Source organism: Nesoenas mayeri (assembly GCF_963082525.1).
Source record: "Nesoenas mayeri genome assembly, chromosome: 8".
Classification (NCBI taxonomy): Eukaryota; Metazoa; Chordata; class Aves; order Columbiformes; family Columbidae; genus Nesoenas; species Nesoenas mayeri.
This window is the reverse complement of record NC_137554.1, coordinates 25,710,484-25,960,626: the sequence shown is the minus strand read 5'-3', so window position 1 is coordinate 25,960,626 and position 250,143 is coordinate 25,710,484. Positions and strand designations below refer to the sequence as shown.

The 250,143-nt window shown below is 45.0% G+C and overlaps 2 protein-coding genes across 4 annotated transcripts; both read right to left on the bottom strand.

Annotated features, from left to right (window-relative positions):
• Positions 1-9,353: 9,353 nt before the first annotated feature.
• Positions 9,354-56,331, bottom strand: SGIP1 (SH3GL interacting endocytic adaptor 1; the record flags this gene model as incomplete). Its single annotated transcript, XM_080349090.1, has 24 exons — positions 9,354-9,637; positions 10,209-10,273; positions 10,627-10,829; positions 11,117-11,249; positions 12,214-12,369; positions 12,730-12,841; positions 18,261-18,320; positions 21,711-21,837; positions 22,766-22,887; positions 25,906-26,358; positions 28,204-28,278; positions 29,023-29,115; positions 30,211-30,296; positions 31,056-31,107; positions 31,616-31,640; positions 32,335-32,346; positions 34,450-34,625; positions 35,370-35,424; positions 35,752-35,808; positions 37,017-37,094; positions 38,481-38,505; positions 41,003-41,066; positions 55,670-55,714; positions 56,208-56,331. 24 exons carry the CDS (start codon positions 56,329-56,331, stop codon positions 9,354-9,356), a joined length of 2,682 nt encoding a protein of 893 aa, XP_080205216.1.
• Positions 56,332-67,467: 11,136 nt separating this feature from the next.
• PDE4B (phosphodiesterase 4B) lies at positions 67,468-243,826 on the bottom strand (the record flags this gene model as incomplete). 3 transcript variants are annotated; one of them, XM_080348452.1, is made up of 16 exons in its annotated part: positions 67,468-68,820; positions 71,629-71,811; positions 72,833-72,955; positions 73,052-73,206; positions 73,908-74,007; positions 74,397-74,561; positions 74,700-74,798; positions 75,335-75,513; positions 78,012-78,105; positions 93,075-93,187; positions 118,614-118,663; positions 122,623-122,693; positions 122,800-122,836; positions 124,537-124,731; positions 241,340-241,575; positions 243,785-243,826. In XM_080348452.1, 16 exons carry the CDS (start codon positions 243,824-243,826, stop codon positions 68,455-68,457), a joined length of 2,208 nt encoding a protein of 735 aa, XP_080204578.1. In that variant the 3' UTR covers positions 67,468-68,454. The 3 variants fall into 3 exon arrangements, with proteins under 3 accessions (XP_080204578.1, XP_080204579.1, XP_080204580.1); XM_080348453.1 differs by lacking the exons at positions 241,340-241,575; positions 243,785-243,826 and adding an exon at positions 223,951-224,186; XM_080348454.1 differs by lacking the exons at positions 93,075-93,187; positions 118,614-118,663; positions 122,623-122,693; ... (2 more) ...; positions 241,340-241,575; positions 243,785-243,826 and adding an exon at positions 78,863-78,910.
• Positions 243,827-250,143: the final 6,317 nt, after the last annotated feature.

The following is a 250,143-nucleotide window of genomic DNA, read 5'->3' as shown; positions in this document are numbered from 1 at the left end:
CCAGGCTGAACAAATCCAGCTCTCTCAGCCTTTTCCGATGCTTCAGTCCCCTCAGAATCTCTGTAACCCCACTGGACTGTCTCCAGTAATTCCTTGTCCTTCTTGAACTGGGAAGCCCAGAACTGGACCCAGTACTCTAGATGGAGCCTCACCAGGGCAGAGTAGAGGTGCACGGTCACTCCCCTCGACATGTTGGCTACACTCTTCCTCATGCACCTGAACATGATATAATTTGAAGACGTTTTTCACTTTATTTCAAACACTATGGGACAGAGCCAGCCTTCTCCAAGCAGAACTACTGTCTCTGGGCCAACTTCTCAGCACTCGGGGCTTTTCTTGGGGCTCAGGGCCAGCCAGACCAACCCCCAGCAAGCAAAGTTCCTGAATCCCGCACTCTCTGCTGCCCTCCCGAATCTCCGGGGCTTGCAGGAAGGTTTGGAGGATCCCCCAGCGCCCCCAGGCAGGGCAGGATAACTCACAGCACCCAGCTACCGCAGCTTGACAGGATGCCGGATCTGCAGCACAGCATGTGCACAGTCAGGACCACAGGGCCTGGGACATGCTTGACTGACTGCAAACACCATTTAATGGGGACAGTTTTAAATCTATTTTGGTTTGCTTTCCAAAAATGTGATTTCTACTTGTGGATCACACAGTGAGGGCAAATTCAGGGAGCTGGTTCTGAAAGCAGGTAGAATCAGGTGCAAACCAGCATTTCACAGAGAATCACTCCCCAGAAAAAGCTCTGGGAAATACAGTTATCACATTCACTACCAAAAGGCTTAAGGTAGCCACATTTCAAAACAGGTGAAAGCTGCTTTGGTCCTTCACAACCGTTTTCAACAACAGAAACAGGAAAAGTGAGCCTGAATGTTAATTTCTCCTGCTGTTAAACTCCACTACCTCCTTATTCAAAATAGACAGCATAGACTACTGCAAGAGCAAACAGTGAAGTGTTCTTGAACACACAGGATGCAAACGTATCACTCGCAGGATCCCACAGGCACCTGCTTCCGATTTGCATGCTCTGCTCATTCAGCTGCCCAATATGTGTCACCACAACAATCTTGTACCTCGGTATCATAAGGTCTTTTACCCGAACCTTAATAACCTGCAAAAGAAAAACATGTTTAGACACAAGTGGTGAGATCTCACTTCTGGGATAGACAAGCGCACACATTGCAGTACTGAGCCCTTGCAACAATCCTGATGACAATCTGAACTGCAGTGTTTGAAACATCTGCTGCAAACTCCCCCAGTCCCATGGACAGGGGCCACGTACACTACTGTGGTCGTTTCACAAGAGAACCAACACTTCTGTCTGCTAAAAACAGGCACATCTTCCTGCTGCACGACTGAAACGTAGGCACGGGTGTTAAGTAAGGAGTTACTGTATGTGAATACCTTATTCTCCTCCATATGTGCTCATAATTACCTGCTGATTACAGGGTGGGGAAAGAAAAGTGGACAGTACTGCTTTTGTAATGCTGGTGAGTTCTTCTGAGCCAAATCAGCTGCAAGACTAATGGATCAGGACAGTCTCTTCTCTACAGCAAGACTGGATTTAACCAACAAGAAGCTTGCACACACATCACTGCGCAGAATTCGGCCAGTACCATAACTGGCCTATTTTGGAAAGGTCTGATACATACTTAAAACTTATTAATGGCATTTCTGGACAGGGCAACCACAGCATGGAGTTTTTACTGAACCGTGTTTGGCCACTGCTGCTTGAGCAAACCTCATCATTAACCTGTATAATCCAGCACCCATCTCAGAGCAACCACTGGTGTACTTTCATGGCTTCCTCCAGCCTTTGTTTCACACTTTGTATTTGGGGATCTCCCTGCCATGACAGCCACCTCCCTGACACATTGTTGAGGAGTGAGGATAAAATAATAGAATAGAATCACAGAATCATTTTGGTTGGAAGAGACCCTCAAGAGCATAGATTCCAACCATTACGTCACCCCTGGCACCACCCGATGTCCCTGAGAACCTCATCTCCGCATCTGTTCAACCCGTCCATGGATGGTGAATCCACCACCACCCTGGGCAGCCTGTTCCAGTGCCCCACAGCCCTTTGGGGAAGAAATTGTTCCCAACATCCAACCTCAACCTCCTGTGGCGCAACTTGAGGCCGTTTCCTCTTGTCCTGGCACTTGTTCCTGGGGAGCAGAGCCCGACCCCCCTGGCTCCAACCTCCTCTCAGGCAGTTCAGAGATCAGAAGGTCTCCCCTCAGCTCCTGTTCTCCAGCTGAACCCCCCAGGTCCCTCAGCCGCTCCCATCACACTTGTGCTCCAGCCCCTCACCAGCTCCGTTCCCTTCTCTCAACTCGCTCCATCACCTCAAGGGCTTCCTTGTCCTGAGGGGCCCAAAACTGACCCCAGGATCCGAGGTTTGGCCTCCTCAGTGCCCAGCACAGGGACGGTCACTGCTCTGGTCCTCCTGGCCACACTGTTTCTGACATGGCCGCCCCATCCCCTAGCACAGCGGTACCTCAGCGATGTCCTTCGCCATGTCCCTGCACCGGGCCGGCTCGTACTGCTGCTCCCTCAGGCAGCTGCCCAGCACATCCCTCAGGATCTCATCCACCGCCGCCACTGGGAAGCGCTTGGGGGGACCTGAGGGGCAGGTGGTGACGTTAAACCCGCATTTCTGAGGGGAAAACCCACCGCGCTGAAGGCAGAGAATGGCGCCTCGCAGGTCTCCTCGTCCCGCCCCAAAGTGCCCAGCCCTGGGACCTACCCAAGCGGGGGTCGCCGCCGGCCGTGCTGCCGTGCATCCCCGCAGCGATGCTGATGGGAGGAGGAGGGACGGGACGAGCGGTCCCAGCGGCTGCCACCGCCTTCCGCCCCTGACGGTCCCGCCCAGGCTGAGGCGGGGCCGCCATTTCCTCCCCCTCATCCGTGACCGCGCAGGCTTCCTGGGCCCCCAAGGAACTCTTGTGTCCTGCAGCCCCCCCCCCGTTTCCGTGTGTCCTTGGAACTCCCACAGTATGTGCCCATGGATTCCACATGTGTCTACAGGTCTCCACAGCCTCCATAGGTCCCCATGTGCCCCTACACCCCCCACATGTCCCCGTGGACCCCACAGCTTCCACAGGACCCTGTGTACCCTTACAGCCCCCATGAGCTCTGCAGGTGTCTCCCTACAGCCCCCACATGTCCCCATAAGTCCCTGTGGGCCCCTATGGATGTCGCATGTCCCCACAGCTCCATTATGTCCCCATGGTCTCGGAGGGTCCCTGCAACTTTCACTTGTCCTCCTGGCCCGCTTGAATATGCATAGCCTCTATGTGGCCCCTATGGGTCTCCAGGGCCCTTTTGGGTCCCCACAGCCTCCACAAGTCCCCAACAAGTCCCCATAGCCCTCACGTGTCCCCATGGGCTCCCACATGTGCCTACAGCCCCATGTGCCCCTACAGCCCACACAGATCCTCATGACTTCTGTGGATCCCACAGGTCCTCACATGTACCTGCAGCCCCCATGTGTCCCTACAGCCCTGACATGTCCCCATGGCTTCCACGGGTCCGCTCAACCCCCTCAAGATCCCACAGCCATGGTCCCTTATGTCCCCACAGCCCTCAGGCATCCTCACAGTCCCTATGGAATCCATGTGTCCCCACACGCCCACCCCAATGTTTTGGGCCAGGGACCTGGCAGCCCCGACACCTCTGCCTGGCTCCTCTGGGTGCTCCTGCACACGCAAGCAAAGCTCATTCAGAAAAAGTAGTGGTTTACAGGTTTTGTTTATTTTCAAGGAAAAAAAAAACACATTTAAATCGCAACTGAATTGGGTATTTAATGTGATTCTTATGTATAGGATTAATAAACTTTGTTCTGACGTGGGGATTTATTTGTTGCAACATTATGCGTGGTAAATAATTGCATATTCAAGATTTTGTGAGATGGGTGACGGGGAAAATGGAGGAAAGACATTTATAAAAAACATTATTTACAAAAATGATATCCACATAGTTGTATTCTAACCTATAAGGCAAGTAACATTTAAAATATGTTGTTTCATGATTATCTTCAACAAGTCAATACAACACATTCATATTACCAGTGGTCAAATACAAAGCTTTGCTGCAATAGTCCGTGTGCAACAAACCTGTATGTCTTTTATAGTTTTTTCTCTGAGAACAGTAGGTAAGCAGCAAAGTTTTCATCACAGACTAAGCAGTACCTAGGCCATCGTAGACTAAAGGTATAATATATCTCATTGCACGTTTAGGCAAAAAAGGCCAGCCATTAATTAACTTAAATCTTAAAAATAGACCTGTGTATCTTAATCCACAAATATTTATAAACATTTTATACATGAAGGAGTTCATAAAATGATACAGGGTGATACCCTGGGAAATCCAATCAACTTCTGGGGGTTCCTCTGGGCTCAGAGGTGTCTCAGAGAGGTTCTCCTGCACCTTCCACCCGCCAGCCCGTGGCCGCAGAACCAGAGCACCAAACCTCAGCCTGGCTTGACTCCTCTCTCAGACCACAACTAACATCTCCATACGGTTTATGCCGTCAAAGCAACTGTGTGATTTCACCAATTTTAGAGCGTTTTGGAGGGGAAAACCCCTCCTGCATGGATTTTGAACCCAATAGCAGGACAGCACATCTGCAGTGATTCCCACTGTGTCTTAGAAGAGAGAGAGACTCTGAACGCCTCGCTAACACCTGGTGTGTCTCATCCCGTACTGCTTGGCCTGTAGTGAAGTCCTGCTTGCGTGCAAACCTTTGAAGAGCATCACCACATTAACTTTTCTGACTTTCAGGAAAAATTGTCAGCGGCGTTATCTACAGTCCTTCCTAAAGTGGTAGCGGAGGTCACACAGGGGGCGGACAGGTATTTCTGCAAATCTTTTTCTAGCCTTGCAATGAAACAAAAATTAAAACACTGACCATCATAAAAACTCCCCAGCACTGTGAGAATTACTTTCCTTGGGAAATTATGAGAAAAGGAAGAAGAAAAGAAGAATTCTGGCTATGAATTGAAATATTTGAGACAGTCATTTCTTACCAGGAAAGTACAATGTGATTGTTATATATTTGGGGCTATCATTTTAAAAAATAAAAAAGAAAAAAAGCTGAATGAAGCAGGATTCCTCTGTGAGGCAGAACTGCACCGGTGCCGAAGGAGATGGGGAACCGAGGATGAGGTCTAAACATTTTTAGTAAAAGATGTTTGACTCTCTCTTAGGTCATTTAAAAATATTACACCTTTTCATTGCATCCCAGCCATCTAAAAATGCTTTTGCTGCAAGAAGTGACGTGGTGAATCTTTATGTGATGCTCATGCTGCAGGAGCTGGGTGGGAATAGAGTTTGAACAGTGGCCTTACAGCAAAAATAAGCAGCAGCTGTATAAGAGGGGAGTGATATTTAGGAATAAATGCAAGCACCAAATGAAAAGTTTATTATTTGGTAATATTTCATACTATTGAGCAATTTAATAGATATTAAGAAACATTGTTAAAGTGGAAAATTGGTCTGAAACATCTCCTGTAAGGAGCACTGTAAGCTGTCTGATAATTGTCAATATTTGCAACAAACAGAAGATGAAAGTTGCAAATGAAAAGGCTTCCTGCTGCCCAAATCTAAAGACCCAAATCTGCACATGTTCATGGGGAAAAACACTTCCAGTCCATCAGCAGGCACTGGGCTGCTGGTGGCTACTGGAGGACCCAAGGAAAATCCCTCTGGGGAGATGCGGCTGAGGACATGTCCACCCAAGTCTCCAAGCCCAAGCCTTTCTGTGCATGCATCACACCTATTTAATTTTTTTTATTTAGCCTTTTTTTTTGGCTCAGATAACCAGCTCAGAGTGCTGCTGAGTTAAGGGGTGCGGTGCTGGAGGGCTGAGCCCCCCCTTTTCAACCTCAGCCTGACTTGAGAAAAGACCCTCGGGACCACATGCCCAGCAAGATACGCTTGGCTCTAGGGATGCAGGTGACTCACAGGCAACCAAATCGCTGCTTTTTCAACTCTCCACTGATGTAGCTGCTCTCTGCTAGCAGGCAGGGAGGCCTAAACAGATGCGTTCCCTGAAAATACACATTTTTTTCCTGCCTAAAAGCGGAGATGAAGACTGCAGAGCTCGAGCGCCCTGAATGCAACAGGGCAGTGCATCCCCCCTGCCCTCTCCAGAGGGCTCTCACTGCTACTACGGAAGCTGAAACTGGGGATAAACATCCCTATATATGCCCCTTTTTAAGTCTGCTACATCCCAAGCTGCTGCTCATAATATTTTTTTGGCTGACACCTTCTCAAAGCCAGGTGGAAAGAAGACCAGGTTCCTGCATGTCAGGCTTAGAAAATCACCTGGTCTATTCCCCCTCCGCACATGGGGTAATGCTAGGGTGCCACGCTCGTACCGCACACAGGATGACAAAAATCTGACAAAATAAGCATCCCTGGGGTACTTGGCTGCTCTGCCCTCTGCTCAAACACCGGCAGGGCAGGAAAACTCAAGCATGGACACAGAACAGTGTCTCCTCGCAAGGGCCATGCAGGGAGGAAAATCAGAGACGTGCAGTTTGACACTGCTGAGCAAACACCCCGTGAACTGAAACACTATGCAAAAAAATTGCCAAAAGCAGTATGCAAAACACCTGTGCCAAAACCGCTGGGAAAAACCAAGTGTTTGGGCTGGGAACAGCTGTTTTGTGTCACCTGGTGGTGGCTGGAAGGGGATGGTGTCCCCGTGGGGCTGCCAGCACACCAAACTGGGGTGCAATTCACACCAGAAAAGGTGCAGGACTTATGTCTCTACCCAGGCCACAGGGGCTGCATTACAGCACCCCCACGCACCCAGAAAATGTGACGTGGGTTTTGTGACAGCACAAACAGGACAAGCTTGCGAGCCTTGGGTTATGGAAGCTTTTTGTTTAAAAAGCATTTAAAAAAACAGTGCTAATGTAAACACCTTGTCTTTCAAATTAGATATAAACTAAAATATCTATGTTCTGGTAATATTTACATTATAAAATCCTTAATTTCAGGACTATGGCATAGATCACTTTCCAAAGCATGAGTTTATAACAATTGTATACAGCATGAACCAATTATGCAAAAACTGATTCTTAAATTTTGCTTTATATTCCTATGTCAGAAAGGGGTAAGTTACACAGTTTATACATAATTCCATTTCAGGGGAAAAATTATTAATAGAGTTGAACACTCCCTCCAGGAGTTCTGGCAAGTGTCTTTTCAAAAACTGTGAAGATGTATGAAGTTGCGTAACTTAATTGTGCTTTCACCTCTGTGTTGACACCTCCTATAAGCACACACACAACTCAGGCAGCCTATCACACATACCTCAGTCTGGGAGTCACCTCGGAACTGAAATATCTCCAGATTTCCTTGTTTTCTTTTAAGGTGGGCACAGATTACTGTTTTCTTACGTCACTCCAAACCGCTCTGTGAGCAAGCACATCCCAACACGCACAAAGTTTTCCAGCACAAATGCACAAGCCCTATCCTGGCAGCATTTGTGACTGTAAAATTAGCACTATTTGTCATCCCACACATTTCTAAAGTCGCCAGCACCCCATTTAGTGGATGCTCCTATGCTGCTCTTTGCATCTGAACACTAGCTGCAAATAATTTTGAAAAAATCCCTGGTTTTTTCCCCACGTCACCAAATTGTCCCTTTGAAACCAGCTCTCCACCCTGGCAGCTGCCACACCATCAACACGTAGGGGCTTTCAAAAATAGGAAAAAAAACCTCAAACCAATCAACCAAAGAAAAAAATAACAGAAAAAGCAAGCAAAGGAACATAGAAATACAACCAAAAATCTAGATACTGCTCAGGAAAATGTATCCTTAAAAAGAGCAATAACTTTTCTGGACAGTGTGTAAGGTCAGAGTAACTACCCAACCTCTTTGCCTGCTTATCTCCTTGTCTACATGTCTGCAAAATGTAAAGACATGGGGCAAAGAGAAGCACTCATCACCTACATACACACTGCTGGGACTCCTGACGGGTCATCTGTGGCCCTAAGAGAACACGGGCACGTTCACGGAGGTTTGTGGTAATGGAAATTTGATGTAAATACTCTTTGTAGAAGTGACATTTTTTTCCACATTTTGCTGGGAGACTGTACTAGGAACCTCCACATTTACAGCAATATTTTTCTGGAGTTAAACCAGCTAAACCTGAAGATAGAGATTTTTATTTGTCACTGTGAGACATACTAAGGACTGAAGAAAAAGTAAATCAGCCTGTCATTTTTACTCTCTTTTTATGAGGCACCCCCTTCATAACAGCTATCAGTATTGTATTTAAATCGTATATATTGACAAAATGTAATCTACCTCTGTAAGCATTGTGCCATTCAACAGTACTACTATTAAATTTATATACCACAGTTTAAATTACATCCATTTCATGAATGGTAAAATGCTAAAACTCAAGTGTCTAACGGCCAAAATACAGCCTTACTGGAATGAGTACAATTTACAAATACAATAATTACATTTTAAAACCATTAACAATGTTACATCTAGAAGTAGATACTGTAGGACTGGTCAAGACGGTGTTTTCCAAGGAAAAAAATGCTGAAAGTTGTCATCACTTCCAACAGAAATGTCCCGAGTGCAGGATTTAGTTCATTTTCCTTAAACTGTAATTAAAACCCGTTCCACGCACAGCAGTCCTTGGGTGTTTTCCATATTATTTTCCATAGACTTGCATAAGCTCCCATCAGTTATCGGCCAAATATTTACCTAAAAATGGGATCAGAAATCAGCTGCGGGGAGGGAGCAGCCCCGGTTCCTGGGGATGGGCACCCACCACCACCAGCCCCACACACACGGCCACACTGCTGCCACGGAAAAATCATCATCAAATCGTGAAATCATCGAATCCCAGGTTGGAAGGGACCTCAAGGATCACCTGGTCCAACCTTTCTTGGCACAAGCCCAGTCTAGACAAGCTGGCCCAGCGCCCTGTCCAACTGAATCTGAAAACTGTCCAATGTTGGGGAATCTCCCCTGGGGAGATTGTTCCAGTGGCTGATTGTTCTCATAATAAAAAAATTCGCCTGTGTCCAATTGGAATCTCCCCAGGAGTAACTTGTACCCATTACCCCTCCTCTTTTCTTGGGACTCCTTGCAAAAAAGGAATCTCTACCTTCTTTGTAACCACTCTAAATGCTGAGACATGGTGACAAGATCTCGCCTGAGCTGCCTTTTCTCTACGCTTTGGAGATTCCCAAGCCTTGCCTTTCGCACAGGACCCATCAGCAGAAAAGAGCCCATTAAATTCAAGGCTCTGGTAAGGATTTATTTCATGCAAGGGAGCTTTTGCCCCTCTGCTGCCAGCCAACCCTGTCACACCATGCTATGGTGGCTTGTACAGCCAACAAATACACAGCAAGGGCAGTCCAGATGTGCTGCACAGCTGGAGGGGGCCGCTGAGGACACTGCCATCCCAAGAGCAGCCACCAGCAAGGTACCTACCTGCCGCAAACCTCTTCTTGATGAGGGAGAAGCGGTACCCAGCGCCGACGAGCTCGATGTCGCAGCTGGAAAGTGTGGTCCCCTCGCTGGTGAACTGCACGGCCAGGGGGGCTGGAGTGCTGGGCCCCTCTGACAGCTGGAACCGGGCCAGCAGAGACCCCACACCTGCGATTTAAAAATCCCACATGAGACCCTTTTACAAGCCCAGAGAGGCACATCTCACATCCCAGGACCAGATTTGCCGGCAAAGCCGAGGAGATGCCCAACGTGCTGCAAGTGAAGCCCACAGCCATAGCTGTACCTGAGCCAGCAGCATACCTGGGGGCAACAGAGCCAAACCCCCTCACCCTCCCAGCAGATTTTTACTTTTCAGACACCCCAGCGATACGGGGCAGCCGAGCTGCATGGGTGCCATGTGGGAGGCTGCGGTTCCCCGACAGGGATGTGACATGGAGCCTCAGCCTTCAAAAATGGAGAGGGTCAGTGGAGCAAAGGACTCGGCAAACAACCGTGCCCAAACCCGATGTGTTAATACCCTTCCGTGACACCAAAGCAGTTGGCAAAAGCCTGCCAGTCCCTGCTTTTCAAAGCTCTTTGGTCCCAGCTTTAAATAGCATCTTCCCTTAGCAAGTGCCGGCAGAAACCTGCACGTCTGGACTTGTGTGCAGGCACGATAAATGGGTCAGTGTCAGATTTAAGTATTGAGAGTTAATAGCATGCACATTTACAGGATTACCTCCATTTTCCGACTTCTGAGAGATATCAGGGATCTTCCACAATATCCTTTGCTGTTCAGCATTCCTAAAAACACATGAAGAAGAGCATTTCTGTAGGAAACAAGAAATTACGAAGGAGTGGTTTGAATTTCGCTAAAGGCTGTGTGGGCTGGAGGAGGAGCTCTGGTGCCGCTCTCCAGAACTACAATTCTAAGAGTTTGGCTTTGGGTTTGACCCAGGGCAGGAAAATGCTGCTCTTGCATTGCACCATAACAATTAAGCAATGGGTGACAGGCAGCAGGATAAAAGTAACCAAAACAAGAAATAAAGGTTGTTATTCTGCCTCTTGTGCACATAGGTTCAGCTCTGACCACATGCGTGTGGGAATGGTGATTAAAAAAAAGTAAAATCAGAGTAGGGTTGCAGATTTCTTCCTACCAGACAGCAGGAGGAAGCACAGCTTGAAGTTTGGTTACTCCTCCGTCGACGGGGACAAGGAACTGGACGTTGTTTAGAGCGACCGGTGTGGTCATTGCCTCTGTATTGTATTTGTAGTCGATGCGGAGGTCAGTGCTTGCAGGGTCACACCGCCAGCTCACTGCAAGGTTTAATGGAGTAGACTGAATACCCTGGGCAGATACCTTCCAAAATGACAGAAAAAACATTTAGTTTCCATAGGGGTGAAGGGAGAAATCCCATTTTACAGACGCGGTCATTGCATTTGGTTGCAGAGGAGACAATACCTTGGATTCTCATAGAAAATTTGCCTGATTTTGAGCCCAGTACAATCTAGTGACACAGAGGTGGGACAAGCAGGACAGCATGCCCTCAACTCATGTTATCTCTGCACTAGGGAAATACCAGTTTTTACATCTATAAGCTAAGCACACATTTTTTGGCACAGTTTGTCTTACAGAAAGACCCCTACCTGGTATTTGAGCATATCCACATTGTAATAGGTGGCTTGCGGCTTCTGTTCCGATACCTTCTTTAGGTGAGTCATCAGATTTGGCATGTTGACCCAGAACTCCTTGGTGGTGGCATCACTCTGTGTGTTGTCACTGCACAGAGGAGAATTAACCCTTGGCATAAGCCACCTCATCAGAAAAAAAGCTTTCCCACAAAGCATGTAGGGCAGCAGTGCCAGTCACGGGCTGAGACCACATTTAATCCCACATTTAAAGAAATATCACCTCCCTCCTGCCCATCTCTGTCTTGTCCTCAGCTGCCTCCGCGGAGGCACAGCAGGTGCAACCTGTAGGTCACCTCATTTTGCAAACAGGAGGTATAACGAGCAGAGCGAGGCAGAAAATGAGCAAACCCCATCAAAACGCTTCTCTCTGCAGATGCTCTGTGTTTGGTTTTGAGCCCCCTCAGGACAAGGAAGCCCTTGAGGTGCTGGAACGAGTTGAGAGAAGGGAACGGAGCTGGTGAGGGGCTGGAGCACAAGTGTGATGGGAGCAGCTGAGGGACCTGGGGCGCTCAGCTGGAGAACAGGAGCTGAGGGGAGACCTTCTGATCTCTGAACTGCCTGAAAGGAGGTTGGAGCCAGGGGGGGTCGGGCTCTGCTCCCCAGGAACAAGCACCAGGATGAGAGGAAACGGCCTCAAGTTGCGCCAGGGGAGGTTGAGGTTGGATCTGGGGAACAATTTCTTCCCCAAAGGGCTGCTGGGCATTGGAACAGGCTGCCCAGGGCAGTGGTGGAGTCACCATCCCTGGAGGGGTTGAACAGATGTGGAGATGAGGTTCTCAGTGACATGGGTCAGTGCCAGGGGTGGGTGAACAGTTGGACTCAGTGATCTTGAGAGTCTTTTCCAACCAAAGAGATTCTATGATGCTCTTCTGCCTGGCAAAGAGACTGTTCTCAGAGGGGGTACTCTGGCAAATATTTAAGGGCTTGAGAATTTCCTTCCCAATATCAGGGCAGGCTACCAAGGAAGATATTTTGGGCCATGTGTTTTTACAAAGCACCTTATTTTTCTGGAAACCCACCCTCCTTTGGGGTGCTGCGCGGCAGGGTCTTACCAACAGAGCAGCTGGGGGTTTGGCAGGACGTGCTCCAGCCGGTTGTAGTTCAGCACGCGGAAGGTGAGTACCGCCGGAGCGGGGTTGTTGGCAAAGTGTCGGGTGATGCCGGCTGGAAACGACAGCACCATCTCCCCGGTGATCTTCACGATGCACCTGCAGGACCAAACACAGAGATCAAGGTGGGGAGGAAGAAAATGGGGGGGCTCAAAATGCAGCAGGAGGGGATTGTTCATGCCAGGGATGGTGTGGTGACAGCCCCCGCTCCCCACCCACTACACCGGGGAGTAAACCTGTTGTGATTCTAAACCAGAGCGAGCTGAAACAGCAGCACAGGCTGGCAGCCTGCTAGGGGTGAGGCCGATGCTCCTGGGGATGCCCCAGAAGCATCCTGCGCATGGACAGTACATCCCTGTACCCTCAAGATGCTCACTGAAGCATCAACAGCACCCCAAGCCTGTCCCAACCCCAGGACCTCCCCATATCGACACCCAGACCCTGTCAGATATCACCTACTTGTTCGGGTCGGCCCCTTTGAAATACGCATTGACGGTTTCTGTGAAGGCGGCAGCGACAGGCAGGGTGTCCTGTGCCCCCATGGTGAGGGGGCTGGGTCCCCGCGACGAGCCTGCAACAGACCAAAAACCTCCTGTTCTTACGTGCAGAGAAAAATAGCACCAGTCCCTCCCATAGCCAGGGCAATGGGGTGCTCACCAGGATCCCCAGCCTAGCTCTATGGGCAAATATTAAGAAAAAATTCTCTAGGCTTTGGATGAGGCTTTTAAAACATTTTAAAATTATCTTCCCCCACCCCAAAAAAAAGAAAAGCAAGCAGAGAAAATAATGGAGAAGCCCCAGGCAGGAGCAGCATGCGGGGCCGCAGCAGCCCCAGTGCTTTGCATGACAGTTTTTGCAGCAGGTTTCTGGACCCCGGCAAGATGGGCTGGGGAGGGTCCTTGTCCCTTGGCTGGAGGGCTCAGGTTGCCCATGGAAGAGTGGGGTGTCAGCAGTGTCCCCCCCAATGCTACCTGAACCCCAACCTGCGGGACCCCTGCAATCCCCCCTCTCCTGCCCGGCTCTCGCTCCACAAAGCCCACGACACGCTGCGGCAGATCCGCACATTGTCAGAAACCTGGAGCTACGGAGGAGAACGTGGAACTCCAGGTGCAAGAGCTAAAGCTATTAATCTGTGGTTTATTTAGCTGGTAAAAAAAGAAAAAGGGTGGAAAAGTTTGCTTTGGTCATGTTGTGCATCTGTGGATGCTGGCCAGGCTCTAAAATAGTTTAGCCCTGCATAGTCACACACAGGTTTCCCTTTGCTGGCCAGAAATACCTGTCTCCGAAAAATATTTGAGGATGAAAACATTACTGCAAAGCATATTCCAGAAGCCCTGGGTGTGCTGGAAACCCTGCGTGGGGAACAATGTCCCGTTCCCCGTGCCCGTCACAAAGAAGATGGCAAGTGGTGACTGTCGCCTACTTGACGTACAAGTTGCTGAACCCCCAGGTACCCGAAAAACTCCTCAAGGAGTCAACAGCCCTGCCCTGGTACCGCCAGATCAGCCTGATCTATTTTTCTCCAACACACCACTTTTAAAAAAATATATATATATATCACAGTCATATATATGTATATCATCAGGTTAAACACAAGGATTATTTTGCCCCAAACCAGCTAAAAAGGAATGTAAAAGGTCTCTGGAGGGGCAGTTTCCTGGGGACCCCAACACCCCTTTGCTCTGTTACCTTCATTTACAGGGTCTGAATTAGGCAGGTGAATCAGGCTGTAAATTGAGCCCAGGGTTTTATTTAGAGCACACAAGTGTGTGGCAGTTTCAGCTGAAGCCACATGAGATTAAACACCGGCCTGGGGATGGGCAGCATCTCTGCAGGTGGAGGTGAAGGAAAAGCAAAGTGACCATGCAAAATGCAGTGTGTTTCTGGTGAGCTCCTGCTTCTCTGCTTGGACTATCTTAAAAAATAATCCTCTCCCTTCTTTATCTGCTGCTGCCTGCCTCAGCCCCATTTTCTGCTGCTTTTTCCCTCAGATCTAAGCAATCTGTGGTGGCTTCTTTGTGACATTCAGTAAGGTCCTGGCTTGCTGCTGCAAATTTTCTGCAAGTATTATAAATAATAGAGGCTGCCTCCAGGAAATCAGGCTTTATAATATCTCCTGACAAAAGCACTTCTGTCACTTGCATTACACTTTGAGTTTTGATATATTAATTGTGAAAAAATGCATCATTGGCAGGTGAAGATTACTCACGCCTTACAAATACAACAGCGCAGGCAGCGTGTTAATGTATAAAACCCAAGTTGCTGTCTCCCAGAGGCACAGAGGAGCCTCTCTGGTGCTGGGGTTTCCCCTTCAAATGTATAATGTAACCTAAAAGGGTGTAAAAAATTAATGTAGCCACGGGTCTTCATCTTGGTCATATATCTTAAGAAACTCAGGGGAATAAGTGGTTCCAGCCGCAGCCCGGGATAACGATGCTCAGTAAGTGCAGCAGGTCCGTCTGTCACAGCACACGGATGGACAAACTGAGCACCTCACCCACACGTGACAGCCCCATCACCACGCACACGTTAATTACCCTAATGAGCCCAGGGAGACAGCATGGGCTCCCCAAGCCTTCTGTTCCGGAGGACGCAGCCCTGGGCTGTGCATCGGGGACTGGGCAAACTGGAGCAGACACCTTGTGTCAGTGCCAGCCGCGCACGGAGGCACGGGCAGCCCCCCAAGCCCACCAGCCACCTGATTATTGCAGCTGAAATACCTGCAGACTGGGAGGTAACATGTTTTTTATGAATTCTTTGCATAGGCATCACTGCTGGGTTATCAGAGAGTGCATCCTCGCTCCCTGAGCAACGACCTCCCATCAAATCCAGCCGAACGCAAGCCAGGGGGATGTTCTCATCACATCCACCCAGTAATACAGGTGAGATTCAAAAACATAAATGCAGACCAGCGGTAGAATGGCAACAACTGGAAGTGTCTCCTGGCAGAGGAACATCAGGCTCATCTCAGCAGGAAAGGCAAGAGGAAGGTCTTTAGCCATCCAGCAGCAGCAACACCAGTGATTCTTGGCAATGTTATCATTATTCTTTGGGAGAGAAAAAAAACACCAAAACCCATACCTTCCAGACATATAGACCCTGCCCCAGAGCACGGATCGATAGGGTGGGCATCTCTCACACCAACGCACCTTTTCCCTCATTTTCCATCTCTCATTTCTTACACCATTTCTCTGTACATATACGAGACTCCTTCATTCTCCAGAATGAAAAATCATACATGCAAGAATAAATCAGCTCAAATCATGTATCTGTATTACCAGGCTCAGCTGGCCTTGGGAAGTCTGAGTTCATCTGAGCAGCAACAAAACATCCTCCGTGTTTCTAATCTGACTCTGGACACAGATCACGTGGATGTAACCAGCATTCAGAGTTCTCTGTTCCGTCTACTCTTCCCTGTGAACCTATATATTGTTCTCTTAATAGCTTCAGAGGCTAAACAACTTTTTAAATAAAATTTTTAATGTAAATATAAAAGTATGCTCTCTTTATTTTAAGCCCTAAAATTCTTTTCCAAAAACCTGAGAGACAAGTCTGGTTAAAGCACATACTGTGGCACGCCTCCACCAAAAATATGGCTTTTCAGTGATTGCCTCAGAAGTAATTTTTAGAAACTTTCCATTTTGGCAAAATAATGCAATAATATGGGGGGGGCGGGGGGGGAATAATCCACTTCATGGAGCTTTGGATCCAGCCATAAGGAGCACACTAGGTTCATTTGCCTTCATTTTCCCTACACAAAGGTGGAAAATACAGCTGTGGAGTAAGGATGGCTGAGTACCAGTGATGCTGGTACCCAGCTCTGCCCATGCATCCAGAAGAGCATCACCAAAGCTGCACCGTGTCTTTTTACACACATACTACCCCATGTTCTACCAAAACATGGATTTTAGCACAGAAAAAACTAAGCTCAGAAATAAAAGGTAATCTGGCATTTCATGCCCTGAGTTACAGATACCAAACTCAGCAGATGTCATGAGATGAGCCCAGAGGCAATTCTGCACTTTTGCAGCCCTAGACAAATGTACCAACCACTCCAGACCATTAATGCTGCCAAAACCAAGCACAAGAATTTAAATACACCATTCAAAACCACAAGAAAACCCCCAAGGGTTGGACATGCTCACAGTGCTGATGCTAGATTGAGCAAGGGGGACGAGAAACCACAGAGCAGGGGATCAGCAGGGATGTGCAGTGTTGGGTACATGTACTGAGGGATCACTCTTCGACCTAGTGATCCTTTTTTATTTTTTCTGGAAGCAGCAAAAGTGCCATGAGCATCAGGAGACAGCAGCTCCTCCCTGGCCTCCTCCCAGGTCTAAGCCAGGAGCTGCTGTTGGAGCAGGGACCTTGGGGCCCAGCAGTTGCGGCTGATTGAAAAGCAAAAAGAAAGGAAAGAAGAACCAACTCCCTGGTCACCAGCACCTCCATCCATCCATCCATCCATCCATCCATCCATCCATCCATCCATCCCTGCTTCTGCTACAGCATAGGAGCACAGAATCATTTGGTTGGAAGAGACCCTCAAAATCATCAAGTCCAACCATTACCCCACCCCTGGCACTACTCCATGTCCCTGAGAACCTCATCTCTGCATCTGTTCAACCCGTCCATGGATGGTGACTCCACCACTGCCCTGGGCAGCCTGTTCCAATGCCCCACAGCCCTTTGGGGAAGAAATTGTTCCCCAGATTCAACTTCAACCTCCTCTGGCGCAACTTGAGAACATTTCCTCTTGTCCTGGCGCTTGTTCCTTGGGAGCAGAGCCCGATCACCCTGGCTCCAACCTCCTTTCGGGCAGTTCAGAGATCAGAAGGTCTCCCCTCAGCTCCTGTTCTCCAGCTGAACCCCCCAGGTCCCTCAGCCGCTCCCATCACACTTGTGCTCCAGCCCCTCACCAGCTCCATTCCCTTCTCTCAACTCGCTCCAGCACCTCAAGGGCTTCCTTGTCCTGAGGGGGCCCAAAACAGCTTCACCACCACCACCCAAAATGAGGTTTGCTCCATAAACACCAACACCATGTGCTCAGCCACCAGGGAATACAATCCCAGGCCACTGGGCTGTTTACTGGAGGGGACACTGATGGCACAGTCACAGGAAGTGACACCCATGGGACCCATGCTCTGGCCTGTCCCCTGCTTCATCCTGTCCTGTGCCAGCAGGATCCCCCTGCCAGCCACAGTACAGCTCCTGCAAACACCCCAGCAGCTTCAAAGCTCTTCTTTTGGGTTTTAAAGCACCTGTTCCTGCTGCTAGCACTCCTTTTAAAGAAAAACATGGGCATGATGTCTGTGGGATGAGGCTTCCCCTGAAGCCTTGAGGTTCTCGGCATGTCTCTGCCCTCTCTGTGATGTGATGCTGCTCAGAGAAGCTGCCAGCCACCTCAAAACAAGCCGTGTCCCCCCCACATCCCTCCATAACGTGCCTTTTCATCAACGAGGGACCCCAAACACCTCAACACCTCCAACCAGCTGCCCCAGCAGCACAACCCAGTGACATTTCACTCTCTCCAACCCCTCACCCTGGAAAAATCTGATGGGAGGTGGGGAGGGGTCCCCAGCTTGGTGAAAAACCCGTCACCCTTTGGTTTTTAATTAACCGTGCCACAGCCTGAGCAGCTTGCGAGGGAGAGTAGAGAGAAGCCCTGGTTGACAGAGTCAAGTTCCTCAGCAGTGCAAGAGGTTTCGCTCTCTGGTTTTCACCGCAGTCTTGGTATGAGAATATTCTTTTGAGTTTTGATTTGTTTGGGGTTTGTTTTGGGTTTTGTTTTCATAAATAAAGAGGAAAACAAATCATGGGGATAAATAGCACAAACCAAATCACAGTCGTTCTGGTCGAAGTTGCGATGTCATCTAAGTAGCCATAGCATTTGGCTTGGAAAGCCGGACTGGAGCCTTGGGAGGAAACCCCGGGAGTCAGAGAGCAAGAGCGAGAGGAGCGAGCGGTTACCGGGTATGCTATGCACTACTTACCTTCGAAAGTCAAATAAAACTTTCCTCTGTCAAACCAAACGAGGGAAGGCTGTTCATTCTCTGTATGGCCGGGAGTTGAAGCGGGATGGGAAAGGTTAAGGAGAGGGAGAGAGAAGGACACAGTGTGAGTCACAGAGCAGGTCATCGATCTCACTACGGGGAGGGGTCAAGGCGCTGCAAGCCGCTCACGTGCAAGGAAAGGGGGCTCTTAAACTCTGGTTTTGGTTTAGGAAACAGAAAGCAGAAAGCAAAGCTATGGAAGCCCAGATGGAAGAGTGTTCTTGCCCACTTGGTAAGGATTTCTGGGGGTTCTCTCTCTTTTTTTTTTTTGTCTAGAGCAGAAAGGCTCCTAGGCTCATGCACTCCATCAACATGTTCTAACCGCGCTGATTTTGGCAAACACACCATATCCTCATCACCTCCAGCGATGTCTCTGCCGAGCTACCCCAGCAGCAGCGAGCGTGTCCCCGGCGGGATGCTGCAGCGTATGCCACGCCGGCAAGAAAGCAAGTGACAGTGACACGTAGGTACTTTCATTGTGTTTCAGAACATAAAGCTTGCAGATAAACAGACACACACACACAGAGCAGGAGGTGCCTAACTGGAATTTTCCCTTTCCCATCACAACCACCAGCTCCTTTGCACTCATACCGCCTTGAAAGCCTCATTAGATACCAGGTACTGTTGAAATAAGTAGGGGTATAGGTTGAAAAAATGGCTTTTTGAGCTGCTAAATTAACACTTTAGAATTCAGGAGATTACAGCCTGTCACCTTGCAGTCCTTTTGTTACTAAGAAACTGTCACGCAAGGTGCTGCAAGCAGTGGATGCCGGGGCTTGGGTGCTCGGGACGCCCACAGTTGCCCTCTCTGGAGCCAGATGGCTCAAAAATGCTCTGCTAGAACAGCACCTGCAGGCGTTTCACAGCGCCGTGCAAACACGGGCAGCTTGGCAATAAAAGCATCATCTGATAACATACACAGAAGAAATGCAAAGAAAAAAGAAAGAATAAAACAGTAAATCCCAAATGAAATCAAGCAGCGCGCTGTATCAACAACAACAAAAAAAAAACACAGAGAAAGATTTTAACAAGAAAATAACAGAAGGGTCACTGACACAGAAATAACAGCTTCTTTCTTTGCAATAAAATATTCAGACCGCGAACAACCACAACGAAAGCAAACCAGAACAGCAAGGGGGACAAATAAATGAAATAACTCTTCCACACGCTCTTAGACAAACTCCATCAGACTTTGCCGCAGGAAACAAGAGATGGGGAAGGTGGTGGAGACGGACCTGGCCACAAGCTGAGGGCTTTGGGTGGCCCCAGCCAGCTCAGGGTGTCCCAACCCCATTGCCGGTCCCACAGGACCCCTGGTGGTCCCCAACCCACTCCTGTGCCTGTCCCTGCCCACACCTTTCACCTTGTCTTTTCCTCTTACTGTGTGACAAACCCAGAAATTAGAGGTGCTCCCTGTGCTTTGCAGCCGGTGGATGCTGCAGGGATGCTCGCCCTGCTGTCCACCCTCGCTTCGGCCACCTCAGTGAGGACCACAGGGAGATGCTTGGTTTTTCCTGAAGCTCATGTGTCCCTGCCTGTCCCCTACCTGCTCTGTGCTGCCATGCCTTTTCCCAGGCCAAGTTCTAGAAACGCAGCACCCACCGCTTGGTTTTTACGTGGAGCTGGAAGCGCAAAGCCTGGAATCTGGGGGTGCCACCCCATTCAGTGTCCCCTTGCCACAGGGTCACCCGAGAGCCTCGATTTTGTCTCTCTTCCAAGGAAAGACCCCATGGAGGGGGTGGTGGGTGCAGCTTCCCACCCCTCCTCCCAGCTGCATCATTCCCCAGCATCAGGGCAGGCGGTGCACTAAGTCATTAAAAAGCATCAAATGTCAATTTTTTTCATAAAAATGTACATGTTAATGGGGAAAACAAAACAAAACAAAATAAAACCAGCTGAAACTAAGGAAGTCATCACCTGCTCAGTCTACAGGATATCCTGGAGTCCCCTGGCAGGGCATAGACCATCAGCCCCAACTGCAGCCCCCATTTCACAGCCACTTCTCCCTGAAGCCCCCATGACCATCCCTGTCCTCAGCCTGACTGTTCCTCTCCACCAAAATCATGTTTACCGCCATGGTCACGGGCACCAGCCGAGGCGACTGCCCAGGGCTGGCTGCCGAAGCTGTGGGACAGCGGGCACAGACAGGACCGACACACAGGGGATGCTCGGGGCTTCTTGGCCCCTCGTTCAGGATGTGTTTTGTTTTTTTCCAGCACGTGCTCTGATGGTGACCGACAGCCAGCAAACAGGCACAAGCATCTGTGACACCTCGAGAGTTAAGCAAACAACAGGATGGACACGCAGGTCAGAAACTCCAGCCAACCTATGGGGAGGGCTTGGGTGGGCACGTGCGGCCACCGGCACCTTGGAGATGCCACTTGCCTCGTGGCTCAGGCCACGCCATCGCCTCCAGCCATCAGAGGTGGCCTCATGAGGTGACAGACAGTGGGGACCGCTGCAGCCAGGACCATGGCTGAGCACAACCGATACCCAGGGTTCATTTTTCAGAGGTCTGGGGATCAGCTCCTGCCACAGAACCAGCTGTAACCTGCAAAGCTCCTGCCCCGCTACACACACCAGGTGTGCTTGTCACAAAAAACATGGAAAGAAAGACAAAAGGATGGAGGAAGGATGCTCCTGGTGGAAGATGGAGCTGCGGGAAGCGAGGGGACCAGCAACTGGGAGGATGGCAGGGGTGGCAGGGGAAGGTGCACCGAGGGGACAGAGGAAGGGGACACAGGGGGACCCGGAACATGGAGCCTGGGAGCTGCCAGCCAGACTTTATTTGCATTTCTTGTCTCAGGCCCTGGGGGACACTTGGGGAGCTTTGCAAAACCCATGTTTTTCAGGACATTCCTCCGAAAGAAAACACCAGTATTTTGTTCTGGTCTAGGACATGTCAAGCTAAACAGGTTGGAAGAGCCTTTTTCGAGACCTCATTTCCCACTACCACTTTAAGAGGAAATGTGATTTTAAGACGTTCAAAGAGATTTAATATTAGTTGTCCCCTGGATCCCAAGGTCTGGCTCCCAGCCCCTCTCCCCTCCAGGGTACAAGCATCCCCTGCAAAAAAAAGCTTATTTTAACCCAATTTAGATACCATAAGCACATTTTATATTATAATTCACTTGTTGATAACCTCTGCCTTCATGAAACACTCACTTTTTCACAACGTTTGGAGCTGCCATAAAAAGAAATCCTTCCTAGCAGCATCATGTTCATGACCCATCACACCCCCCTCAAATCACTTTTGGCATTTAAAAACCTGATGAAAATTAATGAACGTGAACCCAAAGAATGGTCTAGCGAATGAAAAGGTCTCAGGAATCTTTGAAGGATGTTCAGAGGCAGGAAAGGTGAAAGAAGAGCAGTGCTGTAGGTTTTTACCGACGGTGGGAGTGGTGGCTGCGCTCAGGGAGTTGGTGGAGGAGATGGAAGAAGTACTTTCAGCCCGGGCTAAAGGTGCTATCGGAGGAGGGCTGGATGAGTGAATAGGTGGGCTAAAAGGCCTGGACTGTAGAAAAACATAAAATAACAAAGGGTTAAAGAAAACATGCACAGAGACATTTACATCAAACAAACAGCAGCTTTTGCCTGAAGCCGTAGCCCTCTGGACCTCCAGGTCCCCAGGCAGCCTCGCTGGGCTAGAGACAAACTGTGACTTAAGTTCTTTTAGCCCAAATAGCATTTTAGTCTGGACCTAGAAAAATAGCAAATAATTCCCACCATCTTGTGGGTCTGGGTGTTTGAAGTCCCCCTCATCATCAAGAACAGGAGCTCCAGGGGCCATGGAATGGATTTAATGCACTCGGTACTGAGAAGGGAGCGGTGCCGCCATGTGCCAGCTCACTCAAGGGCAGCTCACTGGGTCCTTATGGATCCTTTGGGGACAATTTTATACCACAGATTCATAGATTACTAGGTTGGAAAGGACCACAAGGATCACCTGGTCCAGCCTTTCTCTGCAAAAACATCATAAGATCAATCCAAAAATTCTCTATAACCTACCTGAAGCACCCTAGGGTGATGGGGCAGAGTCCAGCAGGTGTTGTACAGTGATGGGGACCCCCACCAAGGATTGTGGGGCACCCCCCACAGCCATATGCCCTTCCTGGGATGGCCAAACCCATGTGCTTCCCCCCTAAGACACAGCTGGAGGTTCCCCATGGGTACGGTCCCTTTTTGCACCCATTTTCTGCCATCACTGTAACTGCAAACCACCATGTGCCTGTGGCTGGCATCTCCAGGCTGCCCCAGCCATTTTCCCACGTGTAATTTGTATCAGAAAAACAAATTATAGAAAATTCTAAATAGCCCAGGCAGCACTTGCCTGTTACTTGCTCTTAATGACTTGGTCTGCTTCATTAACCTGTCTCACCAGATTGCAAATGCAGACCCACCACCCTAGTGCACCCCCAAACACGCTGGCGGGGTGAACATACCACATCGGTGACGCTGGGCTTGCCGGGGGGCAGCTTTGGCCGGGACGGGGGCCGGGGCGGTGGTGGCGGGGGGGTGCCACAGGCGGCCAGCGGCGTGCCGGGACGAGCCGGGGACGAGGAACCTGCAATAAACAGGAGCCGTGAGTGCACTGCAGGGTGGTCCCCATGGCTGCCTTCCCCCCAGACATCCCTGCCCCATCTCAAAGCAAAGGCAGCTCCCCGGGGGTGCCCACACACACCTGGCACAATCTCACCTTAACTATCACTCCACAACAGCAGCTTTGTATGGAAAAAAGAGCTTTTTGGGATTGCTGATGCATTTGTCGCAGGGGAGATGCTGCCTATCCGTGCTGGGTACCCAGCTCCCTTGGCCAGGAACACTGGGCAGAACTGTTATCAGGCCAGGCATGAGAAAGAAATTGTTGCCCCCGAGGGTGGTGAGAGCCTGACCCAGGTTCCCAGAGAGGTGGTGGATGAACCATCCCTGGAGACATCCCAGGCCAGGCTGGACGGGGCTCTGAGCAACCTGAGCTGGTGAAGATGTCCCTGCTCATGGCAGGGGTGGCACTGGGGGAGCTGGGAAGGGCCCTTCAACACAAACCATTCCATGATTCTATGAGTCTCATGGTTTTACCAGAAAACCAACAACATGAACAAGAGAAAAATGATGAGCTGAGGATGGGGCAGCACCGGGGGGAGTGCGGTTGGTCCCCACCCTGGTAATGAGGGATGCTGTTGAGAGGGACAAAGCTTTGTCTGAGTAAAGAAGAGAACAGGTGGAAGAAAAAGTTCAGCAGATCTGCTGGAAGCACAAAGCGTTTCCCAGCCATTTGGAGGAGTTTCAGAGAACAGGAGGGTGCTGTTATCAGGATTCTTGTGGTCCCCAGCAGCTGCTGCCTTGCTGCGAAGAAGGACATTTTGCAATCAAAGAAAAATTGTAACAGAATCTTAGGAGGACACCAGGCAGGCTGTTTTGCTCCGTGTACAGAAATTCCTTTTGGGGTAAGGTTAGAAATAACTGTATATTGAGTAGCTGGGAGATTACACCAAGACAAGATGGGCAACAGGAACACAGCGGGGACACAGACCCTGTTTTGCAGGACAGCTGAGCTGGCATTTGCTACCAACTCCTGTGGAGCACAGGACCATGTTATGATCTGCAGAGCAGCGTGTTTTGCTCAGACTGACAATAAGATTACGGTTTTAGCTTCATTTTTCCCCACTTACAAGAGAATCAGTTCACTAAGTTTTTTTAGGTGATAGCTCAGCCTAAGGAAATATCAAAGCTACATCTACAGAACTGAGACTGAGAGGGAAACCACAAGAGGCTAAGACAAGAGATGGGCTTGTTTAGAGACTAAATCCTGGCTGTTCTCTTGTGCAACTCTGAAACCAAAGCCATTTTTATTTAGGAGCCAAAGTTTGAATTTTTCCTTCCTGATCGTAATAGAAGCCTGACAAAATAGTAACTATTCGGGGAAAGTAACCTAGCAGCACTGAACAAATATCATGAGATGAAGACATGGAGGGTGCATCTTGCCCCAGCTCAGGAGCAACCCTCAGCAAGACAAAGTCCTGCAGACGCCAGGGTGCATCCAGGGAGGTTTATTCCTCACATATTTAAGGTCCCTAGGAGACTGATGTACCTCTAGATGTTTTCTACAAGAAGAAACCATGGCAGCATGTTGTAAATCAGCATGCAATCAGGATCCTGCTGGGACAGCGGTCCTCAGCCCTGCCCTGGGGACACCCACAATGGCTCCCATGGGATGTGATAGCAGGAGGGTGTCCTGGGGTGGCCAAAATCTGGACACCCCTGGGGCTGAATGCAGCCTTGGAAAGGTAGAGATGGCAGGAGTGGGAAGGGTGCTGGATCAGCACTGTGCACCCAGACCCGCTGCCATGGGATGCAGCTTTCTGAAGACATACGTGATTTTTGTGTGTGTATTTTAACATGCTCTGCTTTCACAGCTCACTGTCCCATACTGGGCTGAAGGATGAAGTGATTTCTGGGGAAGTGACATGGATCTTCCCAAAAAGGTGTTGCTGGTGTGCTGAGTGGGGTTTCTCCATCCATCCCCATCCTGCAGGTCCTGCTCAGTTGGCACCAGGGTGAGGATCCACATGGGAAGCAGCTTCCTGGTTTGCCCCTGCACAGACCCCAAGCCCCCCACTGGCACAGAAAAGCCACCACTGTTGAAGCAAAGCCACACTCACAGCAACAGCCACGCTCAGGGGACACCCTCAGCACCCCCCACTGTACCAGATCCCCAGAGCAGATGGCACGTGAGGCTGGAGACAGCGGTCAGGAACAGGGCTGGGGATCCATCATCTCCCACCACCATCTGCACAGCTTTATGGGGGCAATGCTCTGAACAATAATTTATTGTGGATGCAGGACAGCAGCACAGGGGCTGGTGGGGACAAGGACTTACACATGGTGGCTGTGCCGGTGCAGTAAGAGCCCTAGGATCAACCTCAAATAACATGATTAGGTTGCACCTTCTCAAGCTGACAGGCTCGTTTGCCCTTGTGGACATACAGACATTTATAATTAAGCAGGTGAAGCCAGGCAGCCAGCACATGCCAGACACACGGATTGGTTTCTGTCCTTGGGACAGCTTCACCCTGGCAGCCAAATCTCCAGCCCCAGCTGGGGATCCAGCTCTCAGAGCTGAGGGGCAGCAAGCACCGTCCAGGCTTGTGCCGCCTCTGACCTGCAAGTGACTTTGTGACAGTATTCAGGGACCTGCCTGGCTGCAACAGATTTAAACCTCCCTTGGCATGAGGCTCATTTAGATTATTTGCCTGAAAAGTTTCTACCTACATTCACTCTGAAGCCTATTGAGGACAAAACCGCAGCAAAGGCAATCCTATGCCAAATCTTGCAGTGAGGAGATATGTGTGTGGCAGAGGTGGGAAGAATCACTCATGGGAGAGGCTGCCAGACCCATCCGACCACCAGACACGCAGCGGGGAGCAGGGGAGAGGACACAGGAGGCTGAGGGCAGACGCTGGACGTGGAAGCACGAGACAGCGGGCCAGGAGCACGGGTGCCGGGCACAGGCACAACCAGGCGGGAGGGGACGGCGGATGCGGTCATGGCCACACTGAAGCACACCCACCACCGCGGGACGTACCGCTGGTGCTTCCCGTGCCGCTGCTGCCGCCCGGTCCGGGGGACGAGACCACCGTGCGGTAGGTGGGCGGTGGAGGGGGCGGCGGGGTCGCTCTTTGTCCCAGCCCAAAATCTTTGGGGGAGGCGGCTGGCTCCGAGTTATCATCCTTAAGGTAGGGATGCTCAGAAAACTTCTTGTGAACCTCTTCCAGGTGGAGCGGCGAGGGGAGCGGGCGAGAGGGCTCAGCCCGGGGAGCGTCGGCCGGGCTGCCCACTGCCGGGGACCCCGCTTTTTCTCGGGGTGTCAACTCCGGAGTCACGTTTTCCGGGGATTGATCGGAAAAATTGACCCACTTGACTTCTGCGTTAACAGCAGCAGGCTTGGGGGACACCACGGGGCCAAAAATGCTGTCCAAGTCATTGATGGACGGAAGTTTTTTGTCACTTTTGAGCTCTGCTGCTGTCTGGTCCCCTCCTGCAGTCAAAGTAGTTTATTTTACACTTGGCATTAACCGAGAGCACTGCACTCGCACTATTCTCTATGGAGTTCTACGTCAGCTACATACTAGTGGAAATGCTTCAAAAGCAGATTTTTCTTATAAGCTGCCCGGGAATATAATTCATGTGCAAGAAAGGTGCGATATGCGATGTATAATGAACCACGCTGAATTGAAATACAGACACTGTACAGGAGCAAGCATGCACTGCGAGTCAAGCCCTCCTCCTCCATCACTTCATATACAACAGTCCCATATCCTCCCAAAATTTACAGCTGGCTCCCAGCCTTTGTTATCTGTCATCTAAATAACATCATTATGTCATTATCATCACTCTGAATTAGCAGCAGATATTCAACTTATGGACTCAGCTCTCTTGCACACTCCACTAGATATATATTTATAAACGCACACATATAAATATATATATTTAAACATGCTGGCTTGACACTCTCAAGACGTGGTGCTGGGCATGCAGCAGGGGAAAGCAGCCACGGTGGATGTATTTTGGGTGCAAGCAGAGGCACATAAGGGTATTTTAGGGCTTTACTTGCTAACTGAGCTACCACACAGCAACATTCACATCTGACTTCACAGCCACCATGGAGACAGGATTCACCAGCAAAATGTTACAGATCTAGAGGAGGAAGACCCTCCATCCTTCCCTTTCATGCTCAGTTTTCTTGCATTTCTCTTTCCTCTAACACCAACCCGACTGCCCAGGGCTTTAGTTTGCACAGACTTGGAGGGATGCTCTGAGGCCACGTGCACACGGCTAAAAATAACATACCCTCAGCATCCCACCCCTGCTCCTGCATTTGGAGGAGCCACCTGCCCTTCTGCATTTAGGGAATAAAATATAGTCCTGCTAAAACAGAAATAAATAGCCCTCTGCCACTGGCTTTAAGTGATGCAGAGGCTGCAGCGCGCAGCAAGGCAGAGCTCAGCCAAGACACCATCGCGCGTCTGCTCGCGTTGATGGATCGGAGGTGGACACTCTGCCAGTCTGGCTGCTCACGGAAATAGAAAAACCAAGATATGGGAGCATGAATGAAATATTGATGAATAGAGCAGCAAGCTGAGAGCAGGGGATTTCTCCGCAGCAGCGTTGATAACTCCCCGAGGTGCAGCAAGACTGACTGTCCCCACAATGTCCAAGCACCACGGACCGCCCTTCCCCAAAACCGCTCCTCCCACAGACAGCGCCTGCCAGCAACATGAATTATCGCTTATAAGCACTTTACATCCTCTGGCTGCATTCAACAGCATCTTTCAACCCCTCCCTCGGGCTGCCCTTTCCTCCAGGTACCGTTTCATTCTCCCTCCCTTGCCCCTCCACACCTCCAGATGTGGGACCAGGCGGCTTTTCCCACCTTCCCCGACAGCAGGAGGGGCTTGGGGGGACAGGACCATCCCCTCCTGACACAGGCAGGTGCTACATCACCCATTATTTCATCTCATTTTCAGATTTGATTTCAATCTATGATTTCATAAGCACAGGCTATGCACTCCCACCCCAGACAGTAACAGTGCTCTGGTTATTCCCAATTCAGAGCAAGATTTAAATCCAGCATCACGTTTCATTTCTAAAAGTGGCCGATATCAAAGGCAGAGGGAGGACAGAGCATTAATTTCACCAGGAGGGAACATTAATTTCACCAGGGCGACACTGACTCTGGAATCAAAGGCATCTAAAGCATCACCCCGACTGCAGCATCCACTGAAGCACCACAAATGGAAGTGGATGCACGAGGGCTAAACCTGTGTCCAAACTGCAGCCCTGGGGACCTGGCCCTCCAGGACAGGCCCCCCTCCGGATTTACCTGTTCCCACCGTCAGCGGGGAGCCGGTGCGTGGCGGCGTGGCCGGGATGTTCTTGGGTGGGAGCGGTGGAGGAGCTGCAAAACAGAGCAGGGAGGGGGGAAAAAAAAATCAGTGGCGGTGGATTTGGGAACGTGCACATGGATTTGCTGGGAATGGGGGAACCAGCAACAGCACCAGCCCTGGGATGATTGCTGGGTAAGCAGGAGCATCCCTGCAGCCCAGGAAGTTTTTTGGGTTGTGAGGTTTTTTTAGTTTGTTTTTTTTTTTTTTTTAATATCACAATTTTATTTTTATTTTTTATATATTTGTTTGACATATTTGTATTATGTTTTCTTTTTAATTTTTATTATTTATTGTTTTGTTTTTATTAATTTTATATATTTATTTTACAATTTAATTCTTATTGTATTTTGTATTATTTTATTTTTTTATTATTGTATTTTTATTGTTTTATTTTATTATTTTATTTTAAAATCTCAGATTACACCTCTGTTTCAAAAACCTGAATTACCATCGCAATTAAAGCCTGCAGCCTCTGAGACACATATCTGCCTCCCCATTTTTCCCGTGCCCATCCCACACAGATCCGGGATGCTCATTCAGGAGGGGGATCACTGTGGCTAATTAACCCAGGGGCATCATTGCAAAGCTGATGTCAAGAGCATCTGAGTGCAAACCTCCCTGAGGAGCAGCCCAGGAGGCCCCGTGGCTGCTCCGCATTGCAGAATTGCACAGTACCGGAGTCAGGATGAGGAAAAAGTTAAGTATCTGGTTTGATTTCTGCATATATTAATTTATTTACCCACACAATCACTTACTTCCAGTCGGAAAAGGTCTCGGTAGCTTTGGGGACTCTACGCTTGCATTGATGGGCTGGACTGAGCCCCATATCTCAGGCTGATCTAGGGTAGCTGAAAAAAAGTAAAGAATAAATAAATACACATGCAAGGGCATTGATAGAACTGTTTTCTTACAGACACCAAAACACGCAGATGAGATGCATTCATCTGAGAAGAAACTAAGTAGTGGCAGGAACCTCTCATTAATTAAAGACGGGGGCTTCTGTAATGTTAGATAATTACAAGCTTGCCTGATTTTTAAACAGGTCATGTAATTAGTTTGACATTCATGCTGCTTGACAAACAAAACAATGCCATTTATGTATTTGGAGGCTTATTACATTAGTTGAAACACTGAATTAATTGCAAAAATCGTCTGGAATTTTAGGATACTCAGAAAAAATTGGGTATTAAAATGAAAAGATCCTGTTACATTCACGCAGATTGTAGGGGAAAAAAAAATCCTCTTCTATATCTCATTTAAACTTTTTGCATTATTTTTCTTAGCTTAAGTGTTGAGGACTGCATGCAAACATAGTTTTGATTAAAAGAACTAACCAGAGTAATTAATTACAGGGCATAACTAGGCTACAAGTAGCAGTGGCAGTTCTGTGACAGCCAAGCAGCCCCGGGAACAAACCGCTCAGGCGGGTGAAAGGGGTTTTTATCTGGGGAGAACAAGCCTTGCAAGATCCCTGTGCTTCAGGAAAGCTGTTAAAAATATATAGAAAATATATAGAAATGTGCTTGCGGGGGGAGCAAAGTGTCCCTGTATTCCTGCCCAGGGAAACAGTCTTGCTGGGAAAAAAAAGGTATTATTGAGGTGACAACCTCATGGGCACGGGGAGCCGTAAGGAGTTGCCAGACAGCTCCATTCATATCTTCCCTCAATTAAATCCATGTGATACTGAAATGCCGCATAATTAACTAATGGACTTAAACCATTTTCCCATTTCCACATAACCCACATAAACCCCAACCCCACACTACCTGTAATGCAACTTTGCATTCTGCTTTGTGATTTTTCCCCCCTCCTTTAAGAGAAGGGCTGGGGTTTGCTAACCAAGCTCTGCTCGTACCAGAGCCAGGAACCCCCAGTCATCCCCAGGGGACATGGCTCAGCCGGGGGTCACTGCCAGGAGATGCCACCCATGTCCCCAAACCCACCATCCAGCTTCTGCTCCTCGAACGCTGACTCCAGGGGGGGACCAAAGAGAGGTGCCAGCGCTGCTGGGTCCTCCCCGGGTTTCTTGCTGTGGGATGAGACAAGGAACAGCATGAGGTTCAGACTTGTGCTCAAGCCTGGTGTTTGAGCTCAAATATAGAATCATAGAACCATTTTGGTTGGAAGAAGACCTTTAAGATAGAGCCCAAACATTAACCCACCCCTGGCACTGACCCATGTCCCTGAGAACCTCATCTCCATCTGTCCAACCCCTCCAGGGATGGTGACTCCACCACTGCCCTGGGCAGCCTGTTCCAATGCCCGACAGTCCTTTGGGGAAGAAATTGTTCCCAACATCCAACCTCAGCCTCCCCTGGCGCAACTTGAGGCCATTTCCTCTGTCCTGGCGCTTGTTCCTTGGGAGCACAGCCTGACCCCTCCGGCTCCAACCTCCTTTCAAGCAGTTCAGAGAGTCCAACGTTCCCCGTGGCTCTTGCACCCTGTGGCTCGAAGCATTTACTCAGCTTATTTAAACACCAAACACAAACATTTGGCTGTCTCGTGAGCCTAAAAAGTTATAAAACTGATGTTTCTGCAGTGGTGTCTTTGATGAACCCAACTGTGGCAGCTCAGCCAAGGGATGGGGAGGTGATATTTGTGTGGCAGTAAATACCTGGTGCATTTGACCTATCCAGGTATACAGGGTCAAAACCTGGAGGTGAAAATAAAATAGATGCTTCCCCTTGAGCAAATGTGCCACACCCCACTGAAATGTGTAAAACCGCTGTTTATGATGTGCCTGAATGAGGCTGTTTTGGATAATTATACCAGTGGACTGTGTACCTACCTGGTGAGGTCTGGTGTCGGTGTGGAACGCCGGGGCCGTGCGATCTCCTCACCTATGGACAGCGCAGGGTTAGAATCATTTCAGTTGGAAGAGACCCTCAGGATCGAGTCCAACCACAACCTAACCCAACTCTGGCAATACCCATGTCCCCAAGAACCTCATCTAAACACCTTTTAAACACCTCCAGGTTAGAGCTGCTCCCCGTCCCAAGCCCCCCAGCATCACCCCAACCCCATGTTTGCAGGAGGCACTTCCCACCATATCACCCTCAAGGCATGTCCCACATCAGCCATGACCCACCTCATGTCCACTATGGGGATACTGCCTAAGAAGTCTGGTTTATTAATTCAGATTTTATTTCTGTAGAGAGCTAGACCAGGGAGCTGCACTGCTCCTATAGGGTACCCCAAGGAACTTTAAGGGAGACATTTGGGTGCCATCATTTCTGCCAAGGCCACTTTGAAGCAAACCTGACCTCCTCCCTTTCTCTTTTTTCCTCCCCAAAATACCACTGCCCCCTGCCATGAGTACTGTTCTTGAAGGCTGCAGAACATACTTACTGGATAAATTCCTTTTGATCGTCCCCTGGAATTAGAAACAAACAAGGTAAGTGGGATGGGCAGGGACATGGCAGTTGTCACCCAAGGAGGGACACAGCGGGAGTGAAGCAGCCCAGCAGATGTGGCAGGAATTGTGCATTTAAGGTGATATTTAACATACGTGGCTGCAATATGCCCCGCTGCACGTGTGCATTGGGAAATCCCCTTTGCTCCCAGCACACAGGGACATGAACCATTTCTGAACCATGTGAAGCTATCACCTGGCAATGCCTTATCAGAGTCACTGGAACTCTCACCCCTTAACAAGGGACATAAATCCAAATTCCTCATATTTGATAGCTGCAAATCAATCCAAGCCAAATAATGTATTTTTAGCAATTTAAATCCTCGCTCTTGCCACACAATACACATGTCCATGCACAGCAAAAGCCAAGCCTCCCAAGACCACAGCAAAGATGGGGGTGTGATGGGTGTCCCTGGACCCCAAACAGGTTCTCAGGGGGTTGCAGAGATGCAGGTCAAGCCATGGAGGATGCCTCATCATTGAGGACCCCTTTGCATCAAGGTCCCACAACCACTCAGGGTCCCACAGCTGATGGCATTGACACCCCAATCCCCTTCCCCTGTGGTCCCCATATAAACACAGCACCACCTCATATTCCCCCAGCACCCCCATTCCCAGAGCAGCAGGGGCAGTGGCAGCGAGGGGCGGTTCTTACCGGGCTGCGCCGCTGTGGTCAGCGAGAAGGAAGAGAGAAGAGACACCTGGTCAGAGAGCGACAGGTCAGCGCCCCAAGTCTCCCAGCGCACCCCCCATCACGGTGTCACCAGCCACGCTGGAGCAGCACTGGGGGGCTCCCTCCTCCACGACCCCCCAGCACCCATGGGCTAGGGGGTCACCCTGGTCATGGGGACAGCAGCAGCCAGAGAGACCCCCAAGGGAAACCAAACCCCCTGGAATGAGTGTATTTCCCCATTTTGGGGTTCAAAACAGCCATAAGCCCAGTTATCTCAAGGAAGCCATCACCTTTGCATACAGTAGCACCTGAGGTCATCAACCACTGATGCATTTTTCTGCTCTCATATCTTGAAGTGCAATAACATACATAATACGTGCCCAGATAAAACCATGTCCTTATACATCTTGTCCAAAACCACCAGCTCTTTCACCTAAACTACGCCCACAGATCACGTACATTCAAAGCAAAGGCAGCCTATCTCTATTTTTATATGCTTCAAGTTAAATCAAGGGAGAAGGAAAATAAGAAACATCATGCCTTCCAAAATGGTAGGCTTTGTTATTTGCATTTTACATTTCAGCTCCAGAGACATGCGAAACAGAGACCATGCAAACAAAAGAATACAAGACTGTGTTAAAAAAAATCATAAGAAATAAACTGTATTTCTTACCGGACTTTTCCTCTAAAAGAATGCAGAAAAAGAGAGAGAAAAAAAAAAAGTATAAAATAGAATATATTTTCTATAAAGGAATAACAGAGAATTAAGAGATTTGTATTATGACCAGAAGTATCAGGCGTATAACTGTTAAACACGCAAAGCAGAATCGTGCACCTCCGGCCAGGGTTGCTGTTCATTCAGAGAGAAGATTAGAGAGAGAGAGAGAGAGTGTGAATATGGAAATACAAAACCTGCATCTGAGCCACCTTATGAAAAGGATTCACATGCTTCATCACCAGCAAAACAGGCAAAGCCATTTCTCAGCCTCTTGCATTTCTTAGAAGGATCCATATGAGAGGAAAGTCAAAAGCAAGGTTTCTACTCCAAAGTGCTGACACCGATTTACAGCAGCATCTCCAGTTCTCTTCTTGTCTTCAGGTTGAGGCACCATAATTTACATTGCAAAGGTCCCAACTCAATGCCTGGAGGGCAGGATCCATGTGGACACAGTGCTCACCAGGGGCCAATTCCTTCCCAACCAACAGCAAACCCCCCCAATCTCAGCAGGAAAAACACCACGCAAAAGAGGAGACACAGAATCACATCTAGCAAAAAAAAAAAAATGCAAATTCTGTGGGGTTTTGTTTCCCTGGAAAAGGCAGAAGAACTGCTGATCATATCAGCCTAATCCCTCTATGTTGGTGCGAAATTATTCAACTGTTTCATCAGTAAGAACAAAAATAATCAAGAAACCTGGGACTGCTAGGAGCTGAGCGCAACCATTCATTCACACTTCTGATACAGCTGATTATAAAGCATAGAAAGCTTCAGATAAAAAGACACTATAGCCCACGCTAAAGCCCACTGAAAAACAAAAATCAAGTCTTTTCACAGTGGAACAGATTGGGATGAGACAACAGAAATCTTGACAAGCCTTAGGAAAACCAGAGGTTGATGGTATTTGTGCCAGGAGGGACTATGGAGAGACAAACTTTCCTTCCAGGAACATCAGAACCCACCCCAGGGTAAGAAACATCCCTCTGACATCCCATAGCAGCCATGTGGAAAACCCCTCAGATGCTTCCCCTGTCCTGGGCGTCAGGGCAAAACCCATCCCATTTACGTCCTGAATGATGACCACATTGAAAAATAAGGAAAAATGAGACAATAGTATATTCTGATCTCAGTTGCCCTGTTTTACGAGCAGGAAAGGGAATTTTTAAGACATTTTGAGCTGGAAACATCACCACAACACATCTGAGATCTTCCTGCAGTCACATTATTGCCTCTATATAGGTGAGACTCTATAAATAAGGACAGAAATGCAAATTTCACCATTGGCACCCATGGCAGAGCCACTGCTTGCTTGGGTCGAGCCCTGTGGGGCATTGATGCTTTTGCAACCAGAGGAAGAGATGGCAACACCGAGGACTCACCATAGGGGATGGAGAAAGTGCAATGTTGCCTATCGATGCCTTCAGCTCATCCACCGTTGCTGCGCTCTTCAGGATGTCCTTAGCCTGCAAAGGCTTGATCTTGATGTTGAACTTCTTGTGTGCCTCCTCTTCCTCTTCAGATTCGCTCGAGGAGTAGAAGTGTTTTCCTTTGGTAGGTAGCGCACAGTTAAAGAAGGTTTCCTTCTGCTGCAAGGGCAGAGCCTTGCCATCCAAAGGCTCAAACCTTCCTGAAAACTGGGAATTAGGGGTTCCTGAAATGCTCATTCCAAATGCCCACAGACAGGATTCAACAGAATTGCGTCTTGCACCTGGCTCTGGAGGCCCCAACGTGGGAAAGACTGTGGAGCTGTTGGAGAGGAGCCACAGAAACTATCTGAGGCTGGAACAGCTCTTCTATGGGACAGGCTGAGAGAGTTGGGGTGTTCAGCTGGAAGACAGAAGCTCTGAGGAGACCTTATTGTGGCCTTTTTGTCCTTAAAAGGAGCTGATAAGAAAGATTCTCCTGTTGTGACAGGAGAAGGGGTGATGGTTTTAAACTAAAAGGAGGGACATTCAGACTAGATATATGACAGAATTTTGTTTTGTTTTTAAACGGTGTAATGGGACATAGGGGTCTCCATGAGGCACCCCACTGCGGTGCTCCCCATGCTGCTCACACCTCCTCCTTGTTCCATAGTGTTGCACCAAAAGCAATTAAAATCACCTCCTGCTCTACCGCCTCAGGTAATTCCCTCTGCAAGCCAATTTTAACTGTGGAGTGAAAACTCAAAAGGAAAATAAAAGGGAGAAAATAAATAATAATAATAGTAAATTAATAAAAAGAGTCAGTGACTTTCTTGTAAACCCCAGGTCATCTTACGGTTTGTAAGCTGAGAGGCAAAGTCAACAATAAAGGATATAGCCTGGTTCCTCAGGTCGGATGCTGTATCCCTCCTCATCAAGCTCAGGTGAATTCTGAAGAGAGCACAAAAAAAACCCCAAAAGAATTAGGAATGCTAATCCTGTTCCTGGAAAGCTCAATTTTTGCAGGGAAACATTTGCAACACTGGGTTGTAACCCAGTGTCCCCTCGGCCTGGGCAGCAATCTCCAGAGCCACCCTGTTTCTGGGCAGTTTTATACAATCTAGTTGATGTACAGATAAAGTATCTCTCTGGACACAGCTAACACCTGGACATCACCCAAAACAGCCACAGCCACCCAGAAAGCCAAAAGGCATGTGAGCACAGCCCAGGTCCCCTGTCAGGTGAGGGGTAGAGAGGATGCTCCATGGGGACACTTACGTATCTGTCCCAGTCGATCTCCGCATAAAATCCATTGGGGGCACCATTTGTTTTCTTCTGCAACACATTGGAAAATGAAAACTTTTAAATTTAGGCAACAAGAACACAGTATATCTTATACGTGTGCATCGATGGGGCTGGGATGTTGCTGGGTACTGCTGCAGCTGCTCTGCACATTCCCATCAGCCATACACAGCAATATTTCCCATTTCTGAAAGGTCTTCCACACCAGGGAGCTAAAAGGCTTTTTTTGAACATTAATTAGCTGAACATACAACATTTCTTAAAGAAGAGGAATGAAATGGTCATTTCTCCACATGCCAGGAGCCCAGCTGGGGCTCCCAACGCCCATTGAGCACAGGTAACACTGCTAATTATCACAGGATAACACCTTCCCCAGAACACACTGAAAGAAGGATTCTGTTTCTGCTATTCAGCAGTCAAACAAGCCGGTGTCATTGCTTCTTTGCGCGTTGAAGTCAGGTTGCAGCAGCGAGAGGTGTCCGGGATGCAGCGTTAGTGCACGTCATGGCAGACAGACAACACACACACAGGTTATTGCTGCTTCATGTCAAAGGGAGATGGGTTTGGGAGGAGGTTTTGGGCACCCATTGCCTGTGGGACCATTCACTAGTTTGGCTCTGGGCATTGAGAAAATGCCCAAAGCTCCCACTGGCCACTGCAACCAGCGAGCAGCTCTGCAAGGCCAGCTAAGGGACTAAAGTTAGGCTGGGTTCTCAGTTTTGGGCACCTAAATTAGATAATCCAGTTCCCCACCACCCCTGCCAAGGGCCTCATGCAGCATCCATGGGTGGCGGCAGCACCAGGGCTGGGTCAGGCCAGGAGCATCCTCATCCTCCTTGTTTCATACAATGGTCCTCACAGTGCTCAAAACAGAGCAGCAACCCACAATACAAAAAAAAACCACAACCCAAAACCCCACAACACATGCACAAAACCAAACAACCAAATACAAACAAACAAAACCCACAACAACAACAACAAAACCCCCACGACAACAACAAACCAAAAACCCCACAACACACACCACCACAGACCCTGGATGCTGTTATGTAGGATTTCTGCTTGTCTCCCATTTTCCCCCAGTCCATTTGTATTTAACTCCATTTCTATTCGACTCATACACCCTCCACCTGACTGAACCTAGAGCGGTGTTTTCCTATATTCTGGATTCCAAACCAAAAAATTACTCACTGTTTTTAACAACCCTTTTGTAGCTGTAACCCGAGCTCTGTTTTCCTTACCGAATTTTTATTTCCTCCTTCATGCACACTCTCGGGTTTGCTATTGCAAGGTGGCTCATTGGGATGAGGGCTGGGCGGCTGGAATGGATGGGGGTTTGGCAGAAAAAGGGTTAAAGTATCGGGTGGATTTTAATTTTTGTAATTTTTTTTTCTTTTAAACACACAAAAATAAGTTACAAGGAATTAGCAAACACACTGCACAGTTTTGTAAGGTAAGGAGGGCTAAGCTGTGGCTCCACTATGAGCACCCATGGTTTTTACTGGGGGCAGGTTTGGTTCTATTCAGCAGTCAGAGGATTTGCCGTCTCACCTCCTGCTGCAAATGTCACAGTGAGAACGTGTTGCAGGAGGGAGAGTTATTCAAAATATCTCCATCCTCCAATTCCCCTCCAATATATTCAGTGGCTTCATTTTACACCCCAAAAAAATTGTATTTCTGCATCCTTTGGCTTGTTGGAGCACTGGAGACCCTGCCCTTAAACAGCAAGCCACCTGGAAAATCAAGAATAAGAGCCTGGTTGAGAGGGCACGGAGCTCACCCAAGGTCCCTGCACCCATGCCCGGCAACGAAAGGCTGCCCAGAGCATTTTATTTATTTATTACCGCTGAATAGAGCCTTGGCTAAAGCACTACCTGAGCTGCAGACTCTTTTATTTAGTCCTTATTTCTTAACAAGTGGCTTACAAACACAGGGCGAGCCCAAAGCCAAGAATCTTGGGTCAGATGCATAAAAAAATGATAATAATAATTATTATTAATGATAATTATTATTAATAATAATAATAATTATTATTATTATCTCTAAAGGAGCAATTTGGCATTGCAATTTTTTCATGGCTTTGTAAAAGACACCCCAGCACCGCTCTCCCTGCTGAGCCTCCCCGGGGTCTCTCATTTTGATTTTAATAGGGAGCTTCTAACCTCTGAATTTGCTCAAGAAATAACAACCAGCACGGTCCCAGTCTGAGCCCAACATACTTTTGCAAAATTCAAATCAAGTGGTTAAAGGAGACATGGTCTGTCTACTACTCAGATCTAGCAGGGGCTTTTCTACCTAACGCCATAAATAAAAGCAGCAATAATTCAAAAACAAGTATCTCCTTATTTGCAGTTTAATATAGAAAACTAAAAATAGATATCGGAAACAGCTGTTCTGGCAATTTTCCCTTAACTCGTCACACAGCAAATCTGACCCAAAGCCAATTAGCGGGAGTGGAAACGAGGATGTGGAGCTGGGGATTTTAGTGAGACACCTGGTCCCTCTGCCCATCAGGTGCTTCTGTATTGTTATTTTCTTTGTTAATTTTGTAGAAAACCTGGAATATGCTGTTATTTTTGACAGACAGCTTTATTTTCTATATTAAACAGAAAGGAAGAAATGGTCCACAAAAAGCTGATGATGCTGATGGAGGAACTGGCGTTTAAGGGACAGGGGAGCAGAACAGGGGCCCATACAATACTTACGATGCCATCCCTGTCTGGCGACCCTCTGCAAATAAACAGAAAGAAGGGCACCCGTGTTAGCTCCAAACTGATAAACTTGTGGAAATGTTATTTTAAAAAAAATCACAGCAGCAATGGGTTTAATTATGAAATTGTCAGCAAATCTGAATTATCTACCACACGCTCCTCATGAAACCCACACAACGGTCTCAGTATCGTTGTTCTAGTGTTATCAGGTGACAAATTTTGTATTTATTAGTAAATAAAGCGCTCAGGCCAATGATCGCACCTTCACGGCCGAGGAGTTGGGCTGGCTCTTCCTCACACCCATCCCATGGCCACAGCCCTACCTGGGGTGAGCATTCTCTTGCAGAGGCCAATAAAAATTACATATAGAGTAATTTAGAGATTTTCTTTTTTTCTTCTGCCAGAAGCACAGTCACTTCTCTTTTAAATGGATTTGAAAATTGGTGAAACTCCTTAGGGATCCTAATCCCCAACTGCTTATGGGATTTGGACCTTGGTCACAGCACAGGGCCTGGCAAGCTCAGCAGCCGCTTTTAAATGCTGTCTGAGGATGCTGAGTTACTTAGTGAAAAGACAAATGTGCTTATGAAAACCAGATGGGCTTCTCCACCTCCCACACATTCCTGAGTTTTATGTATTGCCAGAGATTTGCCACTGATTAATGTCTGACTTGGGGCATCACCAAAACCCCGTGGTGAGCTGCTGCCCATCGGTTCTGGTTTAACAGAGAATAACACCTTTCATTGAACTTCTCCAATTCATACATGTCCACCCCCTATTTCTCTTATTTAATCTCTTCGCACAAAGATCTTTCTTTCTTTGGAAGCAGCAGAGATCCCCTCTGTTTCTGTATTTCATGGAATCACAGAACAGTTCGTGTTGAAGGGCCCTTCCCAGCTCCCCCAGTGCCACCCCTGCCATGAGCAGGGACATCTTCACCAGCTCAGGTTGCTCAGAGCCCCGTCCAGCCTGGCCTGGGATGTCTCCAGGGATGGGGCATCCACCACCTCTCTGTGCAACCTGGGACAGGCTCTCACCACCCTCAGGGACAACAATTCCTTCCTCATGTCCAGCCCCATTTCCCCCACGCTACATGAGCCGCAACGCAGGAGATGTCACCTCTGAGCCCACCAGCCCCCACCACTCCTCTCAGCCCTCAGGGATCTGGAGAGTGCCCAAAGCCATTCAGGGCCATGACCGCAATGCGACCCCACAACGTGCTAATTACTGGTGCTTGCTAATTGCAGTGTCTCCCCCACAGCAGCCTTTCTGTGAGCTCGTTACCATCTCAAACGCCCCAGGTTCGTTATCTCCGTGTGCCACCAGCTTCTCCAGCCTCTAGGAAGAGCACGCTGGAAATCACAGCACTTGCTAAAGACCGGACACAGACCTGGCCCCATCAGTTTTCCATGAGCAGAAGAGGAAGATGCAAACAGCCTGCGTTCTGCCCATTTTTCTGATAATTTATAAATTATGCTGTACACATCTAGAGATACTGGCTGTCCCACAGCCTGCCTGGTGGATGGACAGCCACCCTTCTCAGTGACAAACTCCCTCTGCCCACGGGACAACAGCCCTCTTTTGGGATGTGCTCCATGTCCCCCCATAACTTTTGCATTCCCTTCAGCAGTGGGCAAAGACCCACAGGTGCCAGTGCAGCCAGACTCGCTGCAGTCCAGGGGCACAACCAGACCTGCAGCAGCTGTCCCTTTGCATGGGAAACCTCCCCAACCTCTGCTGAGATATAAAATAGCTCAGAAAAAAAGAACCCACATTTTAAAAAAGAAAAAGGAAAAATCCAAATGTTTTCTGCTGTTCCTGACATGAAAGGCCTCCTGAAAGACCTGAGTGATGCTGCAGACACAGGAGTAGGGCTCTGTCCCCAACGCACGGGCTCCTTTGCCACCCAGCTGGGTGACATCTCCCCCAAAACCACATCGGGGCAGCCAAGAGCCCTCCCCAGGCTGGGCTCAGCACTGCACCAGCAGTTCTGCATCCATACACCGCATCCCCCATCAAATATGGGGGAAACCCTTGCCAGATGTGGGGGGAAACCCCTGCCAGATGTGGGGAGGAAAGCACTATCCTGACCCTGCCACAGCTACCCAGCCCTTCGCTCCACCAACAGTCTTGCTGCCTGCACGGGCATCCGTTTAAATTGAATTTGCATCTAAAAAGATCTCAGCAGATGGGCAAATCAGTAGTTTGGGCAGAGATTAATCTGCTGAAACTCTCAGAGGAGTAATTTTCTCCTGATCACCGCTAACTGTCACCGTAAATTGCAAGCGCGTGGAGAACTGGCGTTATTATCTCTGCAGCGCCACTGAGAAAATATCTTATTTGTTGGTCACTGGATATACAAGGGGAAATGGCTTGAATGTACTTTTTACTATGGGATTTGATCCAAGGATGACAAATGCCTGTGATGCGTCGACTTCCTTCCTGTCCTGGCACCCTGGCATCACTTCTCCCCAGCAGCATTATATATTAATGTGGTTTATTTCTCATTGACTTACGTGGAATCAGTATCCTTTTCTTTCTTGCGTATACCAAACGCCTTCCTTGTACGTTTTTTCAATCCTGGAAAGAGAAGGAATATAAATAAGAATGCAATATTAATTGTGCTTCAAATAAATCCTCCAAAAGTTCCCTTATTCCCTTGTCAGCTGTAATTCATAGATTACGTTTAAAAAGACCCAGACCCAAGAAACCACCAACAGAACTGTGCAGGTAGTGTGTACATTCACTTATGCCTTTTATTTGTTCACTTAACACTTATTAACTTGATCTCAGCATGTGTGACTACATGTTTCACAGTTAATATTTCTAGGCTTACTGTCTTAATTGTACACCCCTTTGCTGTGCTACGTGGGGTTACTAATGCACGGTGGGGAAATCCCTCTTTGGTGTAAAAAACAACAACAACCACCAAGCAAAATAAACCCCACACGCCAAGAAAACAAACAAAAACAATATTTAAACTGTTATTTTAGTTATATTCTGCACTGATCCTTTATCTACACAGTACTTAAAATGAAGCCTCATACCAACAAGGCTGGAGCTGGCCAGGAAGCCCCAGAGCCCCAGGACAGTGGCTGCAGCTCCACCACTTTTAAAAATAGATGTAACAAAGTGGATTTCTGTAAGCTTCTCCCCCTTTTCCAGCCTAATATCTATCCAGGAGAGGGATTTTTTAATACTTGCTTGCAGCAAGAGCACCAAGGCTGGGATTTGGAGCATTTTAAGCTAGCAGGTTATTTTCTGCTGGTGGTGGCCATCCAGGCAACGCCAAGATCCAGCTATTCAGCTATTCCAGTCTGGAAGCTGCTTGACACGCTTGTCATGCAGTTGTTGCCAGCATCACGATAGCAATTAATTTAGAAATCCTGGTGGACAAAGCAGCCAATATAAACCATGGCCCTTGAGTCTAGAACAACTATTTCTGGTCTCCTCCTTTTGGAGCTCCAGGGTGTGTTGCCTTGGTCTAGAAGTCACCTAAATGTGAAGCACTGCAGGTCGGACATAGCTGCAAGGTTGTAGCATAGAATCATGGAATAGTTTGGGTTGGAAGGGACTATAAAGCTCACCCAGTCCAATCCCTACCATGAGCAGGGACATCTTCACCCAGATGAGGTTGCTCAAATCCCCGTCCAGCCTGGTCGTGGGCTCATCCTGCAACCTTGGGTGGACAGCTTTGGTTTTACTACATTGTGCCTTTCAGCTTTCCTGCAATTTCTTCAAGACTCAAGTGAGTTATTAATAACTGAGGAAGGTTTCCATTGATCTCACAGCCCCTAAAATAACTTCATCCTCCAAACTCAAAGTAGAACAGGGAGGGCTGAAAACCCCAGAAATGACTTGGGTAGTCTTGTCTGAAGAAGCACCCAATTTGGCTAAGTTTTGTAGCAAAGCCTTCTGCTCTCTTATATAATAGGCCCACCATCTGCTTCAAATGGTAATGATTGAGGGGAAAAAGGAATATTTAGGAAAGGCAGAATAAAAATGAAAGCCTCCTTTGAAGATGGTTGTCAAGACGAGTGGAGCAGGTCCCCTACCAAAGGCCACTGGCTGCCTGTCCCCTGATGGTGACACCAGAGAGGTCCATGGTTCGGTGAGGGACAAGGCAGTGCTTTTCCAGGACAGCTCTAGTGGGTGGCTGGAGCTCAGGGGAGCTTATGTGTCTCTCAACATGGTCAACCCCAGCCCCTAGAACTGTTGGAAACACCCCATCTCATGGTGCAGGGACAGATCGAGGGTTGTGCACAGAAGAATGTTGCAGACTCAGGTCCTCAAGCCTCATTTCAGTTGGTTTTAGGAGCTGAAGCACCATAAAAAGTCAGTCCTGGCAAGAGTCATCTTTATAGAAAGTAATAATAATAAGACCTTGTCACAGCATCACAGAATCATTTTGGTCAGATGTGACCCTTAAGATCAGCGAGTCCAACCATGACATAAATCTAGCACTAAACCATGTCCCTAAGAACCTCATCTACACATCTTTTGAATGTCCATAGAAGGAACAGTACATGGGAACACTACAGATTCAGGAGAACCTCACAGGACAAGAAAGAATTACTGCTGAAAGAGAAATCATGGCAAGTGGAAGAGAAAGCAAAGAAGAGGCAGAAAGAAGAGCATGAAAAAAGACAAGAGCACATCTCCATGTGAGGCATCAAGGGATGGTTCAGAGCAGGGTGGAGCTGAAATCACTGCTCATGTGGTGCTCTCTAAGAAATCAAATCCCACTTCTCCCCATCAAGCAGCACTGGGTACCAGATTCAAAATACTCTCCAGCAGGAAGACCCAGAGAGCTGAATCTCCCCATTACAGTCCCATCAGTGGCATCCCAGGACACCCTGAGTACCAGAGTGATACAGACAGGTGTGATGTGGTACCTGGCTTTTGTCAGCACCAGGCAAGAAGGACTTAAAATCCCTGAAGCTGTGGCCTTCTTAGTCCTCTACCCATCCTTTCACCCTGTGGATTTCCTTCCTGATGAGAACCCTAATACTATAATTCTCACAGGAGAAGCATCCATGCACTCAAGTACACAACAATAAGAGTTACAGAAGTCCCTACCTGTATTTCAGAAGCCATTGTGGGGCAGGCAGCACATCTCTGTTTTAATCTCAGCTTAAAACTGTGCCTTGTATTGGGCAAAGGTCAGGATGAAGCTTGAGTTTTAATGCCAATTTTATAGCACCACAGAGGAAGAACAGGCATAGAATCATTTGATTGGAAGAGACCCTCAAGTCCAACCATTAATCTAACACTGGTACTAAACCATGTCCTTAAGAACCTCAGGGATGAACTCTGCCTTCCCACTGGCAACTACTGGACTCCTCGTCACTGTTTTAAGGCTTAACAGCTGGTTTCATTCTGCATAGTTATTTCAAAGCCGAGGCAGAGCTGGGCTGTCCCCGGTCTCCGAGCGGAAAATGTCATATATTACTTTCAGCAGTGGTTTAGTTTATCGTCTTTGAAGGGGCACAGTGACACCAGTAAGAGCCACCACCACACCAAGCCATTACATGCATGAGTTGGAGAAAACACCAGCAAAGGCAACGCCAAACACCACATGCCTTGCTCAAGAACCAGTGTAACATCCTTCTGGAGGGGACATTAGACTAAAATGTTTGCAAATTGACATATTTGACATCTCTGCTGCCACCAGCAAGTTTTCCCCAACAAGCCTCATGCACAACAGCCCAGAGTCATCTGTGTGCTGTTACCTCAGGAACACCAAGAATGCCCAAAAACACCTCAACAGCCACAAAACCAGCCTTGCCACAGAGGACAAACACGGATGAAGCCACCGGCCCCTCTGAGGTACAACAGCTTCAGGTGCTGCAATAAGGCCTCAAGCCAAATGGCTTTAAATGATCTTACTCAAAGAGCAGCCACAAGCCCAGGCTGAAATAACAATCATGTGCCAAGGATCTCATTTCAAACCCTAATGGCTCTCTGAATCAGAGGGGCATTATTCACCTTTTATTTACTATTATCCTTTTTTTTTTTTCCTAGTAGACTTAAGAATTGGTATTTGAGAAACATGAATTAGTATTTAACACTATGGAGCTTTCTGTGCTTTACTCTTAAAAAAAAAAAAAAACCTATCAACATCTTATTTTCTACATTGAAGACTTAACACCTCTAGAAGAAAAATAACCCTGTTCTAACAAACCAGGGGCTTGAGCAGCTGCTGCTTCTGGATCCCCAGATATCAAGGGGTGTCCCTGGAAGAAGAGCTGCTTGCTCATGAGGATGGGTCTCATAAAAACAGCACACCTCTCAAACAGGAGACAGCAGTGAGAACATCTTTGTCTTAAATGCTCTTTTGTGATGGAAAAAAAAAATAATTGCAATTAGTTCTAGTTAGTCTGTGCCTGAAGATAAATGTTATCTATTGCCATGCCAGAGACTCAAGACCAAAGTACCCAGGAAGGAGGGGATGAAAGGAAGAAGCAGCAGAAATAAGGGGGAATACGAATTAATCACCATTAGGTTGGGGTTTTTTCTTTGTTTTAGTTGTGTGTAATATTTTTGCACGTGGCTTGGAACTGGATTTGAGTAACCTGTTTTCCCCACCGCACACAAACCTGTGCGCTCTTACTGAATTACTTGTCTGCATCCAAAGGGGTGGAAGCCTGATGACATGTCATAGCCAAAGGACTCTGCGTTTGCTGTTGGCTTGCTTTACTAAAGAAATAATGATCCTCCCTTCACTCAGGAAAACAAAACTGAAGGCACAACAAAACTACTGAATTCCCCAAGTCATATCCAGAGGAAGAAGTCAAATGATACGTTAAATTTTAAGTAAGGAGGGTGTAACCACATAGAGCCCCAAGTAAATCTGAACAGCAGCACCTCAAACACTCCTTGCAGATCAGCCCAGAAGAAATTGCCCCTGGTTTAACACAGCAATAGCATGCTCTGATGATATATTATACATGAAATGGGACATGTTTAGTACATTACAAAAACCAGGGATTCTCAACTGCCACAGCCTCAGTAGCAGAAAAGTCAGCTCTCCGTATCTGCATTGCTTCAGTCCATGTTATTTTTGGTTTTGCCCATCTTATAATTAATTAAATTAGGATACATCTTCATAACACTTCCAATGCCTTACCTAAACCAATCTTTGCATTAAAGCTCGTTATCAGCCTTTCATCAGGCTTAACATGGTGAGGAACTGAGCCCTTGCATTCTGCCTCAGTACAGTCATTAATATTTTAACCGCCTTCATTTACAAGTCTAATTGCAGACCTGACTCTGGAGAAGAGAGGACAGACCATCAGCAAACAGCAGCTGGGTTACCTGGTGTCTTTCCTAATTCAAAACGGTGCATCCCAGCTATTGCAGTAGACCCAGTTTTAGTAAAGATTCACTTTTTAACCAGCAGTGTTTGTATTTCCCAGTGTCACACCAGTCCCCAGCCCAAGCAAAGGGCTTTGCTGGGCTTCTGGCACAGAAAATAGCTTTGCATTTGCTCTGCTGTGGTCTCCCTCTATCTGCCCCCTTGTCGAGGGTATTTATTTCTGGAATTAACCTCCCATCCTCTGTGCAAAGTGACATAAATGCATGTCAGGTCTTTTAAACAAAAATGTCTGTCTTCTCAGTCAATAACAACCTTCTTATTCCCTTGAGGAAATAATTCTAAACCCCTCTCTTTATTTCAAGTTGACTTGTTGTTCATTTTTTTGCCTTCAAATCTCAAGGTTTCCTTTGTCTAGCGGGAAAAAAAGTTTTTATGCTTTCTGACAACACACTCTCCAGCTCTCTGTCCCCAGCAAGTGCTGTTGGTCACTGCTATGGGTCTGCTCCAGCACTTTGCTCCACTAGCCAAGACGCTCCATCCTTCACAGTACAAGGACATCCTCCAGGACCACAACTCCCAGAATGCACTCAATGAAGACACTCTTACCCATTTAACAAAAAAAAGCATTTATTACAGCTCGTCTCTTCTTATACACCCCTCCCCCCACTCCCCAAAACAAACAAACAAACCAAAACTTCTTTCCAAAGAGACTCATACAATCATTTAGGTTGGAAAACACCTTTAAGATCATGGAGTCCAACCACAAACCTGACACTGTCAAGTGCACCACCAAACCACGTCCCTAAGTGCTGCATTTACACACCCTGAGGCCAGATCAGAGTATTTTGCTTCAAATCAACAACAACCACCACACATTGACACTCAGATGAAGAAGAAAGGTGCCATAGCAGCAGCTCAGGGAGCAAGAGCATCTCCTGTGCTTTAACAGCAGCAGATACAGCGGGTTTTGTCCGAAGTCCCACTGATTGAAACCACCACTCTTGACTCAGGGAAGGGACCACCACTGGCCCCTTGGAGATGGGGCCAAGGGACAGTTGGGCTTCCCAACAGGAACACAAATCCCCAGTGCAATGGACATCTGACCTGTGAACAGACCTCGGTTTCAAATGGGAAGCGTTACCTAGAATTGAAGATTCTTTTGATGATGATAATTTTGATTGATATTTGGCTCGTTGGGGGTTTAGAAACCAGCAGCTCACCAGGACAAGGACCAGACTTAGTGATCTCCCCATACAAGAAAAGTCTGTGTTTTAACCAATCAGGAAATGTACTTTTCTGAAAATTTGCTGGAAAACCCCTTCAAAAAGGCTGGGGGAGTCACCCATGGGAGCTTACTTGGTTTGCTACCTCAAAATACATAAAAAAGTCATTTTTAAAACAAACAATTGTACTCCCTTCAGAAGACATGCACTACTGCCTGCACACCCAGCTCTGCATTATCTCGCTATACTTACATATACTTCTCTCACTATATATATATATATATATATATATATATATATATATATATATATATGTATTTCATCCCAGAAATAGGGGCAGTTTGCACTGGAAACTAAGCCACTATATTTAGCTTTGCCATGGTGGTGGTGGTGGAAACAAAGGCATATTTGATAACAAGCTACCCAGGCATTGAAGGTCTTGACCCTATTGGCCTTCCAAGGTACTGAAACAAAATTATCTAGTTAGCAAAGTCCCACAGACACGTATTACAATATTACAGCACTTTCCCCCTCTTAGAAAAATGAAAAAATTAGGAAAAAGGGATGGTGGCCTCACTGCCATTTCTGTTACTCTCTGCCAGAGCAGAACATTGCTGGTTGCTTGCCTGTGGCTTTCAGGAAAGGAGAGACTTGAGAGCCTAAAAACAAGATCACAAGTAAGTCTGAATAAAACAAAACATTGCAAGTGACTGCTCTGGTATAATTTTCTCCTACAGTAGGAGTGGTTGCTCCTGGCTCAAGGTCCCAGGCTATTGAGCACTGAGAATAATTCAATTTTGGGATGTGGTTCACACCACCTTTCACTGGGGAGGTCCAGTGACAAGGCTCTTGGTCACCACCATCAAGGAGAACAAGAGTTTTCAGAAATACAGTCACGTTTTCAACCATGAGAGTAATTAAATCTCTGAAGAGGTCACACTGAACTCTGGCTAAGGACTTTTTAAATTAATATTCAACACCTTTCCAAAAATACACATCTTATTCCAGCTACTAGGTGTGAAGAAGAAATCAGAGAAAGTCCCACGGCCAAGTGGCCACCTCTGGGTTTGTGGCTGCTGACAGATGTGTCCTGCCTGTCCTGGAGCACCAAGTGCTCATCCCCGTGTACCCAGAGAGGTTTGGGCTCCCAGGACCCTCATGTCTTTCCTCCTCTCTTTGCTCTGCACCTTCTTCCCTTTGCAAACCACCCAAATATTCATCACAGTGGTCCAAGTCAGGACTTCAAAGGGCTGGGAAATGGCACAACCCTCAAGCCAAAATCCCTGCTCAGTACAGCAAAGGAGCACACACCACCTTATTTAAATACACCCAGAGACAAAACCTGTGTCTGGGCATCAGACTGATCCTTCACTTTGCAGGCACAGTTCAGTTCAAATAAGTTATGCATCTACAGCACAAGGACGAGAGCTGAGCCTTTAACTGCAGTCCCAGTGTGCAGCAATACATCCTGAGATGTGAAAATATATTTACGTTCCATATATTTTATATATTCCATATATTTTCTATATTCCATATAAAATATGGAATATGTATTTTAAAGCTTATACTCCATATAAATATAGTTCTGATGTTTCCCTATGGCAAGGCTCCATGCAAAAAAATCAGCATCACTGCAAAGCAAAGCTCGAGGACCAGGCCATCAGCTCCAGGCATCCCAAAAGCAAAGGGCAGTATCAGCAGGATGCATCTCAGCACACAGGACGTCAATTCATTTTTCTTCTGCAATGAAGCTGAGCATTTCAGGACTATTTAGCATCAGAAGGATGCAAATTGTTGCTCATGGGTTATTCACCAACCCCAGTAAAGCAGCTGCAGGAATTGCTCACTGTCTGTTCTCCTCAAAGATTAGATTTTTTAATATCAGTTTTTAGAGACTCCAGGCATGCAGCAACTGAAGGACACAGGACACAAACGTCCCCACCAATATTGTCAGTAAATTAAATCTGGATACAGTTGTGGCTTTCATCCACAGCTGGCACACGCACAAAAACCCCAGATGCATTTCTAAAGGTTGCTGTGCTATTTAAGAAGCTGTCCGGGACAGGCTCTTCCTCCCAAACAACATGAGGATTTCTATTTTTAGGGAATTTTAGGGTTTTGGTGTAACAGGAAAGGCAGACAACGATGCTCCCAGCCCTGTTTGAGAGGGCTCCTTAAAACCCCATTGATTCCACACACACTGCAGACTCCCAGCAATTATTTTGATAATTTTTATGAAAAACACACCAACTTTGCTTTCTGCATAAACAGTAGGACTGCAAAGACTTATTAAAACCCACCAAAATCCTTGCCTAGGCCTGACACTAAGAAACATCCTTCCATGACTGGGCCACCGAGGCCACCTTATAGCAGCCAACACCTCCATGGCCCCAAAGGACCCATTCCCAGTGTCCCAGGTGGAAAAGAGGACACCTAGGCTGGCAGGGTGGGTTTGTTACCTGCATGGCACTGGAGCCACTTCCTTGGGGACAGGGCACAACTCCACCAAAAAGCATCACTTGCTCTCAATTTGGTAATCAAAAAAAAATTTGCAATATTCACATTTGCATATGAAGAAGATTTATGCCCAAAATGAAGCATGACAAGACACTTTTTCCAGTTCCTCTACCCATCCTGTTCCTCCCACAGTCTGCTGTCAAATTAATACCTCAATTTTAAAGACACAGTTAATCATGGCAATAGCACAACTATAATAAAAATAAGAGCTGGAGACACAGCCCATAGAAAGGTTTCATCTCCAGGGATCATTTACCAAAACCAATGGAGCTTCTTCCACCCATCAGTCTCCCTGCAGATAAACCACACAGTGTGATAAAGCTCGAGGTCCCTAGGTGAAAGAACCCAGATAACGTGAACCATAAATGACATTATTAATAATAACTTACACAGACTTCTTTTTGCATCTTCCACACTAACACCAAAACCATGCCAAACCCTTGCAAAAGTCAAAAAAACCCATATCTAAAATTAAGTCCTTTAACATGCCCCAGATGTGCTCACTATCAACGCCACCAGCTCCAAGCAAACCCCACCAGCGACAAGGTCCCTGTAAGACTGTTTCCAGCAACACTGAAGTTTTTAAATTTATTTGTCGACAACAAAATACACAGGGAAAGTTATTTTTCATCATTTATATCCCAGTAATAAGAAATCAATAAAACAGCCCCCCAGAAGCTGGGTCTGCACCCATCCACTGACCACCCCAAGCCTGGGCCCAGTGAGTGGGTGCAGACCTTTAGGAATGATTTTGGTATAGTTTATATACATACATATTTTAAGGGAAGCACAAATCAAATACACACATGCATTTAAAAGCCTGACACCCACTTATTACTAATTGACTCTAAAAACAAGGTCCATCTTTAATTATTTCTATAGATCAAACTTTAGAAAAGCAATTTATTTGTGGGGTTGTGTGAGATCCTCCAGCTGGGTGATGAGGACATCCCCGCTCTTCCCATCCTCCTCAGATCAACCATCCCAAACCTCCCTGCGAGATTATTTCCACACATCCTACACATTATGACATTTATCTCAAGTTGATGTTTTAAATGCCTTGTACTAAGTAGGTGGAGAATTCAAGAGATTCTTTTTTTTCCCCTCGATAATCCTCCTTAAAAAAAAAAAAAATATATATATATATATATAAAATTTAAATGTAAAGAAGGATGCGTCAAAGTCAGGAATGCTTTTCTGAGGCTGGGATGGGTCAGGAATGGCTCCCAGATAATACAGGCTGCAAAGTAGGATTTTCTAGTCCTAGTACCTTACTGCCTTCAAACAATATTATCATAGACAACACTAATCCAGTGTAAATAGGGACATGGTGGGGATTTCCCCTTCCCACTGCTGTGCAGGGGTGGAGGACAGTGTAGGAACTCCATGGTTGATCCCAAAGAAAAGACCCCAAATCACTGGCGGCTGCATGGTGAGCATCTGTAAAATTATAAACCCACCTGAAACTAAAGCGAAAATCAAAATAAATCATTCTGTGAGGCCGTAAGTGGAAAAACTAAACAAAACCAACCAAACTAACAGCAGCTGTAAGCACTGCAAGTCTTACTCCTCTTCCATTCACACAGATAAAGCAAAAAACCTCCAAAGACCCCCAGAAGCATCAGCCTGCAACTGAATTTCTATTAAAAACAAACAGCCGCGGCCGTTCAATAGCTGGTGAGGCAAACAGGGCTGCGCTTTGTCCTGCTGCATCGCACGTGAGCGACCTGCTCGCTGACAAACAAACTGCACACTCAGGTGTTTGCCTTTTCCTACTGAACCTACAGAAACTCAAATATACGGTCCTGAAGTTAAAAAAAATAAAAATAGGTGGCTATGTTGGGCCACCACAGAAACTGTGAATCCTGCCACGTGCAAGCTTTGCTGGCATCGCATCCCCATCGACTTCCCAAAGGCAGAAGGATCTTTAGTGAAAGTCTAATACATCAAATTTGGGGCATGAAAATAGCTTAAGGCGGCTGTTTTGGGGAGCAGCTCTGCCTTTCCCTCCTTCCCAATTTCCCCCCTCAGCAGCGGGTCAGGATCCCCAGCACAAATGATGGATAAATCACATTTTATACCACCTGCAGCTTCACCGCATCAATACTCACATTGAGGGAAGGGTATTTCTACACACAACCATGTTTTCCACTTAAGATACTGTGATGGAGGTTCAAGAGGAACAAACACCTGATTTAACCTGTAATTTTTTTTCCTAAAGTGTCTTTAAATTTGGATAAGACAAATGAATCACGCAGAAAGTTTCTGCTGTGGCAGAGAAACCCAAGCTGTTGAGTTTGGGTACTGGTTTGAGATGTCCAAGGGCACAATTTAAACTGGGGTCCACTCCAAGGAGGCATTTTGTTGCTTTGCAGCACATGCAATTGTTGAATTTTGCCATATTTTGTATCCTTTCTACCAAAAATAAACCACAACCCTGTTTGGATTTTGCTTCAGCTGCTGGAGATGCTCCTGTGAGTCCTGAGCCCCTCCATGGTCACTGCTCAAACAACATAGTAGAAAATAGGGGTCCTAATTTGACATTATAGTCCTCATGTATTTTCTGGGATGGTTTTGCTATCCATGCCTGAATTTATGTTAATTGCCCCAACCCCATTATTGGCTTTCTCAAAGAAAAGAACAAATGTTTCACCAGCTCCTTTCCTTGCCAAGTCACACAGCCAAAAAAGCACATTTAAATACACCATTTACTGAAACAAGACTATCTAAAAAATAATAAAGCAAATTTTCTTGCCTAATCAAGAAAAATGTTTTTTTACTGTGCCATTAGATGCCTCTGGTCCCAGTACTACCTGTTCAGCATGATGAAAACATCGAGCCTGGAGACATCCATTGCTCAAAGATGACGCAAGAAAGTTTTTGCCATTTTGGATGTGACCAATCATCCATGGAAGTTCCCAGAGTGACCAAACTCCCCCAAAACATGTGCAAAAAGAGCCTGGAGAAGAGAGGTTCACAGAAATGTCCACTCCTAGAAAAGCTCTCCCCAGCATCTCTCTGATTTGGGCTCTGGAGAAACACAGGTCGTGTTTCCCGTAGAAGAAGAAGAAATCACCTTCTCCCATCAACCACGTGGTTGTCTAATCTTTCCAAACATCACAGAGCTTGTAGCTTGAGTGACACGTTGCAGGAGCAATTTCAAAACTTAATTAAGCAGCATAAAATACCATCAGTACATTGGAGATGCAACAGATGAATTAAGAAAAAAAAAGGAGATAAACTGGTTCTTGCACACGGATGTTTACTTGAACAACATGCCCAGTGCTCTTCTGAGTTCTGGTAAGTTATTGAACAACCAAAGGGCAGATCTAAATACATCTACACCGACACATGCAGAGACCTTTCCAGCACATGGTGGGACCTTCCCAGCACTGTTTTGAGTCCCAGATCTTGTGCTGACACACAATACAGATTTGCTGCAGGTTATTTTTGTCAATTCAAAGCTGGGGAGAGGGTTAGCAACACCCAACACCTACTTTCCACCTGAGTGAGGCCAAGTACAGCAAAACCACCCCCAACACACTGAGCCAACAGCAATGCTACGCCTCATCATGCTACAGAGTTGGGGGACAGTCTACTTCTGGTGGTCAACCATCTGCTTCTGGTGGTTGAAACACAGAAACATGGAATTGTTTTGGTTGGAAAAGACCTTTAATATTACCAAGTGCAACCATTAACCCAACACTACCAAGTCCACCTCTACCCCATGTCCCTGAGAACCTCATCTACCGCCTGTTCAACGCCTCCAGGGATGGTGACTCCACCACTGCCCTGGGCAGCCTGTTCCAGTGCCCAACAGCCCTTTCCACATGGCACATGCCTAGGCCTCCTCCCAGCAAGTACTGGTTTCTTGAGACAGTGTCCACACTTGGTTTTTTTAGATATCATTGTGATTTTTAAGCATATAGCAAAAATATGTACTTTTTCTCCCCATCTACTAGGACAGTGAGAAAATATTCTCGATATGCAGAACAAATTAGTACAAATTGCACATCCTTCATCATTCCCAAGGACGTAAATTCCCTTCTTTCCGAAGAAGAGGATCCAAAAAACCATCAGATGAGCTGGGTCCATCCCATCAGCTGTGGGTGATGGCTGGTGGCCCTGTGTTCTACACACTGGGAGTGTTGGGTGGACACAGCCCAGATCCTCCCCGGCTTCCAGCAGGGCCAAACACTTTGGTGCGACATACTGCAAGCCATTTAAATAGTCATAATAAAAATCACTTTGATATGTTTACAGCAGGGAACTACAGGTATTTTGTGCAGGTTTAGAAGTTTCAGAGCAAATTAAGCTAAGCATATTTGAAAGCATCCCTAAATTGAAATAAAACATCCTTGCAAGGTGTCAATGTTTTAGCAGGATATTGGTGACAAAAGTTTCACTCTTCCACAAATAGAACCAGTTTCCAACTGTTTAAAAATTCATCAAAAGCAGTAATTATTTCTTCTAATGGTATTTTCTCCCTCCCAGGTTCCTGTATGCATTAGATAGTTGGGGAGCAACATGTTAAGCGGTTTAATAAGTCACAGAAAATGGGGAATATTTTTATGGGTGGTATTTTTTTCTCCCCCCAGTGCAAGACCGGTTCACAAAAGACAATTCCACCTCTGCCAGAGCCCAACAACCAGTCACAAAACTAGTTAAATAACCCAAAGCAAGAATTACAGCAGGCCAACTTCAATTTATCTGCATTAATTCCTCCACAAATGCAGGCACTTTTGAGAGAAACTGTGTTGTTAATGACATCTTGCCGAAAATTACCTGTTCTTGTGTGCCTGGTTCCCCATGTGTCATGTATGTGAACATAGGGGGATGACTTTGATGTCATGGTCTAAAATTAAAATCTCAGTATTAAAGACATTGAAGGCATTTCCTCATATCAAAGGGCAATAATAATAATTCCCTTAACTAGCAGCAATTCCTGCATGTTCACTCATGGCCATTACAGCACTCGAATTGCCAAGGTTAGGTAAATATTCTAAGGCATTACAAGACGTCTTGGTTAAACACAGCCTGACGCCTTTCTGGGTTAATTTGGAGGGGGTAACCAACCGTGATTTCCAGGGACACACCAATTTCTGCCTGTCATCTCGGGGAGGCCGGGCAGCTGCCTGGTTAACGTGCCGGCAGCGCTGGATGCGGCTCCTTCCGCCTCAGCTAATGGGCCATTAAAAAAAAAAAAACATAAAAAAACATAACAAAAAACCCAAACAAACAAAAATCACACCAGAATATTTTGATTTTGTTGGCCCTGAAGCCCCTATTCTGCCTAAAAAAAAAATAAAATAATAATAATAAAAAAAAAATTAAAAGTCTTCCTTTCCCTGCATCTGACTCCAGAAAGCATTATATATATAAAAAAATAAATAGCTTTACATATGGCTGAGACAAATGACAGAGGTTACAATGTCTTTAAGAAATGCCCAGGGGCTTTTCCCACACCCGAGCAGACGCACAGTCGCACAACGCTGCCCCAAGTAGCTTGTGCCTGGAGCCCATATTTCCTTCTCGTTTCCCTTTTTAATTCTGGGAAGTCTCAATTCGACATCCCCCTCCTCATCCTCAGAACCTGCATCTCCCAACCAGCGATACGACATGGCAAAAATTACCTTAAATTCAAATATCCCCGTTTCCCACTGAAAAGATGCTCATCCGTACAGAATCCCATCTGTCATCAGGCTGTGCCTACAGATAACGCTTAAATGCATCCTCTGGGCATCACGTCAGGCTGAGAAAGTGGGTTTCCCAGCAGAGGAGAAAATAATCCTTAAAAGATTTTAATGCTGAGCAGCCCATCCCAGCCTGGGGTCCCTCTCCCTCCCTGTTTCACCACGCGTTTGCACCCCCCAAACTGCCCACACAGGGCTGGAATTGCAAATAATCTGAGGGGTTGGATATTATATCACCATCCGCCAGCTCGCCGGCAGCGGGCAGGGTGCTTCGGTTTGACAGGGATTAGGGGGAAGGGAGGATTTTATTTTTATTATTATTATTTTTTTAAAAGGATTCACACACAGCAGGTTCAGTGCATCCTCCTTCCTCCACCATCACTTCTTAAAAACTCCAGCGATCCTGAAAGACACGCTCAGCCCGTCACTTACCTTCCATCATGGTGGCAGAATTGCATTCCTTAATTTCCAAGGAGCCTGAAAAAATCCAGGAGAATACGATCCCAGTAACCAGCCGCTTCACATAAGCCCTTCAAACACCTCCGATCCCCAGGTTGCTCAGCTGCCAGGATAAAAAGGAGATAAAAAATAAGCACTGTGGCTATGGGCAGGCTATGGATGCTGCTGTGCCTGTATCACCTCCCGATCACCGGAGGATGCTGAGAGAAAGGGAGGACGAGCAGCTCGGCGCAGCCGCTCCCTCCCACCCTGCGCCTCGTCACACGCGTGCTCGCTCCCGACACAACCCCCCCCCGGGGAACACACCAACCTATTTCCCATCTTCTTTTTTTTTATTTATTTTCATCCCCCCGACACTTTCACCACAAGCATAACCCCACTCCGTACCCCGTGACGCACTTCCCCTCCCTCTAATCCTATCGCAGCGGCAGATTAATTACTGGGCGCTGTCAAATTAAGAGCGTGCGGGGAGAACGGCTAGGGAAGGGGTTAAAAAAATAAATAATAATACAAAATCCAGCCTGGAAAAGGCAGCGGAGCTCGCTGTGGTGTGAGCTTCGGCGAGCTGGGGTGCACATCACGGGGTGCAGGGCGCCCCCTCGCCTCTCCCGCAGCCATTCGTGGGTGAAACCCATCGGGCTGACGTCACATCACCAGCAATTAGCCCCAAAAGGATGATGCGGGGAGGAAAATAAATAAATAAATAATCTTTCTCCCTGACTGCCTTTGCAAGAGCGCCGGGGAATTTAATTCCATGTGAAGAGCAGCTGAAGCATCAGCGGAGAGTGGAACAAAAGAGGCTGGGGAGGGAGAGGGGGCTGCAGGAGCTGAGCCCCAGCCCCTGCCTGGAACACCCCCTGCCTGGGGAACACCCCCCACCCAGGGGTACCCCCTGTCATCCCCCCGTCTCCTGTCACCACAGCCAGCAGCAGTGATGGGCACTGGTGTCACCGCTGCCACCCAAGGATGCTGCCAGCCCGTTACAGAAACTGCCACGTCCCCCCAAGGGCGCACAACCCTTGCCAGCTGCAAAACCATTTCTCAGAGCTGCTGTAAGGACAGGGGGAGCTTGGCTGGAGGTGACAAGCCATGTCAGCATAAGAGTGACATAGGACACCACCAGGATCACCCCAGTAAATATACAAGATATTAAACTGGCTCTGGGAAATTGGCTTTAAGCAGCTCCAAATGTTTGGTTATATTATGTTATATATATATATATATATATATATATATATATATACACACCTACCTATATATAAATATATATACACACACGTGTATATATATATATATATATATATATCATTTATTTTATTTTCTGGCCATAAAGATGCTTTAAAACCCCTTACACTTGCACTGAAGTAACCCCTGGTGTGCTCAGCCAAACCAGCCCCCACTGCTGCAAAGGACGTGGGGACAGCCCCATCCTGGGGACACACGTGGGTCTGTCCCCAAGGCCACTGCCGGAGCTCCGCAAAGACAGAGATTACAGCCATCAGCACCAACCTGCATCACAGAGGAGCTGCCTCCCCCAGCTCTGCTCCCCACTGGGCACCACAGCAGCATTTTGAGCAGAAACAGCCCATTTTGGCACTCACAAATCTGGCTTTTCAGCCTGACCTTGTATCTGTGGCAGAAACTCAACTGCTACTGCTCACCCTGTGTCACCGTCTTTAGGACCCATCCCAGGCAGCCACACGCATCTCTGCTGACAAGCAAGGAGAGCAATACCTGCATCATTTATCTCCATTAAAAATAAGTAAATAAATAGATATATATATGTATATATACACACACAAAGTTCCATTTTTCCCATTTTAAAAAAATCCCAATTTTCCCATTAAACAACAATTACCAAAAAATCTCGTTTTTCCCATTTAAAAAAAAAAAAATCCCAAATCCAGGCATCTCCAATAGTTTGGTTACACCAGTGGGGACATGAGCTTTCCCACCACACCATCAGCTGCAGCACCAAGTGTCCCCGAAGCGTCCCCAGCCAGAGCCCTCACCCATCCCAGCCAAGGAGAAACGCCCCAGCACACCCAGGCACAGGAATGGGATTATTTAACAGATGGTTTGTTTAATCCCCTCAAGGATCTCCTGTGACCTGCACTTTCAGCAGCGGGTGGTGGGGAATGTGCCTGGCACCTTCGGGAAATCTGTGAGTAACCCCAGGGTGAGCACAAGGTGCTGAGCATCACTCCACTGCACCCTAAAATGACCCCAGGAACCAGACTGACACCCCTGGCAGGACACCCAGGTGATGGCCGTGCACCTACTGCATCCAAATCCCTCCCGGTCACACCAAAATAACACTTTTATTCTGGAATTCATAGATTCAGTCGCACAGCAGGGCAGGATGCTGGAGCCATCCCACATGCCAGCGGCTCCGCAACCAGACGCACAGTGCTCATCATGCTCCTGGCATGGCTCACGTTCCTTATAAAAAGGAGCGAGAAGAATTGGATCTTCCACTCCAAACCCCCCTTGCAAGCTGGGCAATGGCTAAACAAGGTCTTTTCAACAAATTCCTTCATTTTCGTGCCAAGTTCTGGCAGCCTCCACATTGTACCGGCAAACATGGCATTAGCACAGGTGGGGAACTCATGGGTTGCTGTAACCACAACGCAGCTCCAGCTTCGGTCGGCTCTGCAGGACGTCTTGACCTTATGAAATCATTCCTGCCACGTGGCAAGATCGAAACTCATCTTCCCGAGGGCAAAATTAACCTGGCACTAATGACACCACAAACCGGCTCTTCCCAAAGCCGGGAGGCGCAGGGAGAGCCAGGTCGGGGCTGTAGCACACCTGGGGAGGGCAGCATACCAGCAAAACCCACTCATTTCAAGGGAAAAATCAGTATTCATGGATTTCCAAACAATTTCCAAACACACCACCCGACACATGGACATTTCTCAGCAAAAGCGCTGGAAATCTCAGGCGGCTCCTGAAGGATACGCGTTAAGAGGCTGCAAGTAAACAGGGACAGACGAAGTCAACGGCTTAAAGAAAAAAATAAGGCAGAAAATGAGTCACCGGAGCGCATTACTCATCTCGGAGCAGAGTCATGCTTCAGGTACATGTGACAGGCGCCATGGAGGAGCCCGGCTTGTCCCCCGGCCGGGGACATGGTGGCCCCAGGGCAGGCAAGGAGCGTGGGGCAGACGGACAGACAGACGGATGGGGATTTGCTAAATAAAGCTCCAATCCGCCAGCCTCTTCCCCTCGCAGGATCTGGCCCCGGCAAATCCCCCAGCATTAACGGGCAGACGGTGGATTGTTTACATACCCACGGACGTGGCTTCACAACCCTTTCGCTAAACCATAATTAAACCTCAACTAGAAATAAGCTCATCCCTTTATCTGGTCCTAGTGGAAATGCAGTGGATGGGGCGAGACCCCCCCAGCAGCCTCACAGCACTCGGGATTTCTCCTCCATCACCTGCAAAATAGACTTTCCAACAAAATTCCACCATTTGCCTGGTTGTCTATAAGATTAATTTCTTCTGTGCAGGTTGGTGTGTGTTTGCTGGAAGTTATAAATCCAGGGATGCAGGAGTCTCACTGTGAATGTGGATATTTGTGCTTTTCCACAAAACAGCTAAAACCAAACACAAACCCTTGTACAGCTGCCATTCACACTCCACTGAAGTGACATTTTTACAAGATTCCTTGTTTAAAAGATTTTTTCCATCTCAGGGAAGGAGGCTGAGAGACACAAGAACATCTTGCCCAGGAGGGATGGAGGTGGATCAGCCCATCACTTGGGTCCCCAGCACCAAATGGGCTGCACAACCTTCTCGGAGACGCCTCTGCAGCTGAGCTGAAAAATGCTCAAGATGCCACCGGGCTGGACCACCCTGCATCGCACTTTGCATGGCTGCAGTGTTGCACATGACCCACAGTCCCCAGCGGGAGAGTGGCTGGACAAGCTTGAGGAGCCCCCAGCTCATCCCTTCCCATCCCAGGGAGCCCATTGCCACCACCTGCCCACATCCCTGGGCACAGGACCCCTTCCAGGATGCAGCTGCTCCTTGCTCCACAATAAAGCCTGTTACCTTCTGCTCTCTTAGTATTTTTTGCTCTATCCAGCCCAAGTTTTCCCATCCACAAAGCACTACCAGGCCCTTTCCATCCCAGCAAGCTGCTCCAAGGGGGGACACCAGAGTGAGCCCTCGCTTCGGGGATGTGTCCTCAGACAGGCAGGGGGGCAGATGGGGACCTCCTTTCAGAGAACTATAGAATTGTTTTGCTTGGAAAACACACTCAAGATCATTAAATCCAACCATTAACCTCACACATCACCACCCCATGTCCCTGAGAACCTCATCTCCATCTGTCCAACCCCTCCAGGGATGGTGACTCCACCACTGCCCTGGGCAGCCTGTTCCAATGCCCGACAGCCCTTTGGAGAAGAAATTGTTCCCAACATCCAAACTCAACCTTTCCTGGTGCAACTTGAGGCCGTTTCATCTGGTCCTGGCGCTTGTTCCTGGGGAGCAGAGCCCGACCTCCCCTGGCTCCAAGCTCCTTTCAGGCAGTTCAGAGACCAGAAGGTCTCCCCTCAGCTCCTGTTCTCCAGCTGAACCCCCCAGGTCCCTCAGCCGCTCCCATCACACTTGTGCTCCAGCCCCTCACCAGCTCCGTTCTCTTCTCTCAATTAGAGAGTTTCACAGCAGCACTAGGGAAAACGTGCTTATCGTGCATTTAAAGAAACTTGATGACCTCAGCTCGGCTCTGGACAGGGAGAGCAGCAAACCCCGGCCCGGGGGGTCACTGGAATGCCCTGGGCACAGAGCACGGACACGCTGTGCCCAGGACCCTCCGGCTCTGCCAGTCCCCTCTGCCTACGCTGCTCCACGTGCTGCCGCTTGCCCTCCCCCAGCAACCAAAAAACATCCCCAGGGGACACAAAACCACAGACAGCCCCGAGGAGCACCTTGCAAACTGCTCTGCACCCCTCCAAGCACCTCCACAGCACCCAGCCCAGCAGCACTCACAGAACCCCAAACCACCCTCGGTGTGAGCAAACCCCGCCTTAGTCACAACCACAGCACGAGTCAGCACAGGGTGGGAAACAGGGAGCATCCCCCAAAACCGAACGTGGCGCCTCGTGTCACCCGCCGCCTCCAGCACCAGTGGGACACGGGGGTGCCAGGGACCCACATGCGGGAACCAGAAGCTCCGTGTCCCCAAAAACTCACATTTTTCCTGGCAGCAGCCGGGCGCCTGGAGGTGCTGGCAGGGCCGAGGCACAACATGCACGTTTGGGAGCGATTTGATGCTGCCGGAGCCAACGCTGCCAGATTTAATAGCGATGGTGTAAGCAGAGGGAATTCGGCTACGCCCTGGGGTGTGAGGTCAGGCGGGAGCCCCGCGCACGCCCCGAGAGCTGCTCCTGCTGGGGATCCTGCCCCGAGTCACTGCAAACCAGCGCTGAGCTCAGAAATTCCCATTTCCCAGCATTGCTGGTGGACAGCAACAAAAACCCAACTTCATCTACTCCCTCTTCTTCCTCCCAGCAACCTCCCTAGGACTAGGAGCTCCCCCCTCTGCTAATCAAGGGCTAATCAGGTTAATCACCTGCCAAGCACCCCGGCAGCACACCCTGATGGGGATGAGGCGCAGCTGCTGCTCTAAGCCCCAAATCCAACCCTGGCTCCTCCGCAGCATCACAAGCACACACGGGTTGTCACCAGTTCTGGGCCTGAAAGGGACAAACCGCCCGAGTGTTCAGAAAAGAGACAGCAGAGGGAGTATTGTGGTTTTTTTTCGGGTTTGTGTTGATCTTGGTTTTTTCTTTTCTAGAAAGAAGGCATTCGGGAGCACTGAAAAATTCCCCGTGCGTCCCATGGCAACGGGGTTTTGCAGCCCCAGTTCAAACCACACACCTGGTCCTCAATTTTAAATAAATATTAAGCCCATTTTGGGTTCACTGAGGTCTCAGCCCTGACTACACTCCTGGATGGGGATGGGCCCCCCCATGTGCCCCCAAACCCGGGAAGGGGCTCACCCCATCGCCCTGCATTGTGGCTGGTGTCCCCATTGCAGGGATGGGGTGACCCATGCGTGTCTCCAGGAGCCTCCAAAACACCATTTCATCTAATTCCAACCAAAAAGGCACAAATTTGACTTGAAACACCGTACCCCAAGGCTGCAGAGGGGTGTTCAGCAGCAGGAGCGGGGGGTGAAGTAGGCATCGGCTTTCAAATATAAAATAAACTCTATAGGAACAGTGTCACTGTGGGTGTTTCAAATAAACTTTATGTGTTTGGACACTTCCCTCGTTAGACAGGGGAAAAAATAAAAGCAGGCTCCAAGCTGCTGAGCTGTTCCCCTCTTCCCTGCAGTTTAAGCTCAGCTTAATTAGAGTATCAATTAGCAAGGCGGGGGAGAAAACTCAGAGAACAAGACTGGGGAAGTGGTGGAGTCACCACCCCTGGAGGGGCTGAATGGCGATAGATGAGGTTCTCAGGGACATGGGGTAGCAGTGGACTTGGCAGCGTTGCGTTAATGGGTGGACTCGATGATCTTCAGGGTCTTTTCCGACTAAAGCTATTCTATGATTACTGATAATCCACAGCAAAACAAAATAAAATGAGCCAGAGGCACTGCCTGGGCCCCGGTTTCCACCCTGACTCCAGTTTGGGGGGGCTTGTCACACCCCAGGCATTAAACAGTTTCAAAACCCAAGAACATGGGCCCCGCAGGAGCAAACCCACCTCCTAGGAAGCTCCGTGTATCCTCACAGGAGCTGAACCAACAGAACCCACGCGGGTCCAGCATGACCTGGGGCAGGTGGGAGCCAAAATTGCTGCACAAGCAGGTCAGAGGTAGCTCAGGTAAGAATGAAATTATGGAAATAAAATAATAATTTTAGTGCTGAAAATAGTCTTACCGCCGTTCTGCTGCGAAACCCTCCTCTGCTCCTCCAGCTCTGGGTGTCCAGACTTTCCTGGTGTCTCCTTCACCCTTCCAGGGTGTTTCCAGCGTTGTGGGGAGATGATGAGCAGCCAGTTCAAGGCAAATGGGAGTCAAATTGCTGCTGCGGTGTGTGACCTGCAGCCTCGCGACTCTCCAACTTTGATGTGGTGGCATTGTCATGTTTGGCCATAAATGCCTTTCATGTGATTGCATCCTCCAGCTGCCAGCAAGACGGCCTGGAAGAAACACCAGCAACCTGGAAGAGACACCCCCAAGGTGGGGCTGAGGCCACTGCCACCAGCTGTGCAGGGTTCCAGCTGTGTGGGCATGCTGTTGTGCAATAATCCAGCTGTGTGTGGCTCCAGCTGTGCACAGTCCCAACTGTGTGTGGATCCAGCTGTGCATGGGTCCGGCTCTGCTCAGACACCAGCTGTGCTGAGTCTCCAGCTCTGTGGGGCTCCAGCCTGCTCCAGATGTGCTGGGGGACAGCCATGCACCTCTCCAGAAGTACACCATCCCAGCTGCGCACCACTCCAGCTGTGCACAGCACAGCCTATGTTGGAACACATCTGGGCACGTCTCCAGTTGTTTGGGGCCCCACCATGAACTGCTCCAGCTTCCTGGGGCTTCCAGCTGTGCATAACTCCAGCTGTGCTGGCCCCAAGTGTGCGTCCCTGCTGTGTACGTCCCAGCTGTGCAAATCCCTGGTGCCTGTGCCACCACTGTGTGTGTCTCCGCTGTGTCCCCCACAGTGACATCCCGGCCGTGCAGTGGGCCGGGGCCTCGGCAGGTGGAGCTGTGCAGCTGTGCAGGCAGGACAGAGGCTGTGCAGCTGTGCCTGCAGCTGTGCATGAAGGATGGAAGCTGTGCAGCTGTGCAGGCAGGATAGGGGCTGTGCAGCTGTGCAGCGCTGTGATGACAGAAATGGTGACGACATTTGACCAGTAGGGCAGAAAAACCCTCTGACAGCCCAGAAACCAGGCAGGGAGAACAGGGGCTGTGACAGCCTTGGAGATGGGAGCCCTGGGAGATGGGGAACCCTCAGGGATAGGGAACCCTTGGGCATGGGACAGGGAGCCCTTGGGGACAGGGAGCCCTTGGGGACAGGCTGCTTGTGTCACCCCAAAAGAGATGTTTGGGAGAGCTAAAATGCCTAAATGCATTTCAAATCGCATCAGCTGAGCTGCCTGCCCTGTCCTTCCCAGGGGGGATCCCAGTCCGTGTCCCCGCTGCCAGGCTGGGACACCAACCTCCCCTTCCATGGAGGCCATCGGTGCCGTGAGCCCTTGGGCTCCGTTCCAGCGCCGCAGGTTCAATAAAAGCTGTGTTTTCTGCGTCAACCCACAGCTTCTTCCTGTTTTTGACTGCGAAACTGTCAGCGCTTCGGATTTTCATTTCTCTTTTTTTTTGTCTGTTGGACTTTTAGGTGAACTTTAAGCCAGTGGTGCCTAAATCTCCAGAGACGGCAAAACTTCTCCCGCATTTTGCACATCCTTATGATTGGATTGTAACCTGGGAAATGCTCCGTCCCTCTGGTTGGCACAGAGAGCGACACAGGACCAGGGACCACGGGGTGCTCAGGGACATGAGACATCCCCCGTGTGAACACGACAGACACGAAGTAAACCTTGGTGAGGGGAAAACACGAGCAGAAGCATCAGCTTCCAGGCATTGAGCAGCTGTTGCAATAAAAGCACATTTCTGAAGGTGTTATTATTCAGAGGAGAAACCCGCATTCTTGAAGCACTTCCTTGGAAGAAACCCAAGATTTCTCCAACTCTTTTTGGCTAGTGGAGAACGTCTCAAGGGCCTCGGGCCATGGCAGGGACCAGCACCAGCTTGCAGCCACCAGAATGCATCCAACACCAGGTGGGGACACCCACACTTGTCCCCTAATCCTATGGACCAGGAGGGAAAAAACCATGGAAAACCAGCCCCACAGCCAGGAGAGCAGGCGCAGCGCCTGTGCGGCATGGGAAAAAGCAACAGGGCTGGTTTATTATTTTATTTCTTTGCATCACGGTTTCTATTAACAACGCCGACCTTTGGGTCAGAAGTTTCCTGGCAGCGGCGGGGGCTCCATGGGACCCTTTTCCCCGCGCTGCTGGGAAGCGCCGGCTCTGCTCCCGGCACAGAGCGAGCGGCGGCTTGTCCCTGGGATTGACACCCGTGAGCGGGTTCACAGCTGGTGGAAATCCCCCCACAAACCAGCGCTGCGGCCTCAATGCAAATGATGTCCTGGAGGATGGCTGCGACCGGCCACTGCTGAAGTCGGGGCTGATGGTGACATCCAGCAGTGGCACCGGCAGTAAGGAGAGACATGTTAGAATCTGCACACACATCAGCCCCTCCTGGACCTGGCCCCAGTGAGCCAGCCTAGCAAAGCCCACTGCAACAACTGCATCATAGAATCACAGGATGGTTTGTGTTGAAGGGACCTTCCCAGCTCCCCCAGTGCCACCGCTGCCATGAGCAGGGACATCTTCAGCAGCTCAGGTTGCTCAGAGCCCCGTCCAGCCTGGCCTGGGATGTCTCCAGGGATGGTTCATCCACCACCTCTCTGGGAACCTGGGCCAGGCTCTCACCACCCTCAGGGGCAACAATTTCTTCCTCATGTCCAGCCTGACTCTCAGCTCTTTTACGTGCATGCCCTGGTTTCACACCTGGCTGCACACCACAGTTGCACACTGCAGTTGCACACTGCAGTTGCACACCTGGTTGCACGCCCCAGTTGCAGAGCTGGGAGTCACCCACTCTCCCAAAAGTCACAGTTTCTGCACCCTGTTTTGCTGCAGGTTTCCTCTCTCAACCTGTTTTTCCCCTGGTAGCTGAGCAGTGGTGATTCCCAGCCCCCCTGGGTGTAGCCGGGACCTACTGGGCGGTCGCCGGAGGCAGGACCTGCGGGGGGATCACTGGGGAGGGGGAGCAGCCGGCACCCATCAGCACTGTCCATCCCGGCCGCTAATGAGCAAGGAGGAAGCGCCATGTCGCCGCCTGCACGCGGACGCGCTTCCAATGCCGAAGGAAACCATGCAAACCCCACGGGGTGCTCAGGGCCAGCGGGAGTTTTGGGTGTGAGGACGATAAAGCTGAGCCAAGACGCGTCCTCGTCCCTTGAGGAAAGGAGGAAAACCGAGCCAGCACCTGAGCTGGGATTTCCCACCTCCAAAATGGCAGGAAAACAGAAGGGATTTGGGTTGGTTTTGCAGCGTGGCTGCCATCGGAGCATTTCTCTGCTGCTGCTGAGAAGGGGAAGTGAAAGGAGGTTGTTATTTCGGCACTAGAGCAACACCACCGCGCTTGCATGTACCCGCGATGGAGCTGCCTGGCAGAACTAGGTCATGGGAAGAGAAAGAAACAAAGCAAGCGAGGGCTGGTGGAAGGGTCTGGGCAGAGCCCCCCGTGCCCACATCAGCCCCACACCCGGGCACAACATCCCTGGGGGCTGCTGGTTCACCCGCACCTTCAGCTCTCTGCTCTGTCCCAATCGGCCACTTTCTCCACCCAGAACCACGAATTTTTTTCCCGATAACCCGTTTCCCATCTGGGCACATCCCCGGAGCCCCGGGCACAGCCTGGGCACAGCTGCCACAGCAAAGGCGCGTGGAAACGATGCTCTGGGGTGAATTCACTGGAGAAGAAAAATCCTTACTAGCACCACCAAAGAATTTTCACCAGCCGTTCAAACCCTGGCGAGGTGCTGCGCGACACACCCCGGGAGGCGTTGCGGACGGTGGGCATGGGGCTGTCCCCACACTGCATGGCGGCAGGATGTTTTTTTACTGGAAAACCAGTTGTTTTGGGTCAGGCCGGGACATGAAAGCAGAGGCCGCGGCCATCGCCTTCCTGTCTGCGTCGCCTTCCTGTCGCCGCTGCCACCGGCCCCGGCCCCGCGCAGGAAGGCCAAGGTCTCGCTGGCCGGGCGGCCGTGCCCTCCGCCCACACTCGCCCTTCTCCTCCCCTTCGGAACACGTGCCGGTGGGATCCACGTGCCCGGTGGGTTTCGGCCACAGGATACTCAGCCGAGCGCCGCCACCGTCGCCCCAGATACCGCACACACCGGCCTGTTAAAAGCAGCGTCACGAAGAGCAGCGAGCAGGGTCATGCTTTCGTTTATTCACTTCATATAAAAATCTCTTAAGAATGCATCTGAACACAATATATAATACTATAACATACATTGTGTGAAACTTTTTGGAAACAATAAAATAACCACCTGGAACAATGCAGTGTTCAACAGACATACAAACCCATTGATCATGCACAACTGTGCTATTTTCATTAACTAGTTAGTCACAAGTTGGACCAAAAGCTTGAAACATATTTTACAAACTGAGATTGACACCGCTCACGATGCCGGACAAGCTTTGTCAGAAGAAGTTTCACAGCACAATTATTACATCAGTTCACATTTTGGTTATAGAAATTCACATTGGGTTGTTCAGAAATTGGAACGTGACATTTAAAAGCCGGCCCATTCACGGGGGTTTATATTCTTTTGTTCCCCCCCCTCTATGTTTTCAGCACTTCCAACCGCTCGCCTGCTGCCCTGGGGTCCCGTCCCCCCCAGTTCGCCATGAAGACGAACCCCCCGGGCGGCCGCCACCCCAATGCCCGTCCTGGGTTGCGTCTGTCTCTTCAGCTATGTTCAGGTTCTCGTATTTTATGCAATACAAAAGGTTACAAGAAAAAAAGGCAACTCTTATTCCGAGTTTTCTACACAATTAACATCACCGCCGACAGGTAATGTTAATTCATATAAATTAATAACTTACAAAACATTACAGTATATACATTATGTAATAAATACACTGTTATAAACAGTAATGGAGGTGTTAGAGCTCGAGGCAGTGCAGGAGGAGGACAGTGGACCGAAATGTAGGAAACGTGAACAACAGGCGAGAAAAAAACACAAATACCCGAGCGTGCAACTTCCACTGAGGGGGAACGCGCCTCACGCTGCCTGATCACGCTTACCTATAGATGTACCTACTGCTGACCTATAGATGTACGTCCTGCTGACCCATAGATGTACGTCCTGCGCTGTGCCACGGAAACCAGCCACCCTCCAGCCTGCGCACGACAAAAATCAAACCCCGTGGAGGAAAAAATACTGTTATTCCTATAGCAAGCGAACAGAGATGGTGCATGAAGTGACTTTAAACGGGTCACTCGGGGTGTTAAGGAGATGGTTAAAGGTGCGGTAATACAAAACAGAGGGTTTCCCTTCTGTTTAGTCTGTAAAAGTGATTAACTGCAATAAAGTGACAGGTATTGCCCATGAAAAAAAGGAAGACTGCTTCTTGTAACAGGAAGAATCAAAAAAGTATCTGTCAATTTTGAAATACTTTGTGTCGCTTTTTATACTAAACCCCGTGTATTGAATTAAGAGACTCTGGAAAAGACATGAAAGTGTTTACAAAGAAGGCACACAGGTCTGCAGACAGGTGGTCAGGTGGACAGGTTTTACATGGAGAGTTATTAATCAGTAGTTTCTATCAGAATAACTGGTATAAATTCCAAAACTAACAGTATAAAATCTCTCAGTTGTGTGTCGCTTTCTCTTCAGTCACGACCCATGCCAGCTCCAGGACAACACCATGCGCTTAGCTGACAAGGCTCAATTAAACCGCAATGTAAATCACCTGTTAATTTCCTGAGCAATCAATCATTCAGCACACGATCTCTCACCCCGACTCCACTCTCAAGTAGCTGGGAAGATCTTTCGGCCAATGTTGGGCACAGGCCGCAGCCCCGGCTGCAGGCAGGTCCGTCAGGCTGCTTGCATGCTCGTCAAGCGTCGAAAATCCACTCACACGGGTAGCAGGACATTATGTGTCCACAGGAGATGTATCTTCTGTCACAATTTCGATGCTGGCCTCCCTCTGCGAATCCTCTTCCCCCGGCTCGGCCACACAGAGTGTCTTTGTATTGCTGAAGTAGCCGATGCCCTCGCTGTCCTTCTCCGGCCCGTCTGAATCCTCCTCCTCCAGCGTCAGTTCAAACTGGAACTTCTCCATCAGGCCCTGGCAGTCCCGGCCGCGCTCCTCCAGCGGAGGGGACGGGCTCTGAGGGATCATGCTCTGGTACCAGTTCCTGTTGTCCTCCAGCGTGTCCAGGATGTCCTGGGCGTCAGGCTGCACCAGGTCAGCCCACGTCTCCCAGAGCGGGTGGACGATGTAGTCAATGAATCCCACCTGAGGAACAGAGGAACAGGCATGTTTAGGGAACGGCCAGGAGCAGACAGGTGTCTAAAAAGCTCAAATTTTGTTAATACGTGATTTTTATAAGCAAAATACCCAAAGCAGCACAGTCTAATTGCAGATGTAACCATCAGATATCCAAAGCTGCACCTACAACATTGAACTAGGCTGTCATCTTGTCCAAAATCAAACATTGGATGAAGTTCAACCGAAAGCAGGAGCCACCTGGAAACTCAGTGATGGAGCTGCCAATCCCATCCCTGGCTGCACGGGTGATTTAAATATCCGTGTGGATGTCCCTTCCTGACCAGAGGACCAAGCCCTGCCCTGCAGAAGGCGGGCTAACGCCATCGCTCTTTAGACAGACTGTCCCATTAAGGGGTGGCTCCTACCAGCGCTAGTGCACAGAGATGTTTTAGAGGATCGCAGCCTCTGCCCAAAGCACTGAGAACCTTTGCTGTCTCTCAGACAGGATTCCTGGTGACTGCAAACAGGGCTGCTGCATTTATTACTATTTATTTGTTATTATTTGTTTATAAATTATATACAATTTATTATTATTGATAGTACAAGGGGTGACAGTTCTAAACTAAAGGAAGGGAGATTCAGGCTGGACATGAGGAAGAAACTGTTGCCTCCAAGGGTGGTGAGAGCCTGTCCCAGGTTGGCCAGAGAGGTGGTGGATGAACCATCCCTGGAGACATCCCAGGCCAGGCTGGACGGGGCTCTGAGCAACCTGAGCTGCTGAAGATGTCCCTGCTCATGGCAGGGGTGGCACTGGGGGAGCTGGGAAGGTCCCTTCAACACAAACCATCCTGTGATTCTGTGATTTATGGCAGCTCTGCCGTTATCCCAGAGTATTGATGTGGAAGCACCAGTGCTCCCAGTGCTGCCCGACTCCATCCACGGAGTGACGTGCCAGCGGTGGAAAGAGTGAGGGTTGCGGCCAAGTCCGTCAGTCCTTCCGCCGGCTGGCGTGTAAGCTCTGAGCTAAATCATTTTTCAATTGTCTGACTAAGAGGACGTACGTCCAGGATGGAGAAAACTGAATGGCCATAAAGAGGATTGAAATTCTTCCGTCTTGGCAGAATGTGTCACTGCTCTCCTCACTCCGCTGGACAACATTTCTGTGCAGCAGGAAAATGGCTCTCCAAGGGGCCAGACCCAACGTGCAGATGTTTGCTTTGGAAGTCACACATGCCTCCTTCAGACACAACAGGATGTCAATAGAACCATTAACATTCAATTGTAACGTACTGGTGAGGCAGCCTGAACAAAAAGGTGATGAAAATTTCCTGCAGCACATGTTCCAGAGCACTTTTAAAGTGAAAAAAAGGAATTCTGTATGGTTATGGCTGATGGCTTCACCGCCACTCAAATCGCTCAAGGGCTGTACAGCACCAATAGCCAGAGATCGGTCACTTTGGAACAAAGTCATTTTTTCTTTAAATAGTCACCCCAAATCTCTGGCCAGGTAGCTCAGCACTGATCTTAAAAATATTTTGATGTAAAGAGTTAACACATGGAGCTTTGAGATAACGTGCACACCATTTTCCCATCAGGTCTCTGTGTCACTCCAGACTGGCCATGTCACCTCCCTTTGTCCCCTGCCATTAGGTAGGACTTCGGTGGTGGCCATTTTGTGCCATTCCTGTTCCTTTTGCTTAGCAAAAAAGCCATTTTGAAACCTCTGTGAAGTGTGTATTTGAAACAAAAAATTAATTGGAGCTCACACGCGGAGCATGGGCATTTTCTAGCCAAGCCTGGCCAAAGGATTCATTTCTTGTTAGGTTAACAAATAAGACAGATTTTTCCAACAAAATCACCATGCGGTTGAGTGAATAATTTTGAAACCACTTGGCTTAGCCCAAGAGGACATTTGGAAATAATTATCATCAATTTTGTTACTTATTCAAGCTGAAAAACCTCGATGATGACTTGCTCGAGTCATTTAAAAACAACAACCAAGACACCATTATATAAAGATTGGAATATGTTTAGGCAAACATAAATTACCGGCTTCATTACAGACTAACCCGGTGAAATTTTACAGCCTGTGCTACACAGGTCAGAACAAAATCTGACCTTGAAGCCATTTAATCTATGAATCAGAACTAGGGATGAGCCAGTTAATCTCAAAAAAAAAAAACCACCAAAACCCACATATCCAGCTCCTTTTAAGGTTTGTATTGACATAAATAAACATTTCTTTGACCTCACCCAGCAGCCAGCAGCTCCATCAGACCTCTAATGTAACCGGCCACACCGTGCACTGTAAAACCGTGCTGCATGAGGCTGAAAAATGACCAACATCCTGATTTTTCCAGTGTCCTGAAGCAGATCTCGGCTGGGAGAAGCTCCCAGCCCCACGGCACGATGGGGCTGACGTTGCTCTATGTGCCTAACACAGGGTATGATGTCAGGAGAGGCTGGAGGTGCTAATTGAGGAGGCTGGAGGGTGAGGAGGCAGGAGACCTGGCAGGAGGAAGGGGAGATCAGAACTGCATTTTTCAAGCCCGGCAAATAAAAGGAAAGCAACTCGCTCTGGAAACTGGGACACAAACAGGGCAAGATGAACACGCGTTTGGAAATGAGGAGACGCCGAGGGGCACATAACGGAGTCAGAACGGCCTCGGCAGTGTATGTGAGCTCCAGGCACAGCTGGATGTCAGGGGCAATCAGAACCAACCCTCTGAACAGCTGGCTGCTTGCCTAATTGCGCTAGAGAAAGCAGATGCATTTTGTCTCCGCTTTAAAAACACAAGCTCAGGCAGTACAAAAATGCAGCTTGCGGCCAATTACCTGTGATTTTTCCACTGACGCCGTGTGTTTGTCGCACATCGGGCTGATTTCCATCCCTCTTTCTCGCTCTTTGTCTCCCTGCTGGAAGAACTCCTCCATGATCCTGTCCGTCCACTGCCGGTACAGCTCCAGAGACTTTGTGGGATTACTCAAGTCCGCACAATGTACCATATTTCGGAGAACCTGCAATTACATTAATCAGAAAACTCATAAAATCAAATGGAAAAAGAGGATGGTTTCAAGCTGTATCTGCTTGCTTAATTCAGAACATTTAACCACAAGACTCTTTGATTATGCAACAGCCTATAAAAATATTAACATCAGAACGTCTCCGTATATGAGACGAGCTGCTATGGTCTGCTTCAAAAGTAAAACGTGCTGTATGTTTTTCAGACAACTCATTATTTACACGGGGTGCAGTTGTGGCAATGTTAATTACATCATATAGGTTTGTTTTTGAATGCAGGTGCTTCCCACCATTCATAATTTACTTCCATATGCTCTCAGATGGTTAAATGCTCCTACTTCATTAAATGAGTAATATCCCTTCTACACACACAAAAAATGTGCCTGACTAACTGTGGCCACAAGGATTTCGGCACCAATAGAGAGACCTGTTTTAACATCAGCGATCTTAAATAAAAATGTAAGGAGAGCCTTCCCATGAGACTGTTCCTAAGAAGTTGGCCATCAAAGTAGAGAGAAGATCAGGACGTCTCTTGTCCTACCAACTCCGTATCCCTGTTCCAGGATTGCTCTGTCATTTCTATAAATCAAGGATTAGATTATATAGGGAACAGACTGCACATCACTAATTTCAGCTCAGTGAGAGAGTTGTTTTGGGTGTGGAGTTACAAATTAAATTCTTGCAGTCTCGCAAGACTTTTTTGACATGAGAAACAAATGGGAGAAAGCAGTGAGGAGATTTGTGAGCCCTCCAAAACTCAGCCTTAGATATTAACTTCAGAAGAATGCGTGTGTTTGCAGTTCCATGCTTTAAGTGTTAAAAACACAATCCCCTTCATCTAAAATGTATGGGACCACCTTGTACCTCTTTGTGATGCAGAACAGAAGAAAATGGTTGCTGAAAATTTAGGTCAGTAGCTTCCATATATGGCCCATTTAAAAGCCACAGTAAAAACAAGAGTGTGGTTTCTTCAATCCTGACCAAATACCCCAAATCCAGGGCACACGGCTGACGTACCTGTATTCTGTCTGTGTAGTTGTCCAGAAGGAGGACCCCCGAACTGGTCACCTTCTTGGTTTCTACCATAGTCTTCAGATCCGCTAACAGACTCATGTGCTTCGACATATCTGTCGCCAATACCTTTAGAGAAGTGAAAACAGGATCTCAGTACAGGAAACCACACAAAGAAACCAGTTTTTTGTCTCAGAAGAGGAGCAGTGCGTGCACAGTCCATACCATGTCGATCACCATCTTCCTGAGCGTCTGCCGCTGCTTCTTGGTCAGGTTCTGGAAGATGTCGCAGTGCTCCTCCTGGAGCAGTTTGAAACCCACGGCCAGGTGGTGGTTCTCCAAGACGGATTCATCGTTGTACATCAGGGCTAGTTCGGAATCTAGCAAAACAACACCAAGATGTGACTCCAGCGTGGGAAATGTGGGATTTCAAAAAGCAAACGCTTGTCCTGGGTACTGAAATGTTTATCTGTATGCAATAAATTGGGAAAAAAATGTATTTTTTTGTTTCATGTGTGCCAAGAGCGTGCGGTTTTCTAATCTGAGCACATATGTATGTAATATAAACAGCCCTCTGCTCAGTTCTAACGAACAAAATAGCACTCGGTTGACTTAGGGACGGGCTTCAGAATCACTGACGACAGAAAGCACGAATCCTGCAAACGCACTTTCCAAAAAAGAACAATACTCATATTTTGGAATCAAGATACATACTTTGCCTGTTGCAGAACACAATATGAACCACAATATTTAGCTTTATCGTTGTCAATAACAATAGCATTATTTATCTTACATCAATGAAAAGATTTGCACTCAGGACTGGAAGAATTATTATGCGTTAACAAGTTGTAATATTCACAAGATTCAAGGGCGTTTTGCAAATTGTACAATAGCTTTCTCTGATAGGACTTTCATTTTAATTACTGCTTTATTTCAAAATGCCTAGTTTAATACACAATATTTTGAGAAAGCAATTCAATCTGAAAGTCATAATTTCTGACCTCACTGTAATGGAAAATGTATTTCCATTAGTTTCCAAGTTTGCAGATGGAATTATTATTATATTTGAAACAAAACTCACTTGTATTAATAAGAAATTGATTGGAGACCCCGGGGTGATCCACATCATGAATTGCAGCTGCAAAAATTGCAGCAAGGATTTCCAAATCAGTGAAGACAGCCTAGGAAGGAAAAAAAAGGAATTTGTCAGAAAAGTCCCTATGTTTTATCTCTCAATGGTTCAAAAGGCTGATTCAGAGAAACAAATTGTGCTTTTAAAATTAGTTTTCCGAGGACAAGACATTTACTCAGAAGAAAGGTCTACAAGCAGCATGTGCTCTTTAAGATGAACCAGAGATTCCGGGCAAAGCCGCTGCTGAAATTTCTTCATGGTGATTTCCCTGGCAGAAAACTGAGCCCTTGGAAGAGCAGGCAGCTGCTTTTTGCAAGCCTGAGGGTTACTGAGTCAGCTTAAGGGTTTTTTATCAATGTTCACATAGGCAGTGTGATGTCTTTAAGCCATCACCCCACATTAAAACACAAAGCACTGAGCTCAAACTAGGGAACTCACATCCAGCGCGGGGGTCGAGAGCAGAACATGTGTGGACTGGGCAACGTCAGCGGCGTGGAGGCTGTTGTGGTAGGCGACGTCCGAGTGGTAGTGATCTTCCAGCGTCATCATGTACGTGACAAAAGTGTCCGACGAGATCTTGAATGTTTTCAGCAGATCTCGCTCCTGTATAATAAACGGTACAAGCACACATGCATACATCAAATAAGGATGTCAGATGGTAGAAGGCGACAAAACAGAAAGTAATTAGAAACTAGAACAGTGGTGTAAAAGAAGAGCAAATTTCATCAGCAAATCACTAACCTGAAATATAGCGTACATGATGCAGGTGAGAGGCCTGTTGTGGGAATACCTTGCAACGTTAAATATGTTGAGACCCCACTTGTTCAGATCTTCCAGTTCCTTTTGAAAGGACAAAAAGAATACAGTTACAACACTTTTCAAGACAATTCTGCATTTATCACTCACATCGTGTCTTTTGCATTTTCTAAAAGCTTAAAAAGATGCAAATTCAATCTTCATTATGTAAGTGCACGAACACACAGACTTAATAAAGTACATGAACACAGAGTAACTGTGAAGGGCTGATGCCAAAGCACCTGCACAAGGAGACGACACTTCTCTGTGTGGCAGGGGAATTATTTGTGATGTGTGTTCATTCCCAGGTAGCAAGAAAAAACACCCCTACCAGGGACAAAGGCCCCACAGCCAGTTTGCTGGATGTAGCACTGTTAGACTGTGTTGATAATTAGTCTCCTCAGCCTTCGTTCCAGTTTTGCATCATTTTAGGGATATTGTCAATGAATTTATGGACATGAGAATATTCTGTTAGGGTCTGGTATCGTTAATTGCAGCATTTGTAATTGCCACATCCCACCAGTCCATCCCCCGCTTCCAGATAACACCAATTCTCCCAGAACTGCAAGAATCTGTCGTACCTTGGCCAGATGGTCTTCCTTTTCTGTTTTCACACCAAACCGTGAGATGCTGGTGTTGTTTAAGCTCGAGCTATGCATTAATTTTTTCACTCCACTGATCTGTGTCATGAGCTGCTGTTTTTTCTTCTTCTCTCTGTCCTTCTGGGTGGGAGAAGGAATCTCCACATCATTCTGCTTGTCTGTAACAAATAAGGGTGAAATGAGTCAACATCATTTGCAGTGCGAGCACCCATCACATCCCCCCCCAGATCAACTTGTAGCTTTGCTGATTAAGTGGCTCTGCACACTAGTTCAAACCCAAGTGTTTCTGCCGGGAGCCTTCTCTAATTTTAGGACCGAACTGAACCAAAATCCAAACAAAAAAGGTCACATAACCAAGATGGAACGTTCCCACTGAGCGCTGCTGGGACACGAAGAACCAGGCTGCTCCCATTGCAGCCAGTTCCAAGCTGCATTGCCTGGGGAAGCGGCTCATGCCCAGGAGCTCCAGGTTCTGCTTACGGCCAGATCTCAATTTTTATTACTTATTTTCAGGAAAATAAAATATATATTCAAACAACACATTTTTCCTCAATGAAGTATATAAGCATATATTTTCACATTCACTCTATTGATACTTATTAGGGCAAAACCCACCTCCACACCTCCTGCTCTTAAAACACCAACCCAATAACAAATTGGTGTCACTGATTTAATTTATTAAAGGTTTGCCCTTTACAAAATACAGAATAACATACAACACACGGGCTGTGTTTCTGTTGTCATGCTCAGAGATAGGAACAATATTGGGGCACAACAAGTAGGCACCTAGTGGGGCAAAACTTGGCTGTGGAGATGTGTTTAATAAATAAATCTGTCTACATATGCTACTTACTGCCTCTACAACTGATTTATTTGCTGCAGTAAAATGGAGATACAGTGGCTCATTACTTTCATACTAAGTGTCATGAACTGTTAGAAAAGGCAACTATAATCTCTTTGCACCTTTGTATCTCTGAGGACCTCTGGAGGGACAAGGCATCCAGGCATTAGTTACTTTTGCCTTGACTTAATTAAAAATCTCTGAAATAAGAACGACCAGTGTGGCTGCAGCACGGCAATTAAGAGGGAAGCCATTATTCATAGCAACGGCCACGCTGACATCAGTGGGTGTTTCCCTGGTGGGTTTTTGCTGGAAACCGGTGTCCTTGTGCTCGGCGACCAAACGGTGACTGCAGGACTGGCCCCATTCCTTGGTGTCTTCCTCAGCTCAGTTAAAAAAGTCAAGAGACCGAATGAAGCAACATGATCCGGGTTTAATATCTGTAAGTTACCCCATTCTTGCAATCACTCTTTGGAGATAAATGATCCATTTTGTTCTATCCACACAGTTCTTTTTTTATTTTGTTTCAACTTCAGTGGTAAACTCCTGTTATCTTGCATGTTCTTTTGATTTTTAAACCGAATTTTAGGGGCAAAAAAACTAATTCACAAAAATGCAATAGCATGACTTTCTAAAAAAAGCTTTAAGATCCTTTTAAAAGCTTTACTCATTTCTTTCTAATCTGAGCAATCAAGTTGCAACCTGGCGTGATCTGGAGAGCCTGAACTACTCAGGATTAACATGGCCTGAAGTGGCTGAGTGTCCCTCAAAGTGCCCCAAAACGGCGAGGACGTCACTGTCACAGAACGGGGAGGAGGAACAGAACAGGAATGAACGAGACTGCCTGTATCCAGGCTCCACTAACTCAAGTGTATGTGTGGTTTATTAGCTTTATCTTCGGTCCACATTAATTCATGTCCTGGATGTCACGATGAAGCTGAGCGATAAGACAGGGCGAGCGGATTCCCACAAAGCAACTCCAGACTTCCACGGCTTATTAATGATGTGATGTGTCCTAAATACACGCGGTAGTTCCAGTTGCAACTGGCTATTGAAATCACTTTTAAATCCCTTAATGGAAATAATGGTGTGTCATAACCGTGAGTGCATTCTGGGCCATCTTAACCGCAGGGTGCGAGTTCCCCACGAGCTCTGGCATCCCGGGGACACTCAGCATTTGAAGCTGTTGGACTCAAGAGATACATGTGTGAGGGTCCTCTGCTAAGCTTTGTTTTATATGCAAATGCTCACAAATTCTAAGCTGCTTAAAAACTCAGAAAATTGTATTTTGCATAGCAAATATATTTTGTAAACAGAGGGGATGAATTCATGGCAGTAGTCCTACGAGCTCCAACAAAATTAATGAAATGCAAAATATTCTCTTTACTCTTCATTCTGACTTCCAGTGCAAAATGAACCAAGACACACAAAGTAATATATAAAATCTCTGGGCTGAACCTGAAGGGTGAAGATGCAGCTGGGAGAGGCAGCAGTTGCAAAGATGAGAGTGTGCAGCCAGGCTTGTGTGACTTTGTCCTTTACGTAAGGTCAACACAAAAATCAAAAAATCAAATATTGCATAATGCAGGTCCCAATAACTCAATTCGATGCGAACAGAAAAATCTTTTGATTTGGAGAAGGAATTCTTCTGTGGGTAGACTTATTCAAACACTGCATTATTTCCCTCCTCATATCCATTTTGAAAGTGAAAACCCAAAACATTTAAATAATGCTCTGCCCCGAAGGAGAACTGGGTGCAAGCATTGACCAGTGGGTATTAGGCTGCTATTAATTGTTATTTTTGAGTCACCTTACCTAGGAAAGTGTTGGAGATGTACTCGGACACCTGGTTGCCAGAGCGGCTCATCTCGGAGAGGTGTGTCAGCTCCCGGTTCAGCATCCTCTTGAACTGCGAGGGGAAGAGAACACACACAAAGATGGCATTTTTCTGACTGCTTTTCCCAATTCATCCAGCTCCAACTGTAGCACAAACAAGTCCACAAAGAAGATGCTAAAATGAAAATTAAGGAGGTATTTGGAACAGAGTCAGCGACATATGGTTTCATTCAGACACTGTTCAGTGTCATCATGACTAGATATTTCTTTTCAGTACACTAAACTTCAAAATTAATATCCTTTAAAGATGCATATTAGTTTTTACTGTAACAAATGAGAGATAACATTTCAGGCAATCTCCTTGAAAGATCAAATTCTTGTATTGGTTTTAAATTTCACAGCCTATAACCTTCTCCTGTTCTTGAATTTTCTAAGTTCGCTCCATTTTGAATTATTCAAGTAAAAGACAATAGTATATGTTCAGATCAGAACCGAGGAGAAATATGCCATAAAGCTGAAGATCTGCTTGGATCATTACAGTAAAATGTAGGATTCAAGCACTTCTTCACCCAGATATAAATGCAATGATCCTCCTAATTTTCTAATCACACATTTTCATTGCTGCATCATTTTATCCCGTGACAGTGAATTCTCAAAGGATTAAAAAAATGTACATATATGTTGCATGCATGCTACACAGATATGTTTATCTCTTGCCATACAGTACATGTAAATAACCATTTAAAAAGCACGCTTTCCTTACAGAGGTTTAATCCAAGCAACACAGCACAAAACCCAGTCATTTATAAACCTTAAGGTTTTAAACCCACCTTAATGTAACCCCAAGACACAGATAACAAATAGTTTGCCTCAGGCATTTTGGAAAACTCCACAGCACCGTCCGCAAATCCTCCCGGAGAAATCGCCGGTCAGGCAGGAGAGCAGCTCCTCGGGCACACGGGCACCCCCTTCCCCGCCAACAACAAAAAAAACAGCGTTCAAAGGCAGCGATCCCCCAAAAACCCGGCGTTTGCTAATCCCAGACAAAGCCCAGCTTGGCACAGCATCCTTGCAGAGGGCTGAACGTGGGTGTATTTGCTCGCAGGAGAGAATAATGAAATCAGGGCTTGCACGAAGAAAGGAGAACTAATCCGAGGGGATTCAGCTGGAAGCGCTTATGAATTATGAATCGTCCTGGTTGCCGGGGTGGCTGAGGGGGGTCCCCGCTCCGCATCAGCCTCGCTCAGCTGAGCCGCACGACAGAAAAATGATGCTGCTTTCTGAGGGGTTGCCAGCTTGAGTAACACAGCCATCTTTTTATAAGGGAGATTAAAATGGAGGAAACTCTGGGCATATCTAAATAAGCCAAAAGTAGGCAGTAGTCTTACTCCATTTCTGCTTTTTTGGGTTTTTTTTAAAATCATCTTCATTACAGAGACTGAGGATTTTCAAACCAGGTATTCGTGTATGGATTTTTACAAGCATAATTTTTTCCATTTTCAGTGTGAACATAAATTTCTTCCCCTAAAGGGCAAAATGAGGCAATGTAACAAAATGTACCTTTACAAACTGGTACCTTTTACCTTTCCAGTAAAAGGTATAAACCAGTGATAACCTTAGATCTGTAATGTCAGTCCACAATCTCAGTGTAAGATTTTAATAGATTCTTTCTTACAAGATTATATTGACAATCTCAATTTTGAGATTCAGTCATTATTTTTTACTTTAAACTGAAACGCAATCACTTTGTTAGGAAGCTATAGCTGTCCCTTTAGCACAGAATCAAAAGCAAAGCCCATCGCGCTGTGTGTGCGATATAGATCCCAGGCAGGAGCCACCGCGGCAGTGCCGCTGCCACCGCTCCAGGACGTCCTTGGTGGGCGCCGGCTGCAACACGAAAAGTGCAATCTTGGCTTTAAAATTATTTCCTTTCTCTGACTGCCTTGGTTAAATGCTATTTATTGGCCTCTCCTGGCATGATGTCATGAGGCTGTGATGTCATGTGTGTCCCTGTGGGATACAGGCGAGAGAGGGATGTGAAGGATGTAGTCTTGTGGGATGCAGGCAGAAATGGGATGTGAAGGATGCTGTCTCGGGGGATACAGGCAGAAATGGGATGTGAAGGATGCCATCTTGGGGGATACAGGCAGAAATGGGATGTGAAGGATGCCGCCTCGTGGGATACAGGCAGAAATGGGACGTGAAGGGTGTCATCTCATGGGATACAGGCAGAAATGGGACGTGAAGGGTGTCGTCTCATGGGATACAGGCAGAAATGGGACGTGAAGGGTGTCGTCTCATGGGATACAGGCAGAAATGGGACGTGAAGGGTGTCGTCTCATGGGATACAGGCAGAAATGGGACGTGAAGGGTGTCGTCTTGTGGGATACAGGCAGAAATGGGATGTGAATGGTGTCATGTCATGGGATACAGGCAGAAATGGGATGCGAAGGGTGTCGTCTGGTGGGCTACAGGCAGAAATGGGATGCAAAGGATGCCGTCTCAAGGGATCACCGGCAAGAGAGGGATGTGAAGGATGCTGGATGCCCAGGAGGGCATCCCACAGCGCTGGGTCATGGGCAGGGGCTCACAGGGTCTCCACTAAACTTTGTGCCAACCAAAAGGCTTTTTGAAACTCCTGAGAGAAAACTCAGTGATGGAGAGCAAGCAGCAGTAAGAGTGAAAACCAAGCGAGAGAAAGCCCGTGGGAGGAGAGGAGAGCTCTGCTCCTTATCGTTCCTCACGGTGACGTATTTTCCCCGGTCACAAGCACCAGACACGTGAGCACTCCCACAGACTGCCAGCGAAGCATGTGCTGAAACATTTCCCTGGATCGAGGCCTTTATCTTTCCAAGGAAAAACACCATAATCAGATGATCACAGAAACGGCGACGTTGAATCAGGTGGGTTTCCTATACAATCACCCCTTTCAGACAAATAACCCCAAGTGGTGGACAAACATTTGAAAAAAATGCCTTTACCTCACAACTGGTTTCAGACAGTACACAAAGGGGAGCTGCTGCCTTTTCACAGAGGCATGGAGCAATTAAATGGCCTCCACAAGGTCACCCAAGCCATCTGCAGCAGAGATGCGGATAGATAAAAGACCTTGGGATCCTCATATCTGATCTTTAACCAGAACTCCGTCCCCTTCATCTCCTCCAAAAGCCTTAATCGTGCTCCCTTTTCCAGACTTTTCATCAGTAACCTTTTATAAATGCAGACAGCAGGATTACAGCTCTGCTGAAAGCAGCATCGGCACCCAACCCAGCTGAGACACCCATGGTGCTGTGAGAACACCCACATGCTTTGCAAAAATGTATTGCAATTTACCATCTGAATGATGCTGGCACCTAAGCAGGGTTTATTTAATAACACAATACCCTTTTTAAAAACACCGCAGTTCAGCATGCTGACGGTGCGCTTAGTTATCGCAGTATCTTCACTGCTCCTGGAGGGTATTTGGGATTTTTCCGGAGCTTCCCTTGATGTGAGGATGCTCTGGAGCGACATCCGAGCTGCTTTGCCATTTGCCTGTGGGGAGAAGGCACGTTGCTGCTCCTGTGCACAGATCAATGCCTGATGTCATGTGCAAACCTCTGTAACGATCCCTTCATTAAATCGATCTGACAGCGAAGGGTAAAACAAACAGATTGCACGCTAGCAATGAGAAAATACCAACTGCTCTGCCATTAAGCAAACAGACGCGGTGCAGCTTCAAAGAGCTCGTGCAGGAGCGCAGCGCGGCCCTTGGCTCGGCAATTACGATAATGCCTATCAGCAACAATGGGACGTGTGCTGTTATTTTCACAATTAATAATCATCTTGGTGCCTTGAACGAAGGAAATAAGCACTGATAACCTCACCGTACAAGACGGGAACTGAGGCACATGCAAGAATACGCGTGCGCACACGCGAGGATGCGCAAGAGAGGGAATGCCCACCCCGACTTGAGTGGGTTTTGCCTTAAAAAGAAGCAAAATCGGGAAACGGGCTTGGGGCTCCCTTCTCTCTACCCCAAACTCTGATCACAGGATCACACAATTAACACATTCAACTGATGAAAAGAGTGCAGATAACATAAATAAGATGAAGCCCCAAACTGAAATTATGAATAAGCAGATACACATGGCGGTGCAGCTGACCTTCCCAGCACGGCGCAGAGGTCTAAAACCATCTGGAGGGTTGTGTGAGAAAAAGCCATCACATCGCCTCGAGTCTTCCTGTTTTGCGTGCTCTGAAGTAACTGCAAAAGTCATCTGAACCAAATTAAGTCTCCCAGAAATCGAATCATTCTTTGATTACCAGCAGTGACCCTTTTTTTCTTTTGTGTGTATTCTCTGGTAAAGGGAATCACAGTTTCTTTCCAGGCGTGCGTGCGGTAATTTCCTTGATTACTGTTGGGAAAGTTCACTCGCAGTTCCCCTCTTGGCTGCTCGTGTTCTCTGCACCGGCAGTTGCTTTATTTGCTTGTTTCACTCCTTCAGCTGCAGCATGGGGCTGAGCGCTGGCACCAGCACAGGCCCCTGCAAGGGGACACGACCACGGGGACTTCTGCAGGCACGTGGTGGCATCGGCATCGAAGGCATGGCAGCTCCTTCACCCCAGACTAACCAAATACTGCAGGTGAAGCTTGCTTGTCTTTACTTTTGTGCAAAGGAAGACAACCTGGCCTAATTTATGACAGGATTTGCCAGGTTTAGGAGCCCAAACATGCTGGGAACCCACTGGCTCTGGGGCCACCACATGTGACATGAGGTGGAGTCCAGGGCAGCATTCAGCCACACACAGGACATCTCCCCCATGCTTCAGTGTGGAAAAGCCCACCTTTTTGAGTCTTTATGGCAGAAATGATTCTCCTCCTTTCCTAGGCAGGAGGCACAGACATTTCTTGGTCTTTCCAGCCCCACACCAGCTCCAGCGATAGTCCTGTAGTTATTCCTGTTCCTATTCCCCTTTGGAGTGCAGCATCAGAGGTGATCCTGGTGCTTGAGAAGGAGAATAAAGACAGGAGGATGTATCTGCTGCTGATGTAAATCCTTTGAAGTCAATTTATACCAGCTGAGGTTCCCCGAGGCCAAGAGTCCTTATGCAAAGAGGCTGCTTAGAAAAGTTTTAGTCATTTGCAGGAGCTGAGGGCAATTTGGAGATAAAAGAGCTGCTGAGATGCTGCAGGGCTCAGGCCGGGAGTAACTGGGGAGAGTGGGGTCCCACCCCGCACTTTGATGGAGGAATCTCGGTGCAGATCTCCAATGTGTAAAAATGTTTATAAACTCTGTTCCCAGCGACCCACCCTTCTGACGCAAACGTTACATCCCTGGCTCTTCCACTGCTCCTACAAATCCTCAGAACAAAAGGATTTGTGATCCGAGGGTTCCTTTCGCCTTTGATTTCCACGCAAAGGCAGCTGGGCTTATTCCTTCTCAGCTTAATTGCACTGAGTAAATCACTGCAGATCCAGAAGCGCGATTAAACTTTGGTGTAACTCCACTCGTTTCAACAGCTCGTCTCCCGGGGCCGACACTCACCTGGCCGTGTGACGGAGCGGGGATGAGAGTCCAGCCGGAAATTATTTACACACAGGAGGGAAATTACTCATCCGTGTATACGGCAACCAGGTCAAACAGCAAATGTGTAATGCTTTTGTCTGGAGCTCCGGGCGCTCGAAGGGAATGGATGTGACACTCAGGCGCAACTGCGGGTTTTTAAAAAGATGAGATTGATCCCGTTGCCTGTGAGAAGCTGGAGGAAAGGTTTGTGAATCCCAAGCCCTCTCCATCCAATACAGACACCTCGCTCCTGTACAGCACAGAGACACTGAAACCCTTAAGCAGACAAAACTCATGGATTTGGGGTTTTGCCTGAGCAGAGGTAGATCAGCGTTCACAGGCTGCAACCCCAAGTTCCATTTGCTGTTTTCTTAAAAAGTCTGCAAGTCCAAAGAGTTAAAATACTTTGATTTCTAAGGGCGGTAACCTGATTGTTTATCTGCGCTTTCCTAATGTTACATCACTTACAGAAAGGTCCGTGTCGAACAAATTTGCAGCTGTCCCTGTTACTTCACAATTTCTATTGATTTTCCTTTTGAAGCATTCACATGGAGCATGATGGGAAGGTGCATGTAGATGTTTTACGAAAAATGACCCCATTTCATACTAATCTGTACTGAAGGAGAAAGTTTTCAGACATTTCAGTGCCTGGAGAAAAGTGGAATGGTTGCAGTCAACTATCAGTCATTAAAAAATCAAATGCTTTTGCAACTCTTTCTAGTCCTTGTTTCCTAAAACAATATAGTTTTTAATGCCCTAGAAACTATTTTTAATGAGATACAAAGTACTATTTGGGTTTTTTTTTTCTGTTTTTTTTTTTTTTGTTTTCCCTTCAGCTTATTTTTAAACCAAAAAGTAAACACACGGTTATGAAATCTCCAATTTCACATCAAAGGAGAGTTGATTTATATATATGTTCAAAGGAGGACTTGAAAGGAGTAACATCATGACCAACTTGTTGGCCTTATGTTATTAGAATAATTTAAAAATCCACAATGTAAATGTTGATAAACAAATAGCACGTTGCCGTAAATCAGCATGTGGCTGCTCATGAAAGCAATAATATGTATCTGATGTAGACAGAACAATATTCAGATTTTGCCCATGAAGTTTAGCATTTCTGAAAGCAGCAGAACCTCCCTTGGGTGGGACGGATTTACGCAACACGGAGCTTAAAAAGCGACGAAGGGGAACCTGAAGCAGGAGTGTTATCACAGGTACATTTCCATCTCATTTCCAGATAAATGAGATTCCCAATATGCAAACTGCAGAAAAATACCGGGAAGGAAAAACTCCCTATAGGATCCTGCCCAAGGAAAGCCCTGTGAATTAGCCCTGCCCAGAAACGATACCGAGTTTCCTTATTTAAAAGCAAGCTTGGGGCATGTTACTCACTTGCTGGGAACTGGTGAGGCAGAAGAAAAACCCCCTCCAGCCGGTGCTGGGGAATTGGTAAGATTGTGGAGAAACCAACTCCTTTACTTTCCTGAAAATGAATGTGTCATGTGTTTATCAGGTGTGCCCGCCTGGGTTTTTGTTGGAACACGGAGAAAATGCCCTTGGGGCCAAACCTGCTCACGTCCTCCTCCGTCGGGCGCTCACACAGCATCTCTGGCCCACAGATTCAAGTCCTGGTGTATCCAATATTCTCCTTGGTACCCAACAGCCCTTGGTTTAGATTTACATTTGTTTGGATTGACATAAAATATCAGGACGTAGAGAGTTTAATATTTCAGGCTGCGTGGTGTGACAAAGGACATGTTGTGTGTCTCCTCCTATGGCCCCATCTGCAGCTTGGATTGAAACTTTAGGTTCCTTTGCAAGAGGCTCAGGTCAGTTTCTGCCTCATCCAAAACACTCTTCTTGTATTTAAGAATAAGTCTCTTCTAGACAATTGATACATGCAACTATATCTGGAGCCTACAGGTCAGATTATGATATTTTGGTTTAATTTCCTTACCAGTAAGCAGCAAAAAAGGCCTGACACCAAAACCCTTCCCCTGGTAAAACTGTGCACGGCAGGAGCTCTTCATCAGACAGCAGCTCCCCTTGGACCTGCTCTTTCTCCATCACCGAAAGGTGCATTTTGTAACATAAACCAAACTGCACAGTAAAGAGGGAGGACCACACAAACTGCAATCTACAGGCCAGGGGAAACTCCACGTCTCCCGGAGCAGCTGAGCGCAGCCTGGTGAGCATCCCCACCGCGTTTTCATCCCAGCGCCGCTTTTATCCTTCACTTGAGCGACAGGTGAGTGAGTGAAAGCAGAAATGAGCAAAATCACTTGTTCTGCAAAATCAGTTTTCTAGAGTTTTACCGGGTGAGAAAAGGTTTGTCATGTTAACTGCAAAAGGAAAATCAGGAAGAGGAGCTGATGAGCACCAGCCCGTGCTGCAGGCTAGGAAGCAACGGCAAAATTAAAACCTACAGCAGCTTGTTTGTTGACATAAAAGTTGATTAAAGAAAGACCTGAGCAGCTGACAACATCTGTGGCCTCCGGAGCAGATAGTGCTCCAGGAGCCTGCAGATCTCAGACCAAAATCTTCTGTCAGTCACACCCATGCAAACCACAGTGACGGTGCCAAAGGAAGCCAAACGACGACGTAAAGAGCGAGCCCGCAAACCAGAGCCTCCCCCGCCGCAGGCACCGCCGGGAGATGCTGGACATTCGGATGAAATACACCCGGATTATATTTTCAGTCTTCAGGAACAAACAAACAAACAAACAAAACCCCACAAAATAACAAATAAAAGTAACTGACAGGGAAGAGTGTTTGTCATTTAACAAGAGTGCAATGCAATTAAACATGGGATCTTCTTAAACGTACGAAGCAGCAATTTCAATTTAATTTAAATTCGAGTCGGGCTCTGCAGTCATCATTTAGGCAAATCCAGCTGGGGTTTTACCTGAGTAGGAGAACAGGCTTTGGAAAATTCAAATAACTTTGTGCCCTGAGACGACTTTTCCAAGATGCCCATAATGAGAAAAACTCTGGTGACTTTTTATCAACAGAAGAGAAGTCTGTCTGCTTCAGAAAACACAGGACAAAGTGTGAGTCCTGCTTAAGAAGTCAGTGTAGCTCTACAATATAGCACCCCCACCAAAAAAAACACAGGTCCTGCCAAAATGAATCTGAGCCTAATGCAAGCACCAAAACCAAACAGAAGGCAATAATTAATGTAAATATATTTAAATGAAAAATCCTTCTCACATAGAGATAGGCAAATGATTTGCAGAATAATTTTTATGTAGCATTTGCCCAGCTGCGCTAAACCAGCAGCAAGGTGAGGCACTTCTCATTTGTTTGCTTTAAACACACAGCAAAGGCTTTAATCAAAGGCATCTCTCCCATTAAGAGCTTTCAAACCAATACATCTCCACAACACGTTCTGCCTTTGATAACACGATATCTTTCAATTAAGTTTCACTTAGCGCAAATATTTGGATCACCGGCTGCCCCACCGAAACCTGTTGCTCTGCACCTGGGTAAAAACCGAGGAGTTTGGAGTCAGGCTGTGGAAATCTGCCCGGTCCACAAAATCAGGGTCAGGATTAGGACTGCTCTGAAGATTAAATCCTGCTTTGGAATCCTTCACAGCCCGCTCCCGTTTTAAGTGATGCTTCTCCTCTGAGATCTCCCGTATCCCCAATATCCCCACTTCACTTCCAGAGAGGTCACTACTCCGAACAGTTAGTCACTCACTAGTCCTGCCCTCAAATCATGATTCATTTCGAACCTGCCTTTGAGCTATTATTTATTTAAGCCCCACCCTAATGTGTTATAACGTAGAAGTCTGAGAATGCAGAACTTTAAAACCCATCGCATCCAAGTACAGGCAGAAATCTTTCAAGGCCATGCTAGAAGGTCCTGGGCTCCACTGTGTCCTGGAGGATGGCAGATCCCCAGAAAGGCTCCTGGGAAGATGGATTTGAAGCAAAATTCAAACCTCGAAGTCTTCATCTCTGCTGTGGCTCTCTGTGTGTGGCCATGAGATCCGCTCTTCCCATCCCTTTACCCACCGGTCCCAGGGGATGGGAGAGCATCCACCACTCAAGGTCACTTTGCTCCAGGAGGGTCCCCACCAGTGGCACTGGCTCCTGACAGACAATGGCACAGCTTTCCAGTGCTTCATCTATTAAGTATTTGAACCATCTTAACCAAGATATCCAGAAACTGCCAGCCCAGAGGGCTTGTAAGACCAAACTATTAAGATTGTTAAATAAGCCCACGTGTGGCCCCACTATTCCACCCCACCCTTATGATATATTTGATATAATCAGAATGATTTATTTAAGTTGGCAAAGAGTAAGGGGGGAGGAATAGGAGGGACACAGAGACATGGAATCACAGAATAGTTTGTGTTGAAAGGACCTTCCCAGCTCCCCCAGTGCCACCCCTGCCATGAGCAGGGACATCTTCACCAGCTCAGGTTGCTCAGAGCCCCGTCCAGCCTGGCCTGGGATGTCTCCAGGGATGGGGCATCCACCACCTCTCTGGGTCAGTGTTCTACCACCCTTGTTGTAAAAGATTTCTTCCTCATGCCTAGCCTGGCTAGAGACAGCAACCCTAAAAGTCCATTTATGATAGCGATGAGAAGTCATACACAGGAGATGACTCAGCCCCAAATCCCCATGTCTTGAACATCCATGAGGAGCTTTGAGGGGTTTCCCAGTCTGGGCAGAGCCACCACCCACCACCAGCTCCTCCTCAAGCAGCAACTTCACTAGAACCTCATGTCCACTGCTCCCGAGCGTCCCTGCTAAAAAACCTGGCTCCTGCACCACGCGGAGCTTTGCCTTAAGAAATACAGTGCCCTGTCCTCTAGAACAAGGATCCTCAAAACAAATCAAGCACCATCAGATAAAAGAAAGATCAAGCGAATATTCACAACCTCAGGTATAAACAGCTCCTACCGCAGTTCTCATCGAGCACAAGGATCACCGAGCATCCTGCTCTGCAGACAGCAGCTGTATTGTCTAAGAAACAGTTAATCACCACATGCCGACGTCAAACCCGACACGGGCACCTCTGCAGGGACCAGCTCTGCAGGGACCGACGCTGCGGAGCAATGCCAGGGCTGCTCCGACCGGCCACTGCGCTCCAGAGAGCTCTCCCAGTCACAGATCCCCGTTTCCGTAACGCAAGTCCCCAGGCGAGGGGAATACCGGCGTGCGGAGCTCAGTGATTCATCCCGGCTTGTAAAAACAGGAGACGTGGACGTCTCTTTGTTTCGCTGGCTGCTGCACAGGCGAACAAGACTCTCTTTGTGCGGCACTCGGCTATTTTAAAGCATATTAAACAAAGGAAGTTACAGCAAAGGCAAGCGAAAGACTAAACAGCTCGGCACCACTTAAGCGAAACATCACGTACGAAGAGGATGAGGTTCGGGGCTGATGGACGGGCTGGGGACGGGCGAGCGAGCGCGGAGGTCGTGTAGCCCAGCACATACGCTGCTGGCACTTGGCCCCGCGCTGCACTCGACCTCCACCACGGACCTCGGGAGTTTACATTAGCGTCCAGATGTTTATTTAGCCACTGTCTCCTGAAAGCTAGGTGCGGCCTTGCTCCTCTTTTCTGACCGTAATGCCCTTTGAAACACAAGCAAAATGAAATCAGTTCTGTTTATCTTAGCGGGTTCTGGCTCACAAGCAGCCAAGACAGGGGTGCAGAGCCCCGTCTGCTGCTGCCCTGAGCCACCGGTTGGGAACGGCCTTGGGTGGCAAGAGTTGAGTTGTGTTATTCAGCACTTGGGAGTAATGCAGATGTCTTTAAGAGCTGAAATAAGAGAGTTTAAGGATTTATTCGGCAGTGTTTGTAGCTCCATGGGCAGTGCTGGCAGGGAAGGGTCCCCCAGGGAACAGTCTGGGGAGAGAAGCGGGTTTTAGAAGTTGTGAGAGCACAAAGCAGGCACCCTGATGACAACACCTTTGTCTACTCAAAATAGGAATACCCCCACAGACCACAAATTGCGTTACCTGTCTGTTTATTTACTCAATGGACTGCAAAAAGCTCTAATAAGACTGGTCTAATTTAAGGAGAGGGAAAGGTGCTGCTTAGGTCCATTCAGATACATCCATTTTAGCTGTGATCTGGGCTGTATCCTGCAAGGACAGGCAGGTAGGTCTTGAGAAATAACACATTTTCTCCATCCCTCATTTCTCTGATATCGCAGCCCCATAAAAACTCAGAGCTAGCAAGACCAGCGCTTCAGCTGGGAAAAACACTTGGCCCTTTTAATGATTTGGAAGATGCACTAAGCACGTCCTCCCCCAAATCCCACATGCTGTACTAGGTAACAGAGCTGAGGGGGGCTGTGTTTCTGTCTGCAGGACAAGCGAGGCTGCAGACAGATGCCTAATGCCAAATGCAACGTTACAGGGTGGCCACCAAGAGAGAGAAAATATCCCCTCTTTATCAGCAGGCCCATGACTCACAAATCCTTCTGAGACACAGCAGTTGCCTGAGCTGGAAGCTGGACAGGGTGATAAATGCAGAAAAAATAGATTCTATATGTTACAGGAATATAAATATGTGTGATTTGCTTCTGCAGGCAGCACTGAGTGCCTACAGAACTCTACAGGTAATTTTGTTCCATTGCAAAGCTGCAGTGCCATACTCTGCTCACGCCAAAACATTAGTACAATGTTAGGAAAATAAATTCCAGGTGTTTTTTTCCCACTAATTTAAGGAGTTAAGAGCACTGTGCATGGTCAGTTGTTCTTTAGCAGAAGCTTGCGGCTGGAGCAGCACGGGAACCAGGCTGGTTTGCGGATCGGACGCTGCTCTGGCAACGCATCAGGACTCACGGACGCCGACGACAGCTCACCCGGGGAACGCAGTTCCCTCTTTGCCAGTTCTATGTCCAATCCCCACTCACAGGGCTTAGGGTCCCACTGTGTGAGCGGCACTGCTCACACTGATGTCAGTGCAATCAGGCTCGTTAGCTCACAATAAGATTAGCTGCTCATTTCCTCACTTCTCCTGCAATTAACTCACGTCTTAAAAAAGTATACGCACATGTTTTAACGGCTGTTTTCCGAAAACCATCAGCTTACAGCCAGGATGCCGTCCTGCATTGGCGCTTCCCCCCAGCGATTCCTTTTTGCTTGCAGGACTTCTGAGAATCCCCCTGCGAACACGTATGCTGAGATCCTCCCCTCTCTGCCTGCTGTTGTTGCAACCCTGGGTTTTCTAAACTACGTCTGTCAGGAAGGAGACAGGAAATTCGAGTCACACTTGCAACAGCTGTGCCATGCCTACTATCAGTCTCAAATGACGTAGTTTGGCTTGGGTGGCGCGGGGCCAGGAACTCGGCGAGCGCGGAGGTCAGGAAGATAGGTCACTGTTTATACTGCTCTTGCACTTGGGAGCATGCTGAGTCTATTTGCTTTCTTCCTATCTACACTGCTTCTCTTTCCGTTTTTTCTTTAATAACGTGGAGCCCAAGCATCCTGTTTTCAAAACATCTGACTGTTTCGCTATTTACCGGTGACAGATCTAAATGCCTTTGACCGGGGCGGGCAGCCGAGTGGGATCCTGGGCGAAGGGAAAACCTGACCAAGTAAGGGCCGTTGGTTGCAGCCGCCTCCTGAAGATGCACGTGTCCAGCCCAACAGCTTCTCGCGCTGCAAGATCCCTCTGCAGATCGCAGCCCTGCCACCGAAACCCAAAACCCACAAACCTCTGAACCCATTTGTGTCAGTGTTTGCCGACGACGAGGAAGGGGAAGCAAAGTGTGAGGCCGTTTTCTGCTTTTCTTTCACAGATGAAAACGATACTGGAAGTTGACCAAAAAAACGCAGACATTTCAGAAACTGGTTATGAGAGAACAAAGTTTCGGGAACCTTTTGCTCAACTCAGCTGTAAGCCATTTGCACACAGAGGGACCACAACTTTTAATTACTACAGTAAGCAATTTAGTTAGTCTTTTACCTTCACAAGTCCAGATTTGGCACTCAGCAAAAAAATAATAACCTCAAATGAAGGGCATCAGCATCCATGTTGGAGGTGCAGCCTCCTCCGCAGCTTAAACCTTTTTTAACTCTCACCTTGGCTTTCCCCAACACAAAAAATCATAATATTCCTTTCTTGAAAGCTCGGTCTATAAAACTTTTATTGCTTCCTTTGCCCCTGCATGTCGTGGTAATCACTAACAGAGGAGGAAGCTGAAATAACATGGGATTTCTTTGCTCAACTTTTCCATAAAATAAATTTTGTGATTCAGCGTTTCTAATTTCATTAATTTCCAATTAGGAAAAATAAATATATACACGAGAGCATCAGGTTCTTGCGGTACGACTCAGGACTGGGTTTAACCGTGGCAAGTGGCCAAAGGCACAGCCCAGTGAGCCCAGCCTGGGGCTGCGGGACCTGCTGCATCAGCAAGCGGCACTGCATGGGGCAGAAAGTGCCATTTGAAATAAAAACAAAAGCAAAAACAAAAGCAAAAAGCAGGCTCGGGGATGGGGAGCAGGGAGCCCGTCCCGGAGGTGTGAAGGCTCCGCTGGCAGCCAAGCGCTGCCCCGGGCAGCGGCTGCGATCGCGGCGGGGAGGCGGCTCCGGCCCCGGGGCAGGGAGCGGCTCCACCAGCACCAACCACCCCAGCGAAGGAAGGGCTGACTGGGGGAGATGCTGAACCAAAATTCAGCTGCGATGCTGTGGCTGACCAGGACGGGTCTGGGGAGTCCGGCTGCAGCACCGGGAGGGGCTGGGGGCAAGGAACATCAGCTCCCAAAAGTCACCCAGAGACGGGCGTGCAGCACTCGCGTTTCGCTCGCTCTCCTCTCTACCGCTTCTCAGTATCCTCTCCCTCCTGCTCCTCTGACTTCTAGCACGCTGTGCTTTTCTTACTTTATTTTAGCGCCTAATTCATCGCAGAAAAGCTCAAAACTCTCCTTTCGTTGATGGCGCATTAAAAACTAAAATAAAGGTCCCGGGCAGCCCCTCTCGACGCTCATTCCCTGTGCACAATCTCTGACTTCGCACCCTCAGCATGTGCTGGCAGGCGGTGCCGAGCCAGCCCACCACATTAAAAACAAAATTAAACGCTTACAGAAAGACAAAACAGCAATAAAATAACGTACCACAATGTTTCCATCATTACGGACAGACAACAATGAAGATAATTAACTTTTGAAGTGATAATGTGTTAAACGCGGGCATTTTCAACGTTTCTGCTAACATCGGTTCCGAAGGGACCGGCGCTAATTGAAACCTCTTTAACTTCTCAGAAATGAGCCCAGCGGTACGGATTGCTCTCCCCACGCCGTCCCACCGCCAGGGTTTTCTTTCTGGCCATACCTCTGCGGGGGAAACCCGCAGCTCCTTCCCTGCGAGTAAGTTGGGATTTCTCCCCTGTACAGACGCGCAGACGGACCGGGTATCAGGCTGCCGTGCACCGCTCCGCATCCCCCCCGGCTCCGCATCGCCCCGCTCCGCATCCCACCGCTCCCCATCGCGCCGCTCCGCATCCCCCCTCCGCTCGGCTCACCTTGTTGGATGCCATCTCGCTGACGGAGCGGTAGGTCTGGATGGTCTCCAGCTGATCCAGGCACCAGTCGAGCTCCTCCAGCGTCTCCATGGCCAGCTTTTGGTAGGGCTCCTCTGCGAAGAGGCAGACGGACATGTAGTCGGGCTGGCGCGACGGCCGCCTCTCCATGCCGGGGCCGCCCGAGCCGCCGCCAGCCCCGCCGGAGGTGCCGCACCGCTCCCTCATCATGCGGCCGCTGCTGCGCTCCCCTCGCCGCCGGCGAGCAAATCCCCGCCCGCCGCTGGCACCCGGTCCAGCCCCGTCCCCCGCCGCCCGCCCCGGCCCGCCCCGCCCCTGCGGGACGGGGAACTGGGCGCCCCCCGGGCAGGGCAGGGAAGGATCGGGCTGCGGCTCCGGGAGCGCCGGCCCCCCCGCAGCTCCTGGGGGTATCCGGAGGGGACCCGGGGGAGAACCGAGCCGCCCCCGCCGCTGCCCGCGATGCTGGTTCTGAGCCAGCACCGCTCCCCGACCCGGGGATACCCGGGCCGGTTCCCCAGCCCCACCAGCCCTGCTCGCCAACAGCCCTGCCTGGTCCTGATCCCCAACAGCCCTGCTCCCCAAACTCACCAGCCCTGCTCCTCAACCGTGCCTGGTCCCACTCCCCAACCATGCCTCATCCTGTTCCCAACCACACCAGCCCTCCTTCCCAGTCCCCCCCAGTCCTCCTCCCCAACTTCACCTGGCCCTGTTCCCCAACCCCACCAACTCAGCTCCCCATCAGCCCTGGCTCCCCACCAGCCTTGACCATCAGCTCCACCAGCCCTGCTCCCCAGTGCCACCTGCCTGTGCTCCCCAACAGGCCCAGCACCCCAGCCTTGCCAGCTCTGCCCCCCAACCCCACTGGCCCCTGTTCCCACCGAGCTCTGCTCCTTGACCGTGCCAGCAGGACAACGTGCTCCCGAGCGGCTCTCGGCGTAAAAGTTAAGGTTTACATAAGCGGATACAGTGAATCATAAAATCTCCCCATGAATGTAACTGCTTCTCATAATACCGGTGACATATGCTTACCCCATAAATCCGTCAAAGTTAATGGATTCAGCATTTCTAATGGCACTGGCTGAGCAGGTAACAGTGACATCAGAGGTCAGGATTGCTATGATATACACTCAGCAAAGTATCTGCTGTATAGCACAGAGGCTGTACACACACATGCCCCATATACGTGTGTGCCACTGCCCTCCCTATGGAACGCCCGCTGGAACCGCTCCGGGTGTGCTCCCCCAAGGGCTGTCACCCTCCACTGTCACCCCCCCGTGTGCCCAGGGAGGGGACTGCACTTCATGCCATCCACCATACCCATAAAGCAATGAACTCCATCAATGAGTACTGTATACAGACCATACATTCAATGTTTGAGACTACCTGGCAGAAAATAAACACCGCCAAAGAGTAACTCAGCAATGAACTGGCAGGGAGCTTGGGGCACAGGCACATTTTAAAGATTCAATAAATCTGAATCTCTGTGTCATTGAAAGTTAATGTTTTCTTTTTTTCTGTCCTCACAGAGCTCCAAACATGGCAAGTAGTCTCATTCTTGCATACTTCTGTGATACATCTATCAAAAAGCAGGTGGAAATAGCCAAAACACACAGAACTTGGGCGTATTTTCCTTAATAACATGCATGTTCTCTATCAACTACTTTATCATGTAAATTAGTTGACCTAGAAGGGCTCAAATTCCTATCAACAACAACAAAAAAAATGTTTGCATTGATAAAACTACCACAGGCTAAATCATGATTTTAGGGATAGGAAAAAAATAATCTCAGACAAACTAAAGAGGAGCTGACCATATGTTTAAATAATGAACTGTACTGCGTTATTCTACAATGTTCTCCTGCTTTGCAGGAAACAGGGTTGCGCCTGTAACCACGATGTGCAACCACAACGTGCAACCACGGCAGGAGTTGGAACAGGCTCACTGGGGCACCAGATCCTGATTTCAGCTATTTGGGGCCTTCTAGCCTTGCCCAGCATCAGGGATTGCAGGACCTGCTGCCCCTGTCCCTTCACTTCTTCACCTCCAACAGAACCATCATGGAAACACAAGACCAGGACTAATCTACACTTTATATGGAAGGACTTACTTTCCCCAGATCTTAGGAAGAGTCCGGGCTATTCCCATACTTTGTAATCTGAGTTTTGTGTAATAAAAGGGGGAAAAAAAACCCCAGACCATCAAGGAAAGACATTAGATGTTACAGAGAACAATGTGAATTATGAAAAGAGGAAACTTCAGGGCTTAAGTATAGAGTGAACGGGTTGGTACTAGGCTACTGACAGCTCTGAATTATTTAAATTTTTGTTATTAGAGGATGAGATAAAAATACAATGAATGTTTTATATTAGCATTTTTTGCACGGCAAATCTGGTCAGTTGTGCAAAATGAGCCATCCCACTGGTGTCTTCTGCTTGGTGTCAGTGGGGCTACCTGAAGGAAGCCTGTGAACAGAGGGATCCCTTCCCGCTGGTTTACCCATGTGAAAATGTGAGTGTTATCACTTCCTTAGGCCTTTTCAACAAAAACATTTAGAGGACAATAGATTAGCGATCTAAATGCAGATGTTTTGAAAACTGCCACTTAAAATATCTGTAGTAATTTCAATGGTAAAGATGAAGTGATAGTAAACAGTTATTGCTAAGTGTCATTTTAAGGAAAAAAAAAGGTGAGATCTGCTGCTGTTCAAAAGCTGTTTACTGCCCAGTCTAGAAGTGTATTTCCATAAAAAAACACTGGTAAGTTTCTTTCAGAACTTGTTTTTTCTACCAATTTCCACTGGCCTGCCCACAGCTCCAGGGAAAGATAAATCACCTGCATCCTTGGGCTGCTCTTTTTAAATTCTGAAGCACCTTTTCGTTTTGACTAATCTGGTTTTTTTTCACTCATTTTCTTAAGGAAATGAGTCTTGTGAACTGGGGCTCCGATGGTGCCTCCCTCCAGGTGTCCCATGTCCTTCATCTTCTCCCCCTCCCTCCTCAGTCATCTCTGAACCCGCTGCTCAGCCAGTAACTACGTCAAAGACACCACCTTCCTACGAGTTTCAAGAAATTAGACAGTCAAGTCGAAGAAAACACACTTATCGTCCTCAACAGAAGGAAAAGACTTCTTAGAAACTCTCTCCTAAAGCACTTCCTAAGTGACCCAATCTGAGAGCAACCAACCTGGAAACCCCAGTTTGGATCAAACCAGCCCTCCCTGGGTACATGCGACTCTGCTAACACCCTGATTGTTAACTTGTTGTAACTATTTACAGATAAACCGTGAAGGCTATGATTCCACGGATGAGGCTAAATTTGCACCAGGTGTTTCTGAAAAACAGCATGTAAAATTAAAATACATACTCCTAGTCCCTGATGAAATGTTCCAAGTTCACAGCTATCCACAAGTAACAGATTTAAAGACAATAAGAAGTTGCTTTTCTACTAAAGTAATAGCTTTCTGTGGGAATGATCTTACAAGCAAATAACGCAGATTTTCTAACTTTCTTAATAGTTAATATTCATAGATACATATACACCACATTAATCACATTTTAATATTTTAAAATGAACATTTTGGTACTGATAAGGGAAAACGGACTTCATAGCAGAACCCAACACCTTCCCGACGTGGCAACTCACATCCGGCTCAGCAGCCCTGCAGCATCAGCCCCCACAGAGGGCACAGCCAGTGCCGCGTTCGACATCGCATGATACATGAAAGTATGATGTCGTGACACTACGGTGCCGGCGCTGCCTCCAACAGCAGCATTTGCCTCTGCAGAGGTGGCTGTGTTGGGACTGGAAGGGATGGTGGGGCTAAAATGCAAGTGGGAGAACAGAGGAACCGTAAAAAAAGCAGGGGGAGAAGAAGACGCAGTGTCAGATGAGAAAGATGAAGCGCATCGGGGTTCTCTTGCTGAGTGGTGTCTAGTGTCCCTACAGGGACTGGAATAAACAGTAAACAGAAGTTGAGATGTTCCATGACATGTTCGTTGCCTCAAGGCACGGCGAGCGTCCCACTGACTTCAGGAGCGCGACACCCTCTGCCAGAAACACCCCAAAACCTTCTCCACTCACAGGCTTCGATAACCTTCCCAGCAGAGCTGACGTGCATGGTCACTTACGGAAGCAGTCCCACAGTTTCTGGATAAGGCTCCTGGAATACTGCATGACGTGTCTTCAACTAGATCATGTTTCAGTTTATATTTGGATGTTGCATAACCGAGCCCTTACCCGTAAAATTATAACTGGCATTTCCGTCATTTTTTTTTCTAGTGCCCTACATGAAATAATTTCCAAGACAGAATAAAGGACTAATTAACAAAAGGAGTTTGTTTCAGTTTTGCAAATATTACATGGTGTTTGTGCATGACTTTTCAATCCTGACGGCAATTTAGCAGGAACTGAGGTGACATTTCGTCACTAGACCTGACTTGCTGCCAGTCCCTCCAAGGACAGCCTGGCCGAGCCTTCAGAGGCACCAAACCATTCGATATTTTCCTGCTGGCACTTGGAACACTCCAGAGTACTTAAATGCAACTCATTTATTCACCAGCATTTTGTAACAACTGCATTTTTGGTATTTTTTGCCATCTGTTTCTTTTTCATCTCTGTAGAGTGATGGAACACACAGCATCTCTACTAGAGAAGTGACTTAGCCCATTTTAGGAGATTTTTCCAGTTTGCTGACTTGACCATGCTATCGTTTGCTCACGGAGAGAGCTGCTAACGAATATGAACTTGAGGCTTTTTTTTTAATCTCAAATACTTGAAAAGTACCCTTTGCCGCCAGCTGGGCTATCTCCAAGCATGAGGACAACGTTATCTGCTGCTGCAGCCCAGTTCCTCTGGTCACCCACACACTCGGTGTCCCCCATCCCATCCCCAAACGCAGAGAGGCAGCGAGCAGAGACTCGTCCCCAAGCTGCAGGAGCGGACGGTGGTTTTGCCCTTGGCTTATACACGAGATAAAACAAGTCAGGAAATGCTTAAAACTAGATCCAAAGGTCAAAATTCCAAGTGAGTTTTTCTCTCGCCCAATTCCCTCAATTCTCTTGTCATCCCACTGCCCTTTAAACAAATACGTTCATACATAGCATGTCTTGCTTCTGGCACAAAGTGTAAAGGCTAAAAAGTTTTAAGAGTGGCCAAAATGCCAGATCAGTTTGAAAAGTTGGAGAGGAGTTGCAGTTCTCCTCTTTGCTCAAAAGCATATTGCAGGTGCCAAATAATTAAGCTTTCCATGATCTAGCAGGCTAGTATTGTAATGGGTTTCTATCTTGTGAACGGATTGGCCAATCTGGCAGACGAGAAATGTTGAATGCAAATATTTGCAGACATTTTTACAAACTCAGCTCTCCTCCGCTCTTAAAAGATCAGATTATGGACTGACCGTTCTGATAAAACACTTAATTCCTAATTCCACTAAGAAAATAAATAGTCACTTCTAATGGATTGTAACTTCGTACATAAACCTTAGGCACGTAGAGCTGAAGATTCAAAACACCCTTAATAGTCTACATCAGCAAGTGCTGCTTTCTGTGCCAAAAAATTCAAAGAGAAACTTTTACAATGAATAGTAAAAACCACACAGCACTGCAGCTTACGGCCATCTGCCCAATTTCACCACCATCTATCCCATTCCACATGCAAAGCCACTTGTTTACAGTGCCAGTTAGACATCTTCTGGGTTATTTACTTTTAATTGCATCCTGGCTGCAATAAATTGGAGCTACTTTATAATTATAAACTTCTTGAAGGTTTGGGGCTGTTCTTCCCAGCCTTCAGAGCAGGAATTAATCTGAGAGGATGGTGCTGAGGTTACCAAAGTGCCCATTTTCCAGTGATTCCAGTTGATTTAATTAAAAAATATTATCACTCTGTCTTAAACCTTACCTCAACAACAATTCAGACTTGGGATCAAATCTGTTCATTTAAAAGTAATATTAATAAGAGCAGTTGCTCGCTTTTGCCTTGGAAAGGCTTTACTGGATCTGTTCCCAAATCCAATATGTACAGCGTGGCAACGGGCACTGAAATGTTCCCTGAACGTTTAACAAACTGATAAAATTCAACACAACCCAAAGCAGCCAAACACTCATAAGAAACAGAAGATTAAAGTACAAATATTAGAGAAGAAAATGCTTTCTAATTCCCACTAGTGACAGGGAAACAAACGGGCAATAATCAGTGGGTTGGGTGAACTCAGCTCTTAGGTGAGCCGGGGCTTCTGAAGTCCTCGTGTCCTTCTATGGGAACACGTAAATGTTTATCCTGGGGCATGAAACCGCTTGCAAGCACCGAAAACTCTGCTTTAGGAAATGTCTGAACGCACACGCCCAGGCTCCCGACTCCTAGAAGTGCTTGAAAGTAACATGAAGGGTGCGATATCAAAATGTACGTACTTCTCAGTGTGAATCCAAAAGACACAACCCCTGGCCCATAGGTCTGGCCACATTCTTCTGCTTATTTACAGATATTTAAAATAATTTACAACATAAAAAAATAAAAGCGCATTCAGATGTGGAAATGTCTTAAAAATCATAACAATATACATTATGAGTCTTTATCGCTTAGAATTTAAAGGACTTGAAGACAACCCATTTTTTAGTTATATAACATACTATATTATAGGGTATTGTAACTGTTGTCATTATTATAGATGACATAATAAGATTAAGAAGAGAAGGGAGATCCTTTAGTTAATCATGTGGATGACAGGTTATTATTTTGTTAGCAGTATCGATACTATTAATGTTTCCCGAAGGCTTCTTTTACATTTCTCAGCCCTTGACTCCTAGTGACTAAAAGCTCCTATCTAAGCAAGCTGGCAGAAGCCTCTTGGTGGGATCCTCATGTACGATCTGATCCACAAAAGGCTGATCCACCAGCTGAACTCATCTGTGCTTCAGCTGAGACCTATTTGATTTTAAGTCCTGATGCAGGTTGGAGGAGAGAAAAGGAAAGGAGGAGGAGAAGGAAAAAAAAAGGGAGAGTTGCCTGTGTGGTTCAACAAGGCACTCATGTGGTCCTGGCTTAAATAAAAGTCACATAGATCCAGACCACCAAAGCTGCTCCCTCCAGTTCCCTTCAGCAAAAGAACATGGCTACTTTAACTTCAGAAAGCGAGATTTGTTATATACCCTGCAGTAATTACTAGCCAGTGTCTAGCATCACTCTAAAACCCAGGAGTGTGTTCAGTCAAACAGGTTTATCAACAAAGGACATGCCAAAACTTGATGGAACAGGGACTTGTGCAGCTGTCAGCCATTTACCCTTTGCCTTGCCTAATGTATCTGTGGTTGCTTACAGATTGTGCGGACATGTTTACATATTTACCCTTGACAATGCGGAGTGAATAACTGACACCAAATAATTTATTTGTTTAATGTATCCTGTTAGTGCACTCCTGACTACCCATGAGCAGAGAGCTATTTCCTCGAATTAAAGCCATTGTTCTAACAGATCCAGCAAATATATTTGGGAAAACTGTTTTGTAGTTTGGTTTGAAAATTCACAGGAAACAGAATCAAAGGTACAGAGCACAACTGAAGTGATTCATTTAAAATCTGCAATGAAAATGTCCCAGTCTGACAGCATTGTCTTACAAATTGCAAGCACTGAAAAAAGCCTGTATCCTGTAATTACAGGTTTCTTTTACAGATGCCACACATGTTTTTCAATACCCAGGGAGTCTATGGACCAGATTTTTAACTTTTCCTCAAGCACAAAAGCTAGAAATGTACCTAAAAGAAGGTATTATTCAAGAGCACGATGTATCCAGCAGAACTACCCAATGCCACATGAACGTGTTTCCTCTTGTAGCCCACAGACACTTGTGCTGGACCGCGGGGCTGGAACTACAGAGTAATCTAAAATCATGGGAACGACAGAGGATCGAGATGCACCTCCCACCCCCCCCCCAACACTTCATTGTGTGCAACGACGCTAATTATATCTTTTGCAAAGATAAGTGCAGATGTGCTAAGAAAGGCACAAAGCCCCAGCACCTGTGGAACAGGTGGAGCCAGTACATTCTTGAGCAACTCCCCGAACAAATGGATGATCCTGCCCTTCTCCCCACTCCCGATTGTATTTTTGGGACTCCAGTTTGACCAGTAACTCTAGCTGTTCCCTCTCATGTTTCTCACACTTGCAGTGCACAAGGGAGGTGGGAATAAGAGCGAAGGGCTAGTCGTTTGCTTCCTGACACAGTGTTGGGCACTGGGTAGAGACTGGGAGCAGGGCAGCGGATGCTCAAGCTTGGCAGGAGATGGGCAGGCTGCTACGGCATGGGCACGGCATGCCGACGAACAGAGAGCAAGGAACACTTTCAGCAAAAAAAGCTGTTTTAGAAATGCTTAGAGTGCTTTAGAAATTTTCTGTTACCCAGCACTAATAGATGAGATGCGGTAAGAGAGGTCAAAGTGGAGAAATCCCTGCAAAGAGAGGATGGGATGGGATCGACTGGCAAAGCTGCTGCTAGAGGTAGACTGGAGAGGTGGCACTGGAGGAGATCCAGCTGTGGGGGAACGCAGGCAAAACCTTAACAGGGGCTCAAACACAGCAGAGACAATGGAGTCTGTATTCAGAGATGACAGACGAAGATAGAGACAAAAAAAATGAAGTGAAAGCTTTCTACCGCTAATGGCGAAAAATGACAGGAAATGAGCGAGATGCCGCTGCCAGGAATAACGTTTGTGATACTGAAATTGTTCATGAAAGTGTTTGACATGCGCTACAATCTCTGGCAAAACAAGGCCAAGCAACAAGCAGCAAAAGAAATAAACTCTTCTGTTACACTGCCGAGGAGCCCGGCATTCTAAGTTCCCTAGTTAAAGACAGGTCTTTTCTGGACACACCACTTCAGCTGCCCTGAAAGGCTGCAGGGAAAATTCAGCCCCTAGAAAAACAGCTCCAAAACTGCTGAAGATGCCAAGGCAGTGATTAAAACACAAAATTGTCAAGGACGCATCCAGGTTCAAACTGGAAGACTCTGGGGAGCAAGCAGAGACGTCTCACCAAGCGAAGGCAGGGGGACCACAGAAAGCAACATGGAAGGGAGAAAGAAAAAACCTCCTGCCTGTTGGGAAGAGCACAAAACCAAATGGCTTCACATCCCCACACTGCAGCCATCCCAAGAAGGCAGAGGCCACAGCTCACGTAAGCATCGCGGAGGAGGCTGACGGTGACGGGAGGAATGCCTGCGGTGTGACTCGGGCACGCCGTGCAGCGCAGGAGATGCCCAATGGTCACTCCACTGCCATAGTAGCAGCGATGTTTCCAAGTCAACAGCCAAGGCACTTACCACCCCAGCACCGAGCCAGCTGCGATGTAACCTGAGCAACGCCGATCCGCAGTAATATTAGCCGGGAGAAATGTCACCGCGGTGGGGAGGGGCTCATCTGCGCTATCTTTAGCTGTCTAAAAGTTAATCACCTAAGTTCCCCGCACAGTCAGTGGAAAGTGGCGGGGACCTCCAAGGGGTGATCCTCGTCTATTCTGAGCATGACTGCTGCGAGGGGCTGAATCACCCTCCAGAGGTGCCCGTCCTTCTCCGTGAGCTGCAGAAGGCACCTCTCCACCACAGAGTCACAGAAACTGCCTGGAGGGGACTTCCCGACGCCATCTGAGCTGGGCTGTCTCCAGGTTCTCACCAATATCAGCCTGATGCTGCTGGGACTCTACCACATCCTCAAGGAGCTGTAGGGCACTGATAGACACCCCACATCCTTCCTGTCATCAGCCACCGACTGGACACGCAGCCTTCGTCACCAGCCTTAGAGCCTGGTGCTCCAGCAACATCCAACCCCGTTAACAGTCCATTTGTTTGGCTCACGTCACCTCAGCTTCCAGATGGGAATGCTATGGGACATGGTGCCAAGGTACCTATCGCAGCAGGTACAGCCACCCATGGCCCACATGACCCCACAGCCAGGCCACCCCTAGCCCTTGCAGAAGCAGGTCAGGGTTTTCAAGCACTATTTGCCCTTGGCAAATCTGTATTTACCGTTCCCGATGTACTTTCTTGTCCTTCACATGTTTGGAAACAGACTCCAATGGATGCCCTCTGTGACCTTTCCAGTGACCAAGAAGAGTTGGACCAGTCCATAGTTCTCCAAATCCCCTTCACCTTTCTCAGAAATTGACCTTTTCCTGCTGTCACAGACCTTCCCAAGCACCACAGTTTTCCATGAATGGCACACAGTGACCTTATAGTCACATCATCCAGCTTTTCCAGCCTGAATCCTGCCCAAGGCCATGGACTTGAACACATCCACCTCCTCTAGGCTGCCCTTAACCCGCTGCTCCTCCATTGCTTTCCATCCCTCTCCTTTCCAAGCAGGCTGGTGGGCATGGGGCACAAGGCTCTGTCTGCAAAGACTGAGACAAAAAAGGCACCAAGTACTTCAGCCTTTCGTGTACCAGTTGTCACTAAGCTGTTTCCTGCACAGATTAACATTTTCTCTGAACTTTCCTTCCCTACTTCATTTGCACATTCGGGTCCCTTCGCTAGCCGCAGATCTGCCAGCGTTTGGTCTGCCCAGCTTCACTCCCCACACCCAAACTGCGCTTTCACATCCCTCCCTTGTTACCAGTCCTTTTCACCCTTCGCCTGCTCTCCTTTTTTGCACTTTGGCTTGCTAAGAAGCTCCTTGCTTCGCCGAGTTGGCTTCTGCTGAAATTCCTGATCTTCCTGCACAACAGGATGGTTTGCTCCCAAGCTCACAATACGTTTTCTTCAAAACCCAGCCACTAGTTAAGATGGGTCTGTAATTGTTAGGTGAAATGAATCTTATGACAGTGACAGAGTCTTGAGACCAAGCAGTAAATGGAGGCCCTCAGCAGCAAACAGAAAAACTTTTGCAGAGCCCTAGTGCTGGGCAGCATGGCCCCCTCAGCCTTGCTTGGATCCCGATTCCCACAACCCACCCCAAGGTGAGCAGCTGGAGATCAGTCATAGGGGCCCAGCCACCGTTTTGAGGCAAAAATGAAACATTTGAAGGAAACTCAGACCAAGAGGTCAGCCTGGAGCAACCGTCAAGCCCTGATGAAGCCAGTGAAGGCAGAACCGGACAAACCTGCAAAAGTCCTGGTTAGACCCACCAATCCTGGTGGGCAGGCTGGTCAGGGTGGATCAGCAGCCAGGTCATGAGAATCAGGTCACCAAGGACCCAAATGGGCCAGCAACCCACTGATCAGACCACTGCCTGTTAGCAGTAACTAGACAATTGCTTACCAATTAGTCAAGAGCAGGGTGATTGCGGTTTATTATCGTAGGCACTGGAGAAGTCACTCAGCTTTGCCAGGCTTTGTGGCAATAACCACAGGTGCCCACAAGCAGCACTTGTCTGAGTTCATCCTCTCCTGTCAGCGTCCAGGGTCCCCCAGGCTGGGCCGTGGGGTACCGAAAGCATTGCTCCTTCTAGGAAAAGATGACGACGTGGAAGAGGCCACCAATGGCCGAGACACCCACCTGGATAATCCCAGCAGTTCAGCCTGTGTGTGCCACCTGGCTGAGCACAAGAAGCTGCAGTTGGAGTTGGGTGAGGGATACAGCTGCAGTTTTTCATGGATTGCTGATGGGAAAGCCCATTATATCCCTGCAGACACCTTAGAAACAGGCTGAAAAAGCAGGAAGAAAACAGGGAGAGGATCGCTACTCCAGTACTGCCTTGCAAAGAATGGGATTTACCAAATGCGGCTTGGAGAGAAGGACTAGAGCTTCAGTGGGCACTGCAGCAGAGTGTAGATTTCACCTCGTGAATCTTCATTCCTGCAGAATAAATGATACTAACATCTCTCTTCAAGTTGAGGTGAAGCATTGGAAATGACTTGGAAAGGACTAGCCAACAAAAAAACACGGTCCTGAATTAAACTCAAAAAGTGCTCTTACCTTTATTTTGTCTTTAAATGTGTCAGACACAATGCTCTCTAAAACAGCTGAGGAAACCTCAACTTTAAAAATGCTATAGTATAAAGATTAAAGATCAAGATTCCCAAAGCAAAGTTAACACTGCACCTTTCGCATGACAATGAGGTGCAAAAATGAGGTGAAAACACTAACAGCACCTTGAGGTGGATAACAGAATCCTATGAAGCTTCCCAGAGAGGCAACTTCTGATCTGAAGATAAGCCTAAAGGTTTAATTTGAAGATAAGCCTAAAAGTTTAATCTGAAATGCTAATGAGCAAGGAAAACTGGAGACTGTTCTGAAGAAGGATTTAGATTGGAGATACCTCCTGATGGTAGGGTGGATGGAGTGTTGTCCCCCACGGCAGTCTCTGATTCCACAGTGTCCTGGAGGGAACAATATAGCCCCACTGCCACAAATCAGAAGGGTAAGTGACAGTGCTTTTATGGTGCCAAATGGAAGTAACAAAATGCAGGAAGCATCTTGTCAGATGTCACTTAGCATCGATATCACAGGGGAATCTGGGAACGGGATTTGCCTGCATAGTAGGAATTCCTCAGTCCGGGGAAAGGGAGAAGCAGAAATGGCAAGAGGGGCAGAATCTAATCTTGGCCTGTCGAATGAAGGGGAAAGATCGCTCAGTTCCAACTTTATCTCGGGGAGCAAACACACAGTTTGACACGTTATCGTTTTACTGACCCGGCTCGATTCCTTGTTGCCCTGTAGGATTCCTGCCTTAATCACAAGACAGGAGAAAAATGACGATGCAGGAGAGCACCTCTCCCACGCAGGGTCTAACAAACAAGTGCAAAAAGCTGACAGTGCACTTAAAGGAGACATCGGCAAGGAGAATGCTGAAAAAGATTTTTCAGATGACATTTTGTAAGGAAATAAACACCCACCTCAAACACATATCTGAAGACAGATCACAATCACCAAGGCCATTAAGGATTTTTAAATTAAGTCAATCCTCATCACACCTTTACTCCACACACTCCTCAAAGTGCAGAGAAAACAGCCCAAAGAGCTGCAGGCTGGGGACGGAGCTGACCCTGGGTCTTGATGGGCCACAGGAGGAAGGTTCCAGCCCAGGCCGAGAGCTGAGCCCAGGGACTGAAACCCCAGTCCCAGCTCCCTGTAAATCATGGGCTGCCCAGACTGTGGTTTTGTTTCTTCAGCTAAACAAGGAAGGGTCAGATCACAATGAGATGAACATTTCATTGTGTGAGTAGAAACATTTTCTTCCTGAGCACATGGCGTGCACATGAATGCAGGAGTATGAGAAAGAGATGGAAAAATCAGGATATAATTATGAAACTACCTAGCTACGCACGTCGGATTGATCTGTGCCATGCACTGTATTATCTCATTTGATACATGTGGGCTGGCTGGGAGAGGGCTGGTGAGATTACACGTGCAAGGAAACCAACTTGGATCCTGGAAGCAACATCGTTGTGCTAACAAGACGCTCCGCCTAAACTAATTAGCCCTGCCTTTCAACAGGCTTAATTAGGTGGGGCACCATCCCGCGCTGTTGTGGCGAGACGGTTTCCGGCTCTGGCTCATCCACAGCCCGTCTGAGGACGTCGGCACTTCGCTACCTGGTGCCATGGACCAACCACGGTTGTGATGGAACTTTCTAGGCAGACAACAGCAACGATTTTAATTCAACAAAGGGGAAAAAAAATAAGCATGAAAGATGCAAGGGACTAACCATATTCTGTTTCACTGTGTCCGAAGAATTTTGCAAAGCACAAACAAAAAGGTCTGCATTTGGATGTGCCACAGAATCCAGATGTTGCTTTCATCCACATACTCATCAAATCAGCTTTCAAACAGCTTAACCTGGAGATAATAAAACTTAACGGTCTAAATATTCTGTCAGAGTGAATGTCGCTTTGACTGTGGTGAAGCAGACACTGGAGTAGGAAATGGAAGAGGAATCTCAGGAACGAATCCTGGAAGCACAAAGCACAGTGCCCATCCACCTACAAAGCTCCACTTGGCTACTGGTGTTAGATGTAAGGACAAAGTTTGTTAATAATCCTTGGCTCTTCATGAGGCGAATTATTCAGAAATTTTAAATGAGGGTCAGAATAAGGCTACTCACATCATGACAGCAATGTAGAACAGGCTGCTGGGAAAATGTTAGACCCTGTTTACATCCCTTTCCTTGGCTCCTGTAAAGGTTATAATTTAACACAAAATTGTCCTCCATTTCCTTTCAATTTAATTTCCTTAAGGTCTGCAGTATGAAAGTTTAGAATGTGGCTCCTAGAGGCATCCCAACCATAATTCTTAGGAATTCCTTAAGATGCATATCAACTTTTGTGTCCGTATATCCTGCTCTCAGCCTTGGCAAGACTGGGCATACAGTAAGTTCTGAGCCACCATGCCAGCCATTTCAATGATATGAATTATAAAATATAATTGTGTTTTTTTTAATGGCTAAATGTAATATCTTGAAACCATTATCCTTTAGGATGGAAGCTTAAAAAAATGATTTAGTTTGGAATTTTAATCTGTTTTCCTACAATAGATATTTTACATACCCAAAGGGTAATAATGTCCACCTCACTGACTTACCTTATTTGAACTTTCTGCCCTTACTTAGCCTTTCAAAATAAATGAATACAACTGTCATCGTACAGCTGAAACTCACAGATATTGCTCCTCCGCAATGAGCAGAGCCGCTCAAGTACATGGCATATTGCAAAAAATGACCCGTTTTGACATATTAGGTTTTCAAGTGATACTCTGAGTAAGCCCTATCGACTGATCTGCGATTGCACCAAATGACATGGTGGGAAGTCAGAGTATTGCTCACTGCAGAGCCTGGGCCACTCACGGAGCAGAACCAGCAGAAATAGCTTGAATAATTAGAAAGCACACGCAATTTTAAAAGTTGTTTCTTAACCAGGGATCCTCCAGCTTTTGAGAACGCAGAATGTTTTAAGTTCTGAGCAAGTGTCCTCCAGACAGCTCTCCGGACAAACGGATCCGCTTTGTGCACGTCCACACACTGTGACTCTGAACATTCGGAGTGAGCCTCAAGTCACAAAACTAAAAACCTCCAGACCTGCAGTAGCTGACAACAGAGCTAAAATATTCACTGGGCTAATCACCTGTATTAATCTACCCTAGCGACCAACTTCAGCTGTTCGTAGCTGTGACTCAGTGTGCTTTATGTTTACTAAACTGCACGTACAGCCTTTTAGAATAATCTGTTCAAAATCACTGAGTTAAGTCCCACGGGTACAAGGGTGGGGAGGAAGAGGGAGATGTCAGTATTCTACAAACCAGCATCATTGTTTTGACAGCTTTTCGTATCCCATATTACCCCTTTCATGTGCAGTTCTCCGCTGTGTCACCTCCAAACAGAGGCCATCACACACTGGTCACCAGTTTTTAAAAATACATGTTTGGGACACAGGTCAGAACTGGACCATATTTTCCCAGACACTGCATCAGATTCATGAAGTGGTTATCCCCGATAAAAAATAGAGAATATAGAACACCAGATAATAGTTTACTTGTGGGTTTTTCTTCTCACATCAGGATCATTTTGGCCAGAAGGCGATTAAGTCCGGAGATCTGAGTACTTTTCCCAAATCTGGGGTCTCAGTCCTGACCTGAATGGGGCTGTTATGCTACAGCCAAGTAACCAGGGAGCTGTCCTGAAGGGGCAAGTGCAAGATTAACTCCAACCCAGCAATGACAGGCTGACTTGGAAGCGTAAGAGCTTGTCCAACCCCTGCAGCCAGCACAGGCAAGAACAGCCTTTCACTCCCAAAACATATTCAGTTAAGGCCCTCAAAATATATATATTTAAGCACCTCAAACCGAGCTCAAAGAAATCAAAATGTCAGCTACGCTAAAGGCGCCCTTATTAACAATTCCAGTTAAAATATCAGACTAAGTGGACATGGAAATGGAAATGTTCCCCACTGAAGGTCAAATATGGGCTGGTCTACTGCAGATTATTCCACAGGTCACTTTTTATGCTTTAAGTTTTATGCTCTGTGGCACCTTTCAGAATTTCTTACATTTGGCAGCATAATGGAAGCACCTTGTGTTAGCTTTGGCCAAGGGCATTCACACCGCTCCCCTCAAGTAATTAATTCTGCCAAATAAGCTCTGTGAAACTCATACAATTTCTGTGAAAAATCTGATTTTAAGCTGCACATGACTTTCCATTTAAGGCAATTTGCAATAATAGAGGTTCCAGCAGCATGCTGGACTGACCACATTTGGATGTGTTACAAAGGGAGGCTCCGAACGAGCAGCTGCTGCTGAAAAATGTGGTGTGAGCATCATCTCTCCCTGTGTTTCATTTTTTGTTCCTGATCTATAAAGTGTGAGTAACAGATTTTCTGGCTTCTACCTGGATAGTAGGTTCCCACTGTAAGTGGATGGAAATATTTAAAAGCCTCACACAACATAGTTGAAACCCAGGAAGCTGCTAACAGTCTGTGACATTGCAGTAACTAGAATTTCGGGAAATACCCTGCCCAAAGAACTTGAATTAAGATGAAGGCCCAGGATTTGACTAGGTTCTGGATGTGGACCATGTCCCATAAAGTATTACTGCTAAAACACAAAGTACGCCAGTTAGACTGGAGGTTTGTATCTGGATTCCTCTTCTTCAAGAAGTATCTTTGGGAAGAAAATATTTCACAGCTGCCAAATGCTAGCGAGATCTGTTATCGATAACCCCCACACTTGTGTTTGCTAATGCATCGCCAACTCCTGAGTGTTTATTTTGAATGTTTCCCAGCAGGACTGGCCCCACACTGCGCTCAGCTCGTCGGATGACAGTCCCCGCAGAGCAGATCCAAAGTGCGGATCCAAACATCCCACGTTTGACTTGGGAACAGCAGGGCCACGATTTCAGGTCATTTCTCATAAAACTCAGCGAGGGAAGGGGAGCAGGAGGCAGGCTGGCTTTGCCACTTCTCAGAAGACTATGCTGGCTTTTCAGAGAACTCAACCATTGCTACAACTGTGTCCTGCTTTTGACAAGCTAATGGATGGTATTTAAAGGAAAATACATTGCTTGTAAAATGTGACATTTTAGAATCGTTTTGGTATTAAGTGCTAAGCTTGTAAACCCTCCCTGAACACTTGTTTGCAGCAGGAAAGGCCTAACAGGATTCAGCCCATTTCAAATTAAAACACTGGGGTGTCTGGAATATGCTCTGAGGGCCCTGGCACGCTGGGTCCAAAACTTTGCTCTCAACGCCTGGAACCTGGAGGTTTTTAGGTAAAACACAAAAATGTTTGTTTAAGAATTTTTTTGAAGAGTGTGGAGGTGTGGTAGAGGGGTTTTCATATGCGTAGCTGTTTAATTTCCTCTTGGAAAGGTATATTTATGACAGCAGGATATTTATACTAGAATATCTACATTAAAAAGCGTGGCTCTTTTAAAACTAAATCCAACTACGCAAGTATTTAGCACTGAATAATGGGTACTGATTAGGGCTCCTGGTAAACAACCAAACACAGTGTCTGAGCCTGGGTCAGATCCTCCTCCTGTACTGGTTGATGAAAGGCTGTTCAGCACCGGCCTTTGACAGGCACAGGGCTGAATATAAAACCAAAATACATTAATTGTCAAATCGACACCCTGCTAGATTCTGGAAGGTTTGGTTTTGTTTTCTTTTTTACATTCTGAATTCCTAAAATGATTAAGTGCCTGAACACACAACAAAGTCAATCAATGGTACCTTTAGACATGAAAATATATTCCACAGGGACGGACATATTTAGATGTTTTTAAAGTCTACCGCTTAAAAAAATATATTTGTAGGCATACATATTTTTCCAGTGAACTGAATTAACTTAAGAACCTGGTATGTTTTATTAATAACCATAAATAATTAAGTTGTTTCCTTTCTGTCAAAAAAGTATTGCAATTATACAATACTTAAGGCTGTCATTTACAGACACTTCTTACAGAACAAACAATATACCAATAAAAAGTTTCATTAACTATTAGCATAACATTCTTCACCAGTTGCACAATGACATTATGCATACACTAATAAGCACACCATGCTTAACTATATAAATCTTTTTTAGTCAACCAGGAGATGAAAATATACTGATAATAAAGCCAGAGCATTTCTGGGTGATTTGAACATAGAGAACAGTCGATAATATTCATTGTTCAGTATCACCGGTTGGAAATCGCTGAGTCTAAACTGTATCTCAGAATGGATGCAATTCCACAACTGAATAGGGGGAAAAGTGTGTTAACAATCTTTTACTCCAGGTTTTAATTCTGCCTGGATTATACATTGATTTTAAAAGTTCTCAAAGTATTAATTTTAATAATTGTTACCCTATAAGTGTAATTAACTTTGGTGGGCAAACTGTCTACCCTACAGAGGACAATGGAATCAAAATTCTGTTCCTCGAGGCCAGTGCTTTCCCCTCCTGTATACGCCCCTCCAGACTAGAATCAAACACAAACCTGATAAATACAGAACAGCGGGAGTTCCACCCAACTACGGACTAAATGATGTGGCCACTGATGGCGAAAACACAAAAGTCAGAAATACTTCTTAAAAGACAACAATAAAGCAACTTACACTTGGGATCAGATCCTGCAGGAGGGACAAAGTGTGCACCATGGGGACTGTCCCAGGCCAGGCTGGTGGCTCTGGGACTTGTGGGGTGCATCGCCCTGGGAATGTCGCCGTGCGGATGCCGGGACATGGCCGCTCACGCTCCCATGGCCCAGCTGTGTCCGGGCCACGAAGCTGCAGTGGGGAGCTCGGCCTCGGGGGAGGAAGGAAAACTTATATATAGCTGCTGCGGGGGCGAGCAATGGGTGCGCAGGAGGCCGGGTCAGCTCCCACCGGCTGGAAAATGCTGATGACACGAAGTTGTGGGGGCTCAAACAAGTGGGACAATGAAGAACCCTTGTCATCACTAAGGCATGCACAAACCATGCCCCACAACCTACAAAAATAAAATAACTTGGACCGACAGAAGTTTGGGTGGTTTTGTTTGGTTTTGGGTATTTTTTTTTTTCTCAGATCAAATACACATTTCTTAAACTCATATGGAACTGATTCAGTACACGGAAAATTGCGATGTCAAAATCTCACCCACAGCAACTATTATCACTCTGCGCAGAAAACAAAAGAAACACAGATTTTATCAGCTCTGATATTAGCAATGGTGAAGTCCTATTGTCTTCACAGAGGCCTTAAGCAATCCAAGAGGAATGGGAGCTGAGTAAAGCGATCCCGGGCTTTCGGGGCTTGAGCTGCGCTTAAAGAGCAGAGTGACTACGGGGACACAATGAGAACATGGGGACATCATGAGAACACAGGGACACAATGACAACACGCCAGCAGGAAGATCTCTTCATTGCCACCTCGGGTTCACACTTGCCTGGATTACTCAGAAACCATCCATCGGGGAGAAGCCCTTTTAACAACCTATGACTGTTTTTATGGTTTTATCCTACGCAGCAGAGCGTGATATCATCAGTGAAATGACAACCACGATTAAGAAAAAAATAAAAACCAGTGGTTTGGCTCCTCAAGTGTTCTTCAAAAACACAACGCTGGTGATGATTACAACATACCTGCTTATCTTGTCAAAGGAAAGGTTCTCCCTCCACCTGGGTGAGGATGCCATCTATACATCTCCTTAGGTTTTCAGCTCGCAGCCCCTTTGGAGCTGACGGCCAGAGCCGTTCCCCACAGCAGGCGAGGAGAACCACGCGATGCGGAGCCGCCCGCAGTCAGGGGAGCTCCAGGGGAGCCCAGGACCTGCCAGGGGAGCCCAGCTCGGCTCAAAAATACAGCGGCATGGTACGAGCACCGTGGGGAGGACTCGCTGGCGCTGCGGCCGCAGATGGCAGCTGCGGCCCCGGGAGTGACAGGCTCCTGATGGCAGCAGCACGTGGAGCATCTTCATGTGACACCCACAGGTGGGGCAGAGGGGAAAACAGTTTTTGTCCGTTGCTATGGAGTCATGATTAGCCTGTGTGTCTTCAGAGCCTGCCGAGGAGAAACGGAGGCTATTTTCTTATATAGATGTCATGAAATCGATCCTTGCAGAATTTCTGGAGTCAAAGGCTAAACAGGTTTGCCTGAATACCTTCTGTTACTCGATACACAAATAAATCTAGCCGGGAGACCTAAAATGAGTGTCACTTTTCAGCCGAAGCTGATGGCAAAAAATTACTCTCTAGTCTCATTTGGAGTTGTTCATGCACACAGTAACAAAATAAAAGCATGTTAAATAAAACACAGCAATTATCTTTGCAGAAAATGAGTCTTAGAAAATTAAGCAAAAAGAAAAAGCCTCCCTTATTGAGAAGCACAGTGACTTCAGAAGAAACTTTTCCCTTATTCTCTCCAAATGCTAAAAGAAAACCTGATGTTCTTCTTTTAAAATGTGTCTGCCTCTAGGTCTTTGGCACAGGTTTACTGATGGGAGGGCCGGCAATCTATTTAATGACTGCATTGACGTCAATAGCATAACTGAAATACTTACTAAGATGCATGAGTCCAACTTTCAGGGGGTGTGTGTTCACAGGCAGGCGCAACACGCGAAACGGACTCTCTGCGGGAATGAACTAACCCCAAACAGCCAGAAACTGCCCCAAACGCGCTGTGGGGCTTGGTCAGCAACACTTGCTTTTTCTGCAGGTAGCTTTTGAAGTTCAGTTTGAGACGCACTTTCAATTTCTCAAGCAGTAAGAATCACTTTACAATTCAACGGGATTAATTTTACTCAGTCACATCATTAAGCTGATATCTGATTTATTTTACAGTTTAGCTTAATTTCTAAATAATCTGCATGATTATACTGCAACCTTTAAAAGTAATATTTGCAGGTAATAAATAAGTCTACAGCAGCACTGAATTTACTGTGCACAGTTATTTTTCAGCTCAGCTATTTGGCTCCTGTCGCACACTTGCTATAAAAGCCTAAACCACCACATCTACTTGACTCGTACAATCTGTTTCAAAATCAAAAGGGTCAGATCTCCAGCCAAACTCGCAGCAGACCAGCAGAATTTCGAAACGAATCCTCTATTTCACATATGCCCAGAGCCATTCTCCGCACGCCAAGCGGAGGAAGCATGGTGCAAGAGCACTCGCTCCACACTAATTACTTGGGATTTACAGATATTCGTAACCAAGAGCTGATTTCGACGCACGGGGCTCGTTAACTCCTACAAAAAGTTGGGACCCTCATTAACCAGCATTAATCCAGTCTTCTGTTTATGCTTCATACAAATGTGCGCGCACGAGTCCGTGTACATCTTACACCCACATAAAAAATGAGAGAGTGCAAGTTTTGAGTTCGTGTAAAGGCATGTGAGAAGTGCAGAGAAACGTGCAGATGTGCAGGAAAGTGGAGGCTAAAGGCACAAGGAAGAAAAATACCAATCTCTCACTCCCATCCCCAGAGAGGAATTTGAACAAAGCTTTAATCCCATAAGCCCTGAAAAGCCCGTGTGTGACATATCCCAAAGCACTACACCCCGCAAAGCCTCGGGTGGCAAAGCAAATTAGCTAGATTATATTGCTAGGTGTATAATTAATTGTGAGGACATACTATAATTATTCAGTGTTGAAAGTATCCAAGGGGCAGTAGGTCGCCTGCTCTTGAGAAAGGTACATGACCATGGTTGTGCAGTGAGGGAGGGGCCATGATATTGGGAATCTGAGCAAACAGCACCCGTCCTGCACTGAGCTGCGAGAACGGGGGGAAACAGGACAATATGGAAAAGTCCGGGGGAAAACACAAAGGAAACAAAACAGGTGGAGAAAATATTGTACCAAAGTGGGTGGAAGAACAAGAGGCTTAGACTGAATGTGGCAGCCAGGGAAAGATGATTAAATTCAGAGGCCAGCGAAGTAAATAGATATGGAGGAAGGAACAAAACTAAGTGGGAACCACCAGGCTTGTTACTGGTTAAGGATTTAATCAGTTGAATCAATTGGGTGGGATCTAAAGACCTTTCACTGACACCTGGGGAAGGAAGAGCTGAACTGAGAAGGAGCTGATGGATTCACTGAGCCCCAGGTAGTACAAAGGTCAATGAAAGTAACTGTGGCAGAGGCCACATTAAATAGAAAAAAAGAGAATAGGAGAAATAAATGACACAGACCCTTGTGTGACAGTCCTTCCATCACTGTTTATGTCACCCCAGAGGAGGGTGCGATGCCTCACACCATAGGAGCCCATGGACTGGGGGATCCACATTGTCCTCCCAGCCAGGACATACAGGACTTCATTAAGGATTGATGAACTTTTGCTAGAGCTTCTTATTGCCACGACACGGTTTCTCAGTTAATTCATAAAAGCAATTTTCTTAATTCCCGTGATGCGCGGTTATAACAAAATAACAGGAAAAATCTGCCAGATTTACTTAAGCTGATACCAAGGACAAAACACAGGATGTTCAATACATATTCCTCTTCCTTTTATGGCTGTGGTTATAAGGTTAAGAAAGCTCTGAAATTTACAGTGACATCAGTATCGGCTTTGAAAGCACTTTGTCCCACGAAAAACCTGGCCAGAATTTTTCATGCTTTCAAGAAAAATCAAAGCAAGCAAGCAAGAAAAAGAAAATCCTAATTTTGACCCAGCTCCCTGATTTCACCATGGGCCTGTGTCCTCGCTGATGCAAGTCCTTGGGAATACACCAGCACCAGATTTGGCTCCTCTCGCTTTCAAACAACTGACAAATCCTGTAATGTTCTAGCTGGGGTAAACAGCTGGCATGTGTTACTTCCAGTGCAAATGCTGAATGCAATTTGTCTCCCTCCAGGGTAATTTTATTAATATATGCTAGTTTGCTTTAAACCCCAAGTTCTGTACTTTTCATAACAGGATATAAATCACTCCCCTAATGACAAATAAAAGGAGACATATATGAGGTGCTCATACTGATGTCAATTGATTGTGGTAAATCTATGAATCAATGTGTGACATGGGAAAGCTAAAATAAAATTCCAAGCTTTGCCGACTAACCCGCCTAGAGAATATAAACACATTTCATTTCAAAACACATTCTTTTATCTAGAGGGATGTAACGCAGCCTAGTCTCAATCAAAACATTGCTGTTTCCTTCTCAAAAACTTTCAGGAAAAACACCCTGCGTCCTTTCAGACACAGGAGCCATTGACACATAACTGGAAGTGCTCTGATAGGAAAATCTCTCCTTCCTTTCATAATTTCCAAATCAGAAGCCATCTAGGAAAAAAAAAAAATTAAAAGCTGCAAAAAAAGCTGGAAAAAAAAAATAATCCCCTAACAATCATTGTTCTTGCTGCATTTAAATGGAAACTTCCTTAGAAAGTAAATGGCCATCATTGTTTTCTGCTCAACCAAAATGAGTAGCAATTTGTAACGATGGCTGTAAATAGGTAAAGGAAGGTGGTCATCAAAACAATGGCTGGACAGAATGACTAAGGCCACCAAATGCATCAAGGAAACCACTGGACAGAATGACCGTGGCCACCACATCAATCAAGGGAACTGCTGGACAGACTGATGGCTTCAGCTGGGAGACTAGAACCTGTGAGAGCTGGTAAAATTAATCAACCAAAATAATCTGAAACTGAATTTGACTGTGAACCCCAGGTGTTTTCACTAATAATGTTCTTCAATATTGGCTTCTTTCATGTAGGAAATAACACCATTTCCTACCAATCACAAAAGTATTTCTTATTCTTGCCTACAAACTGTCACAATTCACTTAGATGGTAATGACGTAACTCACATTTCTTGTTTTATATGAAGACTTCACTTGAAATCAGTTCAGTGACGTGGTTAAGAACTCATTTACTTGAGGGGCCACAAATCCAGCCCTTTTTACAGGTTTTTACTTTTTACAAATTCCACAAGCTGTTGAGCTGCATTTTTCTTCCAGAGTCCTTTTGTTACCAAATACAAACCCACATACTGAAAATGACTCATTTCCACATCTGGACATTTCCCCTTTTCACATCTCAGGTAAGATGTTAATGTAATTTATTTTAGCTATATCCACCTATCCACATATAATTACATGGCACTGAAACATTAAAAACCATGAGTCAGGATCACACGGTTCAAAATGCTAAAAGTTGGATTCTTCTCAGTTGCTTTCTCTTTTTGAGCTTTGCAGGGTAACACAAAACTGCTGCACAACAATTATGTGTGTCAGAGCCTTCAATCAAAAAGGAAGCTGAAATTTTCATGTACTCCCAGCATTAGAAGCTTGAGTTTTTAGCTAAAAAGTAACAAGTATCCTACTGCTCATGCTGGCAATACTGTAGGAAAATACCAACAACGTGTTGAAAAGTTGAAAGCAATTGTTTCCACAGAGAGTGTTAAGAAAATTAATCTAAAATTTCCTGGAAAGGAATTCTTTCTTCGTTATTAGATTCTGTAACCTATATAAACAGTTCTATGGAAAGCTTATGAAATTTTCCATTATTTTCTTCACACAGGCCACAAAATCAAAGTCTTGCTAGAACAGATTTTTAAAGAAGGTGATGAGTTGCATTCCTGCTAGCCCTGACTTGACACTGTGCACTGAGAGGGAGTGAAGAAGGCATTTAAGATCACGATGTCCAGTTTTCTTTCTGGATCAGAGGTTTCCACATTCCATTAACAAGTTTTGAAGAACCTAATCTGGAATCCTCCAGGACTATACATGTCCCCAGACAGTAAATAAGACACAGCATGAAAGGAAATGATAGTTATCCAGGTTTCACACACTGTAAAAATTAAACTTTATTAGTCCCTCCAAGCACGTAATTAATGGAAAGGCTGAGATTAAACCTTACAAATGGGCACTCCTCCAAATCTTATCTCCTTCTCTGTGGGAGTAACCTTGAAATTAATGCAAGTAGGGCCAGCTCTGTTCCTGAGAGGGCTCCCATGAGCACCCAGCACTGCAGGGCTAACCCCAGGTGTACAAATAAAAGAACATGTCATGAGCAGGTGGCCTCTGCTTCCCATCCTCAGCACCTCACCCCTCCTGAGCACCCCCTGCTCCCACCACCACCGCTCCCTGGCCCAACACAGGGGTAAGGACAAGGTGATCGAGGGACATCATGTTTGAGGGGGAACAGGAAAGAAGATGCAAGAAATATGCACCAGAAAAAGCTGTTTCAGGGCAGCCTAATAAAAGCAGAGGAAGTTTCACCTGAGAAAGGTTTTTGGGATTGCATTTTTTACACAGATGACATGGAAACAAACTGAAATAAACAGAATTAAAACAAAAATAGAGCTGTGTCTGAGCCTGTTCAAGGCTGGTAGGCTGGGGCTTGTCCAGACCTGTGCAGCACAGGGACTCAGAAGAACAGCAGTCACTGTGGCCATGCCTATCAAACCAAAATCGTGTTCGCCTTTCATGCAAACATACAAAGATAAACCCAAACTCCAAACCATTAAAATAACAACATTTTGGGCCTGATGGTTCTCTTGTATTGGTCTTGCATGAGTAACCCAGAAGCTCTATGAGCCCTGAATGACACCAGGGGGAGGGCGCCGAGAAGCAGCTGTCAGTAAATGATGTACAATGAGCCTTCCTCTACATCTGACCTTGCAGATGATCATCAAAGTCACACACGTACCTTGCAGGTTAACTCTGGAGACAGGTGGCTGACTCATTGCTGGAGATCTCCTAAGAGGGAGAAAGAATACTCCATAAATAAGTATTATTTTACCTTTTCAAACCCCGCCAGCAGTTCAAATTGCCATTTCCCATAGTTAAAAATCCTTTTTCATACTTACAAAGAAGCCCCAAAACACTTTAAAATGATTTGGCACTTAATGAGCAATATCAATATATCTGTGAGGAAAACCCAAAGATGTCACGACCCTTTGCTAAGCACACACATGCTGAAAAGAAGGTGGACCAGGCAAGATGTGCCACCATTCCACGATGAAAAATGTCAACTGCTACAGCAGTATATAGGCTGCAATGCAATGGCTTTAAAACCCACAGTTCACAGACTGAATTGCACCTGGAAGCAAGTAAGAAGATGCTGTGGTCACCAGTTAAGCTCTGAAATGGCTGAAGGACCTTTTTTTGACTAGGAGCAATGATTTCATCAGAAAACACTGGATTTCAAAAGGACCAAAAGGTATTTGAAGAACTGATTCAAGTCAAGCAAACAGGGTGTCTGACTGGAAAAAGGGTGCAGTATTTCTCTGAATGTCAAAATATTTAATTGTGAGATTCGCCAAATAAAACTTAATTTTTCAAGTTGAAACCATAGCTTACTTGGGGGAAAAGAGACTTTTTTTTTAATAAGTTAAAAAGAATTGACACCAAAATCAAGATATTTCATTTTCACTTGAATGCAGTATTTCAGGCTGACCAAAACTGAAACTTTGGGCTTCTGCTTCCCTAAGAAGCTTCTGCTACATTTTAACTGAAGCCAGATTTCCCCACGCTCTCTCTTAGCCAACCTCCTAACCCCCAGTTTTTTGAGTCAGCCACTGAACTGAAACATCCATTATTTGCCAGCTCACCTTTGAAGCTCGAATCAAAGCGAGCGAGTGGCTCAATTCTACTGCAATTGTAGCTCCAGGGGGTTATTCGGAAGCGCTTCAGGACAGTTTCGTTAACCAGGTAAGAGTAATGAAGCTCCAGTCGTGGTCCAAGCCCTGGGCCCTCGGTGGGGATGCAAACCCGCCCGGGAGCAGCTGGAACCCTGGGGTGCAGCTGGCATCCCGGGGTGCAGCACCCGCTCCCAGCTGTGACTTCAAACCCTCAGCTTTTCTGGAGGGAGCTGCAGGACCCAGAATCTTCGAAGGGTTCAGCACAGGCCGCACACACTGGATGCCGACTTCTCCGAAAATCTGCCCTGACCTGCCTCTGCTGAGCCTCTGAAAAGCCAGATCTTGAAATCTCTAAAAAAACAGAAACTCCGCAATAGGGACATCAGGCCATGGCTGCAGCGCTTCCAGTATCTGGGGAGACACTCTCCAGGTATCTCCAAACCCTGAGCTGCACAGACATGCCTTAGGGGGGCGGGGAGGGATGAACTAGTATTCAGCAGGGTATTCCCCGGCAAAGGGAACAGCACCGCTCCCGGCGTCCGGGAATTACGTCCTGGCCGTGCCTGTCCTGGTTTCTGCGGCAGCCAGGGACCCAGAGATCTGGCTTTCAACAGCACGGTTTCTTCTTAGACACCATTACGCTCAAGTGTACACAGCTCCCCATTCCCACTCCTTCTCTCTTGCTGGCGGGTGTTAAGAAGAAAAGGCGCTGGGCGCTTTCTGACCGTGTCCTGGGCTGCATCTGCCAAACTCAGGCACTCCGAAACCATTAATCATACTCTCCTCTTTTCCAATCAGGAAACTGTCTTAAAAACACTGACATTCAAGTCCAAAAAAGATTACTTCTGGTTGGCTTTTTTTTGGTTTTTTTGTTTGTTTGTTTGTTTTCCCTCCGCCTCTTAACATTCACATTTTCCAGCATTTCTGTAAATATGTGAGAGAGTGTCCTCTTTTTCGTTCTTGGGCAAGGGGGTGGAGAAGAGGAAAAAAAGAGGGGAGAGGAAGAGCTAAAGAAAAGCTGAGATTCTCATGATCCCCAGAGCAGAAGTTTAAGTAAAATACCACATATCATGAGACATATGATAAACTCATGAGCTGGCAGCACAGCCGTAACCCAGCAGAGCTGTTTGGAAACTGTGCGCGAAGCTCCGCAGTGCCTGGAAGCACATTCTGCCACGGACTTGGACATGGGGTATATAATGGTTTAAACACTTAATGACTTTTATTTTGGCTGGCCACATGACTTTATACCTCAATCGAATCTGGGAATGTTTTCAAAAGGACACTGCAAGATGCCTGTGTGTCTTGCAGGTTACGCCCTCGCTTCCTTCCGGCCCCGTCCAATTTCAGATTCCTCATTAGGAACTGCTGAAATGCTTGAGCCGTTCAAAAAAGCAAAGCTTAAAAAAAAAAAAAAGAATCTATTTCAGCCATCTGTTTTTCCATTAACCTCCATCTTGGAATGCGGTGGTTCCTTCCCATCAAAATTTGCGAGCAGAACTCAATGGGAGGAAAACCTCACGCCTGGATTGAATGCTGGACTTTATGTCAAATACAAGATTGCATTGGAAGGCAGAAAGTAGAGCCCATGGTGGGCACCCCGGCAGTGCCACTCACGTGTGTGGCAGTGGAACAAGCTCGTGCTGTCTCACTGGGATGTGCTTTTGCACCTTGTCCTTGGCTCCAGAGCCAGCGGGACACGGAGCGAGCAGCGCCTGCGCAACCCGGGTGGGTGCGGAGCCGACGTCGCCAGGAATGAGTGACGCTGGTTTTGCACAAAACAGCTCTCCTGGGCCAAGACAGGCCAGAAAATGACGATGGCTGGCTCATTATAAATAGCTAAGGGGAAACGGTGGTTCCGGAAAAAGGCGTAAAAAGGAGTTTGTTGGGTGTCTCCTGTTCAGCAGGTATAAAAAACATCTGCCTCTCCAGTTCAGTGCATCACCTTCCCATTCACTGCAATGACAACGCCAAACGAAGTGACATAGGATCCCTGGCTTGCAAGCAGCCCCTTGGACCCTGCTGCCTGCCCTGCTTGGGAAATCCTCCCCATTAAGGTTAGGTTGCAAAATGAAACATTCAGAAGGCAAGAATTATATGAAACTTAGTTTGCCATGGAGCATTTAGTCTCTATACAAACGTGTATTAACAGAATATTAATGTGTATTAATGTAATATTTCATAATATGACGGCAAACTTTCCCCCTCCCCCAGGACCATCATCACGTTCTGTGCACAGAAAAAAGGGTATAGAATAAATAAGTAACAAATCAGTAACAAATCAATAACAAATCCTCCCCATTCCCACAGGCTCCTGCTTGGGGTTTCCCTTCATGGCATCTCCACTTTGCCCATGTCCGCCTCTCCTGTGAAACAAGGGTGGTAACATGGGGCAGCACCACAGCTTGACCCAACACCGAGGACAACCACAATCCAAGCTGGGCACCTAAGGAACACCTGGGACAGCCAAGGTGGCAAAGTGAGGAAGATACACAGCCAACAGACACACATTTGGTTGTTTAGCCTTAAGAACAGGAGGCTGAGGGGAGACACTCTCGCTCTCTACAACTACCTGAAAGGAGGTTGTAGCATGGAGGTTGTTGGTCTCTTCTCCTAAGTAGCAAGTGATAGGACAAGAGGAAACGGCCTCAAGTTGCACCAGGGGAGATTTAGATTGGATATTAGGAAAAAATTCTTCACAAAAAGGGTTGTCAGGCATTGGGGGAGTGGTGGAGTCACCATCTCCGGAGGTGTTTAAAAGGTGTTTAGATAAGGCTCTTAAGGACATTATCTAGTGCTAGAGTTAGGTTATAAGTTGGACTCGATGATCCTGAGAGTCTCCTCCAACTGATATGATTCTATGGCTCTACATCGCACCCAATTTCCAAGCACGAACACATCATTCCCACCTCAGGCTCGCCATGCTGCGCTCTAGCACCCCCTGGCGGCCCCCGCAAGACACCAAGCAGGTCTCGGTCAGCGCAGCCGGAGCCCGGGGCCGGAGGGGTCCCGGGAGGGTCGGCGGGGGCCCCTCCGGCCCCCACTAGTCGTGAATGAAAAAAATAACACACTTACTTGTTGGAGGTGCCGTGCAAATTGGTGAGGAGTGTGAAGTTGTTCCTCACGCTCCGTAGACTTGCCAGCACCTATGAGGGAGGCAAAACCGGAGAAGTCATCTTCTCCATCTTTTTATATATCTATATCTATATATATATATATTTAATAAGAGAGGCCAACAGGCTCACAACATACCTGGGCAAAAGGTGTGACGATCAGGTCGTCGCCATGCCTAGGGAGAAATGGAGGAAAATGTGTGAATTCACCTCCAACAGGGACTCATTCCCCACAGAGAAATGTCACCCATGACCAAAAAAAGCACCAACACCCCCCACACACACCCCAAATAAACAAAACAAACAAAAAAACATTAAGCCATGAAGCGTTTATTTAACACTACATAAAATCACGCTCCTAACGGAAAAGTCTCACAGTGTATATCCAAAAACAACCCGGCTGGAGCGACCGTTCAGATCGGTAACATCAGGCAATAAAAGCCAGGAAATTCAAAAGTTAAGGCAGCACACTCACATCATGGTGGAAAAAAATAAAACCATAACGGCCCAGGGAAAGGTCACCTTTGAATTTCCTGGCTTTTGTTGATCTCTCTCACAGTCTTTAATGCCATTCAGACTCTGGGTTTTGTCCGGCTGTTTTCATCATGGAAGGTTTGAGCAAAAGTTCTGAGAAAAATCGTCATTCTGTGATCACCACTGCCGATATGAGTTGGGTTCTTTTGGTGATATCATATATAACACTTGTATGGGATGATGCCGGCTCCCCCAAGGGCCACAGGAGCCTTGATACCTGCAGTAAATAACCACCTCTAACTGGAAGCAGTTGTGAGGCTGGAGAAACGAGAGTGGTGGGCACAGCTCCTCCCGCCCCATCACACACAGTGCAATTGTTAAAATCCCCCGTTTACACAAAACAGGGTATTTTCAAAGTCTGGAGTGGTTACTTTGTCCCTGGTAAATATTTACTAAACGTTAACTTAACAGAGAGGGATGTTCTCCTCCAGGAGAATTCTCCTCATGGATCTCACTAATATTTAGATTTCTATTTCATGACAAAACTTGTAGGGCTTTCATGACAGTTAAACTTTTTTTTTTTTTTTAATAGCTTAATGGTCGCTTTAAAACTTTAAACTGTGCCTTTTAAAATAAAGGGCTGCAAATCCAGGACACTCATTTAAGCTCCACACTCTGTGTTGTATTGATCCTCTCAAGCTTCACCATCTGTCACAGCTCTCTGCTGAATTTTCTGCTCAGTTCTGGTGAACAACCCATGACAGAAAACAGGATAGAAAAGAGTAATACTGCACATATAAGTACAGTCATATTTCTATTGTCCAGGCTAATGCAGCGTTAGCTACTTAAGAAAAAGCAGAGGTGATGTTAACCAGGCCCTGAGAATACACAGTGAGAGTCTAACGGAGAAAAGAGTGTGCAAAAAATCACCAAGCAAGGCACATGCTGGAGTGACAGGGCTTTCCTGCCCACAGCCCTGGTGGGGACACGGCCGTCTCTGCCTTGAGCGCAGTTCTGGCTTTACCCTGAGAGCAGCTTTACACTGTGAGTAGCTTTACCCTGAGAGTAGCTTTACCCTGAGAGTAGCTGCAAGCACTTCACACCACAAACACAAATTGCCATGTCAAGAACCAGTAGCAAGAAAGGCAAAATGCAAAAAAATCTCTGTTATTTCAGGGTACAGATTTGAAAGCTCCTCTGCTAAATTATGGAGAAAAAGGGAATATTTCAAAGATGGGACAGGGAGAGGGAGGTCATGCCTTGGCAGACCACAGAAGTGACTGTTTTGGGCAGTCAGGCTATGAAATGTGGGTACCACCCACAAGCACCTCTTCACAGAGCTCAGGGTGGGGGCATGTGAAGTCCTTGGTTACCGTAAAATAGGACATGAGCTGATGCTTACTGTTCACTTGGGAGAGAAGAGTTCCTGGACATGGTCTTTGGCGACAAGTCGTAGTCGCTGTCGGACCTGTAGAGGAAGGACTCCCTGCGCTGGCTGTGGCCCGGGAACGTGGTGTGCAGCACGAGTCCCGCCGAGGAGCCGGCCTGCGGGTCCAGCGGGCTGCGTCCCGGCGACGGGCCATTCTCCACATCGAAGCTGCGAACAAAACAAAACACACGCTGCGTGTCACACACATCCGCCAAAAGATGTTTTTTCAGTGTGTGTATCACCTCTGCGTTGCCCACACCGTGTCATTTGCTCAGTGCAGGAGATGCATTTACCGAGCTTCTTGCCAGCTTATTTCTATTTTATGCAAGCAGAACTCTGCGTTACAATAGGACATTTACCCCTGAGGCTTCTTTCCTGACTACATCTGCTCTGTCTCCCTTCAGCCTGCATTTCTCTAAGCTCGGCACAGTTCCTGTTGCTCTCAGCATGAACGCACAGCAGCCAAATGTCGTCCCCAAGCTCCGCAGCTCTCCCCACGCCATCCCCATGGCCACCGTGTTTGTACAAGTTCAATTTGCCAAACCTCGCTCCAAGCCTTAGAGGTGTAACCGGGACTAAAGAAGCTCTGACATGGCACCGTCCTCCAGCCAAGCCCTGTCCCCATCCAAACTTCTGAAAACCTGCAAGACTGGTGAAGACTTTGCAGTTCTACAAGCTGGATGCCCAATATCTCTTTTCAGTCACAGTTCACATCTCAGCCATTCAAGATACTCATTCAGTGAATGTCAAACCGTTGGCCTGCAAAATGGAGGACTGGTTTATTTATTTTTTTTTTTTTTTTTAAAAGCCCCAAACTTTCTGTCACCGTTTCCATTGTACACCCACTTTCTTATGGTCTCATAACTTGGCTGCCGCAACTTGTGGCTGAAGTCACCCTGGACACTTTAGCAAGTGACACCCCTCGTAAACCTTGAAAATAAGCAGGTTGGCCTCCTTTCCTTGTGCATTTGGATCGGATAGAAATACCACATGTGTGACCATGTTCCAGCTGAGCCAAGTGAAACACGGGTGCGTTCAGTATGAATTTCCTTGCCTCTGGAAGCCTGAGGCTTCATCTTGCAGCAGGAGCTGAGCTCTTGCTTCTACCAGGGCACGTGCTTCTCCCCATTGCTGATATTCTCCCAATTTATTGCGCCTGGTGACCGCCCCAAACCACAGCACCCAGCTGGGCAGCACCCAGACCATGGCCACAGTGCTGAGCTTTTCACTGCTGCAGGAGGAGGCAGATAAAGTGTCCAGGCAAAAACCAAAACCAAAAACAACCCGGCAAAACCTCCAGCAGATCTGAAAGTACCTAACACACATAATCATGAAAAAAAAAAAGGAGCCTGTGTCCAGTTGCAAACGTATCTTGGCTTAGTCTCCTCTACTGTGAGTCCATCCATACACACAGGGATTCAATACAGGTCGACTGAGAGATAAATGGGAAGAGGAAAACAAACACCAAACACTGAAGAAGGGAATCACAGGTAGACAAAGTCTCAGAGAAAACCACAAACTTGAAGGTGCCATTGCTGAACTTGATCTGTGCTATTTAGACAGGAGGCCGTGGAGAACGAAAATCCAAGCAGGCTCAGAACCAAGGTAGCCTCTCCCTGCTAAGACAGCGACCCAACACCTCAGAGCATTAACACCTTCCACCTCCTGAATAGCAAATCTGATTAAAATCCACCGAGCTGTGGTGTGAAACCAAACTGTGTCCAGCCATGCAGGAGGGGATGCAGGACCTGCCCTGGGAGCAGCGGTGACACTGAAACACGGGCCACCGAGCTGCTTCCTGGAGCTTTTAACTTCAAACGCCAGCTACTTCATGTAAAGAACGACTGGTGAACTACAGAACAATTTATCAAACTTCAGCAATAATACATTGCGTGTGAGAGGTTGCATACTTGGCTCGAGCAGTCATATTTATAACGTAAATATTTATTTACAGTTGTGTATGTGCTTGGGTGCTCAGACAGTTATTTTTGATGTCTCCAGAAACTACTTACTGGGATGGAGCAATAAAAACTCCTGGAAGTTTATTCTGTTCCTCATGGCTGCAGATTGAGGGTAACAGGTCTCGAGCAATTTGGTCCTATGTCCTGTTCCTCAAGGATTCAAAAATGCACAAGAACATGCATTTAATTAATGCAATTAAAAAAATGCATAAGCACCAGTGCAAAGCCCAAGGCAGGGTACCGGTACAACACAGCACACACTGAAGAGGATTCCTATGTCTACCATGCCTCACTGCAGCATTTACTTACCCAACTGCTTAAGTACATCTTGAAACTCATAATGGCTCAATAAATATTCTTTTCCTTTACTCTTTATTATCTGCTCTTTTACCAATGACAGCTTGAGTACACTTTATTTGTAGCCACAGAGTAATCAACCAAAGGAACTCGTCTCTGGCTACAAACAACTGCCAGCTGATAATTAATCCATGCCTATTCAGAAAATTAACTCTGATTACTCAAAATACTGGATGGCAAAACCTTCAGTCGAGAACATTTAGTTTACTGACATGAGTGGAAATACAGCACTGAGCTAAATCTGAGCATTTAGCTGAGCAGAGCTGCTTCTGGCTGCTTGGTACTGCTGGCTGGTAGGCACCAGCAATGGGTTTGGGAAGAAAAGTTAACACACCCTTTCCCTCTTTCAACATAAAAGAAAAGTTCTCTGCCAGTCTAGACCTATCTGAGTCACTCCTGCAGGAATTCCCACCTAATCCTGGAGACTTTCAATACTTTTGGAGGACAGGACGGGGAAAGGTGCGGGTTAACCCTTGGTGGAGGGAACAGTTTCCCTGAACCCTGTGAGTTTTCCCAATTTCTACAGCACTCGCAGCTCATGCTAGGATGAGCCGGAGACATTCTGGACGCCGCAGCACGGATCGCGTGGTTAATCCAGCTGGAAAAGCATTTTTATTTCTTTCCACAAGTTTAGCTCTCAGCCATGCCAGTCCCCTCATCTGGCTCGCCTTCTTTGGGCCTGATCCAGCGTTTGGCCAACACAAAATTCCTCCCCCCAAAACTGAAGGTTAACTGTGAGTTTGTAGTTACTTCTAACAAAATTGTGCTCGTGAATAGGGACGGCCAGTAGTACGGCTGGGTGGGCAGGGTGTTCACCAGCATGGCCAAAATCCAGGTGTAAGTCTCTGCTGTGGTGGTTTTTAGTTACAAGAATTCCAATATGGGAAACTATTTCCTCCAGATGACCCAACATGAAGAGAACGTGGCCTGAAATACAAAGAACAAGGGCTTAACCTTGTGATTTTCAATCTCTGCTGCACACTAAGTTCACCGGTTGTTCTTGGTTTGTACAACAGCCCATTTGGAATTACATCCTGATGCAAAAAAACCCCTCCCAACAAACAATTGATGAAATTGCTAAGAATCGCAACTAGATTGCAAAGCTACACTCTCAGAGCTGAATTTTCCACTATTTTTATTCACTGGGAGTTAACCGATGAGATCTGCTGGAAAAACTTCATCATCAGTGTGGTATCATGTTCAGAATAGTCCGCAGTCCTCTCCAAAGCTTGCAGAACCCCACAGAGGAAAATAAAGCCGTATTTGTCTAGTTAAAAATAAGGATGGCACAGCACAAAGCACTCGCATAACAGCCTAGAGAAAAAAAAAAAGCTAAAATTTACTTTGCAGTTTATCTTTAGGCAACAGCTCTCGCAGTCAAGAGAGCCCGTTTGTGAAACGACATTGGCACAGGAGCACCCAAGAAGTGGCAGCACCTCCAGCAGTAAAAAATCAGGGAACAAAACCCAGGATTTTAATAAAGCAGCGAGCAAAGAAGGGGACAGCAGGTGGCAGGAGTTAGCTGCGGCTCGCTCAACACGCAGCCATGGGGACGTTTTCTTTGGGCTTAAGGGAAGACGTGACTAACACGGTAACGAACGGAGGAAATACGCAATGGCAAAGCAGGAGAAACCACGCTCAACTGCAAAACACAACGAGCTTCCAGGTGTCATTCTGCAAAACAAAGAAAAGCAAACCCCGACTGTCCAAATTCTGTAGATTTTTACAGTCATGACTACAATTGCTCTACATTAAAAGCTACTACAGTGCTTTATCACAGGGAGAAAGTCCAACCGAGCCAGCGCAGGCAGCATCCCCATCGCCCTCCAGCCGCCTTCACCCCTACCCGGCGATGGGACCAGCTCCCTGCAGTGTGTGTGAGGACCTGTTCCCATCAAACCAGTCCTAAACCCGTCCCAAACCAGTCCTAAACCAGCCCTGCTCCTTCCCACAGCACCACACCACCCTCACATGAAAACACAGACACTGCCCAGGTGTCCTGACCAGAGATGCTGCCTCCAACTTATCCACCAATTCAGCTTCCCAGCTCTTTGCTCCACCTCGGCAAGAGGCTCTTGGCACGCAACTTTTGGGTGAAGTAGCGATAAGGAAGAGACGGCATCGGGAATATGTTGTCCCTAGATTAGTGTTGCCTGCCAGCAGCCTTGGAATGTGGCAAGATTTGGCATAAAAACTGAAAAATAAGATTGCGCCATTATTTTTTATGTAATTCAGAGTCATTTGAATAGTCACTGCAAGTCAAATGGTTACCATGAGAGCTACACAGCCCCATGGTTTGTTTCCAGATCTGTAACACGAAAGACAGACACATTTAAGTCTATCAAACCAGGCCGGCTTATGTATTTTTTGTTTATGGTATGAATTTACACTCTTCCTGAGGATGACAGCGCTGACTCTCTGAAAGGCCTCACCATCTGCTCTGCCTTCCCAGGCTCATTCCTCAGGGCATCACCCCTCATCTTCGGTATCAAATATGTTTCCAAAATACAGTATTTCAAGAAGTTTGAGCAGACTCTGCTCATTATAAAGATCCTCTCACAATCATTAGAGCCCTGTTTCTCACCAAGACATTTAGCTGCAATTTTAACACCATTAGCAACGAAAAATGCTGTTTCTTACGTCTTCGGATCTGCACAGGCATGACTGCTTCTCACTGCTATCTAATTTTGTGCACCTGTTTCCCATTATCAGAACAGCTTGCTGTTTGTTTTTTGTTGTTGTTTTTTTTTTTTTTAAACAATCTTTTAGGTGGAAAATCCTGTGCTTGAAACCATCAGCACCTAACAGAACAGGATCGGACACGATGACGTCCGCTGCAGATGCCACGGCACAAGGCTCCCCGGGGTTGAACACTCCCAGCACCACAGGTATTTGTGCTTTTTTCCCCCTCCTGACCTTCTCCCACCAAGGGGAACACATTCTAGCACTCAGGGGCTACCCAAAAGTGTTCGAACCCCCCTGCCACGCTTGGATCCTCACTCTTTTTTATCTTCAGAGCCTGAACACCCGTTGCCCCCTGAGATGCGGCCACCAAGGTCCCTGCAGTCCCCAACCAGCACTGTGTGTCACAGCTGCCTTGCAGGGAAAACCCAGCAGCGCTTGCTTAAGTGTTTGTAATGTAAACTGTCATCTGCTCCTAAACGTGTTATTAAGCCTCCATGTGTATCACAAAGCAAAAAAATAAATGTTTGCTTGAATTTGTTATCTCTGAATATAGAAGTTCACCCTTCCTAGCAGCAAACTTGTTCAGAGGGTCCAAGGGAGGAAGAACAACGTCCACGGCCCCTCTGCCACTGCATGGGACGGGGCCAGGAATGAGCCTGCCTTGTCCTGGCAGGCTGCTTTGAACCACAGCCCTGATTCCAACACCTGGAGTCAGAGGTAAACCTGGTGGTGCTCCCTTAGCAGCCCAGGTCCTTCTTCAGCATAGCACAAAGACAGAAATGAATATATGCAGCCAGAGCCCCTGCATCTCTCAAGCATCTCACCAGCACTACCCTGGCAAGGCTCACAGTATGCACAGCAGCAAACATCGGTTCAGCCACCAGCTTGCCACAAGCACGGTTGGGTTTTCAGGGTTGTCACAAAGCACTTGTTTAGTTTTTTTAAAGCCCTGTTCACTACAAAGATGCCATTGTGCTACCTGCTTGTCCAGCATCTGTAGCAACCACTGCCTGAAACTCTCAGCATCTTGTACGTCAGGTCCTTGAGCTGTTAGTTTTCCCCACTGTCACCAACTCGCTGGCCACCGAGATGTGGAACCACCATGTACATGCACACCTAAGGACGCCACACCACACTGGGTCGAGCCCTCTGCAGCCTTGCAATTGCTCCAACGGTCACCAGGAGATGGTCAGAAAAGTACAGGAAAACAGTAAAAATGAGTTTGGATTTTCTTCTAGCACGGAGTGTTCCAAGAAACCTAATCCTTTTCATGTTTACTACAGATAAGTAGCCTGACGTTATCCTGTAACAAGCTAACATCATGTGGTTGTTTAAGTTCCCCCAGAGAATAAATCCTGAATTCTATAAACCAGTTGTTATTTTTCCAAATGCACATCCTGGGCTACTTTATCATCTTACTATGGTTCACTGCCATTAATGTCTGTAAAATGCAAGACACAGTCAAACACAGCAGACACCCTCCCTGTTTTCATCTCCAGAGCTTGTAAATGCAGACGGGAGTTAGCGTGACCACGCTCAGCATAGGCAGCAAGGCCACTTCTAAGGGCTTTTTGTCTATTTCCTCCTGAAAATATTCTAGCTGGCAACTAACAGAGTAGCTGCTGTGTTCCCTATCACTGTGGCCCAAGCCGAGGTACTAACGATGCACTACCCTCTGGGCAGCATTTACACAGCCCTTCGCACCCTGTGGGGTTTCTGCCCAGCACCCTCCAAGCCCCTCACAGCTCAGCAGCACCAGGTTTGCTCCACACACTTGTGCTGTGCTGCAGGACCCAGCTGCCTCTCGTTGGGGGACAATTACCATCTTTAACTGGAGGGACAGTTACCGTTTTTCGTTGGAGGGACAATGACCACCTCTTCCCCGCAGGAAAGGTGCTGGACAAGCGGTCACACAGGGCCAGCGTGCTGCTCCTCACCAGACACTCCGTGGGTTTTGGCATCACCTGCTCGGCGAAGCGGTGCTGATTTGTTTACATTCAAGTGACAGGACAGTATTTATCCTAGCCTGGCCCGGCTGTTAAGCTCTGTGCAGTGTCAGTTCAGCTTTTACAGCTGCGGCTCAGCACTGTAACATTTTACAGACTCTTTCCCAATAGGCAAGACACAGATGTCACCTCCTGTGGGGAGGAGGCTGTTTGTGGTGTGTCAGGGGATGGGGACCCCCGTGCAGGGCTGCAGCCGAGCCCGGTGCTTTCTGCAGGCTCCGGGATACCCTACAGCACCTCTGATAATGGATTATGGTTGGACTCGATGATCTGGAGCATTTCTTGCAACTGGAATAGTTCTACTCTGTGAGCCCCGCTCCCTCCCAGCACTAGCCTGAGGTGGGCAATTCCACCCAGCAAGTGTGTACGCAGAGTCTGGCCTCACACTTTCCCCATCAGGGCATTACTGGTAATGAAAGGGGAATTACAGTTTATACTGCATCTTTTATCAATGAATCCTAGCATATCTCATATACCTTTTAATTGTAATCCGCTCTTAACACTCTCCCCAAAGCATATAGTGTGTCAATGGCAAACACAAGCCATCCAGCAAACAAGCTCTCCTTCCAGTACAGAGGAAAGTGTTCCCGTATCTGTACAGAACAGGAGCACCAGGAGGCTGCTGGCCAGAGCCGTGGTTTATTTTGTCCTGACCTTACAAAGCAGACCACAGATTTCCTGCACTAATGTTTTAAACTGCCCTCAGCCCAACTACAACATCCAAAGTCCAACAGGGGATGTGTGGAAAGCTGCTGCATTGAGAAATGCACCAAGTCTTTTCACTCGATTCATAAAATAATTATTTGACGTGCCTTTTGGATTGATCTCCATAATTGGTATCTGTGCTCCCTGCCAGCAAAAGGACAGTAAAACGTCCTAAGATGGTATTCAGATTATTAAATCCTTTGGAGACTTGGCCCTCCTCAAAATAATTATTCTGGTTGGGTACATTTCAGCAGAATTATACTGGCTTCACATCTTTCAAATGTCTGTACTCTTCATCTTTTAAATCAACAGGAAAAGACACTGTACATAGCAAATGGCAAAGGATCCTGATGTGATTTCAAGGGCAATAGTTTTTACAGCTCTTATTGATCATTTCAGGCCCAGCAGAAGCTTAGTGCAAAAGTAGCCTCATCCAAAGCATGAGCATCTGCCAACTGGTATTTAAGGACAAAACATGAAGGATGGAAAAATCTGGCCCTTTGGCAGAGAGCTGCGTTTTACTCTGCCTGTTTGGTTTGGCACATCCCAGGGTCCTGCAATAATGAACGGTACCAACACCTCATGGTTAATACAACCACAATTAAATATTTGCTGTAACTACTTCACTGCCAGCCGTGGTATTTCCATCATCGCCACAGCTCAGCAAAGGCAGGGAAAAGGCTCGTGGGTTTGGATTTAAATTACAGCTCCTCACCCGCTCTGGTCAATCCCAGCCACAATCACCATTCTTCTCACTGTTCATCTGTTTTATTGCCATTAACACATCAGGATCTTGATGGAGAGGCCAGAGGGGCTCAGGTCGTTCATCCTCCTCAAACTCCCACTGAGGGATGATGCTTCTCCTGCTTCCCTATGTGTACCAGGGGAAAGGTTGGGAGAGGAGACGAGATCTTCAAGCTAAAGGACAACACTGGCACCAGAACAAGTGAGTATAAAATAACAGGAATTAATTAAGGCTGCAAATCGGAGGAAAATCTCTTGCCTCGAGAGCAGACAGATCACTGAACAGCTTTCCTGTAGGAGTGATGGGGGTAAACACCAACTTGATGTTATTCCTGCTGGGATTAATAGCAGAACTGACTCCAACACCGTGGGACGGAGCCTCATCTCCCAGCCGGCACTTGGGCTTTGCCCCGAGGGACACAGAAGGGACCCCCATCCCGGCTTATCCGTTGGGAGCCAACTCCTGTGGTGCCGACGTTTCCCCATTGGTGTCTGTGAGTCACCAGCGATGAGCCGTGTCCCACCGAACATCCACCCGCTCTCCAGAAGCACCTTCATTTGGGGGGTTTCACACGGAGACATTTGGCAGGTCTGGGATTTCCTCGTCCCCTTCCCATGTCCCCAACAGCGCACAGAGAAGGCAGGAAGCTGACCCCCAAACCCCTTCTCTCCTGCATGGAGCCCAAGTGGAGCGGGCAGGCGGCATGGGGAGACGTGAGCGAGACTCAAGCAAGGAGCTGCTGTCAAGAGCAGGTTGCATCGTCCCAAACGAGCACCCTCGGCGGAGCCTCTGCCACCACTGCCTTACTGTAGCTCTAGGTAAGCCCCACACCTCAGCATGTGAGCAGGCACAGACTGTAAAAACAAAGCGTTCTATCTGCTGGCATGCACATTACAGAATTTCCATATATTGCATTTTTACTGACGATAGCAAGCTGGAAGGGACACCCGAGCAGTGACACTGTGCCTGCCCGTGCTCCCTCCCTTCCTCCTCAGGCTGTTTGAAAACAAAAGGGAGAAAAAGAGGGTGAATTTAAACCACAGATTTCTAGTTTCTGCTATTAAATCACAGGGTCTGAGATGAGCTTTAATAATTCCAGACAGTAAAACAGACCTAGCAGAAGGAAAACCTTCTACAACATGGAGAGAAGACAGAAATGGTGGGCAGCAAGAGCAAAACCTTCTAGAGGAGCGACTATGGGCCCTAAAAGCCAGGCAGGGCAGCGATTTTGCAGCAGATTTCATGTAGTTTGTGCCAACTGCTGAGCTCACACAGTCAAAACAAGGCCCCAGATTTTCCAGGTGCGGTGGAGCTCAGGATGTCGGTCCTTGCAGACCAGCCAGCTATTGATCACAGAACGCTTCAGGAAGGATGCAAACATTGTTACCCACTACATGTGATATCCATTATATACATTTTTTTCCTTTAACCTTTCTAGCTTCCTTACAGCTTGCTTCTCCATCCAAAGAAGTCTTCTAAACCCCAGCGTGCTGTGTCCCACCTCTGCGGGTGCCTTTGCTGCCCAGACATGGGCAGTTCTCATCCCAGCCCTCCTGCTCCCATCCAGATCGTGCAGGAACCTCCACTCTGTCCCCAGCTTCCATTGCCAGCCTGAAATTCCCAGCTTGCCACATCCTTCACAAGTAGTTTCACAAGCATCTTGTGACTCCCCTGCAGCAAGTTTGTGCTTGTAACACTCTGCGTTGTCTTATTGCCAAATTATCTCCTTGCTCAAGTCCTTCCCCAGCACATCATCCTGCCACAAAGCCCTTTGGAAAAGGTCCTACCAGCCTCCTCACGCCATAGCATTAGACACACGGCATCTCCACCAACCCCTCTGTGCTGCCTCCCTATAAACCTCTTGGGAAGGAACCATTTCTCTGATGTAGAAGCAGACAGTGAACTGTTGGCACCCAAAACATCATTTAATAACACTCTTATTTTCTCTAGACCTGCAAAACTTCCCAAAACCTGCTTCAGGGCTCATTTTGATCTTCCTTAATTAGTGGTCCCTTAGAAGCCCTGTTTCATGTGGAAAATCGCTTGCTGGAACCACTATTTTGGAGTCATTTACTACATATCATAAAGCTGTGCTGTTCAAAAGAAAGAGAGATGTGGGAACACCAAGCAAAATACACCACAGCCCCAAACTATGAATATATTAAATGCAGCTATAAGTCATCAAGTCCAGTACTAGCAAACGATGCAGCAAATCAGCCACAATATCTAGAGATCAAGAAGAAATATTAGCAGAGTACTTGCTACAATTGATTACCATTTAATAATGCAAAAGGTTAAGTCTTCAGTGTGAATAAGCATAAATGTGTAGGCATGGCACAAAATCATTATATCTGATTGCAGTTTAAGATTCACGTCATCAGAGCAAAAGCTGCATTCTTGAGCTAACAGAATTTACACATCCCGAGTGTTTTGTTGAATTAGCAAAGGTTTGTGCTGAGGTAACAGGCAGGACAGAGGTCATCAAATGGGCTCATTTAAAAACAAATGGAGCAAACGTGTGAAAACCTCATCCCGGTGATGCCGAGCAAACACCCCGGTGCACACCGACACCTCCTGCAAGGGCTGAGCCCCGCAGTACGTGTTCCATGCCCGTTTTCCAATCAATAATTCTATAAATGTGGACGTGAATGTTCTTCCTGCGGCTCAGCACCGAACGGGGGTGTTCATCCTTCATCTGCTCACAGAAAAGCTGTATGTGCTAGATCGCTGCTAGCCATATCATTTACACTGGAAAGACGGATTAAAATTAGCCTGTTCAAGCTCAGATTAAATCCCAGCAGGAGACTGGAAGGAGGTTTAGCACCGGCCCACACCTTCCCACCCCAGCTCAGGCATCTGTCCTCTCCAGCCCTATCTGAGATGAAGTGTCTGAAACTTTTCCCCTTCCTCCCTCTGCTTTTGCTGAACTCCAGCAGAAATCCTGCCCCTTCCTTATTTCAAGCTCTGTGCTTTCAGGTTAGGAAACCTTTTCTGCAAATGTGTTGATGCACTTGGAACTGGCCGATGGCCAAGAAACCAATCAGTCCTGGGGCGAGCGGGACTGAGAGCGTCTGGAAAAGATCAAGATTACAGACCCAGGGTGGGAGACAAACAACGGGTATTCCCTTCATACCGCCCGGCCAGAAGAAAATGTGACACGCGGTATTAATAACCTGGCGTCACCCAGCAGAACATCTGACCGAGGGGGACATCAAATGCCACGCAGATACCGAGGGCTGGATGGCAAGTCATGTGAAGAGCAAACGAGATAGCTGGGTGGCATGAGATGCAACTGAGGAACAAAACTCTAATGTCAAGCCCTTTTGTGCTTAGTGGAGTCAGCCCTAAATGGTTTGTGATTTTTTGTGTTCTGCCAAGGTGCTGCTTTAATTGGGCAAGGGAGAATGTTCAGCATGGTCAACAACCGAGCTGAGAGGGAAATGGCATGTGCCGGGCTGAGATGCCACGTAGAAGTCACCCTGCTTAAGTGCCAGGATTTATCACTGGCAGGAACGCATCTTATTCATCATGGCTTTTTACTTTACTATTGTAAGAAACATTCTCCGTGACTTAATCCAACAACACAACCCTTCTTGTGCACACTATTAACCAGCCACTCACAGAAACCAAATTCTGTCTAAATTTATACTTGCAGGCTCCACCAGTCTCAGCAAGCAGAGCCAGAATTAACATCCATCCCTTCTCATTTCCTTGGGTGAGGCAGAAGCAAAAAGCCACCGACTGAGACAGCCTGACAAAATAACCATGGGCAACTTGGTGGATCTCATCTCTGACATGACCCTTCTGCATGCTGGCCCGGTGCCTTGGTGGCACTGCGGAGCTCTTACCTTTGCAGTGAGGACAACTCTTGTTGGTGGCACAAAGCTCTCTCTGGGAGCAGGAGCTGAAACCTTCTGGGTGCCTTCAAGACACCACAGGATGGTGGGATTGGAAGGGACCTCTGGAGATCATCCAGTCCAACTCACCTGCTAAAGCAGATTCACCTAGTGTACATCGAAAGTTGAACTAACTTCTAAATGGTCATGGTGACCCATGGAAGGATGTGGCTTCTCAAGCAAATTTGTGATGGAGAAAATGTGAGTGAGCATAACTGAGCTGCTTACTGAGTTGAATTTAATCGATTAGTTAATAAATCCCAGTACTTCGTCACAGAAGTAACATCCTAGCAACGCTCCTCCCTAGATCTCGCAGCAGCTTCGTAATAGTCTGAAGAGCGTCTTTAGTGCTTGAACCTCTTTCCAGCACAAAGGCTTTCAATAGCAGCATTCAAGCCTAGAGGAGCTGGACTGGCTGCACTCTGGCTTCACAAGAGCAGGAAATTCTTTCTGCAGTCTAAGAAAGAAAAATCACTTACCACAAATAAAGTCTCTTTTAAAAAACACTGATTAAATAGATATTCACAAGCTAAAGCACAATGGCTTTGATGGAGCCATTGCAACCTATTATATAAATCCTCATTCACGCCCAGGAGAGCTTTTCCTTTTTTAATAACAGAAGGGAAAATGCAACCACGTAAAAGATATTAAATTGCATAAAAATGTGTGACTGGTAAGTTCAAGACTGAAAACTCCGAGAAGCGAAGAGATGGAGAGTTTGGGTTGGAGGCCTCAGCTGCGCTGGGTCCCTTGGCTCAGCGCACCGGGGGTCACTTGGATCCAGCACCACAGCCCCAGGGATGCGGAATTATCCCCTTCTGAAGAAGAGGAATTAATTGCAGAGTTTATTTATGGGAGTGCTGACAAGGAAAGCAAAGTGTTGTGTGAGGGGGCTGGTGGATAATAAGAAACTCTGTCCCTTATTCTATGAATGTTCCTCCTCAGCGTGTACATCACCCCAGCACCTCCCAACCATGCACTAAGCACCACTGCTAACGTATGTTCCCAGCACACTATTCATATTTCCATATACCGTTGCACGTCAGGCCTGATCGAAAGCAAGACTTCTGCTAGAGCTTTACCAATTTTCCATGTTTCCTCCCAAGCATGGATTTTTTTGTCAGAATCCGCTTCTTAACACATTTAATCTGAAATAAATCTATAATATTGCATCAGTCATTAGCTGGGCTTGCTTTACTGGAGCTAAAACTAGTCTGGGAAAGCAGCACTAAATGTAGAGCTTAATAAAGTAGTTTTTAAAACACTGTATAATTTTATTGCAATAAAGCAAAAGGGGGTTGGCTTGTTCTTCCAGACTCCACTCCAAACAATTTACTATCTTAGACGAAAAAATGCAGGCAGCCTTTTGTGATTTGAGGGAAACAAGCGCATTTGGTATATACCCACTTCTAAACTTCACTCACAGATGCCTGCTCCTCCAGCTGATATTTATTCCTCAGATTTTCAAGACAGCACTCGACACAGCCAGATGCAGATACAGCATCTCCTCCACTGCCACCCTCTCTGTTCTCAGAAGTGTCTCTAACCGCAAGCCCATGAAATAAAGCTGTGACCAGGCGGCCTCGCTCACCCCAGAGTTACGGTGTCCTACAACACTGGGAGCTCAATGGCCCCACCAAATTGTTCGTGAGGGACTTGACAACTTGGCCTGACACCAGGACTCAAAGCAGAATCAGGATTCTCGTTGCAACTGCATCAAGAAGCACATTGAGCTCAAGAGGTCTGTATCTTCAGGAGCAGACAACGTGTAATGAAGAAGTTCCTAATGCTGCCTTTCTCCTCTTGGCTGGACATGGGAGCTCTGTAGCCAGGTGGCCCTGCAGGGGGTGGACAGGCATGTGCAAGAGGGACTTGGTGATGTGGGATGGCCAAGCACAATGCTCCCTGGACCTGTGGGGCATCCTCTCTTGCAAGAGATGATTGTAAAGGTCTTTTCCAACCAAAACGATGCCATGTTTCTACCTCAGCTGGACCACAAACGCTCACCGGGGACACTCTCACCCCTGCAGAGCCCCATGGGCTTGCAGCTCACAGTCTGCTGTAGTCACCGCACTGCTCTGCTCCTCAGCCCTTCTCAGATCATGAGCTTCCAGTGTAGAGCTGAAGCTTTTCTCACTAATCCCCACATACGTGATCTTAACTCCGTATTGCTGAACTTCATCAAGGCCAGGTGACCCTTCCATTGCTGTTCCACAACGTGCCACAGTGGGTGTGCAGAAGATCAAAAGATGGAATCAACACAAATTAAAACATTTCAGAAGATCAGACGCAGGATTTATCCCTGAGAAACCCCATTTCTAACCTCCTCCAGCCCACAAGCTCTCCTTGCTGCACCCCAACTTCAGTGCAATTACCCTGCAGCTCGTTCTTCATCCACCTCACAGCTCTGGTTTAAACCACACCTGCAGCTTATGCCTCACCATGTCATGTACAGCACCACATGGAACGCTTTAAGACAGAAATCTACTGCATTTACTTGATCTGGGGGGAATAAAAAAAGCTGTCTAATTAGAAACACCCATTAGAACTGGGAATGCTGCACCCGAGAGACCCGTTTCACCACTGCCTTCATATTTTTAATTAACCTCTCCTTCGAAACTAATTGCTAAACCATCTTTAAATATCTACTCCTATGCTAAGAAAGTGCAAAGAATTGAACAGAAATGTCAAAATACAGCATATAATAAAGATTAAAACAAAATTATATATGATCAGTGTAAACTGAACACAAAAATGTCATTTAGAGCTTTTCAAAACTCTTGCTAGCTTGCCCTTTGTATAAGTTTTTAAATTCTCAGGTTGTGTCGAGTTTATGGATCAGTTCTAAGGAACAGATTATTAGTAGAAGGACATAACTGCACCAGTGACTTCCCCAGGCACCCTCTGAGAGCCACAGCCTCACTTCTCCAACGTTAATTATTGTATTATATGTTTATATATACATTGCAAACATCTGGGAAACGCGAGAAGAGATAGGAGGCTTCTCTAATTAACAGAGAGCTGCATCAACGTTCCTTCCTCTGTGCTGTGAAAGGGGAATTTTGGGGTGGAATTCTGCAGATTCATTGACTGGGTGCCCCGTTGGCATCGGCAGAGCCGCTGCCTCTGACTCCGCTCCCCACAGCACCTGTGGCAAGACACAACAGGTTTATGCCCTTATTTTCTTAATCCACAGCCTTTGAATCACTGCGAAATACATCAGTACCAAATACACTAACTCTACAGGGCAACTGCTTCATGCTCCATCCTGTCTCGGGCCTGATTATGCCAAAAAGCCCCAGATCTGTTCCTGCGGGTGACACAAGTGCCAGTAACACTTTGGTTGGGAAGGTCCCTGTCTACACACCCAAATGTACTTCGTGCCTCTGCCATGGCTCAGCCCACAAAGGGATTTCAACTGGGGACAAACACGACAGCATCTGCTGTTCCCAGCGGTACCAACAAGAACATGGGCGGCTTTGAAGTCTATCGCAAGGCTTTTTTTTTCCTCTTTTCAGCTCTAGGCAAACACACACAAAAAATAATCTCAATGCTATGGCAACTTTCCATGGACAAACTTGTCACCTACCTACAAATAAAGACGTGAACCTCAGCATTGCAGGTGGGCAGGAACACGACAAACAGCACAGGGATCAAGATCTTCTGTCTCTGACACTGTTCCCTACATACCCATGTGTGACAACATTGAGAGAATTTCCCTGGTGATCAAGAGCCACAATTGAAGCACAAGGATTACAGAACCATAAAATCATTTTGATTGGAAAAGACCTTTAAGATCATCAAGTCCAACTGTTAACCCAACACTGCCAAGTCCATCTCATGTGCCCAAGAATCTCATCTATGCATATTCTAGAAACACCGCAGGGAATCAAAACTTTACCCCAGTGAATTCTGGTGTCTTGGTTTCCTCTGTTCAGTCCATGTTTGTAAAAGATGCCAGAGGTGTTCCAAGGAGTGTCACCAGGGAAGCATTTCAGACTCCCTGGGGGGTTGGGGAGCACCACAAAATGTCTCTGGAGCTTCTCCAGTGGCAGCAGCAGAAGCCACCGGGTGAGGTGGCCCACGCTGAGATGAGCACAGCAGGCCCACAGCTAGTGGAGAATGATTAGTCTGAAGAAATCACCTGAAATTCTAATCCTGAGAAAAGTTTTCATTCTTAATATATTTTTCTTAATGATTTCCTCTGCTGGTGTAAATCACGACATCTGAGGCACTGCTGAGTCACGTCTTTGCAGGGGTCAGGGTGAGCCCATATTGCACAGATATATGTAATATATATTGCATTTATCTACAAAGGAACTATAGAAGCAGGGTGCAAGCTGGTGTAGGACAGCAAGCTAAAGCAGCCCTCACATGCTGCTGGAAGGGGGACAGCGGGCTGGGAACGCTGCCCGGGATCCCGCCCCAGCCTTTGCCAGGAAAGGTTGGACCAGATGATCCTTGTGGTCCCTTCCAACCTGGATGATTCTACAATAAACCTGCATGGACCAGTGCTTGGCAATGAAGGAACAAGCACGAGCTGGGGGAGGACTCGGGTGGCAGCAGATGCTCCTGAAAAGCTCGTGGATCTCCTGACCCCTGTTGGGGAGAGCCAGTGGCGATGAGGATAAATCCAGCACTTACAGGTCCAGCCGTCCTACCATCCAAGAAACAACGAGCTGTGGACTCCTCCGTGGAACTTCCCCTCCTACCAGCTTCCAAGATAACTCTACCCCAAATACTTGTCTATAAACTTACAAACCAGTGAACGATGCGCTAAACAGTTTCAGGAAAAAAAAAACAAAACCAAAAAAAGGTGAAGTTCGTGCAACAGCATCTAGAAAGCTGTATTATTGATACAGTCAAAATTAATACAAACAAGGTAAGACTTAATCTCTTAGTTCTTCTCATATTAAGTCATTCTGATGACTTAATTTTAAAATATAGAAGTGTTCTGAGAATATTTTGTAATTACAAACCAACAAGAAGAATCATCCAGGAGGAATAATTACATAATTTCTAGATGAACTGACTGCTTAGAAGAACTCACAGCTCAGAAGAGCAGTAATAAATAGCTCCTCATATCATGACTGTTGCTGCGGCTGATGAGTCACCGCCGTCCCTGGGATCAGATCCCAGAATAGTCCTGCTACCCTGCGCACTGCATACAAAATGAGCCATGAGGGACTTACTATTAAATGAAACACATTTGGGGCTTTAGGATTCATGTGGTCATATCGTAAGAACAAAAGCTGTTAAGTATTTTACTTGAAGGCCATGAATTTGAGACACCAAACCTGCAGGTGTCTGCTCTCCATCGGACAGAATGAGCATTTGCATGGCTGACCCGAGGGGTTTTCAGGTCACAATTCCACCCCAGTCCCTTCTGGTTCTGCCAGCACAGAACATCAGCTGAAATGTGCCTTCTGAGAGAAAAATACACTCAGTTTTACAGAAACATAAGGGAACAGGGACAGGTATCTGTCACTTTATCAAAGAGATCATCCAATTAAAATACCTCTGCCTTACCAGCTGAAGCCCAATGCTGTATCATTTTGATAGAGCTTAATTCAAAATGCACAACAAACTAGAATGAAACATGAGAAGTATCCTGCTGTTGGGCTGCTCTATTAGCCTCCAAGAAACCTGCTAGAAGCACCAAGTTTCCCCTAATAAATATTTCACCATTTAATATTGAACATGCCTGTGCTTATGTGCAACACCTAAGTGTGGTTTCGGTTTATTTGTGATTTCCAGTGATATCAAAAGTCTTTGGGAACTGCAGGACAGGTCCTCATGCTGGCCATGGAAGGGACTGTCAGTCCAACAGGACTCAGAAATTATTTCCCCCCACCTGGTTTCACAACTTCAATTCCAAACATGGTTTGCTCTTGCATCTTCTGGTATTTTTGCACATCTCCAAGTGTCTCCGCATCCTTTACCTTCACAACAGAAAGCATATTAGGAACATCCAAAGTTTACGTTTGGGCTGAATAAAACTCTCTCTTGTGCATTATAAAATGATCTAGTACATATTACAAGTGAAAACAATTTCCAAGCCATGTCCAGTACTCAGCATAAAATAAAACGCTATCAACGTGATCCCACCTCGAGGTACCTGCTTCTATCTTTTTGACACAGACTGCACCTTCAGATTTTGCCAGCCGCTAATTCTTCAGGCCTTTTCCCAGAACATTAGCTATTTTTATTTCATGTTGGTTTCTCACAAGAACTCCTATTCTGTCCTCCAAACACACACATAAAATTACAGAAAACCTTGTCTTTGCAGCAAGTGAACCAAAGCAGCATCTAGATGCATAATATGTGCTTTTAAGTGGGTGCCCAGTTAAATCAGGGGGTCCCTCCCTGGAGGGGACGTGTCCCCCCATGTCCTGCATCTCTTGCTCATCTCCCCCGCAGCACAACCTGCTTCCCAAAAACCACACAGGTGAAGCAGTTTCCTCGAGTGGAAAACACAAATAACCATTGAAATTACACAGATGGGTATTTCAAGCTGGGTTCAAGGTTCCCTGAGCTGAAGAAGTGGGTTGACAGTGACAAGAGCACCTTGTCCCCCCAGCTCCTGGGGTCCCCCTGCCACCCACCCCACTGCATCGGCCTTGTTTGCTGCTCTAATCCCCGAGCTCCTGGTAAGCGCACCAACTTGCTCGGAAATACGTCAGCCGCTGCCCTAGATACCGAGTCTGCGACACCAAACGGGCTTTTCCAGCCTGCACAGCGGCCACCAGCTCATTCCTCACATTATTCTCAGCATCCTCATCCCCGTCTTGCAGCAGCCGTCCCGTCTTTGCAGCCTCCCCACCCAAAGCACCGCTGCACTGCCGGCCACCCTTCCCCGCTCTCTCTCTTCTCCCTTTCTCTTAACTAATATTTGTCGCTTTTTCAGACTTTAGACAACGGGAGTTCTGCCCGTTTCTCTGCAGAGATGAATCCCTCCATCTCCCGTGGGATCCCCCGATGCTCCCTGGACCACGCGCTCACATCCTCACCCAACAGCCAGTTTTTCACACGGATTATAGCTCTGCCCTTCTGAGAGTCAGCTTGAATACTCAAAGCTGTATTTCATGCGCTCTGAAAAGCTAAATATATACTGTCTATCAAATTCGGTTCCTCTCCTAATTCTCTTACTCCTATAAACAAACCCACCGATCACATATGCTGCATTCTGCTCATGCTTGTGCTTTTGACAGGGGGCCAAACCTTCGAAATCAAAAGAGCTCCTGAGCCAGGGCAGGCAATACAATATATGCTTCTCTAAATGTAGCAAATTGGCTTTTAATAGGCTTTTAACAATGACAGATTTTAATTCTGTGGAAGCATTTGTCTAAATGACTAACTGTGTATTTTAAAGACATACATTTGCTTTTTCTGGTCCTCTGCTCTTTCTATATTCCTATCCCCAAAACTGTGTTACTTAAGTCATTCACTCATTCCAGCAGCTGATATTATCGACCTATCATATTTTATCCATGACTTCTAAAAATATTTTATAATGGAATCAGGCCCTTTGGATTAATTCAGTTCCCTGTCATTTCACCGCACCTATTGCCTTCATCTGAGAAAACACAAATAGGCGGCTGGTTCACACGTCCTCGAGCTGCCAGGACTCACTCCTAGAGAAAAACGGAGCATCATTATTCTTTCATATCCATTAGTAAATCTGGGGGCACAGAATGTGGCATTTAATAGAAGCGCCCCCGTTATCGCCTGCAGATGCTGCGCGTGGTCCAGCAGCTCCCGCAAAGCAAAGGGGGAGGCTGAAGGGAAACTTCTTAATACTGGAGTCCACATCTGCCACTTGTATTGCAAACACAAGTTTCATGTTGATATATAACCCAGGCAAACACATAAACAGAAAGAAAAGGGAAACATGAGAGGTCTTCCATCATAAAGGAGGAATTATGAGGGTGTTTATAAAGTTTAAGAGTTATGTTAACTGCTATAGACTCACACTTTTTTTTTTTGTTACTGTTTAAATTAGTTGTTAAACTTTATTTGGAGTTGATACTTACGCACACAGTAGGTATTAACACCCCAGAGGGAGACATACAGCAAAAATTGCTTCAGATTTCCCACTGCAAAAAGCCACGTTGGGCAGGATGCTGCAGCCGCGCGAGCTCCACTTGCTCGGGATCAAATCTGCCTGGAAAGTTCCTGCAAAAACTATTGAGCTGTTTTCAAGAACAAAATTATGGAAAACATGTTCTGCCTGCAATAACAAATGGTCTGTCAGGAGCTGGCTGGAGGTGACTGGGTTTGGGGTTTTTTTTCTCTTTTCTGTTTCAGGCTATTGCTTTAAAGGTTTAATTTTAAACTTGGCAAGAGCGCCTGGCCAGTGTTAGTCAGGGATCAGCCTTTCCCTGATACAAACACTCACAGTTCACTCCCTGACAGTCTTTTGCAAGCAAATCTTAGCACACGTGTGCTAATCTGAGACTTTTTTAGAGGTCCCAGAGGCACTGGAGACCTAGTGGGAACCGGGCAGCTCCTGCTCACAGGACCCGGCCACTGCGCTGGGTCTGTCGAAAACCAAATGAACTGAGAAACTGGGGTAAAAACCAGGTGGCAACAAAACCAGGGACTGTTACAGCACATGCACATGGTTGTGACCTTGACCCAGGCAGGTCTGGGTTCTTGCCGCAGGAATGTTGCTGCAGAGATGCTGGACAGGCTGCAGCACTGGGGATGCAAACACGGGTCTCAGCGTTTCTAAGAAGTTCTGGAGCTGTTGACTTGTGTATCTCGGCAGGCGTAGGAATGCAGATTCTTGTTTCTAAAGCTTTATCGGGATTTCCTTCATAAATCTCTTTTCCTGAGTTAATAACTGGGATAAAATTTTCTTTTAGCTACAAACTCACTGGCACGTCAGGCAATCTCTGGGCAGCTGGCTGTTACAGAGAACAATGACAAACGGGTTTGAAATCTGGATCCTGTGGAAGAATTGAGATTTAGGGTTCTTACCGACCTGGGTTTTGTTATATACAAAGAACTCTAGAAGCCAAGCGATGTTTTTTTTAAACACGCCCTCCATAGCTTGTGATTTACTGTTCTGCCATCCCGAGAAGAGCTCCACATCACCAGTGAACCTGTCCCCAAAAATTTATCCCCTTTGCTGATGGGAAAAATGAAAAAGCTGTTCCAGGGGCCGAGCGACATTCCCCTTGAGTTACTCCTGCTCAGGTTGCTGCTGCAGAGAATAAAGCCCGGCTCACCCTGTAGGGGAGCATCCTCAGCAACGCGGTGCCCAGAGCAGGACAGACTGACACTGGGCACCGTCCCTTGCTCCCCAGCTCCAAAGCTCAGCCTGAGTTTAATCCTGAGAACTAAATGAGGAATTATCTCACACGCAGTCCTGTCATTTCTCACATCCTGGGCAGCACTGGGTAGCACAGGTCTGGAATTCTAGCCATGGCATTTGATCCTCATCTAGATGCAATTCCTCAGGATTTTCTAAAGGAAATGAGATGTGATTAAAAATCTTTCTCCCCACATTTCAAAAGCAAAACAATAATCATTATCCAACTCATCCTTCCACTGATTCTGTCCCAGGAAACTCTGGATTATGGCAGATTAATGTTGGTGTCTGCCACAAGAGTCCTCTCAAGGACTTGCCACAAGAGCCACCTCGAACCACCCTCGGGTCACCCTCTGGTCCCCAGTGAGTCATCTTTCCTTCAGCATTTTGAGGACAACCACGCAGAAAAGAAAGATCCCAAAGCTTATAATACAGAACACAAGAAGACACCATTCCATGTAACATCATCATGCCGACAGCATGTTTATTTTTTTATGAGTGTTGTAAAATCACATTCTAATGTGTCTGAACTGCAGTAGGAAAAGCTGCTGGGTTACCTCTGGAGCTGCCGGAATTTCTCCGCAAGGTGATGTTGGAAGGAGCCGCGTTTTGCTCCACCTGGCACAGCGGGAGCATCGCAGACCCCGCAGAACCGCAGCTGCTCCGGCACACACCCGGCTACACTGGCAAAAAGCTGCACAGTGGCACCATTCCTAATAAGCAGTTTCGGGCAGAGCCGGCTGTGTGCGGCAGGTAAACAACAGCGGGTTTTCTCCTGCAGCCCCCCCGCCTCGCCTTCTCAGTGTTTTTAGTCTCCGTTCAATCTATCATAGATGATCCCTGATGCTTATTATAACCGCAGCTTTATTCTACGATTCTAGTCTATGATTCTATTTATTTAAATACTAACCAGCCAAAGAATGTGAAAATAGAACCAGATAGGAAAGGTTTTCCGAGAGGAAAACCCTCCTTTTTATTCTTGTGAATTAGCCATGAGTGTTACACCCCATGAATCAATATTGTCGTGGGCTGCGCGCTCCCACGGCCGCATTCACCGGTCACAGACACGGCAGGCATGGGCTCCTCGGAAACGCGGCTCTTTTACCACAAAGCCCTTGTTTACATCTTCACAGTCACTTCCTAATGATGCTTCTGCTTTCTTAAAAGCATTTCTTTACATTTAGGTATAAAAAGGTTAAAAACCAAATTGTTAAAAGGAGAAGGATTCCTGATGCTCAAAGCAAACCCAGCAGCCTGATCCGCCCGCGCTGGGAATCGGCCTTTCTGGCGTTTCATTATTTCATTGATGTGCGAGTTTACTCGATGTGCTGGGCTGGTTTGAAACCTCCCGGTGACGTCAATGGGCCGGAGAAATGAGATTTGTGGCAGGCAGCGGCACAGCCTCCGGCTCGGCGGCTCCGCACACAGACCCAGCGATCCCGCACCCGACCAGCGACGGCCAACGCTCCCCATCGCTCATAGAATGTAATTTACAATGTGCAATTAACAATGGAAATGGTATTAAAAACCACAGATGGTAAACGTATTAAAGTGCTAAAGCGCTTTGCTAAATTCTGGAAAAAAAAAAAAATCCAAAGTAAAAAAATTGTTGCTTGGCTTATAAAGGGATTTAATAATAATTCTGCAGGATGTATCCCACACCCTGGCCTCTCCCCTCTGATTACTTGTATGGTTCTGTTGCTTTTTTATGTAGCTTTCACTAGAAATTCCAGAAAATAAACTGACTGCAAGCCTTTGATAGCAGTTTATCTTTTTTTAAATGAAAGCATATGAAAATGTGTTAATTCTAGCAATGTGTTAAACATGAAAAGAAGCTCAGTAAGGATCGACCCACGATGCTGTTGGACCCAGTGAATTCCTGTGGTGAGGCCACACTGACTCACCTCACAGCACCTCCAGACCATCAAGGAATTGTCCTAGTTCCTCCAGCCCGTGGTGCGGCACAGAGCAGCATCTCCTGAACCACCACACTGGGAGGAACTGGTGTCACTGGGGGAAACGTGGTGGTGACCAGGATGAGGTCTCAGGCCACAGTAAAAGTGGGGGGGATGAGGCAGGAAGACATAACATTATCTTAACTCTCCGTAGCTCTATTAAAAATAATCTCTCAAGCTTACATGCACTGGTGCTGAGGGAAGTATAAAAACCAGAGATGCAGAATCACAGAATCATTTTGGTTGGAAAAGACCCTCAAGATCACTGAGTCCAACCATTAACCCAACCCTGCCAAGTCCACCTCTACCCCATGTCCCTGAGAACCTCAGCTCTCTCTGTTCAACCCCTCCAGGGATGGTGACTCCACCACTGCCCTGGGCAGCCTGTTCCAATGACCGACAGCCCTTTCCATTAGGAAACCATTCCTATTTTCCAGTCTAAACCTCTCCAGCACAACTTGAGGCCATTGCCTCTTGCATGCTCAGACGCTGAGGAACAGGGAAGCCCATCATCAGAACCCTGCAAGCCAGTGGAGCACTCAACGACATCCTCTTCAATAGGAAGACAACCACTGCCTTCCCCCCTGAAAGCATCCAAGGAGAACCTGGACTCATTTGAGACATGGTTTAGGGACATGGGTTAGAGGTAGACTTGGCAGTGCCAGGTTGATGGTCAGGCTCGATGCTCTTACAGGTCTTTTCCAACCAAAACTACTCTATGATTCTAAAAGAATCACTGGAGACCCACTCAAGCCAGGCAGCTTCTCCACCCAGGATCACCCCGATCTGCTGATGGGACCAACACTGCACGGAGTGTTTGCACCAAGGAAGGACTTAGACCTCTGCATCTTAGACAAGCCAACGAGGAGGAGGAAAATACTCAAAAATAACTTACTGTGCATGACAGATATTAGATACACATGAACTTGGCTAAAGAGAGTTTCCCATCTAAACAAAGTCACATAGGTTATTTCACTGGAAGGTAAGACAATTGATGTAAATATGATGATGTAAATAGGACGAGAGCAGCCTCCAATGCTCTATCTCTTATCTCCTGCCTTGCAAGGCCAGCGGGAAAACACAGCCAGAAAGAACTTGAGAAGATACAGCATGAAGAGCAGGGAAAGGTCACTAAATACCAGCACCATTCCTCTACCAGAATCCCCCCGTAGCAGCTTTTCAAGTAATGAAAGCAAACACTGCATTGCTCAGCCAATTAAATCCCCGTTGTTTTATGGTTAAAAATCCCTTTTCAGCCAGGCATTGTCTTCGCTGCAGACACGTTTAAACAGCGTACTCTTTGTGCTTCCTACAGCCATTTGTGAGCACAAGAGAAATATTTGGCTTTTTCTTCCTAAATTGTGCCTACAGATTTCTGAGTTACGTCTCTCAAACCTACCCTCTGCATATAAATCATGTCTTTGTTGAAGACACTGCCTATTTATAGACGGCTATGGAATTTATACACGAAGACAATCAAAATGTTTAAAGCACATCTAAAGTTACAGCTAAGCCCCACAAAAGCAAGATAATTGAAGGTAGAGCAGATTTTTCCCTATGACATTGGAGAGGGTTGACTCCCAGACTGTACCCAACTCTTCTTCTCTGAGGAGAATAGTTCGGTACTTCAAAAATCAATTCAAAAATTGGAGTCAGTATATATGGTACTACATTATGAAATACCATAGAATAGTTTGTGTTGAAGGGACCTTCCCAGGTCCCCCAGTGCCACCCCTGCCATGAGCAGGGACATCTTCAGCAGCTCAGGTTGCTCAGAGCCCCGTCCAGCCTGGCCTGGGATGTCTCCAGGGATGGTTCATCCACCACCTCTCTGGGAACCTGGGACAGGCTCTCACCACCCTCAGGGGCAAAACCGCAGCACTCCAGGTGGGTTCACCTCTGAAATGCATTGCTAGCATCTGGTTTTAATGACCCATTCCCAGTTGTTTGTTCCCCTGCCTACCCACCCGGCAGGGAACAGTTACTGGGTTGATTTGTTTAATTTAATCAATACCTTTTGGATAGTTCAGATTAGTCAACTGTTACACTTCCACCGAAGTCTACAACACTTGTATTTTTAAAGTTCAGTTAAAGAGTTTGTTTGTGCGTGATGGGTCAGAGGCAAGAGAAGCTCAAAAGAGGACCAAAAATGTATTAAAGAGGAACAAAATGCCTGAAGAAACAGTGCAAATGGCTAACAGTAATTAATGAATCTGAGGAAAGACGCGTGTTCTGAGCCAAAAAGCAGGCAGTTACAGAGGTCGTGATTAGCAAGACTCAGGCTGGAACTATAACTAGACCAGCGATGGTGACTCCACCACTGCCCTGAGCAGCCTGTTCCAATGCCCAACAGCCCTTCGCATTAAGAAACTGTTGCCAAGATCCAACCTCAACCTCCCCTGGCGCAACTTGAGGTTATTTTCTCTTGCCTTAAGCCGCCATGCCCTCCTTTGTAAATCAGTGTACCAACAGGGCTCCCCTTGAGCTGTACAGTTTCAACTACCTGAAACTTCCCCGATTGATCAGATCGGCTCCAATGGCCCCACTTGTCTCTAGGACCCACCTCTGACAACTCCCCCTCTTAGGATTTTGGTGCTTGTGACCACACTATTTATATTTATTTCCATGACACTCTGTGCTCCACACCAGTGTCAGCACCATCTGTAACTCATGCACATGGTCTCTCCTCTTCCTTTTGCTTGTAATTCTGGCAAATCAATTAACGCTTCCCACCCCTTTCCTCCAGATCTGATATTCTTCTTTCTTAAATGACTACAGTTCCTCCCCAAGAGGAACTCCCTAAATCCAGCCAACACCTCGCTCTGTCAAAACGTCAAGGGGAAGCCATGGTAATAACTCCAAAATATGTCTAATGCGGGCTCTGCAAACCCGCAGCACCACATGCCACCACAGCCACATGACTCCTCGCTTATCTCCATCCTTCAGACCTGGCACGTCGCGGGAGCTGGCAGGAGGACACATGTTCCTTCATGACCTGCCGGCGCCGGAGCGTGTCCCCCATGGCCTTTGGAGCTCACTCACACACAAAAACAGCTTTGCAAGGGCAATTTTATACAGATTTTGACCCTCCCGTGGGCACTGCTTGTGAAGATCCTGCTGGGATCTTCACCGGGGTGTCACATCTGGGCTCTCCTCTATGCTGCAGACCAGCGGGCGTGGATGGAGAAAGGAAAGCTGGAGTATTTTGGTACAAAGAGGACGAATGCTGGTAACGGTCTGAAAGGACGCAACTGTGCAACGTGTCGCACAGCAATTGTATGTGTGACACTACGGTGACATCGCGGTGACACCGTCCTCGGGCAGGGAGGACACATGGCACCTGCACAGAGAACTTGAGCAACCACTGGGACTCTCCGTCCTTCCCCTCCTTGTTTATAGAGGCCCCATTTGTTCCTTTCTTAACGTTTCCTTTCACCAGAGGCCTTCTGATAATACAATAATGTGCTTTTCCTTTTCTCTAAATATTTACCTTTCTGTTCTCCCATCCCTGAGACGCCACACGCGGCTCCTGGTGATGAGCAGACTCTGCTCTGGAGAAGGAAAGTCAACTGTGCATCTCCACAGCGCCCTTTAAAGACTCAGAGCTTCGATATGTTCATTGATAAACACAAATACTGAGCTACAGGTTCACCTCAGAGCCTAATGCAGAGGGAGCCACAGTTAAATGATTATAAGCAATAATAAGATTGTATAGAATAAGTTCTATGTAAGACCAGAATATATATGTATAGATAAGACTACAGAATACAGTATTTTAGTATCTAGTACACCAAATTCTCTCTGTATTTTATAACCTTACAAGGTGATATAGAGACTACATAGAAGATCTGCAACTATAAGAACATATATACCACACTGTCCAATGATTTCATGCCTGAACTCAGCCAGCAGACTTTGACCTATAGAAAGGAAAGCCGTTTCAGCACGGTCTGAATTTCATTTCAAATGAAATTTTCTGTTCATACACACCTTATGAGAAAAATAACGCAGCAATACAAAATTTTCCATGCTTTTCACCCCTCCCTTCCCAAATTACGAGACGTCATGAGGGTGCGCTGAGAGATCAAGATCTGATCAGGAAAGACAGAGGAAAAGAAAATATTCAGCAAGCATTGTGACTGTTTTACAGCCCGAGGAACACCTGTATCCTCAGCAGAGCTTCTCTTGAGCTGCTGCCTTCTGCTCATGTAAAATGGCCACTTTCAAGCTCTTCTGCCCACCAGTACTGTTCTGATCCGGACAAAACCAAGTAATACTTACCAAATCCACGAATGGCGGCGATTAGGTACAAAATTAACATTTAACATCTTCCAGGATGATACTTCTCTTCTACTCGTCCGAAAAAATTCAGTACATTTCCCACTTAGTCCAAACTTCTGTCTTTCTGAAGTTGCATCAGTGGCACGTAGATGGTTCCAGGAGTTTTTATTCTTTGTGATTACATGTCAACTCCCATTGCAGGGTGGATGTCACTTTATATACGAATGCAAATGACTTGGTAATCAAATGTGAGGGTGCCTGTGGAACAACTTCTACGGACTCCTATATTTCTTCATTTATATCAGAAGAAAAAAAAAAAAGAATCTGGCAAAGCCCTAAAGCCCTGACTGCAGTTTCCTGCTCTCATTTGTATAATCCCTTCCAGTGATCCTGAGACAGGTGAAAAAAATAAAGCAAACCTTTTCCAAACTGGAGCAACATCCCCATTTTCCTGTTTATCCTTTCCAGGTCATATCCCTCGTTCATTCACCACCTTGACAGATGAATCGAAGTTTTCTGACGCTGCAGAAACTCCGTTCCCGGGTCCCTCCTGCGTAACCCGCTCCGCACTGAGGATGCAGCTCCCGGGGTGACACAGGTGACAGGGGCGCAGCAGCGATGGGGGGACCCCACGCTGGGGTTTACGGGCAGGATGGAGCTCGTCTCTACAGCAAAAGGCCTGGCTTATCCATCCCACCAGACCAGCAAAGCTTCTGGAGGGCTGTGAGCTCCCTCCAAGGGGTCACTCTGCACAAAGTCACTCCTGTCACTCAGGGACGGGGCTGTTTTTGGCCGGGATCCCCAGCTGCCCCCCCAGCCCTCCCTCTGCAGAGCTGCTCTGCCCGCAGGAAAATCCTCCCGGCAGGTCCGGCCGCAGCTGCAGCTTCACCCCGGAGCCTCCCAGCAAGGAGCAGATTTGTGTGGCTCTGCATAAAATGGAATTTTACAAGATTTACATCTAAATCCCGCCGCTGAACATCAAACCCGGCACAGCTCCCTGGTGCATCGAGACGTCAGGGGGTGGGTGGTGGGAAGGCGGCAGCCACGGAGCTGCGCGGGGAGTAGCTCCTGAAATACCAAATATAAAATCCGGGCGTTCCGCAGCAGCGCAGCCCTGGGCTTGGACCCCCGGCACGGATCCGCTCCTTGGCCGCCAGCCCCTGCCACGGACCCGCTCAGGGCTCGGAGAGGCTGCAGCTCCGCCGGGGTCGGTGCTGGGGACACGGAGCCAGGGAGGGGACCTGGGGACAAAGGGAGGGCTGGCTGAATAGCAGAAAATGCGAAGCGCTTCCCACTGCAGCGGGGCGATGGTTTGGGAATGCGGAATGTGGGATCTGCCCCCGCAGCACCTCCGTCCGCCCAAACGTAGGGGCAAGGAGGGGGTGACGCTGATGAGGCTGGATGGACGCTGAGCTCCCTTCCATCCGGGAGACAAAAAGTTCAGTGTCAAGAAATGCACAGCACAGATGAGCAAATTTTCCCTTTGCTGGATTTTTTTTTTCCTCCCGGTGAAGTCTCAAGACATTTCACCTTGACAACCAGAAGGAAGGGATCTTATCATCAGCGGAAATCAAATGCATAAGCAAACATGTATAAATGGGCTTTCTATAGGTCATGTATAAACGGCTTTTACATTTCATCAGAGTGATGCAGAGCATCCCCTGTCCACAGAGTGAGGGAACCCAGAGCAGCAAGAGGGGACAGGACAGGAGGAATTGCACCCCACGGCGCGAGGGGTCTGTCCATAAACCGAGACCCTAAACCAGCCCACCCCATGGTTAAAACCCACCTGGAAAGGGGAATGAGTGACTGTTTTATTAATTAAGACCTGAAATCCAATTGCAAAATGCACAGGGAGGGGTAGGCTGGCAACGGCATCACAGACGCAGCCACAAGAGTTTGCACCAACACGGTCAAAACCGAGGAAAAACCCAGACTGGAAGAACTGCTTCTCTTCTCTACCTGTTAGATGAAACATTAAACCATATTCTATTCTATTGACATCAAAAAACGTGAAGTGAGCGTGCCTGCAAAGATGGAGCACGGATAATCAATACACAAATAGTTTGCACCTCTCATTTGCTTTGCTGCATCTCCTTCTCATCAATTTGTTTTGAAAGGAGCCGGTTTTACACACGGTGGCAAATAATTTCGCTTTCAGATCAGCACAGACCCCAGAATTATGCATCTTATCTACAAAAAGGCCCACAAACATACACGGATGGAGATAAATATACAGATACGCAGATACAAGCACATCTCCAACCCCGGCCTGCAGATCGTGCTACAGGTACAACAGGTAGTTGTACAAATGGCCACTTTCACACGCAGCCAGCAGAGACATCAATTCTGCTGATACCAGCTTCAAAACGGGAATTTACCTTCTCAAAGGTGATGTTTACTATGCTGGAAATGCATGAGGGTTTGGAAACAGTTGAGAATCTCAGCTCAGAAGATATTTCGGGCATTTCTTAATGGTGGGGGCATTTCTAGATCCCTGTGCCCTCCGTTTCTCTTGTGCAGCAAAGCCCAGAATCACCGGCTGGTTCTACCGGTGCCTGGCGCTCAGAGCCAGCCCAGCAAAACCCAGCATCGCCAACCCCCCTCCACCTCACGCGGTTCTCATAAATGAAAAACACGCTGCGTGAGAGTTAAATTAAGCAGCTCCCCCCATGGAGCAGGCTGAAATGTAATTTGCTCTCAAATCAGAAGAAATTCAGCCCACATAATGAGTTTAACCCGAGCCCCCGGGACGTCCCCAATGGATGTGCCAGAACTGTGGGCTTGGGGAGGGACAAACCGCTATCACTCCCCAAAAATCTCCCCCATCACCCCGTTGGCTTCTCACCCAGTCTGCACCCAACGAGCTGATAACTCAAGCAATTTCATGGACTCAAATAAATTCCTTTTTAATGTCCCTCTCTTGCCCAAGGTGGTTCTGCCTTTTAGCTTTTCCCCAGCTGGTACATTAAAATCAGGTTTAGAAAGTGCCCTTCACCCCATGGCTGGGAAAAAATAACCAAATGGAAACTCTGCCACCTTGGCCTTCAATATTATTCTCATTCTCCTTGGTGAAAAACAACAAAATTAATTCCCTGCTAATTTGGTAACAGGCGTTTCCGTGCACTATTCCTTCTTTGCTATCCTGCTACACCGAGATTCTGCATTTTCTCTCCCTGCTCCTGTTTTTATGGTCTCTCCCTTCATGTTCCCAACCTTTCCCTTCATCGAGCATCCTGAGTTGATGTGGATAATTGCAGGGGACATGGCAGTAATCAACCGGTGGCTGGGTGGGAAGGATAATAAGTCATTCTCCTGTTTTTTTCTCCTATAGCTTCTCAGACAGTTGAATAATTACCCTCCACTAAAGACCCAAATGAAAGACTAGCAATTGTGGTATCAACATGCTATAAATGAATATAATTCTCAGGGCTACGATCAGAACCCACTTCTGCCTCACTTGTGGGTCTAAGCACTGAGCGCCCTGCCTCCTACTCCTACACACTCCAAAAAAATCAGCAAATTGTTCATTTTGATCTTTATCCATCGGGTGCCGCATCTATTTATGCAATGTGTTTATTAATTAGAGGATAAAATGCCTTTGCAAGCCCCACTGATGACACTTGCTAGTCCCATCGGTCCATCCCGGCAGCCCCAAGACTGATGCTCCACCAGGGAAACGTCGAGCGCTTCATGAAAAATCGCACAGACTCTTCAAAACCACATTTGCTAGAAAACCAGCACGTAACATTTTTCCACGTCTTTCAGAAAAATTACCTGACGCGGCTATTGCGCAGCTGGCCCATTATCGTGCTGGCTTGAAACACTCCAGGCCCTTCGGCGCTTCGTTACCTTTATTCCATCAATCAACAGCAGGTTCCTGCGAAGGCTCCGGAATGTTCCCCGTCCTCGAAAGACGCAGATACAGCAGCCTGACAAAAATCAGCTGATACTCTGGGTATCTTGAGACAAACCAGAAGCGCAGCACATTTGGAAAAATACGCACGCTTAATTTCCAGATTAGAGGACTAACGCAAAATATATTGGGGCTTTCGCTCCAGACAAATAAATAAAATACTGAATATGTTTAGAGGAATATCTTCTCTTCCTCCTAGTTGTTAATACTGGAATAATCAGGGCAACATGCAAACCTCCTTCCCTTATAATGAAAAAGCATGAAAACTGCTCAGAAATGAACTTTTTCTCTAACGCTGCTCCCTGGTATCTTATGAGCTGTTTTGCAGAGCGGTATCGACCCTTCTGCAAATGTTTATACTGTTGGGTTTTCTGCCACGTGCCGCTGGCACGGGCGGCTTCGCAGAGCACAAAGCCATCTATTGATTGGGAAAGGATGCGATTGCTTGTGCACCGAACCAACTGCTCAGACGCGCAGAAGCTTTTCATTAATTCTTTCTTTCTGGCCACACTGATTCATAATGATGAAATCCTGCTTTGCAATTCTAATTTCCTTTTTCTTCTTCTCTAAAATAGTCCTCTGCCCAAGGACTGACCTAAGAGCTGTAGGAATGTTACCTTATCAACTCTTAAATAAAAGCATTCTTTATGTAATACTGAAAAATACACTTATTTAAGAAATGCAATCATAAAACACGTACCCATTCAAAATGAGTAGCTCAAATGTAATTTTAAGATAATCTATTTTTCTTGAATTTTGGAATTCTATTCACCAAATAATAAGCTATTCCTGCTGTAAGCTGACCTGAAACCCACAGGTAATTTGGTGTGCCGGGAAATTATCGGCTCCCAAATCCGACCTGGATCTCACACAGACTCTTCTGCAAGACACACATGCCCAAGGCCTCGCAGGAATGTGAGGCTAAAATAAACCGAGTGCTGGATTGCAGAAAATAGCAGGCATAATTAGAGGTGTGTATTCATCAGAGACAGGCTCACTGGAAGCTCTTGCCAATGCAGATGACTCTCTTTAATTGCCAACTCAAGTGTTCAGGGCTGGTTTTGCTCCAACCCCACACCTGCAAAATGGGTGTTTCTGAAGTACTGGAATTGAGCAATGCGCTCAATCCACAGAGCTCTGGAGAAATACAGGTGGGAGACAGCACGAGCACTTTGATGTTTTCCAAAAGTGGTATCACTAAAAGGCTTCTGGAGTGATGCTATCAATGTACCCTGAATCTCTCCTCCACTAATATAAAAACAAAGTGCCCCCCAGGACAATTAATCTTTTCCAAAGACACATCACCTCCACCTTTCCTGCCAACACCTTTCTTCCCCGCTTCCCATAAATAAAACTATATTTTCCGATGGGTAAACTACAAACCAAGCCACTTAATGTGGAAGAGGAGGAGCCACAGCCCAGTCAGCCACCAACAATCACAGAATCAGAGAACAGTTTGGGTTGGAAGGACCTTCCAGCTCCCCCAGTGCCACCCCTGCCATGAGCAGGGACATCTTCACCAGCTCAGGTTGCTCAGAGCCCTGTCCAGCCTGGCCTGGGATGTCTCCAGGGATGGTTCATCCACCACCTCTCTGGGCAACCTGGAACAGGCTCTCACCACCCTCAGGGGCAACAATTTCTTCCTATATCCAGCCTGAATCTCTCTCCTTTGGTTTAAAACCATCACCCCTTGTCCTATCACAACAGGCCCCGCTCAGAAGTCTCTCCCCATCTTTCTTATTGGCCCTTTTTAAGTACAGAAAGGCCGTCAGAAAGAGCCTGTACAAGAAATAGAGGATACTAGAAAAATTTTTTTAAAAAGGGAAAATCAGCGCAGTGATACTCGACCAACTCCGCAACCTCCCAGCGAATGTTTCTGAAAAGTTTCCAATGGAAAACAACATAATGAATCAACAACAGCAGCTGGTTTGTGAATACCAAGTGCCACATTCTGCATAACCATCTCCAAGGGGTCCTAGCACTGACATGGCTTGCAATTAATTAGTGGGAGAGTTTTTATCTATTTTATGTCAACAGCATATATGAAGACATCTTTAGAATGCACTTTTTTGCTGGGAGCACACCAAAATCTCAAAGCTGGGAACGATGCATACAGAATGCGCTGTGTACATGCGCCGCACAAGTCTCCATCTGGATTGCATTTTGGTTTACAATTTTATTGCATCTTTAGGGAGTTTTAATTTTATGTTCCACTTTGGCTACTTCCAACCTCAAAAGCTTTCACAAACCAATTTGTGGGAGAGATGCCGGAGGGAACGCGAGTTCCCACCGCAGCACGCGAGGTGGCTGAACCAAACCCCAGCACCGTTTATCTGCGGGAAACAGAAACCACCACCAATTTTTCAAAACGAGCTTTATGCCTACAATGAAATTTATTTGCTCTCGATGCTCCATTTCTTTGGAGACGCAGTTACTGTATTACCTCAATTAGGGAAGAAACACCGATGGCTGCTTTCTGGAGGAAATTAAATGAAGTAACAGAGAATAAGTGCTGCAATTCCTGGCATATTGGAACATCATCACCTGTAAGCAGACTAATAATTAGAGATGAGGCGTCTCACAGCAGTTAGATAGAAACGTATGAAGCATCATGAGGCCTCCCAAGCTTTCCAAGCCATGACTCTAGGTCTCTCTCCATCGGTGGAGCCATAGGAAAAGCAGATGTCAAAGGAATGCCCGACACCAGCGCCTTTTCCATCTTCCCCAGATGAGCAATAAAGCCTCATAAACACAGCCCTGGGCTCTGATGTGGCCCTGGTGTTTTCAGACTCCGGCATCCAAAGCCAGGCTCAAGTTCAGGAACGGATTTCTAGATGTGATGGAGCATGAGGATGGGTGGGAAGACGCTCAGCAGCAACAAGCTTTGCTGGCTTCCCTAGACTTCATCTACAGCACAGATTTATACATGAAAAAACATAATTGCCTCTTTAACATAGGTCATAATATGATGACTTATAAACCTCAACACTTTCCTTTGTGTTTTCAGCCCTTTAAGACACAGTTTTCGAGAGCATTAGCTTTCTTATCTCCTTGACTGAAGAAGGGGTATTTTTACATGATGGCATTTTGTGTTAAAAGGAGCAGATGACAATTTGGGAGTGCGGTACTTAAGGAGCTATTTCCTGACAGGAGACAGGGAAAGCAGCAGTTTCCTCAGATTGCTCCTTTCTGCTCTCTCCCATAATGTTAACTCCCATCATGCTCTCAATTTCCTCTGAGTACAAATCCATCTGCATGAAAATATTTGAAAATATTTTCCATTACATCCGCTTTCGTGACAGGGAGGAAGCCCCGGAACAGACAGGAAAATTTAATCTCATTCTCCATACACTCCCTCGCTCGCAGGCGAGTATTTCACATCCGCCACCAGCCACGGTGAGCCCAAGTGAACCCCATGAGGAAAAACTTGCAAATCTTTGCAAACTGACCACTTAGCTCTTGTTTAGCCATGAAATGGCCACCAGCAGCTCCAGCCTTAATGGCTGGACTTGATGATCTTGAGGGTCTCTTCCAACCAAAATGACTCTACGATCCTTACCGCAGTTCAACAGAAAGCAAGACCAGGAATACCATGTGCCTTGGGGAACCAGAGTGCAACCATTTGGGGCAGGACGGAGAGAAGGCTCCTACCTAGAGCTTTAGAAACAAGGCTCTTCATCTACCTTGAACAAACACTAAAATCCATTATTTCCTCTAAAGGAGATAACACAGTATCTTGAACCCTGAGCAATAAGGGATCTCCAGTTTTCTCAGACTCCTGAACACTAAAAAAGCTAAGACAATATTGCAAAACTTACCAATGTTAAGACTGTTTTTAATACATCATTTCCTTGGCATATTGAAACGTCCCTCTCAATGATATACTATTTTTCTGTAACAAAGAAGTAACTTATATTGAAAATAGTTATTTTTTCATGTTGAAATCATTCTCATTTTAACTTCCAGCAGGAAAACAATATGCACGTCTCTATGCATTCATCCGTGCCAGGAGATTTTGGCATGCCAAAACTATGAAAAATCACAACAGTAATAATTTTTACATAATTTGAAAACACTGAATGTGCCATCATCCTCCCAGAGTCTGCTACACAAAGTCATGCTCTGCCATTAAGTGTCTGTGAAATACATACAGCACATGGTAATGATTTGCCCCCAGCCAGGTCCCAGGTGGGTGAGCTCCAGGGCTCCTCCCTCTCTGCTCCTGGCACTGCTGGTATCTGGGTTTAAATCTCCTTTACTTGGGGGGATGAAAGAAGTGGTGGCAGTTTGTTGGGCACAGGACATTTCTTCCTTTTTTTGTTTTTTCCTTTCGATATTGGCTGAGCTATAGTGTCTGATCCTGTAAAACTGCAAACCCCCAAGTACAGGAGCACGGGGAACCCCACTCAAATCCTTCAGTGGCCAAGGAAGGTGAAAACAAGAGAATATTAATCATAGTTTAACAAAAAAGGTTAGTGAACATGAAGAAACACACCTGGAAGCCGTATCAAGGAGATAATAGCTTAATGGCCACAACATATACTGGTTTTATATAATCCAGTTTTACAAATACTCGTGCTATCCTGTGGCTGTTATGCTAATGTATGTGTGAGATCGATGGATATTTAAACATCCATCCAAACACTTTCCGTTGGGATCACCCTGCAAAGAGAGCTCGACACAGGTGAGCTGAAATGGGAATTAATAAAAACCACGAGTTCTCTGCACACCTGCTCTTCCCATGTGTTTAGCAACACATCTGGTCACTTATGTGATTATTATATTTTTGTTCTCACTGAATACACAGAATCCTTATTCTCAAGGTACGTACTTCAGGGATCCACCTCCCTTACCTTCCCTGGTGGGAAATCAGCTTTGCAAAACAGAACTGATGGGTGTAAAGAAACAGAGAGGGAAAGGGCTTCTTAAAGTCATTATTATTTCTTTGCTATGTTTATTGTCTGGGTTAAACCTCCTCATAGAACAGGTCTACCCAGACAGAACTTGAGAGAATATCTAGTTTAGTTCCAAGCAGAGCCCTTTCAAAGACGGCGTCACAAGGATCGGCTTCAAGTGAGCACATGTACCCATCTGCCATTTATTAATAGATGTGCACGGGAAGGGTTCATATCACGTAGCATTATAGAAAGTGTTCACCCAGATAACGCTCCTTTTCCTGCCGTTATCACCAGCACTGGAAAAGCATCAAATTTTCTATAGACGCCAGAGCTAAAATGAGGTAATTCAGTCCTATCTAGTCCAGGACCTGGTAAGAAGGACAGACCTGTTCTGCGCAAAGTCTCTTGGCAGAGAGGTGTCCTTAGAAGGGTTTTTCTCGTGGTCCTCAATGATTTTTTCTCTGGCTTTCTGGATGATCTATGGGATACGATGAAAAAAACTACTCCAGGAAGAGATTTCATGAAGAAGTTTAAGTCCTTCAAGAGACTTACTCATGTGTCTCAGAATAGTCCACGTTGCAGCCCAGCGTCGTGAGTGTATATATTTAACTGTTATACCTTATCACTTACATTCCCTACCCTCTAAAACCAAAACCAAACCCACTATCTCAGGAACAGGGAAAAGGCACGTGCGTCCTAAACGTTTCCAACTTTGAGGGGAAAAAACCAATCACACACATAAAAAGCTTTTGAACTGTTGCATCTGGACTCTTCTCAATTTGTTTGCCCTCTACTACAATTTTCAAACTATGTTTTATTGTTCCCACTTCCTTGACAAACCCAAATTTCAGAGAAAAGAGCAAGAAATGGGGAAGCATCTCCTCTCTGCACTCCTCAGCCCAAAGCACAGAGGTTTTGTACACCTGACAGTAGCGACACATTAAATCGATAAAAATATGTCTACTCAAAATATGTTGACTTTCTTTCTCTAATATGAAAAACAAAAGCTACAATATAAAACTGTGGGTGTATTATTTTATCCATCAAATATGTTCCTATAGCACTGCATATTCTTTCAAGGGCAGTTCTGACCGCCAAAGAAACCCCGCTGAGCCGGGGTGACAAAGCCCGGGACGCCAGAATTAGGATGCTGACATCACATCGCCTTTTCTCACGCACCCAAACAGCCGTTTGAGAAATCACACTCCCGCTTTCAGGAAAGCACGAACCCAGATGTTTTTAGCAAAAGGCTCCTCACAGGCCACCGGGGCCTCCCGACACTTTTCTCTCCTGGGAGCCTGGTGATGGCATTTTCTTACAGGAAACATTTGATGCGAGGCAAGTGCCGGTGCATTTGTTTCCTTGGAAACAAACCCTTTCAACCTCCACCGCACACAATCCTAAGCAAGAGAAAACTCGGTAATTAGGCCCAAGGTCTAGCTATTTTGAGCCAGCAAGATGTTAAATCGCAACTATTTTATTAGCAATAAAAATACACAAAGAGCGCAATGAAAATGCACTTATCTCAATTATTAGAGTAGTTAGTCTTCACGTCAACCAAAACAATAAACCCACTGAATTATGCTAAAAAATATAACCGCTCGCCCATTTAAAAGAATGTGGTGGATTGGGATTTAGCTGCACTCTGCACCGGGAGTAAAAGAAAACCTTTAAGTGACAAACAAAACCGAAACAATCCAGAGATAGCATTTATTCACTTAGGAGACCTTAAAACGTTGAATAACCATCAACGTGGTGCTGTTAGTGCCTGTTGTAAACAACATTTGGCCACAAAGGCTGCAACACCACGAAGTCCCACCACCCTTATGTACCTTGTCTGTATTTTTCTCGGGCTCTAGCATGAAGCGCTATCAATAACACTGACTTTTAGCCAAATACTGTCTGCTCTACAATAAACTATTGGATAAAACACAAGGTAATATTGTTAGATTGATGGCCTTACCTAAAGAGCTTTCATAGTCAGGAGCAAAGTCCTTTCTCACACCACAGGAAGATGTTGGATACCTGGAGATCCACTTGCACCTGGTCTTCCCAACATCTACTTTCCAAATATTTATATTCACAAACATACAGAAACGGCCTCAAGTTGCGCCAGGGGAGGTTGAGGTTGGATCTGGGGAACAACTTCTTCCCCTAAGGGCTGTCGGGCATTGGAACAGGCTGCCCAGGGCAGTGGTGGAGTCACCATCCCTGGAGGGGTTGAACAGAGAGAGATGAGGTTCTCAGGGACATTGGGTAGAGATGGACTTGGCAGCGTTGGGTTAATGGTTGGACTCGATGATCTTAAAGGGCTTTTCCAACCAAAACGATTCTATCCTATGATATAACTGACCAGGACTCAGGATGCAGAATGGCCCAAGGAAGGATCTGCTCTGGATTTTCACCAGCAGAACAAACAGCAAACACTTGTGTTTTGTTCCTGCAGTCTCAGGGCTACATTCTCAACGAAGATACCCACAGCTCATAAATGGTTCTAGAATCAAACCTGCTTTCTCTCACTAAAAACACAAATATGGCCCGAGGAACCTAGTTAAAAGGAACTGCATACTTTTGTTCAAAATATATTGGCCAATTCTATTCTGCTTATGATTCCTTGGTGTTTTTACTGTAGAAAATCTCTGTATCATTTCAATTTAAACGATGCCAAATGAATTCTACAAAAAATTAACTGAAAAGATAAATGCAAAATAAATCTCTATTAAATTCAATGGCAAAGTTGATATTTTTTTCCTAAGAAGAAGTTTTAAAGAATTACAGAATTATTTATTCTATAAATCTGCAATTTTATATCATTCTCTAATTCTATTGTTAATTTTTATACTTTTCTAAATTATAGGGTGCTTTTGCTATGCACTGAACAGAGTATCAAAACATTACTCCTGTTAAATTCTACTACTAGCCTACCTGGGGAAATTAAAAACAAGATTTATAAAATTATACCTTCATGTTTCATACAGCAAAACCGAACCTGGGACTGAAACCGTTTCACAGCCCTTAACTTGTATTTGCCATTCTCTGGAGATTCTCTGGCTTGCTCCCGATAGATTTCCTTTTTCCTCGTATAAATGCTTTAAAATGAGAGAGATTTATTCTCTGACCATCACATCTTTTTGATTAATCATTACACTGCCAGGGTTCTTTCCGCAATAAATAGAGGGATTTTCAATAAAAGGAATTGTCATGACACCCGTGAGTTGGATCAGTTGAACAAACAGAGGTAAATCACACAGAAGGGAATTTGAACGCTTTCGTGGATAAAAATTACTGTGCTTGATGTTGAATATGTGCTTAAGTTTCTTGCTGAAGCAGAGTTTTAATCTCTTCATGACCAAAATCACTGCCCCGAGAAGAACGACCGCTACTGAGAAGAGTCAACAAATCTCCAATCACCATTAGAAAATGCAAAGCTCTGCACTGAAACACTACATTTTCTTTTGTGTCTAGACTATACTTTAAAAGGAAATTAATGAACTGTAACTGGAACATATGCCCTTAAATTATTCACACAAAGTCAGAAGCAGAGAGTCTGTTAGACTGGAGTGGAGTGGGCAACCTACTGTAAGGTCATTTACAGGGAAATACAGGGGGGGAAAAGAGATTATTAAGTAATGGGAGGCAGGGAAGGCAAGAGAATAATGAGAGACTTGGAGTTAAATTTTGCTTTACGTTATCACACACAAAAAGATGTGTATATGTAGATGCTGCTGAGTCAGTATGATTACACTGTCGTGTTTTGGATTTTGGAGGTCCGTGTGTTTTCACGGGTGACCCCCACAAGCAGCAGTAAATCTGGTATTTCTGTTAACCAGGAATTACTTCTGTCATATATTCAGGACAATATATAAACAGCCTCCTTTTGAGCAGAAAACATCATTATGGGGAAAAGAACACAACGAACTAATTGAAGATCCTACAGCAGTCTCCTTGGAAAAGTTACCCAGTCTGCTGATTCTGTAAGTCAGAAACTGGTTCAGATGACTAAAACTACCGTAATACACAAGTTACCACAGACAGCCATGGAAGACATCTGCTCATCTTTCTGGTGGAGTGCTGGGAGCCCATCTTCTCCTACTTCCACAGAAGCTTGTCCTATGAAAGTCCAAGATTTAGAGTTACATTGACACTACAAATATAATAGGTAAGGCCAGGCTGAGCAAGGTTTTCCCTCTTGTGGAGTGACTGCCAGCAAGATAAGCATTATTTGCCTTTCTATTTGAGTTGGTATGAGAAGAACACACCCTCTCCCTTCTTCAATCAGTTGGGCTTTGTGCCTTCCTTCGAAAGAATGGGCTGAAGGACTCCAACAGAGACCACAAGCAACCCATCGTCTACTGTTTTTTTGCTGCCTCTCTATTATTCATACAGGAACTGAAGAATAACATATCACTGCACAACTGTTATTGGCGTTTTCATGACTGACAGCAAATACACAACCCTGAATTGCAACAAAGCTACACCGACGTAGTGCGGTCTGCAATCATCACAAAGAGGCGTTGATGAAACATCCTTCTCCATTCACGTTACAATACTCTTGTATATCAAGTGTGCCGGGACCTCAGTGCTCGAAGCAAGAAGTGGTAGTTAACTCAAAAGCGATGACCTTTTCAAATGTCAAGGTGCGAGCGGTTGGGTGTTACATGTACACCCCACATTCCCAACCACAAGTAGGCTGGCCAGCTGAAATACAAATTATTGCCACGGTATGCAATATATTGCTACTTTTCCCCAAAGAGCCAGGTTAGATATTATATTCCCTATTCTGAAAGCAACTGACACAACAGCAGAGAATTCAGAGATGGATCTAGTCTACTAAATGAGGCAATTCACAGCTGATAGATGACACTTCTCTGTCTGCCTAAGAAATGCTTCATTAGAAGTGCAGCTCAACCCCCATGGTGCAGAGAGAAAATATCCACTTACTCAGAGTTGCATCGCACCCGAACATCATTCCTCCATCTCCTCAGCTCCTCCTAAACAAGGGCTGTGTACAGCTCTACATACTGCAAAGAGACAATACCTGCTGAGACAGAAAATTGCCCCAGTTGTCACTGAAAATACATATAGCTGGAAGCAGCTGGTGTGAAAACTATCTTGTTTTGAAATGATGGGAAGCTGAGCCGCTTAATTTTTTTCATTCCTCCAGTCTCTACGGTATATTTGACTCTGTTCTGCAAGAGATGACTTAAAATTCTGGATGACAAAGGTGGTAAGTCATATTGTAGGACAAATAAAGTCACCGATAGGTGTAAATGTAGTGGAGGGCAACACAGAATCATAGAATCATTTTGGTTGGAAGAGACCCTCAAGATCATCAAGTTCAACCATTACCCCACCCCTGGCACTACCCCATGTCCCTGAGAACCTCATCTCCATCTGTCCAACCCCTCCAGGGATGGTGACTCCACCACTGCCCTGGGCAGCCTGTTCCAATGCCCAACAGCCCTTTGGGGAAGAAATTGTTCCCAAGATCCAACCTCAACCTCCCCTTGTGCAGCTTGAGGCCACATAGGGACCACAGACCCATCCCTCACTGGGAGCACAACCAGCAAGACCAGTCTGTGTCAAGAAGAGGAAGCAACTACAGTTCCCTCTGTTCTTGCATCTTAGTGCATATGGGCACTGGGCAGTTCTTCTGTGGTGAGTCAAAAGCCCCACCAACATCTCAAGTATGAACACCTGAACACCCATGAGGCTTCCCATTCCCAGTGGTGAGCAGACTCAGCTGACAGACGTATTTGTTCCTGAACTTCGGAGAACAGTAACCTGACTAAACCGTTTTTTCTCCAAGTCCCCCATGTGAGAAGCACATCTGGAATATATCAGCCCCCAATACTGGGGTAGTTAGACATAAAAATTGGACAAAATGGTTTCTAGGCCAGTGCATGTCTATCTTCTTTTTTATTTGCAGAGCAACTGAAAGTTATTATGTCTGATATTAGCTGAAAATTGTATTCAGTTAACAGAATCGGAAACAAACAAGTTGAATGTAATTTCCGCTAAAGAAAACAGTAACAGATAGATTAATGTTCACCTAATTGTACATGACAGTAATTCTACCGAGGGGGCTCCAAGTGACAATAATGAGGCTGAGCGGGTTATTAATCTCGCAGTAGCCCCTCCGTGGGATTCCAGCTTCCCATGAATAATTCAGCTTGTTGAGAAAAAACAGCTTAATATGTATTTTATTCAGAATTTTTCATTATGAATTTTCTCCTCCCTGTGCTCATTGCTTTCAAAACTGAAAAGAGTAATTTATTGTGCTTTCAGCTACATTCTTCTCACGGCACAATGGTTTTTAACTCTTTCTTTATCTGAGGAAAGCCGTTATGTCTAATTGCCTTTGACTTCAACTAAATCTTGTTAAAATATCTGGAAATATGTCCCAGAAAGACAAAGAATATTAGAGACTGATCCACCAGCAACAGTTGGGAGATCTGGCTGAAGGCAACAGCTACAACAAACTCATATTTTGCTAACGAATAATTAAACATAACTGGTTACATGTCTCCAACACATCAATCACTATAAGTGGGGTACACAGAAGCAATGATAAAATTTGTTAATAAAATCCCAATTTTAGTTTTGAAAATTCCACTTAACAAGCCCAACTTCATCAGCATCCACATGAAATATGTCTTGCTATACAATACATACACTAATCATTTTAAAGTCCTGGTTTCACTAATTGTCCATGTAGCTCATTATGAAGTTCTTTACGAATTCATTATGAATCTCACAAGGCTAAAAATTTAGTCTAAATAAAATGCTGCCAAATTATAGTGCTTTAGTACTTAAATGTAATAAGGAAATGGAAAAAAAAAATACTAAGGATAGATCCAAAAAAGCATGTAAATTCAGAAGAATCAACTCCAAGAAAATGATCCACACAAATCTGCCAATATTCAATTTCTCTTTCACCAGGAAGCTTATTCATGTGCCTAATATTCTATTTTTGCTTCCATCCAAGCGTCCAGAGCCTTATTTACACAGTTCCCACACCGACCTGTTGGGATCCACAAATCGCCCCATGGCACAGGGACCAACTTGGCCAAGCACAACATTGGTTTCACATCAGGGATCAGCTCCTTACATTCCAATCAGCCTTGAAAACTCTACAGCAAATTTGCTACAGCCACACTTTAACAATACCAAAAGGTATTTTAAGTTAAATCTTGAAAAAAAACCCCAAAAAACAGAGTCAAACAAACTCAATAATAAACGGTAACCTTTTCTATTTTTTGTTTGTGACAACTTATTGGCATTAGCATTCATTATTTCAAACATGAGTAATGTGAAAATATGAAAATCACACACTAGGAAAGCATCAAAATGACAGCAGCAGCAAATATATAACTCTGTAAAATTAGACTCTACTCTTTATAATGAAGTAGAGCTCTTTTCCATTGCAGCAAAGTAATATGAAAACTAATAATTTAACGTGAACTGGAAGATGTGAGATAAAATAAGAATCAAACAACACTTTCATACTTTCAATAAACTTTATCCGTTACATGCAAGCAGAGATTTAACAGACAGAGCATCTGGAACTGCACAAGGATGTCAGTTGATGTAACTGTAGAACTGCTTTATCAGAAGAAAAATTAACCATCCTCATGTGTGCTGCGTATAAAATCTATTGAGTATCTACGGAGAAACATAGCCAGGACTTACGGCAATCCTATTTACTAACAGCTAAATAAGAGATAAGAGTTCAGTTATAAGAGAGCTGAAAAAAGAAGCGTTGGGAATTGACTTGACCCAGCCCCACCAAAAGAAGCGCTCTCCACGCGAATGGGGCACCAGCTATTCCGCATTCCTTCTGGGACCTCGGCCTTCCCGAACATGCCCAACCTTGGTTTAGCCTTGGCCAGAGCCCAGACATCAGAGTCACGATACTCAGAAATGTAAAAAGTACTTTTCTAAATGGAGTTTGTCTTTTTCTCTCCCTGTCGAGCCCCACAGCCAGCAGATGGACTCGAGCTCCATTGAGGTGCTTGATTTTCTAGAAAACCACAAACACATCCTATGTTGGTGGAAATTAACAGTAATTCTCAGCATCCTCTCGCATGTTTAAGTAATATGCATCAACATCCCAAAACCTCGCCAAATGTCCCTGCTGCTCTTGCATTCACAGCTCTGCATTATCATCCTGAGAAAGACACTTACAAAAATTCAGAGCTCTTTTATTGTTCATCTTTATTTTTCATGAGCACACACAGATCATATAAGAAAGAGTAGAGTTGACTTGAGCAAGGATTTAGTACATTGAGCCAATTCAAAAGAACATTAAATTAAAGCTTACAGACCCCTAAAACAATTTCCTCTGGCTTTGACTCCTGTATTTGATGCCTAATCAGTAAATTCTGAGGTTGGAACACTATGGGATTTTACAAAAGCAGGGTTTTCTCTGCAGAAACATATACTTTTCATCTCTGTTACTGCAACAAATATAAAGGAGTAGAAAATATTGTTAAGGATCATAAGGCCAGGCTGGTGCCCAGACACCCCTAGTCAAGAAGAAATCACACTGTTATTGATATACTCCACTGCAAAGGAACAAGGATCAATGTCCTTAGAAGTTTTATTTTTAAAGATACTAGTACTGCTAATAACGTTAAGCAACATCCAGTGGTGGTTTGGAAGAAAAAGAAACAGTGCTGGTCTTCAACTTGGTCTTCAGCAGAGATAAACCCAAGGGTGATGTTGGGAAGTGCATGAGGGACACAAGCAGTTGTCCCAGAGATGTCCATCTAAAGGGAACAGCAGCGGCATGGGGGACAAGCATCAGGTGAAGCCGTTGATGGAAAATCTCCACCTCCCAACCACCAGGAGAACCACCAGCCCGTTTTCTAAGGAGAGACGTTCAAATCCGAAGAACCGCAAATCATGAACCACTCAGCCCAAAGGAGACGCAGCAGGAGCAATGATGCTGGACCAGGCAATGGGGAGGGGAGATGCCGTTCTGCAGATGCACCACAAATAGTTAAATCTTGGAGAGAGAGAGAAAAAGCTGCAGGCAAGCTCCTGGTGAACACCCACAGCTTTCTCCTTCTTTTTCTTGGCATAAGGTATTTGAAATGACCAACCCCAAGCCCATAAAGATGCGTTAGGAGGAGGGGTTTGCTGAGGAAATCCAGCCTGTGGGTGAGTTCAACATCCCCTTTCAAATGAAATGTCATTCTATCGATTACTGTAATTTAAAATAGATTAATAATTATTCATCGTTATGGCCCAACACCAATCCCATTCCATTCAGTACATTTAACAGTCAGTGGGAAGATGATCGGCTTGTGTGTCCACCGCAACCCCTAATGCAGCCACTGAGCAGTGAGATCCAGCCTACGAAAACCATGCCATAGAATCTTTGCATCTTTGTTTACTGACTCTAAAGTTGTTTTTTTTTAAAAAAGTGACGGGTACAATCCAACCAGTAGGAACAATTGCTGAAAATGAGCCATTTGCACCCCATCAGTCAAGTAACGCGCAGTCTAAACATTTTAAATACAGTGTTCACCAAGAAACCCACAGTGACATCTGCGTGGGCGTTTTCATACACTTGGTAAATAAAACGCGTTCAAAAGATCTCTCCAAATGCCTACAACGGAGACTGCGGAATGGGGAATTTGCTGACGGGAAGCGGCTGGTGAGATTCGGTGGGATTCCAGTAGGAAACCATCTAATGCGTATGACAGAGCCGGCCCCCCGCAGGTACCTGCACAGACAGAGTTCTCGGATAAAAATGCACCGTCGAGCAGCGGCATTGGCTTGATTCACCCAGGAGTCTCCAGGGAAAATCTGAATTGGGTCTTGGGGGCTTGTTTTTTTAAGAAATCCTTCAGAGCCGATGTTGGGCTTCGCCTTATTCAAATCAAAAGAAATGCAAGACACAATAAGCAACTGGCATGTGTTGGAATTAATCCTACAGTGATAAAAGCACAAGAAATTCAGCTGCCAAAAATGAGGGTTACAGCCTCGAGGCACATCAAGGAGCTTCCAGAAGAGGTCACAGAACATGCCTTCATTTCTCTATGTAGGTGCTGCAATTACTTTTCTATGCAATTCCTTTACTGTCCATGGCATTGCATTATACAGTACAGAGACAATCATGGTTCTCAGTACAATCCAGATACAGTCATAAATCTTTCTCCTAGTCTAAAGCTCATTATACACTATCAAAACTCAAATTAAAACAAAACATGAAGAAATTTCACTTTCCACAGCTTAATGCTAAATTCAACTCAGGAAGGGAAAAATGTAATCCACAGAATACTGGGGATGAAACATTTAAGAAACTGTAATTCTACTAATCTTCAATTGATATAAAGGAAATATAAGACTAAGGAGGAAGAAGACAAGTCCCTGGTCTCATCTAGAACTGAGCTTGTAGGAACTTCTCACCGTAGGACTTGGGCACTTCACAGAACGTTTCCTTTCAGCCGTGGCAGTGCCTCCAGGTCAGGCAGATTCTTACATCTCCTCTAGATCTTGCTCTACAGTCAAAGCTACGATTGTCAGGGTTCCCTCCTGTGCTACATTTGCACATCTTCACCAAATTTGCACGTTTTCTTCTTTGCAAGTTAATTTTCTGCTGGATCAGCTATGGCGTGGCTGAGCATGAGGCAGCACTGGGAATGTGTGACTATCCCTTCTGGAGAGGACTCAGCCTAGCTTATCATGAGAATGAACCCACACCAGCATCTGCGTGATCTACTATCATCTACATGATCTACCACCACCTACGTGTCCTACCATCATCTACATGACCTACCACCAGCTACGTGTCCTACCATCATCTACATGATCTACCACCATCTACATGATCTGCCATCATCTACAAGATCTGCCATCATCTACAGTCCATAGCTGTGAAAAGAGACTCAGAAAACTGTCCATTGCTTTATTCTCCAAGGAACAACACAGCTGTCAGACTTGTGACACTTTAAAAGGTTAAAACATTCTCACACCAGCCCTTCTTCTAGGGGCAGAGGTGCAAACGAAGCCTCTTGCTAGGCTGAAATGACTCTGGTCACTGTCAGAGCTGTAACTTCTATTAAAATGATCGGCTGCTTTTTCAAATAGCAAGGTGATGGCACGTTTCCACAGCAATACCATCGCATTTTTTGCATGCAGCAGTATTTGACAGCAGTCTTTTAATACCCCCTCTAGGATTTTATTTTTCCACTTGACTGCAAATTTTCAAAAACAAGAATTAAATGTATTCAGGGCTTTTTTTCCCCCAATACATGATAATGGTTACACTAAAAAACTCCCAGTTCTTACATCTCATTTTAAAACCGTGCATATCAGGCAATGATGCTATGAAAGCGTCTTTTTCCTTTGAGATGGTTTCCAAAATTTTATATTAATGCTCCATATCCAGCAAGATTTGGCAATGTGTAAGCATGTCAAGGCCAACGACGGTAGTTATTGACATAAGTATCTATTAAGCTGGCCTTCCAGAGAACACCAGCTTACTTAGGTTTGCATGGGGAAGGAAGAGAATGCCCTGGAGGGAGCAAAGAAGAGCATTTAGTTAATGGTTGGACTCAATGATCTTGAGGGTCTCCAAAATTATTCTATGATTTTGTCACTAGTGTAGTTGCACCCAGGACCATGACATTTGTAGGATCTGGTAAGCCTGCCTTACTGGGAGTCAATGGGAGAAATTCTCCTGCCAGCTCAACCCAGCAAGAATAATAAAATCATTCCAGTTGGAAGAGACCCTCAGGATCATTGGGTCCAACCATAAGAAGCATCATGGAGAAGGGAGTTAGAATCATAGAATCGTTTTGGTTGGAAAAGACCTTTAAGATCATCAAGTTCAACCGTTAACCCAACAGGGCCAAGTCCACCTCCACCCCATGTCCCTGAGAACCTCATCCACCGTCTGTTCAACCCCTCCAGGGATGGTGACTCCACCACTGCCCTGGGCAGCCTGTTCCAATGCCCAACAGCCCTTTCCCTGAAGAAAATTCTTCTGTACTGTGAACAACCATAGGATCGCCCAGAAGTTACAGGGACAAGTGCTCTGCAACTGCCAAGAGGACACCAATGACATGCTTAGTGTCATCTCCTTTCTTCCTGGAGCAAAATTCAGATGGAGCCTCTGCCCTTTACAGTATGTTTTAAATTTATTAAATGGTGCTGGAAAAGGCAGCGGTGGCGTGGGGGCACTTCTGAAATGTCTTCGCAAAGGACTAAATGCGATGACTCAAGTCCTGCTGACCAAGACTACATCAGCGAGACTTCTTGGCTAGCATGGGATTCCTGCTGTGCTCTTCGCGACCGTGGCCAATGCGAGAAGGAAAACAACCTGCCCTGAAAGAAGAGGACATGATGCAGCTCCAGCTTTAGGTCCCTGGAGGATGCGCAAAAACCACTGAGTCACTCCCAGTGACCTGATTGCCACACATGCTAATTGAGAGGAATTAAAAGTTGTTGGGCAAACTACAGGCTAAAAACCATTAAAATGCTGTTGCCACGAGCTACAGAAGTTATTTTCACATAGGCTGCAGCCCAAGTGGCAGAAAGAAGGCTTTTAAGAAGATATTAATTTCTAGAAACCAACATATAAAATTTATTTATATCCCCTTACTAGAGGCAAATCTAATACAAAAGTAAAAAGACAGGGGAAGACATTCTGATGCCCTCACTGGCAACTCAGATAACAGCATTAGGTTTCAAGCAAAACGAAATGTTTCATTTTTTTTTTATTACAGTCTGATTTGCTGCAGGTTACACATTAACCTGCTGCATGTGTGAGGCAATAGCATTGTGCTGTGTGTGGGAGTCAGCAAATTAAATTGTAAAGTTTCTCTGAAACCAGCCTTCTCACAAAGAAATTAAAATAACACAAATTATTCAAGTGGATGAGATTTTTCCATATTTCTCCAATAAGGTATCAGTTACCTCCTAAATAAAGACCTCTTTGATTGCATTTTTAATTTGGAAAGATCCTCTAAATAATTATGTATTCTTACATTAGATGGTAATTTTAATATAAAATTCAGCTTCATATGTAACAGTAGGAATATATTATTCATCTTGCTTTTAATGCGTAAGTTAAAACCGTTGGGATTTCCTGTGCTTTGCTCCCAGATTTAAGGTGGAAGTGAGAGGGGGATCTGCCGTCCTGTAGCCCAGGGATTCCCCAGGACACCATGGAACACCTTGGACGGAAGAAACTAATCAACTTTTTGACTAATTTTTACCAAGATTTGCTCCTTCATTGCCTGCTGAAAATCGTGCATTTGAAACGCACCCAACCAAAATGTTGGCAGCAGAGAATAATGCCGGTTCCAGTTGAGACACCAAATATTCATGTCAGACTTGTACCCCACTTAATCTGCTTTCTGCTGCACTGTCATACTTTCTCCTTTTCTCCTCTATTTTCTCCTCCTCTTTTCATAGTTGTCTTTGTAAGAAGATTTTTCCTACAGGCAATATGCAGAAACTTGCAAATTTTACAGCTGGTCTTGAGTAAGAAATGAGATTATTCCACAGCTGCAAGGTATCTACATGTTTTCCTGAGCCACCTGAGCTGGCCAATACACAAGAAAGGTCCCTAATCCATCTGGACCACAGAAACCACAGACACACAGAACAGTTCAGGTCAGAAGGGACCTCTGGAAGAGCCTTATCCAAACCTGGCTGAAAGCAGGTCCAACTAGACCGGACTGCTCAGGGCCTTGCCATGTCAAATTCGGAGCATCTCCAAGGCTGGTGATCCCACATTCCGGACCTAAAAGGGGCCCATATGAAAAATGGGGACAGACTTTTGAGTGGGGGCTGTTGCAATAGGACAAGGGGTGATGGTTTTAAACTAAAGAAGGGAGATTCAGGCTGCACATGAGGAAGAAATTGTCACCCCTGAGGGTAATGAGAGCCTGGACCATGTTGGCCAGAGAGGTGGTGGATGAACCATCCCTGGAGACATCCTAGGCCAGGCTGGACGGGGCTCTGAGCAACCTGAGCTGGTGAAGATGTCCCTGCTCATGGCAAGGGTGGCACTGGGGGAGCTGGGAACGTCCCTCCAACACAAACCATCCTGTGATTCTAACCCTGTTCTGCTAAGCTACTTTCTACCCACTCAGCCCCCAGCTGGGACCCTCATATGGGGCAAACTGATGTGGCTGTCAGCATTATTACATTCCTACATTAGTTAGCCTAAATATCTTTAATTATTTTCTTCTTCTAGTTGTTTATTAAATCTATGCTGTTTTGCCTTTGCTTGGAATTTGGTTTTTGTTCCAGAAATTGTTGTTGTTTTTAAAAGTACACTCACCATTCCCATCAGCTCTTTATGAACAAACAACAGACTTTTAAAACATTTACTGTATCATCAGAATTGATTTTAATTTGAACTGAAGCATAGGGATAATTTATGTTACCAAAACACATGCATTTTTCATGAGGAAAGTATGTGTCTTGAAAAATAACTGACTGTTAAAAATACTAATGGCTTAGTGACCATCCACATTACAGCTATCAAAAATACACACCCTTCAAAAACACAAGAGGAGGATTTTGGTTTGAAAAACATAGTTGACTCATCTAGTACTGCCACGGGGTATTTCCAAGAAGGATGTATAAATAATGTAGCAAGTATCAAGGTTATTTGCCTTTTGAATACAGCAAAAAATCAGGGTGACCTACAACATTATTTAGCACGGGACACGTCACTTATGGTGTCACAGACAGAGCCATACGCTCCATGAGAAACCCCTACACGTGGGTTGCAGGAGCTGCTCTCAGCTTCACACCTTCCATATTTGTTCACTCGCTTTGATATCTGATCATCAGACGAGACCCTGATTTGGCAAATTCTAGCGAACAAATGCGTCTCAAAGCACACAATTTGTGCCATGACCCTAGATCAGTAATGTCAGATTCAGGCAAAAGTCATTTGTGCACATGACTCTTGTAAAGCCTGGGGAATCCTTTGTGGTGCAGATAAACACCACATATGTATAAAAAAAGAAAACAGGAGGCGTGTGTTCCCTCTGTATGTACCAGCAATGCACTCCAGTTAGATCTCTATTAGTCTCAGCATGAATTATTAATTACTCCGAACGTGGGGAACTCAGGTTGGCTCCCACCACTGAGCTGCTGTGCGGGGATAAAATCCTACTTATTTCATACTATGCAGAATTTTTCCTTCTTTCTGGAAAGTGAAGATCCGCAACAGTTCTTTTTATAAAATCTACTGCTCGATGACCCTTTTTCACTCTGTGGATGGAGAGCGTGGACAGACACACAGACAACTGCAAAAAAGGATGGCAGGAGCTGTGGGACCGAAGGGGACAGTGGCTGCATCTCAGACTTGGGGCTACAGAACGTGTGAGTGACTTCATGGCCTGGCCACATTTTCCTCAACTTGTCTTGCTGCTATTCAGAAGAAAACGCAAGGAAGAAGAAAAACAAGAATTTATATTTTAAAAAACAGAAAACAGCTAGTGGTTGTCTAGAAATACCTCTTCTCTCTCACATATCTCTTTTTGCATTTACTCCGGTATTTGTTAAAAATAAAGAAAATCTGGCAAACGCTTTGTTCCAGGAGATGCTTTTCCTTCCGTCTCACTTTAAGAAGTTCAGCTGGGGCAGCTGGAGGGACTGGAAGACCCAGAATCCAGCAAATCTGCCTTAATATGTGAGTGCAAATGCCTATGTCAAGGAAATATAATCTGTTCAGAGGTACAAGCAATGAGTGCTGCTAAGGGGACAGAATTAGCGAAGTTTATCATGATGCCTCCAGAGGTGATGAACAAACATTCAAAGCCAGGAATGTCCCTGATATACCTACCAACTAATAAAATAGACACAGAAATTTAGCAACATTATACAAAAGTAATATACTTTTGAGGGGAGGAATTTATTTAGATGCTTTAAAGAACTCAATGCTTTTAAACCGCAGCTGAAAAAGATGGATAAAAGTATTTCACAGGAGTAAACATTCAGTTTATGAAATTGATTCCTTATAGATGTAATACAAGTTAAAACCTGAAATTCAGATCTCTAATATTATTTCTAAAAAGATTTATTCAGGAAAGAGGTATTTTGCTTGAAATACTAAATTAGAATAATACTTTTATAATTCAAAGTGAACACATTTTTAGTTGTAAGAACTGGACTAAACAGGCCAGGAGAAAATAAAACCTTCAAAGCAGGTTTTATTGGAACAGGTTCTTGATTCTCACAATAACAAATATCGAGCACAAACCCTTGTCCATATGGTTTCTCCCCTACACGTAACAGCTCCATAACTTATCCCTTGCTCCTGGTATTTCCGACCCACAAATCTGTCCCCTCTAGTAACACCACTTGCTTTCTGACCAGACCATCAGAACACAGTAGAGGAAAGATGACAAATTTCTTCATAAACAGGTTTTTCCCGAATCTACAGAGCATTTCAGATTACAAAGTGGAAAAGTGACTCAAAACTAGTCCCCGAGGAGCATTATTAATGTTTTTGACATGTCACCCACATCATACTCATCCCTTGTGTTGACACTGCCCATTGGGGACAGGTATGTACCAACAGTTTCCTACAGGGCATTTATTATATCAGATTTATAAAATTAATTTAAAAACTCATGCAAACTATTCATTGCTAACAATACTTTAGACCATCAACTGAAAATCTTGAAAATATTCCCAGTCTGTCAGTTATGATGTGCTTTTTCGTTTTGAATTTCAGAGGAGAATGTAATATGGGTAAACACACAAGATTTTATAAATAATCTGTATATGCTGTACAGTATTATCCTGTATTTCCTGGGCTTTCTCAATTTACTGTTGTAGATGAATAGCATCCTGGAATTTTGAAAATATTCTTTCTGAAGCAACACAAAAATAAGCCCTCAGCTTCCACTGGAGTGGAAGTAACAATTGATGTGCTTATCTATGAAAGGTTTTGCTTTGAATTTAAAAATAAAAGCTCCACATGGACTTCTTATGGGGAGGGAGCTGGAACTGAAGCATCTTGACCTGACGGTTGGTGTGGAGACAAGCAGAGATGTCAAGTCCGAGGTTCGCTCTGCAGCTTGCAGGGATATCTATAAACAGCTTATTTATAAGAGATGAAAGTGTTTCAGCTAGAGATTTAAAACTTCACTGAAGGCCTCAATTGGGAAAAAAAAAGTATCTTTTCTACCTAATGTTTCTAATCGCATGATTCTGCTAAACCTGATAACAGATAAATTTCATTCTTAAATAGAAAATGCATTACTTCTCTGTATATTGCAATATTCAACCCAGACTTTTTTTACAACAGACAACATGAATATTGTACAGAAACTGATTTAAAGGGGCTATGCAGCCACCACCATGAGAAATACGTTTCTGCTGTGCCCTCATTCGACTTAGATGGCATCAAAATTGTGTTTGTAACATAAGAGAAACCCCAGAAATGACAACTCAGCTGCAAGGCACTGACTTGCACCCATGGCCTAGCAGCTCCACACAGCCCTGAGCTTCTCACACGATGGGAGATGGTCCAACCGGCACGGTTCCAGGCATGGAATGATTAATTACAGCCACAGCAATTAGACCTCAGCGAACACCATGTCTACTGACCCCTCAACTACCGCCCAGGTCCTCTGAGGCTCCTGCGAGAGGTGGAGGCTCTTCTTGGTGGCATCAGCCAAAACAGGACCCAGGCCCCACAGGCAAAGCAGCAAAAGGGCCAAAGGTTTAAAAATAAAAAAATTAAAAGGAGACCAAATTATCTGCATGGGTATTGCCCTAGCTAAAAACAGTTGCTGCAGCTCCCCCCCAGGTTCCAAGAAAGGACAATAAAGAACAGCAGAGGACGTGTATGGCTGCAGATTCTGTGGAATAATCACCCCCACAAATCACCTTCTTGACATGAAAAAGCAGAAAGGTAATTCAGACAGCGATCGAATACACCACTGGGACAAGAAGCAGAACGTGAGGCCACAGTGCCACCGTCACTCGGTCAGAAGAGACATCGCAACCGCGGGAAGAAGGGTCAGTGGATGGGGAGGAACCATATGCACCAACTTCCAGACAGGAGGCAGGGAAGATACTTCCCAAGGCCACCAAGAATTACATTAAAAACATCAGAAAACATTAAGCAGAAAACATCGATTTGTTAAAACTTAAATACGGAGTGGGAGGGTTGACCACTCATCATCAGGGGTACAACCAATGGCATTGAACAGGCAAATACAGCACAAATATTATAAATATTATTATTATAGTTCTTTATGTTCCTTTCACTTTCAAGGGGCTGATTATTTTAGGACCTAATTTTTCTGTGACCCTACTCAGACTTCTTTTAGAATAAGCATGAAGGAGAAACATGATGAGAGCATCTACTGTTACTGAGAGGTCCTTCAAAGCACCACCGCCATCGACACACAATACTGAAAAGGGTAATGCCAGAGATAAAATTATAAATTCCCAGCCGGAGGACTCTTTTACTATTCTCTCCATCTCTTGTAGTGGGCAGAGGTTCAGTTCTTGTCCTTGTTTTGATACCAGAAGGAAACAAACACATTAATATGGAGCCCGTAGGTGCCAGCGTGGGCTGAGCTCGTTATCTGCAGCACAAATGAGCAGCGGGAACATTTTGCTTTCTAAGGCTGATGCCTTCGCTGACTCAACACGAACTAACTCATCAGCCCAAAGCAATCCAGAAAATCTTCTGGGTCATTCCCATCAATGATTTATAGACTTCGTTCTACCTGATGTGGGGGAAGATGCCCCTGCTCATGGCAGGAGTTGGACTGGATGAGCTTTGAAAGTCCTTCCAACCCAAACTATTCTGTGATTCTGTTCTAGAAAGAGGAAAATGAAACCATATTGTTGGACTCACTGTTTTCTCTGGTCATCTCCAAGTCCTGCACTTCGTGTTCTCAGTCCCCATTACAAACTTTCTGGTTTTTCCTCCAGCGCCAAGCTCTGCTTTCAGCTTCACATCAGCAGCTCTTTGTCTTGATACCAACACTGTGCTAAAACAAGACTCTAGGAAGAAAATCTCTACACGAGTCTCACCTTTCAGCTTTCAATACCTGCCTTGTCATCCTGTCACCCCTGCCCCAGACAACACTGTTCTGTCTCCTACTAATATACAGGCAGCCCACACCCAACAGATCTTCTGTCTTCTCCCGTGCTCATTGCACACCCCGTTTGGCTTCCAGCTGTTATCATATATTCAGCATTTACCTGGATCATATCACTGCTCCCTCGTGCTCTATCAGATCACTCTGCTGCATAATTTCCACTTGCTTTTGTAATTTCCAAAATTAAGTGCACAGCCAGAATATTATCAGTTATATTCTGACAACTGGTGCTGAGCATTGTGTAAATACATTAGTAGCAAATTCATATGTACAATTATTAACAATAATAATTAATATTAATAATAATAGACACATCAGAATCAGTTTTCATATTACAAGATTTAAGGATAACAGCAAATTTATGGTGGTTTCCCCTTTGAAGCCTCCACGACCATTTAACACGCCATTAAAATGCCACCCAGCCGTCACCAGATGGTATTTCTTGTCCCCACGTCAAGGACAGGCAGTTTTGCTCCTGACATCTGTCTCCTGGGAGGAGGTTTGCAGAATGAAGCTTAATATAAAGCACAATTTCCCCAAGAGATGCAAGAACAACATCTGGACCAACATGTATAGAGTGACGGCTGCAGCTGCTGGATGGCAAAAAACTGTGATGCTCACCTGCGAGAACAAGTCTAAAGCAGGGACTGGCTACACAAATTCTAGTCCAAGTAGAAATTAGTTAGGAAAATGACCCCAAGTTACAAAAAATGACATTTCATGATGCCAGAGTCATCACGAAATCACTCTGGGATGGATGAAAAAAAAATATATATTTTTATATATTGATATATAACACCTTTATTTTGTCTCAACATCCTGATTGTTTCATGACGCAAATGAGTTTGGCACATTGCTGTTTCTGGACCTTGGCAGGGGCATCCTCAGCAAGTTCACCATCCTCACTTTGCACAGAGATGAGATTAAAAAGAGTGGAAAATAATTACACACAACCTGGAATCCTGTAATTGTTCTGTAGCTGACAAGGGCATTGCTTTCTTTCTTAAATGCCACTTTTCCTACCTTAATGGACTTATTTTCCTTCAGACTGACATTTTTTCGCAATTTTCTTCGATTAGTATGAAATTTAACTGATGAGATGTTTAACATACTACCAAGGTACTTATTTATATAACACTAAATATTTAACATCTCCTGCGCTAATGAAGGGAACCAGACCACAAAAAGACACAGTACAGAAAGCAAATGTTTTTTCGTGACAGTGCAAACAGGAATAAGATTGTATTTGTGTGTACACTGCTAGAAATAATTGAGATATAAACATAACGAGCAATGCAGAGCAGAACGGGAAACAGCATCTGTCAGTAAGGTCAGCTCTGGACTATATTAAGTTGGATTTTTAAAAGGGAGGTATGAAGGAACCAGTATAATCTAAAGTTTGAAAAATTGCATAAAAGAAAATATAACCTTTTAGGACTATTTAGCTAAATATAAAAATCTATTTCTCTGCAATATTTTCAGGGTGAATCTCTGGTTTTACAATTAAGAGGCACTCATTTAATCAGAGGTGAGCACCGTTACGTTACAAGGATGCATCTGTGTCAAGCACCATATGTTGAAAGCCACGGACTGAAGTGATGAATGAGAGAAGCTTCTAAAACAATTAGTTGTAAATACAGATGTGGGGAGGCCGGAGTGATGGTGGTTGCAAGTAACTCGGGAGGAAAACCGAGGTTTTCTATGGGTTTACTACAGGTTTTCTATGGGTTTTTACTAGATGGCACCTGGTGCCTCTGCCTAAGGACCCGCCACTCCCGAGAGCTCAGTGGTGAGAGCAGAGTCAGGATGTGGGTCCACACCTGAGACCTGGACCACAGCAAGTGTCATCCTGCCCGGCTTGGTCCTTCTCCACCCCACAGAAACCCCTCTTGGAAATCAAAACCTGGAGGAGGTAAACTCCCCCCAAGGAGAATACTGGGTCCCAGCTTCTGGACTAGAAACTGGTTGCCACGGCATGTCCAAAGCCATGTCAGGATTATTTGGCAGCCAACTCCATCCCAGGACGTGTATGAAGTTTGGTTTGGCAACCCAGTGGGTGGTGAGGAGCAACACCAGCTTTATCAGCCCAGGTGGGACCTTCCCTCCATCCCCACGCTTGGGCAACCCTGTTACCAACTTCTCTTCCATTGACCAATGGGCCACCACCAGATGCCAACTGAGCCCTTTCCAAACACAGAATCATTTTGGTTGGAAGAGACCTTCAAAATCATCAAGTCCAACCATTAACCCACCCTGGCACTACCCCACATCCCTGAGAACATCATCTCTGTCTGTTCAACCCCTCCAGGGATGGTGACTCCACCACTGCCCTGAGCAGCCTGTTCCAATGCCGAACAGCCCTTTGGGGAAGAAATTGTTCCCAACATCCAAACTCAACCTCTCCTGGTGCAACTTGAGGCCGTTTCCTTGCGCCCTGGCGCTTGTTCCTTGGGAGCAGAGCCCGACTCCCCCTGGTTCCAAGCTCCTTTCAGGCAGTTCAGAGATCAGAAGGTCTCCCCTCAGCTCCTGTTCTCCAGCTGAACCCCCCAGGTCCCTCAGCCGCTCCCATCACACTTGTGCTCCAGCCCCTTCCCCAGCTCCGTTCGCTTCTCTCAACTCGCTCCAGCACCTCACGGGCTTTCTTGGCATGAGGGGCCCAAAACTGACCCCAGTATATAGATGAACACGTGCCGATGCTGAAGCAGACACCACAAAACAGAAGAACCCCCAAACCCCATCTTCCTTCTAGTCTCTCTGCTAAAACTTGGACAAACTGGTTTTGTCTTCCACATTCTGGTTTTTGGAGCCCCCTGTAGACACAGGAAAGGTTCAGACCTTGCTCAAGGCCTGGCCAGCACACACAACTCCATCCACCTGTCCGTGCGATTTAAACTCAACTAAATCCTCCTGTTTTTCAGCTTATGTTGTCAGGTCTTAATAATTTATTCTTGTCTGTTGGATTAAATAAAGTTGCTTTCCTGGCTTTGGACCTGTACCTGCGTCAGCGTTTAAGTCCTGCTCATTGCACAGAGCCCAGCTTTCCTCTTTTTGTCTGACAAACATCTTCGTAGTTATTTACATCCCCCTTGCTATTTTCTAACTCAGAGCCCCTTTTCTCAGTGTTTACTCTAACCCTACAAGTTTGTTTGCACAAACTGGTTTTCTTTGGTGATCCATCCCTTCTTACATTCCCTCTAGGAAAGGAGAAGCATTCTTGCGACCCGTTATTTGCATTTTGTTTTTCAAAAATCTGCATTTTACCAGGTAACCTCTTAGATTTCACCTCTTGCCTTACAATAACTTAATGCCAAAACTTCACGGAGTCACGAGAACAGAGGAAGAGGAGGAAGAAAAGGAGGAGGAAGAGCACAATTCCACCCACAGCTCATCCATAACAAAATGCAAAGCCCAACTCTTGAATTTACCTTTCTTGAAATAACTCTCTTAAATACATCCGCGCACTCACACGTTAGAGGCAAAAAGAAATATTCTAGTAATGATGAAGCTTGTTTATATCAAGAGACCTGGATTACAGACTTCTTGAATTTAGTTTATGCGGATGACATACCTTGGTGTTTGGTGGCCTTACAAGTTTTTGACAGTAAAGACTTTATAATATACGTAATTTATCTTCTGAGAAATAATGCAAATTGCTAGAATACACATTTGAGTTAGAGAAATTAGCTATTTTGGTTTTAATATTTTAAAAATAGGAAAGGAGACTAAAGATTGTGACATCAATCCAATATCGAAGGGCAATAAATGATTTAATTCTGCTTTTCCCTGGCTCCTACATCCACGCCTTCACTTCCAATAAGCAACACTGCCTCATAATTTCACATATTTCCATGAAAGCAATTCTCAAAATGCAGCCTGATTATTTATCATATAATTTGCATGTAAAGTACATTTTACAAAAGAAATAAACTTTTAAACATTCAGTGGTGCTGGTATCACCAGTGCACATTTTCCCCTAGAAAACAGAAAATGTTGTCCACAGAATTAATTTCATCAAAACCTAATTAGCATTCAGTCGTAATTCTTCAAAATCTTAAGTGTGTTTGTGTCAACAGCATAATGCCCACATTACAGTAACTTATCAAAGTGATTTTGACAGCCATTGTATATGCAAAAGAATATGTTCCATAAACAAGAAGAGGCTTTAGCACGTCTGGATTTTTTAATTTTGGATTTTAAGTCTAAAATTAAAGTTTTCAAAAGCCTCAGAGATGCAACCCAGATAACCCAAGACAAAGTGAAAATCTCCTTATTTTGAGAGAAGTCGGGTGAACATCTCGATGTAAAATGTAGCCCTGTATTTTTCAAATATAATGAGACTTTATCCTCTCACATTTCTCACACACAGCGTTTCTTCCCCCGCAGAACCTCGTTATCCAGCAGAAGTCTGACTATTTCTCTTTCTTTTTTTTTCCTCACATTTGCCCTTTCTCTGTGTTTTATGCTAAATATTTTCAGATTGCCATGAAATTCCAGTAATTCACATCTAGATGACACACAGAATTTCTCACTAAGAAAAATGCTATATTTACACTTCTGTTACAAAGCTTAAAATCTTCACTTCCCCTGAAAGGACATAAATATCATGTATGGCTGTGGAATTTGTAAACCTACACAAACAATTGGAAAAATAAATTAAAGCAATAGTTTATGACAAGAAACTTCACAAAGCACTTGCACTACTGAAACCAGCTATTTGTAAAAAAGCTGACACAGAACTAAGTATCTTATGCCTCTAATTACATCATTTGTAATGAAGGCTCAGCTATTTATAAGCACAAGATGACATTTTTTTTAAATTATAGCTCTCAGTACACAGAAAATATGGTTATATTGGATTACTATCTTTACATATTACTCCTTTTTCTTACATTTTATGAATGAATTTAGTACTTATGAGAAGGCAGTACAGTGGAAGAGAGAAACCAGGAGCCCTGCACCCTTTGCAGGATTTTGCTAACACACAGTAAACCCAAATATGACACGTTTTGTTCAATCTGTGGAACAAGCTGTCACTGTTTTCTGGTGCGGTACAAACTTCCTGGTAAAGAAAATCCCTGCCCTGAGAAATTAGTACTAACTAGTGGTAAGGGAAGGTGCAACTCCAGCCCAACCAGCTCCCCAGCACTGGGACCTGCCCCTGCCCCTGCCCACTTTTATGGCCCATCAGCCTCTTCTGCATCCCCCTTATCTGGGACAGTTCGACCGAAACAGGTTTGCAGTTGGGAACGGGAAACCTACAGGATATTACATCAATAAAGATTTCCATATTTTATCACTTTACTGCACAGCTTCCATTAAATCTCATCGTCTGTCCACTGAAACTTGAGTGAGCACTTAGGGAGAACGATGCTTGCATGGCACGCTGTTTGCACTTAGCTATCAATTAACGACTCTATGAGGTTCCAGCTTCATATTACGTTCATCGTGCTTGAGACAAGAAGTCCTGACCATGTAACTCTGCACAGTGAAACCACATTCCCTTTGTGCCCAGGGAAACCCGCATCCCTCAGAGGGTGCTGACGCATCTCTAGTCACAATGACACTTCTCCAGCCCTTTCAATAGACCAGGTAATTGACATCCCATAATAACAGATTTACTCCTTGAATGTTTTATGCCTCCTCAAGTCAAAATAGGGCCATTAAATCCCAACAGTCCTCTCCAGTTCGCTTAGTGAAGAGCTGGAGAGAGTGGCTGTGGATGGTGTTGGGCACCTCTCCCATTGCACTGAGCATTATGTGCTACAACAAATGGAGAACGTGGGCAAACAATACGCTTTATATTTCATTTATTAAAGAGTAGAGACTACAACTATTGTAACAACAAGTTTAGTAAAAGCAATACTGATCTCTTCATTCAGGGCTGTTTTCATAGAATTGCACAATCATTTTGTTGGAAAAGACCTTTAAGGCCATCGAGTCCAACTGTTAACCCAACACCACCAAGTCCACCTCTAACCCATGTCCTCAAGAACCTCATCTCCGCATCTGCTCAAGCCCTCCAGGGATGGCAGGGGAAAGAAAAACAAGATTTTCTTAACACTTAGAGAAGGAAGCAACGCTGAAAAAAATAGCATAATTTGCTTGTTTATCAGATCATCCTTCGAGTTCTTATCTTTGCCTTCCTTTGTCACCTATTTAAGTCCCATCTCCACATTGCAAGGACTTATTTCTATAAACTAAACTCTGGATTAGGAGAGGAGGCGCATGTAAACCAAATGGGACAAGGTGCTACCAGCCCCACACCTGCACCCACGGCATGGGAAAGGTCAACGTGCATGGGAGCGACCGCTTCCCAACAGAAAGTGCCAGAGAGTTCCAGCACTAACCAAACTGATCCATAATAAAATTTAAAAAGAAAATAGAAGTAGTTACAGATACAAAGAATACAGCTTAATGAACCTGCTCTTTGCTTAAGGAAATAAATATTGCCAATAGAGGTTTGAGCATCAAGACCAATTACGAATCTATGGAGGACCCTGTTCTCATATCACTCGAGTAGAGGAATTTAAGAAGTGACTAAAAAAAGAATCTTCAGCTACTTAAGTGTTGCTTATTCTCAAGATGAGTAACTACATATTTTAAATTAGAAGGATGATTCCGACTTCAGCTCTCACTAAATAAGACACAATTTGACAGGAGTGGCCACGTGGCAGAACCATTCAAGCTCACTTTGGTGCCAAACCCAAACCACGATGAATTCAAGTCACTGCAGCCGTCGAGAGGAATACGATCAACCTCCAGAAAAAGGGGAGGTCGAGCTTCTGGGTGATAAAGGATTTAAATTCTGGTTTGATATGAACTGGATGCAGCTGCTCACCCGGACCTGAGAGCAGGAGCTGCAACCACCAACAGCTCAGGCTGTGAAGAACCACAGAGCTCCCAGAATAATCACAGCTTAGTTATTCTTTTGTCAACCCATTCACACAAAACCCTACCAAACACTAACTGTCACAACCAAATGGCCTATTCTGTTGACCTTTTTTAATCAACAATTAATGATACATTTCAACTACTTTTTAATACGAAAAAAATCTGTGTAAATGATGCAAGTCCTCTTTTTTTTTTAAAAAAAAAGGTCTATTTCAGATATTTTCTTGAGATAAAAAGAAAATCAATATTAAAACAGTGTTGATTACATAAGCGATTTAAATTAAAACTATAATACAAAGTTACTTTAAACTAGACTAGAAACTTATTTAAGGGAAAAAAACAATAGTTATTTTCTTAAGGAAAAGACAAATAGCTCTAAATGTCCATGTTTCCATAGAGACAACCTCTATCCTTTTGTGCTTACTAATCTCGGTCAATCAATACTTTATGGTAATTGTTTCCATGGTAATTGCAACTATAATAATCCCCCTTTTCAGTATAAAAGCAAAAACAAAACAACTTGGGAAACGCAGACCGTGTCTGTGACAGCGACAGCAGAACACGCTCCTTTGTCTTGATTAAAAGAATTTACAACTTTGTGCTTAATTAACGCAGCTGGAGTTCACAGCTTAGGTGAAGTCTCACGGGGAATTTGAGGACCCTCCAACACAGCCACAAAAAGTTACATCTTCAGTAAAATGATCTTCTGGTTCTTAATTTTTTGTCCTGGCCTCGACTTACTGTTCTGTTCATTAAAAAAAGGGAGCTAAGAATTTTACTGCCTTTTTGCAAAGAAAGAGATGTCACTCTCTAAAGGGTTAAATCTCCAAGCGGCGGGGCAAAGGTAACATCAGGTAACACAAATTTCATCAATATAGAGAGCAGCAATTAGCAGCTAGCTAAAAAGGAAATTACCTACAATACTTAAGGAAAATACTCCCCCCGAATTAGGACCAATTTAGCAATTTCTGATAGCTTTCCATGTGAACCAAGGAGAGCAACAGTATGGAAATTAATTATGTTGATTATGTACTTGATTACAGTGGATTAAGGAGCATTATACAAGCGCTGTTCCCATGGCAGCGTGACCTGTGTTACCGCTCGTGGCACAAACCTTGGCCAGAAAAATTCAGCGGTTCAGAAACTCCAGGTTGGCTGGGTCCTTCCTGACAAAGAAACCGGACACATTTATTTTCCGGTTAAATCACCTAGAAAAATGGGAGATGTGGCGCTCAGCTGAGCTTGCTGCTTTAGTTGTTCTGTATGTAAACAAGCGAAAATGGAATATAAAACTGGTACCTGCCCGAGTTTACATTTGTGAGCGTGTGTTGGCTCATCCGCATTCACGGCTCTGAAAAGAGCTCAGCCTGTCGCTCTTAGGGAAGGATGCCACCTAAACCTGAGCCTAAAAAGTGTATTTTAATTTTTTTTTGTTAATCATGGAAAAAAGAAAAAGTAAAAAACAAAGTGTGCTTGACAGGGAGAAGAGTAGAAAGGATCAATTTTTTTTATGTCACATTCTACACAACACAAAATTCTTCCAGCTCGCTCAGAGGTTTAAACCCTACACTAACCTAAGCTTGAGTCAGGGATTATGTGGTGGCATCACCAGTGCCATCAGTAGCTCACAGTTGTTGGCTAGAGCACAGAGGGCCAGGAGGGATCACACAAACAGCTGTCATGGCCCCTATGAACCACAAAATTCACATAAATCACAGCCTGGTCATCACTGACTAAGCCACGCTAGAAGGAAGTCAATAATACACCCATATGAGCTAAACAAGCCTTTGGTGCCACCTCTCCAAGTGTCAAGAGGAAGGTCCAAGCATCTGTTTGATCAAGCATGGAGCCAAATGCTTTGCGTTTCCCATCCCTTTAAAATGACGATAAATCTTTTAAATCGACAGCTAAACCGTAAAAGCGTGAGGGAAACTTTGCGGGGGGGTTGGGGAAATCCTGCGGGCACAGAAAAGGCCAATTCCGCTTCAGCAGTAGGTCACCTGCTGCAGCGCTAAAGTTGCCACCAAAGCCCTGAAGACACGGAGCTGCCGAGTCCAATTCGTCACCCCGTGCCATGGAGCGTGTCGGGGCCGACCCCGTGGAGCTCTGCCCGCCGCGCACACAGCACAACGTCGGGCCCAAAAAATGGAATAGTGTGGGCAGGAGGAAAACTGTGAAGCTGTTTTTGTAACTTCATGCACATTTTATGAGCCCTTCTCTTGAGACAAGAGACTAAAATTGGCACAGAATTGGGTTTCTCAGTTGCTTGGGTGACTGAGAGCCCTTTGCTGAAACAGTTGCAACCTGGGTGGAAATATCTGAATTGTCTGGCAGTTCAGTATTTCATATGTTATATATATACACACATATTTATATGCATATACATAAATATTTTTATATGCATATATATCTCTATACTTCTATTTTTAAAGCTCCTACCTGCTTACCAGCCTCCAACTCTATTGGTTTCTTTGGGAAGGAATTTTTCATCACACAGGCATAAAGAAGGAAACTACCAAGCCCCATGTCTGGCAATTAGAAACTTCTCCATAAAAGTAGGGAGCCTGTAAAAATGCTAAATATATAAAAGATATGAAAATACATATTCTGCATACACTACAAAAACACAAAATCTGTATTTAACCAAGTATATTCTAGTGTCATACTTAAATTCTTTATGGCAAAGCTGTTTTCAAAAGTAATTTAAATATTCTAAGAAGTAGAATAAAACATTGGAGTTTGGTTCCTTCAGTGTCAATGGGTCCGAACACAGAGAGTGCGTGAACAGGTTTGAACAGGTTAAATATATAAAAAGCACCATTAACTACTGTGGCAATACCACTATGGTATTCCTTATGGTAATATATATGTATATGTATTTCCTATATAGTGCACTAAAGGAATGATAATTTGCCCTGTTAAAGGCCTGATCCTGCTCCCACCAATGTCAAAGGGACATTTGTCATTGACTTCAATGGCAGCAAAATTGTCCCTTAAATGTTTAATAAACCCCTCTGTGCTATAGGGTTCAACAAATATGCAGGTTTCCTTCGCTGGTATTATTTCATTCTAAAATTAAATTCTTTAGTTTATAATTCTTAAAATCTAAATTAAAACGAACTCTTCTGCATTATCTATTTTGAATGAAAAGCTTGTTTGTAAAGAAACTCACAAGTTTCTGCATGAAATCCAGCAAAGGGCAGCAAAAACCTGGCAATGTTGAGGTGGAAAATTGACTCAGGACCCTGCTCCAGCAGGAGAGGAGAACCCGCCATCCAAAGGGAAAAACAACAGCTACGAACAGCAAATAAAAATACCCAGTGGGTCTGTTCCATAACGAGAAGTATCCTGGGTATAGCTCTACGCTTCACTCCACTCCAAAATGCCACAGAAATAGCACAGCACAATGGTTTTGTAACAGCGCTGGAAGCTCCCAGTTGTTCCATTTTTACAAATGTATACAATCATGTTACATTTTAAAAGCCAGCCAAGAAATTCGATGGGTTTTTATCTTAAATTGTTGATTTAAGAGGGAAGAACTCCTGTAAAACTCCACTTCAATGATGGAGAATCTTCCCTGGCAAGCTACTTCAGTATGCCGTGGTTTCTATTAACATTATCTCGTTCAAGTTCCATTAGAAAGATGTTCCCTGTGCATTTTTCCTGAGAACTGTAATGCTTTCAGCCCCACTTTGATAGCCCAAATCTATTAAAAAAAACCTCCGCCAACCAAACTCTGAACTACATATGCTTGTCCTCTTGAAGTTCTCATTATTGAAGGGCATTTTTCTTCCTCCTCCTCAGGTAGCAGATGGAGTAGTACAAATCGCACTTCAAAATATCCTTGAGAAATCATTTGAATAAATATAGCTCATTTTTAAAGCTGCAGATAGCAGAAATGTGAGGAGAAACGCGTCTGAGTACCTGTGCCATACTGACAGCCAAGCAGCAGTGAAGACGTAATTCAAGAACTGATGACAAACGGCATGTGGCTGTATATGCGTATATAAAAGTAATAAATACTTTTCTTATCCCACTGGAAAATCAGCCTTTGTGTTAAAATGGATGACACCGGAGAGCGTAATAGTGACTTGTGTAGAGCAAGGTGAAGATTGGTGACTCTGCTTTACAACAACGATAGAAAAGAAGAGAGACTTCCAACCCAAGATGTTCATCAAAAAGACTTCCAACCCAAGACATCTATTGAAAAGCTAAATATGAAGAACCGTTATCTTTATCAAATACTGTATATAATCTAGATACAGCCAATGCTGGCAGCTCAGAACACTCTTTGGGTTTGCCCTTGCTTCCCAAGCTGATGACCAAGAGGTCACCAAGGCGCTTCTGCCGTCTTGCGTCCTGCTGCTCACCATGAGGACCTCAAACATATTTGAGTTGCACCGAGGATGTTCCTCACCCCAACAGTCTCCTGCTGGGTTTGCAAGAGGACTGGAGGTCATTGCCTTAGGCAATAATACAGAATATGAACTCCAGGGTGCATTAGGCAGACCCACAGAACAGAATCAATGCAACAGTCACTTATTTTGCTTTTCCGAACGTTACTCAGTGAGCTCATTCCTCCCGTCTTCTCCTCCTGCCTCCTCCCCGCCATTCACTCCAAACATCACCTTCAGGATTCTGCAGAGTGCGAGGGAGTTGACGGAAAACTCATCAACAATTTCTACTGAAGTTAATTTATGGATACAGGCAACTTTGATCTCAGGACACAGAACGAGAGCAGTTGCCTTTGATCCAGGCGATCGATTGTTTTTGGCAACTGCCTTGGTTGTGCAGTTAGTGAAGGGATTTACCTTTCTTCTCGGCTTGAAACACCTTTTGCCAAATAAAATTTTGATCCCTTTTATGTCAATTATTTTGTGTTGAACATATTGACTCAAGTCTTTGTTGTGGGTGTTGCCAGGAGTGAAAACTTTTTCTACATCTCCTTCCTTTGAAGACCGTTTCAATATTAAGTATGAGTAAGCGGAAGATGAAGATGAGTCAGACCCATCACTCAACGAAGAGGCAGCAAGAGGGACTTTGAACTACCAGAATTGACACAGGAGCCCTCAAGTGCACCAGGAAAAACTTACCCAAATGCTTCTTGCAGCTGGGGGAATCGCACTGGAAGCAGCCTCACGGAACATTGTATAGAACTCCTTCGAGGACTTACTGGATTTTCTCAATTCAATATAAAAAATTGCACTTTTGGCTTAAAAGGAAGCATGCAAATCCTTACACAACCCCGAATATTTAAGCGATATCCAGTTTCTAGACTTGAAAAGCCCACAGGAGTTAAAAGACTTAATTTCTTCAGCATTTCTGCTGATTTATTCCCTGAAGGCAGGTGAAATTTTCCTCAATTTCTCGCAATAGTACAAAAAAGTCTGAAAATTAATCAGAACTTGTAGTTCATTTTTCTCTCACTGCATACTAGAGACAAACATGCTTAACATCAGCTTCACTATCTGACAATTTACTTAAAGCAGGAATGAGCTCAATTAATAATATTTATCTATTAACATAAATAAGTCATTCTTTTCGAGAAGAAGGTCAAATTTCCAACATAGAAATTAATCTTCCTGTTGATTGGTTTCGTTAATCGTCACTAAACTTTCAATTTTCAGGGAAAAAGAAAGAAATTCCTTGCAAGAGGGCAGCAGATCCTGCACATCTGCAGGGAGGTAACTGCAGCCAGGACACACACCTGGGACTCTTCTGTAATCATTTACCTTTCCTTCTCATGCCTTGTTGCATACGACCTCCTGTCAAACAACCCCATTACAAGCAAAGAAGGATTTAGTTTTCTAGTAATACCAATCTGATGATTCCCTTATGACCTCATTCTTTTTTTTGTTTTTCATACCACTCCAGGGGAAACTTAATCAGAACTGACAGGTCTTGGTATAAACAACAAAAAAAATCCCAGCAAAACAAAACTGAAGAATTCAATTGTGAGTGTTCTTGTGATAAACTCTAACACACCAGCACACTAACAGAGAATCACAGAATCACTCTGATTGGAAAAGACCCTCAGGATCATCGAGTCCAACCATTACACCACCCCTGGCACTACCCCATGTCCCTGAGAACCTCATCTCCACATCTGTTCAACCCCTCCAGGGATGGTGACTCCACTACTGCCCTGGGCAGCCTGTTCCAGTGCCCGACAGCCCTTTGGGGAAGAAATTGTTCCCAACATCCAAACTCAACCTCCCCTGGCGCAACTTGAGGCGGTTTCATTTGGTCCCGGCACTTGTTCCTTGGGAGCAGAGCCCGACCCCCCTGGCTCCAAGCTCCTTTCAGGCAGTTCAGAGATCAGAAGGTCTCCCCTCAGCTCCTGTTCTCCAGCTGAACCCCCAGGTCCCTCAGCCGCTCCCATCACACTTGTGCTCCAGCCCCTTTCTCTTCTCTCAACTCGCTCCATCACCTCAAGGGCTTTCTTGGCATGAGGGGCCCAAAACTCAACCAAGGATTCGAGGTTCACATATGAAAGCCTCGGGTGCCATCTCTGCACTCTCTGTCAGACTCTCCCAGGTGGAAAATGCCACAACCACAGCAGGGAGGGCGCTGGGGAAGGCGACACAGCACCCACAGAGTGACACCCCACGAGCAGAGAGATTTCACACGCGTCTCTTTTGCACAGCAGAACTCGGAGAGGACGGTGCCTTTAGATGCTCTTCCTCACTTTCATGTTTCCACTCCCTTCCCAGCTTTAGACACCAAACGGTACAGAAAACCTGCTGCAGCACAGATCATCGGACGTCAGGCCACAGCGCCTGAGCTGACGTCAGTCCATGACCCCGGCCCTGCTTTGTCTCCCTCCCTCCTCACTCCTCCTTCAGCCCTTTTGTCCTTCCTCTCCACACATTTCCCTCTTCGCTGGCATCACTTCACCCTTTTCTTTTACCTCTAGGCTGTTTTCACATCTGCTGCCCTCCCTTCCCCGGTGTTTTTATCTACAGGTTCGCTCTGGGTTCAGCACGGCCATAAAAATCACTTTAATAGCATTTCCAGTGCGCTAATGCTTCTCCATTACAGCACAGCCAGCTCTGGCTTTCATCAGTTTTATTCAGGGTAGGACCAACTGAGTGTAAGGCTGTTGCATCAGCAGAGTTGTTACTCAAAGGAGGAGAAACTGGGCCAGTCCCGTCCCACCTGCAAGCAGCGGGCAGCACCCGGCGGAGCCGCTCATGCCTGGAATGCACAATATTATTCATAAAGGAAAACAATCCCCTTTCTGAAAACTAAAATGATTCCTAAAGCCTGTTTGCAATTCCAATCTTAATCCTTAGTATGTTTTTAAAAAGGCAGAAAGTAGCTGAGAGGGGCTGGTTAATCTATATGGAAATGAAGGGGATGCATATGGTGCGGCTCTGCCGAGGACCCTCACACGGCAACACGGAGCTGCTCCAGCTTTGTTCCGCAAATGTTCCGACTGCTATTTTCACGGGATGACGTCCGTAGTGTCATGGTTACGGCAACGCTGCAGAAAGCATCGCGCTCGCCGCTCCCCAAGGATGGAAGAGCTCGCTGCCATCGCCTCCCTTCCCCCCACTGCGCCAGCCCGGGGGACCCTGCATCCCGGGGGGATCCTGCACCCTGGGGCTGACCCCCAGCCCAGGAGACCCTGCATCCCGGGGACACCCCGCATCCTGGGGCTGACCCCCAGCCTGGGGGGACCCTATATCCCAGGGCTGACCCCCAGGCCAGGGGGAACCGGCATCCCATTGGGACACCGCATCCTGGGGCTGACCCTGCATCCTGGAGGGGACACTACAAGGGATCTGCAGCCCCTCATTAACTTAATGGCATTAGGCAGGAATCAAAGGGAAATTTGCACCAAGCGCTGTTGCTCAGTACAGCGGTATTTAACAACAGGATGTGCTGGTACACAACCCTCATTATAATTTAATGGGCTTTGTTTATTAAAAAAGTTAGTCAGCACTTGTGAAGGCTCCTTAGCTGACTCCGAGCTGTGCTTATTATTCTGTCATTTTTCAAAGTCCCCATTTCGTGCAGTAAAGAACAAGCCAGCAATATTCCCAGATGTATGGACACTCAGTAATCTCTGTACTCTATCAAAGGTCTTTGAATCTTTTTTCCTGAAATGTGTAATCCAAGCCTATTCCACATACTATTTTTCCCCATTTACAAATACAAAACAACTAATTTTTCATCTGTCCAAAACATTACTGAGCTTAATAACAAAACAACAGATTTTGAGTACAGATAAGTAAACCTTATTCATGCAGAAATCATGCAGAAATCTCATCAGTGGAGTTTCACGGTATTTTTTTCTGACAATATTTACATATATCTCAATTCTTGTATGCAATTTTATATCTTCATTTGCATTCCAAAAGACATTCCCTTTTCTGTCACCTGTTGGCCCTTCCTGAGAAGAAGATTACTCTGGTCAATCTTTTTCTTATTATGCAATTTTCTCATTTTTCACACTACCCAATAGTACTGTAATTTCACTATTACCTGTTTTCAAATCAGAATTGAAGAAGAGGTTGCTTTGGGGTGGGTTGTTTTTTGGGGCTTATTTTTGAGGTAATGACTCCCACCTGTGTCTTTCACGGTAGAAGGCAATAATTAAACTGCAGAATTTCAAGCCTTCTCTTGACACGACGGCTGCTTTCCCATTCTCAGACTCCCATTTTTCCCTCCATCACTATTCTTGCGATGACGAGCACCTGACAGCCATTAAATGTCAGTGCAGAAAACTGGCAGATCGATGGCAAATGACTTGTGAAACACACAGAAAGTCTGGCCACCCCCCCGACACAGTAGCAGAGTGAAAAACCAATTGGTTTTCCAGTAAGTTTGAAAAGGGCAAAACCCACGCCAGGTTGTTTTCTGCCGATTTTTGCCCTTTGCCCCCTTTTATTTGTTTTTTTAATCTGAGTGCTCAAAGATGCTCATTCTTTGGCACAATTGCCCAAAGGAAAACAGCCCAAAGGAAAAAAAACAACCTCGATTTCTGTTAAAATCTAAGTTTCAGACAGCCAGCAGAACTTGGCATATTTGAAGAACATCATGAGATCCTTTGAGATCGTGAATTCAGGGTGCAAGGGAGGGAGCAGATTCCACTAAGACCAAGACTGGTCCGTACTACTGGGCTTTGCTCCTGCCTCCAAATAGGAATTTAATGAAATACACGGGGATATTTACCTGACATGTAAGTTTTCCAGGATTTTTCAATAATTTCTTTTCTCCCTTGATTTCCTCTCATGTTTTCTTTATCAGTAAATCAGCGTGTGCATTGAGGAAAGCAAGACTGTCTACTGAAATAAAGCCAAGAAAAGTCAAATTCGTTAAAAACAAAACATCCTAATGACACCCACATTGCTCACTTTCAACCTTCACAAGATTCCGGCAGAATCAGACCCTACACAAGGAAAACACCTGCCAGAAATCAATGCTGTTACACTTTAGGTCTTACCACCAGGTACAATCTACTGATTTCTGGTGATTAAAGAGGAACAACTCCTGGCATTTCGCAAAGCGACTTGAAAGTCTGAGCGCATAAACACACCAAACTGCAAGACAGAATGGAAATTTACACCTGAATAAATACTTAAAAAAAAAACCCATAATCATTATTTTATTGCTAGGTGTTTATTATTACTATTTATTTCTCACAGCCTTTGCATCTAAACAGCACCTGGGTGCTGGCACCTCATTTAGTGTCTGTACAACCACGGAACACTGGAAAGACACGGGAATCCAAATTTTCAGCATGCTCCTCACTGCTTCTTTGATCCCATGCCACCCTCTTCCTTATTTTAGCCAAGTTTTGGTACTTTTCCCTTGTAATTTCTCACGAAACTTTCCCTGTCCCAAAGTACTCTGGATTTCTTGGGTTTCTTTGCAGCCACAGAGTACAGCACTGCCCGACTCTGTGATCACGGTTTAACAACTAACACTGGTAGCCTTTATTTCTTCTTCAGGATACGTAAAATTTAAATGCAATTCAAGTTTTCACTTCCATGTCTCACAAAGGATGAATATTCTTTCAATTTTGTCCTCATTTTGTTAAAAAACAAGTTTCTCTTTTAGTGAATTTGCCTGTCAGCTAAAGCCTTCATATTAGCTGCATTTTCCTGGAGAACCAGACACATGTTTTGGTAAACCTAGCAATGAAATGCGAAGTTATTGATAAGCATGGATGGACATCTCACTAGAGGGGCATCAAGAAACAGGTGACCAAGAAACTGACCAACTGTGTATAACATTCCATTCACGTGAATACTTCATATAGAAGTGGGAGATCACGAGGATCTCGTCCCTTTTCTTTTCCCTTTTCGTCCCTTTTGCTTATGGAAGACATTAGGAGAGGACCTTGCTAATTGTCCCTGCGAACTGAAGCCTAGTGACAGACTGAATCCAGCTCCGGTTGGCTGGAGAGTCCAATCCAGGACTTCGGGTGCCGGCTCTGCAGTTGCTGAGACTTTCAAGATTGGTTTTGTATATTTTGTACTATTTTCTCTATTCTTATTGGTAGCATTAGTAAAACATTTTTCATTTTTCCAACTCTCTTCTCTCTGTCCTTCTTTTCCTCCCGATCGCCTGTCCTCAGTGGGAAGGGGGAAGAGGGAGGAGCAAAGGAGGAAGGGGGAGGTTAACAATACATCTGCCATGGTTTTATTGTCACCCCGCAATCAAAACGCTCAACAAATTTCAATATTAAAAGGACAAAAACCTTACATATTTAAAGGTCAAAACTCCCAATGTTACCTTTTCTAAAGCACTACAAATAACACTGAAAGTCCTTTTGTGTGTGTTTGTGGTTTTAGGTGTCGTCTTCAACGTTGTCCCTGGTAAGAATTATTGCTTAATGAAGAACGGGACGTTCTGAAATTGCTCCCCCTAGAGAATTCACTCCAATGAAAAGGAACAAATCAGAATTCATTCTCCAAAACAAATAAATGCCCCAAATAACTTCTCGTTATTGCTAACCCAGAGCAATACGCAATCATTTGCTACTGTTCTTGATTTGTTTGCATTAAACTTTACTACATATGCAGACAACAGGATCCTGCCCATCTGAAAACAACATAATTTGTTTAAAAATCAGGATCTCCATTCACAACCAGTAAAGATGCCAGAGCACAGCAGGGAGAGAACTATCCTATCCTATCCTATCCTATCCTATCCTATCCGATCTGATCCGATCCGATGCAATACCCTTGCCATTCTCCATAATATAAATGATATTTAGAGGCTTGTAATACAACATGGTGACAGCTAAAAGAAATAATCTTTGTTTTAATCCTTGAAAATGGCAGGTAACTTCCATGACATATGTAATTAATTTAAAAAAAATATAATTTCTTAGTGAAAACTGCATGACTGTTTTACTGAATCAACTCCTAGGTGAGGGGACATACAACATGTCACATGAAGCAAAGCAGCTATAAACCTGAGAGTGACAGAAAATAACGTTCATAATAAAATACCTAGAACATGAGTGTTACTAATAGAAAAGAAGGATGGCTTGGCTGGGGTTCACAGCACAAGTTCTATTAAATTAAAAATAAACCAATCAAGAAATACACGACTGAGGCTGGTACCTAAGTGATTACATTCATCCAGGCTGCCAGTTGCCTCGCAAGATACATTATTAGCAAAAAAAAAGTTATTAAGGATGTAACATTGCTGTATTTCAAACCCTGGGTAGGTGTATGTTCAATTCTGTCCAGAGCAGCTGGCATCAAAGTGAGGGATTATCCCCAAAATTATAATGAACCTTGTATAAAGTGTTCCTGGCTATCACAAAGAGATGCCTTTTATTCTAGTCTGTAAGACAAGAGGAGGCCCAAGAATTAGATTAACAAGACAAAGATTGATACTTCAGGCAGAAACACAATTATGAAATGAAATCTTGCCTGTGAAAATCTTGGTGTTTTTGACATCAGAGGGCTGGACTTTCAGCCCTACATATGTCCCTGACCAACTGCATGTTCTCTGAAACAACAACAGGGGGGAAAAATAAACAATAAAGAAAAGTATATATCTTCTGGCATGGATGGTAAACAGAATATAAATGTGTATTATTGAACTTCTCAATGAGATTACAGAGAAACAGCTGCTGTACTCGTAACAGTATTTTCATGTCTACAGCCAGATGTGGATGAGATTTGGGGACACAGGCGATAACTGAAATAATTCACCAATAATGCAAAAACAGGTGAAAATCCCCATGGGAGAGCTGTACCGCTTGCCAGCTTCTCAACCCAATCAAAAATGGGTATTCTATTCATAATTATCAGGATTTCACAGGACACTACTTAAACAATTGGAATGAAGGAATTTCATTCTCACTGAAGTGCTAGACAAGATGCAGCTACAACAGATTTAAAAACAAAAACAATCACTCTTTCTATGTAAACAACCTGGATATAATTGAGGGGGCACGAGACTATTAGGGAGATTTCCCCTTTGGGAGATCTTTTTTGTTCATTGTTTGGGTTTTTTTGGTATTTTTGGTTGGTTGGTTGGTTTGCAGTGGTGGTGGGGTTTTTGTGGTTTTGTTTAGCTTAGTTTTGGGGTTTGTGGTTTGTTTTTAGGGGTTTTTTTGTGTGTTTTGTCTTGCGTTTTTTTGTGTTGTTGGCTTTTCATTCGGTTGCTTTTTTGTTCGTTTTATTAACAGGCCAAGCCATGCCCTACATTAACACCAGCATCCCCTTCATGCCTCACCACACTGGGGCTTTTTCTCCTCTCCATATGCCTCCCACAGACACATATACCCAAAGCATTTCAATGTATAGCACAGAGGCTCCCACCAGACTCTGCCCCTCCTTGCTGACCCAATTTAAAGGTGGCAGCTACGAAATACGGACTCTATCGTTTCCATGGTCCCCTCATTAACTGCCATAGTAACCAGGTAGTAGCAGGTTTGTAGCCGACCACCTCATCTTCTTTTTATTTCAGTTAATATTCTTGAGGTGAGAGTTTAACGGCAACTCACAACACCAGTTGCCACATATTGTATCATGCAAAAAAACCTTCAACTTAATTGTAAGCAAAGAAGAAGAAATACGGGTGACAGATGCCGCCATGAAAGGGACACAAATACTTGGAGAAACAGTTGCCGTGGTTTCTACCTTCTGCAGAAGACTCGTCTATCTGCTCCTGGAAGGGACTGCGATCCAGGTCCAACAATCAAGCGTCACCAGGTTCATATCCCATATTCCTGGAGCTTCTCAGGGGACACCCAACTGGAAGGGGCTCCCAGCTGCACCCAGGGCCCTCCAGCCCCCACCAGGCCCTCAGCTTATGGAACCAGCCCCAAGTAAAAACCTGAGGATGAACATCTGTAGACACTGGTTCCTCACCACTGTTCTCCTCTCCACATTTGCTCTTATTGAGCCTCCTATTACCATTATTTGCTAACGTGTAAACTTAGATATTAGGAACATTAGGAATTAGGAAACATTTCTTCCCAAAAAGGGTTGTGAAGCATTGGAACAGGCTGCCCAGGGCAGTGGTGGAGTCACCATCCCTGGAGGGGTTGAACAGACAGAGATGAGGTTCTCAGGGACATGGGGTAGTGCCAGGGGTGGGTTATGGTTGGACTCAATCTTGAGGGTCTCTTCCAACCAAAATGATCTATGATAGCTTTTCCTATAGCCATCAAGGTGGCAGATCTTAACGACCAAACTAAGCCTGAAGAACAATAGAAGAACCTTGCAGAACCTCAAGAACCTTGCAGTAGAACAGCATTTTTTCTCATGGAAAACCTAAGAAGTCAATAACAGTTTCACTACTGCTAGTCCACAGCAGATGTTGCACTGTCTCCTTCAAGTATGGCGCTTTTTTTTCCTCCTCTAATTAAAGATCTACAGTTAAAAAAAAAAAAAAAGAAAATTTCACAGATTATCTCCTTACACTGGAGAGAGAACTTTGGTCTCATCAGGGAGCAGGGATGCTCACCACGGAGGTGCTGCTAATGGAATTGAGCTTTCCCAACACCACAGATGATAAATATTTGGAGAAGGGAGGCAGGAGAGATCACCTCTGAGTCAGAAGAGAGAAGAAAACCTAACAAATCAAATGAGATCCTGAAGAGACCTGTAGGATCTGAGATTTGCACAGTGTGCCCTGGAGCTCCATCAGTCTGCCCCAGGCCGGTCACCCTGCGGATGGGGAGGTTTTCCTGGTGACATCTTGACACGTTTCCCACCGCCACAGCATGACCGTCGGGGCAACCAAAATGGGATCCGTGACTTGCGCAACTGCAACCATCAATCTTTCCCGCAACTATTTTCCACTCTGACCTACGGCTGGAAACAACAGACACACACGTAAGGTGCCTTACGCCTTCACAGTGAATACAGAGGTATTGACTTTAATCACAATTACCCTTTAGACTTTGCATAGGGTAACTGCAAAACCAGAAATGCAAACAAAGAGTTTGGTTTAGTATAACAATGTAGACAACATCGTTACTCAGCAGTAGCATTACCAGATGTCTCGTTTCTCTTGTTTTTGTGTAGTAGAATGCAATTCATACTCACATGCCTGCATAAAAAAGGGACTTTAATAGATAAAGAGTAACACTGCTTGAGATAAATGTTCTTTTCTGTTCACTCACTCCTGCTATTTTACTATTCATGTTGTATTGTCACAGATTTTTCAGTGCTGCCACAGCAGTTCCCCTGAATACTGACCATACCTCTTGTACGAGCAGAAATCCCCGTGAGCAATTTCAACACGTCATCTGGTCTCTTCCCACAGTGCAAAGCAGGTTCAGCTCAACGCAAAACTTTCTAGCCTTATTCCGGCTGAAGACCCTACAGCCTGGCCAGGCAATGGAGTTCACTTCTTGTCATCCTTCATCCCACCAAAGCTTTTCTGGATCTCGACAGCCTCATCACTTCCTTTGCGGCATGGCTTGCTAATTATTTCTTGCCATATCTGTGGCAGATGCAGAAAGAAGTTTCCTTCTCCTGAAACTTTTTATGTAACTAAAAGAAAGTAACTGCCTCAAGAGTAAATAATACCAATTATTTTAATCTTTCCTGCTAGGCCATGTTTGTTATTTCTACTGCCATTTATTTTTTCAGATTCTCTCAAATTCTTCCTCTCGCAGCAAGGTCCCTGAACTGGACACAGTTCTGCAGCTTTAATGTCACCACTCGCAGTAGTGAAAACTGTCTCAAAACACCCGCATTTTCTCAGAACGATAATATCAAGCACTGTGATCAAAACCTCAAAAAAGCATCAGTTATCACTTGACTTCAGTGTGACCATATTGCATTTAGCCATCTCCAGACCATGAGGATGACCACTAGAAATGCAACGTTTTGCTTTGTTGTTATTCTATATATAGACTAAAAACAGCCACAAAAGCCAATGCCTTTCTGATTAATATCTTACCTTGTTTCTTTCTGTCTACTGTGCATTTTTCACAGGAAAATCCTGTAACATCTCATAAAAGTAACCTGTGGAAACACAAGCAATTTGCTCCGAGGATGTTTCCTCGGGCTTCTCCAATGTTTTATTTGCCTTTCTGGACACAGGTTACAAGCAAAAATATTGCTAAGGCAGCCAAATAGAGATACGTATTGCAAGAACAAGAAAAATTTTATTGTAACAGATTACAATGCACAAAACAATGTGCTTCTAGCGCTCTAGGCAAACGTATCTAATCCACTCTGTTGGCCTAATATCAATAATTCAATATTAAAGCAGCTCAGCTTTTCAGCACAAGTACAGGCTTTTTGGTGCAAGCATTCTTCAAGTGTGATGTCTACACACAGACTGTAACCATGAAATTGGCTAAAAATATTCCAAAATTAATTTAACAATTATAGCTGAGCAGATGCATAAGGATTAATGAGTTACAATTTGCGTTATGAATATTTTCTCAAGTAAACAAGCCGCAACACGAGAACGTGCTATTGTGATTGCTTATTCTGGGGCGCTGAAATTCCTACAAGCAAGTAACTGTGAATCATCTGAACAGTCACGCTTCTCAAAGGGAAAAATCAGCCATGAATACGCTTAAACAAAATAAAAAATACAGTTCTCGTGACTCTCTGCTTCCAGCACGCCCCACCGCTTTGGGGTGGGCAATGGAGGCTCGTCAGGGTTCATCAGAGTTTCTCCTTCTGCCTTGGCCAGAGGAGGTGGCGCTGGGTGACACTGGGTGTCCCACACAACCAGCTTCACTCACAGGCAGAAGCTGCACCAAGACAAGTCCTTCCTCACCTGACAGGTCCCTGCAAACCCAAGGTGGCCAGGAGAACCAACAGCGAGGTGGTTGCTTGTCCTGGTTTTGTTAAAAAACAAGTTTCTCTTTTAATGAATTTGCCTGTCAGCTAAAGCCTTCATATTAGCTGCATTTTCCTGGAGAACCAGACACATGTTTTGGTAAACATAGCAATGGAATGTGAAGTTATTGATAAGCATGGATGGACATCTCACTAGAGCGGCAACGAGAAACAGGTGACCAAGAAACTGACCAACTGTGTGTAACATCCCATTCACGTGAATACTTCGTATAAAAGTGGGAGATCACAAGGATCTCATCCTTTTCTTTTCCCTTTTCGTCCCTTTTGCTTATGGCCGACATTAGGAGATGACCTTGCTAGTTGTCCCTGAGAACTGAGGCCTAGTGAGAGACTGAATCCAGCTCCGGTTGGTGGAGAGTCCAATCCAGGACTTCGGGTGCCGGCTCTGCAGTTGCTGAGACTTTCAAGATTGGTTTTGTATATTTTGTATTATTTTCTCTATTCTTATTAGTAGCATTAGTAAAACATTTTTAATTTTTCCAACTCTCTCCTCTCTGTCCTTCTTTCCCTCCCGATCGCCTGTCCTCAGTGGGAAGGGGGAGAGGGAGGGGCGAAAGGAAGAAGGGAGGGGGGAAGAGGAGGTTAACAATACATCTGCCACGGTTTTATTGTCACCCCGCAATATAAACCCTCGACATCGCTCCACCAAGGAGCTGAGGATCGTTGGGATATGCTGAGTGTCAGCAGCCAAGATGTGGCAGAATTCTCCAATATTCTGCACTCACTCCCCCTCTTTTCTCATCGTGTACGGTTACACCAGAGCTAGGTGGAAATTGCTCATTGTGGTTACATGAAAGTGAGCATCTACCAAGTCTTTTTTCCATGGTTTCAACTGGTGGTCAACAAACCAGGTACAGTTGATGCCCCTAAACCTTGACCGCAATATTCACAAAACCAAATCATCCATGTATGAACAATCTGAATCTGCAATATGTGTTAATTCTATTAATGAAAAACAACTAAAATCAGAAAATAATCTATGGGATGACTACAAACCTTCAAAAACGTACAAATTAAATACATCACAGAAATAGCATGTTACCTTTCATGCTGTGTTGTGTTAAAAGCATAAGCAATAGGCACCAAAACCAGCCCCAGCAAAACAAGGCAGCAGTTCGGCTAATTTGTGTTGGGAGCAGAACAAAGAACTATGATTTATGGTGCAACCTTCTGGTTTTCAGCCTCATTTTTACCAGCAATCATCAAGTGCCCACAGTCGCACAGCAACTCAGATTTTGGACTGGCCAAATTTCCAATTTTTACTTCAACAAGAAAACTGAAACCATTTTCACTTGTACTCCATCAATATTTTCAGCCCTTAAAAGTTAATGCATTAACTGCTTATACTGAAAAGCACATTGTTTTCCAAAAGTCATTAAATTGAGCTCCCCAAAATCCAGCAGTGCTCTGTCAGGGACTGCGGTTTAAACCGTGGCTGTTTTATACACAGATACTTGGAGAATGGAGAAACGAAGAATACACACTGCACTACTTAACAGCATGATCCACAGGACAATAGAAAGCTTATTAAGACCAATTAAAAACAGTAGATGAGCCTAAGCAGCAGTTGGTGTAGCTACTGGATTTGGTCCACTCATGCTTCAGTCATAGCACGGTGCCCTGCAATACCGGTCTGCCAATAAAAAAGAAAAAAATAAAATAATTATTTTTAAAAAAAACCCTTTCTGTTGTTGCAGACCCTAGAAATGACATGACAGATCTGGAACGACAAGGTACGAAGCCGTGGAAAACTGGTCAACAGTAAAGTGCCTTGTGAAACACGAGTGTTCTCGCCGAGGAAGCATCAAGGCTGATTAGGCAGAAATTACATTTCCTTGTGTAGGTGGCAACATATGGGAGTTGTCAAAACACAAGCTCCTGCAGATGCACATGTCCCAGAGCAATGCTGCCTCTCGCGTTCCGGGACTCACCCCAGCTACAGGAAAACTTGTATTTTAAACCCCAAAACCTTAAAAATGAGGTTGCAGCAGGCTAGAGAAGCAGAAGCATGCTGCTTCCAAATTAAAGAAGTCAACGTGACACAGGTATGTAACTTCTCCTGGCTCTTTCCTCCTGCTATCGGCCTGTCTCCTCCACCCACATCGCTCTGGACGCAGAGCTCATCTGCTCCACAAGCATCTAGTCTGACCAAAGGTCTTGCTTCCAGTCCCCAAAGTCCTGAAATTATCCAAGCCCCCAAGATACGGGGAACGATTTCTTCCCAGAAAGGGCTGTGGGGCATTGGAACAGGCTGCCCAGGGCAGTGGTGGAGTCACCATCCCTGGAGGGGCTGGACAGACGGAGATGAGGTTCTCAGGGACATGGGGTAGTGCCAGGGGTGGGGTAATGGTTGGACTCCATGATCTTGAGGGTCTCTTCCAACCAAAATGATTCTATGATTCTATGATCAAAGCATGAACCCAAGTGATAACTCTGCTCCTTAGACCAAACCATGATGTTCACCAATGCTGCGAGATGAAGCCCCACAGGAGCGAAGAGCCACTTCCACTCCTGCCGCTCTCCATCAGCAGTTCAGAGCAATGTCACCAGTTCCCACGGGGACACTGGGGACAAAACAACACGGCTGTGCCCCAAGCAGGCTGGTGGCCACACACCAGAACTGCTGCAACTCAAAACACACGGGTGAGGAGGAAGAAGAACCACCATCTCGATGCTGATTAGGCACTTTCTGTACAAACACCAACTCAGAAACATTCATCCCAGAAAAATCCCTCTCAATCTGTCCTCAGAAGACTTAAACTTGATGACCTGGAGATTAATCTTGTGCACATAACGTAAATCCAAGTGTAGCAGTAGGAGGCCCACACATGTCACACCAATCAAAATGGCTCAGCCCAACTGGTTCAGGAAAGGATTATTGCAGTGGAATGAAAAATATTGTTTTAAAAGCTAAATAAGCTAGCCAGTATCTTTAAAATATTTAAAGGTATGAAGATGTCCCCCATGTTTCTGAAAATTAAATGCAAGACTAGAAATGTGAAGTCAATATATTCCACCACCTCAGCTGGAATGTCAATTCATACACTCTCTAGAAAGTACAGACTGGTAAAAGCAGGAACAAAAAATAGACGCTACAGCTGATTAAAACCTCAGATAAACAAACTGTGTACAGGAAAATGCATTAGCCTGAGAAATACAAGAACAGCAGGACATTCAAACGGAATTGGAATCATTAGGTTGTATGTCTAAACGCTAGAAATTCCCTTGTTTATCAGTAAAAATTAGTATGATAGGAATACTCCAGGCATAGAAAAACAAAGACAGGGTTGACACCTGAAATGACAGTCTGTGCTACGGAGAAACCAGATTGGTTTGAAAAGCAATAGAAAACAACCATAAAAGGCCCCGTGGGATTAGTATAAAGAAAGATTAAAATAAGAAAACATCTTTTAGGCATGCTATAGCTAATATAGTTATGCTGATTATCAATATTTGTTTCTAGGCATTAATACAAGAAGGAAAAAAACATATTAGAATGGTAAAACACAAAAGCATTGCCAGGAGTATTGGAATGAAATGCAGAACAGAAGTGTAGGCTATTAGAATAAGCTTCTAGACCACAATATTTACTAAATATGAATAGCCCATCAAGTAGCTGAAGCTCTGACACTAAGGACAAGTTATTTTACGCCTGGAACAGGACTCTTGGCAGCTTTTGGACAGCATCTGTGCTGGACGAGGAGCTTCTCTCACCTCACTGACTGCAAGCACAGAGTATCCCCGGTGCATCCTCGAAGTTTCCCCAGTGCATCCTCAGAATATCCCCAGTGCACCCACGGAGTATCGTTAAGCTTGTGCAGAAGAGAATGCTCAACAAGCACAGACAGGATCATTTGGTATATAGAAAATACAATTATTTGGTATATAAAAATACAATTAAACATGGGCTAGACATTCAAAAATTCAATAAATGCATGTTATGCTAAATCCTTCTATATTTATTCTGTTCATGTTCTGTAAGCTAAAAAAACCCTCATTAGTTTGGATTCACAGAATTTGGGGGTGAGAGAAAGACCTCATTAGTGGCATAGCCAAATAACTTTGAGTTACTTCATAGTTTGCCAGTTCTTTCTACTATATCTATATGTCCTATTTAACACAATACCAAGCTGTAGAGAAGGTTAGTGGATTATTTTCAACAATAATTTTGCGATCCTGAAAGGATGACTAAAAATTATTAAAATGTCTTAAAGTAAAAATAGGATCTCGTTCCTGTGAGACCTGTGACAATTTTTCAATAAAGAAATTATCTCATGGAAAATATATTTGTAATAATTCCTCAACAGGAATGGTTACATTAGGTACCTATTATTCATAGGTGCTCAAACCTTCTTTTAGTGTGTATCGGCTTCTCCTTCCCCAAGGGAATGCCATTTCCAGTGGCACAAAAGACATACGAATGTTACTGATGAAAGCCTTAAAAATACATCAAGTTTGACTCCAGTTTGGGGTACCCAGCTGGAAAATGAGAAGGCTTGCAATACGCAGAATTTCTCTCTTTACTCAAAGCGAAGTCCCTAAGAGCTCAAACTCGACCATAAATTCCTAGCATAGCAAACACCTGAGATTTGAGGAGTCTAGTACCTCACCCACGATGGATCTCCTTTTTTTTAATTAGAAAAGGTACCAAATAACCCCTCCCCAAATGACACTCTTCAGCTGTACAACATGGTTAGTTGAATACCTTTGTCACAAGGGCTGACGACATAAATCAATCAAAACTACCAAAGAGCTGTACACACTTGAGTCTTCCATCGACCGCTGCAGCAAAGGCCCCTTATATCACACTTATTAAGCACTAAGAAGTTTTTAATCTTGGTTATTCCTTTCAGCTGAGTCATTACTAGAATATTTTATTGCCTTCCTGAAATGATTAACAGAAGTGACCTTTTCAAAATTTGGAATGATGTTTTCTGCATGCTAAGTAATATCACAATGGCTTCATTTAAACGACAGCACAATACCAATCTACCTAAATAATGCTAAATTAATTGTTGAGAGAGATTAAGAAAGTCAAATAAAAACGTGTAGTCAGTAGCAGTTCTGGTTTTAATTCATTTGCCTGTTTTAATATCCTGCTCAAGGCAAGAATTTTTGGTGACAAAACCAGTCACAGTTATCACATCAATTTAACTTCAGTGCACGGAGCCAAACTCGCTTCAGCTGCAAGAAGCCGCAGAGATCAATTTTTCAACACCACAAAATTCTCACCATTACACTTTCCTGCTTCCTAGATCCTAAGAGACTCAGTAAGCACTAGGAAAGACCAGAGCACCACCAAAACAAAATCTCTACTGCTGCTTGAAAATGAACAAATAAATAAAATTGAGCTGCAAATCCACAATTGTGCCAGCACATATTTAAAAAAAAAAAAGTTACTTGAAGATATCTGCCACAAAAAAAAAGGCCAACTGAAGGGTACAGAACAGCTCTGAAATTTTAAGTGATCTTTACTATTTCCTTTCACTCGGATCAAATTACCTGTAATTTTTGTGAACGGTTCTCCCTTCCAGTAGCACATCTACTCCATTGTTACAAGATTTCCAACCCAGGGTCTTTATGTCAAATGGGGAATATCAGATCATTGCCCACACTAGGGTCACACTGAAATGAAAAATAAATAGTTATTTCCAATTGCAACACACTGCTGGGTTTAGAGATTTCTGTATTACTCTAAACCCAAAATGCCTTCAAAACGTGTCTGCTTGGGAAGGTGGTGTAGGTTACAATGCACTGTTTTGTCTCTGAAATGCCTTATTTGGCTTTGAAATTCAAAATTTAAATTTCTGAAAATGTAGATAAAGAGATCCAGGATGAAAATAGGGCACTTGCAGCTCTGAAAAGCATTTGGAATAATGTGTGAGCTTCTCAGTGGAGGCAAAATGTTACTGAAAACTAACACCTCTGCTTTAATCTTTGTCCCTGTTTAAGCTTCACTTTTTTCTCTCCCATCTCTTTTCAACCTTTATGTGTGCTAATTGTTTTTGTTCAGGCTCGTTAATTAAGACTGCGCGCTCATCAAGGGAACATCCTCCCTTTTGTTTCCCGGTTCTGTATCGCGGGGCACGAGTGCAGCATCAAAACTGCGTCCGGCACTTGGGTCAGTAAAACCATTTCACAGAATTACAGTCACGAAGGTCCCAACGTCCACCTGTGTGCTTCTATCAAAATGCTTCTGCTCATATAACTTGGTGCTTTATTCATATTCATACTGCTTCTGGTGATTTTAATATTGGCTATTTAAAAATCTATCAGAATTAACTCATTCTGTCTTCCGGCCAAGAGCTGATGCCCTTTGAAGGTCCATGGGCTGATAGCAGCGTCCCCTCCCAACACACCAACCTCGCAGTCTGCGCATTGTTTAACTAATTCTTTGTATTTATTCTCTTTGGTCCAAGGCCCTGGAAGTTGGCTTTTAATCTATATGACAGCATTCATAAATTAGTGACCCTGAATCATTCATTACATATTTAACCCAATGCTCTACCAAAACCCCCTGGTGCTGTAAATCTAAAAAACAATACATTATATATTCTATTTTTCTCTATATAGCACTAAATTCTACACTTTTTTCCAAAAGATTCCTTAAGGCATCACTACCTTTTACCTTCAGTGATACCACAATAAAAGGCAGATTTAATAATCTGCTTCAGTTTCTTGCCTTCGTTTTTCTTGAACCATTAATAAAAGTGAAAGCAGAAATGTAACTCAGCTTGTTATCTTTGCAAAATCAAATACATTAGACAGGGTATGATTTGCCTCAGGCAATGCCATTTCGGGTTTGTATCACTACTGGCCAGGACCATTCAGTTTACAAAGAACAAAATCGGGATTTGACAATGGCTGCTGCTTGCTCACAATGAGCAATTGCTCTTTCACCAAGAAATCTGTTTCCACCCCAGCACATTTGAATGAACAAACCTGTGGTGTTTATTACATGGGAAATAGATTCCCTAAAGAACTGAAATAATTTGAATTTTTTCTCTCTTTACCTTCTTAACATATTAACAAGAGAAATCAGAAATTAGCCAAGACCTGTCTTCTGAGAGTAATTTTACCCTTAACAACTTAGAAATTAGATTTTTAACAAGGAAATACAGTGTGTGTTTGGATGATATTCACCAAATTAAATTAAAAAAAAAAAAAAAAGAAAATAACACTAGTCACTTGGGACATAAACCTGCAGGTCGATGGCACCAGTTGTCACCAGTCGGGGGGACGAGTCGTTCTCCTGTTGACAGCATCTCTGAACATCTAGTCACCTTATCTCAAGACAACTTCCAAACTTAACACCATGCTTCTGTTTTTGCAGCTTCTGCCTGCTAAGCCTGACATATCGCATCACTCGGAGATCTGGGAACATTTGCTTTATCTTGCCACACGCAAAACTTTAAATGAGTTTTTCAAACACCAGCCCTATATCTCTTTTGGAGTTTGTTTCCATGCTCTTTATTTGGAGTTACTAATACAAATCTCAATATTGTGCCTGACTGTCCCCGCCGTGTTCTCTTCCTTCATCTCTTATCCTTCCAGCACATAACCAAGATGACGGTTTCTCAATTTTCTTGTTCTTTTGAGATTTACATAAAGAGCAAGGCTATTCAACTAATAGAAAGACTGAGTAAAAAGCCAGGCCTGATATTTGGGGGTCCAGGGATAGAGGTGATGGTGAGCGAGTGATCTAGATCAGGATTAACAGGAATATTCCGACACAGAAATACAACTGTCACCTCAAGGCCAAGGGGAGAAACTGTAATTTCTCCATCTATTATTACAGAACAGATCCATGATCTTAATTCAAAATATATTTCAAATTTCACTTCATGAATTAACACCAATTTAAGTCTTTTTAATGAATTCTAAATGATTTTAACCAACCATTAAAACCAAAAGCATTTCCCCAGTCCACCTTGAGGCTATTTTGAGCGAGTACACTACAAAGGGAGTACGCTGTCAAATATTGTTAGTGGTTAATATTCTATGAATCCTAAACAATACAGATAAGCTTTGAATAGCATAAAACAACCTATCGGAAAATATTTCTGTCCTACAGAGCAGAGTCCTGACATTTTTTACTCAGTCGTCTGTGGAATCCCAGTTTACAGAATGTGAGTAAATGAAATTCCAACCCAAAGTACCAAGACTATTCTCAAAAAACACTTCCCAGGCTTTCCAAGCACGGCTCGAGAAGATTCACATTCAGTTCACAACAGGCCGACCAACCAAAAGCATTTACAACTTATTACAAAATGTTTTTTTCTTGTAAAATAAGAAGTAGACAAGTAGAAGACAAATGCTAATAACTGTCTGTGGTGGAGAACGCGGTGTATCACAATTGTGAATGCAACACAAGAGCTTCTTGCTGGGATGTGCTGTAAAAACAGCAAAGCCTGACATTTAAAGATTAATTTTTTTCCTTATGGAGGCAGGTTTCAAGTACAGTAGCGCAGATTTTCATCAATAAGGTAAAGCCTTAGGTCTCAGTGACTTAAGAAGGTGATTTTGTTGTAGGCAGAGAGTGGGAGAAAACATCCTGCGTCTACGGAGATGATAAATTAACACTGTAAGCTGTAAGAAAAGGCAGCAGCCAACTAGAGATCCCAGACTTACAGAGACTCCAAGATACTGAATCTCATTTCAAGACCATGTTGCTACAAAGCGTGAGCTTCCCACCAGCCCAGCTTCTCTTTCAATGTGCGTCTTCTAGCGTTACCTTCTCCATCCTGGACCATCTTCTCTTTTGTTCCTTCTTTGCCACTATGCCAACGTAGCCACCTATATCTCCTTACCGACATGATGGGAAGAGATCTCTTGGGGATTGTTCCTCATATGTTCATCTCAACATTGAAGCGTATTTATCTTGCAAATATGAGTTAAACGACAATGGAGTTCTTTCATGGTTTTTTGGAGTTTGAGGTGTGGGGGTTTTTGTGGCAAGGACATGATATATCATTTGTTACCAGCTGTCTTTGAGAGAAAAATAAATACATAATGTCTCAGTGGCTCTGATTCAGAAATACGCAGCATTCGCAGCTTCCATCAATTTTCTCTGGAACTGAAGGAGCTCGGTATCAAATAAAAAAGGCTGCCTTGTCATAATTTATGGATACACCGTGACCTCTTGATGAGCATGTTTACTGAACGCATACATCGCTTCAATCCAACAGCAAACCGCTGGCGAAGCGAGCGGCATGGCCAACGAGGGCTGGAGGCCGCCCGGTCTACTGACACCAAGGGGACAATGCAAGAGCCATTTGTTTTCATGTCCCACCTCTGACCTCCAGCAGCTCAACCAAACAGTTTGTTAAGGGGATCCAGCCTGACAACACAGACCTAAATGTAAAATGACACGTTCCCTACGGGGGAAGAGAGCTGTGGAAAACAGACTGGTACTCAGATCACAGAATCACAGAATGTCAGGGATTGGAAGGGACCTCAAAAGATCATCCAGTCCAGTCCCCCCACCGGAGCAGGAACACCCAGATGAGGTTACACAAGAATGTGTCCAGGTGGGTCTGAATGTCTCCACAACCCCCCCGGGCAACCTGTTCCAGGATATATCACCCTCACTGAGAAGTTTCTTCTCAAATTTAAGTGGAACCTCCTTTGTTCCAGTTTATACCCACTGCCCCCTGTCTTACCATTGGTTGTCACCGAGAAGAGCCTGGCTCCATCCTCATGACGCTCACCCTTTATATATTTATAAACATTAATGAGGTCGTCTCTCAGTCTCCTCTTTTCCAAGCTCCAGAGCCCCAGCTCCCTCAGCCTTTCCTCACACGGGAGATGCTCCACTCCCTTCAGCATCTTCGCTGCCCTGTGCTGGACTCTCTCCAGCAGTTCCCTGTCCTGCTGGAACTGAGGGGCCCAGAACTGGACACAATATTCCAGATGTGGTCTCACCAGGGCAGAGTAGAGGGGCAGGAGAACCTCTCTTGACCTACTAACTATCTAGTAACTATCTACTAACTACTAGAAGGGTCTAATCCACCCCAGGTACCATTGGCCTCCCTGGCCACAAGGGTACAATGCTGGCTCATGGTCATCCTGCTGTCCACCAGGACCCCCAGGTCCCTTTCCCCTACACTGCTCTCCAACAGGTCATTCCCCAACTGACACCGGAACCTGGGGTTGTTCCTGCCCAGATGCAAGACTCTACACTTTCCCTTGTTATAGTTCACTAAATTTTTCCCTGCCCAACTCTTGAAAGCAAAGGGTGGCTGTGCGTTGCCAACATAATGATTGTGTAAGAAGTGTGTAATTACTACCTGCTTTGAAAACTTGCCTGCTTAAGCCAACCACAAAGAAATACCTAAACGCAGAATATTCTTCACTCTGATGACCACAAGCAAACCAGCTGCACACAGTAAGGGATGCTAAGTGAGGATGCTGGAGCTCTATGGTGGTGACAGCCCGCAGGGAATCCAGCGATTTCAAAGTGCTCCTGATTGGAATAACTGAATACTCACAGAAAATGAGCCTCCCTAGGATTACCTGCCTCATCTGGGTATTATACAAATATACCAATTTCTGACCCATCTAACTTGCTTGAGAGAGGATAGAATAAGGAAAACAGGCTGAGAACCTTTTAAATACGCAGAGATACCCAAGTAAAAAATTGTATTACCCACATTGTGCTTTTAGAATATTCACAGGAAAACACTGGCATTATGAAATACATCTACAATACCAGAACAGGGCTCTGCAGCTTCTCAACAACATGGACCCATATGTCTCCAGCAAATACTTCAGCCAGATCACACAGCCTAAGGCTCCTAAAAGCAAATGCTATTGCTATGAAAATTCATGGGAACTTGATTTTTTTTAGGATAAAATTCTAGTTTTTGAAGATAAGGAACAGAAGTGTCTCATGCTCTGAGCATTGCTTATTTTCCCAGAAGTTCAACTGTGTTGCACGAATAGCATCAGGACCTGGATTTACTTAATTTTCCTTCCTTAGTTAGGTAAATTAGTCCCCACATTGTTTTCTGCAACATTTGAACAGTAATAGTCTGCATATATGTTTACAAATCTTCAGGAAACACACATTCCAATCTCTTAAGGCTGGTTTAACCAAGATTTGAAGGCTGGCACTCAAGTCTAACTGAGAAGTAGATGGTGGTATCAGAAGCCCCCCTGAGGCTGGCAATGCATTCATCGGGTGTTCACAACCACTTGCAGAGGCAAAGACGCTGGAGGTAATAAGTGTGTAGGTTACTAACGGAGGTCCTGAGAGAAACAGATAAAACTGCCTCCAAAGCCTGAATGCAAAGGGAGTTCCAGAGGTGATGGTCAGATTTGGAGGGCTGAAAGAACTTGGGGTTGTGTCTTCAAAGTCTTGTCTTTTCCAGCGGCGCTGGTCTGCAATTCCAGCAACTGCAACTGCCTAAGGACAGTCCGACACGCTTGTGACAAACAGTGATTGCGTCAATTAGAATCGATGCAGCGTCATCCTCAAATTGTGTCCTGCCCAGACCTTCCTCCTCTCCCACCCTCTCCTCTGCCTTGGCTCTGTCTTCCTTGTCAACCTCTTCTTGAGTTTCCACATGTCATATTTGATTGTTTTTCATTCTTTCCCAATCACCCTCAGAAAAAATACAAACTAAAATAATCCATACATAAGCAAGAGGATTCCTTATCTAAGCAATATAGAACAGGATGGTTTTAACTTGTATGTTTTGGTAACTCTTTTTACCCTGTGTTGTGTTCTCTGCTTGCAAAAGAGAAATGCTGCAGTACGCAGCAACAGGACTTCAGTCATAACTGGATTATTAGGGCTATGATAAAAATTAATTTTAAACAGTAACACATAATTTGACTCTGTTCTAAGGAACAGAGATCTGAAAATCCCCTTGAACCTCCAAGGACTGAACGGTGCTGATGTCCCTCAGACCTCATTTCTGTACTGCGACCTCCAGAATTCACTGGGCTCCATATGGGTTCAGACCCTCCAATTATCTTGGTAATAATGAACCAAATAAAACGGACGAGCTAATTTTGCATTATTGCTATGAAAGAAAACTTTCCCTCTAACCTAATGAAGTTGTCCATCATTATGCAATTATTACCTGCATATGTACAACGTCAGCAGGGTTCATTAAAGCTTTTTGAAAGGAAGCAGCGGTACAAAATGCTTCTAATTTTCAGGTAGCTCTTTATATACTGAAAAGGCAGCAAGCAACTGTTCTTTTACAAACTGTATTCTGCAAATTTCAAGAACATACAGTAAATACTATGGTAAAAGTATAAAAGGAGGTAATTTCTTAAACATTTTTCTTGTACTTGCATTTTGTCGACCTATATCAGTGTAAAAGCTGAGCTGAGAGAAAAATCAATTTATCTCTTTCTTTCACTGATAAAATGAGATTAATGTCTCCTTATGTTTCCTCTCAGATGGTTCGACGTCCTCGATTTTCCATGCCAACGTCTAGACAGCTCCCTACGTCAGAAATCAATAAAACAGGATCCAACAAGTTACTGTACCAAGGCAAATGTGCAACGAAATGGAAATTATTCAGCCTATGCACATGTAGGAATCTACCTGCAGTGCATTTTTTTTTACTGAGAATAAAGGCTCCTTTCCCGAGGTCTGCACCACGATGCATCACACACTGTACACAACTGCACGGTGGCAAATCATCGCAGCAATAACCCAACTACAGAACACCAGACACATGGAGCTACTGGAATTACAACAAAAGCTCCTTCTCCAGATGAGTCTGGATTGACTCAGGGTAAATTGATAAAATGGTTTCCATTTAATTCCATTAACTGCAGGGCAGATGTTTTGCCTCCGTAGCATTTAAATCTGTTGTGGAGAATGCTGCAATAAATTGCTCTGTCATGATAAAATGCAACTTGCTGGCTTAGGAAGAAAAAAAAAAGGCAAAAGGATTTTAAACTACATTACATCGAACATATAAAGCTAAATTCAGTTCTTTTGAGCACAAGCATCCTAATTCTACCCAGAAAACTCTCCTTTTCTGGTCCAAACTAGTTCTAGACAGCAGCAAAGTAGGCAGCGTCCTAATGGAGCAGATTATTATGGCAACAACAAAGAAAATAATAAAATATCCATATCCCCAGCGTTTTCCCTGCCCATGCCAGCTGGCAGCCTTCTCATCCAAGTTCCTCTCACATTTTCACCAATCAGTTTTATTGGAAAGAGTCAAAACTCAAAGCAACCTCTGTCAAACCTGACTCCTCTTTAAGGGCACCATCCCAGCGATGAGGAAAATGTGAGTGTATTATAGCACCCCACAGCACAAGGAAAGTCTGTGTTTATCAGGAGGAAATAGATCAATCCAGTATTTTGTCTTATAAAAAAATAAAATAAGGTTTGTTGGGCTTTTTTGCAATAAAAAGCAAATAAATCAGTTAATATATTGCATTTTCTCTGCAGTCCTGTTCTTATATTATTTAATATCTGCTCTGCCCCTCAGCAATACCTATTTATAATGTTGAAAGAACAAAAGAATCTGAGAAACTTAAAAATATATATATTATTAAGTTTTCTTCTGGTGCTTCCCAGTGGTAGAGGTTTATCTGAAGAGACTGAATCTGTGCAAGTATTTATTGGAAAATAAAACCACATTTCGTTTTAATATTTTTTTCTATGGTTGACTATGGCAATATTTTACCCCAAGACATTACCAGCTGCTGTTGCACCAGCCTTCTCATTTTACTTCAGCATTATGCTTGTGTGTCTCTATTTCAGTCCATTTCACAAATATCTATTATTTATTATCAGTTATAGCCTCACACTGTGCTGAGACAGGAGCTCACACGTCTGGCAATGCTGTCTATTGATTCATAAAGCACCATATTTTCTGTCAGGCCAGACAGTATAGTATAAAAGGGAAGAGGTGAACTATAAGGTCTAATGAAAAACATGGATCCAAACACTTTCATCCAAGGCAACACCTCCCAAAGTCTGGCAATAGCTGCAGCACCCCCCGAGTAGAGCTCAGGTCTGTTCTTTACATCTTGTATGTCACACCCATTCAGGTCATCCCAGAGGAAATCGAGAACCATAACTTTCATGCTGTAACTTCCCAGATCTGCTCTGTTTTATCTACCTCTCCAAATCTCTGTTTGCGAATCTGCCCATTGCAGAATCAGCCGAGCGTTTTCTGTGGCGCTGCTTTAACTCTCCTCTGCTGAGAACATCGGCTGTGTTTTAACCTGAATGAAATTTTGGCTAATGCACAATGCCTAGACTATGACCATTACAGAAAAACCTACAAACTCAACTTCTCAAACTACACCCTAAACTCACAACAAGTGACAGGTGAACATGTTGTCATTGTGAAACCCATGGGATGCTCTCATAAAGTGACAGGCAAAAAACATGGAGAGCATTGAGGAGAGCAAGCTGTGGATATTCAGAAACAAAAAAAGGTAAAAAATATTTTTAAAAAAATAATGAAGGACCAGTGAATGTACAGTTCTGCAGTGAAGCTAATGTACATCACATAAATCATGTGGCAGACACATTTGTGGTTTGTCTGTCTGTCCTGGCAACCAGTCCGTCAGAGGGAAACTGTGCCTCCTAGAAACCTGCAGCCCAGATCTGGAGATGCTGTTGCAATGCGCAATTCACACATCAACACAGCTTTCAATAAAGCTAAATTCAACAGCAAGGCTTCCTTCAGAAACCATTTTGGCACAGAAAACATTAACTTTATAGTTTAGCTTGTGTATGAGAGTTGGAGGACGTAGATACTCCAGACAGGTCTCAGCCTCCACAGTAAGTCAAGCAAACTCTCTGAATCTATGTTCCTCCTAGATTAGCATACTGTAAACATTAAAAACTTAAAGGTATTACAAATTCCAGAAACAGTGTTTATTTCTCTGAGAAGGGAACCACTTTCTCTCTCTCCCTCTCTCAGAATAGTGGCTAAATCTATCAAAATCAAATTACCACTAATGTAATAATCTGTTGTACTTTGCTTGAATCTTTAATACCTGGTGAGCATTTTCACAGCCTGTTTTCCCACGTCAGTGTCTGGCCGATGAAGGAAGTTTCTCCCTTCTGGCCTGTAGACAGGGTTGAGAGGCCAGATGTGCAGTCAGGACAGAGGTGAAGGTTTCACAGCTCGTTCTGTGCTGGTTGTGTGTCCTGATTTCTGACTTCTGAATAGCAATTCGCTCCTCACCTTCACAGCCTTTGGAATCCTTCCTGCAAGTGCTCAGGAGCTCTCCTCAGGACATATGGGAGGACATATTCAACAGAGAAATAAAGAGAGGGACCTGCTGGTTCTTCCCCATCCTCTTCCCTACTTGCTTCAGTTTGTTTCGCCTGGGACTTGCAGTAGATAACTGAGCAACACAGTGTGTCCAATACCAGCCCCCATTCAAAAGAGAAACCCCAGAAAGCAAAAGAATCATCCTATTTCTCCAAAGTGGGGAAAAAAGGAGAAAAAAAAAAAAAGCTTGAAATCACATCAACAGTGAGAAACACAAACAAATCAGCTCATCAAAGTAAAGACAAGTGTGTTACTCAACGTTGGAACTATGGAGATTCATCCTGCTCTATCTATAGCAAAGTTGAAATGGGTCCAAAAGCGTGTCACATAGTCCTCTGAGGGACACCAGCTGTGGTGAGAGACACCACCGCTTGCTCCAAAGCAGAAGTCAGCTCCTCTAGATCAAGTACTGGATGAGGCTGGCCAGATCTCTGATCAGGGGCTTTGGTGTCCGGGATGCCAGCAGAAAGCAGAGGTCACCCCACCACCCTGGACACAGTAGGGCTCAGTGCTGACAGGGACTCCAACAGGGACCTGTCCACCAAGCGTGTTCTGTCCTATGACTTGTACACACCACCAGAACATGGAAAGGACCTGAGGGTGTTGGTCGACAGCTGAATATGAGCCAGCATATGCCCAGGTGGCCACCAGCATCCTGGCTTGTACCAGCACTGGTATGGCCAGCAGGCCCAGGGCAGTGACCATCCTCCTGTACTGGGCACTGGGGAGGCCCAACCTCGAATCCTGGGATCAGCTTTGGGCCCCTCATGCCAAGAAAGCCCTTGAGGTGCTGGAGCAAGTTGAGAGAAGAGAACGGAGCTGGTGAGGGGCTGGAGCACAAGTGTGATGGGAGCAGCTGAGGGCCTGAGCGGGGTTATTCTGGAGAACAGGAGCTGAGAGGAGACCTTCTGATCTCTGAACTGCCTGAAAGGAGCTTGGAGCCAGGGGGGTCGGGCTCTGCTCCCAAGGAACAAGCGCCAGGACCAGAGGAAATGGCCTCAAGTTGCACCAGGGGAGGTTGAGGTTGGATCTTGGGAACAATTTCTTCCCCGGAGGGCGGTTGGGCATTGGAACAGGCTGCCCAGGGTGGTGGTGGATTCACCATCCCTGGAGGGGTTCGACAGACAGAGATGAGGTTCCCAGGGATACGGGGTAGTGACATGTGAGGTTAATGGTTGGGCTCGATGCTCTTGAGGGTCTTTTCCAACCAAACTTCTATGATATCAAACAACTGGAAAAATTCATAGATCCTATAAACTTCTGTTATCCTTGGCAATTTCAAGTAGACCGTCTCCAAAAACTGAATTTTCTGAAACACTATTCCAAGTGTGGGTTGCCAGTGGGTAAGTCTTTCTTATCTGGTTCTAGAAGCACAATGATCAGAAAGCAAAACAAAACGTGACATCTTTTGATAGCCTGGATATGCCTACAGTACATTGTGCAGCTTCAAGTAATTAAAACGATCAGTTGTTATTCACCAGGCTTGGAAAAAACTCAAATGCCACCCCGCTAACTGGATTGTGCCATACTATTTAGCTTACTAAATTCCACCACTGAAGATTATTGTGTAATGAAAACAAATCTTGTTTTCAAAAGATTAAGGCCAGCATATGATGTATATTTTACATTACATTTTAAAAAGCAAATGTGTGTCTGTTTCAATTGCATTGAAGGATAATCAAAATAAAAACCAGAGCAAAATTTCCCTGTACACCATTTTGTTCTGTCGTGTATTTTCTTTGTAAGCTAGATAAGAGGTATAAAGAAAAAACTGGCTTAAAACCACTAAAATGTGAGAGCTAAATGTGAATAAATTTGAAAAAAAAATACAATTACAAAAGTCTTAGTTAAGACAACAAATATATTGTAGAAATCACATCATCACACAGCATAGCCTATGACTGTCTAAACTTTAAGAAACTAAGTGATCTAGGTTGTATAATCATTATTGAAGAACTATTTATAACCTTGAAGATAAATATTTCAAGATACATACAATTCTATTAGAAGTAGCAGAGTGCACTTAGAAAATTTCTGCTTTCTTTTAGAAGACATTGAGGACCCTCCAAGACATTTCCAAGAAGGACCTTGCTTTGAGTACAGAATTACCTGTAAAAATGAAGATGGCAGAGCTGTAGAAAATAAAAGTCATTTTTAAAACTGCGTTGAAAGTCCTCGGGCTAAGGGTGCAAAATGCAAGTGAGACAAGGGGAACTATGAGACAGGAAGAAACAGAAGATGAGCTTTCAAGATCTCCAGGACAAAATGCTGGAGGCAAGAAAAGAAGGAGACTTGTGGATTCTGGTGGAGAAAAAAGACCGAAGGCTTAAGAGTTTTGGAGCTGTTATTTTGTATGAATGAGGCATTTGAAGACTGGACACAGCAACAGCAGCAGTGGTAAAATGTTCGAGGGGTTTGGAGCAGAAGGCATCAGCTTGACAGATGTTTGAAGGCAACTGAGTTGACATGTCGGTCATGAGCTGCCGTGAGAACTGGATCCAAGGGAAAATAAAGATTCAGAGCACAGAAGCATTTGAGTCATGGTCTTATTTTTTAAAAAAAATCTGCTCCTTTTTTTTTTTTTATCCTTTTTCTTTTTTAATAAGATCTGATGAGTGTATATTGGAGAAGACTGGTGAGAACAGAGATTGCAGCAGCATGATCGGGAGAAAGAAGTTGGACTGTATTCACTTATAAGAGAAGGAAAATTCCTAGAAAAGGCAATTAGTTAAAAATGAAAAGGAGAGGAACAAGGGAAGAGAGAAAACTGAAAATACGGGGCACAGAAGAGTGACCAGAAGATTCATCAAGTAACAACACTAGCTATGATGATAAAGGTGCTGAAAGATGATGATTTATCACACTGCTCACCCCCAAACTGAGGAAGTTTACTGTTTGAGGCCATAAAAGTTATAAATTATATTATATCCAACAGCATGAATTAATTTCCTTGCCTAGTTTTACTGTGTGGTTGAGATTTCTTGTATATTTACGCCTGAGGTAATTCCTTTGCTACCCAGACACTCCTTCCCAGCTCAACACAAAAGAGCATCTTACGTAAGTGGCATTTTTCCTTAGCACAGGTGATGAGCGTTTCCTGCACTGCACAACAAATTTACAAGTACTAAGCAAATCCAGTTACATAACTGAAAGTCCAACACATATGCACCACGGCTGCACAGGCACTCTAATGAAATGTTGTGTCACACTTAAAATAGTTTAAATTCCCTCCTGTTTTATAACATGCTAAAGCAAATTGAAAATATGTCTGGATTTGCTCTGTGTTTTGACTGCATTAAACACGTACTCACACGCAAACATTCCTGAAACCTTTTCCTTCTAAGTGTGATTTTCTTCGTTTCTGCAATAGTTTACTTCTCATCTAAGGTGAAAACACTTATGCACACGTCTTAACCACCTGATATTAAAAACTTTTAAAACTAAGATAAGAACCTTCCATTGTTTCATTAAAAATGAACCTGGAATAATCCAACCTCCTTTACAAATCGATCCAAGTAGAGTTACACCCATAAATATGTATATGTGTGCGCATATATATTTTTTACCACAATACAGATACCCTGCTTTGAGTCTGACCACATTCTACTCAACTAATACCCAGCAGCACTGTCTTTCCGTAACACACATTTCTCCAAACCTGCTGGCGGGGGTTAGATGAGAAGCCCCCATTGCATCAATGCTGAGAGATATGACAGATGTTCAAGGGAATTAATGTCTATAAACCTAAATACGACCGACTACAACCAAATGAAATGCTGGAGGAAGCTGAAGAACACACTGAAACCCTTACAGCACGTAACTCATTTGGATGGCTGTTATTACTGCGTGGATTAAGGAAAAAAAAAGGCAGAAAGCCTGCATGATTCTAGAATTTGAACTGAATGCTGCTACACCCCAAATGCATTTCAGACTTTACATAAAAAAATTTAAAAGTCAGTTATCCCAGTTCTATCAGTATCAAAGTTTGCAGCTTTTCCTTGTATTTAACAGCACAGAACAAACTGTTAAGAGCTATTAAGCCACTCTAAGCAAGTAATTAGTTAATTCACTTCAGAAGTAAATACAGCTCTTAAATATTTCAGCATGACTCAAGTAAACCATTTCAAAAATAATGTTCTGTTTTAAAAAGCAGCAGAAAAGGATGCGTATCTCAGATACCCCAAAACATCTGGCTCATAGGGCTACAAATGGGACAGTCACATCCCCTCTCCTCTGGTCCAGCCTATGGAATAGGAAGGTAAAGGGTATGGATACAGGTGAGCAGGGTTTAAAAACATTCCCGTTACTGAAAGTTTTCCGTTTTAATCCCCACAGTCAACTAGTGCATATTTATAGAGACTTTTGGAATTTACAAGGTGAACCATATGAGACCCATACAGAGTAAACTTAGAAAATGAACCAATGAGACTCTCCTAGGTTTTCCTGAACTCTATATGTTGACTAGCGCTTATGGCATGGCTTAACCAGGTTAAGTGACAGTCAGAGCCTCTCACAATCAGCTGCGATGGCAGCAAATTGGCTATTTGGGGTTAGTAATTTGAAGGGAGGGAAAAGAAGACTCTTAGCTGGAGTTTCCTTGAAAAAAAAATGGCTGAAAGGCTATTTGTAGCCAGCAAAGAAAGTGTTTCAAAGCCTCTCAGAGTGAAGTTCAAGCCTTTTCCAGCATTTAACTCCATGAGCACCCTGCCCAAATCACCCGCTCTGCTCTGTGGAGTCATTTGCAGTCGGAGCTGATGGGGGCAAAGCAAAAAACATGTCCTGCAGGTTCTGAAATGAATTCACGTGCTCTGGCTACAGCAACGTAACGCCTGGGAAAGTTACCGGCTGCTGTCTTTGTTCAGCAGAGATTAACCACGGCACACATGAATAATGGGCTGGATTTATTCTGGCGAACAGAAGCTGAATGACAATTGTCACGGCACTGCATTATACATACTTGGGCTGCCTTCTGCTCTGCTCATTTAACACTTGCCGGGAGTACCGTGAATGAATCTCGGCTCGTTTTTTCCCTGCTAAAAGCACAGCTCCACGCACTGTTTCGCAAACCCGCGCCGATACCCAGCAGATCTTACCATGTATGTGCCACCGTAAAGCGACGACGCTGGCGGATGCTTTTATTCACGAGCAACTTTCTGAAAAAGCATGGAGAGTTCCTGGGTGAGCTGCGAGGAGAAATTTTTGGAGACGTAGGTCTATTTCCAGGCAGCTTGGGAAGCTCGAGCTCTAAATGCATTTGTTCTTTGAAAGTCCTTATGTAAATCTCTGACTCGGGAGTAGCAAGTTCCCTAGAAGAATCTTTTGCTGTCATAGCTCAGCCGTTCTGTGAGCTCTCACCATTCAGAAAACCTCACAAAAACACATCACGCAGGCACCGCCGCAGATTAGAAATGCTGATAAATCGGCAGAGCTTACCCCGCTCATTCACAAGGGCTGGGCTCCAAATGGAAATGCTGCCTGAAGCGACGGCAGCATAAATCGAAGGACGATAAGCCGGGGCTGTCAGAAAACCCTTTATCAGCCCAGCTCTCCCTCTGAAAATGCGCCCGAGTGTTTGTGCGATGCGCTCGCCTGGCAGCTCCACACCGAGCCATTCAGCCCCACGCACCAGCTCATGAAAAATTCATCACAGCCGGCTCCCGATCAATCCCTTTCCTATAGCACTTTGGCTTCACGTACCGAACAGAAAAAACACACTGGATTTTTCAGCGTGCACTACTAAAATCAAGGAATTTCCTAGCCTGTCGCAAGCCAAATAACCCAATTCATTCAGGCCCGGTATGTTTAACAAAAACGTCTTCATTCAGAATTAGTTTTACCCGTGCTGCAGTAGCTCCACCCATGACATGCTTATTGGCTCGGTATTATTTTGACAACTGGACTCCGCACAGCCCTGTCGTGTGTTATGAGCATGTCAGACTGTCATGAAATTTTAACGAGGTGTCTAACACCATGACTTTGCTCCTGGGCATCACCCTGGGCGCAGCCAGAGGGACCCCTGGGGTGGCAGCAGCACTGGCTTTGATAGAGAAAAGGTCTGGTTGGAAACAAAAAGAAAACACAACACACAACAAAAACCACACCACACAAAAAGCAAGGAATAATATTCTTCAAGAGCAAAGTATGCAAGAATGCATGTTCTGCAGCCGAAGCTTCACTGTCCTGGGATCTACAGATGGTCAAAGGGCAAAATCACTGCACAGCCCTGACCCAGCAACCGGCGCTGGAGAAACCAGCCCAAGGAGAGAAAAGACAGGGAAACATCAAAGATGGGGGTCCTGGCACCTCCCTGCAGAGAGAATGGAAATTAATTCCAATTAACTTAAGCAATAGATGTATTTAGAAACAGAAAACCCAAGAGTTCTTTCTGGACATGAGCACTATGAAACCAACTACTACATCTGTATGGCTGAAACAAAAAAAAATCCAGGCAAGGAAGTTAAAGACAAGATTTGATGCTGATAGTGAGAACATGCTAAATACTACAGGGAACAGCAAAGCATCTTTCTAACTGGTCAAAAGTAGGTGGCCTTAAATGTAAATACAATGATTCTTTTAAAGGAGGAGAAAGGAGAGAATACAGCCAGTAAAGAAGTTACCAGACATTCTACCTAACCTGCTGCTATGCTCTTCACCACTGGCATTTATTATTATTTTAAGTAGAAAGGCCTGCCTAAGCCTAACCTAAGGAAATTGCAGTGTTATCTGGTACTGAGAGGTTCCCACAGTAGCAGAACAGGAACGTTTAATGCTTTAAGAATTATGACGTCTGTGATCTGTTATTCTACATCTCGACTGCACTGACAGCCAGCAAAAGACAAAGGGAGGCTTGAGAGCTATGCTGAATGATAAACAAAATCCACACAGATGCTTAAAATCTGGAATTCCAAAGCAGAAAAAATAACCTTCTAACTCACCAGGGAATCAAAATGGCATATTGGAGGGGGTTTGTGGAAAATACATCTGATATTACCCGAACAGTATTTTGATTAAACTATAAAAAGGCAAGGAGAAGAAAGGGAAACCCATTTTCTAAAAGTGCTCTGCTATAAGACACTCTGTACAATGGCATGTCCCTCATACGGAGGATGCACTTTGCTTATCTGAACCCTGAGACGTTGCAGAAGCAGCGTCCACTAAGGAAGCGTTTCTCATTATTTGGCCATTCATCAATTAGCAATGAGATGTCAGTCCCACAGCCTGCACAAGGTACTGGGGTAAGATGCGCAAAGGCTGGTGACAGAGCAAAGAAATGCAAGAACAAATGAGCTAATAAGGTGGAAAAAAAAAAGCCCAAGTGTCACCTGCTGCTCTGGATATCCAGCACACAGGTGTGTGTCCAAGATGACGTCCAGGACACCAGCTGCTTGGTGCACAGCCTCAGGGTATTTTGAAGGCTGACCATTACCAAAGGGTATTTCTTCTGCTAAATATCTCCCAGATCTTGGAGGTTACCTGAAAAAGGCTGTAGAACAGCTCTCTTTCCGTTCCAGTGACCATCCCTCACACCGCCAGCTCCTGATGTCACCCGCACAGGACTCGACAGCCCATGTCTGTGTGTCTCTACTGATTTGCAGTGTTGGAATTCCATCGAGACGTGCTGCTTCACTCCGGGATAGGCCAAGAAGGGGTGAGAACAAGAACATCTCAAGAGACTTGAGCTAACCGATACGAAAGCTTGGTATCAGAATAAACTTGGCAATAATTCTCAAAAATTAATTTTGCTACAGTTGCTGAGGATACCGTCAGGAACAGGAGGCAAGGGCAGACAACCCCTGGGGTACCAAAAACCAGGAGAAATTACTGAGTATAACGACCAGTTCACTGAAATTCCCCTAATATACAAACAAAAACTGTCAACAGACATCTCGCTGTTTTCTGAACTCCTGCAATGTCCCAGCAACACAGAGTCTAATGCAATAATTTGGCCATCATTACAGATTACCTTGTGCAATAGGATCAGGAGTTCCAGAGTAACAAGTAGTTTCAGCTCATCAGAAAAGAGGCCAATAATATGAAGGAAGAGTAGAGATGGGGAAAAAGAGGACTGAAAGAAAAGGGCCTGGTAGTGCCAGCAGGAAAATGAAACTGCTTGGAAGAACAAGGACAATTAAGGAAATTTTTAAAAGTTTAAGTATAGTTGGGTGAGTTTTCATACAAGCGTCCTAGCTTACCGAAGCATCCAGGACTGCGGAAGGTTTTAATAGATATTTCAATATATTCTATCAGAATCACTGATATAGGTGGAAAACAATATTTTCAAGTGTGCGATTCCTCATCAATGGCTGACCTTTATGGTGTTGAGAGCAATTGCTAAGCAACAAGAATACTTACTTTTTCTTTACAGGAGCACTATTATTTACTTGTCTCTAAGTAATAATTGCCAGGATAAAATAAAACACCAGGGAAGAGGCAACTATGAAGTGTCCTGCATGGTTCAGTAGGAAAGGATGAGTGGATAGTTGCTTTTTCAGAGCACTTGCAGTCGGTGGCAGAGGAATTGGATAATTCTGCCATACAGCAGACTCTCCAGAAGCACATTTATATAAAAACAGGGAGGAAGGTCCCCTTTGCTACTCAGGTCATTGTTCCATCTACACACATTAGCAAGGCATCCCAAAAAGATAATGTCAACCTGACAGCAAATTTATTAGAACAATTCTTTCAAGGGATTGCAGTTTGCTGGCACTACTTTTACTTCTATTTAAAGGAAGGAAACCTAGGGAAAACATTTTGAATCAAGTACAATCCTTTTCCGAAATCCTAGTTTTTAGTATCCTGCCTTCAGAAGCATAAATAAACATATCTTTCAAGCTTTCAGACAATTTGAAAATTCAGACTGTCATGTGTGCCAATCATAAAACACAAAACACAGATCACCCCTGTATATTTTAATTGTTGTTCGGACAATCTGCCCTCTGAAGGCACATGGGTAACGTGCTCCTGAAGCAATAAAGGGTCTGTTCCTCTGTACGTGTTAGTCCTGGCAGGACTTTGCTGGTTCTGTTCAGCGTTTGCCTGGTTCAAGCCGCACATCTGCGCAAACGCAAGATTGTAAAGGTCACTCGAGCGAGACAGAAACCTCTAGAACCTTTATTAATAGTTGATGATGCACAAGGGAAGGATTTAGCTTGACTCTTAGAAGCCAGTATCTTTCTTTTAGACTATAATTTAAACACATTTTATATAAAAAAAACTATTGAGCCAGTAGCAGGATGGAATCTCACAGCGCTATTGCTGCTTAACATCTGGATTTCTGCCAAACCTACCGGGTGGGAGATGGGTTGGGAGAGCATCTATGATGGACTTCAGGAGAGAAACTCCAGAAGCCAATTAGCTTCATTAGCTCAGCGAGATGAAAGGGCAACACAGTTCTGAGTAGGAGGCAGTGAAATCACTGTCCCCCTCTAATAGGTCAGCTAAATCATATTTCCATTATAAAAGAAAAGGATTGATGAGAGTAGGAGTGATCATGCAAGAGACTAGAAACTGGAATTGGGTCATGGAAGCAAGTGATGAGTTTAGAGGAACAGAGCAGTTGAGAAGCACCTGTGTTTGTGAAAGACAGAACAAGATGTTGAGGAAAAGGGGTAAAGTAAACCAAAGTAAGGGAGAAAAAACCCAAAAACTAGAAAATGACAACTTTCTCTTGGACTAAACCAATGAAGACATGTGAGCAGAGAGAAGCAGAGGCAATGACAAGGTAGAAGAGAGAGTTGCGAATACGCGAATAGTCACATTCACTGGAAAAGAACTCAGTTAAAAAGACTGCAGGTAGAGTTGGGAATAAATTTGCGTTGGAAATGTCACAGGAGTAACACGGATGTGATCTGCAGCTGGAAGCCTAAGGCAGAAGATGTAATTGCTGAGATGAGCCGGCGCTGGGAATAATAAGAGCAGCCCAGGCAATGGGAGACAGGCGAAGATGCGAGAGGAGGGAAATGAATCCAATAGAAGAGAAATGTCTAGAAGGAAGCTCAGAGCAAGACAAAAAATATATCAATAGACTGGAAGCTGTAGAAGGGCGAGCAGCCAGGAAAAGAGGTGCCAAGGAATTGTGCTTCAACATGAAAATGGAAGCCGCTGTGGATGGAAATGATGGGCGATAGCTGGTGAGAAAGAGTAGGAAAGGCAGCAGTGATGTGAAAAGAAGAGCTGGATGCAGCACTGCTAAAACCTGGAAAAGATTCCAAGAAAATCTAAAAAAAAGCAGTACAGCCAGCGTTACACACAGGGATGTGTTTGTGGTGGAGAACTTGAGTGCTTCCAGTGATGGAGTTCATTCTCCAGACACAACACAAGCGGAGAAAAAGTCAAAAGAAAGGTGAAGAGTATAAGCTGACAAGACTGACATGAGAGGAAACAATAAAATACGTATCTCACACCTCCTTCATTTACCTCCTATCATGACCAAGAGGCCCCACCATGTCCATTCCACCAGCGAGTGCTACTGGTTACACTAGAGGCAGAATCAGTATTAGTCAATTCTATCCCATCCTAGTTCCAATTTTACTTTTAGCATCATATCAAAGTAGCAGCAAATCTGATGATAGCCTATGATTGTCATTTTTAAACCATCACACCAAATTTCAATGCTTTAAAATACTTTTAGCCTGCATAATAAGAATTCACCATTCTCATTTGAGATACATTGGATCAGGCGCATCTCCCTACAATCCAGGAAAACAAAAACACAGCAACGGGATCAAACTTCCAAAGCATGCAGTACAAACCCCATGCTTAACAATAATATAAATGTAACAGCAAATAAATATTATCTGGAAGCTGTGAAGAGATGCTGATGTATTAAACTCCTTCAGCCCTCCCTTAATAATATCTGCTCTAATAAGAGGGTGAGCAAAGCCCAGTGCAGGAAAGTCTCTTCAGCCCAGAAGTGTGAGGCTTTTTGCTCTCAGTTTCATATATCTTCCAGTAAAAAACAAATACATACATATATATATATATATATACACACACACCTGCCTTTGCCTAATTCCAACGTCTGCTGTGTCACAAGCTAGAGCTTCTAAAAGATGGCTCCATGATGGAAAACTTTAAATGACACGTTTGAGGGGTTTTCTTGTACTTTCCTGAAAGTTTGCAGAACAGAGATGCTGAACGAGAGAGGCAGAACACATCACTAATTACCGGTTTGCATGACAGATTTCCCACATTTAGGCAGCAAAAAGAAAAACCCAACAACAATTCAATGCAATTTATAGCACCACTGGCAGATAAGGTTTTTCTACATTTAATAGTTCAAAATCATACAGTCTGTATCTCCATTCCCACAGATTTAGGGGCCTCTGACATTTTCTGTGGGGCAGACACGAGTAATTCTTGTCGAGGCCTTTGAAGCAATATTGTGGAGCACTATAAACGGTCAGAGAAGACGGAACGGCGGCACCCAGCAACCCTTCAGTTTGCAGTGCAAATGCTGAGCCAACCACAAAAGGAAGAAGCAACTGGAAAAGTCCATCCTTATTTATTTTAGAGAGTCGGGCCAGCGGTGCAGAGCAATCACCCACATCTGTGAGCTTCGCAAAGATTGAACGCAACCCACCCAATATAAACGGGGACCTTTTGGGCTCTCTCAATTTCATCAGCATCCAGTTGCTTTCAAACAGGCTCCTTCTCATTCAATAAGCAGCTTGTATATTCATTTTTGGTTTAGGCACAACAACTGCAGGCTCTATATAGGGTTTCATAAGTTTTTAGGTCTTTAAAACATCCAGTAACTCCAGCAAGGTCACAAAATTCAGAATACTTTTCAGATTAGTCACAAATAAATGAGCTCCGTCTCTAAGGAAGATACCTGGAGAGTTCTGAGAGGCTTGGATGCTTGTCTGTTCACAGTGAATTACTCACCCACGTCAGCCAGGTCATTGTGCCATTTGAGCAGAGCACCACAGGGTGTCCTCTGCCACAGGAAAAGTATTTGCATTCAGAACAGGGATGAAGAATTCAGCCTGATGCCTTTCACCTGCCATTTGGTCCCGAAACTGGATTGGGCAGAGTTTTATTCCCCATATTAAACCTCATCACTGAAAGACAGAGACACAATTTATCCAAGTTCCTTGCACTTTTTAGTATTTAAACAAAAAAGTACAATTTCTCATTGTGCCACAATGGCATTTTTTTCCCCACAGGTATTTATGTTGTTATCTCCTCGCAGATACGTATGAGGAAATAAATTTATATACTATAAGCCCTTCAGGCATGATGTAAGATACCTTATTCGTAATGGTAATTTTCCTTAGCAACTTTGATTGTGCTTGATTTAGAGTATTTCTCAGAGAATATATAAATACCTTCTATATTATCCATAGTGAGTAATCACATATGTTAGACCAATCTGTATCGCTTGCGATTATTTTCTTATTTCAGAGCTATATTTTACAGATGAATTCAATAAGCCAACTTATTCTTCAGAGGCAAAGACCTCTGGGGTCATTTCAGACAAAAGAGAAGCCAGTGCAAAAAAAAATTTACAGTTTCACACATCCTTAATGTCTAATGTGATGGGAAAAGGCTGGATGCTACTACAGAGATGTAGCATGAAGGAATCCCTCAAAAGATATGGAAAGGACATAATACGATCACAGTACGAAAAAAGAAATTCAATATTGCTCTGCCAGAGCAACATTCTCACTGATAACATAATCCTGTGTGGCCAATTTAGGTGCCCACATGGTGAGGTCATTTGTGATCCTGCCACACATTGCCCTGCAAAACTCCAGTTCCGTTTGGTTGGCAACATCTCCACTCAAACGGGCAATGGGAAGGACACAAAAATGAATGCTTGGCCTTGGACAACCCGCCTCCTCCTCTGAAAGAAAGGATTTAAATCATCTTCATGAGCAAATGTGTTTCTCTGTTAACGGTCTCACCTGTGACATCTGAACATGAACAGAAAACTTCACCATTAATCCGAGTCTGCTCAGGTTTTGCATTTTACTCTTGCTCTTCCACGTTCTTAGTTCTGCAGCAGGTGACTGACAAAACATCATTCCAGTTTGTATGCAAGTTGTTTTAATTACTTTGTGTTTCAGACCATCTCCACTTCATCAGCTCTCTCAAATTAAACAGTATCAGGTTTATAACATCCATTTATTCATAGTTATTTTTCCATTAAAAAAACCCACAACACAGGCAGGTAAAGCTCACTACATTTACTGTTCAACAGCACAGCTGTAACCTCCAGCTTTGCCAAGAACCTCATGTTTGGTGCTGGGAAACAACAGAGAATTCATTGCGCACAACTGTCCAAGTTCCCATCTTGCTTTGTCCATTACAGCTTAATTAAAGGGATAAATTAACAGCCAAAAACCCAGAGAGCATTGCACTGCCAGTGCCAATAAAAACAGGGTTAAAGAGAGGAGGTGGCTGTGGCCTGTCCATGTATAAAAGAAGTCTCATGGTTTTCTGAATGGAAAGAGCATCCAGTGATGGGTAATGAGTCTCCCAGAGCAGCAGCTGGGCTGAGAACCTGCAGAACATGACCGAGCCCAGCAGCAGAGGACAACGTTGCATTCTTGGTCCTCCAAGTCATTCCAACCATGCTCCCAATGGTAGGAGGGACCCAGGAAGGAACTGACACAAAAAATAAGTTTAAAGATTGCATCTAACCCCCACCAGTGGGGGCATCTGACTCCCAACAGTGCCAGGTGGATACGGATCACAAGTAGTTAACACCCGCAGAGGGCACAGGTTTGTCTTGTCCTGACAGCAGAAGCTCTCCTGTCTCAAGGGTGACTTGTCAACTAGAAGAACAGGTCACAGCAGGTCAGAGATCATAGAACAGTTTGTGTTGAAGGGACATTCCCAGCTCCCCCAGTGCCACCCCTGCCATGAGCAGGGACATCTTCACCAGCTCAGGTTGCTCAGAGCCCCATCCAGCCTGGCCTGGGATGTCTCCAGGGATGGTTCATCCACCACCTCTCTGGGCAACCTGGGCCAGGCTCTCAGCGCTCTCAGCACCCTCAGGGGCAACGATTTCTTCCTCATGTCCAGCCTGAATCCCTTGTCCCATTGCAACAGGCCCTGCTCAAAACTCTGTCTCCATCTTCCTTATGGGCCCCTTTTAAGTACTGAAATAATCAACAATTGTTAGTAAACTGATTTAGTGGCTTGGTTGCAAGTATTTAGAAATGTGACTTGTAAGTGGACTTTGTTGAGTTTTGCCTGGGAACTGAGTGCCCGGCATGTGGAATCCAACTGGAGCATTTCAGCTCCCCAGACACACAACCCCCAGGACGGAGGCCACAGAACCTCTGTCAAGGTCTGTTCAACATCCATGGCACGATGCCAGGATGTGGAGCTGCTTCCCAGCCCCAGGGCAACCCAAATCCACTCATCTGTCCTGCTCCCTCATCCCTGGTCAAACATAAGGTCAGGCATGTGTCACGCACAGCGACGGTCACCAAGCCGCAGGGACACCAGCAGCCTGCAGGGACAGGGAAACATGCACCATTTTGACATATGTAACATTTATCTTAATTCTTCGGTGGATTTTAGAGGTACGTGCACCTTCACAGCAAAATTTCAAGCAACTTTGCTTGCATGGCAGCACAAAACAGAGTGTCTGAGCAAAACCACACCCAGCGCCGGGGATCAGCTGAGCAGCAGGAGCTGGTTCTCCAGGTAACAAAGCAAACTGGGTTTGATCTTCCCTTTCAGATGAAGTCATCATTAGTCAGAATGTTAAAGATAAAAGAGGGTTGTGTCAAATTCTTGTCTGATTCAGCTTTTGTATCAACTGTATTTCCATAATCTCCATTTATTTTATATTCTTGGGAGGATGAAGTTTGAGCATAATATTTCAGAAGCTTCATTGTCTTTTGCTAATTAACAGTGACTCACTTCTTTCCACTCTAGATACATTTCAAGCTGTCTTATTTCATTCTGGATCGAGGTATATAATTATAATTGAATCATTAAAAGCTTTTTTTGTGTGCCCACAGCTACCTCCGTTCTGAACAACTAGAATCTCCAGGCAAACCTTGCAGCACCGAACTTCAGCATCATCTTCAATAAAATTACTGGGCTCACTTTGCAATTCATACAAAAAGGGGATGCTATCGTTTTGAGCGTATAAGCAGACTAAAATTCAACTAATCAAATAAATGCAAACTAAGAAAAATATTATTTTGCAATGACAAAATATAAATTGCGTACAAAAAGACATTTACAAAATAATGACATTTTTAATTCAAAACCTATGACTAACCCAACATTATGTTTATTCTTAAAATTCCTCTATACCAACAACACCACACATAAATCATAGTTATTCTATTTAGGCCTTCTAGAAAACATAAAAATAAAAAAAAATATTCCAACAGAGAAGATCCAAGAGCTTCAAAAACTGACAGCAACAGACAATGCCTAAATATAGGCAGCCAAAACACTTATCTGTGTATTTTTAGCTGAGAAATAACTTCAGTGATAGCTCAGAGAAAGCGCAAATTATCTTTGCAGCCATTTCTTTTTACACAGGTTTACATTTGTACTGACTATATATAAAACACGCAAGCGGTGACCCCTAGATATTTGCGTAACCCAATATTTTTTCCTATTATGAAGGATTCTTGTGATTTACTTTTATGAACAGATGTTCAGGACATGCTGAGTAATGTCAGATAGGGATGGGGCCACCAGTGACCCCCATCAAACCTCCTCAGAGCAGGGTCAGCGAGTGCCCACACAGAATCACAGTTTAGTTTGGGGGTTTTTGATGCTTTAGTTTCATTTCTTTGATGGTTTAGTTTTGTTTCTTTGACTGGCTCTCTACATAGTTCCTGGTCAGGAAGAACCTCACCCAAGTCAGCAATGGGATGTTCTCTGGTGGAAACATCTTACTAATGGACAAAGCAGCAAAATTTTAGAGAAGACATTTCTCTAAATTATCCCACTATCTACATTTCCTCCTCCGCGTCCTTGTGAGGTGTTAAACTGAAGCTGGGAGAGGCAACGGTGACAACAAAATCAAGGAATTTTCCTCTAACCATACCTCCCACCTCGGGCAACCCAAACAGATTTAAGTCTTAGCGAACTTCTCCATGTAATTTTTATGATCTGCCTGTAGAGAACATCAGAACTATCTCACAGTGGAACATTTTCAGCTTTTCAGAGCCTATCCCGAGGAGTCCCCAGCGCTCCAAACTCCTACCAGCTCCAGTGCTCAGCAACAGGAATGAGCCATCCCTACATGTACTGATCATATTTCTACCTACCGAGGAATAAAAAGTAAAATCACTGAGCAGACAAAATCCTTTGGGACTGTTTCCAGATGTAACACTCTTCAATACCCTCTACATCTTTCACATTGTTAAGAAAATTAGAACAAATCAGAGTAAGTTTTAAAACCAAGCTATCATATATGTTCTCCAGAAACAGCACACCGTAATTAAAAACTATTTTCCCCACAGAATATATGAGATGTTATGATGAATACAGTTGACCTCCTTTTTCAAGGTAAGTAAATGCCCCACAGAAACTTGGTACAGGCTTTTGAAATCCAGGAGGGAAGCTCAATCAGAATAATTGGTCTTGCTTTATTACAATAAAAATTGATGTGATTTATATATAAATAATAAACACTTTGCACTAGATCAGGTCCATGGATCCCTTCTAGCTTCACCATTCTGTGATTCAAATAATTTTAAATATAGGTATAAAAACAAAAAACATGTTTCTAAGGTTTTGGGGTTTTTTTTCCTCTTAGGTTTTTATTTTTCATATCATATGGGAAGCCAGCTCATCTATTTCTTTTTTTTATCCTAATATTCAGTTCTTATCTAGTTGAATTTGAAATAATGTTAAGGAATAAAACTTCAGCCTATTTCAGATGGTATTATTGCACAGGTAAAACAACATTAAAACAAAAAAAAAGCCCCACACTTGTCCAAAACAGCATTACTCCTTCCCAACTTTTGGTGTTCATCCCACTGTTCCTACCTGAGTTTCCTCTTACCCTAAATATTTCCTTTCATTCCACAGGGTGTACAGATTTCAAGTACGTAAAGGAGTGCCTGGGTATATCACCTTCTGCTTAGTTTACTCGCCTGCCAACAGTTTCATTATCCTTTTTAATCCTCCATGCGAATACCCATCCCCTTTATCGTTCTAACTTTCCATATTCATCCCTTGATTAATTACCACCAGGTTAACAAGCTTCACAATGGCCACAAGCCGGCCCTGGCTGAACTCAGCATTATGCTCAAGCTTTGTTCTCAGGCTCAGTTGCCCAAAATTCTGCTGAATTTTTTGTTTGGTTTTGGTTTTAATGTTGCATCTAATTTGCTGCCCACGATCACCATCTGGAGAACGACGCGCAGTACTGCAAGCCCAGGTTCTACATACCCCAACTTCGGGAAGATTTTCAGACAGACATGGAAAATAGAATCAGTCCCTTTATGTTTCCTTTTTAGATTCTGACCGTCAACCTGCACAATAAAATTCTCTCAGAAGAAAACAAGCTGGAGACATGGTCACTCACAAATCACCAGCAATAATTCAGCAAGCTCACAAAACATCTTAGTATGCTGGTTAATTATGAATGCTGGGGAAAATAAGCCCTTAAAATTAAAGACGGGTTAATGGTTAATTTTTTTAAGTGGCAAGAATGTGACTCAAATAGCAACCGTGTGAGCAGACAAGTGAGTTCTCATGTAGCTCTTGCAGAAGAGCAAGGCGGCTTTTGCATTAGAAAATTAGCAACACACATATTTCAATACGGCCTAAATGCTCTAAATACAGCGTAAGTCCCAAAATGGTATTTAATACCGTAGTCCAAATATTTAACAAAATCTCTATGCCCTGAGGAAAGTGCGCTCCTTACTGTATTTTATATGAACCATATCAACTCTTAATATCATTCTTGAGGTCTTTATTTCCTTACACTTTGGGACTCATCATAGAAATTATTTTTGTTTCAACATAGAAACCTGACGCAGAACCGTCAGACCTGAGTAAAACCTGCAGAAATAGTGTAAATCAGAAGTAAGCTGTTAAATTTAACCCAGGAGCTGCAAAGTATCAAAAAATAGCCTAAGGGAACTATTTTGGATGCCCCAAGTGTAGCTCCAAATATATTCTTCACACCCTCATTCTTCCCGCTTGCCTGGGTTTATCAGCACAAAGCTTTAGTTATAAAATATGGAGCAGTCTTGTGGAAAACATTTTAACCACTTTTATGAAAATATGCACAAAATTTGTGCAAAAGGAGATCGATATCGTTTCTAGCTCTTCCCTTGCGTGATTCATGAAAGCTATTTTGAATTTGTACTGCTTGCCCATTTCCACACAAAATATTAGTACAGCTGGCTTAGAATTATTGCTTTGGAGGCAGCCTGCCTGTTATTTCTTTGTTGGTTACAGGTATTGTCAGAACAGCACTGGCCTCAAGAAAATATGGTTCTAATAATAATAGTAATAAAAAAAACCCCCACCAAACCTCAGGAGCAGCTCAGTTTTTTAGGTTTCCATGTACCTTAAGTTAAAATATTTATGTAAGTCAAGGCTCATCCTCTCACAGTTCTTACTTTCATATTACTACTGGTAAACTTCAGGTGATTTTTGAAAAATAAGGAATAGCCTTATTTTCCTCTACCCTTTGCAAATATTTGAACTCTCATTCTTTTCTTCAAGCCTCAGTTCCTGCAGTCCCAGAACAGCTAAATTTCCCCAATCAGTGCATTATTAGCACAGCCTTTAGCACAGCACTGATGTTGCAGGTCAGATTTCAAAGCATTTCGATGATGATAGAACCAAATTACACTGAACCAATAACAAACAACATTCGTAAAAGGAAACAAAGTACTGGAGCCACTGTAATATAATCTGGTTTGCTCTCCATTGACAGGGAAGGTTTGCGAAGAGCTTGATAACATACAGAGCTGTGCAGGATGCACAAAGCACCACCAGAATCACTATTAATGCTAATTGATCTGCTGGTATCCTACAGTCAACAGGTAGCACTATTATTTAGTTTTAACCTTACTCCAGGAAATGCTGCTAGAAATTAACTGAGAATTTTTTGAGGTTTTTTAGGTATATACAGATAGATTCCCCCCACCCCTCTCCTCTTAGCTGCAGTTTTATTTTCACATCTTCAGATGTCACCAGAACACCTTGGTGCAATTATTTCCTTCAGAGTCATCTCAGCCTGTTCATGATCCTTCCTAAAATTAAAATATACAGATAAAACCCCTCCACCAGTTAGTGGGAAGCATTGCATTTCACATGGATCGCATCCCCCTAAATTCCTCCAGGAAGAAGCACAGATAGATGATTATACATTAACTCTTGCAGGATTTCAGTTTGGAAATCTCATTTGATAACAGAGATATTTGGCATTTTGCTCAATACAGAGCACAACCAGCGAAACGCTTTGGCACTCTGGAGATCAGCGTGAGCCTCAACAAAACCATCCATAAGTAAAACAAACAGTTTTCCAGCACAGGAACAATAAGAAGTTTAAAAATGAGTACACAGCAGAGACTTTGTGCCAAAAGACAACAGAAGAACTGGAAGAACGGCTGAGCAGAATGCACAAACCAACACACAGCAAGAGTTTCCCCAGGGATTTCATCAAATTAACAGGAGAAAAGAGAAATAACCACAACAGAGACACGGCCTTTGCACCCTCCAGTTCAGAGCAATCCTCTGATCAGGTTTTTATTTATCGCACCTCTCCAGAAATTTCATTATTATCTTTCTAGTTGACAAATTTCTACAAAGACTTGCACAAATAGGAAGCAAAACCTCAAATTGAAGTGACTCCTTTGCTCAGGATGAAATGCCCATGGAAATCCTCACTTCCATCATACCTGCCCCAGGAAAAGAGACAATGTCCCTTACAGAAGTTTTGTATGTGTTTCTCAAGATACACTAAATATAACAGTGTAATGAGAAAATTGTATATCAGCATGAAAAGTTAATTGTCATCGTGATATCGCTGGGAAGCTCCTTCACAATCTTACCATCGTCACAAAAAAAGATGATAGCTGCTATGCACTGCAGACAAGCAAAATAAAGACATTATTTCTAGGAATCATGTTTCATGTCATAATACTGAGGTGTTTCACATCTGTCTTTGGGGTTTCATATGCACAGAAACAGATTACAGAAAGCTCGGGTAAACCTACACACTTCTGAATGAGTCCCATTATCTCTCGGAGAAAGTGTTTCCAAGCTACAACTCTATGAACCCTCAGGGGAAAACAAACCAAAACACACTAAGTGAATGTTAAACAATTTGTATTGGAAGCATAAGAGTTATGATGATTTACTTTTATATAAAACCTATATCTGGACCTTACATTGTTTATGCGTTTTCGTTGCGTGGACCCCAAATATTTTAGACCAAGGCCATTCACATTGAAATTTCCTTTTGCACCATTCCCTAATTCCACTGCTGCAACAGTATCAATGAACTTGATCTGGTAGAAGCTGTAGCACCATCTGCCTTTGGGAACATAAAGAGAGGTCAGGAAACCTGACCTCTCTGCATCCTGAAGCTAAACCCAGGGAACACATTCAGTGAACAATTTCCACAGCCCAGAGGCATCACATTAGGGACCTTCATTGCCCACCGAGTCTCGGTGCTTGCATCATTCCAAAATAATTTCAACACAACAGCACATCCTGCACTTACACAAATACAACGTGCCTCTGGGGTACGATTCACACAGAACTGAACCACAAAATAGAAACCCAAGGAGCTTGGGGACCAGATCCCGCCTGCATCGCTCCTACACTAAAAAAATCTCCCATCACGACTGGGAATGGTGTGGGGTAGAGAACAGTGCTGACCCAGGCAAAAGCCCCTGGTGACCAGAACCTCAGGAGAAAATGATAAAGATGAAACCAGTTTTCTGGCCAGCTGTCAGAGCGGTCAATCTACCTGCTGCCCGAGTCCGAAGGGCGAGGGGATGCGATGATGCCCATGTATAACAACGACGTGTTGCAACAGTCCCAGCAACTCCCAGCAAAACAGAAAATTCAAAAGCTATCTGCTCACTTCTAAGAGACCGACAGAAATAAAGAAATAACCTCTGTGTCAGTTATAAGCGTTTTCTCTTTGACTGGAATACATTCAAGAAAAATATATGTTGTGCGACACAATCCACACACGTTGACTGAGCTGGAATGGCAGAGAGGAGCAGCAATGCCCTCTTGTGTTACAAGGGAAATAAATCCATTGCAATTCCTTGCACTTTCTTAAGTCGTGTATTCAAAGAGCAGAACTAATTCGTTCTTAAGAGCACACCTCACAAATAGGATCACTTGTCCTGCAGCTGAGATTACAAATCGCTGCAGATACACAAAAGGGAACACTCATACAATGCTCCTAAAGGTAAAGCAACCCTTCTATTGTCAACATTCACAACCACCGTCTGAAACAACTTGTTGTGTTAAACTTATCCACAGCAATTAAATGAAAAAATTGAACAAAAGCCCCAGCTATTTCCTCTTTGAACACTGTAACTCATTTACTCAAGTGCATAGTTTAAAAATCCTATTTTCAATAGGAAAACTGTTTTTAAAGGCCTCTAATGAGTGAATTTAGGATGTCCTCTATAAATCCTCAAATGCAAACTGAAATGCCAGCTCTGAAGAATGCGGAGCTTAACAGAAGTTAAAACCAGGTTCAGACTTGGAAATAACAACGTGAACATGTCTTGCAGACAGCAAACGAAATTGAGAGCAGAGCATTTAAAAATGAGAAGCTAAAGTATCCTTGAAATCTGAAGTTGAGAGCACAGGTTTTAAGGTTGCATTGCGACACCTTTTCAAAATTCATACAGCAAGCTGGACACTCAACCTTATTTTGCCACTAAAATCTGCTGTTGCAATTCCAATGTGTGAACGCTCAGGGCTTTGTCTTCCTCTCCTTCCTTGAGAAGAATTTCCTTAGTTGCAAACTTCACATTCAGCTTCTGGTTTGGAACTCACCTCCCTTTTAAACCAGCTCTCTGATAGTTTCTTTAGGACTCTTCTCGATCTTAACATCAGATTCAAACGCTTTTCCAAGCCTTTCTTCTAACACTTGGACAAGAAACAGCCAGAGAGCTAAAGCCTTTTTCCTCAATCTGTCGTAGAAGCGCCTACCACCCCGAACCCTCCTGCGGGTGGAAAGCCAGTAATACAAATCCTCTGGCTGAGATCGGAATTTACGACACAAGTTGCATCAGGATGCATTAAAAAGTGAGCAGAAGAGGTTTTAACAGAAGCAGAATTCAAAAAAACACCCAGGCAATTGCTTTGTAAACTTACACATATGATGCACCAATTGATAGATATCAACAATACTCATAATTATCTAATGCCTTTCAAAAAAAGACTTATACAAAGAAAAAAAGTCCACAACATGAAAACAGAAAACAAGAAAAAATAAAATAAAAAAACCCAACCAATCCCACAACTATGTGAGATTCATAATAAATGGAAATAACATACCAGTCTTGGTAGGTGGTGATGGCGATACTGGGAGGCGTCAGCAAGGGCAGAGTGGTTGGTCTGCAGACGAAGTCCCTGTCCGGTGTCCTCGCTTTTTCCGTCTGTCTCTGGGATAGCGGCGGTAGCTGCAGGTTCCCAGAGCAGCACCTGCGGCCCCTCCAGAGGTCGATGCCCAGCGTGTGGCTGGAAGTGCTGTAGGACTTGCTGAGCCCGCACTCCAGGTAATCCAGAGCGTTCTGCAAACACAGAAAAGCCACTGAAGTTCTGCAAACATTTTTTTTCCTCCACGAGGATAAGACACATTTAGTTTTTGTTCCAAAGTCACAACTGTATGATGGGATCTTGGGAGAGTCTGACTGTGCTGCATTGTTATTTTATCAAATTACGAAGGAACTTGAAAATTTATGCATAACTTGTCTAAACTAGATTCAACAGCTAATTCTAATCTAGTTGAACACTTCGATAATCCAGATTGCTTTGGTGACATGTTAAACTTCTGAAATTTTTAACTTCTCCAGAGAACATTCCCCTCAACACCCACCTTAAGTCTCATTCTCTCTGCAGCACAAACAGAAGCTAAAACCAGGTTCAGACTTGGAAATAACAATGTGAACGTGTCTTGCAGACAGCAAACGAAACTGAGAGCAGAGCATTTAAAAACAAGAACCCTTGAAATCTGAAGTTGAGAGCACAGGTTTTAAGGTTGCATTGCAACGCCGTTTCAAAATTCATACAGCAAGCTGGACACCCAACCGTATTTTGCCACTAAAATCTGCTGTTGCAATTCCAATGTGTGAATAATTTGAGGTTTGCCTCTTTTTTTTTTGGCTGAATCACCAGGCAGACAGAGGCACCAAGAATACTGAATTTAGGCACACCTTGAATTATCCAAGAGCTATTCAGTGAGAAGAGCTCCCAGCTGGGCTACCCTGCCCTACATCTGGCATTCCTAATAGGAATAGTCTGAAAAAAAAGGGTTTGATCAACTGAAGAAGTTTTTTCCTCTTCTAGTTTCTGCTGATTTTTGTTTAAAAACATGACCCTGATCTCAGAACTGGCTCTCAGTTTTCTCAAACCCAAACCTGAAGCTGTCCCACAGCAGAGCAGCTTTGATCTGTCTTAAGACAATTTAGCGAGTCAAACAGAATTGTCCAATAAAAATGAGAATATTTCCTTATTGCTTGTGATGAGCTACCAGCAGACGCTGGAGGGTCATTGGAACAGGTGTACATATCTACAACAATCCCTCTATGGTTTTCCTCTTCTTTACCTGCTCTAGAATTTTGATCTCTGCCCTATGGTTGGACTTGATCATCTCAAGTGTCTCTTCCAACCAAAACGATTCTACAACTCTATAGGGGAACTCTACAGGGGAAAGAAAGACAAGACTGGTAGGACAATGGCAAACTACCAGTTTTCTTAACTTTTCCTCCTTGCTCACCCATCCCACAATCATACGAAGCATCCAAAGAGGAAACAACACAATCCACAGCTATTTTACTGCCTGAAGTGCTATAAGGCATGTTGGTGCAGATCCTTGAACTTACTAAGGCATCAACATCATAATGGCCAGGATAGAAGTTTAAAATATTTGGCATGCTATGCTTCCAAAAATATGGTAGACATCTTCAGTGATACACACCCTACCCTTTCACAGCAAAAAATCAGGTCAAAAATACTCCTTTGCCTTCTGTATGAGGATCTGCCATAACCTGTCTTTAGTAATAATCTTTGTAAGATTGTTCATATTTTTTTTGTTATTATTTAAGTGTAGAGCAGAGTTTTCGTGCTTCCCTTCCAATTTCAGACACCTGCTTTCATTCAAATGAGCCAGGACTGAGCAGACCCAGTGTTACGCTCAGTCAAACTGACCATGCAGCTGTGCAATGTGCAGTCAAAGAGTGTAAAAGAAACATGTTTTTATTGAAGGAGCATTATAGGATACACTAATTATCAGGTTCCACTCCTTCACTGTATTTTCATATATATTCCACGTGATTTTCAATCTTTGGCAAGTCTCAGCCGTGACAAACAAGACAATTAAGGCTGCAGTTATCACATTATCATTACAAACTGATACATTTCTCCAGAGAATGGGAACAGGAGTTTAATTAATAGGGGATTACGATGATGATTAGCAAATGTAGTAACAGAATAACATGTGCATCATCGCATTAGGTGTTCAGAAACTACAGTGGAGAGAGATGTTGAAACGCACATATAAGTACCAACAGTGAAGTATAAAACTTCTCCTGGTGTGGGGTTGGTTTGGTTTTAAATGTGCAGGGTTTATTTTCTTCTTCTTATATGAGCTGCAAACAACTCTAAGGAAATCAATGAGTAACCAAAGCAAAACCAGATACTTAGAAAATAAGACAAAACAAACTTTTAATCTCCCCTTCATTAAGTACTGGGAAAAGTAAAACATGTTTAGAAGAAACTTACCTCATCTGCAGTTACTGTCATGACACTTCTGCTTTTCTTCATTATTGAAATTAAAGTGAACCTTGTTATAAAAAACTCGCGTTGTTTAATCCAATTTCTTCAGATGGGCAACCTAAAAGAAAAAAGAACGTATTTTTAAATAACAAACTGATTTGATAACAAACTATGGAGCTAACTACTAACACAACAGCTGATTTATAACTGACTGTCCACTTTCATAAAAGACTTGGCAGCAGATGCTCCGCAAGTGTATCTCTCTAATAGTGAAAGCATAATTCAACATTAAATAAGAACACGTTAAACGTAACTAGAATTCACAAGGCTCTGCTATCTAAGCAAGCCCTGAATCACCTCTAGTAATACAGAATCAATGCTAACAAATTCTATTAATAATTGCTGGTATTTTTTCTTCGAATGAGCCCTTTTCAGAGGTACAGTATAGAATTCCAGGGATACAGTACAGAAGGTCTCCAAGAGCGGCTTTTCATTTTTCCATTCATTATTATATAGAGAGAACACTGTGGGTTGTGGGTTTTTTCTTTCCCCATAGAACAGGTAGAGCTGGACTGATACTTTTTTGTGTGTGCTGACAAATTTTCTCCCCTGCTTGGAAGGATTATTTTTGAGGTACAAGACTGCTTAAAGGCCACTGCTCCTAAAATTCAGCACTGAGGGCACCACAAAAAGCTGTGCGATGGCTTCAGGCTTGGTGATGTTTGACTTTTGACATGATGTTTGCTCTGAGAAACCAGGGAGTTGGAACTGTATTTGGAGCAAAATTAGGCACTGAATCCTCTTCCCCGCCACCACCGGCAGCCGGGGTCTCAGAAGACACCCCTCAGTTTCACTGCGAGGTTCAGAGCCCTGGCAGCAGGTACTGCAGGTAAAGCAATTGCTGTTTTTACAGACCTGTTCTTCGCTTCCCACCCCACAATGAATTCAGGAGCCTGAATGTGGCAGCTCAGTTCAGCTCAGCTTGGTTTGCAGCCACCACACAACCATGCCATGGAGGGTCTGGATGCAGTTTAACACCATCGTGCACAGCTTATACTCTATTTAGCTTGCACTTCTACCTATTTGAATTGAAAAAGCTTGAAGAAAAAAAGAAACACGTTAACTCTCGAGCATAGCACCTGAACACTGAGCGTTGGCCTGGTCACAGAGGTCTGAGGACACCACAGTGCCCAGGAGCCAACTGCTCATCTGCTCTTCCATGCACAAGAGAAGTGCTACAATGAACCTGTTTCCCTCTAAACCAACTCACTGGGGGGAAAAAAAGAGAGAAAGGGCAAAACAAACTGAAAGGAAACACTGACACACAAGCGTAGCCGGGTCTGGCTGCAGTTCTGACTGTGGTGCAGGCACCTCCAGCTGTCACCTCCTCCGGTTTGCACATCCAGTGCACACACGTCCCCCCATCGGCAGCCGAGGCACAGGAGCGCTCAGCCCCGCGCCAGCCACAACTCGCTGCCGGCTCAGCACCAGCACACGGGGCTGTTTGCTGCAGCCTGTGCAAGGCACAACTGGAGAACAGCGGAGGGATGTGTCTTCTCACCGGCTTCCCACCAGCAAAGGATGGACAGGATCGTCCAGCAGCAAACCCCAGCGAGGGCTGCAGAGTTTTCCCCAGGCTCGCTCCCCTCCCAGCATCCACCGCCCGCTGCCACCGAGCCGAGGAAAATCAGATTTATGGCCTGATCAAGAACTCTCTTATGACAAGAGGCCCCTGCAAGCACCTGCACAACAACCAGGGCGGGTTTATACATTGCAGCAGCAGAATGGGGATTAAAAAAAAACAACCCTGGCCCTTAGTAGCAGGGCTGTGTGCCAACATCACTTATCTCTGAGAAGCTTATTTTATACCTTTTGATCCATATACCATTAGATGAGCAGGCTGGAAGCAAGAAGTGTCATAACCCTATTAGCAGCATAAAAGTCATACTGCAGTATCAGAATAAAATTCTAGAATAAGTTTTCTCAGTCTTCAACAATTGGGAGAAACTAAAATGCCCTGTTATGAAAAGAATCCAAAATGGAAAGCAGAGAGCAAATTAGATGATACTGTTCCAGATACCATGGAGGTGAAGAAGACAGTAACAGTGGCAGGTGTGCACAGACTAGGAATAATATGGCATGACTATTTGCTGCCAGAAATAAATACATATTCCACTGTAATACGTAGATGAAGTTCATAGGAAGAACAAAATAAGGAAGCAGTTGCGTAAGCATCAGAAATAAGCAGCCTAAGGATTTGTGTTTAATAAAGTACCAATTTGTGCTTAATAAAGTAGAAGGTTGGGATGTTTGTGATGCCCAATGCACAGCAGCTCACACTGCAGCACGTCCCACCGTGAGACCAACAACTGCAACTCCCTCCTGAATATACATCGGTCCCCAAACTGACACAAATAAATAGATAAATACATAATAGAGTAAATAAGTAAACACAGAAATAAGTATCCAGGAAAACATCTTAGGAAAAAAAAATGTGAAAGAGCCTAAGAGCGTCTCCTAAATTTTGCTGAACTTTAGGATCTGAACCAATATGAAGAAACAAGACGTGCAGAGAAGCTTAAGCTCTTACACCACAATTTCCCTTCCTTTATAAATATTTATCAATTTGTCAAAGTACGTTTGACAAGAATATGAGTAATCATAAACAACATATTTTATTCAATGGGGATTGCATTTCTGAAGACTTCCGTTAGTCATGACTAAATTACTGTTAAAAACTGAGTCATTCTTTTCTCACGTCTTTACAGAAAAGATTTGACAACTGGGATGAACATCTAGGAAATAAATAAATAAATAAATAAACCACCCCAAAGAGGCTTACTGGAAAATTTCTCCCATGCAAATGTTCTAATTCACGAAATCTTTTGTTGCAAGCAAAGAGTTTCTCTCCACTACCCAAATTCTCCAAAAATAAACTATATCCCAGCAGGCTGGTTAAGTGTGGGTAGCAGGGAATGCCTAAAGCAGTAAGGTTTTGCATTAGATATTAGACTACAAAAAAACCCATATTGTTTCAGTGCTGGAGTTGGATCTAATCCACTTTCCTGGAACGCATCCTGGGCTGGGTATGAGATTTCTCTTTACACCAAGCTGACCTAGTTCTTCCACCTGAACTTTTTTTGTGCTCAGTGACCATGTTTTTCCAAAATGCCAGTAAATGCCCCAGCAATTTCAGAGCAATAAAGCAAAGGTATGAATTAACGGGGTTCAAAACCAGCAGCCAGCAGCGGTGAGGAAAAAAACTACATGGATGAATGTGATCAATCCTGCTTCTCCTACATGCTTCTTTAAAAATAGCTATTCAACTCAACCAGTGTGAAATCCACTATTTAAAGAGATTCCTAAAATGCATCTTAATGTGCAAGTTCTGCTGTGGTTTGAAATAGAAGACGCATATTTCACCGTGATGCCGTTTCCCCACACGTTGCAGCTCTAAAGCCGGGGGGTTATGTGAGAAGCAGATTAACCCCGAAAGCTGCTTCCCCTCCTCGATCAGACCCCGCCAGGGCAGGATTACACATGTGCTGCTCGTGCGGTGCTGGCTCTTGGGATTAACACCAGGGTTTGGCAAGCAGAGCTGTTTATCTGGCTGCTTGCGTACTCTAAATTCATTTTCTCCCATTTTGCAAGAAGGCAAGACAGAAAGATTGAGAGAGAAACAAAACAACACACACACAGACAAACAAAAATTTAAAAAAAATAGACAATAAATCTAAAAACCACACACACACATAACAGAACGCACTAAAACCGGGATAATCCAGCACATCCTGCAGCCCCATCCGTGTTTCCCCCCAGCTGCCAGCAGCGCTGCCCAGTACATGACACACATTTCTGGGGCTGTATTTTTCCCCAGCAACAAAATCATGATCCTTATGGGTTCAGCAGAACCTGAAGATGACCAGAGATAAAAACCAGCAAGCTGAATGGTGAATTAATGGAGAAGCTTTGCTAAGGAAAGGGCTGGGATGGAGGAGATTATCTGATCACACAGAGAATTACACAATTTGTGAGCTGGGATTCAATCATCCTTAAGGATCATCAAAACTTCACAGGGTAAAGGACACAGACAGGGTGACAGTTACCAAAAAAAAGAGAAAAACATAACGATAATATCGGTTCTGGCTCTCCCAGACAAAACACACAGGTTCTTACTTCAGGCTTGGAAATCACACACAGCTCCCTGTAAGAAAAATAAACTCTACACGCATTTAACATTGCTCAAAGGCAAGTTGAGGTATAAATAGCAATCGGCATTTGAACAGTGATGGGTTTTGTATTTTACCTTAAACAAAACCAGCAGCTTCCAAATGTGAGAGCAATTCTTTGGCTGGGGATTGCAAAGAACATCGATTTGTTTGTAAAATAGGAAAGGGAGGTCAGGGCTGCCCAGCAGGAACAGACACGCAGCGTGTTTACAAGCTGTACGCACAATAAATAAAAATTCAAAGACATACCTGTCAAATGTTTCTGCAGAAATTACATTCTGCTGAAAAATCAGTTCCAGGAATTTTACCATTTTATTTTCTTTTGCACCAGGCATACACAAAATTCTTGAGCCACGGAAGAATTAACTGTACCTTTTCCCTTTCACCAATTTAGGCGCTAGGCTAATTTTTTTCCAGTCTTGAGCCGTAAACATTTAGATCTGTGGCTGCCACTATTACATCCAGTGACTTAGACATCACCTCCCAGAAATGCATACATAAGAACTTCACAAATAGGCCTTTTTACTATCTATTTGGGAAACAAAAGGTTGTTTTTTCAGTAGTCTTTTCCCATTTGTTGTTGTTGCTAGGTAGGCCAATAGACCTGGCCATGAGGCCTACTAGAAAGTTAATATTAGACTAATAACAGATGAGATGTCTAGCAGTAATTAACCTTCAACTGTAGAACAAAATCTATCCCAGAATGCAAACCATAGACAGTTTATGGAGTATCTAGTGATTATTGCCAAATTTTGTGGAAGCACTTAACCCAAAGTAAACTTTGCTCATTATAGTATCATTTAAATATCAGCTAGACTGGTCTGAAGAGCTTACGGCAGCTCCAAGAAACTTCTCAGAAAAGTCCATCCTTTATAATTTTCGCAAAATACTGAGAATATTTCAGAGTGCGACACAAAATAAAAGGAAGAGCATCTATTAGGACAAGTGCTTGTAACCTATGAAAACAGACTCGGCAAAGAAGGATTGGCCCTGAGAGCTAAAACTAGTTTTATTTCTTATCACTGCAGTTCTCACATAAACTAATTTTGCTACAGAAGTTCCAATATCACCCAACTTGAGAAGCAATTACTTCAGCTTTTTCATCTTCCAGGGCTGCTTTAAGTTTCCCATAATTGCCAACTTGTGAATTAAATGCTGAGTATGCAAACCAAGCCTAAATCAGTTTGCTGGTTTTAAGCTGTTGGGCATCTGTGTGATGTAACAAAGTTGGAAATTGATCATATTACAAAAAGTGAATGTCATACGCAGGATGCTCTGTACGTGTTGGAGAGAGTTCTGTCAAAGTTGTGCAGGCCCAAATAAAAAATTTTAAAAAATAAAACTACCAACAACAAAACAACACACTAAAAGAAAACCACCTCCCCTCCCATGTTACCACTGGGTAAATTATCCTTATTAAAACAGTGTCTTAACTGTCATTAGGAGGTTTCTGACTGAGATATCGCCAAGGTTAAGAGGATTGCAAAGACTCATCTTTTCTCTGGCAATCTAATCATTAAAGCTGAGAATAACCAAGTCAGTCTATTCCAGAAATTGCAGTAACTCTTTGATTTCCACAGAGGTTACAATCAGATTGCCATTGCTCTTCATTTATTTCATTTACGATGGGAAAAATCAATACTAATTTGAACATATCATGACGTTGCTTACTGTCAGTAGGCCTCACGTGCTCTGCTCAACTCCCATAACATACAAACAGTATTTTTGGTATTCTTTTCGCTATCACTGCAGAGAAAATAAGACCACCCTTTTTTCAGGAAACTTCCAGGCAAATGTTAACAGCCTGGGCAGAAGAAAGAACTGTGGAAAACACTATTTTCCTTAATAAGTTAATGATTTTTAAATCTTATCTTTCTAGAACAGTTTATCTGCTATAGCGGTCAAATGCAATAAATTTAAAAATCAGTTCTGACAGCAACAAAGGATACAGTTTAATAGTGCTTCCTACCAGCACATATAGGATTTTGAAGATAATTACTTCGGAAAGTGAAGCATACTATTAAAAGACACAATTTCTACCTTTCTTGTTCCATGTGCAAACGACCAGCAGAGTCTCCCACTCCTCTGAGTGGAGCCGAACGGCACTCAGAGAACGTTTATTAATTATGTTTTTAA